The 255808-nt window shown below is 47.9% G+C and overlaps 4 protein-coding genes and 1 long non-coding RNA gene across 12 annotated transcripts; 2 read left to right on the top strand and 3 right to left on the bottom strand.

Annotated features, from left to right (window-relative positions):
• Positions 1–22073: 22073 nt before the first annotated feature.
• LOC127582920 (insulin-like growth factor-binding protein 4) lies at positions 22074–38521 on the bottom strand. The gene is made up of 4 exons (XM_052038572.1): positions 37953–38521; positions 24741–24910; positions 23496–23624; positions 22074–22538 (listed from the first exon to the last, which is right to left on the bottom strand). The coding sequence occupies exons 1-4, from the start codon at positions 38329–38331 to the stop codon at positions 22401–22403; spliced, it is 816 nt and encodes a 271-aa protein (XP_051894532.1). The 5' UTR covers positions 38332–38521; the 3' UTR covers positions 22074–22400.
• A 39264-nt stretch (positions 38522–77785) lies between these two features.
• Positions 77786–85802, bottom strand: selenow2a (selenoprotein W, 2a). Its single transcript, XM_052038704.1, has 4 exons — positions 85688–85802; positions 81673–81770; positions 80288–80364; positions 77786–78327 (listed from the first exon to the last, which is right to left on the bottom strand). Exons 1-4 carry the CDS (start codon positions 85714–85716, stop codon positions 78244–78246), a joined length of 288 nt encoding a protein of 95 aa, XP_051894664.1. The 5' UTR covers positions 85717–85802; the 3' UTR covers positions 77786–78243.
• A 39141-nt stretch (positions 85803–124943) lies between these two features.
• LOC127583041 (growth factor receptor-bound protein 10-like) lies at positions 124944–237338 on the top strand. 8 transcript variants are annotated; one of them, XR_007958197.1, is made up of 17 exons: positions 124944–125035; positions 134480–134576; positions 193998–194172; positions 195922–196054; positions 206666–206822; positions 209220–209341; positions 211079–211153; positions 211338–211475; positions 219169–219276; positions 223297–223395; positions 224215–224295; positions 226323–226439; positions 229507–229699; positions 230861–230948; positions 232978–233071; positions 233602–236186; positions 236231–237338. XR_007958197.1 is itself a non-coding variant. In XM_052038755.1 (16 exons), the coding sequence occupies exons 1-16, from the start codon at positions 125027–125029 to the stop codon at positions 233746–233748; spliced, it is 1701 nt and encodes a 566-aa protein (XP_051894715.1). In that variant the 5' UTR covers positions 124944–125026; the 3' UTR covers positions 233749–237338. The 8 variants fall into 8 exon arrangements, 7 of the variants coding, with proteins under 7 accessions (XP_051894715.1, XP_051894710.1, XP_051894714.1 ...); XM_052038755.1 differs by having other exon boundaries at positions 229510–229570; positions 233602–237338; XM_052038750.1 differs by having other exon boundaries at positions 229510–229699; positions 233602–237338.
• Positions 125912–148266, bottom strand: LOC127583042 (uncharacterized). Its single transcript, XR_007958198.1, has 3 exons — positions 147785–148266; positions 131116–131232; positions 125912–126783 (listed from the first exon to the last, which is right to left on the bottom strand). It is a non-coding gene; the product is annotated as an uncharacterized LOC127583042 (long non-coding RNA).
• Positions 237339–241863: 4525 nt separating the features above from the next.
• LOC127582802 (retinol dehydrogenase 8-like) lies at positions 241864–251646 on the top strand. Its single transcript, XM_052038368.1, has 6 exons — positions 241864–241960; positions 245150–245311; positions 246861–247040; positions 248030–248123; positions 249110–249293; positions 251407–251646. Exons 1-6 carry the CDS (start codon positions 241864–241866, stop codon positions 251644–251646), a joined length of 957 nt encoding a protein of 318 aa, XP_051894328.1.
• The last annotated feature ends 4162 nt before the right edge of the window (positions 251647–255808 follow it).

The following is a 255808-nucleotide window of genomic DNA, read 5'->3' as shown; positions in this document are numbered from 1 at the left end:
TGGTTTTTATTATTTTATTCATTACAAGTTGTTCATGGTGTATGTGAATAATTATCTCACTTTTCGATATCACCCTGTATACTTCAGATAACAATACTCTGCTTCAAAAAGTTGAAAGAATTTATATGTATGGTTAATATTGGTTCTGCATCACTCTACATATTGCATTTTGAAAATTAAATAAAAATGTTCAGCTTTAAGTTAAACAGAGAAAGAGATTTGGTTCAATTCACATTCTCATTCTGTAGGCTGTCTGTTCTGCCCAGTAAATTTCCCCTCCCCGACTAACAACACCCCCACTCCAGCAATACCCCTCACCCCAATACCTCCCTTCCCCTTCAGAAAGCCCATCATTCCAAGTAATGCACCTCATTTCAGTAACTCTTACCCCAGTAACACACATCCCCAGGAACCCCAGCCTCTGGCTATCCCACATCCCCAGGAACCCCAGCCTCTGGCTATCCCACATCCCCAGGAACCCCAGCCTCTGGCTATCCCACATCCCCAGGAACCCCAGCCTCTGGATATCCCACACCCCCAGGAACCCCAGCCTCTGGGTATCCCACACCCCCAGGAACCCCAGCTTCTGGGTATCCCACACCCCCAGGAACCCCAGCCTCTGGATATCCCACACCCCCATGAACCCCAGCCTCTGGGTATCCCACACCCCCAGGAACCCCAGCCTCTGGGTATCCCACGCCCCCAGGAACCCCAGCCTCTGGGTATCCCACATCCCCAGGAACCCCAGCTTCTGGGTATCCCACACGCCCAGGAACCCCAGCCTCTGGGTATCCCACGCCCCCAGGAACCCCAGCCTCTGGGTATCCCACATCCCCGGGAACCCCAGCCTCTGGATATCCAATATCCTCGGGAACCCCAGCCTCTGGGTATCCCACATCCCCGGGAACCCCAGCCCAACCCCATTAAGCCCATTCACCCCCACTAACCCTTCCACAATTCTATTAACACCATCACTCCAGTAACACCTTTCCCCAGACCATTTCCCATCAATAACATTCGTCACCCCTAATAATGTCCCCAACCCATTCACCCCAGTCACCCCAGTAACCCATTTTCCTCCTACTAACACCTATTCTCTCCCTGGTAACCTTGTTCACTGTACAAGACCCCATTTCCCCATTCTGCACCTTGACTGTGGTCCATGGTTCTGTCGGAGATGTTGGACTGAAGTATGGTGATCACCATTATCAATCATGAAGAAAGGTCCTGAGCCCAGTACTGATAGACCTTCTCTGTCAGTGGGAACCCTGACACCTCTTGCTCACCATCCTGGCAGAACCTCTGATTCCTTTGACATCAGTTAACTGGGAAGGTTTCCAGGAATGCTACTGGAATGTTCTCAGGGATTGGATTCTATGTCATAACAGGAGTGGTTGGCATTGGTTGCCTCTGAGGTTGGGGATGGTGCTGGGGAGCTGGTGAGGTGGTGAAGGTGACGTGGCAGAGGTGTGGGACAGGATGGGTCTTTGGCTTGCACCTTATAATTAGGAATGCTAATGGGAAATGCTGGAAACACTCAGCAGGTCAGGCAGCATCTGTAAAGAGAGAAACAGTTAACGTTTCCCATCTGAGACCCTTCAACAGCAGGTGAAAATCAAGATAAAAGTGCAGATGCTGGAAATCTGAACTCAAAACAGAAAATGTTGGAAATTTGTGGACTTGAAACATTAACTCTGTTTCCCCTCCACGGATGTTCACTGACCTGCTGAGTGTTTCCAACTTTCTCTGGTTTTTATCAACACACCAGTGTCTGCAGAATCTCTTGTGTCTTGGTTCTCTGGTTTTTATTTCCAATTTCCAGCATCTGCATTTTTTCTGTAATTATGGTTTGGGTAAGGTGGGGTGTCTTACACTGCACAATGTTACCTCATTAGATGGGACCTTGAGGTGCAGTAATGGGGAATGTGCCAATCGTTGAGAGTGTGTAGACTCTCCGTCTGCACTTCCACCTCCTCACTCTTACTCAATAATGTCCTACCGCACACTAAACAACACCACAAATTATCAGTGCTCTTGGAAACACTGAATGATACATTCCTGGACCTGACTGGTTCTGAGCCTGTTCTGTAGAAACACTGGGAGAAAAAGGGTTAACTTGTGAGGACAGGCTGTAGAGACTGGGAGCAGAAAATTAGGGAGTGACCTCAATGAGTTAGAGAAAGTCTTGGGATTTTCCTTAACCTCCCCTGCCCAGGATGTTTCATCACACCTTTTTGCTCTCCTAATTTCTTTTTTAAATTCTCACATACATACTCTCTATATTCCTCAAGAGACTTTCTTGATTCCATTTGCCTATACCTGACATATACTTCCCTTTTTTTCCTGAGCAAACCTTCAATATATTTTGCCACCTTAGCCTAGTGGTGTCCCGCAGGGATCGGTTCTGGGACCTCTACTTTTTGTGATATTTACAGATGACTTAGATGAGGGGGTGGAGGGCTGGGTTAGTAAGTTTGCGGACGACACTAAGATAGGCGGTGTTGTGGATAGTGTGGAGGGCTGTCAGAGCTTACAGTGGGATATTGATAGGATGCAGAGCTGGGCTGACAAGTGGCAGATGGAGTTCAATCCTGAGAAGTGTGAGGTGGTACACTTTGGAAGGACAAACTCCAGGGCAGAGTACTGGGTGAATGGCAAGGTACTTGGCAGTGTGGAGGAGCAGAGGGATCTGGGGGTTCATATTCACACTTCATTGAAAGTTGCCTCACAGGTGGAAAGAGCAGTTAAGAAGGCCAATGGGATGTTGGCTTTCATAAGTCGCGGGATTAAGTTTAAGAGCCGTGAGGTGATGATGCAGCTTTACAAAACTCTAGTTAGGCCACACTTAGAGTACTGTGTTCAGTTCTGGTCGCCTCATTATAGGAAGGATGTGGAGGCGTTGGAGAGGGTGCAGAGGAGATTTACCAGGATGCTGCCTGGATTAGAGAGTATTGAATATGAGGAGAGGCTTAAGGTGCTAGGGCTTTATTCACTGGAAAGGAGGAGGATGAGAGGAGACATGAAAGAGGTATATAAAATACTGAGAGGAATAGATAGAGTAGACAGTCAGCGCCTCCTTCCCAGGGCACCAATGCTCAAGACGAGAGGGCATGGCTTTAAGGTTATGGGTGGGAGGTTCAGGGGAGATGTCAGGGGGAGATTTTTCACCTAGAGAGTGGTTGATACATGGAATGCACTGCCTGTGGTGGTGGTGGAGGCAGATACATTGAACAAGTTCAAGAGCTTGTTGGATAGGCATATGGAGGAGTGTGGGATGGGGGGATATGCGGGAGGAAGGGGTTAGGTAGTGTGAGTGTGGTTTGATGGACGGCACAACATGCTGGGCCGAAGGGCCTGTTTTGTGCTGTATGGTTCTATGGTTCTTTCACCCTTACATGAAAATATTGGCCCTGAACTGTTACTCTCTAAAAGACTTCCACTTGTCACCTGCAAGTATCTGCTCCCTATCTGCTTTCTCCAGGTCATCCCTTACACCACTGAAATCAGCCTTCCCCCAATTCAAGAGCCTAAGGACCAACCTTATCTCTTTCCAATAAATACCCTGAAACTTACAGAATTATGGTCACTGTTCCCAAAGTGTTGTCCCACTGACACTTCTACCACATGCCCAGTTACATTTCCTAAGATAAAGTCGAGTACTGCCCCATCTCTGGTAGAACTCCCTACATATTGTCTCAAAAATATCTTAGACACGCTTAACAGATTCCACTTCATCTAAGCCCCTTGCACTAAGATGATCCCAGTCAATATTGAGAAAGTTAAAACCCCTCACGACTATAACCCTCTTGTTCTTACGTTTCTACAATTTGCTTATATATCTGTTCCTCTAATTCCCACTGACTACTGGGGTCCTATCGTATAACCCCAGCAAAGTGATCGCCAATGTCTTATTCCTCTTTGGACGATCCCTCCAAGTGCCACTGGAAGGGGACCAACTATATTAGCAAAAGGTATTTAGAGTTACGCTGGAGACACCAGAGACTGCAGACACTGGAATCTGGAGCAATCTGCTGGAGGAACTCAGCAGTCACTGCTCCCCTCCCCTACCTGGCACCACCTGCCTGTCATCTTACACCCCTCCTCAGTCCACCAGTCACCTCGGAATCCTTTCTCGCCCCTCCCCCTCTCCTCTCTATACCAGCCATCTCGCCTCTCCACTCTCTGTCCTGAGGCAGGATTTCAACCTGAAACGTCGACAGTTTCTTTCCTCCCACAGATGCTGCTCGACCCGCTGAGTTTCTCCAGCAGATTGTCTGTTGTTTTAGAGTTCCTCTGCCTGGCTGGGTAGATGGAGTTAATCCCAACCCACCCAAACCAAACATTCACACTAATGCATCACCAGAAACCAACGGAAAGGTGAATGGTATCACAGGCTCCTCTAAAACTTAGTGTGAGGCTACAGTAGGGAGGAGGAAACAAAGAGCCAACATCAAAGGCAGGAGAGTTTATCCAGGAATTAGTTTAAACCTAGAGCCATAAAAGCAGGTTCATATTTCATGGTATTTAATGGTAATACCTGAGTATTTTTGTTGCTTTGGTTTCACTTACGCTTAATGCAACCAAGTCAAAGAATGAAACCTAAATGAAAAGTTTAGTTAAAGGGAGCAGGACCAGGGAGCTGGCAGTGGAGATGGTGTGCTGTACGCGTGGCACACGGGAGTCCCTGCACGTCATCATGAGTCTGGGAACCACATGGGCAGTGGGTGCCTGCAGCTCAGGGCAGTGGACTGTAGAGCAGGAGCGGGAGTGGGAGCGGGAGGTGCTGGCACTGGCAGGTATCAGGGAGGAGGAGGGGGATCTGAGTCACATCCCTTGGCTTAAGTGATAATGCAGGTCTGGTTACAGCTGAGGGACAAATCATGTGAGTGCTTGTGCAGAGCTGGAGGAGCCTCAGCCCATTCCCCTACTTGGCAGGGAGCAGGTTCCATCTTCTTGTGTCAATGAGGGCAAGGACCACAGAGTGGCTGAGTGGTCACAATGGTGTGGGGGTGAGTATTCAAATGGGGGAGTGAAAGGGATTGTAATTGTGTTAGGGGCAGCTAGTCAGAGACGAGTTGTGGTTGACTAGTTTATTAGAGTTTTTGAGAATTCCTTGAGCAGAGTGCTTCAAGGACTTGGTATATGGAGTATTTGGACTTCCAGAAGGCACTTGACAAGGTGCTCACAGAAAGTCATGTCACAAGTAGGAGCCTGTGGTGAGGGAGGTAAGATAAGATAAGATAAGATAGATAAGATATCTTTATTAGTCACACGTACATCAAAACACACAGTGAAATACATCTTTTGCTGAGAGTGTTCTGGGGGCAGCCCACAAGTGTCGCCACACTTCCGATGCCAACATAGCATGCCCACAACTTCCTAACCTGTACGTCTTTGGAATGTGGGAGGAAACTGGAGCACCCGGAGGAAATCCACACGGAGAACGTACAAACTCCTTACAGACAATGGCGGGAATTGAACCCAGGTCACTGGTGCTGTAATAGCGTTATGCTAACCGCTACACTACTGTGCCTGCCCCATAACATATTGACCTGGATAGACTGGCCAATGGGCAGGAAGCAGAAAGGAGGGACAAGGGGGTCATTGTCAGGTTGGCAACCTGTGACCAGTGGGATACAACAGGGGTCAGTGCTGGGACCTCAACTGTTTACATTATATTTGTTAATGAGTTGCAGGAAGGAAGTGAATCGATGGTGGCCAGGTTTGTGGGTAACACGGAAACAGGTGGGAAGGTTCAGTAAATTTGCAGATGACACAAGAATTGGTGCTGCTGTTGGTAGTGCGGAGGCTGGTAGTGGCTACGGGATAGTATTGGTGCGTTGGTAGGATGGGACCTTTGTCTCACCAGAGCCCTGTATAATTGCAGTAAGACTTCTTTACCCTTGTATTAAAGCCTGTTCCTTGTAAGGAATGAGGAACTTGTAACAGAGAGTGTGAGGAAGTTTCAGCAGATGGACTCCTGGGTGGGGGGGTTGTCCCATGAGCAGAGATTAAGCATACCGGACGGAGATCTCTGGAGTCTGGAAGAACAAGAGATGACCTCATTAGAATATAAGAAAATCCTAACAGGGCTTGACAGGTGAATGCAGGAATGATGTACTCCCTGGCTGGGAGTGTCTAGGACCAGGGCTCACCGTCTCAGAATAGGGATTGGCCATTCAAGGCAGAGATTGGAAAAAAGTTCTTGCCCAGGGGGTGGGGAATCTTTCGAATTTTAGACCCAAGGCGGCTGTGGAGACACAGGCGCTCAATATATTGAAGATGGAGATTGACAGACTTTAGATTGTAAAGGGAATCAAGGGATAAGGGGGTTAGGGCAAAAAGTGGCACTGAGGTAAAAGATCAGCGATAAACTTTCTGACTGGTGGGATGGGGTGAGAGCAGAATGGCCTCTTCCTGCTTCCTCTATTTCTTATGTTCTTGTCACACCACACAGAGTGGCCACAAGATGGAGACAAACTCTGCACCAGGACTAAGCCCAGCACTCCAGTAAAGATCTCATCTCCTCATCAGGTATCCCTTGGGATTGAGAACAATTTGCTTCCAATCTGGTCTGTGGCTCTCAGGTGACTGACGAGGTCAATGTGGGACTGACAGACTCATCCACAGATGGGGCAGAAGGTGCTGATGGGGTGGTGAATGGGTGGTTTGTGCTTACGGAGGGCTGTGGTGTGCTCCCAATGCACGGCCTCGAGTTTCTCAGTCTCATCCTGCCTGTTCCTTCTCCACTTTTTGGGGTCTTGGCCTGGAGGTTCCCAGGAGCCAGTGGGGATGCTGTGTTTCTTCAGGAAGGTATTGAGAACATCTGTGAATCTTTTCCTCTGTCCATGATCATCTCCTCCCATGACAGAGCTTGGGATAGAGTGACTGTTTCGGGAGTCTGGTGTCTGACGTACCAGATGTGGCCAACCGACTGTAACTCGGGCATCAGTGCTGATGTTGGCCTGGGAGAGCATGCTGACATTGGTTCACATCCTTCCTGTGAATCTGAGGAGATTAGGTTAGATTCACATTAGTTTATTGTCACATACACCAGAGTCCAATGAAATTTCTTGCTCACGTGAGGTTCACAGAGTAAACAGTGCACATGGTAAATACAACAATAAATAGTGTTGAGCTGACCACTGGTGGCACCTTTCCAATGCCCTGTGATGTTGGTTGCTCATGCCTCAGAAGCCTACAAGAGGACAGGACGACTGCTGTGCCTTAGACCATGAGTCTTGTGCCAGGTCAGAATTAGAATCAGGTTTTTTATCACTGTTATAAGGTGAAATATGTTGTTTTGCAGCAGCAGTACAGTGCAAAGACATCAAATTACTGTAAAGTACAAAATCAATAAATAGTGCAAAAAAAAAGGAATAACGAGAGAGTGTTCATGGGTTCATGGACATTCAGAAATCTGATGGCGGAGGGGAAAAAGCTGTTCCTGAATCATTGAGTGTGGGTCTTCAGGCTCCTGTACCTCCTCCCCGATGGTAGTAATGAGAAGAGGGCATGTCCCGGATGGTGAGGATCCTTGGTGATGGATGTCACCTTCTTGAGGCACCGCCTCTTGAAGATGTCCTCAGTGGTGGGGAGGGTTGTGCCTGTGATGGAGCTGGCTGAGTCTACAACACTCTGCAGCATCTTACAATCCTGCACATTGGAGCTTCCATACCAGGCTGTGATCCAACCAATCAGAATGGTCTCCACGGTACATATATAGAAATTTGCAGGTCTTTGGTGATGTACCAAATCTCCTCAAACTCTTAATGAAGTAGAGCTGCTGGCATGCCTTCTTCATGAATGCATCAATGTGTTGGGCTCAGGACAGATCCTCCAAAATGTTGACACCCAGGAACTTAAAATTGTTCACCCTTTCCACCACTGACCCCTCAATAAGGACTGGTGTGTGTTCTCCCAACTTCCCCTTCCTGAAGTCCACAATCAATTCCTTGGTCTTGCTGACATTGAGAACGAGGTTGTTGTTGTGACACCACTCAACCAGCCGACGTATTTCGCTCCTGTACGCCCCCTCGTTGCCGTCTGAGATTTTACCAACAACAGTGGTGTCATTGGCGAATCTATAGATGGTGTTTGAGCTGTGCCTAGCCACACAGTCATGAGTGTAGAAAGAGCAGAGCAGTGGGCTAAGCACGAATCCTTGATGTGCACCTGTGTTGATTGTCAGTGAGGAGGAGATGTTATCACCGATCCGCACTGATTGTGGTCTCCCAATAGGGAAGTCGAGATTCCAGTTGCAAGTTTGAGACCTTGGTCTTCAGATACCCCGTACCTCAATGGACCAAAGTTGGTGCTTGGGCAGTGCAGCTGGCATGAATTTCACCTTCCTTTAGTGGCTCCTGGGATATGGGAAGTAGTTCATGTTTTCCAATATCCTGTAGCGGTTGCTACCGCGGAATAAAACAAGACTCACTCGGAGGATTGCCAAACAGAACTGGTTTATTTTCCCGCCTTGCGCGGGCCCTTTAAGGGAGAAAACTCCCGCCCAAAAAAACCGGCAATGACGTAAGTCCTACGTCATCAGGACTTTCCCGCGTGCGGGTTCTCCCCGTCGCTCGGAAAGACGAGGCCCGCCGCCATCTTGGGCCTCGTCGCTCCGACACCGCGCGACCCGACTGCCGAGCCGGTTCGCCCGACTAGACGGTGAGTCGCCACAATCCCAACATTTAAACACCGCAATGGTAATAGATTGGGACTGAGACCCAGGCTACCTACAGTTGGTATCTGAAGACACTGGAAGAATATCACCAATTTCTGTCCCTGTAAAATCCTCCAATTTCTCTGGAAGGATAAGCAAACCAAAATGAGTGTCCTCTCGCAGGCCAACATCCCCAGCGATAAGGCCCCAGTTACACTCACTCTTCTATGTTGAGCTGGCCACATCATTTGCATGCCCAACACCAGACTCAAAATGGACTACTATTCCGAGCTCTGATGTGAGAAGAGATTACCAAGAAAGGAATCACGGATGTGCTCAAGGCCTCCTTGAGTTAATGCAACTTCCCACTGACTCCTAGGAATCTCTGGCCCATGACTGCTCAAAGATGGTATTTGGGATGATATTGAGAACCTTGAGGCCATACAGTAGGAGCGCACAAAGGACACCTCACAAATTACGCAGCCCACCCCATCCCAGTAGCTGCCCCATCTGTGGAACAGTGGCATGAAAAACAAAGTTTTTCACCGTACCTTGGTACATGTGATAATAATGAACCAAATTACAAATTTACATGTGAAATCGTCTTCCTTGGCAGGAAAAATAAATATGTTATTTAAATAGTGGGAGATGGCAGAGCTCAGAGGTGCAGAGGGGTGTGTATCCTGGTGCATGATTCAGGCAAGGGTAACATGCAGCTACAAGTAATTGGGAAAGCCAATGTCATTGTTTATACAATTGGGAGGGTATAGGTCAGTTGTACGGGGCATTAGTGAAATCACACCTGAATACTGTGTACAGTATTTTCCCAGTATGTAAATCCTTTGGAAGCAGATCCCCAGAATGGGCAGCTTGTCTTGTGAACAAAGGTTAGATTGGCTGGGTTCGTATCTGCTGGAGTTTAGGGGACTTGATTTAAATATATAAGATTCTGAGAGGTCTCAAGAGGGTGGATGTGGTGAGGATGTTTCCTCCTGTGGGAGAATCTAGAACTAGGGGTTGATGTTTAAAAATAAGTGGTTCCTAAACTGTTTCCAACAGATTAACATCCTTCCTTAAATAAGACAATGGCAAAAGTTTGTCTCTGAGGGTGGAGAGTGTTTGAAACTCTCAGTGTCAAGTGTGGGGGAAGCAGTTGATAAGCATGGGGGTGAGAGGTTACCAGGGGTAGGTGGGGTGATGAGTTGAGGTTGAAGGGGTTAACCCAGTTAGCTTGGCAACGACCCTTATTAGTGGCTCCCATAAAGGAAGATTGCTATGTTTGGGACTATTGCAATAACCAAATCGGGATGATTGATTCAGTCAACTCTCCGGAGATGTAAACAATGCAGGATGTTTGCAAGAGGACGAACGAGGGTCCAAAGCCTGTGTGTTAGCCCGGCTCTGGAGCTTGTCTGGATGGATTTCCCTGCATGTTCAATAAACAATCACGTTGTGATTCTATAACCTCCCCCATCAAGGTTACAATTGGATGGTGGAGCAGATTCCTGCTCCAGATTCACGTTTTTTTGTTGTGGTTGTTGGACGTCAACATCCCAGCCCCAGAACATCACTGCAGGAGTTCCTCAGGGCAGTGTCCTGGGCCCGACCATCTTCAGCTGCTCCATCACTGGCCTTCCTTCCATCCAAAGGTCAGAAGTGGGGATGGTCACTGATGACTGCACAGCGTTAGATTCCATCTGTGACTCCTCAACAAATGGTGCAGCCCCTGCCTGCATGCCATAAGAACTGGACATCAGTCAGGCAGGGCTGATAAGCAGCAGGTAGCATTTACCCCACAGAAACTACCTACGTTACACATTCAAAGGCACTGCTATCGCTGGGCTCCCACCATCATCGTCCTGGGTTCTTTACTGACCAGAACTCAACTGACCCACAACTGTGCACGATGCACATTAATGGTTTGGAAGAGGGGACCGAGTGTAGCGTATCTAAGTTTGCTGATGACACTAAATTGTGCGGAAAAGCAAATTGTGCAGAGGATGCAAAGAGTCTGCAGAGAGATATAGATAGGCTAAAGTGAGTGGGCAAGGGTCTGGCAGCTGGAGTACAATGTTGGTCAATGTGCGGTCGATAATAATCAATGAAGATCAGATTATTATTTACATGGTGAAAGATTGCATCCACCCCCCTGAACAGTCCCTCCCTCCACCACCAGCACACAGTGGCTGCAGTCTGCACCAGCTACAAAATCTAGTGCAGTTACCCACCGCTCCTCCCAAACCTGCCACCTCTGCCATAGAGAAGGACAAGTGTATCAGGCACCTGGGAACACCACCACCTGCAGGCTCCCCTCCAGATCACACACCAGCCTGATTTGGAGGTATGTCACCAGTCCTTCACTGTTGCTGGGTCTAAGTCCTCCCCAGCAGCACTGTGGGAGAACCTTCACCAGAAGAACCGCAGCAGTTCAGGAAGGGAACTCACCCCACTTTCATGATCAATGCTCCACAGTGATCAATCCTCCACAGCCCTTGTGGGTATCGAGTTCCAAAGGTTCAGAACCCTCTGGGTGAAAGCATCTCTCCACTTCTCAGTCCTGAATGGCTGACAAACAACTACAAGGGATTTTTTTTCTACCTAGCAAGTGGTAAGGGTCTGGAATGAACAGCTGGAGGGAACAGGCAGGACAATGAACCTGGTTGGAGGGCTCCGTATCCTTACAGAACAGCGGAGGAGAGGGACAATTGGTGCAGGTACCTGTGCTCATCTGTCAGTTATTGAAGTGCCCCTCCCTCACACACTGCATCGCCTGGCACCGTCTGGATTGGGTGCTGCCCCTTTAACTTCTCCTTGACTCCGGTCATGGTCCTGGGAACAGTCTGCCCAGCAACCCTTACATGTGGCAGTGATTTTTCATTAAGCTGCAGTCCTTCAGTTCTGAGCATGACTTGCTCTGCCAAGTCTCCTCGCCAAACACTGGAGATGTTCTAAATATTTTGCTGACCCCCTGTTGACCTGCCACAGATCGGGACTCTCCGAGCTCGATGCTCCAACAGGGACCAGCCACACTGCTCACACAACAACCAGCCTTTGTTCTCCAATACATTTCAGGTTTGGAGAATCAAGAAATATTTTGAACTCGTTCATTAATTCATCGCAGCCCTGGGTACTCAGTTGTTAACTGGTTCCAATTGGCAAGAGCCATGAGACTGCCCCTCCTGCAGAATCATCTCATCAAACACCATGTGGAAACCATTTAACTGCATGATTTTCATTGTCACAGATTCCAAAATGTCCCATCTGTTGAGTGAGGCTATATTTTAAGTCTCAATGTTTTCAAATCCCTCTGTGTTCTTGGCCCTCTCTACCTCTGTGCCCTCCTCTGGTCCCCTTTCCCCTTCCGAAAAAGCTGCACTCCTTAATTCAATTCTGGCCCTTCGGTAAGCCCACACTTACCCCTCTAGCGATGGTCGTGCTACCTTGGCCCTGAGCTCTGGAGTTCCCATCCCAACCCTCTCCCCTTCTCTATAGCCTTCAAACCCCAACATGGTGGAGATATCCAGTGGGTCAGGCAGCATCTGTGGAGAGAGAAACTGATGGTTAAGGTTTCAAGCCAACCTTTTGCCTGACCCTTCTTCAACCCAAAACTACCTAACCAGTAACATAGAAACATAGAAACATTGAAAAACTAAAGCACAATTCAGGACCTGCGGCCCACAAAGCTGTGCCGAACATGTCCCTACCCTAGAAATTACTAGGCTTACCCATAGTCCTCTATTTTACTCAGCTCCATGTACCTATCCAACAGTCTCTTGAAAGACTCTATCGTATCCGCCTCCCCCACCATTTCCGGCAGCCCGTTCCACGCACTCACCACTCTCTGAGTAAAAAACTTACCCCTGACATCGCTATATCTACTCCCCAGCACCTTAAACCTATGTCCCCTTGTGGCCACCATTTCAGCCCTGGGGAAAAGCCTCTGACTATCTACCCAACCAATACCTCTCATCATCTTGTACACCTCTATCAGGTCCCCCCTCACCCTTCGTCTCTCCAAGGAGAAAAGGCCGAGTTCCCTCAGCCTGCTTTCATAAGGCATGCTCTGCATTCCAGGCAGCATCCTTGTAAATCTCCTCTGCATCCTCTCTATGGCTTCCACATCTTTCCTGTAGTGAGGCGACCAGAACTGAGCACAATACTCCTAGTGGGGTCTGACCAGGGACCTATATAGCTGCAACAATACCTCTCGGCTCCTAAATTCAATTCCCTGATTGATGAAGGACAATACACCATATGCCTTCTTAACCACAGAGTCAACCTGCGCAGCTGCTTTGAGCATCCTGTGGACTCGGACCCCAAGATCCCTCTGATCCTCCACACTGCCAAGAGTCCTACCATTAATACTATATTCCACCAACATATTTGACCTACCAAAGTGAACCACTTCACACTTATCTGGGTTGAACTGCATCTGCCACTCCTCAGCCCAACTTTGCATCCTATCTATGTCCCTCTGTAACCTCTGACAGCCCTCCAAACTATCCACAGCACCCCCAACCTTCGTGTCATCCGCAAACTTACTAACCCACCCCTCCACTTCCTCATCCAGGTCGTTTATAAAAATCACAAAGAGTAAGGGTCCCAGTACAGATCCCTGAGGTAAACCACTGGTCACCGACCTCCACGCAGAATATGACCCTTCAACAACCACTCTTTGCCTTCTGTGGGCCAGCCAGTTCTGGATCCACACTGCGATGCCCCCTTGGATCCCATGTCTCCTCACCTTCTCCATAAGCCTTGCATGGGGTACCTTATCAAATGCCTTGCTGAAATCCATGCACACTACATCTACTACTCTCCCTTCGTCAATGTGCTTAGTTACATGCTCAAAAAATTCAATCAGGCTCATAAGGCAGGACCTGCCCTTGACAAAGCCATGCTGACTATTCCTAATCATATTATACCTCTCCAAATGTTCATAAATCCTACCTCTCAGGATCTTCTCCATCAGTTTACCAACTACTGAGGTAAGACTCACTGATCTATAATTCCCTGGGCTACACCTACTCCCCTTCTTGAATAAGGGAAAAACATTCTCAACCCTCCAATCTTCCAGAACCTCTCCTGTCTCCATCGACGATGCAAAGATCATCGTCAGAGGCTCCGCAATCTCCTCCCTCGCCTCCCACAGCAACCTGGGGTACATCTCATCCGGTCCCGGCGACTTATCTAACTTGATGTTTTCCAAAAGTTCCAGCACATCCTCTTTTCTAATATCTACAAGCTCAAACTTTTCAGCCCACTCTAAGTCCCCACTACAATCCCCCAGATCTTCTTCCGTAGTGAATACTGATGTAAAGTATTCACTAAGTACCTCTGCTATTTCTTCTGGATCCATACACACTTTCCCACTGCTGCACTTGATAGGCCCTATCCTTTCGCATTTCATCCTCTTACTCTTCACATACTTGTAGAACGCCTTGGGGTTTTCCTTAATCCTGCCCGCCAAGGCCTTCTCATGTCCCCTTCTGGCTCTCCTAATCTCCTTCTTAAGTTCCTTCCTTTTAGCCTTGTACTCCTCCAGATCTCTGACATTACCGAGCTCTCTGTACCTTTTGTATGCTTTTCTTTTTCTTTTGACTAGATTTATTATAGCCTTCGTACACCACAGTTCCTGTATCCTCTCTTGACTCCCCTGTCTCATCGCAACATGTCTGTGCAGAGCTCCACACAAATACCCCCTGAATATTCGCCACATATCTTCCGTACTTTTCCCAGATAACATCTGTTCCCAATTTAATCTTCCAATTTCCTGCCTGAGAGCCTCATAATTCCCTTTACTCCAAGTAAACGCCTTTCTAGTCTGTCTGTTCCTATCTCTCTCCAGTGCTAACGTAGAGGAGATAGAATTATGATCACTATCACCAAAATGTTCACCCACTGAGAGATCTGACACCTGACCAGGTTCATTACCCAATATCAAATCAAGCTCAGCCTCTCCTCTTGTAGGTCTATCTACATACTGTGTCAAGGACCCTTCCTGAACACACCTAACAAACTCCCACCCCATCTAAACCCCTCACTGTCTGGAGATGCCAGTCGATGTTTGGGAAATTAAAATCCCCCATCACAACAACTCTGTTATTCTCACACCTTTCTAGGATCTGCTTCCCTATCTGCTCCTCAATAACCCTGTCACTATTGGGCGGCCTATAAAAAACACCCAGTAAAGTTATCGACCCCTTCCTGTTCCTAAACTCCACCCACCGAGACTCCGTAGACATCCACCTTTTCTGCAGCCGTGACACTATCTCTGATCAACAGTGCCACTCCCCACCTCTCCTGCCTCCCTCCCTGTCCTTCCTGAAACATCTAAAGCCCGGCACTCGAAACAACCATTCCAGCCCCGGAGCCATCCAAGTCTCCGTAACGGCCACCACATCATAGCTCCAAGTATCGGTCCAAGCTGTAAGCTGATCCGCCTTGTTCACAATACTCCTTGCGTTAAGTGTTCTCCTTTTATTTCAGATTTCTAGAATCTGCAGCTTTTTGATTTTCATTCCTTAAATCCTGCCTTCAGGATATTGGCCACAGGTCCTAACATACCTCGGGACTTGTGCCAAACTTGATGCTGAACTTAAAGAGACACAAACTCCTCAAATCCCAAAGCTTGATTACATTCTAGCATCAGATACAACACCTTCCCTTTATCTACCTAAGGCATCTCTGTCCAGAGTCCGCAGTGCCTCTCTGGGTGGTTCTGTGAAGACACAGACAATTCTCACCAGATGCTGCCTGGAGACACAGGAGACTGCAGACACTGGAATCTACAGCAGTAAACAATCTGCTGGAGGAACTCAGCAGGTCGAGCAGCATCTGTGGAGGGAAAGGAAATGTCAATGTTTTGGGTCGAAACCTTCATCAGGACTAGAGTGGAGAGGGGAGATGGTTGGTAGAAGGAGGGGAGGGGTAGTGGTGTGACTGGGGCTGGTAGCTGATTGGTGGACTGAAGGGTGATGGGCAGAAGGAGCCAGGTGGGATAAGGGAGGGTGAAGGTGGAGGGTCTTAAGCAGAAACCCAAAGGCTACATGGGCTGGAATCTAATAAGTAAGGAAGGAAATAATCAGGGGAGAGGGGAGGGGCAGATTGAACCACACAGGTGCCGAAGCCATGTGGCCCCTTCAAACCCAGTACCATTGTGGTGACCCCCAATGACCCAAGTCCACTCTCTCTGGCCCAGCTGTTGAGCAAGGTAACTCTAGGAGTCTGGATAACTGAGGCCAACTTCCTCCACTTGTAGCTACACCCCTTCAAGTTAAAGGCCCACATTCCTCCATCTGTCCACCCACTCTGTACAATTTCTCTACTATTTTTCCTTCTTTAGAAGAACGGCAGACTCTAAGGGGTCACTTGGATGTGTCAGTGGCCTGGAGGTTCACTGGCAGGGGAGTAGCCATGTCACATGCCCTGGACCATGTCACCTGCTTGGGGTCCATTCTCTGCCATCCAGCGCCGATCATTGGGAGAGGCTTCCACAGAGCAGTGAGTGAAGAGGTCACCGGTCCAACCAGTCTGGCCATCAGCGGGGTTTCGGTGTCACAGCCAGGCCTGTCAGCTTCTCCTTGGCTCCAAGCTTCTCACTGTTTGAAAGTACTCAGACCAACCCTTCCTAGGTCCAGTATTCATCTGCAGTGTGTTATTGCAGAAATGAATGGGACAGAAAACTGATAAATCCTCACCTGCTTTCAGGGTTTTATAGGAGGTTGCAATTGAGACAGTAGATGCACTGGTTGTCATCTCCCAACATCCCATAGATTGGAGGACAGCTCTCACAGATCGACAGGCAACATATGAACCCCACAATTCAAGAAAGGAAGGAGAGGGGAAACAGGCAACTACAGACCAGTTTGCCTGACGTCAGTCGGAGGGTAAACATCAGCATCTATTATTAAGGAATTGGTAACAGGAGAGTTGCTAATGACTAACTGGATTAGCTGAGTTATCGTGGGTTTATAGAGTCTGTCCTTGGAGCCTTTTTCCCAGGGTAGAAATGTCAAATACTGGAGGACATAGGCTTAAGGTGAGAGGGGAAAGTTTGAAGGCGATGTGGGGGAAAGTTTATTTTACCCAGAGAGTGGTGGGTGACTGGAACGTGCTGCCAGGGATGGTGGGGGAAGCAGATACAACAGCAACGTTTAAGAGGCCATTAGACAGACGCATGAACACGTCAGCAACAGAGGGCTACGGAACATGTGCACACAGATGGGATTAGTTTAAATCGGCAGGAGTAGGATAAGGGGATAAAGATGAGGTTAGGGTTAGGGTTAGTTCAGGGAGGTATGTAATAAGGAAATTAGGAAGGCAAAGAGGGGTCATGAAATATCACAGGCAAACAGGATTAAGGTAATTCTGAAGATGTTTTATGTATAGCTAAGTGCAAAAGATTAACCAGAAAAAGAGTAGGACCCAGTCGTGACAACAGGGGCAATTTGAGTGTGGAGCCCGAAGGTATAGGTGAGGTCCCAACTGAATCCTTTCGAAGGAACAGACTTTGTCGTTGGAGAAGTTGAGGTTCCACTGCAAGTCCCCATAAATGGAGGTGGGCTTAAAGGTGGATAAATCTCCAAATCCAGATGAGAATTATTCCAGACTGCTGCAGGAGGCAAGGGAAGAGATTGCTGGGTCTCTGGGTGAGATGTTTCCATTCACTGACACCCCAATGTCTGGCACCGCCGGTTTCCATGCTGTATGACTTTATCAGTAGTTGGCGGTCTGACCAATGTCCAGGCAGAAGGCAGGAGATTGACGCTTCCAACATCAGGCAAATGTGATCCCCCTTTTCAAGAAAGTGCAGCAGGGAAAAACCTGGTAATTACAGACTTGTGAGTCCAACATCAGCAGAGGTTATTGGAAAACATTCTGAAGGACAGGATTAATGATCACTTGGAAAGGCAGGGTCTAATCAGAGATAGCCAGCATGGCTTTGCCAAGGGCAGATCTTGTCCAAACAATCTGATAGAATTTTTGAGGAGGTAATGAAAAGAAGTATTGACGAGGACAGTGCAGTCGATGTTGTTTACATGGACTTCAGTGAGGCTTTTGACAAGGTCCCACATGGGAGACTGGTCCAAAGAGTTAGAGACCATGGAATCCAGGACAAATTGGACCCAAACTCAGCTTGACAATAGGAGACAGAGGGTGATGGCAGAGTGTTGTTTTTGTGATGGGACGCCTGTGACTGGTGGTGTACCACAGGATCCATGCCGGGACCCTTGCTGTTTGTAGAACCTGTGAATAATTTGGATGTGGATGCAGGAGGCATGATCAGTGAGTTCGCAGATAACACTGAATGGTGGAATTGTTGACAGTGCTTGAGCTACAGGAAATATCGACGTGTTGGCGAAATGGGCTGAGAAATGGTAGATGGAGTTTAATCCTGATAAACGTGAGGTGATACTGATTAGGAGAATTAATGAGGTTACGGCATACACCATGAATGGCAGGGTCCCAGGAAGTATTGAGGAACAGAGGGACCTTTGTGTGCAATCCTTGGAGGTGGCAGCACAGGCAGATAACATGGTTAAGAAGGCACATGTGATACTGGCCGTCACTAGTCGGGGTGTTGGATACAAAAGCAGGGAGGTTATGCTCCGAACGTGTAAAACATTGGTCAGACCTCAGCTGGAGCACTGTGTGAGGTTCTGGTCCCACACTGTAGGAAAGATGGGATGGTGGAGAGGGGGTACGGGAGATTCACCAGGATGTTGCTGGGGTGGAGCATTAATTATGAGGAGAGCGCGGAGAGGCTGGGTCTGTTCTCCCTGGACTGGAGGTTAAGAGAGGACGTGATGAGGCATATAAAATTATAAGGAGTGTGGATAAGGCAGGCTGCAGGAACTATTTCCTTTGATCAAGGACTTTAGATATGGGTTAAGACATTTAGAGGGGATCTGAGGGGGAACCTTCTTCACCCAGGGAGTGGCGAGTACCTAGAACACACTGCCTGAGAGAGTGGTGGAAGCAGAGTCTAGGTGAGAAGTTTAATTGTGGAGAAAACTACAGGCCATTTGCTGGAAGATGCGATTAAAGCAGTTGGCTGCCCACTGGTTAGTATGGACATGATGGGCCGGATGGCCTGCTTGCGTGCTGTATGACTTTATGATTCCATCAGTGTTGGTGATCTGACCAATACCTATTCAGAAGGCAGGATACTGAATTGGTTCCAATATCAGGAGGGCAATATTACAGAGAAGTGGATCTTTACAGATAGACAGTTCAAGGTTCTGAAAAGTGAATGTTTCTCTGACTGAACACCTCCCCTTGTCCACCTGCCCATCATCCTCCCCTCATCTGTGTCCACCTATCACCCACCAGCCCCTGCCTCACCCCTCCTTCTCACCTCCATACACTATCTCCCCTCTGCACTCACAGTCCTGATGCAGGGTCTTGACCCAAAACGTCAACCATCCCTCTGCCTCCACAGATGCTGCCTGAACTGGTGAGTTTCTCCAGTGGTTCCACAGGGAGACATGTTCCTCTAGCTGAGATCTAGGCAGTGGGAGGGAAACAATCTCAGGATGAGAGCCCAGCCAGTTTGAACTGAGAGGAGGAATTTCTTCATTTGAAGGTTGTAAATCTCTGGAATTTTGGACTGAGAATGCTCAATCATTGAATATTTTCAGTGTTGAGATCGACCAATTTTTGGATGCCAAGGGGATCAGAGGATGAGTGGACCGGGCAGGAACGTGCTAGACGATCAGTCACAGCGATCCAGGAGGTTCAGTGCTCTAAATGGCCCATTGCTAGACTTGCAACCAAAGCAATTAGAGCTGATTAGCATCAACACTACAGATCAATTTTCCAGTAATACTCAAGAGCAATTGGTTTCAGAGTGTCCACTAGATGTGTCTGATATCCCAAGACAAACCTCCTGTGCAGTTACTGGGCTCGGGCTCCCCGGCAGGAATAGGATGGAGTGAATGGCGGTTGGTGTGAAACATGAGCAGAACTTGGCAGTGACCAAGGAGGAAGGTTTTGTTCTCCTGCTGCAACGTCTACATCGAGAGAATGCAAAGTGTTTTACAGCCAATTAAATACTTTTGATATAATGCAGGAAATGAAGCAGCCATTGTACACAGCAAGATGTCACAAACATCACTGCGATAATGAGAAAGGTACACAGCAGTGCCTGGGCAATGTGTAGGTAACCACACAGGATCTGGTGTGTTAACTTTTATTACCATTCCAATACTTTACAAAAACGCACTCTAGCACTATATTTTAAAAAGGTTCTGAGGATATCACAGGTATTGAAGATTGCCACAGTAAGTGTAACATACAGAGAGGATAATCACTTTTCCCTAATATTGCAATGACTCAAGGCCACACCCTGTTCCAGATTCCTTCCTCTCTTTGCTTCCAGTGTCCACTCTGGCCCCACTCCCTGTTTCTCACACTGAGCTGGAGTCAGCTCTGCCACAATCACCTGATGTATCGACTGAGTCCTGCTCAATCCCTCGTGTTCAGATGGTATCCTTGGTGTAGCACCAGGCCAGATGGGAGGAAGGTGTGGTCGGCAGGGATTCATGGGGAGGGGAACACATTCGGGGTCCAAGCACAAGGTCATGTTGTGCTTTGTGTACTCCCAAGAATGAGACCACAGCAGGCGAACAGCCCACGGAGAAGCCTAGAGCTCCGCACACCAGGAATGGCGAGAGTTGTTCAGGATGGAGAAAAGTTGGAAATGAAGAGAGTCAGGTGTGGTGGGTGGTGGGAGAGAGTGTGTCACCTTCTGCTTCAGTGCCTGGGGGCACAGTGTGGGAGCCCCACACCAGTGTCTGAAAGACTGCACTGACCCAGCGTGCCAACTGTGCCACAACTGTACCAGGGAACTGGCAGCGTTTCCCGGTGCCTGAGCCCAGGTCTGGTCGGGGAGGGTGCGTTTTCCAGTCCGGTGGTTTGAGGTGGGCTGGGTGTTGGGATCTACTATTCGAGGAAGGTGACAAGTACGTAGAGCTTCCAGAACAGTTAGACCATAGAGCCCAGAGGGCAGGCTTGTCCATGCGACTGCGCTCCCACTTCCTCGATGTCCCCACTTCTTCTTCACACATCTATCAAAAGCTTCAAACCTTTGGAAGTGTCCCTGTGTAAGTCAGTCTGTGGTCTCACCTTGACCCCAGCTGGTGCTGGGCATATACAGCAAGAGTTAAAAGCAGATGAGTTCTCCATACACATCACTGCCATGTGGGTGGTGTTGGGTGAATGTTAGCCCTGCGACAGGGGTCTAGCTGGACATTTAAACCTTTTCGGTACAGTCCAGCATACACATCTAACCAGGAACAACAGGAGCCACGTGTGGTCACTACAGAGACCTCCACCAAGCACACATGGCCACAGTGCGGGTTCAGGGCCATCTGGGGTCGGAACATGTGGAGATGACAGGAGGCCAGCATCTCCTGGACTCCATGGGGCAGGAAACCACAGACACCCAAACTGTAGCACTCGGCAAATTTAAACAACTCCTTTCACTGTGTGTACATGGGCCCTGGACACAGCTGGCAACTGCAGCCAGCACTGTGCACCACAGGTCACCAACCCCTGACCTACACTCCACCAGAAGGAGAGGGGTTGGTGACCTGTGGTGGGTGGAGTTGCTGGCTGTTTACTCCCTTCGGATTTCTGACATCCTTAACTCCACCCATGGCCGTTGCAACACATGGAACAAGATCCGGCTTTGATTGCCCCACTTCACCACGATCCGTAATCCCTGTGGACACCTGATACACAAACAGGAAATTGAAAAACCTCCAAACCTCCAAGTGCTCCCTGTCCTGTGGTCAGTGTCCATGTCCGAGTGCTCCCTGTCCTGTGGTCAGTGTCCATGTCCGAGTGCTCCCTGTCCTGTGGTCAGTGTCCATGTCCAAGTGCTCCCTGTCCTGTGGTCCTGGTCTGGGTGTCCCATTCCCACCCAATACTACCTTCACTCTCTTCCCTTCCTTGCCCAGGTCCCGTCCAGCACCCCTGTGGCGTCTGTTCTGCCATCTGGCAGTGCGGGGTCCCCAGTGGAGGTCTCTCCACGCAGAAGGAATTGGAGGGACATTGAGGCAGGAAAGGAAGGAGGTCGCTGCCACTGGCCCAGCCCCAACAAGCGGAGATGAATTTTATGCTTTCAGTGGTGGAGGTGGGGAATTTTTTTTGGTAAATTCCGGAGTGACTGACTGCCCATGATCTGGGGAAGGGAGGAGACCCCTTCACACCAAGACTGAAACAGCAGGGGGTGATTGGCTGAGGGAGCTACACCGAAGCCCTCCAACCCCTAACTGAGCTGGTGGAGAAAATGGCCAGTCCATAGTGCACTCCTCAGCACCCCACCCCTCACCCCCCACCCCACACCACACCCCCCCCTCAGTCCCCACCCCACCGCCTGGCCAAAATGCTGATTATTCACTGATTTGCAGAAGTGAGGATCCTTTAATAAGTGAACAACTCAGAGTGAGGCAAATCCACAGGAACAAGTGAGGAGAGACAGATATGAAGGTCTGAGAAACAAAGACTTTTTACAACAGCTGGAGGGGAAAAGCAGACAGGTCACGTGGTCACAAAGACAGCCAGGGAAGAGGAACTCTGGCATGACTGGGCTGTTCCTGCTCACACCGTGTTCTCAGGCACCGTGACCGATTCACCCCTTCGTTCTGCAAAGACAGCACCAAAAATAACTTGCATTTGATTGCGGGGTATTGAGGTTGCTCAAGGCCGAGAAGCCCCGGTTGCAGTTCCCTCAATCCTGCACCTGCCCCTTGAGGAAATGGTTGCAGTCGATGTCCCCCTTCACCTCCGGGGAGTCCAGGAGCTTCACCCCTGTCTTGGCATCAACGCACCAGCACTTGCCACGTTGCCCGTCCAGTGAAGGGCGACACTGCAGAGAGAGGGGGAGGCAATGAGCGTCAGTCAACACGCCAGCTCAACCCGACATGGACTACAGAAGTACAAGTATCCCAAGTTCCAGGTGGGGTCTCCGAGGGGCTAGTACAGAGGGAGCTTTATTCTGTACCTAACCCACCCACCCCTCCCTGGATGCAATCCAGCCCGTGGCGCCCACTGTTCCCAGAAGGCCCCCAGCAAGCCAGTGGACACCATGTGCCCCTCTGGCATGGACACAAACCTCGGCAGAGGGGCAGGCAGGCAGGGATGGACCGACCCTCCCTGACAGCCCACTACCAGGGCCTGTGAATGGCCTCACTGGTCAGGTTCAGGAAGAGACGGACGAGGTGTCCCTCTCCATGGGGCTTAATTGCAATGAGAAGTTGAGGAGCCATAACCTCTCTCGCTCCATGTTACACAGACTCCAGGCTGCAGAGTGGCAGGTTGCCTGGGAGTCCGTGAACCAGCTTAGAAACCTGTCGCACGGAACAGTTCTGTGCAACTCCCCACACCAGCTCCCCCATGTAAAGGGGGAGGACTCCCACAAGGAGAGACCAACACTGGGGATGCCCGTCACCACCAGCAGGCAGAACAAACTGCCACAATGAGCAAAAGTGGAGAGGGTGCAATCACAAGTTGTACAACAGACATTCAGTGTGTAACAGCACGGGGGGTGTTGTATCTAACCTGTTTCTTTTTACCCAAATAAATTATGTGGAGGGAGCTTTACTCTGTATTAACCCATGCCGTGGAAATGTTTAATGGGACAATGTGGAGGGAGTTTACATCAGCTGACATTTGGCCAGATCATCACCAGTAAGAACTGGACCCTTCTACATGAACGTATTAAACAATTGCCCATCATCTTTGGCAAGCAACACAGATGAACTTGGTCTGAGTTAAATTGAATCATCTCTGCTCCATTTGGCAATAATTGAAAATGAATAAGTACCTGCTTTGGGTGATAAAATCCTTTCCTGTCACAGTTAGGGATGGGGATATGGTACAAACTCTCATGTGTCTGTCTGAGCAACTTGGCAAACCTCTCGAGTGCACGCTGTAGCTCTCCTTGGCAAGGACCCTACAGAATAGCAAGATCAGCAGTGAGAGTTCTGCCTCGCTACTAATAATCTTTATAAGGAAGCCCTAAGAAAAATGGAACACAAAATTATAGTCAGTTACAGTCTCCCAGAACAGTAAGACATAGAACAAAGTATTTATCCATTTTTCCCCAGCTGTTGACTTACCAACATCCTCCCACAGAACAAACACAGAGACATGTTCTGTTGGCTCCTCACTTGGTTGATGCACTGAAGGAGAATGTCCTTGAAGCAAAGGAACTGCGGGAAGGCTGCAGAAGGTTACAGTCCACCCCAGGAGTAGCTGGGCTTTGGAGATGAGCTCATCAAGAACCAGAACTTGTAGTGAAGGTCGCCGGTGACCACCAGCTCCTTCACAGGAGCCACACGAAAACCAGACACGTCGAGGTATCCAAAGGTTGGGCCAATTGGGAGAGTTTGGAAGGAGAGGTGGGAAGTTTTCCTGAGGGAATTCCAGGGATTGGGGCCTTGGCAGCAGGAATTGTAGAATATTAAGAGGGGAAGAGAGAAAATTCCAGCAGCATAATCCAGGAGAAATGAGGCAGGAGACTGACAGACAGGCTGGTGGAGAGTAATCTAAAGCAGAAACAATTGTATTCACTGGCGGGCAGTAGGGAAAAAATTGACAGAGGGTTTAACAGCCAAAACCTTCTGGGTCACATAGAGCATCCTGGGAGGTAAATGCTGGATGGGGATAGGACTAATTGGGAGAGTGTCAATGGGGTGGGGGACAGAGGGAGGGGCAGGGGGAAAGCTGGGAGCTGAAGCAAGTGGAGCTAGAGTTGCAAGGTTATAAACAGGGGCCACCTCTGTACTCCCAACCTCCTCCCACAATGCCCCAACTCATTGGAACTTTGCACCCATTTTGTACCCCGTTTCCCACTCAATGCACCTTCTAGACTGTGAGAGGAACAGTTAGGGACCAGACTGTCCCTGGGGAAGGAGGGGGTGATGTTGGGGAACTGGGGGAGGATTGAGGGGACTGGTGTTGCCTGCTCCAGAGTATTCCTAGACCCATGGGTCAGGCTGTACTGGACTGGTTCCGGTCTCTGTCTGAATGTGAGCCCCAGATTTCACAGCCCAGGCACCAATCTCACCTTTATACGCGGCTCGTCACGGATATGATTGTGGACGCTCTTTGACTTCCCATTATTGTGCGTTTTCTCACGAATTCGGGCCAGGTGTTTGGAGATGCACTTCTTGTCATAGGTGTGGCAAGGAATGTGAGGACCGTCTGTCTGCTCCAACTCCCAGTAATCCTCAGCTTCTGTGGACAACGGAAAGAAACTCAAAGTCCTGCGCAAATCTCAGAAGCTGGTGATCAATCACCTCGCTGAGACACCCCTCGGGAAGGGTGGTGACCCCAGCGAGAGCTCCTTGGTCCGTGAATCTGCTCAGGATTAGCTCGTCCTGTTCTGTCACTGCTCCCATTTACAACAGGGGTTCGGTGGTGCTAAACTTCCCTCCAGGGAAACCACACAATTAAAAGGTGGTGCACAAGCTGCACTGTAACAAGTCATTGATTAGTAACCAAGGTCTGACCATCTCTGTCCACAGTCCCAATCCTCACTGATCAGGGGCAAGTTTGCAGACGTACTGAAGGACTGAAAGTATCTTTTCTCCCCCTTTTCAAATGAGATTTATTCAGTGATTACAAGCACCATATTATTAATTACTTCAACAGTCCACAGTTTACAATCAACAATTTTTAAATTACGACACAGTCAGCCTGATCTGGAAGGTACTCGAGCCCCTGTGGTGCCCACTGGTCCCAGAAGGCCTCTGATGTGCCCGTGGATACCGCGTGCTCCTTCTCCGGGGATACACGGGCACAAACGTAACCCTGGAAGAGGGGCAGGCATTCAGCTCAAGTCTCTGGTTAGCACCATGGATCAAAGAGCTGTTCTTCTGCTGTGTGTTTACTGCGGATCCCAAGCACAAGGCATAATCGCTGATGGGGAGGATGGGAAGAGATGAAATAAGAGAGTAGTAATAGGGGACTTTGATTACCTCATTGTACACTGGAGGAGAAAACAGAGTGCAGGACAGAGCGGGTTAAGGCCTGCGTGAGGAGAATTTACTTCAAAGTTCTTTGCCCTCTTCCTCCTCTCTCCCCTTTCACTCAGTCACTTGCAGAGACCAGAAGAGTTAAGTGAAAGGGCTTCCATTGTGCCAACTCCAACTGCAGCCAATCATATCCAATTCCAAAAATACACCAAAGTTAATAAGCGGAGATGGAATCAGTCACGTATTCCAACAGTCGGCAGTAAAATCTGTCAAGGGCTGTATTGTTAAAGTAAACCTTGTCCTTGTCCAGGAGAACCGTTCTACAGCTCTCAGTAAAGTTAACTATTTATTTGCCTCACACAACGAGTTTGGAGAGAAAACTCAGTGCTTGCCCTGAAAGGACATCACATTCTCTCTCCTTGGGAGGCTGGGTCTACAGCAGAGGGTATACGGGGCTGGGCAGTGATGGTCGATGACCCAGTGGCCTTTCATCAGAACCTCACTAGGTTTGTGTTGGGTGTAAAGGGATTATGGAGGCTCACCAGGATTTGCCTGGAATTGTAGTTATTTGGACAGATTAAACAGGCTGGGTTTGTCCACATTGGAATGTAGGGGGCTGAGGTCTGACCTTAGAGGCTTATAAAATTATGGAGGCACACAGAAAGGATAATAGTCAGAATATTTTTCCAAGTGTGGAGCAAAGGGGTCAAAAGCTGCAGAACGTGGGTGTAAAGTGAGAAGGGAGACATCTAAAGCAGATCTGAGGGGCAACTTTTTCCACACCGAGGGTGGTGGGTATCTAGAACGAGCTGCCAGAGGATGTGGTGGAGGCAGATACAATAGGCATTTGGACAGGTACTGAGATAGGGAGGTTTCGAGGGAGGGATACAGCCCCAGTGCAGGCAAATGGGAAGCATCATAGTCGGCATGGACAAGGTGGGCCAAAGGGCCCCGTTCCTGTGCTGAATGATTCTGGGACTCAATGAGCCAAGGAACATGCTTGGAGGAAATTTCTGGCTTTCCAGTGTTAGATACCTGATAAACAGTGCAAGGTGAGATTGAGATCAGATGTAACCTGCTAGAAAGGAAGGAGACAGAACCAGAGGGGCCTCCCTGTTGCCTGCCACAGGAAAATCACAAAGATTCTCCCCAACTTCCCAGAGCTACTCCCAGATTACTGCCGAGAACATGGGACATGACAAGCACCAAGCGAAAGCTCCAAGAGCAGACAGGCAGTGTATTGACCATGACCATACCTGGCCGATTTTGACACTCATTGAGTGGAGAATTCTTCTCAAATTCAGCAGTCTACAGAAGTTCATCTCGTATCTGATGCATGATGCAAGCAGCTTATTTCCTTAAACAATGGAACCACAATGGACCCACTCTCAGTGAGACTGGTGTCAGTATCATCGCCACACTTTTCTCAGTCGTTCTCACCACCTGGCTCCATCATCCTCCTGCTCACCTGTACCACCTATCGCCTGCCAGACCCTCTCACCCTCCGTTTCACTCTTTATACCGGCCATCTCCCCTCTATACCCTCAGTCCTGCTGCAGGGTCTCAATCCTAAACGTCAACTATCCCTCTGCCTCCACAGATGCTGCCTGACCCACTGAGTTCCTGCGGCCTTTTGTCTTTCACTCCAACAAGCTCCTCACTGGAGTGAAGCTAATCCACAGAAAGAAATGAGAATCTGTTCAACCTTCATTGCCTCCCGTGCAGAACCAGTCATTCCAAACTCCCTCAACCTGGCAGCCACCAAGGCCAAACATGGAAGAGAGGATGCAGTGAACCAGCTCAGCCTTTTGCTCTGTGGTCAACAGTGTTTGAAGAACAACACTCCAGGCGCAGTCTCCCATATCATTTCAATGAGTAGTGTTTACTCTTGTACTCAAAACCTCTTGCAATTAAGACCAAAGTACCTTTCACCTTCCAAACTGCTTGCTGTGGCAGCACATTAACTATCAGTGGGCTGTACACACAGACAGACAGGACCTCCGAAATCTCTCACCATTTAAAATAAATCTCACTTGATCTTCTACCTGCCACATCCCTCCCCATTCTCCTTGCCTGCCTGCATTCCCCAAAGCCTTTGTGTTCTCCTCAACTCACACCTCCAGCCACTTGGACACATCACACTGGCGTCGCCTGATGTGACTCAGTTGAACCGTGGAGATTTGCTCCGCAGTGCAACTTCATGCCTTGGGAAGAGACTATAAGGTGGACAGAGGAACAGATTCAAGGATGTGCTTACAGCCTCCTTGAAGATGTGCAACATCCCCACTCTCCTGGGAATCTTTGGCCCTTGGCTGCTCAAAGTGAAGAGGATGGAATCGAGGACCTTGGGAGCATCCTACCTCACAAACTGCCCAGCCACCGGCCCAGGCAACTGCTGCCCCATCTGTGCGAGAGTCTGCAGGCCCCACATTGGTCTCACCAGTACCTCAGAACCCATGTGGAACAATGAAAGGTATTTTTCAGGTGAAAGGTGTTGGTGTTCAGCGGGACCTGGATGCCCTTGTCCACTAATCACTGAAAGTTAACGGGCAGATTCAGCAAGCAGTTTGGAAGCAGGTCAAGGAAATGGAAGTAACAAGCCCAGAACCCCTGTGATCACTGGGTATACGGAGGCAAACCTGGACGGTTCAGTGCTGGAGCTGGGGAGGAGGGGGTGATGTGTGTGATTGTTTCTGAACTGACCCCAAAGTTTATCAAAGTGAAATGATCGACAAGGCAGAGAAAAAGCCCAGCAATTCTCACTCTGACATGCTGGGCACAGTTCGGTCTGCAGATCAAACTCTTTTGCAGTTTGTGGAATCATATCACAGCAGTCACTGGAGAACACAAAGGTAATTGGATCCCAAGCCCCTGATTGTTGACGCAGAGCAGGAGTGATTAAACTAATTTATCGCAATAAATAAATGGAACAAAGCAAACAGCTGGAAGTCCTTCAGCAAAGGACAAATAAGCCTCTGTATCCACATGTGACACTCACAACCTGCCTTATATTGAAGTTAAGTCTGATTCGAGTTATGTCAAGACAACAGGGCAGAACTGGGATCAAACCTGTTGCAACGAGTCAGACCAACATATACTCTCACCGCCCAATGCTAACGCAGACAGGGGTGGACAAACAACTCCGGGCAGAGTGATGGCCTCCAGGGCCAGCGAGGAGAGAAGGTGGCTAGGGTGTGGAGGCAAGGGTGGAAAGGGTGTGGAAAGCTCTGGGGGGGGGAGAGAGGGTGAGGGGGGGAGAGAGAAGAGACGGCGGAGGGGGGGGGAGGGGGAAGAGAGACCAATCGCACAAGTAAGGGAAATGAAGGCAGAGAGGGAGAGGGAAGATAGGATGAGCAGAGGAGAGAGTGGGTGGGAGAGCTCCAGGGAGCAGGGGAGGGGAGAGTGTGGAGAGGGGTGGGGAGAGAAGGCAAGAGCAAGCTTCTGGTTCCTTGGGCAAATCTACACGTATGACCCCAGACCTGTGATCACTACACTGTTTATAAGCTGCTCAACAAGGGGAACCATCCCGTCCCAGCCCGATGTTGTCCTCACCAAACATCCAGATACACCCCACAGCAAGGGTCTGTGGAGAATAATCAGACTGGCGCCTGGATAATATTCCTCCCTGAACCCAGGGCACTGGGGTTAATTTGCTGTTTTGACTGTTTCAGCTAATGACGCACAGACGGGTGAAAATCCTCCCCCAACGGCAGACTGTCAGCGAGTGGTGCTCAGTGCCTTCCTGAGCACAGATACCTACCCTGCCTGTGATGCGGAGTCACACCGAGCAGAGGCTCTCTCAGCAGGCAGCTGTAACTGGCAGCTCTCCAGATGCAGAATTGGTGAGACAGAGAGACAGAGAGACAGAGAGACAGAGAGACAGAGAGACAGAGAGACAGAGAGACAGAGAGACAGAGAGACAGAGAGACAGAGAGACAGAGAGACAGAGAGACCTGCAGTTTTCCAAGTGGGTTGAATATAGAGTAATGCTCCCTTTAAACTTTTCCACCAACATTCCACTGCACTTCACTCCTCATCCTTGCTGTACCTGCTCTTGAAGTCTCAGATTCCCAGTCCCTGGCACTATGCCTCGCTCTCTCTCACACTCTGGATTTTATCTTATTGTTTCCCATCACGTACATCACCCAAGAGATCTCTGGCATTGGGAGATAGGTTACTGAGTGACTGTGAAGGAGCTAGATTAACAAATGCAGATAACAAGAAGTATTACAACCATTTGATTATTCTATTCTGCGGAGGTCACTGAATCACACGATTATCTATAAGGCAAGCAGGAACCTGCAAAATACCAGCTGCGTGTGCAGGTTAGCCGAGAACTGACAGGATCTGTGTCTGTACTGAGTGTCCCATTAGTAGAAAGGGATGCCTTTGATATCTGGGAGTGCTGATATTGCTCCCTCTTGGAAGGCTGGGGAACATGCTCCATTATTCGTTACCAGGATCTACTCTGACCTTCCGGCACAAAAAGAATCCAAATATAAAAAAGAAACGAGAACCAGATGTTGCAATGTTATTGGAACCCAAACGCTCATTAGGAAACCTTGCATTAACTCCGCAGGTTCTGTGCATCACTGAAGTCCCTGTTCTCAGTGTTGTTGTGCTGCCTTGCACTGGCTCTGTTCTGGGCCAGAGGCATCAGACAAGGTGCAGGAGAGAAGTTTGAAAGGTTAACGACGGGATCAGTGAAGTTACCTGCATCAGCGACTGTCATTTTCCCGAGAAAAATTGCCGAATTACCCTGATAGGAGGTTAGCTCAGGTAATGACAGCAAGGGCACGACCAGAACCAGAGGCATCAGCATCACACAGCTGCCACTGGGAATTCAGGAGAAACTTGCTCCCACAGAGTGGGGGATGTGGAACTCACACACAGGAGGGAAGAATAAAGACAGGTTTAAGGGGAACCGTATGGGGATGGAGGGAGGCAGAGAGGGGTAGGAGGCTGCTGTGGAGCAGAAACACCCACCCAGAACACCTAGGTGCACGGCCATATCTGGGCAACCTCCAACTACAAATTCACAATCGCAGTGTTCACAATAACAGGCAAGAGCTCCAGTGTCCAAGAGAAAAAAGTTTATTTTATGAAGATTGGCAAAAGTCAACAACACAAGTCTGGCTTCACACTGACCATCTGACATCAGCAGGGAGCACAGAGGACATCCACTGGACCTTAGAAACCTGGGTAATGTTTCCTCCCATCAGAGCTTGGCTCAGAGGCACACACACTAAAGTTTCTGGCAGATCAGTCCTACGTCTCCTGTCACTGTGAAGTCATCTCTGCCTCTTGTCCCATCGATGCAGCACAGTGAGACCTGGAAACAACACGATCTCCACAAACACACTCCCAGAAACCAGGTCTAAGTTGTTGTTGGAGCTGCATTCATCCAGGAAAGTGGACAGCATTCCATCTCGCTCCCAACTTGTGCCTTGTAGCTGGTGGGAAGGCTTTGGGTGTCAGGAAGCGAGTCACTCACTGCAGGGTACCCAGCCTCTGACTGCTCTTGAAGCCATGGGTTAAATGGCTGGTCCAGTTGAGTTTCTGATCACCACCCCACCATGAATGTTGATGGTGCAGGAGTCAATGGTGTTATAGGTCAAGAGAAAGTGGTTGGAACCTCTTGCAGCTGTATAGTCACATGTTCATTACTGCACATGGTTCGGCTCTCCTCAAGGTGGCTGGTACCCAGGGCAACAACATTCCCAGTCTGAGGCAAGCTACAATGGGTGGGAACTATGTAGACACAGTATAATGTGTCCGTGGTTCACGAGGGAACATGTTGTGTACAGGTTGACAGTTTGTTTCAATTAACAAGGTTAAGCAGAGACCATGGCTGAAAGATGATCCAAAATGTGATTTCCATGAGGAGTTGCCCAGCGGCTCAGGTCCCAGTAAAACCAGGAATGCAGTGCCAAGTATTGACTGGTTTCCTTTATGTTCCAATGTGGATACGAGCAGGAGATACGACCTTAACCAGAACGAGCGGCCTCCTGTACAGCTGAGTCACCTGCAGCAGTCAGACGGGATCTCTCCCAGTGACCTGCACACTTACCTGGTTTTGCCCCTCCCAGCACATCACGTAATGGTGACACTGATGGAATTGAGGTCCTTCTCACTTAGTCATTCTTGGTGAAGACAGTCAAATATCATCTTCAAACATGCATGCAAAGATCCCACGCATCTGTCACTGGCTGGTGCTGTGGATCTTAGTCTGTGCTGAAACTAGACTCAGCCACATGGAGGCAAACCTCCTTGCTCCCAAATCGCCACCAGCTGCTATTGTGGCTGGGTCAGGATACTGGTCCCAGAGTGGAAATAACAGTCGGTTCCTCCAAGCCTGCTGGCACCAAGACAGAACACGAGAGAGTAGAGGAGTGAGACACGGGGATGGAACTTGGCAGCCCATGGCAAACGTTCATCTCCCCGACAGGAAACAGCTGCATCTCAGGAAGCCACAGTCACAGAACTTGCCCATGCTCAGAGTCTGGGCTCACACTGAGACTAGCTGCACGCAAACACATTGAATCCTTCAGCTTCATCAGGACAAGAACATTACCACCGAGTATTAGGTGTGGCTGTAATGGGAGCATCACTATACTGTCCCAGTCTAGCCCAGTGTGAGAAACCAGAGGCAGCTCAATTACACAGCAGAGGACCCTGCCTCCGAGCTACAGCATTGGGCTAAACACACCTTGTTATTCCCGGTTCCTTCACTCCCCTACACCCTTCAACCTCACTCACCCAACCCATCCTCCTCCCCTGCAGCACTGTTCAAACCACACGCACACACACACACACACACACACACACAGCATGGAGAACAAGCTCCAAGCTTTCGACAGAGTCAGGATCCTGGCATTGTTTGTAGCCGAATCCCATTTGCTTAATTTTCCTGGAGAATGGAGAAGCTAAACTCTGAACCCTGAACCCAGCAAGTGCTAACAATTCCAGATGTTGTACCATTGGATTGTATCTCTAACGCTTGGCCAAAGATAACAACTTTGGCCGTGGGATCCCAGTGCACTAACTGTGGCCAGGAAGGTGTGTCAGAAACTACTTTTCAAACAAAAATAAGCACTCAAAGCTCAAAGTCTTGAAGTGCACAGATGGAGGGAAAAAAATAACTTTGGAAATCTGTTTTTGTAAAATTAGAATGTTAAGTTTGGGCAGGGTGGCAGAGATGACAACTTGCACACCTGGCAGTTACTGTTCACACAAAGTGCTTGTTAACTTTGACAATCATTAACTCTTTCAAGCAGCCTCCCACCAAGTCCTGCACCATGCTAGATCTGGCACAGAGTGGCAGTTGGAGCTTCCCAGTTTAGAACACAGGCAGCCAGGAGGCAGGGTGGTTTTACAGGGCTGAGGCAAGGTGGACAAGGCTGCGCAGACAGCAATATCCATGCGTGCTCTGCTACTCAAGGGTGCTCTGTGCCATTACTGCTCCAACTCACAGGCCGTCACTCATTCAAGGAGTAAAACAAGAAATATATATTGAAACAAGTCACGAATACCAAATATCAACTTTTTATTTGTTTGGAACTTGTAGACTGGTAATATAGAATGTTTCAACAGGTGAAACCCTAGACAAAACAGAGTTGGCCCTGTTGGGGTATGGTGCTGTCCATTGAGTGCGATCGTATCCAAGGATTCTCTCAGAAGGGTCATTCAGAACCACAGAGGCCTCCATAACCAGAACTAGCTACAAAGCCATTGAGGTAGTGTCTCAGGCGTGGATAGTCACTTACTGAGTAAACTGCTAAGTCCATCCAGAAAGCTCAGCCAACAATCTGGTCCAGTTACCACAGCCCCTACACATCTTCTCTCACCCTGCCATTTCTCCCCTGTGCACACTCCGATACCCACAGGTCACAACACATTAATCTATTTAATCCCCATTTCTCCCACTTCCACTATGCCTTCAGTCAACCTCAGAGCATCATGTGATTTAGAACCAACTTTAATTATGAAGAGAAACATCAACAAATAGGAACAGGAGTTGGGCATTCAGCCCTTCAAACCTGCTGCACCCTTCAATACAATCATGACTGATCCTCAATACCTTATTCCAAATCTCTCCTCATAGCCTTTGATGCCCTTCATGCTTATAACTCGAACTCTTCCTTCAGCACACTCAGTGACGAGGTTTCCACAGCCTCTGTGGCAGAGAAATCCATAGATTCACCAGGGGAAGAAATTTCTCCTCCTCTCAGTTCTCAATGTCTTTCCCCTTATCTGGAACCAGTGACCCCCTGGCTCTGGAGACTTCAAGCTAGAGAAAACACCATCCTTGCATCCAGGCTGTCAAGCTGTGTCAGAATTTTGTACATTTAAAGAGATCTCACCTCATTCTTCTAAACTCTAGGGAACATCAGCCTGGCTGATCCAATCTCTCTTCACACAATAGTCCCACCATCCCGGGAGTCAGTCTGGTAGGCATGTCCTTCCTTAGGAAAGTAAACCAACACTGCATAAAACATCCAGGTGTGGTCTCACCAAAGGCCTGCATAACTGCAAGATTTCCCTGCTTCATTTATACAAAACCACTTGGAATGAAGAATGTTTCACCACGTGCTTTCTTAACTGTGTTCAGTGACTGATGTACAAAGACCCCACATCCCCTTTCCATCAACATTAAATACATCAACATTTCCCAATTTCTCACCATTAAATAAAATTCAGTCTTTTTGTACTTCCTAGTGAGGTGACTAACTACCCCCATATACTGCATCTGCATATATTTGCCCACTCACTCAGCTTGTCTAAGTCACCTTAAAGCCTCTCTGTCCCCCTGACAATCCACACAGTCCTGTGTCGTTGGCAAAATTAGAACCTTTACCTTTGGCTCACTCATCTAAACCACTGATGTATATTGAGTAGCCGCATCCCAGCACGGATACCCGCCATTCACCCCGCCGGTCACACTAGTTCCAATTCTTCTCAACCTGGCTTCTCCTCAAAAACAGGACAAAAACCATTGCTTTAGCAACATTCTGGAGATTCCACTGGCATTTCTGGACAAATTCACCCCATGCACAGATGTGGTTTTGGCATCAGCCACACACCAGACAACATCATTCCTTATGCTGGGAATAACCACAGGGTACTGGGAGCAGCCATCACTGGGCACGGTTAGAACACTGTGTTTCACTGCTATGTTGAGACATCTGGGAGTCAATTATCTCTGATCCTTTGAGTCCTCTCCCCCCACACACATTGCCTCCCCCACCCCCAGTCTCCTACTGACCAGCCACTATTGCCCCTCCCTCCACAGCAGGCTCTGACCTCTGGCATTTTGACCTCACTTTGTTCCTGAGTTCCTGATACCCAAGGCCCCTCTGATGCCCTGACCTTCCACAGCCCGATCATACCCCCCCCCCCCCAACACCCTAACCCATGACCCCATCTATTTGTCCCTCTGGCCCCGATCACCAGCTTGACCCATGCTCCAAGCCAACAACTCCTCCAATGGCCTTGGTCACATCTCCTCCCATTTCAACAGTCATCACCCCTAGCTCAAGCCCTGATCCCTGCCCCAACACTAATCTCTCTTGGGTAATCACCCCCTTCATTCTCCATACTGCCTTGCCCACAGTCCCTCAGACACAGTCTCAGCCCTGGGGAGCACATTTTCCATTAGAAAAATGTGACCCCCTCTCAGTGGAGTGTGAGACACTGAAACCTGCAGGGAGGGAGGGGGAGGGCCACACTGAAGCAGTTGTTGTTGCCCCGGTCCAAAGCCCGTTGAGCAGTCATCCAAATAGCCGAATTCCTAAAGCAGGATGTTACCTTCCAACATCTTATCGCAAGGGGATCGGAGGAGAGAAGGACTGACGACATGGCCACAAGAGGCCAGAACCAGAGGGAAGTGAAGATCTCAGTGACAGCTGATCTGCTGCTGAAGCCTCACCCAAGCCTCATGTTCTCCATCAAGACAATAGTCCATTCCCTGATTCACCCCATCTCACTCACACACTGCTCACTGACGTACAATGACTCCTCCAGCCCCACAAAACTACAGCTTCTGTCACCTACACCAACCTAACAAATCCTCCAGAACTCTCACCCTCCACCCACTCTGGGATCTTGTACACCCCTGGTTTGCTGTCCAACCACTGGCGGGCCTGCCTTGATCTGAGTAATTAGGGAGGGGCAAGACCATGGCAAGAAGACAAGGTTGGTCACCAGTGGGAGGGGGGGTACCTCAGTAAAGAGGTCTCAGGATGTGTGGCAGGAATGGAAGGCAGTGTCTGTGGTCTCCTAGTTTCTCTAACATCATTGGCTGCTGGCCTGTGATAACCAACGACCTCTTCATGGTCGGTTTAATCTCAGGCTGGACAGTCACTGGCAGAGTAGTGGGTGCAGGAGATGGGGAGAGGGAGGGTGGCCGATGACTGTGTGCTTCCTTCACAGCAATCGCCGACAGAGGTCAGAGCCACACAGTCCTGCTACAGGAGGCCTTGGTTAAAGATTTAACACTGCTCTTGTGGAATTCTTACAACATTCTGCCAGCTATCTCTGGATTATCCGGGAAATGGGAATGTGCTGATCCCGGACTTTTAAACATGGCATTAAAAGTGACAGCGAGAGGTCAAAAATCCCAGGTGTCATCAGGTGGACTGGCACCTTCCTGCAATATCTTTCTCACTTTTTCTTTAAAGGAACAAACAGTGAGTTGGTATCTTTAGCTCCAGACCAGAGACCAGAGAGGCTTCATCTGAATAACCTGGTTATTAATGTTGGAGGGTTCACTGGTAACCAGCAGGTACTTACCAATGCTGCACAGATTGTTACTGATACTGGACTCGTCCATTACTGTCACTGCACAGATTATCAACTTGTCAGCAATTCAAGTTTAGCATTAACAATGAGAACAGTATCTCTATTTAATACATCTCAAAACTAACAGCATAGAGTTTAACCTTACAAAGCTCCTGCCCAAGTATTCTTTCAAAGTAATCATTGTTGAAGAATGTACTAGTCCACGAGTTTTTTCCAGACCATCCGGTAAGTGTTCGTAGCGGGAGCTGCATCTCTGCTGGTCCGCTCGGTGACCGACGGCGAGCCACAGATTCCCACCGACTGCACGTTCCCGACATTAGCCCCCAACTCCCGCTGACCCCCGGCAGCCAAGATGCAAGAGTTTCCTTTATGTACCTCCCGGTTCCCTCACCCACACCTCAACACAGAAACTGGTGCGATTTGGGTTTGCGGTTTAACCTTTGCAAACAGCTCGGAGCCCAAAATAAAACCAAAATTTGCACGGCCTGTTCGTGGTGAGGTGAGGGGTGAGACGTCTGTGCCCCATCTCGCCCTGCCTCCCTCCTTCCTTCGTTGCCTCGATCGCGGCTCCGCCAGGGGGTTACGGACCAAGCAGAGGGAAACCTGTTTGAGCGGATTTGGGAACTGGCCCAAGGTTATCTGGTGTCGCACCAGGTGTCGCCTGGTATTAACCCGTGACACTGTGCAGGTAAAGATCCGGGGGGAAGATAAGACCAGGGAAAATGGAACTGGAGTCAGGTACATCCAGGCAGGACGGAGAAAAGCGTCTGTCCGCACACAATTCAATGAGCCAACTTAGTTCAGCAAAGCTGCCATCCTGTGAAAGACACCTAAGGGAGCGATATCAGCCCGCTCCATCAACCCGAGACACAAGAGGCTGCCGCTGCCGCAATCTGGGCCGCTGGAGGGACTCTGTGGGGGGAAATGGGCAGTCGGCGTTTCGGGTCGGGACCCTTACCCTGGACTTAGAGCCCATGAAGTCCATTTCCCTCCACAGATGCTGCCCGACCTCCAGCGGTGAGATCATTACTCCAGGTCCATCAACCCTGGTGGGTGACCAGGGATCCAACCGCACTCCCTGCCAGCCTCCCGCCCCTTCTCCTGCCTGGGATCCTTCACCTGCTCCAACCATCCCACCAGGGACCAGGACGTCCCGAGGTCTTGCCCGCGCCCGCTGGTCCGCAGGGAGTTGGAGCCATCACCCCCGGCCCGGCTCTTCCCGCCCGGGACCCGGACCGGCCCCCTTCCTGTGTGGGGCATGGAGACCACCCCCCCCCCCGGCACCCAGCCGTACCCCCACCCAAAATCCCCTACATGTGGGTGGGGGCCCGGTCATCCACCCCTGGTTCATCCACCCACCCCCAGATCTTCCGCTCTTCCCCCGCTCAGGACCTGTGGGGTGCAGGGACCCTCCCGACCCACCCCTGGACCCCCGCCCAGGACCCCCTACCTGTGGGGTGCAGGGACCCTCCGGACCCTCGCCCAGGACCCGGACCCCCTACCTGTGGCGGGCACGGAGCCCCGCAGCAGCTCCACCTCGGCCGCCTCCATGCAGACGCCGCGGCCCCGCATGAGCGAGTGGAGCGGGCGGGGGCAGCCGCGCCGGGGGTAGCAGCGGAGGCCGGAGCCGCAGCGGGCGGTGTAGACGCCGCACAGGCGGCCCTTGGCCAGGGCGCAGGTCCCGCAGCAGCCGCAGCCCGGCTCCCGCACCAGCTCCTCGCAGCCCTGCGGCACCGGGCAGCGGGCGCGCCGCTCGGCCGTGCAGGGCGGGCAGCGGACGGGGAGCCCGGCCTCCGGCTCCGCCTCGGCTTCGGACCCGGGCCAGCCGGCGGCCAGCAGCGCCCAGCCGGCCGCCAGGAGCAGCGGGGGCAGCCGCGACATCAGGAGGAGAGCGCCGGGCCCGCCGGCCGCCGCCGCTCTTATAGCGGCCCAGGGCCCGCCCACGGGCCGGATAGGGGCACCGAGCGGCGGGGAGGGCCCCGGGGTGGGGCCGGGAGGACGGGCCGGGGGCTGGGAACCAGCAGGGCGGCTGCCCGCCAGCGGAGCCCCCGGGCCCGGTGACCAACGTGGCCGGGACAGGACGGAGCTGCCCCTCTCACCCCCGACCCTCTGTCCCCTACCCTCTGTCCCCTTTCCCCCTCTCCCCCGTCCCCTCCCCCTCTCCTCCACTCTCGCCCCTCCCCCACTCTCCCCCTCTCCCCTCCCAACACCTCTCCCCTCCCAACCCCTCCCTGTCCCCATCTCCCCTCCCCCACCCCCTAAGCCTCCACCTCACCCCTCCCCCACCCCTCTAACCCTCCTCACCCCTCTCCCTACCCCCCTCTTCCCTCCCTCCTTCTCCTCCCCCACCCTCTACCCTCCCCCTCATCCTTCACCTCACCCTCCCTCTCCTACTTCCCCTTCCTCCTCTATCCCCACCTTTACCCCGGTCTCACAGTCTCTGGTCTCTGAGTATTGTTCCCCTGTATTTCCAGAGCCTGTGGCCAGATCTGCTGTCAGCACGTGGAGAGTGGGGCAGTTGGCCAGCCTTCTGCTCCCATCAGTGTCACCGTAGAGACGTGGGCAGTAAGGGGATGGTGTAACAGGAAGAGAATTCACTTCATTTCTCGCACTGGGGCTTTGGCTGCATCCAGCATTAAATTTACCAACTAAACCTGGTCTCCTATTGGCTATGCCAACAAACTATTAGTTCATCATAAAAAACAATGAGAAGACACAGAGGTTCCAATTCCCATCTGCACACTTCTGGCGTAAAGCTTTGTGCTGGAAGATGTTGAATGACTATTACTTGGGAGTTTTGTGGAGATAAGTATTGGCAGTAAATGAGAACAATTACTCCCCTGTAACCAGGGATCGATTACCCTGGCCGAGAGCTTGTCCTGTTTCAGATAAACATCTCCAATTTGGAGATACATTCATGAATTCATTTTGTGTAATGTTTTAGTACAAAGCACTGTGCCAAACCCTCCGGGAAGAAATCCAAAAGGATTTTCATTTTAATCATCAGAATTTTGGTGGAAATGCTAAGCTGTTTAAAAATTGAATTTAACAAGAATTTAATTCTTTTAATGTCAGATTTTAAAAATAATTTAGCATTATATTTATACACACAGTTGCCAGAGCAACAGTTATTTAACAGAATGTATTCTGCATGGTCATTGGGAAGGCTGCTGTCAAACTGCAGGAGAACGTGCCATTCTCTGGAGCAATAGTCCCAGAATCACCGTGTGCCCTCTGACAGGAATCCTCCCCTCACCCCCCAAATCAGAATGTAGTGCTGAATGCAATGAGAATGTGAATTTATATTGCACCTTTAATGTAGAAAGACATCCCAGGACATTTCACAGCAGTGCTTTCAAACAAATCTGAGTACCGCTTGGTCAAAGATGGAAGGTATAAGTATGGCCCAAAAGGAGGAGAAGGGGGAGAGGTTGAGGGGAGAGTTCCAGAACTTAAGGTCCAGACAACTGAAGCCTGGAGCAATTAAACCTGGGGATGAACTGGTGGCCACAAGTAGATTATTGAGCATTCTATGGTTGGAGAAGGTTATAGAGACGGGAAGGGCAGGATGAATTGGTTTTCAAAACAAGGGTCAGGATTTTAATATAAAGCCACAAGCAGCGGGGTGATAGTGAGAAGGACAGGGGTGGCCACGTCTACAAAGGGTAGAACTGGGGAAGTTGGCCAGGAATGGATTGTCCCAGAGTAAGAAAGGCATGAATTCAGCAGTGGGGGAGCTGGGGTCGGGTAATGTTATGGAGGTGCAGGCAGAGTGGAAGTCCGGACTGAGCAGAAGGATTATCTGCGATCTTTGTGGGTTCTTTCACCACTGAGTACAGAATGTCGGGGTAAATCCCTGGTGGAGGAGGGCTTCATTGTCCTGGGGCATTGAGACCTTTAGGTGGGAAGGACCATTGCAGGATGGAATGATTTGGAACCAGTGTCTCTGGGAAGATTCAGTGATGCTGTGCAGGAAGGATTTGATTTATAGTAAGGGATGGGATGGGCATTAGGGAAGAGAAACATGGTGCCCTGAGGAACACTCACAACTGAGATGAGGAGGAGTTTCTTCACTCAGAGGGTGGTAAACCTGTGGAATTCTCTAGCTCAGAAGACTGTGGAGTTCTGGTGGCTGAATGCATTTGAGAAGGAGTAGATAGATTTTAAGACTCAAAACCACCGAGGAACAGGAAGAGAGTATGGTATTGAGATAGAGGAAGAGCCATGATTACACTGAATGTTGGAGCAGGTTCGAAGGGCTGAATGCACACTGGGGGAATGAGGCTATAAAGGGTTTGAGCGCATATAGGAAGCAGTAAGGTTGCTAAGCTGTAGGAAGGTGTAACCACCTAAGACAATGAGAAAGTCATAAGGACAGACCTTGCTCAAGCATGGAGAAGATTGGGAATTACATTCCTGGCCAGAGGACGATGGCAGTATAACTATATCAGCTAGAGACACGAGACAACAGATGCTGGAGCCTGGAGCAAAAAACAAACTGCTGTAGGAATTTAGCAGGTCAGACAGCATCTGTGGAGGCAAAGAAATGGTTACCATTTCTGGCTGGGGCCCTAACTCTTTTCAGCAGTTTGCTTTTTGTTTACTATATCAACTATTCTTGCACTGGAGACAGTGTTGAGATGAGTTGCCCCAAGGTAAGGGAGGCGTAGGTGAGGGTTTGCATGGACTGTGTGGTGACCAGAGCTGAGCCCAATCCTTCAGCTGTGGCCCAACTAGACCATATGCCCTGCACAAACTGGAGGAACAGCACCTCATTTTCCGTCTTGGAACCTTGCAGCCTAATGGCATGAACATTGAATTCTCCCACTTTGGAGAGAAGTCCTGCTTTTCTCCACGGATGCTGCCTGGCCTGCTGAGTTCCTCCAGCATCAGCGTGTTTTTCAAATGTTCTGTTTGCCTTCCTAACCAACTTGTCCTGTTACCTTCAATGATTGATGAATATGCGTTCAATATCCCATTGACCCACTAAATACCCCACCACTTACCATGTGTTCTTTCACCTTGTTTGCCCCTCCCTGAGAAAACGACATTATATCACACATCTCTGCAGAGTATTCCATTTGACCACCTAACCAACCTATTCATATTCTGCAGCCTACAGTTTCCTTCTTCACACTCAATCACCGACAAGTTTGGATCGAGCCCCTACGCTAAAGTATGAATTATTGATATCTACACAAAAAGCTGGGACCCAGAAGTGACCCCTAAGGAACCCCACTGCGCATAACCCTCCAGTCACTGAATCTCCTGTCAAACATCACCCTTTGCTTTCTGCCACTGAGTCAATTTTTAATCAAATTTGGAACTTCCCCTTGGGCCACTTGGCCTTTTTGCTTCCTTGATCCATCTGCCATATATAATTATGTCACATTTGTAGTGGCCATCCAACCACACTCACTCACCCTCCCATTACCTCCCCAAAAGGTTCAATTGTTAGTCAAGCACAACCTTCCCTCTACAAACAGATGTAATTTCAGGTGTGAAAAGAGTTAACTCCAAGTTTCCAGCTTCCAAGTCTCGGGAAAGAAATCAAGGAGCAGGATATTTATGGTAAGATTTCTGGTTATCCTAGTATTGTCTGTGAGTAACAGTGTAAAGAGCAAAGAGTGATCATTAATTCCTGAAATGTATCCGCGAACTCTCCCGGCCAATGCGTTTCCAGGGAGGGAGGAGGCACTGGTGGATCCAATTCTCAGGAATGAAGTGGAACAGGTGGAAGGTTTTGGGAAGAGTGACCAGCATAAGAACGTACAGCAGCAGGAGAGAGGCCCTCAGTGGATTTAGAATCAATAATTGGTTAACAAAATAGTGACTGAGTAATGGTAGCCCTTCAAAGAGATGATTCAGGTGCACAGTGGACATGTTCCTGCAAAGAACAGGCTTTCAAAAGTAGAGCTCCCTGAGTGACTATGACAGAGGCTTAGAGATTAAAACAAGACGGGAAAAAAAGAGGCTTATGGTCATTACAAAGGTCGAACCAGAGAACCACACTGACCATAGGAAGTGGGGAGGGGTTTGGCGGTGTTGGTCAGACATTGATATTCGTGAGGCAGAGGATATGACTGATAAAATAAATTAGGACCTTGCATCCATCTTCAGTGGAGAAGGGAATTACAGTCAATGCAACTGAAATAGAAAGAGGCAGGAGTGATACTAGAAAGGATACAAATAAATAGTTAGCAGTGCTCAAGTGAAGAAGTTCCTTGGTCTACATACATGCAACCAAAGGAAACAAAATGCTAAATCTGGTCACAATCTCCATTTCTCCTTGGTTATGAGGTGGTGTCAGAGGGCTGCAAGTGTTATATCCTTGTTTTAAATCAGTGAGTGTAGTAGACTTAGGCACTACAAACCAGTCAGCCTAACGCCACAGGCCAGGGTTGTTTCACAAGTAATAATCTGGGGAAAATGAATTGACACTTGAAAGAGTATGTGCTGATAAATTAAAGTCAGGGCAGACTTACTTACCAACCAAACTGTGATTAACCAGCTTGATTCAGGTCTTTGATGAACTAACAATGAGGGAAGTGCAATGTATGGAATTTCAAAAGGAATTTACCAAGGAGAACATTATGGACATGTCAGCAAAATTTAAAATCTATCACATTAAAGAGACAGTTTCATATAAAATTGATATGCCATTAGTGAGAGGCGCAGGACTGGCAGCTCAATGTTCCGGGGTTCCGATGTTTTAGACATAACAGAGAGGGAGGTAGTAAAGGGGGAGGGGTGGCATTACTCATCAGGGAAAATGTCATGGCAGTGCTCGGAGAGGACGTACTGGAGGGCTCGTCTACTGAGGCAATATGGGTGGAACTGAAGAATAAGAAGGGGACGACCACATTAATGGGACTATATTACAGACCTCCCAATAGTCAGCGGGATTTAGAAGAACAAATTTGTAGACAGGTAGCGGACAGTTGTAAGAAAAATAAGGTTGTGATAGTCGGTGATATTAGCTTTCCACATGTTGACTGGGACCCCCATACTGTAAAGGGATTGGATGGGATAGATTTTGTCAAATGTGTTCAGGAAAGTTTCCTTAATCAAGATGTAGAGGCCGCAACTAGAGCGAGCGTGATACTGGATCTCCTCTCAGGGAACGAGACAGGGCAGGTGACAGAGGTGAGTGTAGGAGAACACTTTGGATCTAGTGATCATAATTCCATTAGTTTCAAGATAATGACGGAGAAGGATAGGACTGGTCCTCGGGTTGAGGTTCTAACTTGGAGTAGGGCCAATTCTGATGGCGTCAGAAGGGATCTGGCAGGTGTGGATTGGGATAAGTTGTTTTCCAGCAAAGAGATGTTTGGTAAGTGGAAGGTTTTCAAAAGTGAAATATTGAGAGCACAGAATCTGTATGTTCCTGTTAGGATAAAAGGCAGGGCTAGCAGGTTTGGGGAACCTTGGTTATCGAGGGATATTGAGGCTCTGGTAAAGAAAAAGGAGGCACATATCAGGTGTAGGCAGTTAGGATCAAATGAGGTGCTTGAGGGGTACAGTACAAGAAATGCAAGAAATCAGGAGGACAAAAAGAGGACATGAGGTTGCTCTGGTAGACAGCGTGAAAGAGAATCCCAAGGGTTTTTATAGCTATATTAAGAGCAAAAGGGTAGCAAGGGACAAAATTAGTCCTTCTGAAGATCAGTGTGGTCATCTATGTATGGAGCCAAAAGAGATGGGGGAGATCTTAAATGAATTTTTTGCATCTGTATTTACTCTGGAGACAGACACAGAGACTATAGAACTGAGGCAAATGAGTAATGAGGTCATGGACTGTATCCGGATTACGGAAGAAGAGGTGCTGGCTGTCTCGAGGTGAGTGTAGGTGGATTTATCCCCAGGGCCTGAAAAGGTGTCCCCTTGGACCTTGTGGGAGGCTAGTGCAGAAATTGCAGGGGCCCTGGCAGAGATATTTAGAACATCCTTAGCCATGGGTGAGGTGCCAGAGGACTGGAGGATAGCTGATGTTGTTCCATTGTTCAAGAAAGGCTCTAAGATTAAGCCTGAAAATTATAGGCCAGTGAGCCTGACAGTCGTGGATAAATTATTAGAAGGCATTCTAAGGAACAGGATGTATAAGTATGTCTAACCAATCTTATAGAGTTTTTCAAGGAGGTTACCAAGAAGGTCATTGTCCATAAGGACTTTCGCAAGGCCTTTGACAAAGTCCCGCATGGGAGGCTGGTCCAGAAGGTTAACTTGCTTGGCATTCAGGATTAAGTAGCCAATTGGATTCAATATTGGCTAGCGGGAACTACCATAGAGTGGTAGTAGATGGTTGTCCCTCTGACTGGAGGCCTGTGATTGGTGGTGTGCCGCAGGGATCGGTGTTGGGTCTGTTGTTGTTTATCATCTATATTCATGATAATGTGGTAAACTGGATCAGCAAATTTGCAGATGACACCAAGATTGGGGGTGTAGTGGACAGCGAGGAAGGCTATCAAAGCTTGCAGCATGATTTTGACCAGCTAGGAAAACAGGCTGAAAAATGGCGGATGGAATTTAATGCAGACAAGTGTGAGGTGATGCACTTTGGGAGGACCAACCAGGGTAAGACTTACATAGTGAATGGTAGGGCTCTGAGGTGTGCGGTAGAACAAAGGGACCTGGGAATACAGGTCCATCATTCCTTGAAAGTGGTGTCACAGGTAGACAAGGTCGTAAACAGATCTTTTGGCACTTTGGCCTTCATAAATCAGGGCATTGAATACAGGTGCTGGGATGTTATGTTGAAGTTGTACAAGATCTTGGTGAGGCCAAATTTAGAGTATTATGTGCAGTTCTGGTCACCTACCTACAGGAAAGATATCAATGAGCTTGAAAGAGTGCAGAGAAAATTTACAGGGATGTTGCCGGGACTTGAGGACCCGAGTTATAGGGAAAGATTGAATAGGTTAGGACTTTATTCCCTGGAGTGCAAGAGAATGAGGGGAGATCTTATAGAGGTATACAAAATTATGAGGGGTATAGATAGGGTGAACGCATGCAGGCTTTTTCCCCTCAGGTTGGGTGAGACCAGAACTAGAGGTCATAGGTTTAGGGTGAAAGGTGAAATATTTAAGGGGAATCTGAGAGGGATCTTCTTCACTCAGAGGGTGGTGTGAGTGTGGAACGAGCTGCCAGTGGAAGTGGTGGATGAGGGTTCAATTGTAACATTTAAGAGAGGTTTGGATAGGTACATGGATGGGAGGGGTTTGGAGGGATATGGTCCAGGTGCAGGTAGATGGGACTAGGCAGAAGATCAGGTCGGCATGGACTAGATGGGCCGAAGGGCCTGTTTCTGTGCTGTAGTGCTCTATGACTATGATTAAAATTAGAATGCAGGTGCACCAGTGAACCATTTGATTTTTGGCTAGAGGGCAGTTCACAGTGGTGTTTCACAGGGCGCATTGTCAAGACACGTCTCTTTATTACGACATACAGTAATGACCCAGACTTAGATACACAGAGCATCACTCCCAATCTCAATGACCGAAAGCTTAGAAAATGAGAAAAAGAGTGAGGGGATTTAAAACAGACTTCACGAGACATACAAAAAGTGGTGAAATGGACATTCACATGGCAACTGAAACAACACAGGAAAGTGGTGGACTTTAGAAGAAAGAATCAATGCAGGAATATAAACTAAATGGGAGAATTTGGAAGGGGCTGTGAGAATAGGGAGACCTGAGGGAGAAACCACCCAAATCTGGCCAGAGGTAGGGAGAGGAGACCACTAACAGAACAGGCAGTCCTGGAATTTAGTAATTCAGGAGAAAGATGGTATCCCTAAACTGTTATAAAGTACTGGCTAGGCTGCAGCTGAATGGTGCCAGGAATGAGAAGATTCAGTCGTGTGGACCAGTTAAGGTGGAGTTCTTCTGAACGTAGAACATAGAACATCAATACCTTCATCAATGTGCTTTGTCACATCCTCAAAGAATTCAATCAGGTTCATAAGGCATGACCTGCCCCTCACAAAGCCATGCTGACTGTCCCTAATCAGCCTATGCTTCTCCAAATGCCCATAAATCCTGTCTCTAAGAGTCTTCTCCAGTAATTTGCCCACCACTGAAGTAAGACTCACTAGTCTGTAATTCCCAGGGTTATCCCTACCCCTTTCTTAAAGGAACAACATTTGCCACCTTCCAATCATCTGGCACTACTTCTGTGGCCAATGAGGACACAAAAATCATTGCCAAAGGTGCAGCAATCTCTTCCCTTGCTTCCCATAGTAATCTTGGATATATCCCATCTGGCCCTGGTAACTTATCTATCCTAATGTTTTTTCAAAAGCTCCAGCACATCCTCTTTCCTGACGTTGACATGCCCGAGCGTATCATCATGTCGTACACCATCCTCACAAATGTCAATGTCTCTCTTACTGGTGAATACTGAAGCAGTGTTAAGGACCTGCCTACTTCTTCCAACTCCAGTAACATGAAGAGGACATGTCTCGGATGGTGAGGGTCCTTAGTGATGGATACCGCCTTCTTGAGGCACCGCCTCTTGGAGATGTCCTTGATGGTGGGGAGGGTTGTCCCCGTGATGGAGCTGGCTGAGTCTACAACACTCTGCAGCCTCTTTCGATCCTGTGCATTGGAGTCTCCGTACCAGGTGGTGATGCAACCAGTCAATTCCTTGGTCTTGCTGACATTGAGTGCAAGGTTGTTGTTGCGACACCACTCAAACAGCCGATCTGTCTCACTTCTGTACGCCTCCTCAGAGCCTTTGTAAGCCTGTGGAGTCCATAGGTTTATAGTAGATATTGGCGGATAGGTTGTCTCCTGAGATGGATACAGAGAGATCCAGAAAAGGAAAGGAAATAGTCAAGGTGAATTTTAGGGCAGGGCAGAAGTTGGTGGCAAAGGTGATAAAATTGAACTTAAGAGGCAGCACCAATGCAGTCATCATCTGCTTCCTGCAGTCGTGAGGAACTTGTCAATTTTATCAGTGCTGGAACCCTTGTTGTTTGAGACATATATTAATGACTTGGATGTGAGTTAGGAGGTATAATCAGTAAGTCTGCAGATGACACAAAAATTGGTGGTGATGAGGAAGGATGTCTCAGGCTACAGCAGGATATGGATCAAAGGGAATGTTGGCAGAGTGTTGGCAGATGGAATTTAATCCCAACTGGTCTGAGGTGATGCATTTTGGGAAGTCAAATAAGGGTAGGACGTGTACAGTACACGGTGCTAAGGAATGCTGATGAACAGAGGGACCTTGGGGTTCACGTCTGTAGATAGGGTGGTGAAGGAGGTATATGGCATGTTTACCTTCAGAAGTTGGGGCAAGGAATATAAAAGTTGGGACGTTATGTTGTATCTTTACAAAACACTGGTTAGACTGCACTTGTAGCACTGTGTGCAGTTCTGGTTGCCACAACACAGGAAGGATGTGGTTGTTCCAGAGAGAGTGCAGAAGTGATTCACCAGGTTGTTGCCTGGATTGGAGGCCTTCAGTTACGGGGAGAGACTGGACAGGCTGGGTCAGTCTTTCCTGGAGTGAAGGAGGCTGAGGGGTGACCTGATAGTGGTAAATAAAACTGTAAGAGGCATAGATGGGGGAGATAGAATCAGTTTTCCATGGGAGGGGTAACAAGAGGGCACAGATTTAAGGTGAGGAGAAGGAGATTTAAAGGGGATGTGAGGGGTAAGTGCTTTTACACAGAGAGTGGTTGATACCTGGAACACATTGCTGGAGGGAGTGGAGGAATCAGATGCAGTATCCATGTTTAAACACGCTTAAAGGCACAGAAGGACACTGACCGAATGGGCTGAATGGCCTGCTTCTATGCTGTACCTGTGATTGGAAGAGTCGCTCAAACCAAAGGCTTGGCCATTCCTTCTTGCACAATAAAATGTTACATTTGACAGAATTAAGAGCCAGGGATTTTTCAGTGGGTGAGGGGTTTGAGACACATAACATCTTACACACAGGGTACAGCTCAAGGATGTTACCACAGTATCCTGAAAAAGGAGGAACCATGGCTTCCCCTCTCCTATGGTTGACGAGACCTCTCTCACTGTATCTCTGTGTCTCACACCTGCTCTCACCCCCTGTCCAAACAGAACAGAGATAGAGTCCCCTGGTTCTTACCTTTCACCCTACTAACCTGCGTCATTTCCGTCAGCAACAATGGGATCCCACCACCAGCCACATCTTCCGCTCCCCACCCACAACCCCAACACCCCCAACACCTCCGGCTTTCCACCTTCCGTAGGGATCACTCTTTCCATGATTCCCTCATCCACTCATCCTTCCGCACCCACCCCTCCCTGACCCCTGGCACTTTCCCCTGAAACCACAGGAGGTGTAACACTTGTTCTTGAAGTGATGATTACTTTGATGGGGGTATACGGAGAAAAAAAGCTCTTTTCTCTGAATACAGGGCCAGCAGCAGTGTTTGGCCGGGGGCGGTGTTTTTCCGGGGGCGGTGTTTGGCTGGGATAGTGTTTGGCTGGGACGGTGTTTGGCTGGGACAGTGTTTGGCCAGTGGCAATGTTTGGTCGGGGGCAGTGTTTGACCGGGGGCAGTGGGTACTGTTTCCTGGAAACCTGGGTTTTGTGACAACCAACATTACCGACTTTTGCTGGTAACACAGTAAAATGTCAGAAGGAACTTCGCAAGAGCAAAGTCAGGGAAAAATTATCTGCACCAGAACAGGATGTATTAAACCTCATAGCATTGTTGTGAAGGACAGAAATATTGTCCTCTGTATCCTGACCAGTACTCATTCTCTGGTGGCTTTTCGCCACACCGTGCTTATGTGACTTTGTGCTGCGCAAATTGGCTGCCACTTTTCCAATGATACAACACTGACTACATTTCCAAAGGGTTGTGAAAGGCGCAGGGTAAGTGCAAGGGTTTATTTTCAGTTTCCTGTTACAATGACTGAACAGACCACACAGTTCTAACTCTTTTGTTCCTGAGAGACTCCGGTCTCACTCTCCAGCAGGAAGTAGTCCAGAGATGTCATTGTTTGTGTGTTATCAGTGTTACACAACCGAGCATGGACTTCACCCTCTTCCCCGAGTCCCACTCTGGAAATGTGACCAAACCAAGCATACTGCACTGGGTCACACATCAGATGCACAAGGTACCCACATCATTCCCAGTCCGACAATCCCTGAGACACGGTCATTGCAGCGAGCCTCCCGCTAACCCGAGTGTTGCTGATGCTGGACTGGCAGCGCGGTCGGTGACTTCCAAACCCAACGTGAGCCTTTACATGGTGCTCACCAACAACGAAGCCTCTCCCTCCCCCAGCTCCCCCTCCTCCTCCACTCCTTCCCATACACTACCCCTCCACCTCTCCCACCTTCCCACCCCCTCCCCGCCCACACCACCCCTCCACTTCCCCCTCCAGCTTCCCACCCACACCACCCCTCTCCCACCACCCCCTCCCCCTCCCTGCCCACACCTCACCCTTCTCCTCCCCACCTCAACTAAATAACCCCCACCACCAATGCCCTTCCCCACACACCACCTCCCCCCACACCTCCACCATTCCTCTACACACCGCACACCTTCACCCTCCCCCACAGACTGCCCTCTGCGGACCATTGTGGAACGGCCCCTGGTGAGGAGCTGATCCCAATATGCAGGACCAAACAGAGAAATAGTGATCCATTAGCCCAACCTCAGTAGTTGAGAAAATGCTGGAATCAAAAATAGAGAATGTGATATCAATGCTTGCTCCTCACAGCCCCTGACAACAGTTTGGTGAAGGGACCAAATGTAACCTTTCTCCCTCTGCTGCTGATGTAAAACTCTGAGAATGGAAGTGGTGCTGAGGATGCAAAGAGGTTTCAAGGGGCTATCACAAGCTGAGCAGGCAACAGCAGCATGCAGCTGGAGCACCGCGAGGAGCAATGTGGTCATCTGCTTCAGTCGAGAACTTGGTACACAGTAAGGCACCAGGGAATGTTGATTTTCACAGGGTTCTGGCTGTGTCTGTACGCCGTCACTGAACGCCAGCACCTGGCTGTGTCTGTACGCCGTCACTGAACGCCAGCACCTGGCTGTGTCTGTACGCCGTCACTGAACGCCAGCACCTGGCTGTGTCTGTACGCCGTCACTGAACGCCAGCACCTGGCTGTGTCTGTACGCCGTCACTGAACGCCAGCACCTGGCTGTGTCTGTACGCCGTCACTGAACGCCAGCACCTGGCTGTGTCTGTACGCCGTCACTGAACGCCAGCACCTGGCTGTGTCTGTACGCCGTCACTGAACGCCAGCACCTGGCTGTGTCTGTACGCCGTCACTGAACGCCAGCACCTGGCTGTGTCTGTACGCCGTCACTGAACGCCAGCACCTGGCTGTGTCTGTACGCCGTCACTGAACGCCAGCACCTGGCTGTGTCTGTACGCCGTCACTGAACGCCGGCACCTGGCTGTGTCTGTACGCCGTCACTGAACGCCGACACCTGGCTGCTACAGGCAGTTAGGAAAGCAGACGGTATGTTGGTCTTTATTGTGGAGGATTTGAGTACAAGAGTGAAGCTGTCTTACTGTAGTTATACAGGGTCTTGGTGAGACCACCCTGGTGTATTTTATACAACTCTGGTCTTCTTATCTGAAGGATATACCTGTCACAGAGGGATTGTAGCAACAATTTACCAGCGTGGTTCCTGGGACTGTGGCACTTGGAGACCAAGTTGGCCAGTCCCCTGTTCTCTCGAGGTCAGTAGAATGAGAGCCAGCTTGGTACAGTAACTGCTCCGCCCGGGACTGCAAGAAACTGCAGAGAGTTGTGGACACAGCGCGTCATGGAAACCAGCCTCCCCTCCGTGGACTCTGTCTACACTTCCCACTGCCTCAGTAAAGCAGCCAGCATAATCAAAGTCCCCACCCACCTGGGACATTCTCCCTTCTCCCCTCTCCATCGGGCAGAAGTTACAAAAGCCTGAAAGCACGTACCACTAGGCTCAAGGACACCTTCTATCCCACTGTTATAAGACTATTGAACGATTCCCTAGTACAATAAGATGGACTCTTGACCTCACAATCTACCTCATTATGACCTTGCACCTTATTGTCTGCCTGCACTGCACTTTCTCTGTAACTGCCACACTTTATTCTGCATTGTTATTGTTTTCCCTTGTACTACCTCGATGCACCATTGTAATGAAATGATCTGTATGGATGACATGCAAAACAATGTATTTCACTGTACCTCAGAACATGTGACAATAATAAATCAACTTACCAATTAATTTACTAAATTCAGACCTCACTGAGATGCACAATATCCTTAGAGGGCTTTCAAGGGTGAATGTGGAGAGGTTCCTTTCAGGCTGAGGAGACTAGGTCGAGAATCAAAATACAAGGTAGAACTCTTAGGGCTGAAATGATGAGAAGTTTCTTACACTGAACCTTCAGAATTCATAATCCAGAGGGCTGTGGAGGCTCAATTATTGTTTGCATTCAAAAGGGATCAATAGGTTTCCAGACATTAGAAGCATCAGGGGCTGTGGGGATAGAACAGGAAATGGTGTGGGGTAGAAGAGCATCCATGGTTAAGTTCCATGGGAGAGCAAGCTGGCATAGCTGAATGGCCTACTGCAACCCATGTTCTGATGTAACGGACTCATTTATCAACAGCAAAAGAACAACTAATCAACAACTAATGCAGTGTAGGTGGAGGGTCTCCACCCAAAACGTCGGCTGTCCAGTTCCTTGCAGTGGGCACTCTCTGCCTCTGGATCTGTGGTATGTTTGGCCCAATTCTTTACTCACAATGAGATGTGGCCTTTGGTGTTTGGGGCCATAGACAGCCTTGCCAGAGGGAATAGTCCATGTACACAGTGGTTACCAGAGGGAAGGCTGTGTCTGCACACACTCAGATCTGATCCACAAGTCATCATTAACGTTCACAAAACACACGAGAAAACAGAGCTTACACTTAACATCCAGAACCTGGACTCCCCCTGCCGAGCCACCTCCACCTACAGCACCAAATAATCATCCAGGACACCCTCCTCAGCATACACCTGAGCAACAGCACGAGGGACCACAGTCTAAACATCTCCCTGAGGAATTGCCTGCCTTCATCCCTCACTGGACTGCAGCCGAGATTATTCACAAAGGTCCTGGAGAGGAATTTAAACCCACAACCATCTCACCATCCAGCTCACCCTACATAGTGCTCCTGAGCTGTCTGATACAGAATTATAGCAGCGCCAAGGCTCAGGAGACCATTTGGCCCATCCATACCGTGATGTAATCATGTGTTTCCTCCCAGTTTCACCAAAGACCTGAAGCAAGAGGATGTGGCTCCCACAGAAATCCTAATAGGAAGTGAATGGAATGAAATCTTTTAAGTAGTTTTGGAACAACTCATTCCCAACTAGCTACTTAGCACAGTGAAGGTGGGTGCCAAGTGTTTCAGGTGAGGCAGAGTAAACATTTCAAATTCCTCTTCTGCCAACTTCTTCCTCTTACAAAGAAAATTCAAGCCTTGCTGAATTTTTCCTGCCTGTGGTTCTCTGAGCAAACTTCCACTGAAGCGTCAACTGTTTTAGAACATAGAACATTACAGCACAGTACAGACCTTTTGGCCCACGATGTTTTGCTGACCTTTTAACCTACTCTAAGATCAATCTAACCCTTCCCTCCCACGTACCCCTTCATTTTTCTATCATCCATGTGCCTATTTAAGAGTCTCTTAAATGCCCCTAATGTATCTGCCCCCACCACCACCACCCCCGACAGTGCGTTCCAGGCACCCACCACTCTCTGTATAAAAAAACTTACCTCTGATATCCCCAAATCACCTTAAAATTATGTCCCCTCATGTTAGCCATTTCTGCCCTGGGAAAAGTCTCTGACAGTCCACTCGATCTATGCCTCTTATCATCTTGTACACCTCTATCAAGTCACCTCTCATCTTCCTCCTCTCCAAAGAGAAAAGCCCTAGCTCACTCAACCTATCCTCATAAGATATGCTCTCCAATCCAGGCAGCATCCTGGTAAATCTCCTCTGCACCCTCTCTAAAGCTTCCACATCCTTCTTATAATGAGGTGACCAGAACGGAACACAATATTCCAAGTGTGGTCTAACCAGAGCTCTATAGAGCTGCAACATCACCTCACGGCTCTCTTACTCAATACCCCGACTAATGAAGGCCAACACACCATACGCCTTCTTAACAACCCTATCAACTTGTGTGGCAAATTTGAGGGATCTATGGACGTGGACCCCAAGATCCCTCTGTTTCTCCACACTGCAAAGAATCCTGCCTTTAACCCTGTATTCTGCCTTCAAATTTGACCTCTAAAGTGAATCACTTCACACTTTTCCGGGTTGAACTCCATCTGCCACTTCTCAGCCCGACTTTGCATCCTATCAATGTCCTGTTGTAACACTCGACAACCTTCTACACTATCCACAGCACCACCAACTGTGTCATCTGCAAACTTACCAACCCACCCTTCCACTTCCTCATCCAAGTCAGTTATAAAAAATCACACAGAGCAGGAGTCCCAGAACAGATCCCTGCAGAACACCACTGGTCACCGACCTCCAGGCAGAATACGCTCCATCTACCACCACCCTCTGCCTTCTATCAGCAAGCCAATTCCGAATCCACTCAGCCAAGTTTCCCAGGTCTTCTGAATGAGCCTATCATGGGGAACCTTATCAAGCACCTTACTAAAGTCCAGATACACCATATCCACTGCTCTACCCTCAATGTGCTTTGTCACATCCTCAAAGAGTTCAATCAGGCTCGTGAGGCATGACCTGCCCCTCACAAAGCCACACTGACTGACCCTAATCAGACTATGCCTCTCCAAATGCTTGTAAATCCTGTCCCTAAGAATCTTTTCCAATAGTTTGCCCACCACGGAAGTAAAAATGACTGGTCTATAATTCCCAGTGTTATCGCTACTTTTCTTGAACAAAGGAAAATTGTTTGCCACCTTCCAATCATCTGGTACTACTTCTATGGCCAGTGAGGATGCAAAGATCATCACCAAAGGCTCAGAAATCTCTTCCCTTGCTTCTGTAGTATCCTGGGATATATCCCGTCGGCCCTGGGGATTTATCTATGCTAATGATTTTCAAAAGTTCCAGCACATCCTCCTTGTTTACATCGACGTGTTCTAGCTTATCAACCTGTTTTACACTGTCCTCACAAACATCAAGATTTCTCTCACAGGTGAATACTGAAGCAAAGTATTCACTAAGGACCTCCCCACCTCTTCCGACTCCAGGCACGTTTCCTCTTTAATCCCTGATTGGTCCTACCTTCACTCTAGTCATCCTCCTGTTCTTCACATATGAGTAGAATGCCTTGGGGTTTTCCTTGATCCTACTCACTAAGGACTTCTCATGCCCCCTTCTAGCTCTCCTAAGTCCATCCTTAAGCTCCTTCCTAGCTACTTGGTAACCCTCCAGAGCTGTCTGATCCTTGCTTCCTACATCTTAAGCAAGCTTCTTTCTTCCTCTTCACTGGATATTCCACATCTCTTGTCAACCATGGTTCCCTCAGCCTACCATCCTTTTCCTACCTCAATGGGACAAACCTATCCAGAATCCATGCAAGTGATCTCTAAACAACCTCCACATTTCCGTTGTGCATTTCCCTGCGTACATCTGCCCCCAATTTACACTCCTAGGTTCCTGGCTAATAGCATCATAATTCCCCCTCCCCCAATTAAATACTTTCCCATACCGTCTGCTCCTATCCCTCTCCAAGGCAAGGGTAAAGGTCAGGGAGTTGTCACTGTCTCCGAAATGCTCACCCACTGAGAGATCTGACAGCTGACCAGGTTCATTGCCTAGTACCAGATCCAGAATGGCCTCTCCTCTAGTCGGTCTGTCCACATACTGTGTCAGGAATCCTTCCTGGACACACCTAACAAACTCTGCCCCATCCAAACCTTTTGCACTAAGGAGGTTCCAATCAATATTCAGGAAGTTGAAATCACCCATGACAACAACCCTGTTATTTTTAGACCTTTCCAAAATCTGCCTCTTGATCTGCTCCTCAGTGTCGGTGCTGGTATTGGGGGGGTTGGGGGGGGCGGGGTCTGTAGAATACTCCCAGTAGAGTGATCGCTCCCTTCCTGTTTCTGACCTCCACTCACACTGACTCGGTGGACGATCCCTCCAGGATGTCTTCCCCTTCTGCAGCTGTGATACTGTCCCTGATTAAGCCACTCCCCCACCTCTCTTACCTCCCTCCCTATCCCTTTTGAAATATCTAAACGCTGGAACATCCAGCAGCCATTCCTGCCCTTGCAACAGCCAAGTCTCTGTAATGGCCACAACGTCGTAGTTCCATGTACTGACCTATGCTCTAAGTTCATCACCTTTGTTCCTGATACCTCTTGCATTAGAATAGACATAGTTCAACCCATCCAACTGACTGCAATTTTTCCCTGCCTATCCTTCCCCAGTCTCTCTACACGCTGCATCGACCTGTACACCAACTGCCCCATCCTCTGACCTATCACGTGGGTTCCCATCCCCCTGCCAAACTAGTTTAAACCCTCTGCAACAGTTCTAGCAAACCTGCCCGCAAGGATATTGGTCCCCCTCCAGTTCAAGTGTAACCCATCCCTTTTGTACAGGTCATACCTTCCCCAGAAGACATCCCAGTGATCCACAAACCTGAAACCCTGCACCAATTTCTCAGCCACACATTCATCTGCTAAATCAGCCTATTCTTACCCTCACTGGCTCGTGGCACAGGCAGCAATCCAGAGATTACTGCCCTTGAGGTCCTGCTTTTCAGCTTCCTACCTAGTCCCCCATATTCACTTTTCAGGACCTCATCCTTTTTCCTACCAACATTTTTGGTATCAATATGTACCATGTCTTCTGGCTGCTCACCCTCTCCCTTCAGAATGCTGTGGGCCAGATCTGAGATGTCTCTGACCCTGGCACCTGAGAGGCAACACACCATCCGGGAGTCTCTTTCACGTCCACAGAATCTCCTGTCTGCTCCCCTAACTATAGAGTTCCCTATCACTATTGCTCCCTATTTTGGAGCAGGAGCTTTGAAAAGAGGTGAGTCTCTGTGCATGTGCATCTGAGTTTCACCTTGCAAGAGTCTAAACAAGGCATATTTGCAATTTGTTACCAGATGGTTGTCTGATTAACAGCAGCAAATAAAAGGAGAGTTGCTCTAAGCAGAGCAGCCATTGTGTGAGTGGTCAGTATTAGAGTGGAGGACCAAGGACCTTCAGTGAGAGGAGTCTCTGGTAAGTTTCTTTCTTTCTTTGGTGTTTCCTTTAGTGCCAGGCCAGAGTAGTGAGAATGGCTCCAGGGTCAGTGGTGTGTTCATCTTGTGAGATGTGGGAGTTCTGGGAGACATCCTGTCTCCCTGATAACTACATCTGCATGGCATGAGGTGCACCCAGCTGCAGCTCCTTACAGATAGTGTTAGGGAACAGGAGCCAAAGGTCACCCAGCTGCAGATGGGTTACACCTGAACTGGAGGGGGACAAATATTCTTGTGGGCAGGTTTGCTAGAGCTGTTGGGGAGGGTTTAAACTAGTTTGGCAGGGGGTTGGGAACCAGAGTGATAGGTCAGTGCTTGGTGTACAAGTAGATGCAGCGTGTAGAAAGACTGAGGAAGGACAGGCAGTTGAAAGGGCAAAATTGCAGTCAGTTGGATGAGCTGAGGTGTCTACTTTCACGCTAGAAGTATCAGGAACAAGGCTGATGAACTTAAAGCGTGGGTAAATATGTGGACCTATGACGTGGTGGCCATTAGAGACTTGGCCATTGCAAGGGAATGGCTGCTGGATATTCCGGGCTTTAGATCTTTCAAAAGAGACAGGGATGGAGGTAAAAGACGTGGGGGAGTGGCTTTGCTGATCAGAACTCCCACATCATGAACACACTACTGACCGTGGAGCCATTCCAACTACTCTGGCCTGGCACTAAGGGAATAATCAAAGAACCTTACCAGAGACTTACCTCTGCCTCCTCCCGCAGAAACTCTTCAGCCAAAGCCTCAGTCCCCCACTCTAACTCGGGCCCACTGCAACAATGGCCACCCTGCTGATACCTACCTTCCTTTAATTTTCTGCTGTTAATCAGTAAATCACTGGCAACATGTAAATGTGCCTTGTTTAGACTCTTGCAAGGTGAAGCACTCAAGCAGAGACTTGCCTCTTGTTCTATGTAATTTGCAACCAAATTCTGAAGATCAGTTAGGGATGAGCAATACTTGCTACAATGGCCTAATCCTGTGAATGAATTGATGATAAGGCAGCACAGTGGGTGAGTTGCAGGGGAAATTGGAGCTGATGGTTTCCCTGATGTTACTGCTCTTGTTCCTGATGACCTTGGCTGATTGGAATTGGTTTATTATTGTCACTTGTACTGAGGTACAGTGGAAAACTTGTCTTGCACACTGATCGTACAGGTCAATTCATTACACAGTGCAGTTACATTGAGTTAGTACAGAGACCATTGATGTAGAACAGGTAAAAACAGTAACAGTACAGAGTAAAGTGTCACAGCTACAGAGAAAGTGCAGTGCAATAAGGTGCAAGGTCACACCATGGTAGATTGAGGTCAGAGTCCATCTCATTGTATAAGGGAACCATTCAATAGTCTTAGCACAGTGGGGTAGAAGCTGTCCTTAATCTGGTGGTATGTGCCCTCAGGCACCTGTATCTTCTACCCAATGGAAGAGGAGAGAAGAGAGAATGTCCTGGGTGGGTGGGGTCTTTGATTATGCTGGCTGCTTCACCAAGATGAGAGGTAAAGACAGAGTCCATGGAGGGGAGGCTGGTGTCCGTGATGCGCTGGGCTGTGTCCACAACTCTCTGCAGCTTCTTGCGGTCCTGGGCAGAACAGTTGCCGTACCAATCTGTGATACGTCCTGATAGGATGCTTTCTATGGTGCATCGGTAATAGTTGGAGAGTCAAAGGGGACAAACCAAATTTCTTTAGCCTCTCCTGAGGAAGTAGAGGTGCTGGTGAGCTTTCTTGGCCATGGCATCTATGTGATTTGACCAGGACAGGCTGTTGGTGATGTTCACTCCCAGGAACTTGAAGCTCTCAACCCTCTTGACCTCAGCACCATTGATGTAGACAGGTGCATGTACACTACCCCCTTTCCTGAAGTCAATGACCTGCTTTTGTTGACATTGAGGGAAAGGTTGTTGCCATGACACCATTCCACTAAGCTCTCTATCTCCTTCCTGTACTCCGACTCATCGCTGTTTGAGATACGGCCTACAACGGTGGCATCATCTGCAAACTTGTAGATGGAGTTCGAGCAGAATCTGGCCACACAGTCATGAGTATATAGGGAGTAGAGTAGAGGGCTGAGGACGCAGCCTTGTGGGGCACCAGTGTTGAGAATAATCGTGTCAGAGGTATTGCAGTCTGTTTGTTAGAAAGTCAAGGATCCAGCTACCGAGGGAAGTGTTGAGTCCTAGGTCTCGGAGTTTGGTGACAAACTTGCTTGGGATTATTGTATTCAAGGCAGAGCTGTAGTCAATAAACAAAAGTCTAATGTAGGTGTCTTTACTGTCCAGATGCTCCAGAGCTGAGTGTAGGGCCAGTGAGATGGCATCTGCTGTAGACCTGTTTTGGTGATAGGCGAATTGCAATGGGTCCAGATTGTCTGGGAAGCTGAAGTTGATGCGTGCCATGACCAACATCTCAAAGCACTTCATGATGGTGGACGTCAGAGCCACTGGTCGGTAGTCATTGAGGAATATTACCTTGCTTTTCTTCGGTACTGGGATGATAGTGGTCTTCTTAAAACAGGTGGAACCTGAGATTGAAGCAGGGAGAGGTTAAATATGTCTGCAAATACTTCTGCCAGCTGATCAGCACAAGATCTGAGCACGCGGCCCGGGACACTGTCTGGGCCAGGTGCTTTCCTCACATTCACTCTCTGGAAGACTGATCTTACGTCCTCCACTGTGATCACAGGTTCAGCTGCATTGGTGGCCGTCAGGGTGGATGGTGACAATCCACTTCCCTTCTGTTCAAAACACACAGAATGCATTTAAGTTCATCAGGAAGGGATATGCTGTTGTTAGCTATGCAGCCTGACTTCATCTTGTAGCCTGTTATGGCATGTAAGCCCTGCCATAACTGACAGCTGGTCAGGGACTCTATTTTGAGTCGGTATTGCCTCTTGGCATCCCTGATAGCTTTCCGAAGGTCATATCTCGATTTCTTGTACAGATCAGGATCCCCAGATTTGTGTGCAGCAGTCCTCCCCTTCAGTAGGGAGTGGATCTCCTGGTTCATCCATGGTTTCCTGTTTGGGAACACCCGTATTGTCCTCTTTAGTACACAGTCCTCCACACATTTGCTGATAAAGTCTGTGATGGTGATGGCATACTCATCAAGGCTGGCAGCTGAGTCTTTGAACATGGACCAGTTCACTGTCTCAAAGCAGTCACGTAGGAGCTCATCTACTTCCTCAGACCAGCACTGTACGACTCTGTACCGTACCCTCCAAGGCCATGGTGTGTGTGTGTGCTGGAGGGAGTGAATGCCGCAGCAACATTGATTGTGCAGCCTGCTTGGTCGTGGATGGTGCCGAGCTCCTTGGGCATTACTGCAGCCGCACCTGTTCAGGAGCGAGAGAGGTTTCGCTAACTGTGGATGAGGCCTGGAGCAAGGCGAGAGGAAGGGAGGACTCCTGAGAGGTGCCTGCACCCTGCGGAATGTTGGCACGGCTGCTGTTGGAGATGGAAGACTGGGAACAGGGTTGGATTTGCTTGGTGATTGTGTTGCAAAAGGACAGAGCAAGGTAAGTGGATCTCTCTTGTTGAAGACAGTTAGTGCCCATAACATGTGGTGCCAATGCTGATTATGGTTTACTAGATGACTCCTACAGCCTTCCTCCTGATCTCAATGCAGAAGGAACTCTGAGGAGTTGCCTCAGTAAAGCAGCCGGCATAATCAAAGACTCTGCCCACCCAGGTCATTCTTCTCTCCTCTCCCACAAGGCAGAAGGTACAGGAGCCTGAGGACATGTACCACCAGGCTCAAGGACAGTTTCTATCCCACTTATAAGACTATTGAGCAGTTCCCTTATACGATGAGATGGACTCTGACCTCACAAACTGTCTTGTTTGACCTTGCACCTTATTGTCTGCCTGCACTGCACTTCCCTGTCGCTGTGACACTTTACTCTGTATTCTGTTGTTGTTTCACCCTGTACTACCTCAATGCACTGTGTGATGAATTGACCTGTACAAACAGGACAAGTTTTTCACTGTACCTCAGTACAAGTGACAATAATAAACCAATGTACCAAGATGACTGGGCTGAAGCTCTGATCTCCTGCAGCCGGTGATGCATGTCCTCAGACCAGCTGTCCCAGCACATTCTCAGTAACACAAAGATGAATTTCACTGTTTTGATGTATATGCGACTAATAAAGAAATATCTTACCTTTCCTTATCTTCCCACATCAGCTGACACTCCGGTGTTGCTATGGTTCTGCTCTGAGCCAAGTGTCGGTACTGAGGCACCAGCCCACCTCCCACACAAACCCCCTCCATGACCGTGTGCTACATGTCAGGCACACCAGTAGATGGCAGCGGGGAGCTGGGAAACAGCTGGAGGACACTCTGGTTCCTGCAACTTTCTCCAGAATCAGGCTGAATGTGGAAAGTCGATTGACAGGTTTTAGGCACAGAGACAACATTCATCTTGACACACCCAGCAACACAGCCATCAAACAATAGGTGCCTGTATGTTCAAGTTACATCAAAACAATATATGCTTTCATTATGTGACACAAGATCCTGAGGGACCTTGACAGGGTGGATGTGGAGAGGATGTTTCATCTTGTGGAAGAATCTAGAAGGAGGGGTCACAGCTTAAAGAAAGGGGGTCATCCATTCAAAGCAGAGAAAAGGCAAAACCTTCCCCTAAAGCTCACAACTCTCTGAAAGAACTCTCTTCCTCTCGGAGGTGAAAGCAGAGTCTTTGAATGTTTTTAAGGCGGAAATAGATTCTTGATAATGAAGTGGGTGGAAGGTTACTGGGGACAGAACCACTCAGAGGGCTGAGTGGCCTACTTCTGCTCCTAGTTTGGATGTTTATAACTCCTGATTTACGTTACTACCTTCAGCAAGTACAACACTCAGGACTGAGCCACGGGTGATCTGTGCTGAGCCACGGGTGTCCAGCAGTTCAATCACCATCACAGCCACAGTTCTTGCAGATGTTTGATTCACTGTCAGTTACCCTGGGTTAGTAATAGCACAGTTTGGGGACCCCAGTCACACTAGTTGCAACAAAGCAGTTTTACCCACAAGCACTGTGTGAAAGGTATGACCACGTTGCATTTATATAGCTCCTGTCACCACCATGGGAAGCAGTTGTCAGCCAATAAATTTGTTTCTGAAGACCTATCACTGTTCTACTCCCTTGGCACAGCAGCAGGAAGATACAGTACAGTTAAACTGCTATTCCCTAACAAAACAGAACAGTACAGGCCCTTCAGCCCATGATGTTGTGCCAACCTTTTATCCTGCTCTAAGGTCTATTTAACCCTTCCCTCCCACATAGCCCTCCATTTTTCTATCATTCATGTGCCCATTTAAGATTCTCTTAAGTGTCCCTAATGTATCTGCCCCCACAACCTCTGCCAGCAGTGCGTTCCACACACCCACCACTCTGTGTAAAATAAAAAAACTTACCCAATATCCCCCCATACCTTCCTCCAATCACCTTAAAATTATGCCCCCTTGTGTCAGCCATTTTTGCCCTGGGAAAAAGTATGACTGTCCATTCGATTTATGCCTCTATCAAGTCACCTCTCATTCTCCTTCTCCCCAAAGAGAAAAGTCCTAGCTTGCTCACCTATCCTCATAAGACATGCTCTCCAATCCAGGCAGCATCCTGGTAAATCTCCTCTGCACCCTCTCTGAAGCTTCCACATTCTTCCTATAATAGGCGACCAGAACCGAACGCAATACTACAAGTGCGGTCTAAACAGAGTTCTACAGAGCTGCAACATCACCTCGCGGCTCTTGAACTCAATACCCCAACTAATGAAGGCCAACACACCATATGCCTTCTTAACAACCCTATCAACCTGCATGGCATTCTTGAGGGATCTATGGACGTGGACCTCAAGATCCCTCTGTCCCTCCACACTGCTAAGGGTCCTGCCATTAACCTTGTATTCTGCCTTCAAATTTGATCTCCCAAAGTGTATCACTTCACACTTATCTGAGTTGAACTCCATCTGCCACTTCTCAGTCCAACTCTGCATCCTATCAATGTTCTGTTGCAACCCACAGCAACCTTCTACACTATCCACAACACCAACAACCTTCCTGTCATCAGCAAACTTACTAACCCACCCTTCCATATCCTCATCCAAGTCATTTATAAAAATCACAAAGAGCAGGGGTCCCAGAACAGATCCCTGCAGAACACCACTGGTCACCGACCTCCAAGCAGAATATACTCCACCTACCACCACCCTCTGTCTTCTATGGGCGAGCCAATTCTGAATCCACACAGCCAAGTTTCCCTGGATCCCATGCCTCCCGACTTTCTGAATGTGCCTTCCATGAGGAACCTTATCAAATGCCTTTCTAAAATCCATGTACACCACATCCACTGCTCTACCTTCATCAATGTGCTTTGTCACATCCTCAAAGAATTCAATCAGGCTCGTGAGGCACAACATGCCCCTCACAAAGCTATGCTGACTGTCCCTAATCAGCCTATGCTCCTCCAAATGCCCATAAATCCTGTCTCTAAGAATCTCCTCCAGCAACTTGCCCACCACTGAAGTAAGACTCACTGGTCTGTAATTCCCAGGGTTATCCCTACTCCCTTTCTTGAACAAAGGAACAACATTTGCCACCCTCCAGTCATCTGGCACTACTCCTGTGGCCAGTGAGGACACAAAGATCATTGCCAAAGGCGCAGCAATCTCTTCCCTTGCTTCCTGTAATAACCTTGGATATATCCCGTCTGGCCCCAGTGACTTATCTAACCTAATTTTTTTAAAAAAGAAGTTCCAGCACAACCTCTTTCCTCACATCGACATGCCCTAGCGCATCAGCCTGTCGTACACCATCCTCACAAATGTCAAGGTCTCCCTCTCTTGTGAATACTGAAGCAAAGTATTCGTGAAGGACCTCCCCCACCTCTTCCAACTCCAGGCACATGTTTCCTCTTTCATCCCTGATCGGTCCTCCCCTCACTCTAGTCATCCTCCTATTCTTCACTTACGAGTAGAACCTTGGGGTTTTCCTTAATTCTACTCAAGGCCTTCTCATGCCCACTTCTACCTCTCCTAAGTCTATTCTTAGGCTCCCTCCTGGCTACCTTGCAACTCTCCAGTGCCCTGTCTGATCCATGCTTTCTAAACCTCAGTTAAGTTTCTTTCTTCTCTTGACAAGATATTCTACATCTCGTCAACCACGGTTCCTTCACTCTACCATCCTTACCCTGCCTCAATGGGACAAACCTATCCAGAGCCCCATGCAAGTACTCCCTAAACAACCTCCATATTTCTGCTGTGCACTTCCCCAAGAACATCTGTTCCCAATTTACGCTCCCAAGTTCCTGCCTAATAGCATCATAATTCCCCCTCCCCCAATTGAATACTTTCCCATATCGTCTGCTCCTATCCCTCTCCAAGGCTACAGTAAAGGTCAAGGAGTTATGGTCACTATCTCCAAAATGCTCTCCCACCAAGATATCTGAAACCTAATCAGGCTCATTGCCTAGCACCTGGTCCAGTATGGCCTCTCTAGTCGGTCTGTCCACATACTGTAAGCAGGAATCCTAACAAACTCTGCCCCATCTGTCCCCTTTACACTAAGGAGGTGCCAATCAATATTAGGGAAGTTGAAATCACCCATGACAACAAGCCTGTTATTTTTGTACCTCTCCAAAATCTGCCCCCCGATCTGCTCCTCAGCATCTCTGCTGCTATTGGGGGGGTCTGTAGAATACTCCCAGAGTGATCGCTCCCTTGCTGTTTCTGATTTCCACCCACACTGACTCAGTGGACGATCCCTCCAGGACATCCTCCCTTTCTACAGCTGTGACACTGTCCCTGATCAGCAAAGCCACTCCCCCACCTCTTTTACCTCCGTCCCTGTCCCTTTTAAAACATCTAAACCCCGGAATATCCAGCAGCCATTCCTGCCCTTGTGACAGCCAAGTCTCTGTAATGGCCACCACGTCATAGTTCCATGTACTTATCCACGATCTAAGTTCATCACCCCTTGTTCCTGATACTTCTCGCATTAAAGTGCACACACTTCAGCCCATCCAACTGACTGCAATTTTGCCCTTTCCACTGCCTCTCCTTCCTCACAGTCTCTCTACACTCTGCATCTACTTGTACATGAAATGCACCAACCTCTGACCTATCAATCTGGTTCCCATCCCCCTGCCAAACTAGTTTGAACCCTCCCCAACAGTTCTAGCAAACCTGCCGGCAAGAATATTTGTCCCCCTGCAGTTCAGGTGTAACCCATCCCTTTTGTACAGGTCATACCTTCCACAGAAGAGATCCCAATGATCAACAAATCTGAAACCCTGCTCCCCGCACCAATTTCTCAGCCACACATTCATCTGCTAAATCATCCTATTCTTACCCTCACTGGCACGTGGCACAGGCTGCAATCCAGAGATTGCTACCCTTGAGGTCCTGCTTTTCAGCTTCCTACCAAACTCCCTATATTCCCTCTTCAGGACCTCATCTCTTTTCCTACCTATGTTGTTGGTACCAATATGTACCACAGCCTCTGGCTGTTCACCCTCCCCCTTCGGAATGCTGTGGACCCAATCCGAGACGTCCCTGACCCCAGCAACTGGGAGGCAACGTACCATCCGGGACTCTCTTTCACGTCCACAGAATCTCCTGCCTGCCCGCTTTACTATGGAATCGCCTATCACTACCGCTCTTCTCTTCCTCTCCCCCCCCCCACCCTCCACCCCACGACCAGGCTCAGTGCCAGAGACCTGGTCACTGCGGCTTTCCCCTGGTAGGTTCCCCCCTCCCCCAATAGTATCCAAAGCGGTATACCTGTTATTGAGGGGAACGGCCACGGGGGTACTCTGCACTACCTGCCTATTCCCTGTCCTTCTCCTGACAGTCACCCAGCTACCTGCCTCTTGCAGCCTTGGAGTGACTGCCTCCCTGTAGCTCCTGTCTATGAACTCCTTGTTCTCCCATAGGAGCTGAAGGTCATCCAGTTGCAGCTCCAGTTCCCTAACACGGTCTGTAAGGAGCGGCAGCTGGATGCACCTCATACAGATATAGTTATCAGGGAGACTGGATGTCTCCCAGAACTCCCACATCTCACAAGATGAACACACCACTGACCCTGGAGCCATTCTCACTGCTCTGGCCTGGCACCAAAGGAAAAACCAAAGAAAGAAAGAAACTTACCAGAGACTTACTTTAGCCTCCACACTGAAGCCTCTTGAGCCAAAGCCTCAGTCCCGCCCACCCATTCACTCTAACCCTGCTCCACTCACACAATTGCTTATACCTCCCTTCCTTTTATTTGCTGCTGTTAATTAGCCAATCAGCTATTAACAATTTGCAAATGTGCCTCGTTTAGACTCTTGCAAAGTGAAACTCACCAGCTCAGGCACAGAGGCTCACCCATTTTCAAAGCTCCCACTCCAAATCTCACTCCAGTGGAGGGGGAAACGTTGCCTCGGGCACCAGGGACACTCCTGGTGCTCCCCACCTGGTGCCAGTGGGTATGACCCAGATCAGGGAAGGAGAATCTTGGCCTGGCTTCCTGCTTGATTGATATTTCAGTGCCTGTGTGCGCGAGCTTGGACCTGCACACTTGCCTGCATATGTGTGTGCCTGAGGTCTGTGTCCCTGTGCGTGTCTGCTTGCGTGTGTGTGCCTGTGTGTATAGGAAAGGTGGATGTTTGTGTGGGTCAGTACAGGAAGTCTGGAACTGTGGAGCTTTGGACCAAAGAAGAACAAGAAAAGTTTCATTCTAGCAAAACCATCAAACTTCCCATCAGAGATTTGTTCCCAGTGCTTGTGGAATCGGAGCTTGCTCTTCATGTTCACCAAGTAGAAACATTTCTGTTCAGAGAACATGTTAAGCATTCCAGTGAAATGTATTATGATAAAGGATTCTAAAGAAAAATGCTGCAGAAGTATTTATTACAAGACATCTCGCTAAAATAAAAACTGGAATGCTAGAAATGCAGCTATAGAGAGATGCAGAGCTGAGATGGATGACCTGTACAAAAACTGCCCACCTGTAGGTGAGCATCAAAGGGCAGTGACCGACACCGAGTTAAAGCAGGCAGGGCAGCAGCAGAAGTCAAGGGCAGTCCGACATGTTCCTGTCCAGCCATTGTTCTCACTGGACCCAAATTCCTCCAACTGCCTCTCTCCACAGAAGCATTAGCCTCATTCTTACGTCTGACAAGTTAGCTCATTTTGCAATAATGCCTGTTTTGTAGATTAATCACTGGTGTTTTTCACTTGTATTTCATCAGCCTGTCAGACCACTGTCTCGACACTGACGTCTGCAGCCTTGTGTTTGTGTAACTCTCACGGTGCTGGAGCTGAGAAGAGTTCCTCGCCTAATTACAGCCAGTTTTGTGTTTTCTAGCTCAACCTGGAGAGCAATCCTTGGGGGTGGCGGGGGGCACGATGTGTGACCACAGTGTATGTATGTATGTGTCCGTATGTGTGAGAGATGTGCGTGTGCATGAGTGAAGTGACCCCAGTGTACGTGAGTGTGCATGACAGACAGAGACAGACAGACAATGCACCTCTCACACACACTTGCCCTCTGCATTGGACATGCCTGCACATCAGCAGAGTTACAAGATCCATGGTGACGAGCACAGTGCAGGGCACTGTAGCTCAAGGACCTGCCACAGCAAATACTAGAATTAGGAATCCCACAGAAATGCACCAATTTTCCAAGTCTGTCAAATAAGACCAGTACATGGTTAACAAGAACAGGCTTTTCCCAATCCATGCTTTGATGCAGTAGAAACATTTCATAGGATCATCATGAACCCAGACTTAATGCAACTGGTTCTGATGCCCAATAGCTTGGTCAAGGAGATAGAATGTAACTGGCACATTAGAGGCAATTAAGTGGTTTAGGGAGAGTACTGGCTATGCACGAGCAGTATTTGGGAGCCTCTCTACCACTCCTTTTGATTGCCTCTCTGGCTGTGACCTGGACACTTGTACCTTAATCCCACACCGCCAATCACTCTTCATAAGCTGAGTGGTTAATCCGTCTCAGAGGCTGAAGGCCTTTCTGATTAACTTCCCACCTCTATTGTTTGTCATTTCCATCTGATGTTGAAACACAGATATCCATTCATTTGCCATCTGATTGGAATGATAGCACAGGCAGAAAGAAAACAAACTGGGAAACAATGGAGAAAGAAGTGGGGAGGAAAGAAAGATTTGCATTTATGCTGGTCCTTCCTTGAATTTGATTCATAAAACCACACAGCAAATAAAATGATTTTGAAATTTTTTTTATTGTTGTACAATGAACACTAGACAGGTACAGGGACACCACAGAGAGCAGCAAGGTAGCCACTGGACAATATCACAGGGGCAGAAGTCATCCCTGCCGTGGATTAACCTGGGAATCCAGGCAGGGCTTGTGGTTAAGGTTACATCTGCAGGGCACGTGTAGAAGCGGCAATGAGATGAGGTAAGGCATTTTTTTGCCAGAGTGCAGCTGGTTAAAGGCCTCTGAGGAGAAGAGTGACAGGTTGCTTTCACCATTCTCTGAGGGAACACAGAGGCGAGGAGGGTGTGAATGAGCAAAGGGCAGGATTAGGATGGGTGAGATATTAGAGGGGAGAGTGAATGAGGGGGAGACAGTGTGATCTATAATAGAAGCAGCAGGTCAGGCAAATTTACAGAAAGAGAAACAGGTAATGGTTCAGGTCCGTCAATGATGTCGATATTAAGGAGAAGGTTTTGGGTGTCAGATCTGTCGACGCTGCTCCCGCTGGCTCACAGAGAGAGATTCAAACACGAGGCACCAATGAAGAGAGTACTACAGCAGTGGTCTGAGGAGACCGAGGGTCTGCTTCAGGACTGCCTTGAGTTGGTGGACTGGAACATGTTCAAGACTACTTCATCCAGCCAGAGTGCACCTCAGTCATCACTAGTTTCATCAAGAATTGCATCCTTCTGACAAAGACTGTTAGGGTTGATCCTAACCAGAAAACTTGGATGAACAACAACTCTCTGCTGAAGGCCACGTCTTACAGGAGGGATGACCCTGCACCGTACGAGAAGGCAGAGTACAATCTCCATAAAGCTGTCAGGGTGCCTGATTGAATTGAGCTAGCACAATCAGCTCAATGCCTTTTACGTCCCTTGTGAGCAGGCAATGTACCACCAAGGCATGTTCCCCCATTCCTGCCAACTCCATCCCTCACATCTCAGTGGCAGAAGTCAGATCTGCTTTCAGAAGGATTAACCCTCAGAGTGGCCGGCCAGGATGGACTCCCCGATCAGCTTCTGAAACCGTGCGCCAATCAACTACTCATCACCTTCAACAGCCTCCTTTCACCTCCTCCATCTGCCTATCACCCCTCTGCCCTCTTTACCTGGATCCACCCATCACTTGTCAGCTTCTGCTCCACACCTCCCCCTCACCTTTTTATCCTGGCCACATCCCCCCTACTCTCAGTCCAGATGAAGGGTCTCGACCCGAAGTGTCAACGGTCCATTTTCCCCCCACAGCTGCTGCCTGACCTGCTGAGTTCCTCCAGTAGATGATTTGTTGCTCCAGATCCCAGCATCTGCAGTCTCTTATTGTCTCCAACAGAAATGAGACTTGGCTTCAACCTGTTGGGTCTATGGGGAGACAAGTCGCGGGGGAGAGTTACTTGTTTATATAATTTCATAACATCTTTAATATCCAGCAAAATCCCTCTCAAAAGGGAATTCCATATTTAAAGGAAATATTTCCAGGGTTCTGGGAGAGTGCAGGGGCATGAGCTATGTGGGAAGGTCTGTCTACAAGCAGTGTGGACCCAATCTGTTTTACTGGACAGTGATATTTGCTTTCGGCTATCTTCTCTAACTGCACCTCAGTCCCAGCTGTGGGGAGTTGCTGGAGTCCGTGTACAAGTTGTGGAGCCATAACCAGAAATCAGAGGGGACACCTCATCCGATTGACTCTGGACCGAGCTACTGGCTCCTCTGCAGCTGCTGCCAAATTCTCCAGCATTGCTGCACAAGCCCTCAAGAGTGCTGGGGCTCTGTGGAGGTTGCTGCTTTAACACAGACACTCACCCTCCAGCAGACAACATGGCAGCAAGCTGCTGAGGGAGGAGGCTGGGGATAGCAGGAAGGATTACTGCAGACCCAGTCCTCCCCAGATACACTCAGAGATGCTGAGAACTAGAGAGTGACAATCTGAAACCTTCCTTCTAAACCAGGTGCGAGGACGTGCCAGGCAACTACAAGCCATTGACTTGAAATATTAGCTCTGTCTCTTCTTCCGCAATGGGGCAGGCAGTATCTGTGGATTTCCAGCATTTTCTGTTTCCATTTCACCAGTTTCTGTTGTGGGGAAGCCTTTAAAAGCTACAGTATATTTAGTGAAGGGACATGTGTCAACGTTTGAGGTCTGTGTAAATGAAGGAGAGGCAGCTAGAAACAAAACATATCTAAGGAACACAATGATGGTTTTTGAACAGAGTAGGCTGATGAAGAAAATGTTACCATGAAGATATTTGACCAAGCCTGACATAAAACACTAGCTGCAAGATTGAAGGCTGTGGAACAATTCGTCAGTGGTTCACAGACTGGGAAGTACAGAGTCAAAATGACAGGCAGAAGACATGGGAATGGGTGTTGGGGAGGATATATACATTTGTTTTTTTATGCAGAGTGATTATGGTTTCGAATTCTAGGGGTGGTGGAAACCAATTCAGCTCAGGCATGGTGTACTGGTGTAATACCCAAGAACTAGACAGGCACCTGCGAGAAGCCATTCGCAAGGATCGAGCAGAGAAGCAACTCTTGAGGAGTGCTGGAACACAGTAAATGATCCAAATGGCTCACTCATAGGAACATAAGTAAGAGGTAGACCACTCAGCCCCTCCCTATATCATCAGTTCATGGCTGATCTATTACCCCAGTGTCTCATTCCTGTACAAACCCTTCATATTCAAAAATCTATCAACTTGTCTGGAATATACTCAGTGACTGAGCATCTACAGCTCTCTTCAGTAGGGAATTTTAAAGATTCGCTGCCATCAGAATGAAGAAATTTCTTCTCATGTCAGTCCTGAGTGGCTGACCCTTTATGTTGAGACTGTGACCCATTTCTAGATATCCCTCCAGAGAGAAACGTTTCCCCCGTATCTGTCCCATCAAGCCCTGCAAGAATTTTATGTTTTAGTTGATCACCTCTCATTCAAAAGACCACAGATCCAGTCTGCTTCATCTATCCTCAAAGGACAAGCCCCCACCTCAGAAATCAACCTGGTGAACCTTCCCCGCACTCTCTCTATCACAAGTCTGGTCTTCTTTAGATGGGAAAACCAGACTTGGTGACAATATTCCAGCTCCAGTCTCACCAGAGCTTAAATCTTCTTGCAATGAAGACTAACAATACCATTTGCCATCATAATTGCTTGCAGTACCTGCATGTTGACTTACATTGCTTTGTGTACAAGGATACCCAGTCCCTCTAAATACCTTTCACCCTCTCACTATTTAAAATATGTTCTCTCTTTTTCCACATCTGACATGCCCTTTTCCAGTCACTTAGCCTGACCATATCCCCCTGAAGCTCTACACAACCCACACCATCACCCAGCTCTATATCATCAGTAAACTTGGATACATTACATTTGATCCCCTCATCTGAATCATTGACCAAGATCATGAAATGTAGTCCCTGCCCCGATCCCAGTGGTAACCCATTGTCACCAGCTCCCAACACAAAAATGATCTATTTATTCCTAATGTTCAGTACATTAACCAATTCTCAATCTACACTGGTATCATACCCCCAATACCCTGCACTCTAATTTTATATAATAATCTGTGTGGCACACTTGGCCTTCAGGAAGTCCAAATACACCAATCATTGATTCGTCCTTGTCTATTCAGCTCATCACAACCTCATATCCCTAATGGATTTCATTCTTTGCAGATCCTTACATCATAAAAGGAGGCTATTTGGCCCATCAAGTCTATGCCAGCTCTGAGAAATCTATGTCACATTCTCATTTACCTATAACCTACTCTCACACATGCCCATTAACACCACTCCAATTCTCTCAACTACCCATCTATAGCACCCAATTAACTTAACAACATTATTAGGATGTGCAACAAAATCAGACCACCCACAGGTAACCCGTGGTGTCACAGAGAGAACATGCATATTCCACATGGACCAGTCAGGACTGAAGCTGGGTCACTGGAGTGTGAGACAGCTGTACTACCTTTAACAGCACTGTGCCACCAAGTTCATCTGACACAACTTCACTTTCATGGATGTGTTGTTTCTGCCCAATTCTAGTTTTTTTTTTGTACGTGGAGACAATGCATCTACAGATCTTGCAAGTCACATCCTGTGGTAAAGAGGGAATGCAAACTGTTGAGATAAGATTTCCAGATCCAACTGAAACATTTAATAAAGCCAACTTTCCACATTCTCTGGTGGCAACAGCAGAATACAGCAGGAACAACAGGATGTTTTATTCTGGAAAGAACAGAACATCACAGCCTGTCTCCCGAGGAATGGTGTTCCAACTGAAAAAAAATCCTGTGTGTTCCCCTTACAGATCCTGAGTCGTAAGCCAGCTGTGACTCAGTTGGTACTATGCCAACCTCTCAATCAAATGGTTGGCGGGGTTCAAGTTCCTTTCCAGAGATTCAAGAGCCTAGGCTGACTCTATCAGCACAGTACTGACAGCATGGCCCTGGCAGAATCACCATCCCTTGGAAGAGGAGTTGTACCAAAGCCCCCATCTCTCTCAGTGAAGAAAACAACACACGGCCTCACTTTGGAGAAGTGTAGGGGAGTAACTCCTGGTGTCTAGGCCAATATTTATCTCACAACCAACATTACTAAAACATTATTTGCCACCATCACATTGCTCTCTGTGAGATCATTGTGTGTCATGTCATTCCCACATTGCCTAGATGGCTAATTCTACTCTCCATATGCGAATCAAGTCATTGTGATTGGTCAGTGGTGGGGTGTTACTATAGGTCCTTAACTCAGAGGTGGCCACTGGAAATTAAATGTTAAAATTAGCTTTCATGATGCAAGTTGAGGTGGAGTCTGATAGGATTTGAACTGGGAGTTAGGAGTAGCATAACGATTAGGTTACAGGACCAATAACCCAGAAGCTTTGAGTAACAATCCAGAGACACGAGTGTAAATCACACCACCACAGCTGGGGAATTTACGTTGCATAAAAAATCTGGGGTTAAAAAAAAAAATCAATCTTCAATTATGTGACCACAAAATTACTAGATTGTGATAAAAGCCCATCTGGCTCATTACTGGCCTTCGGGGAAGAAGGAAGCGTGCCAGTCTTAGCCAGCCTGGCTTAGATACCAATCCAGGCCCAGAGGTAGGGAGCGTACTTTTAACTGCTTCCAAAATGGCCAGCCGTTCAGATGTAGCAAAACCACAGTAAAAATTTCACCTAGCATTAACCTTGGCACCAGACCTCAGTCAGCCTTGTGAAGTCCTCCTCAGAGACATCTTGGGACTGATATCTATTGGAACAGTTCCACAACTAAGCTGAAGTCTCATGCTCCAGAATTAGCTACACTTCTAGCCAAGTGTTCCTGTACAATACCACTGACACATGCCTGATAATGTGGAACATTGGCCAATTATGTCGAGTCCACAAAAGGATGACAAAACCAGTCCAGCTAATTAACACCCCTTCAACCTGCTCTCCAGCAGCAGCCGTGATGTCTGTGGTGACGACAGTGCTGTCAAGTGGCACCATCACTTCCAATATACTCACCACGGTCCAGTGTGGGTTCTACAAGGAACACTTGGCTCCGGCCTCTGTCCAAACATGGACAAGCGTGGTAAAGTCTGGGTGTACGTTAAATGAGACTTCCCTCGACTTCAAGCCAACATTTGAAAAAGGGTGACATCAAACCACCCCACTAAAACCGAAGTCAAAGGAACAGAGGTGAAACTTCTGCAGTGATGGGCATCATACATACAGGAATTTAGTTGTAGGTCGATGATCCCAGCTTCAGAACATTGCTGCAGGAGTGCATCAGTGCAACTATCCTCTGCTGCTTTACCAAAGCAAATTTCCAGCACCTTGTTTCATTTCACAAACGATCTATCACAAGGTCAGGGTGGGGGCATGCCCTGGCTGCATATTGACAATGCTCCTGGACATTCCACAGCCTTCCCCCCGCACCCCCCAACCTTCACTCCCTCCACCACGACACTACAGTCAAATCCCCCCCCATCCTCCACCATGTACACCGTGACACTACACTCAGTCAAATCCCCCCCATCCTCCACCATGTACACCGTGACACTACACTCAGTCAAATCCCACCCCCCATCCTTCACCATGTACACCGTGACACTACACTCAGTCAAATCCCCCCCCATCCTTCACCATGTACACCATGACACTACACTCAGTCAAATCCCCCCCCATCCTTCACCATGTACACCGTGACACTACACTCAGTCAAATCCCCCCCCATCCTTCACCATGTACACCGTGACACTACACTCAGTCAAATCCCACCCCCCCATCCTTCACCATGTACACCGTGACACTACACTCAGTCAAATCCCCCCACCCCATCCTTCACCATGTACACCGTGACACTACACTCAGTCAAATCCCCCCACCCCATCCTTCACCATGTACATCGTGACACTACACTCAGTCAAATCCCACCCCCCCATCCTTCACCATGTACACCGTGACACTACACTCAGTCAAATGCTGCTTCAATGTCATAGAACGCAGAACATAGAACAGTAAAGGGCAGGAACAGGCCCTTCGGCCTACCATGTCTGTGCCGACCATGGTGCCAATTTAAACTCCTCATCTGCCTGACCATGGTCTGTATCCCTCCGTTCCCAGCCTGATCTGTCTATATACCTCTTAAAAGTTGCATTTGTATCTGCTTCAACGACCTGCCCTCACAGCCTGTTCCAGGCACCCACCACACTGTGTAAAAAAAACTTGCCTTGCAAATCTCCTTCAAACACTCCCCCTCTCATCTTAAATTTATGCCCTCTAGAATTTGACATTTCCATCTGGGAAAAAGACTGACCATCTCCCCTATGCCTCTCATAATCTTTATATATTTCTACCAAGTTTCCCCTCACCCTCCAGAGAAAACAACCCAAGTTTGTTCAACCTCTCCTTATAGCTCATACCCTCTAATCCACACAACATCCTGGTAAACCTCTTCTGAACCTGCTCCAAAGCCTCCACATTCTTCCTGTGATGTGGCACACAATACTCCAATTGTGGCCTAACCAAAGTTTTACATAGCTGCAACATGACTTGCCAAATTTTATACTCTATATCCCAACCAATGAAGGCAAGCATGCCGTACACCTTTACCACCCATCTACCTGTGTTACACTCTCAGGAAGCTACAGACTTGCATCAGGAGATCCCTCTATACATCAATGCTCCTAAAGGTCCTGCCATTTACTGTACACTTTCCTCTTGTGATTGACCTCCCAAAGTACAGCACCTCACACTTGTCCTGATTAAGCGCCACCTGCCATCTCTCTACCCACATTTCCAACTGATCTATATCCTGCTGTATTCTTTGACATTGCTTAATCAAATGTTTCCTACATCCAATACCTAATCTTCCCTCGATGAATCTGTGATGACGTATTCGTTCTACACAACTGCTTTACTCCAGCTTCCCAAGTTCCAATAGAGGTTTGGCATGAACACCAATTGGAGAGATTCAAACATAGAATTGAGGGAATGATAGACCCTAGGTTGGGAGAAGGCAGCATGTTCAAGGACATCTGATCAGAAAGGGCAGTTACAGGTAGTGGCCCATCACAGGCAGTACTGAGGACATACTGAACTGTTGGAGATGCTTTTGCTACCATCTGACAATTCAATTGCACATAAAAGACCCTGACAGCTAATCAGAACAAGGAGGTCTGAGCACACTTCTCTCAACCAACAAGAGGTCACTTTATTGCTTGCTGTTTCTGGGATGATGCTATACAAATTGACTGGGACATTCTCTTATACACATTTAACAGAAGCGACCCTTCAGTTTTGCAGCTGATGCTGTGAAGCATGTGTTCTGTCCTACCTAATTTTAACTGTCTCAGGAAAAGTGACACAGAACCAATGGCTTCAATGACTGGTCTTTGACCCAAACATTAAGTTTCTCTTTCCACAGATGATGCCTGACTCACTGAGTGCTTCCAACATTTTCTTTTCTTACAGAAAATCAGATTTCCAGCAGTTCTGATTATCACTGATAGATAGTAGCCTGTCACTGTACAAGTCAGGGTACAGGTGGAAATTAGTTTGCCACAGTGTCACATAGGGTACAGGTCTATCAGTGGTCAACATGGGTTGCAAGAGATGATACAGCACAATGGAATATAGTACCAATAAAGTTTGTCACTTATAACACTGAGGTACTGTACTGGTGGGTACAGCTCTTGTGTGTAAAACAAGGTGCAATACTAAAGACATCACTGCATAATCCTAGCATACAATAGCAGTGGGTATAGATCTATCCCAATGGTACACAATGACCAAGTTATAGGGAACAAGTTTGTCACTGGCAGTGGGAGCTCTATGCAGGAATGAAACATGAACATTAACTTAAAAAGATGAAAGAAACTTTTCTTCCTAAAATTTATGCTAATGATAAAAGTGAGGTGACTGACCAGTAGACCATTTGAAAAATCATTGGCTTTCAAATCCAAAGCTATGACTGACACAAAGCACTGAATTATTACCTAAATACAACTTCTATCTGAGCCATGTCTAGTTTGGTGCCCTCCTGTCAGGGATTATTGCCAGCCAAGACTCTCCTTCAGCCCCATTCCATGCCCACAACTGCTTCCCAGCCAGGATCAGAGACTCCCAAATAGGACCACTGCCTGAGTTTCAGAGCCCACTGGGAACTCAATAGGTAGACTGCATTCAGGAGACGGGCTAGGACATTACTAACTGAATACAAAATCACCTGGGACCGTACCAACATTAAAATAAAAAATACAATTGGCATCTTTCACTTCAGGACATAGTGACTACTATACAGGTCGTCCCCAGGTTACAAATAGGGCTGTGTTCCTGTGAACTGTACATAACCAGAGTTCCCACATGGCAGAAGATGCCTGCAGTCCTGCAGCTGCTGATAAATCCATCCTACTGGTCACCCTAAACACTTGTTTGTATGTACGTACAGAAATTGGGCATGCACAAGCTGGAGAGGACCTGTAATGCAAAGGCAGCAGCCAGTTTCCACTGCAAAGGACAATGTGATACTGATCAATTGTTCTGGTACTGTTGTTGACAGATAAACATTGGTCCAGAACATGGGAGGTGGTGGGGGCTATTCCCCTGCCCCTGCCCTTTGAATACAATCACAAGCTCTCCAGCCAGGGGAAATATCCTCCCAACCCTATTTAAATTTTGATACACTACAGAGTCAGAGATACAGTACTTCACACTTCAGCCCAATGAGGTTGCACTATCAACCAACCATTCTCATCAACTCCCACTGGATTTCATCACCCACCTGTACACTAGGTCCAAGAGCCAATTAACCATCTCCCACATCTTTGGGATGTGGGAGGAAACTGGAGGGTCCAGGAGAAACCCACATTGTCACAGGGAGAACAAACTGCACACAGACAGCACCAGAGCTGACTGAACCCAGGCCTCTGGCAGTGCAAGGCAGCAGCTCTTCTAGATGTGCCACCCACTGGCATCTCCTCTCATTCTTCTACATTCTAGTTAATATAATCCTAGTCAATGCAATCTCTTCTCTTGTGATAGTCTCACCATTCCAAGATCTGTCTTTATCTTTGCTTAACATCTCATCGAAAATCTGCATCTCCAACAGTTCAGCTCTCCCAAGGAATGAGATTGATTGGTTCTTGATTGGTAAGATTAAGGGTTATGGGGAAAAGGCAAGAAAATGGGATTTAAATAAAAAGCAGCCATGATTGAATGGCAGAGCAGACTCGATGGGCCGAATGGCTAATTCTGCTCATATCTTATGGACGCAAGTGTCATCCTAAAAGCTATCCAGAGGCAGGTCTGACACCAAACTTCCACTCAGCTTTGGTTTCAATTTTCAGCATAGCTTCACCGCAGTTATTACTAAAAACAATAATACAAGGTTTAGAGAGTATGAATATTTTAATCAAATTAGTTCATGGCTCACAGGTGAATTCAAAACACATAATTGTTGTTTGTTTAAATGAAAACTTCACACTGAAATTATTGACTTGCCGTCCCATAAGAAAAAGAGTTCTTTTTTCTTTCATATTTTAACCATGTTTTTCAGTTAAAATAGTCATTCATAGAACCAGATTCCAAGTATGCAGCATGTCAACAACTTCAATGAGCTAGCAATTGCTTTGGAGAAAATCTCAGCATAAACAAAACAAAAACAGACATGGGATGTACAGATTTTGCAAAGGCAAGTCGCTGAGCTGCCCCACATACTACGATGAAAATAGATCCAGAACATTTACAGATTCCATGACATCACCTAAAACACCTGAAAAGGTAGATTAAAGAGCTGAAAGTAGAACAGATTAGCAACCAATGAAGAGAAGGCACAATTTAGGCTGGGCTACAGAATGACACAAGGAGGACGGCTGTTATCAACCTTTTGCACTTCTGCTCCTTCACTAGCTTTCTGGATTGCATTGATGATCTGTAACAGAGAAATAACCAGCATAGCTTAGAAAACGATTACTTCAGGTTCACTTACTGAGCAAGTCACACAGAAAGGCATGACTCTAGTATTTAGTCTTCGTTAAGATCTGATCAGATATTTCCTCAAAGATCAGTTGCTACAGCTCATGATTAAAATATTTCCACCAATGCCTGTAATTCTAAATTGCCCTCAAACACTTCACACTATCAACCAACTTGACAATAAACAATGCAAAAATACTTTCAAGGTAAATGACCAGAGTTTTAAAACAAGTTTCTTTTCGTTCTCTGGGAATGTGGGCATGCCATCAAGGCCAGTATTGTTGCCCATCTGCACATGTCCTTGGGAAATTGGCAGTGACCAGCCATTCCCACAATGCTCATAGGGATAATGGGTAAATACAGTTCAAGCAGGGATCCAGCAAGCTGTGCTGGATATGCTGAAGTTGAGGTAGAAAATGGCAAGGCAGGACTGCCCTGGAATTGAACTTCAACAGTGACGGCATACATTAGGACCTCCTCAGAAGCAGGACAACTTGCCAAAACACATGTCTGCAGTGTCATTTTCCTGTTCAAGGGGAGGAGTGGACTGGTTAAGCTGAATGGTTTGTTTCTGTGCAATGTATCCGGTGTAATACAACACTTCATCAGATGGTACTTTCACCAGCTGGAGATGCAGGGTGCCAGTATTAGCTAACCATCACCCAGGTGATACATGCAACAGGAGGCATTTGTCTTTCACACATCTCCTTCATGGCCTCTCACAGGTCATCAGTTTTCTCTCTACAGGGAAGAACACCAGTCTCAAATACTTTAACATTCCACTCCATAACCATAGAAAGCCTTTGCTCTACCACTGGTATCTGTGCCCTTAGCTGCCTGGGAGCCAAGCACTGCTATTCCCTCCCCAAACCTCTCTATTTCTTCCCTCCTCCATGTTATCCTTTAACAAAGCTTTAAGTCATTTGTCCCAATGTTCTTCCTGAATTACCTTTTGAGTGTTTCGGGGTACTTAATATGTTTACAAATGCTGAATAAATGTGAGGCTACTGTATAATTTACAGTTAGAGTCAGTTGGACAGCACAGAAACAGGCCCTTCAGCCCACCATGTCCAACCTGACCTTTTTATCCAGCTAAATTCACCCCTTTTGTCCTCATTAGGACAGTACCCTTCTATTATTTGCCTATCGAGTGCCAATCTCAATGTCTCTTAAAAGTAGCGATTGCATCCAATTCCACCACTTCCTCTGTGTTTAAAAAAAATCCCTCAGATCACCTTTAAAACTCCTTCTGCTCAGCTTAAACCTAGGCCATCTTGTGTTTGATACCCCTACCGTGGGAAAAAGTTTCTATTTGCCACATCTGTACCTCTCAATCATGAATCGTTGGGATGAGTCATGGATTACTTCCTTGAATGTCTGCTACCGCTTACCCATCATCTTACCTGCAAATCTACGCCCAGTCCACTTGGGCTAACTATCTCTCAGTCCTTTGTAATTTCCCCATGTTTTTCCATTCTCAAGCTGAATGCTAAATTCTAACATACTATGATCACTAATGCCCAGGGAATCATTTATCAACTATTACCAGATCTAAAACAGCCTGTTCCCTGGTTGGCTTCAAAACATATTGCTCTAGGAAACTATTGTAAATGTACTCAATGAATTCATTCTTGTGGCTATCATTTCCAATCTGATTAACTCAAACTGTAAGATTAAAGTCACTGCAATTAATGCACTACTTTAAGTTTTGTTTTTAAATACATCCTTGTTTTTCCTTGATTTATACCATTCAAGGGTCTATACACCACTCCCTCCACTACTTTTTAAAAAAAGAACCTCCACCTAAATGGATTTTACATGTAAGATGTAAAAAGCACCTGAACTACGCAGATGGCAGAAAGGTACATTTACACAAATACTAATTCAATATTGAAAAAACTAAACTTTCCACTTACATCATTTTCGTAAGGAAACCCTTTAGTTTCCAGTTTGGAGAAGACTAGCCGCCCATTGATTTCAATCTCAAAGCTGCCTAATTGCAGAAAAAGAGAAGGTATTAAAGCACAGACACACGCAAAGCAACAACCCATCCCTCAAAGACAGATATGCACACAATGCACATGGCTACCAAAGTAAATATGCTGCAAAATTATCCTTCTGAATGTGAATAAATGGGGAAAAAAATAAAATGTACACCTCAAAAAAGCTCAATCATCTTGAATGATATAAACAATATATAAAAATAAATTGGCTCTACCGAAGACAAAACTTTTCACTGAATCTACACAAGCTAACACTGAAGAAACATGGTGAAAATGGTACACCCAGTAAATAACATGCAGGAATATGCAGGTTAAATAGCATCGATGGAAGGACAAACAGGATTGATGTTTCAGGTTGAAGACCTGCCCGTGAACAATGAGGTACAGGGTGGGAAGCTGTGAACATTGGTACTGCTGCAGTCAGAGAAGTCATGATCTAGTCAGCCAACTCAAGAAATTACATTTGGCCCAGACTGACAGTGAAGCGAGGCTTGTGGAACCATCAGCTAAAGTGAGACCTGTGAAGGATTAGCTTAACCAATCTGAATGCAGAGTGCTGGTTTGTAATGGTAAGAAAACATCATATTTATAGGAAGTACAAGACAACCTCAAAGCTAGTTAAGGGATCCTAACCATCTGTCTTGTTGTACATCATAAAGTTAAATTCCTATAAAAGGGTCAGACGGATGGAAGAACTCCATTCCACAACACACACACCATTGTTATTTTTTCCAACTGGAGCAGGAACTGTAGGGAAGTTTTTACAATGATAGACTAAATAGAAAAAGAGACCAATTTTGTCATTTTGAGAGCTAATGATGGGGAGGGGCATATCAATTTAAAACTGGCTGAGAATGTGGAGTGGATTTGAGCATTTTTTTAATCCACAGGGTGCAGTTTGTAATGCTTTGCTATAAGTTTAAAACAGAGACCACTGCATCTTTTATAGGGAAAATTGTACTTAACATGCAAGTCTGTGGGGAATGTTATCAACATTCAGCCAATCAGAAATCTCTTTTCACTACTGTTTGCGGGAACCTAAAATGCAACCAGAGACACTTTTTAAAGATGTTATTGTGGAGGTATACTTTCAAGGGATGAATGGTGTGAATTGAAGCTTCCTCAGGTTAGCAACCACAACAGATAAAGAAACTTCCAATATGAAGAAAAATGTCAGCTTTGACCGACATTCAGATTCACTCCGATTTTACCCCTCAGTACCCCCAGTACTTGTAGATCATTGACAAAGAAATTCAAAATCATTCCAACTTCTCACCAGGACAATGTACTGATTTTACCTTTTCTCCCAACATCTCCAGAAACATCCGCATCAGGAAACGTCTTCAAGATGTTGTTGGCGAGATCCTGATAGCGGGCTTCGTACCCTCAGGCAGCACTACAGTAAATACATAATCAGTTAACTTTTGACAGCAGACATAGGAATAGTATCATGAACAGTGGTACAAAGGAGTTAAAAATCACAGTGCATTTCTGAGCCCCTTTGCTTCTTCTATCGCCCCTGCCTGAGATTTAATTACAGTATGTCCCGTTTCTCTATACTATGATTTGCAAACCTTCATGGTAGGCTCAACTTGATCTCATAATCACTGGTTCAAAGGCAAGTCCCATTTCAGAGATATCAGCAGAAAACCCAGAAAGAAACTCCACTGCAATTCGGAAGGAGTGCAACATTCTCGAATGCAATACTGAGCTTTGCACCATTGGAGGAGCAGTACTGAAGGTAGAACGAACAATGTGCTGGAGGAACTCAGCGAGTCCAGCAGCATCTGTGGGAGGAAAGGAACTGTCGACGTTTCAGGTCGAAAGCCTGCATCAGGATGGAATGGAAGCGGGAAGTGTGGGGTTGGAGCACCATCAGGTTAGAGGCTGTGGACTGGATATCTACAGATGTAATGAGATCTGCAACAGTGCAGGAGATGATACCCTGGTGTTTGTTGGTGGGGTCACGGCCTAGGGGTTGGTAAGAGGAGGTATCCGAGAGCTGTTGTCTGCCCTCTGCAAGGTAGAGGTCAGTCCACTGGGCTACAACAGAACTGCCCTTGTCTGCAAGTTTGATGACAAGGTTGCAATTGGTGCGAAATGAATGGAGGGCTGCGTATTAAGAGTGGCCCAGGGGAGTGGAGAAGTAGAGGTGGTGAATGTCATGGTGGCAATTGAAGATGAAAAGGTCAAAAGAGGGCTGTCCAAGAGGAAGAGGAAGGGGTGTTGGAGATGTGAGAAGGGGTCATCAGTGAGGGGCGAGGACTCCTTGCCACAGAAATGGGCACAGAGGCGACAGAAGAAGAGCTCAACATCATGGCAGGCCCAGAACTCCTTGAGGTGTGGGTGTAGGGGTACAAAGGTGAGGCCTCTGCTGAGGACTGACCACTCGGTATCAGAGAGGGGGAGTTTATGGGTCAGTGCAGACCCAGCAGGGGTTGGAGTTGGTGAATATGGGGTTGGAAGAGGGAGATGGGGGGGGGGGGGCGATGTGTCCAAGGGAAAGAGAGGAGGTGTACGGGAGGTGTACTATGGGGGCTAGATACAAGGTCAGAGGGTGGGGGTCTGTAGTGAGCACAGAGGTGGGGGAAGGAGGAGGAGAAAGATCAGGTGAAGCATTGGGAGCCTGGGGCTGGGTGGGAGACCAAGGAATCCTGATGCAGGGTCTCGACCTGAAATGTCAAGAATTCCTTTCCTCCCACAGAAGCTGCTCGACCTGCCGAATTCCTCCAGCAGATTGTTGGTTGCTCCAGATTCCAGCATCTGCAGTCTCTTGTGTAGACTTCTCCACAGTACTGAAGGAACACCACAATGTTCAGGGATGTTTAAGCCAATAATAGAGGATCTATCAGGTGGATGTAAAGTCTGATTACACGATTCAAGAGCAAGTGCAAGAGCAAAGGATCATTCAACCAACACTAAAAATATTACAACCCTAAATCTCATTTCTTCTCTTTTCCATGACACACTACAGTTCTAAAGTACTTCAGTCAAACTAAGTTTAGGCCAAAACCAAATTCCATTCCTGTTTCTCTCCCCACAGATGTTGCTTATCCCAAAATGTTTAGCATTTTCTACTTTTGTCTTGAACTTCCACAGGAAGTTGCTAATCAACCACAATTTACTCAAGAGCTAGATGACCACTCCATTAAGTATCCATAACCCAGCCTTGTCCCTTGATCCCACCCACTGAAGGCTTTTACAAAAAGCACAAACAAATTACTCAACAGCCCACTTTTGATAAGAGAATCAAAATCATTTTCCAGCACCCATAGCAGATACTACATTCCATCAACATCCACGAAAAATTACTGTATCTTTGGGGGGAAACTGAGTCACTACCATTTCCTCACCAAACGATCTGTGAGGAAGTGGACCCATTACAAAATGTCTTCTGCTGTTCCTTGGGACTCTTTGGCAACCAAAACAATAAACGGCATGGCTTGATATGGCAACTGCTCTGCCCAAAACTGCAGAGAGTTGTGGACACAGCTCAGCACATGACGGAAACCAGCCTCCCCTCCATAGACTATATTTACATCTCGCTGCTTCAGTAAAGTGGCCAACATAATCAAAGACCCCCCCCCCCTCCCCTCCCCCATACACTCTCTCTTCTTCCCTCTCCTATCAGGCAGAAGATACAGATGTCTGAAAGCACATACCACTGGGCTCTCACACAGCTTCTATCCCACTGTTACAAGACTCTTGAACAGACCTCATACAATAAAGATGAACTCTTGATCTGTCAACCTACCTCTTATGGCCTTCCACCTTATTGTCTGCCTGCACTGCACTTTCTCCGTAACAATTTGTTCTGCACCCTTATCATTTTTCTCTTGTACTATTTAAATGCATAAATGTGATGAAATGATCTGTATGGAAAACGATCAGCATGCAAAACAGAGTTTTTCCACTGTACATCAGTACATGTGACAATAATAAACCAATTTCCATCCAGAACAATATTGTGACAACTTTGCTATTGCATTGGAAATTATTGTAGTCTCCCCATCATTTCCCTGGGAGACCAAGCCAGGTGACGATTCTCCCCAGGGTTCCACTGCACTGTAAACATTCAGGAGTGCACTCCAATTTTTCCACTCTCTTCACTCTATAAGTTCTCAACAAGGAGACAGCCACAGAAAGGTAAATTGGTCAGTACATTTAACAAATAATAGTCGCATTCAAATGGTGGTCTTTGGGCTGAAGCTACCTATTTTTACTGTAATGATATCAAACAATGCAATACCATTTCTGTCAAAAGGGTTACAACAAAAGTAGCCACCTTTTCTCTTCACCAAAGCTGCAGTGTATTTATTGTGTAGGGTAAACAGTTTATTAGTGGCAGAGCAGATGGTGGTCACAAGTAGTCACAATCCCATTGCTTTCACCCTCCCCTAATCAGCCTGCAATTCCCCCCCCCACCCCCAAACTCCAACTGTCCAATTATTTACTACCAAATCCACTTCTACCACCCTTTCAGACTTACTGACCATCTTAACACTGGAACTAGTTTCCCCTGCTTACATTAAAATAATTTCACCAACCCCACTGGAACAAACAGAAGTCAGAGCCATTTTAATGATGACAAACCCACCCCACAGAAAGTCAGCAGGAAGTGAAAATATGAAAATATCAATACAACCAAGGGTATGGAAATATTCAAAACTTGTGGAAGAGATTCAAAAATGTGGGAAAAGCCTTTCAGGACAATGACCTTCATTACAACTGAATAGGTGATTTAGAAAAGGCAGGTTTTTAAATCGTGAACAAAGGGAGTGCTTGTGCTCACCTCACCTGGAAAAGCTTGGTCACCATCCCATCACATCCATTCCCTCCCTCTATCCCAAAGCACAACTCCCTTCTGCCGCTTATTTCATCATGTCCCAGCTCTGATGAAAGGTCATTGACCCGAAACGTTGACCCCATTAGACCCCCAGAGCTCCTCCAGCAGACACCACCATCACCACCCCCTCCCTCTAGACAGCTGCCATCATAGCGAAGGCAGGTCCTTCAAGCCCAAGGCGTTGCTCAGCGGCACCAGGCAAAGGGCACCGGCGGCCAACACCCCACCAGACCGGGCCAGGGGCAAGGAGCCCACCGCCCTCCCATCCCCTCACACCTATTGGCTGATAACCTGCACCTACCAACCCTATTGGCTGCAGGAACCGTCAATCATTCATCCCCGGGTGGCGGCTGCGTGAACCGAGCAGCATCCCAGTGACAGAGCACGGAGACGGGCTCCGAGCCGGCGCCGACTCCCCGGCCCTCGGGCCCACAAGGAACCCCCGCGCCGCCCCGGCCCCCACTCACCAGTACTCGACGTGAACTTTAACGTTCATCTTCGCTCCGCACTTGGCACCACACGGCTGACGACCGGCACCACAGTGATCAGATGATTGGCAGAACAGGGCGGTAACCCACGTGATTCGCACCGTCCAATAGAAGAAGAGCAAACCCGGCGGGAGCGTAAGGGCGGGGCCATGGCTGGGTAACCAGGGGCGGGGCCATGGCTGGGTAACCAGGGGCGGAGCCATGGCTGGGTAACCAGGGGCGGGGCCATGGCTGGGTAACCAGGGGCGGAGCCATGGCTGGGTAACCAGGGGCGGGGCCGGGTGGGGTGGGGCGGGGCCATGGCTGGGTAACCAGGGGCGGGGCGATGCCTGGGTTACCCCAGGTTACTATGGGGGGGTTGCTATGCTGGGGCATTGAGGGTGATATTTGCCTCCTCCCTGCCCACAGGACTGGTACCAGAGGATCGGAGGATGGCAGATGTTGTTCCTTTGTTTAAGAAAGGTGATAGAGATAATCTTGGGAATTATAGACCAGTGAGTCTTGCGTCAGTGGTGGGCAAATTACTGGAGAGGATCCTTAGGGACAGGGTTTACCAGCATTTGGAGAACCATAGTCTTATTAGGGATGGTCAGCGTGGCTTTGTGAGGGGCAGGTCGTGCCTCACGAGCCTGAGTATTTTGAGGAGGTGACAAATCAAATTGATGAAGGTAGAGCAGTGGATGTGGTGTAAGTGGACTTTAATAAGGCGTTTGACAAAGTTCCCCATGGTGGCTCATCCAGAATGTCATGAGGTATGGGATCCATGGAGACTTGGCTGCACGGATTCAGAATTGGTTTGCCCACAGAAGGCAGAGGGTGTAGTAGATGGAGAATATCCTGCTTGGAGGCCAGTGACCAGTGGTGTTCTGCAGGGACCTCTTCTGGGACCCCTGCTCTTTGTGATTTTTATGTGTCTTGGATGAGGAAGTGGAGGGATGGGTTAGTAAGTTTGCTGATGACACGAAGGTTGGAGGTGTTGTGGATAGTGTAGAAGGTTGTCATAGGTTACAACGGGATATAAACAGGAAGCAAAGTTGGACAGAGAAGTGGCAGATGGAGTTAAATCCAGAAAAGTCTGAAGTGATACAGTTTGGAAGATCAAATTTGAAGGCGAAACACAAGGTTAATGGCAGGATTCTGAGCATTGTGGAGGAACAGAGGGATCTTGGGGTCCAAGTCCATAGATCCCTCAAAGTTGCCGCGCAAGTTGATAGGGTTGTTAAGAAGGCGTATGATATGCTGGCCTTCATTAGTCGGGGGATTGAGTTCAAGAGCCACAATGTAATGTTGCAGCTCTATAAAACTCTGGTTAGACCACACTAAGAGTATTCTGTTCAGTTCTGGTCACCTCATTATAGGAAGAACGTGGAAGCTTCAGAGAGGGTGCAGAGGAGATTTCCCAGGATGCTGCCTGGATTGGAGAGCATGTCTTACGAGGAAGGGTTGAGTGAGTTAGGGCTTTTCTCTTGGGAGCGATGCAGGATGAGAGGCAACTTGAAAGAGGTGTATAAGATTATGAGGGGCATAGATAGAGTGGACAGCCATTTAAGATCAGAGGAGGAATGTTCAGGGGAGATGTCAGAGCTAGGTTCTTTACACAGAGAGTGGTAGATGCCTGGAATGCACTGCTGGGGGTGGTTGTAGAGGCTAGTACAGTAGGGACATTTAAAAGGCTCTTAGATAGGCACTTGGAAGTAAGAAAAATGGAGGTTTATGGGCTGTGCAGGAGAGAAGGGTTAGATTGATCATGGAGGAGGTGTTCATATAATTCGGCACAACATTGTGGGCTGAAGGGCCCGTTCTGTGCTGTCCTGTTCTATGTCCTAAATAACATTGAAGAACTTGTTAAAATCCCAATCATGAGGGACAAGGTATTGGAAAAAACTCACAGCGCTAATGGCAGATAAGTTGGCAGGACCAGATGGCCTGCACCCAAGGGTTTAAAGGAAGTGGCTGCAGAGATAGTGCACCCACTGGCTGAAGTTTTCCAAAACTCACTGAATTCCAGGAGTGTTCCAGTGGAGTGGAGACTAGCAAATGTGCCTCCCTTGTCCATGAAGGGGAGAACTATAGTCCTGTTAGTTTAACATTTATTGTTGGCAGGAAGCTGGAGTCAATAATCAAAGGAACACCTAAATATGCAGGAGAATTTAATGTGGTCAAACCTAGTCAACATGGTCTCATGAAAGGCAAATCACGTTTGACAAATTTGCTTGAATTTTTTGAGGATGCGTTAAGCAGATTCGATAGAGGGGAATCTGTAGATGTAGTGCGTGTGGACTTCCGAAAGGCATTTGACAAGGTGCCATAAAAGAGGCTGGTGCACAAGTTAAGAGTTTATGATATTGGAGGAAGTACGTTTACATGGACTGAAAATTGGTTAACACATGGACAGCAGAGTGTTGGAATAAATGGGTCTTCTTCACGTTGGAAGGATGTAACTCATGAAGTAGCCCAGTTCTTGACCCTCTAGTGATTTATTACTGATGTGACCTGGAGCAGGGGACAGAATGGGAGGTATCCAAGTTTGCTGATGACATGAAAATAGGTGGAAGAACAAGGTATGATGAGGATGTTGTGAGTCTGCAAAGGGATATAGATAGGTTGAGTGCTTGGGCAAAAACTTGGCAAATGGAATTTAATGTGGGGGAGTGTGAGGTCATGCACGTCGCTGAGGAATTTAAAGGTATATTATCATCTAAATTGGAAGGGACTGCAAGTTAATGAAGTTCAGAGGGATCTAGGTGTTTGTGCCTGAATGATAAAAGGTTAGGAGGCAGGTGCCATAAGTAGATGAGAACAAAGGGCAGATTAGCTTTTATTGCAAATGGGTTGGAGTTTAGGAAGAGGGAAGTTTTGTTACAATTTACAGGTGCTGGTGAGGCCACACCTGGAGTTCGGCACATAGTTCTGGTCCCCTTACCTAAGTAGCATTGGAGAAAGCCCAAAGGATACTCCTCAGGCTAATTGTTGGGAAGAGGAGGCTGTCCAATCCAGAGAGGTTAAACAGGTTGGATCTGTATTGACTTTAGATGAGTGAAGGGTGACCTTACTGAAACGTAAGGTCCCAAGGAGGAATGACAAGGTAGATGTTGAGATGTTTTCACTAGTGGGAGAATCTCGAACGAGGGGACATGGTTTCAAAATAAGTCACACAACCGCACAACACAGAAATGGGCCCTTCGGACCACCATGTCCATGCCAACAATTTTTCCCTTCTACACTCATCCCATTTGCCCGCATTGGGTCTGTACCCTTCTGTGCCTTGACTATTCGAGTGTCTCTCTAAATGTTTCTTGAAGGTAGTGATTGTATCTGATTCCGCCACCTCCACTGGCAGCATGTTCCTGATATCAACCCCTCTCTCGTAAGCAAAAAGCTTTCCCCTAAGATCTCATTTAAAACTCCTTCCTCTCACCTTACACCTATGTCCTCCTGTTTTTGATACCACTACCATGGGAGAAAGATTCTGACTATCTACCCTATCTATGCCCCTATCAGGTCATCACTCAGCCTCCTTCACTGCAGGGAAAACAAGCCCAGCCTGTCCAATCTCTCCCCATAACTAAAGTCCTCCAATCTAGGCAACATCCTGATGAATCTCCTCTGCACTCTCTCCAGTGCAGTCACAAAGGGCGGATCATTTAAAAACAAGGTACATAGAAATTTCTTCTCAGAGAGGGTGGTGAACCTCTGGAGTTCTCTGCCCCAGAAGGTTGTGGAGGCTGGATCATCACGTGTTTAAAGTGGAAGGAGATACATTTTGGAAAGTTCAGGGGATTGAGGGCAATGGGGAGTGGACAGAGAGGAGTAGTTGAGGCCTGGAGCAAATCCAGCCATGATCATGGAGTCACAGAGTTGTACAACATAGAACAGGCCCTTCAGCCCATTGTGGTCTGGGCCGACCACCATACCCATCTATACTAATCCCACCCGCCTGCATTAATTCCATCTCCCTCTACGCCTGGCTCATTCACGTACCTGTCCAGGTGCCTCTTAAATGTTGTTCCTGTTCCTGCCTCCACCACCTCCCCTGGTAGCTCATTCCAGTTACCAACTACTCTGTGTGTGAAACATTTACCCCTCAGGTCCCCTTTAAACCTCCTCCCTCTCACCTTAAACCTCTGCTCTCCCAATTTTTGTGAATTTCTGCCTGATACCATTGAAATTTGCCTTCCTCCAATTTAGGACTTTAACTTGAGGACCAATCCCATGACTATCTTGAAACTAATAGAATTATGGTCACTGGTCCCAAGGTGCTCCCCCACCAATACGTCAACTATTTTCCCAGCCTCATTTTCAAGGAGGAAGTGACATGTTGCACCTTCTCTAGTAGAGTCATTTGCATGTTGCTTCAGAAAGCTTTCCTGGAACAGACTTAACAAAATCTGCCCCACCTAATCCCTCAGCACTAAGGCGGTCCCAGTGAACATCAGGGAAGTTACAACCACGTCGTGTTACAACACTATTATTCCCCCACCTATCTGTGATCTCCCAACATATTTGCTCCTCTGATTCCCGCTGACTACTGGAGGGCCTTCAGTGTAAACCCATCAAAGTGATCACCCCCTCTTTTATTTCTTAATTCTACCCATGTAGCCTCGCTGGACATGCCCCAGGAATATTCTCTAAATACTGCAGTGATGTTCTCTCTAATCGATAGCACAACTCCCCCTCCTCTCTGACCTCCACCTCAGTCACACCGGAAGCATCAACACCACAGAACATTGAGCTGCCGGTCCTGCCCCTCCCTCAACCACGTCTCTGTACCAGCGGCAATATCCCAGTCCCATGTGCCAGTCCCTGTCTGAGTCCCTCTGCCTCACCTGTCAGGCTTCTTGCGTTGAGGTAAATGCAGTTTAGCCGAACATCTGATCGGCTTGCCACACTAGCTTAAACCCTCCTAAATAGCACTAGCAAAATCCCCACAAGGATATTGGTCCCCTCCAGTTCATATGTAGCCCATCCCTCCTGTACAGGTCACCTCTGCCCCAATGGTCCCAATGGTTCAAGAACCTGAATTTCTCCCTCCTGCACCAGCTCTTCAGTCACACATTCATTTGCCCTTGTCCTCCCATTCTTACCCTCAGTAGCGCACGGCACTGAGATTCCATTCTTAGAGGTCCTGCTCCTTAACCTTCTGCCTAACTCCCTGTGTTCACTTTGCCAGGACCTCATCTCCTTTCCTGCCTATTGTCACTGGTACCAATATGCACCATGACCTCTGGCTGCTCACTTCCCCCTTTCAGATTGTCCTGTGCCTGCTCAGAGACATGCTTGACCCTGGCACCTGGAGACAGCACACCATCCTGCGGTCTCGCTCATGGCCACAGAAATGCCTGTGTCTACTCAGAGTCCCCCAATCTCTACCACTCGCCTACACTTTGAGCCTCTCTGCTGTACACAGAGCCTGTCATGGTGCCACTGATCTGGCTGATGCGGCTGTTTGGTGGAAGGCAACCCCAACAACAGTATCCAAAATGGTATACTTGTTGGAGAGGGAAAACAGCCACAGGAGACCTCCTGCACTACCTGCCTGCCCCTCCTGGTGGTCACCCATCTCTCTGTCTGAACCTGCGGTGTGACCACCTTCCTGATGCTCTCTGTCTCAGTGAGTCCAACTGCAGTCCCACCAATCCGTGCAGTCTGAGAGGAGCTGCAGCTGGACACACTTCCTGCAAACGTAGTCGTTGAGGACGCTAGAACACTCCACAATCTCCCACATTTCACAGGAGGAGCACATTGCTCCAACGAATACCAATAAAGTAAAGCTGGAGGGGTAACACAGAGGGGCTGGAGTTAGGTAACATCCCTGGGATGCAGCTAGGTGGATGATCTCCCTCCCTATCTGAGCAGGACAGCCCAGGATTAGAAAGATCCAGTCCTGGGCTGTATGTTGTCTAAGTGTCTCCAGAGGGTCACAATGGCCAGGACTTTGTAGTCTGTGTTGGGAACTGTTGTCTCAACACTGACCTCTGAAATAAATTCCCAAAGGGTGCAGTGGTGTGGTTGTTAATTTCCTAGGCCTGAGCCCAGAGATCTGGAGGCTCAGTCTGAAATCCCACCATGGCAGCTGGAAACTTAAATACAAGGAAATAAATGTGGAATTACAAAAAAAAGCATAGCTTGCCTCTAACCACAGAACTACTGTGTTGTTGTAAGGGAAACCCATCTGTTTTACTACGGTCTTCCATCATGGGAAGACCATTACGCTGGAGAGGCTGCAGAAAAGATTCACGGGGATGTGGCTGCGGCGAGAGCTGGAGTTATGAGGAGAGGGCTGGATAGGCTGGAGCTTTATTCCCTGGAGCATCGGAGGCTGAGGGGTGACCTTATAGAGGTCTATAAAATCATGAGGGGCATTGATAAAGTGAATGGTCACTGTCTTTTCCCCAGGGTAGGAGTGTCCAAAACGAGAGGGCAGAGGTTTACGGTGAGAGGGGAGAGATATAAGGAGGACCTGAGGAGCAATCTTCTCACCCAGAGGGTGGTGAGTATATGGAATGAGCTGCCAGAGAAAGCAGTAGAGGCAGGTACAATTACAATGTTTAAAAGACATTTGGACAGGTATATGGATAGGAAAGGTTTAGAGGGATATGGGTCAAACGTGGGCAAATGGGAGTAGCCTGGATAGACTTCTTGGTTGGCATGGACAAGTTGGGCCAAAGGGCCTGTTTCTGTGCTGTGTTGGAAGAAACACTCCATGACCAGCTCTGGCATCTGTGAATCAGACCCACAAAAGTGTTTGACCCTGAAGTGCCTCTACAGTTCTGGAACAGTTGGGGATGGACAATAAATGCCTGCATTGTCAGCAGAGTCTACGTCCTGCGTCAGTCAAACTAAACTCTCTGGAAACTGCTGGGAAGATTGTTTCATGACATGAAATAACAAGCCACAAAAATGTTTCATATCAACACCCACTGACTGAACCAGATTATACTTTGGACATTTGGAAGTATTAAAGCAATTAAAATAACAAAATGAACCATGGAACTCAAAACAAAACTTCAAAGTTAAATGCTCTAAAATACTTAAGAAGGTTAAGACTAACTTGGGGAAGGATTAACTGGACTCCTGGCATGGAGATATCAAGGATAAGATGGGCTGAATTGACTTCTCTGCTGTTACCTTTTTGTGATTCAAACTTATAGAAGGTCCAAACTGATCCATTAGAAATTTTTTAAAACAATTCTTAGTAAGATCAACATTGTGTTTAAACTATAAATCTATTTGAATGTCTTTTCAAAGTTACAAAGCACCCGAGGCATCTCAGCTTTTCCTTCCTGTTAAGGGGATAGAAAGTTACACCAGCTGCTGGCTCGGGATTCTTCAGCAAGTTCCATTAGGAACAGAAAAGTGGCAGGAAAAGGCCATTTGGCCCTTCAAGCCTGGTCTGCCGTTGATACAATCTGGGCTTTTCTGGCACCTCAATACAATTCCTGCTCCCTCCCTAGTGTGTCTAGAAATCGATGTATCTCCTGATACATTCAGTAACTGCCTCCACAACCATCCAAGGGAGAGAATTCCAGGGCTCCCCATCCTTTGCATGAAGACATAGAACATAGAACGTTACAGCACAGTACAGGCCCTTCAGCCCACAATGTTGTGCTGACATTTTGGTATTGGTATTGGTATTGGTTTATTATTGTCACTTGTACCGAGGTACAGTGAAAAACTTGTCTTACAAACCGATCGTACAGGTCAATTCATTACACAGTGCAGTACATTGAGCTAGTACAGAGTGCATTGAGGTAGTACAGGTAAAAAACAATAACAGTACAGAGTAAAGTGTCACAGCTACAGAGAAAGTGCAGTGCAATAAGGTGCAAGGTCACAACAAGGTAGATCATGAGGTCAGAGTCCATCTCATTGTATAAGGGAACCTTCAATAGACTTTATCCTGCTCTAAGATCTACCTAGCCCTTCCCTCCCACATAGCCCTCCATTTTTCTATCATTCATGTGTCTATCTAAGAGTCTCTTAAATCTCCCTAATGTATCTGCCCCCACAACCTCTGCCGGCAGTGTGTTCCACACACCCACCACTCTCTGTGTAAAAGACTTACTCCTGACATCCCCCTTATACCTTCCTCCAATCACCTTAAAATTATGTCCCCTCGTGTTAGCCATTGTCGCCCTGGGAAAAAGTCTCTGACTGTCCACTCGATCTATGCCTCTTATCATCTTGTACACCTCTATCAAGCCACCTCTCATCCTCCTTCTCTCCAAAGAGAAAAGCCCGAGCTCACTCAACCTATCCTCATAAGACGTGCTCTCCAATCCAGGCAGCATCCTGGTAAATCTCCTCTGCACTCTCTCTGAAGCTTCCACATCCTTCCTATAATGAGGCGACCAGAACTGAACACAATACTCCAAGTGTGGTCTAACCAGAGTTTGACAGAGCTGCAACATTACCTCATGGCTCTTGAACTCAAGACCCCAGCTAATGAAGGCCAACACACCATACGCCTTCTTAACAACCCTATCGACTTGCGCGACAACCTTGAGGGATCTATGGGTGTGGACTCCAAGATCCCTCTGTTCCTCTACACTGCTAAGAGTCCTGCCATTAACCTTGTATTCTGCCTTCAAATTCGATCTCCTGAAGTGTATCACTTCACACTTTTCTGGGTTGAACTCCATCTGCCACTTCTCAGCCCAACTCTGCATCCTATCAATGTCCTGTTGTAACCCACAGCAACCTTCTACACTATCCACAACACCACCAACCTTTGTGTCATCAGCAAACTTACTAACCCAACCCTTCCACGTCCTCATCCAAGTCATTTATAAAAAATCAACAAAGAGCAGGGGTCCCAGAACAGATCCCTGCGGAACACCACTGGTCACCGACCTCCAGGCAGAATACGCTCCATCTACCACCACCCTCTGTCTTCTATGGGCGAGCCAATTCTGACTCCACAACAGGCAAGTTTCCCTGGATCCCATGCCTCCTGACTTTCTGAATGAGCCTTCCATGAGGAACCTTATCAAATGCCTTTCTAAAATCCATGTACACCACATCCACTGCTCTACCTTCATCAATGTGCTTTGTCACATCCTCAAAGACTTCAATCAGGCTCATGAGGCACGACCTGCCTCTCACAAAGCCATGCTGACTGTCCCTAATCAGCCTATGCGTCTCCAAATGTCCATAAATCCTGTCTCTCAGAATCTTCTCCAGTAATTTGCCCACCACTGAAGTAAGACTCACTGGTCTGTCATTCCCAGGGTTATCCTACTCCCTTCTTAAACAAAGGACAAGAGTTGCCACCCTCCAATCATCTGGCACTCTCCTGTCACACGTGAGGACACAAAGATCATCGCAAAGGCGCAGCAATCTCTTCCCTCGCTTCCCGTAATAACCTTGGATACATCCCGTCCGGCCCCGGTGACTTATCTATCCTAATGTTACTTCTCTCATCTCAGTCCTACATCCTGAGATGTGACCCCTGGTCCTAGACTCCTCCCAGGCAGGGGAAACACCTTCCCTGTCTTCAGGCTGTCAAGCTCTGTCAGAGTTCTGTACAGATCTCTCATTGTTCTAAACTCTGGTGAATTCAGGCCTAGTCAACCCAATCTCTCCTCATACAACAGTCCCCCCCCATCCTGGGAGTCGGTCTATGGATCACACCAAATGTAAGTTCAAGACATTTTCTGCAAGGTTCCATCACCACGTTAAACTCCATGAAGGAGCTAGTGTTGGCACTCAGTCTGGTACCTGGTGGCAAACCCCTACCTGAATTTCTGTGTTCATGTGCACAGATATGTCAAAGTTGCTTTTAGTTACATAGTGTAAGGTCAGCGAATACCAACAGTTTTCCACAGATTCCATGCCATGTAACTAATGCATGGTGTGCACAGACCTAGAACTGCAGCTGAATGCAGCTGAACTCACCTCATGTTGTACCCACAATGAACTGACGCACGGCCAAGACCCGATGAACACAGCCAAGCAATGTGAGATGTGATCCAAACACTGCCACCCCCTGCCCGCTGCACCTTTAGTTTAAGTGGCGTGCATCCTGTCTTATCATTTTGGAAAGGTGGCCGCTCTGGGTCTGGGTGCAGATATGAGGTCTCATGTTCAACTTGAAACATGGCTCGACCTCAGACAGCAACCAGGGAGGGAAAGTATACCGGGGAGAGGGAGAGTGTGTGGGGGGGAGGGCTGGGGCGATTTATAACAATGCTGTGGAATCTATTGGAAAAATACATGTAGCAATTAGAAAAATATTATTGGAGGGGTGAATTTGAAATCTTTACAGGTGCCCCCATGGTACAGGTCCGTATCACGATTTTCTGTAATGCGAAGCCGCACATTCTGCGCATGTGTCAATTGTTGAAAACAATTGTGGGGGAGAGGAAATAAACAAATTGTTGATTTGTTTATTTAGGATAAGATAAGATCTTTATTGGTCACATGTAACGGTAGCATAGTGGTTAGTATAACGCTTTACAGCGCCAGAGACCTGGGTTCAAATCCGGCTGCTGTCTGTAAGGAGTTTGTACGTTCTCCCCATGTCTGCGTGGGTTTCCTCCGGGTGCTCCGGTTTCCTCCCACGGGTTAGGAAGTTGTGGGCAGGCTATGTTGGTACCGGAAGCGTGGCGACACTTGCGGGCTGCCCTCCCAAAATCACTACGCAAAAGATGCATTTCACTGTGTGTTTCGATGTACATGTGACTAATAAAGATCTTATCTACATGGAAACACACAGTGAAATACATCTTTTGTGTAGAGTGCCTCCACCCCCCACCCCCACACCCACACAACAGAAATTTCTATGGGAATAAATTTTACTCCGTATCTCAGATTTATGAGTAGTGATTTGTGAATTCTGTTGGGGCAAATTTCCATAACCCAAGCGGCTTAACGCGGGCTCGTCTGTACTTTCATTTGCAGCCACGGGATGGCAGTGTTGTACTGCAGTTTGAGTTCGGACAGTGTGGGCTGTTTTGTCTTTAGTTTTCCGTGATATCTGTTTCTCCAGTCTATATATATCCTCGGTGTATACCAACTCCCAAATCACATGGCATTACAATGAAGATTCTTCATATCCCTGGTGACCATAACCCCCGCCTTGCACTTAGTGGTGAGTTTGATGTTTTTACACTTTCTTGCTGGCACTGGTGCTGGTGAAACACATCAGCTGTCAGTCAAGGTTAGAATTCTGATGCTGGTCTGAAGAAGCAGGGTCTCTGACCCACAGCAACAGGTTTTAATGCTCAGGTGATGCAATCACCACACTGTTTACAGCATGTGTGAACGGAATGTTCACACAGGACACAGCCCCAGGGCCCAGGCTGACACTTCAACTTGGTAGTTGGTTTAGTATTGTCACGTGTACCGAGGTACAGTGAAAAACTTCTTGCTCATGTCTTCCATACAGATCAATTCATTAAACAGTACACTGAGGTAGTAAAAGGGAAAACAATAACAGAATGCAGAATAAAGTGTCATAGCTACAGAGAAAGTGCAGGGCAGTCAGACAATAAGGTGCAAGGTCATAAGCTGGTAGATTGTGAGGTCAAGAGTCTATCTTATTGTACTGGGGGATTGTTCAATAGTCTTATAACAGTGGGATAGAAGCTGTCCTTGAGCCTGGTGGTACGTGCTTTCAGGCTTTTGTATCTTCTGCCCGATGGGAGGGGGGAAAAGAGAGAATGTCCGGGGTGGGTGGGGGTCTTTGATTATGTTGGCTGTTTTACTGAGGTTTTACTCTGAGCTGTGGGAATTCAGACTTTGAAGCCCAGGCAATAAAGACCTGCCAACACTCACGTTTGTCAGTCCCTCAGCTGTGGTGCTGCAATTCACAGTCACAGTTACACAGCACGGAAATAAACCCTTCGACCCAACTCATCCCTGCCGACCAAGATGCCTATCTGAGCCAGTCCCATTTGCCCGTGTTTGGCCCATATCCCTCTAAACCTTTCCTTTCCACGTACCTGTCCAAATGTCTTTTAAATATCATAACTGTACCTGCCTCTACCATTTCTACTGGCAGCTCGTTCCACATACCCACCACCCTCTGTGTGAGGAAGTTTCCCCTCAGGTCCCTTATAAATCTCTCCCCTCTCACCCTAAACTGTGCCCTCTAGTTTTGAACCCCCCCCCCCCCACCCTGGGGAAAAAACTGTGACTATTCGCCTTATTTATGCCCCTCATGACTTTATAACCTCAATAAGCTGTCAGCTAAGAAGGGGACAGGTACCCCAGTTTTTCGGGTCTCACACAGAGACACAAGAGAGACTACAGATGCTGGAAATCTGGAGCAACACACACAGAGCGCTGGAGGAACTCAGCAGGTCAGGCAGCATCTGTGGAGGGAAATGAAATGAACAGTTGCTCCAGTTCTTCAGGGCTGTTCTCCAGTTAGAGTGATCACAGGAGAAGGAGCTCACCTGCCATGCAGTTCCAGGGAAAGTTCTGGAGATGTTCTCCATTGGGAGTGAGGGCCCCCAGCGAGTGTCAGCACCTCCAGGAACTGATGTAGGTACACATGGAGATCTGGGGGACGAGAGGAGACAATTGACAGGACAATAAATGAACAAGGAAGTGACAGTATCTAATGTTTTAAATTTTAGCTTTAATTAAACCTGGGCCTGAGTAGACTGCCTGATCAGGTTAGGCTGACTGATCTCTGAGACATCAGGTTGTAGATCAAAGTGCCAAGGTGGTTAACACACAACAGCAGGACAGAGACACTTCGCTCTTTCACACTGACCGTTACCCTGGGGAAAGGCAGACAGTGTAGCGGTTAGCGTAACGCTTTACAGCACCAGCGACCTGGGTTCAATTCCAGCCACTGTCTGTAAGGAGTTTGTACCTTCTCCCGTGTCTGCGTGGGTTTCCTCCGGGTGCTCCGGTTTCCCCCCACATTCCAAAGACGTACAGGTTAGGAAGTTGTGGACGTGCTATGTTGGCGCCGGAAGCGTGGCGACGCTTGCGGGCTGCCCCCAGAACACTCTACGCAAAAAGCTGCATTTCACTGTGTGTTTCGATGTATATGTGACTAATAAAGATATCTTACTTTGGAAAGAACATTTCAAGGTTAACCGGAATTACCTGTAGAGATACCTAATACTGAAATAAAATTAAACAATACATTCCCTGCCAGGATTGGGGAGGATTTTGTTTTATTCAGACATTGTTTAGTTCCATTGATCGTGCAGGATTCATTCTGTGGTAAATACTGTTTGAATTGAAACTTGGGTGAAATTTACAATCCATGTGTTTTCTATCTTTCCATGGGGGGACTTGAACAGTGTGCATCTTGGACTGGTGAGAGACAGCAGAATGGACCTGGTTTAATGTGGCCTTTCTGAACAATCTCCAACCTTTTCTCCCATGTCCATCACCCCAAACAACCATTCACATAAAAGTCAAGTCAAAGTCAAGTTTATTGTCATCTGCACAAGTGCATGTGGGCACAGGTGCAGTGAAGAAATCACAGCAGCATCACAGGCACAGAGCATCAGATGCACAAAGTTTGATGAGTCATCTTCTGCTTGTATCCAGGCTGCATTCCTGGGAATATTTTGCAGCCTTGTTTTTTAGCCTCATCGTTCAGAAATACCAGAACTTGTTAAAGTAATCATAGGAGGAAATATATTATTGTGATCTGCCACTGATCTTACTCTAAAATGGGCACAGTGATTGACCAGGATTTTAATGTGAATCATTTTCTTACCAACCCTACAATTATGTTAACCGATGGCCAAATTTGGTTTTTTAAACAGTACAATTATTTATAACGGAGATGCAAGGGCTGCAGATGCTGGAATCTGAAGCAAAAAAACAAGCTGCTGGAGGAACTCAGTGGGTCGGGCAGCATCTGTGGAGGGAAATGGATGGTCGACGTTTCGGGTCGAGGCCCTTCATCAGGACTGAGAGAGTTGTGGGGAGATAGTTGGTGTAAAAAGGTGAGGGGCGAGGATGGTGCAAGAGCTGGCAGGTGATAGGTGGATCCAGGTGGGGGGGGGGTGGTTTGATAAGCAGATGGAGGGTGGTGGACAGTGACAGAGGCTGAGAGGTGAGAGGTCGAGGTGACAGGGGGCTGCAGATGGTGGGATCTGACAGGAGAGGAAGGTGGGGCGTGGAACCAAATGAGGGAGGTGAGGAGCAGTGGGGGGAGGGGACCCAGGGGAGGGGTGTGTGGGTGATGGGCAGATGGTGTGGGTGGGGGAGGGGAAACAACTTTTTATAAAGTTGTAATTTCTCAAAAACATCTTTCTCTGTCTAAGCACAGTCTTTCATCTCACAATGCACATTGGACGTCAGAAGTACCGGTACCTGGGAAAGTAAATGTGCTGGCAGCTAAACCACAGTGTGTTCTCAGCACTGTGTCCTTAGAGTGCAGAGTCCACAGAGTGTGGACCTTGGTGAGTAAGGGACACCAGTGAGGGTGGAGCGATGGAGACGGAATTAAATAAATAAATGAATAAATTGAATGACCATTTTAAGACAGGACAGGTGACAGGTTGCAGCTGTAGGATGTGGGAGGGCAGTTAATGGAAATCACAGCTGTAGTAAGTACCTACAGCTCAGGGAACCTTGGCCTGGAGCTGCTGAGCTGGAGTTCGAAATTCCCACACTGTGGTGCATCAGGAAGGGGAGGACTTACTTGGACACTTTGGCATTCACACCCCTTGGATTAAGTACGATAGAATTGATCAGTCAGGAGGGAGAAGGGGGTGTGACTACAAGTGATGAAACTCCAGAAAGAATGTCGCTGTATTACCCCAAACCCTTGGGCTCTTGGGCAGCAGCCTTTCCAGGGCATCTTATTGAATGCATTCTGGAAATTCAAATACACTACATTTATTAGTTCCCCATTGTTCACCCTTTTTATTACATCCTAAAAAACTCCAGCAAATATGTCAAACATTATTTCCATTTCATAAAACTCCCTGATTTTCTGAGGATTTTGTGCCATTACCTCCTTAGTACAGCCATGGATACCATCACTTCCCCAGTGGGGGATGTGAGGCTCACTGACCAGTGATGTTCGACTTCCTGCCTCCCTTTCTCCTTGAGTGCTGGCCAAATGAAAAAGCAGAAGCTGAAACATAAAAGATCTCTGTATTTGTACCTGAGCCATTTGCAAATGTCCATAGGATCAATGAGATCAGAACATTGAAAGTACAGCTCAAATATTGGTGTGGGCTTCAGTTTATGGGTTACTGGCACCAGAACCGGGGTAAGAGAGAGTTGTTCCTTTGGGACAGGCTTTGCTTGAATCAGACAGGGATCAGGGTCCCAGTGAATTGAATGACTATGCAGAATGTGAGACTTTGAGTAGTCAGGGGTATGGTACTGAAGGGAAATCTAGAAACTTGAAGAGAAAGGACGGGGTAGCAAATTAGATATTGATAACCGGAATCTGCCAGGAATCTTCAGTTTTGTCCGGTAGTGTAGCGGTTAGCGTAACGCTATTACAGCGCCAGTGACACGGGTTCAATTCCGGCCGCTGTCTGTAAGGAGTTTGTACGTTCTCCCCATGTCTGCGTGGGTTTCCCCCACGGGTTAGGAAGTTGTGGGCGTGCTATGTTGGCGCTGGAAGCGTGGCGATATTTGCAGGCTGTCCCCAGAACACTCTATGTGAAAGATGCATTTCACTGTGTGTTTCAATGTACATGTGACTAATAAAGGTATCTCTTATCTTCTATCTCCCTCTTGTCTTCGTTCTAATTTTCCCTCCAATTCGAGTCACAGGAGGCAACACCAGATAAACACAAACCTGAAGATTCTTAACTTGAATGCATGAAGTGTTCATGACAAGAGGGACGAATTAACAGCACAGATGTACAGTCTAATGGCTGTTACAGAGAGAAGGTTGCCGAGTGTGCAAGGTTGGGAATTAAATATTCTGGGATACTTGGTGTGGCAGAATGGCAAAGGGGTTATCGGAACACGGGCTACAGGCAGTGGAGAGGGAGGGTCTTAGCTCAGAAAATGCAGAAACACATCAGTTTAGAGGGAGCAAAGAAACAGCAGTTGTTAATATGCCCCCAAACAGCAGTTCCAGTGTAGGGAGTGGTTTCTATCAGAGAATTATAAGTGCCTTTAATTAGAATACAATAATCCGAGGGGACTGTAAACCAAATGATCAGTATTAATCTGGAGGATTAATTCTTGGAGTATGAGTATTTGCCTTCAGAGGATAGTTACATTTATATGATGGAATTTTACATAAAAATTGAAACTAGGGTCTGGAAATCTGAAGAGGCCCAAGTTAGCTATTCTAAATGGGGAAACTAAATTCAAAGGTGTGACAGTAAGGAGGCAACAGCTATCATTTAAAGAATTAGTATATATTTTACAAGTAATCTGTAAGAAAAAAGATAGGAAAAATTGCCCAGCTGTGGTTATCAAGAGAAGTTAATAGGACTATTAGATCAAAGGAAAAGGCATAAAATGTTGCCCAAGCCTAAGTTTTCTGCTGATACAAAGCCAGGTGACAGTGTGGGACTATGAGGAGGGAGGGTACAAAGAGGCTTCACCCGGACACAGACTGGCTGAGTTAATGGGCAAGGACAGGGCAGAGGGAACACAATGTCAGGTCATCCACTTTGGTGGAACAAATAGAAAAGTGACTGCTTCCCATTAAGCTGATGAAAAGACTGTTAAACATTGCTGGTGTTCTCGGACCTGTGTTTGAAAGACGGTCTCCAAGTGTGTTCCCTGCCCTTCGTTGTAGGTGAGTGAAAGCTTTGTTAAGGACAAATTAAATAAAACCCTTTGTTGTAGCGGCATTTATGAATGTTCACTAACCGTTGTAGATCTGCTCAAGTAAAAGACCAGCTCCTAGGATTCAGGGATTATCACAAAATGATCACGGCACACGAGGAGGCCATTCGATCCTTTGTCTGTTCCAGTCCCCTGTGCTTCAGTACTCCTTCTTTCCCCAATGTCCTTACAAATTACTTTCCTTGAAATCCCGATCCGATTTCCTTTTTACTTCCACCATCTCTGCAGACAACAAGTTCCAAAGATTCCCGGCTCCTTTTGTGCGAAACTTTAACTCCATGTTTCCTGGTCTGCAGCCATCCATTAGTGAGAACTGTTTTCCTTGATTTGCCCTCTAGAAATCAGTCATGATTTTCTCCTCTCAACCTTCTTTACTCCAAGGAAGTCAACTCCAGCTTCATCCGTCTAACCCTAAACCTACAATCCCTTGTCCCTGGAGCCATTCTAGTCAATCTTTTCCACACTTAGGGCCTGACCGGAGTTTTATACACGTTCAACATACCTTCCCTGTATTTGTACCCTCTGACTTTATTTATGAATTACAGTCTCCATGTGTTTACTAACTACTTTCAACATGCCTGCCACTTCTAAATATTTATCTACATATTTATCTGGGTTTCTCTATTCCTGCCTTACCTTTCAGAGTTGAGCCATTTAATCCGTCTTTCATTGTTTTTCTTGTATCACTGCATCGATCTGTATTAAATGCCATGTGCCACTTGTCTGTCCGTTTAGCCAGCCTATCCATGTCTCCTTACTGTATGTTACTATTCTCCTCGCTGTTGACCATGCTTCTAAACTTTCCGTCATTTGCAAATGTGGAAATATTACCCATCAGTTCCACATCTGCCTCCTGCTCTCAGAACAGCACCATTTACCTCCACTCTCAACTTGCTGTCCACTGAACCTTTCCCTTCCACAGGCCTTCACTTCTCGAGCCAACCTGTCGTGTGAAACTTTATCAAATGTCTTCTGAAATCCATATAAACAACATCTTTTCTGCATTCCTTTCTGTGTTAGCTTATCAAAAAATTCCCTCAGGTTAGTCAGACACAATAAATCTCTGCTGACTCTTTCATAAGCTCAAATTTCCCCATGTACCTATTATTTTATTTTTCCTGATTATTGTTCCCATAACCGAGGTCAGCCTGATGAGCCCCTCATTTCCTGGGTGTCCTTACACCCCTTTTTGAACAAGGGGTACATTTTCCATTCTTCGGTCTGCTGTAACTCCCTGTGTCCAGGGGAGAATGAAAGATTAAGGCAAGTCCTTCCACAGGCTTCACCCCACCTTCTGCGGGCTCCATCCTCGCCTCCCTCAGCAATCTAGTGTGCCTCCAATCTGGACCTGGTGACTTGTTCACTCCTCGAGAAAGTGTAACAAACCAACCCAGTCCTTGGCCCATGCCAACTCCAAATGGAGGAAGAGAACCTCCAGTCCCTTTGTGGGGAGCAGCCAGAAACTCGGTGTAATTGATGGATGGAAAACACCAACCAACCAAACTGCCCACTCACCTGTCCGTCAAGCACCTGCTGCCCTATCTATGGCAGAATCTCCGGCTTTCTACACTGGCCTACCAGCTACCTTGGAACCCACAGAACGGGTGGAAGCAAGTTATCCTCGACGCTGAGAGACTGCCTAACGATGGAGCATTTAAATGTTTACTCAGATTTCAACCATTTTTTATTTGTCGGCAATTTTGTTTCTCATCCATTCCTCCACAGGTCGACCCCCACCATCAGGGCCTGGTCACCAGTTGTTGCTGTGGTGTTTGCTCACGGCTGCCCTCAAGTGGGCAACGATGGTGCAGCAGTTTGATTTCAGACACAAGGACTTTTAAATCATTAATCATATCATGAATTTCCCACAACAGCCAATCTGGATGGGGATGAAAGAAAATCAGGAGGATGCCAGATGTCTGTGAGGTGGACGGTGCTGGGAGCCACTTTGTCTTCCTCCAAACTAGAGAAGCTGGGGGGCACATCTTCACATCAGAACCAAGGACGGATGCCAAGCAGCACTGACACAGCGAAGCCAGAGACAGACATCAGTGAAAACTCCTCATGATCAAATATGGCAGATGAATTAATTGAGCCATAAACACCATAAAATATCATCGACTCAGTAAGGTGAATGGAACGTCCTTTGTCCGTTTGATGAACCACAGAGTTGTACGGCACGGAAACAGGCCCTTTGGCCCATTCTGTCCATGCCCACCATGATGCCCATCTATGCTAATCCCATTTGCCAGCACTAGAGCCACACCCCTCCACACCACCCCATCCAAGCACCTGTACAAACGCCCTCCAAACACCGCAATTGGCATCCGAACATCCGAACATTTGCCAAGACCATGATGAGCTGGTTGTTGACTCATAATGTGGTCCTGAACTGTACACCAGGTACTTGTGAGTAGGTCATGTTTGGCTTGTTACCACAAGCGTCAAAGAGAACTTAGAAAGCTGCACTTAAATAGCATGCGGGTGTGGGAGTACTGGATCATATCTGATTCTACCCACCCGCAATGCTAAACCTGTTCGAATGTCCTGACATTTGCCCCCAGTTGAATTTCACTAGAAAGGCCCAGAGTTCAAAACTGCCAAGGAGCAACAGGTGAGAAGTTAGGAAAGGGGAAGGTGAAATGACACTAGCAGCTACTCGAGAAACCGGGGAGTGCAGGAAGATAGTTTCAAATGGTTCCTGTGTACATCCAGGGAAAGATAATTTTTTTACAGTTTCACCTTTCACATCCTCAGCACATTTCAAAGCCTTTACATCCAGTAAAGGTCTTCAGAGCTGCTGCCACTACAAGGGAGACTTTGTTGAAGAAAACAGAAGGTATTTTATTTAAAAGATAAAAGATTAGGAGATATTCACAAGATTGGAGTGTCCTTGCACAGAAGTCAATAACTGCTAAAGTGGAGCTGCAGCAGGCAGTTAGGGAAGCAAACTGTGTCTTGAGTACAAGAGTAAACATCTCTTTCTGCATTTATATAGTGCCTTAGTGACGTCACACCTGGAGTATGGTCTCCTTACCTACAGAAGGATATACTTGCTATGGATGAAGATTCACAGGTGGTGTTGCTGCAATGGTGGGTCTGTCAGACGAGGAGAGGCTGGGAAGGGTAGGCCTCTATTCTGCGGACTTTAGCAGAATGAGAGGTGACCTCAGGAAAACATATACATTCTAAAGCAGGCTCCACGAGGTAGACATATGGATGAATTTTCCTAGCTGAAGATTCACTCGGGGTCACAGTCTCAGACTGAAATGGGAATCTTTTGCACTCAGATGGTGGTAAACCCTTGGAGTTCTCTACCCCAGGGGCTGTGGAGGCTTGGTCATTGCATGAGATTGACACATTTCCAACAAGGGAAATGAGGATGGGGCAGTGCTGATCTAGATGAATGGGAGAAAAGGAGTGAAGGGCCAAATGGCTTTCTCCTGTTTCTACTTCTTCTGTTCTTAATGTAAGAAATGCAACGGTCAGTTTGCATTCTACAAGCTCCCACAATGATAAGGCTGTTATCTCATTTCTGATTTTATACCCTTGCCTTGTACAAATTGCCGTTTGTATTTCATTCAATGGACATAATCGTTTGCCGAGTGACCAGAAACAACTCATTGACCAGAAACAGTACTTTAGAACATTCCATCTTTATTGAGGATGCTATATAAATGCAAATCTTCCTTTTGTTATTTTATACTGCCCCCCTTCTCCTCTTGGACCATCACATTAACCCTCTTCCTCCCCCTCCCTCCTCCCTCTCTCTGCCCATCCCCCTCCCTCCCTCTCGCTCCTCCCTCTTCCTCCCTCCCCCTCCCTCCTCCCTCTGTCTGCCCCTCCCCCTCCCTCCCTCCCTCTCTCTCCTCCCTCTCCCTCCCTCCTCCCTCTCTGTCTGCTGCTCCATCCCTCTCCCTCCTCCCTCTTCTTCCCTCTCCCTCCCTCTTCCTTTCCCTCCTCCCTCTTCCTCCCTCTCCCTCCCTCCCTCCCCCTCCCTCCTCCCTCTTCCTCCCCCTCCCTCTCGCCCCTCCCTCTTCCTCCCTCCCCCTCCCTCCTTCCTCTGTCTGCCCCTCCCCCTCCCTCCCTCCCTCCCTCTCTCTCTCTCCTCCCTCCCCCTTCCTCCCTCCCCCTCCCTCCTCCCTCTCTGTCTGCCCCTCCCTCCCCCTCCCTCCTCCCTCTCTGTCTGCCCCTACCACCTCAAATGCTGGAAATAGATCAGATGGTGTCTGGCAGAAGGAAGTCCTTGTGTTGCTTTGTACGGTGACATGGAGAAATTTAAACATTTATATCCAGCTGGTCTCTTGCAATCTGCTAAAATCATTTCAGAAGCCCAGCTATCGTATTGAATTAAGGAGCATTAGTGTGGCAGCTTGTCTCAGTCAATATGAATTCAGACACCTAGGGAACATTCTGTGCATCTTCCTTCCCTCCATAGGCAGGAGTATTCCCTGCAGCTTACTTTGAAAATGCATGTGCGCACATAACTGACTGCTCACCTTCACTTTGTGATACCTGGTTTTAAACTGGCAATTGTGTCAACAGCATACTGCACCTATCAAGAAAGAAATTAGTCAAAAAGAGATCAAAGCCATTTGGAGGGCAAGGCCTGTCTGTCTCCAGACTGGTTTGCAGCCAGTGGAGATTGTACTGTGGTTGGGGCCACCAGTTTAAACCCGGTTACACGGCATTGCATTAGCAATGAGAGAGTGTCAATAAGATCGATAGAAGTTGGAGAGACTAACGAGGACAGACAAAGCTGGAATATTTGTGTGGAAAGATCGTTTGAAGGAGGAACTCAGGAAGAGACAGATGTATGGTGTTTATCTCTGAGACCGAACATCAAGGCAATAAAAGATATTGAAGGAGAAGGCCATCTGGGCCCATGTGCCTGCTCTGTCTTTCAATAACACCATGCTCGATTATTTAACTGCAATGCAGCCTTCCTGAAGTAACCCCATCTCCCTTGATTCTCTTCATACCTAAAATGCTGTCTTGAATTTAGTCAACAAATGAGCTTTCATAACCTTTTGTGTCAAGAATTCCAAAGATACACGTCCATTTGGGTGAAGAAATTTCTTTTCATCTCTGTGCTGAATCCCTTATTTTTGAAATTGCAACTCCTGGTTCCCGATACCAAAGCCAGAGGAAACATCTTGCCTGCATCTGGCCTGCCATTGTTTTGTATGTTTCAATGAGATCACCTCTCATTCTTCTGAACTCAAGAGACCAATTTGTTTAAACTCTTCACAAAGCATAAGCCCCATAATCTGGCTAATCTTTGTTGCACTACCTCTATCTCCTTAGGTAGAGAGACTAGACGTACACATTGCAGATGTGGTTTCACCAGGGCCCATGTAGAAGAAGTACATGGAACACTACAGCACAGGAACACGTCTCTGCTGAGCATGATGCCAAACTAAACTGATCCCGTCTGCCTGCACATGGTTCCTATCCCTCCACTCCCTGCCCGGTCACGCACCTGTCTAAATGCCTCGTAATTGTTGCAATTATATCTGCTTCCACCAACCCCCCCGGCAGCATGTTCCAGGCACCCACCACTCTGTGTAAAACAAAATTACCTTCATAAATCTCCTTTAAACTCCCCCCCCCCATCTTTAATTTATGCCCTCTAGTATTTGACATTTCCACCCTGGGAAAAAGGCTCTGACCATCTACCCTGTCCATGTCTCGTATAATTTTATATCCACTTTTAATCGCATACTCAAAATCCCCATCTCATGAGCTTTTCATATTGATGCAAAACAAGGTTGAGACAGCAAACCAGCAGAGATGGAGGAGAGAACTGGAGTCCTGAGGGAATTTCTGTTGAGGCAAGAAACGCTGAAGTAATCATGGTGTTGGATCTGAATGTGGGAGCGACTATGGCTCCACTCTGCTCTCCACTGCTGTGAGACTGCGTGACCAGATACCATGGGACAGACGATTGCCTCTCTCTGAAGAAAGGGTCACAACTCAGACCAGCAAAAGGAACTACTGACATGATATTTGTGGCTCTGCAAACAAAGAAGAATGTTTCAAGCAAAAGAATTATTCATGACTCTCATCGATCTCTCTAAGGCCTTTGTTACCCATGAAGCCCGGTAGTAACTGCTGTTTAATTTGGCTGCCCTACAAAGTTTGGGGTTCCATCACTCACAAAGGACTGTGGAAGACCCTCCTCAAATTCAGCTGCCCACAGAAACTCACCTCCTTCTCACATTCGCTATACGCTGGCATGCACGGCCAAGATACCGACCAACAGGTCCACAACTGAACCGATCTCAGTGAAGGGCAGGGTTTCCACCTGAAACGTTGACAGTTCCTTTCCCCCCACAGATGCTGCTCGACCTGCTGAGTTCCTCCAGCTGATTGTGTGTTGCTCCAATCTCAGTGAAGACCAGTGTCAAACGAGGCTGCATCACTGCCACAAAGCTTTTTGCAACCTTTCTTGTCACAATGTTGTCCATTGTTCCCAAAACATTTCCCGTGCGAGTGGATTTAATCTTCAGAACCAATGGGAACCTGTTCAACCCACGGCGAATGTGCTGTAGAACCAAGGTCACCCAAAAATTAGTTGAGAAGCAGTTCACAGAACCTGCTTGTGTTTGTGCCTCTAAAATCAAGGAAATGAGTTTAAAAAAAAAGACAGGATCTCAAATCAAAGTGGAGTTTATTGTCAGATGCACAAGGACACACGTGTGCACAGGTGCAGTGAAAAACTTACTTGCAGCAGCATCACAGGCGCAGAGCATCAGATAAGCAGCATTCAAAAGAAAAACATAAATTAAGCATAAATTATACACAATTTTTATAAGAAAGAACAAAAAAACAAAGTCCATTTTAGTGCAAAGTGACCGAAATGGTCACAGTGTTGCTGAACAGCAGTGATTAGGGTTGGGCCAACTGGTTCAAGAACTGAATGGTTGAAGGGAAGTAACTGTTCTTGAACCTGGTGGTGTGGGACTTCAGGCTTCTGTACCTCCTGCCCAATGGGAGCTACAAGAAGATGGCATGTGCTGGATGGTGGGGATCTTTGATGATGGAGGTTGCCTTCTTGAGGCAGCACCTCCTGTAGATACTCCCGATAGTGGGGAGGGATGTGTCCATCATGTATTGGGCTGAGTCCACTACTCTCTGCAGCTTCTTACATTCCTGTGCATTGGAATTTGATCTCCAGGAGGATCCAGGAAAATCTGAGGATAGAGATTGAGGACCTCTGGAGGATCTCATGGTAGGGATTCAGGATCTTTAGGAGGTTCCAGTGGTCAAGATTCAGGGTCTCTGCTCAGAATCTGCTTTTCAGGATGACTGAGAATTTCTTAATGATGGTCACTCTGAGCAACCACAACAGAATATTAAAGATCCCCTTGTTTGACTGATGTTTAAATGGTGAATGATTTGAGTTCAGAAGGTTACAGAAGTTAAATAAAACTGCTGGAGGCATGTAATGCACTCAGCTGCTGGAAGTTCATAGACACAGTAGCAGGGGAGACCCAGACTGAATCCTAGAACATGTGGGATTTTCATTAAGTCTCATACCATTAGAGGGGTTTCTGGCCACACACAGGACCAATAGCAGTCAGCTACCATTGCTGATTTATGATTTTGAACTTCCAACTATTCTCTAAGCTAACTTTCTATGTTTTACTACTCGGATTAGGCACACTGGGTTCATACATCACAAGGAAATGCAAACATCTGTTGACAAAGCATATTTTCTTGAGAATAGTTCCTATGGAAACCAGTCCCAGCCTGTGTATCTCTGGGCCCATGTGAGCCTGTTAGTCACGGTGAGTGAGCAGACATTACAGGGCAAGCCCTCGTACATTCCGGTTGTAGATAGAGAAAATGCGTACAGGGACTTTACATTTTTGTGTGACAGATTTCCATCAATCTCAGATTTTAAGCAGACTCACTTGGACTTTATCAACGTTGGATAGTTCATAAACATGGAAATGCAAAAGGGAATTTTCATAATGTTTAGCACCGTTTCTCAGAGGACAAGATGTACAGCCCAGTTTAGGCGTGAATTGATATTACCAGGTTCTCTTCCAGAACAAGAGATACTGCGTATCTACACTGTATGGTACTAATGTTGGATGTTCAACATACAAGTGTACAAACAGGAGTAGACCACTCAGTCCATCGACAGTGATCCACCATCCAATAAGTTCACAGCTGATCTGATTGTAACTTCAACTCTGCATTCCTGTCCACTCTGGGTAACCTTTCATCCCCTCACCTATCAAGTATCTATCTACCTCAAAAATATTCAAAGACTCTGCTTCTACCACCATTTGAGAAAGAGAGTTCCACAGACTCACAACCAACTGGGAGAGAAAAAACCGTGTCTCTCCCTTGTGGGTGACCCTTTAAAAATAAACTATGACCCCTAATTCTAGATTCTCCCACAAGAGGAAACACCCACTCCGTGTTCACCCTGTCAAGACCCCTCAGAATCCTATACATTTCAATCAAGCCCCTCACTCTTGGTCCAGGTGGATCAAGCCCAGCCTGTCCCACCTTCCCTCATAACACAACCCATCAATTCCAGATATTAATCTGGTCTTGACAGTCGGAGCTTTACTGTGTATCTAATCTGGGCTGCTCCTGCCCTGGGAATGTTTGATGGGACAGTTTAACAAAGCATTTTTTACATCTAGTCCATGCTCTCACTAATCTGGGAATGTTTGTTAGGGCGACATGGAGGGAGCCTTACTCTGTATCTGATCTGAGCTGTACCTATCCTGAGTGTTTGATAGGACAGTACAGAAGAAGGTTTATTCTGTATTTGACCCATTCTGCACCTCCCCTGTGAGTGCTTGATGGAAAACTGTAGTGGGATTTTTATAGTTCTTCTATCAATCTTTATTTCCTCTTTTTGTTTCAACCCAGTGAAATGATTTTCCTACAAAATGAATTTCCATGTTTCACTTTGTGCATTGAGCAAACTATTTGTACCATAAATATTCCTTCATGCCGATCAGATATATTGTTCTATCATCTTAATTTCTGCCTGGTAGGTACTGGCACAAAGGGATGAGTCTGATTAGTCAATGAACTGATGGTCCTGCACAGAGAGGCATTATTGAGAAAGAGGGGGAGTCAAGTACTTTACCGAGCTACAAGGAGCTGGACTTTCACTCCATCTCTAGTTCATGTTAGAGGCAAATGAGATTAGCTTAGATGGCAGCACGGAGCAGTTGGGCTGAAGGGCCTGCTTCTGTACTGTATGACTCTCTGACTCTATGTTGTGCCTGCTCAGGTAGTATTTGATAGAACAGTCCAGGGGAAGCCTTACTCTGAATCCAATCCACATTATATCTGTACTGGGAGTATCTGAAGGTGAAGTTGTTGTTATAGAACAGAAAATACCTCATTCTGAATCAGTGCCTTAGTAAGAACAGTTAATAGAAAGATGGAAAATGGCCAGTGATCGTTATGAAACTTCCGTGGTTCTCAAGGTCTGATCTCATTGTTTATTCAATATTTTCTTTCTCAGTATTGTTTATATATTTATTAATGGTTTGCGTGACGCTATTACAGCGCCAGCGATCGGGGTTCAATTCCCGTCGCTGTCTGTAAGGAGTTTGTACGTTCTCCTGTGTCTGCGTGGGTTTCCTCCGGGTGCTCCGGTTTCCTCCTACATTGCAAAAAGATGTATGGGTAGGTTAATTTGGGTTTAAAATGGGCGGCGTGGACTCATTGGGCCGGAGGGGCCTGTTACCACCCTGTAAATAAAGTTCAAAATTTAAAAAAAATACCTGCCTATTAACTCAGACTGGAAGTGTGAGCTTCTGAGTATTAACTGTGTGTTGCTGAGGTATCACCAGAGCTGCATCGACACAGCTACTTGCTTCTGCTCTCAGCTACTGTCAGGGCAAAAGTTTAGCATCAAGGATCCTGCTCTGGAGAGGCCAGGAGTGCCTGCGCACACCAGCCTTTCCAGCCCCCCTGTCTCAAATTCACAGGCGTCCAAACAGCAAAGTTTCACGTGACAAATTCATCTTTCAGAAGCTGCTTCACAGTCTGGGCAACAGAGAATTCACAGTGTTTTTTAATGATCTCAGTTCTAGTTACTGATACAGGCACCAGGCACAGTCTGTGAGGAGTCATTCTTCATTTATAAGATGCAGAATGTCTGTTTAATGAAGCAAACCATCATGACAGTCTTAATCCTGTGCTTAAAAGTGTTTCCTGTTACCCCAGAACCTAACCTTTCCCAGAGATCAGCAACTCTCACTCTTGAACGGACCTCTCATATGCTGAAAGATGAACTCTTGATCTCCCAATCTACCTCACCCGTTATTTGTCTACCTGCACTGCACTTCCTGTGACTATAACACCATATTCTGCATTCTTTTTATTGCATCAATGTAATTATGTATGAAAGCTTTTCACTGTATCATGGTACATGTGACAATTATAAACCAATCCCAATAGAGAGGCAGGTGGTAATGCCAGTGCCTTAACCTTTGAGTTCCAGTGTAATGCAACTGTGCCTGCTGTTGTTGGAAGAGTGAGGTAGTCGTTGACTTGTTAGAGTAATGAGCTGGACACATGAGCTTAAATCCAGCTCTGACAACTGGGGAATTTACAGATAATTAATGAATAACACATGTTTTTAAAAAGCTAGTATGGTGAGCAGTATGGTGAACAGTATGGTGAACAGTATGGTGAGCAGTATGGTGAACAGTATGGTGAGCAGCTTTATTGTATCCATATCCCATAAATAAATAAAACCATGCTTACTGAAGGGTGGTGCCCAGAATTGAATGCTCCTTCCAAACAGGGTCTAACCAGAGCTCTGCAAAACTGAAACACCATCACCACCTCCTTGAAACAAGCACCTACATTCTATTAACAGAAAATGCTGGACACATTCAGCAGGTCAGGCTGCATCGGTGGGAAGAGAAACAGAGTCAACATTTCAGATCGAAGACCCTTTGTCAGAATGGGGAAGGAGACACAAGAAGCTAGTTAAGCTGCAGCGAGGTTGGGGAGGAGGTGTCTCTGATGGGGTAAAGCCTGGGTGGTGGGGATAAGCTGTAAACCAGGTGATCTGGTCAATGAGTGAATATTCCACAACCAGCACCTGCAGTTAATTTGAATTTTACCTACATTCCATTAGCCTTTGTGTCTGAGCAGTAAATCCTTCTGGCTGATCCTCCTATCCCTTTGACAATAAAACTCTTGTCAATCTCAACCTTGGAAATGCAATCGATCCCCAGCATCTGCAGGAGTTTGGGAGATCAAATTCCAGATTTCACAAGCCTTTGTAGTAACATTTACTACTTCTGTCCCACGGGATGTCTCTGTTCCAAGTGGCAAAGATGTGAATGTCACCATCCAACACAGGGCTGTGTGACAGAGGCTGGAACTGAGGGACACAACACAGTGGTGTGAGGAACACAGTGGTGTGAGACAGTGAGGGACACAACACAGTGGTGTGAGGGACACAATACAGTGGTGTGAGACAGTGAGGGACACAACACAGTGGTGTGAGAAGGTATCAGCTGCATCCTACACAGCAATGCCAGCCCTATTTGTGAGCATGTCAGTTTCAGAGATGTATTTGATTTGGCATTGATTTCCTGCACTATGAGCTGAATGTAAGCGAGCGGAGCTTTGCACACTCACCCTGCCTGTCACAGTGACAAGCTCCGCCTTGCTTACAGTTGTACACAACTTTATAATAACAGAAACAATGTTAGAATGAAATAGTTCACCTGCTGGGTAGTATAATGATCTGAAAATGAATCTGCTGTATGCACACCAAGCAGGCATCTCATAAACTCAGAACCATGCCACGGTGAAAAGTGTGGTTCTTACACTGGCACCGGGATGTGTAAATTCTCCCACTGCATTGCTGCTAGTGGTTCACTAACTGTACCGACTCTGTGAAGACATTTCAACAACTCCGACACTCCAAGGTCTGGTCCGTTTATCTTTTGTTTAAACGATGTTATAGAGTGATAGAGAGATACAGCACGGAAACAGGCCCTCCAGCCATCGAGTCCAAACTGACCATCACCCACCCATTTACACCAACCCACATTAATTTACATTAACCCCATTTTTATTCTCCCCACATTCTCATCAACTCCCCCAGATTCTACCCCTCACCTACACACTAGGGGCAATTTCCAGTGGTCAATTGATCTTCCAGCCCACACTTCTTTGGGATGTGGGAGGAAACTGGAACACTCGGGGAAACCCAGGCGCTCACAGGGAGAACATGCAATCTCCACACAGACAGTGCTGGAGGTCAGGATTGAACCAGGATCTCTGGTGCTGAGAGATATCATCTCTTCTCACTGCACCACTGTTGTGGGGGATTTTCAAGGCGACCAACTGTGGAATTTAATGAAATGCACCTTGTTGCTTCAGAGCACCAAGGAGTTTTTTGGACGCATTAATACCATGGACATCTTGGAAGTAGAAAAATTATAGCATTTAATTTGGATTATGTTGAATTCTATTGCAAATGTGATGTTGTTTGGCTCAAGAGTGAATATTGGTTTGTAACTGCCCAGCACTGCTCCCTCGGATTACTGCCCCACTTTTCACCGACCTGCACTATCACCATGCGCTCCGTCCATTGTCTGTAACATTCTTGTACCATTACCCTTCACCCAATGGGTGGTCACTCACTCTCTGTTCCATCTGTTGGCTTCTCCCTTCCTGCATCTTGTTCTGTTAATGGTTTCAGAAACATTCACCTCATCCCTCCCTGCAGTATCTCATCCACAGAGCAACAGGGATTATATTGTCAGTAATGAAAGAGTTAAGGTAGCAATGGTCAGGGTATGGAAACACATATGGTTGTGCCCAAAGTTAGGTAAAGGTGGCAGACTATCGTAGATGTGGAATATTATGGAAGAATATCAAATACTGAAGGCATGTGCTCTCTTGTTTTGCTCTGCGGCTTTCAAGCATTCTGTAACTTTCTTTGTAGTTCAGTCCTTCCAGCACATAGAGTGAGAGAGAAGGATTACATCAGTTTGAGGAACTGGTTTTATAGTCGAGGGAATTTTATTTTTCCGTCGTGGTTTTGACCCCACAGTAGTTTTCAATAAAACTGCTGGTCGGGGATAATTGAATAACAGACGCTCTGTCGATTCCTAGAAAGCACTGCCGATTCTTGGTACAATTAGATAATGCACACGTGGGTGTGGGAGGAGGCTGCCATTACCGTAATTCACAAGTTATAATACTCTGCAGTTACACAAAATCCACTGGTTTAAGGTAGAGGTGGCTGTGACTTTCGAAAATGATGAACTTCAGTCACGTATGTGCAGATTTTAACAAATATAATATCAGGGAGTTTAACGGGAGCTGGTTATAATGGCAATAGAACAGGGGATATTTGTAATGTCCTAGTTATTGTCCAAGCAGAATGACAGGTTAATATGTATGCAAGGTGACTGTGTACATAGTGACTGGTTAATATGCACACAGGATGCTTGGTTACCATTTACAGAGTGACTGATCACTGTATATGCAGAGTTCCCTGAAAACTACTGCTCCATCAAAGCCATCAAAGATACTTACTGCTTCAAGCCCCCCAAAATTTGGAAAATCAGACCATCAGGCTGTGCTTCTTCTCCCTGCTTACGAACAGAAGCTGAAACGTAAGGATCTGGTACAGAGAGTTGTGCAGTGCTGGTCTGAGGAAGCAGATGAGCTTCTACGCGACTGCTTCGAGTCAGTGGACTGGTCTATGTTCAAAGACTCAGCAGCCGATCTAAGTATGTCATCACTGTCACAGACTTCATCAGCAAGTGAGTAGAGGACTGTGTACCAAAGAAGTCAATACAGGTATTCCCCAACCATACACCATGGATAGACTGAGAGATCCATCCCCTACTGAAGTCCAGGACTGTGGCGTTCAAATTGGGTGACCCTGACCTATTCAGGAAATCGAAGTATGGCCATTGTAAAGCCATCAGGAATGCCAAGAGACAGTACCAGATCAAACAGGAGTCCTAGACCAGCTGCTATCACAGGCTACAAAACAGTCAGGCAGTGTCGCTGGCAACAACACATCCTGCGTTGATGAGCAAAAGGCATTCTATTCACATTTCAGTGGTCAGTGAAGTGACACAACCTGCTCCAACAGCCTCCAGTGCACCTGCACCCATGGTCACCGACATAGATGTCAGATCAACCTTCCTGAGAGGGAACCCATGGAAAGTGTCTGGCCTGGATGGTGTCGCTGGCTGGGTCCTCAGATCCTGTGTGGATCAGCTGCCAGAAGTATTTGCAAATATGTTTAACTCTCCCTACTCCAATCAGAGGTACCCACCTGCTTTAAGACCACTATCATCCCAGAGCCAAAGAAAAATACGGCAACGTGCGCTAACGACTACCACCCAGTGTCTATCATCATGAAGTGCTTCGAGAGGCTGGTCATGGTGCACATCAGCTCCAGCCTCCCAAACAACCTCAACCCAGTACGATTCGCCTACCACCAAAACAGGTCCACGGCGGACGCCATCTCCTTGGCCTTACTCTCATCTCTGGAACATCTGGATAACACAGAGACCTACGTCAGATAGACTCTTATTTATCAAATACAGCTCCACCTTCAATACCATAATTCCAAATAAACATCTCCAGACTCCTAGACCTGGGATTCAGCACCCTCCCTCTGCAAATGGATCATTGACTTCCTGACCAACAGACCGCAATCGGTGAGAACAGGCAGCAATACCTCTGCTATGATTATCCTCAACACTGGTGCTGTGCAAGGCCGCGTCCTCAGCCCCTCGCTATAGTCCCTGTACATTCAGGACCATGTGGCCAATTTCTGCTCTAACTCTATTTACAAGTTTGCAGATGACAACACTGTAGTGGGCCAGATCTCAGACAACAACAAGACAGAATACAGGAAGGAGATAGAGAGCATAGTGGTGTCCTCTCCAGCATTCCGAACTGTCACCTCTCAAATCCTAATACTGGAAACACCAAGGACCTTTCCCTGCTCCCTCTCCAATTTCCACATGCTGCCTCTTGCAAACCTTATCCAAAGCCACAACATCAGTAAAACTCCAATATCCAGTCTGTGATTATTCAGAAATCCTGATTGTTCAGCAAATGGCTCATAAGGTGGTGTTTGCTGTGCTCCCTTTACAACTCACCAGGACCCGATCCTCCGCTCCCTTGAACCTTACCTGGTCACTGGAATATTTATTATTGGTATTGGTATTGGTATTGGTATTGGTTTATTATTGTCACTTGTACCGAAGTACAGTGAAAAACTTGTCGTACAGGTCAATTCATTACACAGTGCAGTTACATTGAGTCAGTACAGAGTGCATTGATGTAGTACAGGTAAAAACAGTAACAGTACAGAGTAAAGTGTCACAGCTACAGAGAAAATGCAGTGCAATAAGGTGCAAGGTCACAACAAGGTAGATCGTGAAGTCATAGTCCATCTCACTGTATAAGGGAACCGTTCAATAGTCTTATCACAGTGGGGTAGAAGCTGTCCTTAAGTCTGGTGGTACGTGCCCTCAGGCTCCTGTATCTTCTACCCGATGGAAGAGGAGAGAAGAGAGAATGTCCCGGGTGGGTGGGGTCTTTGATTATGCTGGCTGCTTCACCAAGGCAGCGAGAGGTAAAGACAGAGTCCAAGAAGGGGAGGCTGGTGTCCGTGATGCGCTGGGCTGTGCCCACAACTCTCTGCAGTTTCTTGCGGTCCTGGGAAGATTAGTTGCCGTATCAAGCTGTGATACATCCAGGTAGGATGCTTTCTATGGTGCATTGGTAAAAGTTGGTGAGAGTCAAAGGGGACAAACCAAATTTCTTTAGCCTCCTGAGGAAGTAGAGGTGCTGGTGAGCTTTCTTGGCCGTGGCATCTATGTGATTTGACCAGGACAGGTTGTTGGTGATGTTCACTCTCAGGAACTTGAAGCTCTCAACCCTCTCGAACTCAGCACCATTGATGTAGACAGGTGCATGTACACCGCCCCCTTTCCTGAAGTCAATGACCAGCTCTTTAGTTTTGTTGACATCGAGGGCAAGGTTGTTGTCATGACACCATTCCACTAAGCTCTCTATCTCCTTCCTGTACTCCAACTCATCACTGTTTGAGATACGGCCTACAATGGTGGTATCATCTGCAAACTTGTAGATGGAGTTAGGGCAGAATCTGGCCACACTGTCGTGAGTGTATAGGGAGTAGAGTAGAGGGCTGAGGACGCAGCCTTGTGGTGCACCAGTGTTGAGAATAATCGTGTTGAATGTTGAGAATACTGAGCAACATCTGAAAAAGTGAATTGAAATCGAAGCAATAGTGTGAAAACTCTGCTGGCCTAGCACAAGATTATCGGAATGTAACTGTACATGTGGATGATGCCTGCCCTGTAATACTCACCTGTAATGATCGCTCCAAATATTTAACAGGCGATATTAAATAAGTGCACATTATTTCCAATTACATTTGGAAAAGACAAAAGCCATTATCTTCAGTCCACAATAGACACTCCATCCGCCTCGCTGGTACAAGTTCAGGCTGAAGCAGACTGTTATACCAACAGTCATTCTGATCTTGAGTTTCTGAAGTGATTCCGTCTCCTTCACCGTAGTTTATGTCTACCTTTGCAACGTAATTGGGGACTTTCCCTCTTTCACTTTATGTACCGCTGACATTTTCATCCGTGCCTTTGTTATGTCCAGACTCAGTTCCTTAGGCCAGCCTTGCGACTAACATCCATCATAGACTTAAGCTCATCCAAAACTCTGCTGCCTGAATCCTAGCTCTCACCATCTGTTCATCACTCACACTCGTGCTCACTGACCTACATTTTGTGAAGGAATCACATTTGTCCTCTAATCTTCTGGTGTTATTCACTTTTCTAATGAAGTTTTACAAATATATAATGCTACTCTGCTCTTTCTTTGCTGATGCAGGGTGCAATCCATCTGGACCAGGAGTTTTGCTTTCCCTTTGGCTACTTTACTCTTTAATGACCATTTCCTACTTTAAAAGTCTTGATATATTTTATCTTTTTTGATATCTTTTCATCTCATGTCCAACCTTGTCGGGAAGGACTGAGGCAAATTAATTACTCAATATTTCCGCTGCTTCACTGTGATAAAGCATTATTTCCTGTGTGTATCCCTTAGTTACCCCTTCCTGATCCTGATTTACCTTTTGATATTCATGGTTTTGTAATTTGTTTCTTTAACCTTGCTTGATAATTTAATTTTGTTGTTGCTGTTTACATTCTTAATGTTTTTTTGACTTTTCTGATCTTATATTCCATTTTTTCATTTTGTAGCCATTATCCATACAGTCAGCGTTTGCTGTTTTTAAGTAATTCTTGCCTTATCTTTTACCCCTCCTCCACCCCACTGTAAACTAATTTTATCTTTTGGAATATGCTTCTTCTCAACTTATTTATTCTGTTTTAAGTATTTCCCACTGCTGCTCTAACCTTTTCCCTAGATATTTTACAGTATATTTCCTTGGGATTCATTCTCATTCCTTACATTGTGGCTGTTTTGCCTTACTGGTCTTGCTCATTGTCTCAGACTTAATGTACTGGAACCAGCGTTGTTTAACTGTTCTTAAACTTATTTCTCTGACCAGTCTGATCCTATTCCTGGATCCAGGAGTGATTTCTTTCTTGCTCTGGTCCCAGTGTTGTCCGTGATAAAGGAATCCTTTGCACACTGTTCAAACACTGTTCCCTTTTCCCTCTTCCCTACCACTGCCTCCTATTGCCAGTTTATTAGGTGGAGTGGCTGAAGTCCCCGTCATAGATTGTCATGTGGATTTGTTCCTCCTCCTGCCTTCCACTATTCAGCAATGCAGTTCGTTTTTCCTTCCCTGTTCTCAATCTGCATTGATTTGATTTCTGCCTTAATGTTAGTTATGTCTCCTTTACTCCTGCTTCTACTACCCACCCCACAACTGCGCCACACACCTTCCCACCCCCACCTCAAGCTCCCAAACACATTCTCTTCCTTCTGGCTTTTTTCTAAGTGCACATTATCCCATAATGTTTATTGGTCGTGTTTTAGGTATTTTGAGTGAATTTGGTTCCTTACCACAAATTGTTACCTCTGGTTCCCAAGTTTTGCTTTAGGTACTATGTGCAGCCAGTTTATTGAATTTATTAACTATTCCACATACTTTATCTTGAACAATCTAACCGCATCTTCCTACCCTCGAGAATTTTATTATTACTCTCAATTCCATCTTCTCCAACCCTGTAAACCAGCCTCCTGGGGGATCTTCTGAAAAGACTTTTTAAAACCCAAATACACAGCTGTTTTCCCGAGATCTTCTTGACTAGATACATACATAAAGAACTCCAAAAAATTAGTCAAACATAACTTCCCTTTCCTAAATCCACGTTGAATCTCCACAATCAGATTATTACTTTCCAAAGTGCCAGATGTAGGTGATCCCATGGAAGTTGCCATCTGCATCCCCTTCAACAGAAGCAGGCCCTGAACCACCATTACCCCTTGCCTTCTGCCCGAGTGCAGTCCACCTGTATCCTGCAGTACACAGGGTGAAGGCACATGTCTTTTTCTCAGGGAAGGGGAGCTAAAAACAAGAGGGCATACAGTAGGTTTAAGATCAGAGGTGAGAAGTTTAAAAGGGATATCGGAAGCAGCTTATTCACGCAAGGAATGATATTTGGAATGAGCTGCCAGGAATAGTGTTTGAGGCGGGCACATTAGCAACTTTTAAAAGCCATCAAGATAAGTCCATGTTCAGAGACACAAGAGATTTTGCAGATGCTGGAATCTGGAGCAACACATACAAAGTCCTGGAGAAACTCAGCATGTCAGGCAGCATCTATGGAGGGAAATGAACAGTCGATGTTTCAGGTCAAAATAAACAGCTGACTGAGTCCTCATGAAGGGTCTCAACCCGAAACGTCAACTGTTTATTTCCCTCCATAGATGTTGCCTGACCTGCTGAGTTCCTCCAGTACTTTGTGTGTCAGAATATGGCTAGGAGAGGTTTAGAGGGTTATGGGCCAAAGGTGGGCAGATGGGACCAGCTCGCTGGGTAACAGGGTCAACATGGACGAGTTGGGCCGAAGGGCCTGTTTCCATGGTGTATGATTCTATGACCCTAATTAACCAGATGAAGATTCTGCACCTGTTTCTGCAGAACATGCAGTGTCTGAGCTTGTGGCTGCAGTTATCAGATTGAGTGACAGGACATCTTTATCACCGCAGCCTCACTGCTCAGCAGCCATTGCCTGACAAGGTGGGAGTTCCTGGCTGTGTGGATGGAGAGAGACGCAAGGAGGGGGAAAAGTGAGAGGAATGTGGGCACGTAAGAGCTGATGGCTTCTAACAGCTGCAGCCTGCACATGTGGTTTGAATAGGAAGTGGGTTACAGGAAGGAGGGAAGGTATGTGTGCATCGTCATCTCCAGTGGACTCAGCAGGAACTTTACGCATGTCATACCAGCAGTCACAGGTGGTCGAGGTGGTTTGTAGGGTGCCATGCTCGAATTGGCCATTCTGTTGTTGCTGCAGGTTCCAGATCATATTCTCCTGCTACTGAGAGCGAAGTGTGTAAGACTGAACTGTCACAGACTGCAGACAAAATGGGACTCTGTGCTAAAGCAAGGAACAGTGCATGTAAGTCTGATGGTCCACTGTGGAAAAACTAAGAAGGTCAAAGCAAATATTTTGTATGTTTCCAACACTTGGTCAGATCTGCAGGAGTCAGGTACACAGGGAGATTCCATCACTATCGAATGTAGTCGTCCATATAAAAAGGAGGCAAAATAGGACCTGACCTGAAGGACTGATCAGGGAGAGTCACCATAGCTTGGTGCGTGAGGAATCATGTCTCACAAATTTGATTGAGTTTTTTTGAAGACGTGACCAAGAGGATTGTTGAGGGCAGAGCAGTAGACATTGTCTACATGGGTTTTAGAAGGCCTTTGACACGGTTTCATATGGTAGGCTGGTCCAGAAGATTAGATCACATGGCATCCAGAGTGAGCTCGCCAGTTGTATACAAAGTTAGCCTGGTGGTAGGTGTCAGTGGGTGATAGTGAAGGGTTGCTTATTTCACATTGGAGGTCTGTGACTGGCAGTGTGCTGCAAGGATCAGTGCTGGATCCGCTGTTGTTCATCATCTCTATTATCGATTTGGATGAGAGTCTAGGTGGCACGGTCAGCAAGTTTGTGGATGACACCAAAATTGGTGCTATAGTGGACGGTGAAGAAGGTTGTCTAAGGTTACAGCAGCACCTAGACAATCTGAGAAAGTAGGCCAAAGAATGGTAATGGAATTTAACTTGGACAAGTGCAATGTGTTGCTTTTTGGTAAGTTAAACCAGGACAGGACTTACACAGTGAATGGCAGGGCCTGGAGACTGTTGTAGAACAGAGAGACCGAGGGGTATAAGTACACAGTTCCCTGAAAGTGGTGACACAGGTAGACAGGGTGGTGAAGAAGGTGCTTGGCACACCTTCATTGGTCAGGGCACTCCCAGCTACAGGAAGGAGGTCATTATGCTGGAGAGGGTGCAGAAACGATTCACACGGATGTTACCAGGACTGAAGGGCTTGAGTTATAGGGAGAGACTGGACGGGCGTGATAGAGGTGTATGAAATTATGAAGGGCATAGCTCAGTGGATGATCACAGTCTTTTCCCAGGGCAGGAGGAGTGGAACTACACAGCATAGATTTAAGGTGCGAGAGGACCTGAGGGGAAATTTTTATACAGAGAGTGGAGAATGTATGGAACGAGCTGCCAGAGGAAGTGGAGAGACAGGTACAATGACAACATTTAAAAGACGTTTGGACAGGTGCCTGGATAGGAAATGTTCAGAGAGATAGGACCAAAAGCAGGCAAATGGGATTGGCTTAGACAGGCAGGTTGGTCGGATGGACAAAGGGGCTGTTTCCGTACTATATAACTCTACCACCCTGTAATATAAGTACAGGTGAAAGCAGACAATGTATTTGGCTGATTTCAGGAACGCCACTCATGGGTTGAGGTCTGAGACCAGAATCTCTGGTTTTGTTAGACACTGACCCTCACTGGGGTGATTCCAGAGACGACCATCAGTGGACTTCTGTTGCTCAGGCGCTGACTTTAACCTGGGTCAGTTGAACACACTGTCTCTCACTGGGGTCAGTTTCGCATCCACAGACTCTCACTGTGGCAGAATTTCACAGACACTCTCTCTTGGGTAGAGCTGATACACTGACACTTGCTTTGACCATAGGACTGATATCACTGTGGTACAGTTCCATTGATGTTGACTCTCACTGAGGTCCGAGTGCCACAGTAAAACGAAGGCAGTGGGAATCAGCTGCAAATGGTTCTATGTGTTGGAGCGCTTTCAGCTCAGTCACAAGACATAGCTGCCCTCTGGGGTGATGCTCTTCCAACAACACTGAAGAACTGTGAACCTGGGCCAGCCAGTGTGATTGGAACCTCACCCACCATCCACACTTTCATCCCCTTCACCCCTGCTGGACGTGGCTGCAGTGTGTACCATGGCAACAGCCACAAAAGTCTCTTCAGCAGCACCTCCTGGGCCTGCCGAGGTCTGTAGGCTCTTGGAAGTTCTCCACCAATCACAGTTTAGTTTGGAAACATGGGCCTGTTTCTTCACTGCACTGTGGGAGAACCATCAGCTTCACCAGCAGGATCGCAGAGGTGCAGAAGGTGGCTCACCACTGCTGTTACAGCATCAGTCCGGGCTGGAAAATAAATCCTGGCCATTCCACTGACTCCACCTCCTGTAAATAAATATAAACGATCACTGGCTGTACAGGACAGTGAGGTTTCACACCTGTGAGAGATCCGGCTGTGAGCTCCCCCTTAGGCAGATGCTGTTAACGTACAGTGAGTGATATGTCCTCCAGGTGGGAGGCTGGTCCTGTGAGCAGAGATGAACCAGACAGTGCTCACCAGAATTTGGAATGAGGACATACTATTGAAACATACAACATTTTTAATGGGCTTGACAAAGAGGACCCAGGGATGATGTTCCTCCTGACAGGCTGTCTAGAACCAGGGGCCACAGTCTCAAAATAAACAGTCAGCCATTCAGAAGAGAGATGTAAAGCCATCTCTTCACCAAAAGGCTGGTGAATCTTTGTAATTCTGTAGCCAAGTGGGCTGTGGAGGCTCAGTCACTGAGAATATTCCAGGCGGAGAGTGGTCAACGTTTGACATTGAAGGAGTCGGAGGTTAGGAGTTTAGTGCAGGCAAGTGGTGCTGAGGAAAAGATTTGCCATGATCTAACTGACTAACAGAACAGGCATAAGGAAATGAATGATCTACTTCTGGGTGTCTTTCTTTTTTATTTTGTGTGTGCCATCCATCCTGCGGTTGAATGGTCTGACACTGAGGCACTACGTGAATGAGTGACAGCATTCAGTCACTTTCCTGCTATTATACAGGTCAGCGACTTGTACCCATTAAGTTACAGCACTCCCTTTACATGGAGTTACTGCCAAGTGCTGTTTACTTGTAGAGAACGAGTGAAGTGCTGAGGTGGACGAGTTTCTCTGCACAAGTATCAAGGTCTGAGAACAAACTACTTCAGCGACATCCAGATGTATGAGGTATTCTCATTCACTCTCTGATATTCTATGAATCTCGGTCTTGTTTACTATTTGTAAGGTTCTCTGGCTTTGCAGTTCTGGGGAATAACTGATAGGTCACTGCTTCAGTATTGAATAAACCAGCGAGGCAACATTCTTCTGGCAATAAGTGAAATATATCAACAAAATAAGTGTATGGCTGGAACGGTGGTTTGGCTTTAGTTTGTTGGAGATTGTGGACAAAATGGAAAACTTCAAACCTGATATTATTTCTGGACGATGCTCAAAAAAATGGGTCCAGCAGTTCTTAAAGGGGTCAGTCTTTTAATTTGTGAAGCTTTAAGGGAGTGCATTCACTGAGGGCGCTGCAGAGCCTCCAAGGCACTCGCTACAGTCACAAAACATCCCAGATTAATTGACCAGGTTTCAGGGGTCTGGAATTCATCTGTTAGCGTTTGAACGTTTCTGACTCAACCTGCAGAGCATTCGGTCACATGAGCCACAAGTCATCAGCTTCTCCCTCAGTCTGGCTACACAAAGTTGCCCAGAACCACAGCATTAGTAGCACCTTCAGACATTGAAGCTCAAAACATAGTTAGTGACCAGATCAGTGAGATGCTGCGGCATTGAATTGCCCAAGGCATTAATCCCCAGGCATCAGGTGTCTTCAGGTTTGAGGGAGGAAAAGTGCTGAGGAGTGGGACTGGGAATGGAAGATTGGGAGCACCTTATCTCTCTCCCTCTCCCATGAGGCAGTAACAGAGTGACAGTGATGGCTAGCTCTGAAGAGAGAGCCAGTCCATTCATTAGGATGCAGCCTTGGGATTGTCAATAACTCAAAAACAACGAAGTGCAGCAACAAATAGATCAGATAAGATAAGATCAGATTTCTTTATTAGTCACATGTACGTCGAAACACACAGTGAAATGCACCTTTTAGCGTAGAGTGTTCTAGGGGCAGCCCGCAAGTGTCGCCATGCTTCCGGCGCCACCATAGCATGCCCACAACTTCCTAACCCATACGTCTTTTGTTTTTGGAATGTGGGAGGAAACTGGAGCACCCGGAGGAAACCCACGCAGACACGAGGAGAACATACAAACTCCTTACAGACAGTGGCCAGAATTGAACCCGGGTCGCTGGCGCTGTTATAGCGTTACGCTAACCGCTACACAACCGTGCCTGTACATGGGCAAGGACATGGATGGACATGGGCAAGACCTTGGGAATAACTAGCTTGCTCTTCTTCAAAATGATTCCACTGGAGATTTTACCCTCATCTGAGAGGACACAAGGCCCCCTCAGCTCAGCATCTCATTCAAAAGGCAGCACCTCCAGAATGTCTGCATTGGAATGGCATCTTAAATTTTGTGCTCAGGTCTCAGCAGCTGAGCCCAAGGTGAGGGTGTCACTCCTTGAGCCACAGCTGGATCGAGGTGAAATTAACCCAGCCTCAGCTGTGCACAGAGAAGACCCAGTCCTTGGTACAGCACAGAACACTCCTGATGTACGGAATGCTCCAGATGTGCGGAATACTCCAGATGTGCAGTAGTCCAGATGTAAGGATATCAAAAGAATTCTACGAGATCCTACAATTCACCGTGTCTGGGAAATGGCTGGACTTGTTCGCAATCTCTGGTTGCAAACATCCTGGTGGCGCAAACCTTTTCGTTAGGAGTGCAGGAAATGATGTGGAGGTATGGAATAAGTTTCTTTGGAAGTCACTTTGGCTAATGAACGAAGGTGTCATCAGATCGTTAATTGTCTCTCCCTAGGATTGAAGGAAAGGGTGAGAAGGTGAGCAGGTGATCCGTTGGTAAGGGACCAAGTCACTGGGCTCAATGAAACTGTCCCTGTTCTTAAAGCTTTTTGTACCAAATGGTTGCCTGATTATTCACAACTTAATTTTTTTATTTCTAAAATAAACGTGGCTGATCAAACTTTATTTTACCCGTAATACTGATGTTAAAGCAACATTAGTGCCTTCAATTATTTTGGACAAAGTCACTTGGATCCTCAGATGTGGACACTCTTTAAGCATGTTTTGAATGTACAATAGGGTGACACTAGCAGATTTGGACAATTAATTATAGTAAGACAGCCACACAAGGTCCTAATCTTGAAAGCAGGCCATGTGGAATGCTGACAGAGTGATGTGGCTGTGTGCAGGGACAATGTCGTGGGGCTTGCACTGACAACTTATCAAAGCTCAGCTTAAGTGAACCTGAATGTTGCTTCAAGGTCTTTACCATTAGTCGTACCTTTGATTCACTTCAAATTAAATTTGGGAGCAGTGAATCAAGTGAGAAGCTCCAAGAATCAGATTAAGTTCCATTGAGTAGTGCAGTGTAGCAAATGACCATTCAACCCATCGTGTCTGTTTTGGCTCTCTGAAAGAGCTAACCACCCAGTCCCAGTCCCAGTCCCTGCTCTCCTCTACAGTCCGGCAAACTTCTCCAGCACAAGAACATTTTTGAAAGTTACTGTTGACATCAGAGGAAAATGAAAAAAAAACTAAAGCTGAAGGCCTTATATCTAAATACAAGAAGAATTTTCAGAAACCTATCTGAAGAGGTATTACAGACAGAAATCAGAATGACCAAGACTAGCAGCGATTCCAGATACTGAAGAAAATGGGGAAGTAAGAGTGGTGTAATCCTGATGTCAAACGATGAGGTACAGAGGATCTTGGCTCTGAAAACCTGTTGGGATGGAATAAAGTAGCAATGTGGCAGAAAATTCTAACCTAATTTCTTGAAGTCCCTGGTAGCAGAGTTAATGTCAGGACCCCTCCCACCCTGGACATTCTCTCTTCCCCCTCCTGTCGTGCAGAAGATGAAAAAGCTTGAGAACATGCACCACCAGGCTCAAGGACAGCTTCTCTCCCACTGTAATCAGACTCTTGAACGGACCTCTTACACGCTAAAGTTGAACTCTTGGATCTCTCAGTCCACCTCGTCATGGCCCTTGCTCCTTGTCTATGTGCACTGCACTTCCTCTGTAACCGTAACACTATATTCTGCATTCTGTGTTTTGTTTCCTTTTGTACTACCTCAACGTACTGACGTATGGAATGATCTGTCTGAATGGCACGCAGACAAAAGCTTTTCACTGTATCTCAGTACACGTGAGAATAATATACCAAAGTGTGGAACTAGATGTATCAGGGCAACGCTGAGAAGGGCAACATTGATCTTCATATAATGTGGACAAATCCAAATCGTTTTAGTAGTCTCAATTACAAGTTCATGGAATGAGTTAAAGGGAGCCTTCTAGATCAATGTGTTGGAAAACTAACCAGAGAATTGACTATGTAAGATCTAGTATTGTGCAATGAGACATAGTTAGCTAATAACTTGACACCAATGCACCTTCTGGAGATAAGTGATCTCAATATGTTAGCATCTTATATTGGGATTGGGAGTGATTTGGATATCAGAAACTAGAGCTTTATATCTAAACAAAGCAAATTAGAAGACATGAGGTCAAATTGGCCAAGGAAGGCTAGGAAAGTAGATTAAGAGGTATGTCCCACTGTCCCTTTATCATCTCCTTTAGATTATGGTCAGTCAAAATGGAGGGGAGGGTGTGACAATGAGTGAGGCAGGTATAGGGTTCCTTTAAGATTGGAGAGCGAGATGTGTGGCTCACAGATTGGGTGGGAGAATTGGGTTTCAGTTCATGGGTTACTGGCATCAGTACTGGAGAAAGAGAGCTCTGTTCTATTCAGATGGGCTTCACCCGAATCATACTGTGGAATGGAATAACTAGAAAAAGTGATCAACTAAATAATTGGGGGTGAGTCATTGGTGTTCTTTCGAGGGGAAATTTAGAAAGTTAAACACAAGAGCACAAGAAAATAGGAGCAGGAGTAGGTCACTGCCTACTGCCATTCAAGATGATCATGGCTGGTCCGCGGTTGCCCTAACTCTGAAATTTCTCCACACCCCTCTGTTCCTCGATCTATGAAGCATTTATCCACCTCCACTTTAACTACTTCCAATGATCCGCTTTCACCGCCCACTGGTGCAGAGAATTCCAGAGATTCACCACCCTCTGTGAGAAGAGATTCCCACGTACCTCAGTTTTAAACAACCGGTCCATTATCTTGTAGTTATGTCTCCTTGTTTGTGACTCTCCCACTGGTGAAAACATCCCAACATCTACCTGTCAGGCCCACTCAGGATCTTAGATGCTTGAATAAGGTCACCCCTCGTTCTTCTAAGCTCCAGGGAATACAGACCTAAACCACATAGTCTCACTTGATAGGACAGCTCTCCCATCCCAGGAGTTACCCTGGTGACTCTCCTTTGGACTGCCTCCAATGCTACTACATTGCTTTTTAGGTAAGGGGACCAGAAATGTGCCCAGTACTCCAGGTGAGGCCTCACCAACACCCTGTCCAGCTGCAACAAAACCTCACTATTTTAAATCTCCAACCCCTTTGCAGCGAAGATGAAAATGCCGTTTGCCTTCTTAACTACTCGTTGGAGCTACCTGCTAACGTTCTGTGATTTATGCACCATCCTTCTGTACCTTAGTCACTTGCGGTCTCTCTCTGTCTCTCTCCATTATGATAGTAATCTGCCTTTTGATTCCCCTTACCAAAGTGCTCGACCTCACACTTCCCGACATTAAACTCCATTTCAAGTCTTTTGCCCACTCTCAATCTATCTGTGTCCCTTCGCAGGTTCACTGTATCCTTATCACAGCAAGTCCTTCCACCTATTTTCGTACCATCAGCAAATGTGGAGACCTTACACACACCTTTCTCCTCCCAGCCATTCATGAAAGTAGTGAACAATTGTGGCCCAAGACCTGATCCCTGGGGTACTCCACGAGTTACCCCCCAGTCTGAAAAGGACCCATTTATTCCAACTCTCTTGTTTTCTATGAGCCAGCCAGTTTTCAATACATCTAACACACTTTCCATTTCCTTATAAACAGAAAGGTCAAGGCATTAGGGTAGGTTGCAAACTGGGTTTTGATAACCAGAGACAGTGCATTCAAACATGAGTCTATCTCCATTCAGAGTTGGAGCAGCGAACAATGGTAAACAACAAAACTGATGGCTCTATCTGAACACCTCAGCGGTTACAGCAAGAGGGGTGAATCAGGGGCACAAATAGAAACCAAGGAGTATGGCCGTTACAAAGGGAAGGTTGCAAAGTGAGCAAGGGTGGGATACTTTCCTTTATGAAGAGAAAGGCAAACTGGAAAAGGAGGAGGGATAGGCTGACAATGAAGAATGGGATAAAGGTAATAGAGTGAGAAAGGATCTTAGTTCAGAAAATCAAGAAGTAGAATCAGTTTGAGTGGAACCAGGAACGTCAGATATCAGTGAGGCCCCACATAGTAATGGTAATGTAGAGCACAGTGTAACTCCGGACATGGGAAGTGTATGTACAAGGGTAATAATAAAATTATGGGTTCTTTAATCTACATAATCATTGAATCATACAGCAGGGAAACAGGTCTTTCGGCCCATTGAATCCATGCTAACCATCAAGCACCCACTAATACTGCTTTATTCTCCCCACATTCCCATCAACACCATCCCACCCCCCCCCCCAAGATTCTTCCACTCACCCCCACATTAGGGGCAACTTACAGGGGTCAATTAACCTACCAACCAGAAAATGAGCAACTGGGCAAAGTAATCAGCAGTAATCGTGTGGAAGACGAAATCGTGGCGTGTACAGAGGTGGTTGTCTAGATCAGTGTGTTGTGGAGCCAATGAAGGAGTAGGCAATTTAGGTCTGGCTTGTCCAATGAGAGAAGGTTAATTAATAATCCTGTAGTTAAGGGCTCGTTAGGGCAGAGTAATCATGAAAAGTCAGAACTTTAAGGTTGAAAGTAATTTAGTTCAAAATTAAACCAGGGTCTTAAGTCTAAGCAAACTAAATAATGAAGGTATAGGTCATGAGTTGGTTATGATAGATTAGGAAGCCAGTTAAAATGTTTGAAGTAAACAAAGCTAACGTTTAAACATTTAATACACAACATATATATCCTATAAGGCACAAAAGCCTAACAGGAAAAGTGATCTAGTTGTGATTAAAAAGAGAAGTTCATGGTAAAATATTAAAGAAAAAAAACTTACCGCATCACATTTCAGAATTGGGCAAAGGAGGACCAAGGCGTTGAGAGGAAGGGGAAAGTAGGATTGCAGAGTAACCAGGTGAGGAACATCCGAATAGACGAGACAAAGCTTCCATTGCTATGTAAAAGTGAAATGATTAACAAAAGTTAATGTGGATCTCTTACAGAGGGAGACAGGAGAAATAACGTTGGGGGAGAAAAGGCAGACAAATTAAACAAATATTTTGTTTCTGTCTTTGTGGGAAAAGATGCAGAAAGTCTCCCAAAAATAGTGAAGAACATCAACTCGAGACTGAATACGGAGCTGAAAGATATTAACGTCAGTGAAAAACTACTATTGGAAAAATCAAAGGGGCTTGAAGCTGATAAATCCCCGGGGCCGGATGACCAACGATTTGACAATGTTGGGAATGGAGATAGCGAAGCCCTGGTTGTCCTCTTCCAGTACTCCATAGATCCTAAAACAATTCCACAGATCAGAAGGTGGCAAATGTCACCCCACAGTTTAGGAAAGGACTGAGAGAGAAAATGGGGAATTATAGACCAGTTAGCCTAACATCAGTGACAGGGGAAATGGTGCAATCTATAATTACAGACGTGATAACAGGGAGCTTAGAAAATATTAATAGGGTTGGGCAGAGTCAACCAGGACTTGTGAAAGTAAATCACTTTTGACAAATCTACTGGAGTTTTTTGAGGCTATAACCAACAGAATATACAAGGGGAACCCAGTGAATGTAGTACAATTCAGAAGCTCTCAATAAAGTGCCTCACAAGAGGCTATTAGTGAAATAAACGACCCTGGGATTGGGGGTAATGTACTGGCTTGGAGTGAGGATTGGTTCACAGACAGCAAGTAGAGAGTAGGAATAAACATAATTTTTGGACGGAGACTATGGCCAGCGGGTGCTGCAGGAATTGGGAATAGGTCAAAGCTGTTCACAATCTATATCAGTGATTTGGGTGAGGACGCCAAGAGAATCTGGAGATTTGCTGGTGATACAGAGCTGGGTAATGGTGTGGATTGTAAGGAGGATGTAGAGCAGCTTCGGGGGAAAGACATGGGTCAAATGAATCAGCGAGGATGTGTCAGGTAGTGTAAAAAATGTCAGATAGGAAAATAGAAAAGATAATCACTTTTTAAATTATTGAAAGTTAACTTGCAGATACAGCAAGCAATTAGGAAGGCAAACTGTATTTTGACATTTATTGCAAGAGGATTTGTGTACAAAAATAAGGATATCTTGCTACACTTATGTTGGGCCCTGGTGAGACTGCATCTGGACTATTGTGAAACCAGTCTCCACAGCACAGAAAGGATGTATACTGCAACAGAGGAAGCAATGAAGGTTTAGTGGATTGATTCTGAGATGAGAGGTTTGTTGTATGAGGAAAGATTAAACAGACCAGGCCTGTACTATCTTGACTTTAGAAAAGAGATACTTCTTTATTGAAACATACAAAATTCTTGACAGGGTAGATGCAGTGGTGATATTTTCCCTCAGTGCAGTGCTTACAGCCAGGGGTCAGAATATGGGATCAGCCACTCAGGACTGAGATGAGGAAGAATTTCTCCACTCAAGAGGCTTACAAATTTTAGGAATTCTCTCCTCCAGAAGGCTGTGGATGGTCAGTCATTTACATTCACAGCAGGGAAGTTCAATGGATTTTTGAATAGGATTATGGAGACAGTATGGGAGGCTGGTGTTGAGGGAGTAGACCACATGATCTTTGTGAGTGGCAAAGCAGGTTCCCTGGGCCAGGTGGCCAACCCTTTATGTTTAATGCTCTCTTTATTACATTCTTTCCTTATTTATTCAGTAAACTCCAATATTTTTGGTACCAGCCTCTTATTCAGACTGAATGAGTTCCACATTTGGCACAACATTAGTTTTTCACCCTGCTAATGGTATTCCTGATGAAGGATCTGTGGTCTAGACAGGAATAGGGTTTCCCCTTTTTTAGCATTATTTCTACGTGAGAGAGCTTCGCCACTGCAGTACCAGAGTGATTGATCTCTTTCTCATTGATTCCTTATTTGGCCTGGCTGACTCAGGCCTCCTAGCGGTGTTAGATGATGTCAGGAGCTAGCAAGCAGAGAGTTAAGTGATAACAAATGTTCGTTGGACATTGTGCTGGATGAAGGAACTATCATTGAGGATGCTGAAGTTCCAAAAAACATCAAAAAGTGCTGGAAAATAGTCAGCGGGTTAGGCAGCATCTATAGTGGGAGAAAACAGAGTTAACACTTCTGATTAATTACCTTTTTAGAATAAAAGGGTCCAGTGTGTGAGCAAAATTTCCAGGCCAAAGGAGTGGAGAAGGGTGCTGGAGAATAGCTAAGCATTATATCAAAGTTGAAAGTCACTGAGATGGGGTCATAAGGGTTAAGACCAAGACCTTGCTGAGGACTGGTGATTGGAAAAGGAAAAGGCAGAAGACAAAGTGAAAACATGACAAAGGGGTTCGACTGGAAGGAGGGATGGGGGTCAAGGAAAGAAGGATCATTGCGGAAACCCACTAGTCAGGATTGAGATTGCAGAGCTCTGCCATCTCGTGATTACCTGTCCTACAGAGGGAGAAAGGAGGATCCATGAGAGGGCAGAGCATACCCTGGTGTGGTAACTAAATGTGTGGCTAGAAACTCTGATAGGTAATAAAGTGTGTGGGTATGGAATGGGTGAATTAATGAGGTAGCCAAGCTTTTCATAAAGGAAAGTTTCTGAGAAAACTCATTTACTTTATGAGTCTTGAAGACACCAACAAGATTGATTCAATCTCAGGCACCGTCTGTTATCCGGTAGTTAATGAGATCTCCTACTTAAGTTCTACTTGATTCTTTAAATTTGCAGTGACACATTTGTATTATATTGAGAAGTTTTGAGGGCTTTGGCCTTTGTTTCGCAACCTGACAATCATATTGGTTTTCTTTATCAATCCTTTCATTGATACTTCATCCACTTCTTCTCTGAATTCTCCTCTCTCATTTATTAATATTCAATAGATCTCTTCTCCTTGCTGCATGGAATTCTTGCTCATTATCCCATCTCCAGTAGTTCAATCTTCCCCAAGATCTTGAAATTCTGGAACTCTTTCTCTCTCAGGTTTTACTCCCTTCTAAATCTGCAGATTTGTGAAACCGAAATTACAGCCATTACACTCTGCTGATGTTTTACGTATGCCCCCAAGCTTCTCAATAAGAAAATCTATCGCATCAATGCAGCAAGAAAATCACAAGGAAGGCAGAGTGTTGACAGCCTGTGTTCAGGCTGGACCACCACCCAGCAATGTGAACACTGTTATATTTGGTAAGTTGTTCCAAATGAGTCAACTTCTGCAGTATCATTGATGGTATTTTTTGTTAGCAGGAGAATGTGGATATGAGAGCTATCTGCAGGTTGCGGGAGTGGATCAGGGGTCATCCCCAGGTACTATCCAGCGATTCAAAAACCAAACACCAAGGTAAGATACCCCTTTACTGCCTCAGTTACATCAACTGTTTTTTCCTTCAGTATTTTGGCTGTGACAGAGTTATGGTCCCGTAATGAAATGGATCACTTCTGCTGTCAGTTGAAGATGGGTTTAACAGTGGGATGAGGAATATGGGCATTAAGACTGGCATTGAGCAGCCAATCCTTAATGCCCCCATAAACCTGGAGATCCTGCAACACCATTGAGGTCCATCTCCAGGTTGTGGGAAGAGATCGGGGAGAGTCAATCACAGTGGGGACACAAGAGACTGCAGATGCTGGAATCTGGAGCAACACACAATCTGCTGGAGGAACTCAGTGGGTCGAGCAGCGTCTGTGGAGGGAGAGGAATTGCCGATGTTTCAGGTCTTGATGCAGAATTTTGACCCACTGAGTTCCTCCAGCAGGTTGTTTGTTGAATCACAAGCAGGCCAGGCCAGGCCAGAGAGGATGGCAGGTTTCCTTCCCTGACAAACATTCATGAACCATAGATTCAGTTTACGATATTTGTTAGTTTCATGGCTACCATTACCAACACCAGCTTTAAAACAAAACAATCCAGATTTATTTAAGTACCTGAATTTAAGTTGCCATGGCAAAATTTGAACTCTCGATATTCCAGGTTCTGGATACTAGTCCAGTAACTGGGCTTTCACATCCTGTAGTTTGAGTGTATGGCACACGTAGGAATTAGAGGCTGATAGAAAGGCCTAAGGCCTAGAAAAAATGACAGGAACAAGCAGAAAAATAGGTTGTTCTTTGAAAAGCTGACAGAATGAAACTGAACAGTGAGTGAATCAGGAGTCTGCCTCAAGCAATTTATAAACCATCTGTACCACATAACTGAAGCTTCTCCCTAGTTATCTGTTATTCTATATATGAACCATCCCAAAATCTTTGATTAGGTTCTAGCCTTTAACTTACTCCTGTATACCTAACTCTAAATCCCCCGACCCCTCGACAAAAATCCCTCCACTGAACACCTTGAATATTTCCCAGTCTGTAACAAAGTATCTTTTATTCCATATATAATTCCTATTAATCCTTTCATTATATTACAACTTTAGATACCCTTAGCTGCCCCAGTAACATCAACTCATCATTATTCTTTTCCTTCAGTATTTTGGCCTGGGCAGAGTTACAGTCCCATAATGAAATGGATCATTTCTGCTGTCAGTTTAAAGTGGGATTAATGTTGGAATAAAGAATATGAACATCAAGGCTGGCACTTAACCCAAGTATTTTATAATTTATATGGAGAGATTGTCTACAGAGTCTCTGTGGGTGGAGGTTAGGAACAGGAAGGGGTCTATAACTTTACTGGGTGTTTATTATAGGCCGCCCAATAGTAACAGGGATATCGAGGAGCAGACAGGGAAGCAGATCCGAGAAAGGTGTGATAATAACAGAGTTGTTGTGATGGGAGATTTTAATTTCCCAAACATCGATTGGCATCTCCAGACAGTGAGGGGTGTGGATGGGGTGGAGTTTGTTAAGTGTGTTCAGGAAGGATTCTTGACACAATATGTAGATAAGCCTACAAGAGGAGTGGCTGTGCTTGATTTGGTATTGGGAAATGAACCTGGTCAGGTGCCAGATCTCTCAGTGGGAGAGCATTTTGGAGATAGTGATCATAATTCTATCTACTTTACGTTAGCACTGGAGAGGGATAGGAACAGACGGACTAGAAAGGTGTTTACTTGGAGTAAAGGGAATTATGAGGCTCTCAGGCAGGAAATTGGAAGCTTAAATTGGCAACAGTTGTTCTCAGGGAAAAATACGGAAGAAATGTAGCAAATATTCAGGGGATATTTGGGTGGAGTTCTGCACAGACACGTTCCAATGAGACAGGGGAGTCACGAGAGGATACAGGAACCGTGGTGTACAAAGGCGATAATAAATCTAGTCAAAAGGAAAAGAAAAGCTTACAAAAGGTTCAGAGAGCTAGGTAATGTTAGAGATCTGGAAGAGTATAAGGATAACAGGAAGGAACTTAAGAAGGAAATTAGGAGAGCCAGAAGGGGACGTGAGAAGGCCTTGGCGGGCAGGATTAAGGAAAACCCCAAGGCGTTCTACAAGTATGTGAAGAGCAAGAGGATAAGATGCGAAAGGATAGGGCCTATCAAGTGCAGCAGTGGGAAAGTGTGTATGGATCTGGAAGAAATAGCAGAGGTACTTAATGAATACTTTACATCAGTATTCACTACGGAAAAAGATCTGGGTGATTGTAGTGAGGACTTGCAGCAGGCTGAAAAGCTTGAGCCTGTAGATATTAGGAAAGAGGAAATGCTAGAACTTTTGGAAAGCATCAAGTTGGATAAGTCGCCGGGACCGGATGAGATGTACCCCAGGCTGCTGTGGGAGGCGAGGGAAGAGATTGCGGAACCTCTGGCGATGATCTTTGCATCATCGATGGAGACTGGAGAGATCCCAGAAGATTGGAGAGTTGCGGATGTTGTTCCTTTATTCAAGAAAGGGAGTAGGGATAGCCCAGGTAATTATAGACCAGTGAGTCTTACCTCAGTGGTTGGTAAACTGATGGAGAAGATCCTGAGAGGCAGGATTTATGAATATTTGGAAAGGTATAATATGATTAGGAACAGTCAGCATGGCTTTGTCAAGGGCAGGTCCTGCCTTACGAGCCTGATTGAATTTTTTGAGAATGTGACTAAACACATCAATGAAGGGAGAGCAGTAGATGTAGTGTATATGGATTTCAGCAAGGCATTTGGTAAGGTACCCCATGCAAGGCTTATTGAGAAAGTAAGGAGGCATGGGATCCAAGGGGACATTGCAGTGTGGATCCAGAACTGGCTGGCCCACAGAAGGCAAAGAGTGGTTGTTGAAGGGTCGTATTCTGCATGGAGGTCGGTGACCAGTGGTTTACCTCAGGGATCTGTACTGGGACCCTTACTCTTCGTGATTTTTATAAACGACCTGGATGAGAAAGTGGAGGTATGTGTTAGTAAGTCTGTGGATGACACAAAGTTTGGATATGTAGTGGATAGTATAGAGGGCTGTCAGAGGTTACAGTGGGACATAGATAGGATGCAAAGTTGGGCTGAGAAGTGGCAGATGCAGTTCAACCCAGATAAGTGTGAAGTGGTTCAATTTGGTAGGTCAAATATGATGGCAGAATATAGTATTAATGGTAGGACTCTTGGCAGTGTGGAGGATCAGAGGGATCTTGGGGTCTGAGTCTATAGGACGCTCAAAGCAGCTGCACAGGTTGACTCTGTGGTTAAGAAGGCATATGGTGTATTGTCTTTCATCAATCAGGGAATTGAATTTAGGAGTTGAGAGGCATTGTTGCAGCTATATAGGACTCTGGTCAGACCCCACTTGGAGTACTCTACTCAGTTCTGGTCGCCTCACTACAGGAAGGATGTGGAAGCCATAGAAAGGGTGCAGAGGAGATTTACAAGGATGCTGCCTGGATTGGGGAGCATGCCTTATGAAAGCAGGTTGAGGGAACTTGGCCTTTTCTCCTTGGAGCGACGGAGGATGAGGGGGGACCCTATACACAAGATGATGAGAGGCATTGATCGGGTGGATAGTCAGAGGCTTTTCCCTAGGGCTGAAAGGGTGGCCACAAGAGGACACAGGTTTAAGGTGCTGGGGAATAGGTACAGAGGAGATGTGAGGGGTAAGTTTTTTACTCAGAGAGTGGTGAGTGTGTGGAATGGGCTGCCGGCAACGGTGGTGGAGGTGGATACGATAGGGTCTTTTAAGAGACTTTAGGATAGGTACATGGAGCTGAGAAAAATAGAGGGCTATGGGTAAGCCTAGTAATTTCTAAGGTAGGGACATGTTCGGCACAGCTTTGTGGATCGAAGGGCCTGAATTGTGCTGTAGGTTTTCTATGTTTCTATGTTTCTAAATCCCACTGAACCCCTCAAATTAGTTCCCAGCCTGTAACTCATTCCCAGGCATCTGTTATTCTTTATGTAAATCACAATTTATCATCATGCATGTTGGTGTGTCGGTGCAGAAACCTTCACTGGTAGGACCTGTGCAGGGGGAGGTAACTATTGTCCAACGTTGGGCACCAGCTTTGCAGAGTGTGTTTAGCTAGCTTCACTCCATACACAGTGGCGCTTTGTACAGCTGACACGATCGCCCATACCTCGACTGTGGAGTGCTTCCATGGCTCACTCTTGAGGTACATTTCATGCATTTTCCCCATGGACATTTGCTTCCACATTGCCAGCTTCCATGTTCCTGACCCTGTGGTAGGTCTTGCACTGAAGGCTGCTGTCAAGCGCAGCCAGCACCTGACAGGAAGGAACCTTGTTATATTTGTAATCTTTGCCTTTATGATCCTGACGTTCCCCAGGTTTCTGCTTTGTTCAAGGCGAATGGGCAGACACAGAGGTTCCTTTAACAGCACGTGTGTGGAACCATCCTGCTGAATGACAGCTCCGAGATCTTTGCTGGGTGGCCACATTACCGTGGAAACAAGAGTTAATTAAATGCTGACATTCCCACAGTGACTGACAACCACTGTTCTGGAGCCTGAGTCTGGAGTTAATTTAAACATTGATTAACAGGGAGGAGATTCAAGCACTGACCCTCAGAGTTGGGAACAGATTTTAAGAAAAAAGTTGCTTAATTGTTTTCAGTCTGAGTTCAGGATGAAAGGCCAGTCACAATGCGTGCTGGTTTGTTGGATATAACTCACTCTGCTCGAAGCTGGTGTAATATGGGCTGGGAAACTCTGCGATGGCAAGGCAGACACTGTTGTGGGAGCACTCTCTGCATTAACCTTGGAGCTGTGACTCAGGCAGGCTGGGGGGGTTAGTCATCTGCAATTCAGTTCCTGTTCCTCACTACTCCTTATCTCAGACATTATCACCCGTACAAGGTGTACGTGGGAATGAAGGGAACTTGGAAATGAGCCAGCAGTGTTTCATTCCCCCAACCACAGCCACCTGCACTGATCATTCGGAGCAGGAGCAAAAGGGTCCCTCGAGCTTGCTTCACCATTCAGTAAGGTCAAGGCTTCCCACCTGATCCTCATATCCCTCAGTTGCCCGAAGTGTCCAGATTGGGCTCTGCTGTGAGTCTGCTCAACAACTGGAGGGTACAGAACACCATGAATTCACAGCCTGCTGATTGCGTACGCCTGACCTGCATCCTGAGATCTTGCTCTCTTATTCTGGCCTCCCACCCAGGGAAAGTCTCTCTCCGTCTCTCCTGCAAACCCCTCCCAGAATCATATTGCCGGAAATTTGATTGCACCTTTGTTGGTGTACCAGAATATTTTGAGTATAGTGCTTGCACCAAATTGTGTTCAGGTTAACTGGTTTATAATTCCCTGATTCCTCCTCCTTTTCTGTTTTTAACATTTTCTACCTGCCAATCTGTGTTCTGTAGAACTGGGAAGCAAATCTCAGGATGAAGGGTCCACTGTTTAAAACTGAGGTGACAAGAATTTTACTACTTCAGCTGGTTCCAAACCAGGACATCCACTGTCACCATCGCGACTTTCTTCAAAGCCTTGGGATACAAGTCAGAGCTTCCGGGGATTAATCAGTTTTAGTCCCACCAATTTGTCCAGTGCTGTTTTGTTTTCTACTGATAATTTTTTGAGCGTGTTCACTCCAGAGCACTAGTTCTGCACCATTTCTGGGAGTTGTTCAGTACCGTCATCTGTGGAGATAGACATAAATATATATTTTTAAACTTCACTGCCACCTCTTTATTCCCCACTATTGTTTCTCTTGCTTCAGACAGTAAAAGACTGAAAGTTTATTTAATTTTCTTCCTCTGAGATGCATTGAACTGTGACCTGCTGAGGTCCTGACAGAAGCACTATCATTGTGATCCATCTTCTGCCATGTTCTGTCCAGCAATTAGCCCAGTCCCCACAGTAGTCAGGCACCATTAGCACACAGGCTGCCTGAGGACAGGGGAGGCTAGAGGTGGGAGGATCCTCGCTGTTTTACACAAATATACCTCCTCCCTGAAAGTTAGTTACCCTCCTCCCAATGCCAGCCACACCGAACCCCACACTGGTGTTGCTATGGGATGATCACTGAACCAAACAAAACATTATTTGCTCATTAGTTACATTCTGCTAAAAGCTTGCAATTGCTTTCTCAGCCTGAACACTCTAGAATGAACTGTGCACTGTGAATTTTGGATCTGTCTGGTGCAGCATCCCATGTTGTCAAAGGAAAAAACTCTCCCGTTGTGCTCCGTGTTTTGTGACTGTTCAATGCCATGGACACCTGGGGACTGCTGACCAGTCAAGCAGCAGCCTGACATGGTGGTAATCATAGCTTGCAAGCAGCATGTCAGGATCCTCCATCACAATCCCCACACATCCTGGGTCAGTGACAGGGCAGAGCCACCACAGGGCTGGTAGACAGGTGGGAGGGGGAACTGTCCCTCAGAGTCCCACGGAGAAGACAGACTGGGTCTGTGGCAGGTAACAGTCAAACCAACACAAGGGGAAAACCTACTTGGTCTCATCCTCACCAGTCTGTCTGTCACTGCACTGGTAGGAGTGACCACCACAGGCTCCTTGTGCAGACAAAGTCCCACCCTTACACCGAGGACATCTCCATTGTGTTGTGTAGCACTGACAATGGGCCAAACGGAATGGACTCAGACATATCTGGGTGGTGTACTGACATGGCTGGTTAAAACACTGCCTCAGAGCTCCAGTGATATCAGTTCAATTCAGACATCCAGTTTTGTCTGTGTGGAGTTTGTACATTCTCCCAGTGACTGACTCTGGTTTCTCACATCCCAAACACCTGTGGGTTGGTAGGTTAACTCAGCATGTATATTGGCCCAATGTGTAATGGGATAGAGTGCCTGTTTGTGTGCTCTAACGCTCTGCCAGTTACGTGGGCATTCAGCAGGTCTGTGGACCATAGGCGGCAGCAGGATTGTGTTCCAGTGCAATCTACAACCTCACTCTACCAGTGGGATCAACTGTGGTTCAGTGAGCAGTCCAGAAGGTCATGCTTGGAGCAGCATTGGTCATTACTAGAACTGAGGTGCCAACCTGACAAAGTTGACAGGGAGTTACATACAACAGGCAGAAGTAAGCAATCCCAAGACCAAGAGTTCAGATCAAAGCTCAGCAACCTGCCACGTTATGAATGGTGGTAGACAATTAAACAGCTCATTGCGTGAAGAGGTTCCAGTGACATCCCCACCCTGAGGAATGTGGTGTCCAGTATGTGAGTGATAAAGACAAGATGAAAGCAGTCTTGACCACGTTTAGCCAGAAAAGCTGACACAGGATCCATGTAACGTGTCCTCAATAGTGCTATGGAACAGTTCTTTAGGGATAAGGGTCTCCAACATCTCAAAAAAATGTATAAATAAAATAAGATTACCCACCAACAACTCACTCAATGATGCCAGTTTAGGTATCGATAGGGTCACTCAGCTCAGACCCCATCGCTGCCCTGGTCTGAAAATGGACCAAAGAGCTGAATTCCACAGGTGAGACCAGAGTGACCAACCTTGACATGAAGAAAACATTTGACTGGGTTTTGCAGCAAGTAAAACTGAAGTCAATGGGAATCAGTGGGAGAGCACTCCAGTAGCTGGAGTCACACCTCACACAAGGGAAGGTGCTTGTGATTGTTGGAGGTCAATATCCCAGTCCCAGGACATCACTGCAGGACTTCCTTGGGGCAGTCCTAGGCCCAACTCTCCATCAATAAACTTCTATCCATTTCAAGGTCAGAGTTGGGGTATTCACTGATAACTGTGCAATATCCAATTCCATTTGCAAGCTGTCCATGGTGTATGCAGCAAGCTCTGAACAACACTGAGGCAGGAGTTGAGAAGTGGCAAGTAGTCATGCCACATGTGTAACAGGCAATGACCGTCTCCAACAAGAGGCGGTGTAACCATGAGGCCTAGGTAGTTAGTGAGATGATATCTCTGAACGCCTCACCTTAAACATCCTGGGGGGTGTCTCCATTCACTAGAAGCTCATCTGGACCAGTGGTATAAATGCCAAGACTTCAAGAGCAGTTCAAAGGTTAGATATCCTGTGGCTCACCAGATGACACCACAAAGCCTTTCTGTACCAGCCAGGCTCCAACTGTGTGATGCAATAACACTCAAGCAGCTCTAGCCCATCCAGGCCAAGCAGCCTGCTGGATGGGTACTTATCCAACACTCCAAATGGTTGTTCTTTCCACCACTGATGCACTGTGGCTGCAGTGTGCACCGTCTACAAAATGCACTGCAGTCGCTCTCCCGGGCCACTCCAAAATTCAAACGGACAAGGGCAGCAGGTGCAGTGGGACACCACCAGCTTCAGGTTCCCCACCATTTCGCACATCATTCTGACGTGGAGTATATCACCGCAGCTTCACCAGTGGTGGGTCTAAATCCTGGGCTGTGGGAGCACCTTCAGCAGAAGATCTGCTGCTGTTTAAGAGAGACGCTCACTGCTACCTTACGGATGGACAATAAATGCAGGCCTTGCCAACAACCCCCACATCCCAAACAATGAATTAAAGAAATGTAAATCTAAACCCACAGCAACGTGATTGTCTCTTAACTGAAATGCCCATCAAGCTGAGAGCAGTTAGAGGCAGACTCGAGCCTCAGTCTGCAGGACAGTGGGCCAGGAGTCAGCAGTGGGAGTAACCACTTCTGGTTCTCGTGGATGGTCCAAGGCACCTCCATCTGTGCCACACCTTTCTTTCATTCTATGAAAAACTCTCCAGAAAAAGGCAGCGAGCGCAAGATATTTACGTATAAAATAAAAGTGTAAAATCACTGGCGTGTGGTCACCAGGAATGAAGGAGGATTATCCTCTCGTTCCTATTCTCTCCGGCTGGAGCATTGTTATTATGTGCAGCCTTGAAAATAAAACTGCTTTTTCTCTGGGAGCTGAACATATAAAATAGGAATTGCCCTGAGTTTATTGCCCAATGTATTTTGCCCATTAGAGTGCTGATCAATAAATCCATAAGGAATCTCTGGAACCATTCCAACAAAAGCTGACGTAAAGTGTAAACTGTGTCAGTGACCCACATATTCGACAAAGCCACTAGTCTCTACTCTGGGAATGAGAAGCATCAGCCCAAGCTTCCTCTCTCAGTACAAATTAAGTCACAATTCCAGTTGCTACAACACCAATTAGGAAGATGTAACAAAGGCAAACAATGAACAGATTTTAGTCAGCAGACTGCAACCCTCCATAGTTGCAATGTCCTTAAACAGCAGTCTCCCAAACTACCACTCAGAATGGATTTCCAGATACTAGACCCAGGAGCATAGAACATGGAACAGTACAGCACAGTACAGGCCCTTCAGCCCACGATGTTGTGCCAACCTATATAAACCTACACCACGATCAATCTAACCCTTCCCTCCTACACAGGTCATAACACTCTATTTTTCTTTCATTCACATGCCTATCTAACAGTCTTTTAAATGTCCCTGTTGTATCAGCCTCTACCACCACCACCAGCAGTGCGTTTCAGGCACCCACCACTCTCTATGTAAAAAACTTACCTCTGACATCTCCCTTAAACTTTCCTCCACTCATCTTAAACTCATCAGATGTCCTCTGGTATTGGCCATTGCTGCCCTAGGGAAATGGTGCTGGCTGTGCCTTCTATCTATGCACCTCATGATCTTATACACCTCTACCAAGTCACTTCTCATCCTGCATCACTCCAAAGAGAAAAGCCCTAGCTCGCTCATCCTTTCCTCATAAGATATGTTCTCGAATCCAGGCGGCATCCTGGTATATCTCCTCTGCACCCTCTCCAAAGCTTCCACAACCTTCCTACCATGAGGCGACCAGAACTGAACACAATACTCCAAGTGTGGTCTAACCAGAGATTTATAGAGCTGTGACAATACCTCGCGGCTCTTGAATTCAATCCCCCGATTTATGAAGGCCAGCACACCATATGCCATCTTAACCACCCTATCAACTTAGGCATTAACTTTGAGGGATCTATGGACTTGGACCACTTGAATACTTTGCTTTAGTGCTCCCTAGGGAGAGGGACTTTGAAAGTGAGGTCAGCATAGAACAGGTTAATGTGCTGGAGCATGTCGAGGTTAAGAAAGAGGCAGTGTTGGAACTTCTCAAAAACATTAGGATAGATAAGTCCCTGGGACCAGAAGGGATGTACCACAGGTTACTACAGGAGGCGAAGGAAGAGATTGCTGGGGTACTGACGATGATCTTTGTGTCCTCCCTGGCCACAGGAGTGGTGCCAGAGGACTGGAGGATGGCAAATGTTCCATTTTTCAAGAAAGGTGATAGGGATAATCCAGGGAATTATAGACAAGTGAGCCTTACATCAGTGGTGGGCAAGCTATTGGAGAGGATTCTTAGGGACAGGATTTATGAGCATTTGGAGAAGCATAGTCTTATTAGGGATAGTCAACATGGCTTTGTGAGGGGTAGGTCATGCCTCACGAGCCTAAATGAGTTTTTCGAAGAGGTGACAAAACAAATAGATGAAGGTAGACCAGTGGATGTGGTGTTTGACAAGGTTCCCCATGGTAGGCTCATCCATAAAGCCATGAGGCATGGGATCCATGGAGACTTGGCTGTGTGGATTCGGAATTGGCCTGCCCACAGAAGGCAGAGGGTGGTGGTAGATGGAGGGTATTCTGCCTGGAGGTCGGTGACCAGTGGTGTTCTGCAGGGATCTGTTCTGGGTTCCTGCTCTTTGTGATTTTTATAAATGACTTGGATGAGGAAGTGGAGGGATGGGTTAGTAAGTTTGCAGATGACACGACTACATACACACACATACTCAGGTACACACACTTCCATGCACACAAACACACACATTCACTCATTCACACAGACATCACCTACACACTCAGATTCACTCACATAAACTCATTTGCACGCACACACACTCATGCACTCACTGTCACTCACCAGTGCCCACTCACCTCTGCACACACACACATGGATATACTCACACACTTGCAAATGAACTCACTCGTGCGCACACACTCACACACACACACACTCACACACACTCACACACACACACACTCACACACACACACACTCACGCGTGCATGAAGACGTACAGTACTCACTTGATCATGCCCTCTCACACACTTATTCAGACACTCTTATTCACAATCTCATATTGACAGGTTGGCACTCATGCATGCTTTGTGGTTAGGAGTCCTGAGGAATGAAGGGTTAGGGTAGGATGTGAGGGTGGAGGTAAGAGCGGCACAGGTCTGACTGTGCCACCAAGGTTGAAATCAGAGGGCAATTGCAATGGAGACCATTGATCATTTGAACATTGAAGGTCTCACTTGGTTGGGATGTATTCCTGGGAAGTTATAGCAGGTGAGCCCTCCAGTCACTCTCTCCTCCCCCTGCCAATTGCAATTGCCCCAGTTACAGTATCTAATAGCCTTTACTCTATGGGATCTGAGGCAAGTTGGTGAACTGGTTGGGTAAAAGGAGGCGGTGGGTGATGGTGGAGGGTCATTGTATGATTAGAAGTCCATGACCAGCAATGTGCCACAGGGATCAGTGCTGGCACCCTTATCGTTTGATATATACATTACCAGTTTGGATGTGAATATAATCAGAATCAGAATCAGGTTTTTTATCATTGACTTATGTTGTGAAATGTGTTGTTTTGCAGCAGCAGTATAGTGCAAAGACATCAAATTACACTAAGTTACAAAACAAACAGTGCAAAAAAAAGGAATACTGGGGTAATATTCACGGGTTCATGGACCATTCAGAAATCTGATGGTGGAGGGGAAGAAGCTGTTCCTGAATCATTGAGTGTGGGTCTTCAGGCTCCTGTACCTCCTCCCCGATGGTAGTAATGAGAAGAGGGCATGTCTCAAATGGTGAGGGTCCTTAATGATAGATCCCGCCTTCTTGAGGCACCACCTCTTGAAGATGTCCTCGATGGCGGGGAGGGTTGTGCCCGTGCTGGAGCTGGCTGAGTCTACAACCCTCTGCAGCCTCTTGTGATCCTGTGCATTGGAGCATCCATACCAGGCGGTGATGCAACCAGTCAGAATGCTCTCCACTGTACATCTACAGAAATTTGTAAGAGTCTTTGATGATGTACTGAACCTGAAACTCCTAACAGAGTAGAGTATAGGAAGTATGATGAGTAAGTTTGCAAATGACACAATAATTGGTGGTGTTGTTGATAGTGACGAGGACAGTTGTAGGCTACAGGATGATGTAGATCAGTTAGTACGATAGGCAGAACAATTGCAGATGGAATTTAATCCTGATAAGTGCAAAGTGATGGATTTTGGGGGTTGTGTAACACCAGGACATACATAATGAATGGTGGTGCCCTAAAGAGTACTGAGAAACAGAGGGACCTTGGTATGCAAGTCCAAGGATCCCGGAAGGTGGCAGCATTTAGATAAGGTGATGAAGAAAGCGTACAGGATACTTGCCTTCATTAGCTGAGGCACAGAATGTAAGAAAAGGGAGGTTGCGATAAAACTTTATAAAAATTGCTGAGACCACAGGTGGGGCATTGTGGGCTGTTCTGGTCACCACACTGCAAGAAAGATGTGAATACACTGGAGAGGTGCAGAGCATATTCACCAGGATGTTACTGGGATGGAGTGTTTCAGTTATGAGATGAGACTGGAGAGGCTGGGTCTGTTCTCCCTGGAGTGGAGGAGGCTGAGAGAAGGTGTACAAAATGATGAGGGGCATGGAAAACGTGGTTAGTGAGAAACTTTGGTGCAAAGCAGAGGGCATATGGTTAGAGTAAGGGGTAGGGCATTTAGAGGGGATCTGAAGAACTTTTTCATCAGAGGGTAGTTGGAATCTGGAACACACAGGCAGTGTCTCACAACATCTAGACAAGCACTTGAGGTCATACGAAGCTATGGACCAAATGACCAAGTGAGTGTAAATGGGATTTGTATGTATGGGTCCTTGATGGTCAGCATGGACATGGTGGGCCAAAGGGCCTGTTTCTGGGATCTATGACTCTCTATGATTGAAATCCGATGGTCACCTTTAATTCCTGGGAGCTGCAGCTCACTCCTGGATGTTGGTAGCCCTGATTCCTGGTGACCAGCTGAGGCATCTAATCACTCAGCATTCCATTTCTGTGCTGAGAGAGAAAAACACAAGATCGGAGGTTGAATTTTCCTCTCTGGGTATGAGGTACTAATGACTCCTTAGGCAGGAGGAAGGAGCTGGTGTTTCGGGGAAGAGCGACTCACCCACAGGCTGCTTTGACTTTGCAGTGCTGCTGGTTTCAGGGTCTGACTTGAAGAGGCGAGTTTTCCAAACATTGTAAGGATGACGTAAAGGTGCTTGGTGTTAGGCTTAGGGCTGTGTTGGCAGCAGAAGCAGATACGAGGCTTGTGATGTAAGTCAGTGCGAGCCCAGAGGCGAGTTCCTGTGGTTTTCTTCAGTTCCAGGCCCTCTTGTTGTGGGGAGAATGTTGCTGGGAGCCAGGAATGAGGAGGAGCTGTCAAGGCACTGCTGCAGACGGTGCTGCAGATTCACAGTAACCTCTGAATAACCAGTTGTAAAAGTGCGCTGCAGCCCTGCCATTCTCTGCGATCGTGACCCAGGCTGAATGAACAGCTTGGTGTGGAGGCCAAAGCGGAGCTTGCATCTGGTGACTGGCCCCTAAAGTGCAGCAGTGCAGCACAGCTTCTTGTCTGCAGAGACACAGAGATTTTAGCTGCAGTGCGTGTGCCGGACTGGACTCTGCCCTAGGGTCAGTGCTGCGTCATATCTCCAGTGGGTGTAACTATCAGGTGGCTCCCAAGAGGAAGGTGTGACCATAGCAACATGTGAAGTGATTTCAGTCTCTCAGGTCAATACAGACCAGCAAAGCTTCAGAGATCTGCCATTTGATTATCATTCATTTCCTGCAGACTTGGGAGAGATCTTACTTCCTTTTAACATAGTCCTGATTGAAAAGAAAATTTTGCTGGTGAAGCCGAGTTACCTTTGTGTACCACTGGGTCTAAGATCTGGGTGGGGAGCAGACCCCTTCCCAGTGTGGAACAGAGCACCAAGAACAGAAGATGCACTACCCCACTGCCCCCAGTGTGGCACTGAGCCTCCAGAGCCAGAGACCTTCCCTCCCGACTTAACCAACTGACCATCACCCCGTCCCCTTCCCTAGTGTGTCACTGCACTTCAAGAACTGTAGACCATCTCTACCCTCTCTCCAGTCTGGGACTATGCCAGGGAGGAGGAGACATCTCACCCCTCGATGTGGGACTGTGTTCTGGGGAGCAAGTGACCATAAGACATGGGAGCAGAATTAGGCCATTCAGCCCATCGAGTCTGCTCCACCATTCGATCATGGCTGATTTATTTTTCCCTCTCAACCACACTCTCCTGCCTTCTCCCTGTAGCCTTTGATGCCTTTACTAATCAAGAACATATCAACCTCCACTTTAAATATACCCAATGACTTGGCCTCCACAGCCGTCTGTGGCAATGAATTCCACAGATTCACCACCCTCTGGCTAAAGAAATCCCTCCTCATCTCTGTTCTAATGCTCCTCATACATTAACCCTTTCATTCCCTGGATCATTCTTGTAAACCTCCTCTGGACCCTCTCCAATGCCAGCGCATCCTCCCTTAGATATGGGGCCCAAAACTGCTCACAATATTCCAAATGTGGTCTGACCAACACCTTATAAAGCCTCAGCATTACATCCTTGCTTTTATATTCTAGTCCTCTCGAAATGAATGTTAACATTGCACTTGTATTCCTTCCTACAGACTCAACATGCAAATGAACCTGTAGGGAATCCTGCACTAGGATTCCCAAATCCCTTTGTACCTCCGATTTCTGAATTTGCTTCCCAGTTAGAAAACAGTCTACACCTTTATTCCTTCTACCAAAACACATGACCGTACACTTCCCTACGCTGTATTCCATCTGCCACTTCTTTGCCCATTCTCCCAACCTGTCCAAGCCCTTCTGCAGACTCCCTGCTTCCTCAGTACTACCTGCCCTCCACCTATCTTTGTATCATCTGCAAACTTAACCACTTGACCAACCATTCTCCATCCCCACCTTCTCCTCTGGGAGTGGGACTGAGCCCAAAGGTCAGCTGTGTAGTGTTGGCAAGGAGCAGTCCTGGAAGATTCAGCAGGTTTAGAGGAAGTTCCTCTTCGAGCGAAGGACTGCTGTGCTGTGATGTAATGGGCCATGTGTTGCCAATCTTTGCTCTCCTCTGAGAGAAGCTATAATGGAAACCAGGACATCTGGGATGCGGACAGGCAGCCCTGTACCCACTTGTCCCAGGAATGGCCCCATGATAACAACTCACATTTAACAAATAAAATTTGACACCAGGCCAAATAAGATTATGTTAAAGCAGGTGACAAAAAGTTTGGTCACTGAAGGTTTTTAGCAGCATTTTAAAGAAGGAAAGAGGTAGCGACATGGAGAGGTTTCAGGAGGGAATTCCAGTGCTCAGAACCCAGCCAGCTTATGGCAGAGCGGGTCATAGTCATAAGCACAGAAACAGGGCCTTCAGCCCAACTGGTCCATGCTGACCAAGATTCCCATCCAAGCCAGTCCCATTTCCCAGCTTTTGGTCCATAACTTTCTAACCAGACACACCAGGCTCAGGAACAGCTACTTCCTTCAACCATTGGGTTCTTGAACCAACCAGCAAAACCCTAATCAATGCAGTTTAGCAACAGTGGGACCACTTTGATCACTTTGTTCTAAAATGGACTTTGTTTTTTTTTGTCCTAATTGAGTTCTTTCTTGTAAAAATTGTGTATAGTTATGTTTGGTTTATGTTTTTCTTGTGAATGCTGCTTATCTGATGCTCTGTGCCTGTGATGCTGCTGCAAGTAAGTTTTTCATTGCACCTGTGTATAGACGTGCATATGACAATAAACTCAACTTTGACTTTGACATTGAACCTTTCCTATCCATGTACCTGTCCAATTGTCTTTTAAAAGTTGTTATTGTACCTGCCTCAACCACTTCCTCTGGCGGCTCGTTCCACATACGTACCACCCCCTGCGTAAAAAAGTTACCCCTCAAGTTCCTACTACATCTTTTCCCTCTCACAAACCTATGCCCTCTAGTTCTTGATTCCCCAACCCTGGGAAAAAGACTGAACACATTCACCCTGTCTATGCCCCTCATGATTTTATACATTCCTATAAGATCACATCTCAGTCTCCTACACTCCAAGGAATAAAGGCCTCGCCTGTCCAACCTCTTCCTATAACTCTGTCCCTCAAGTCCTGGCAACATCCTTTAAATCTTTTCTGCACCCTTTCCAGTTTAATAACATCTTTCCTATAGCAGGACGACCAAAACTGAACGCAACACTCGAAGTGTGGCTTCATCAGCATCTATATACAACCACACCGTGACCTCCCAACTTCTATACTCAGTGCCCTGACTGATGAAGGTCACCATGCCCAAAGCCTTCTTCGCCATCATGTCTACCTGCACTAACACTTTCAGGGAACCGTGTATTTGTATTCCTAGATCCCTCTGTTCTACAACCCTCCCCAGGGCCCTACCGTTCACTGTGTAAGTCCTATCCTCATTTGTTTTCCCAAAATGCAACATCTCGCATTTATCTGAATTAAACTCCATCTGCCATTCCTCGGCTCACTTACTCAGCTGATCAAGATCCAAGTAATTTTTGAGAATCTTCTTCACTATCCACCCCATACCACCTATTTTATGAAAACTTACTAACCATGCCCTGCACATTCTGATCCAAATCTTTGATATAGGTGACAGCAATGGGCCCAGCACCAAGCCCTGAGGCACTGGTGAAGCAATGTTAAATTGAGGATGGTCCAAAACTAGAATTGGGGAAAGGCAGAGGTCCCTGACGGGTATTGGGCTGGAGGAGATCATAGTGATATCGGGCCCGTTACAATCACTGAATCACTGAATCCTACAGCACAGAAGAAGGCTGTTTGCTCCATTTTGCCCATGCTGGCTCCTTGAGGATTCAGAAACAGGTAGGAATTTTAAAACTTAACTAGTACTCAGTTATAGGTCAACTAGGACAGGTAGGACCTGGTGCTGGATAGGACCTTAGGCTGAATCCAGGAGAACGAAATAATGCAAGTTAAACAAAGGGTGAGGGGGTGCAGACCCTGTCTCAGGAGGACGCTGCTGCTGTTTGCTGCCACTCAGTCGTGGACACAAATATTTGTTTATTCTTCTTGGAGTCTCTTCAGATTTTGACCCACATTCCCTTTTAGTAATTGGGATTGGTTCAAATGTTGACATGTTGATGGCTTCCTCCTTTGAAGAATGAAAATAAGATCTTTGTCAAAAATTAGGAGTGTTTTTTAATGGTGTTACTGCGATCTGGGATGCACTGTCTGAAAGGGTGGTGGGTGGGAGAGTGGAACTAATTGGATTTCTCTTTCAAAGAGCCAGCACTGGCAAACTGGAGCAAACGGCCTTCCTTTGTGCTGCAGGAATCAGTGATTTTGTGACTGTAGGTTCCATTAACAATGGGCCCTCTCATTCCTTAAGTGAGTGCAGTAATTCAGCTCACCTGGTGAAGCATTGCACAGATTCCACATGTGTGGCACAATTTTCTCCCATCATTTCTCAAGGACTTGAATTCTTGACTAGTTGCAACTGAGCAGCTATTGGCAGCTCTCACTGGTGACAATGTCAGTGATCCAGCCCTCACCATGTTGTTCCTTCACCCCCATTTGCCAGAGGCATTGAGGTCAAAGTTGGTGGCCCAAAGTCACCCCCTTTGAGATTTAACACCTCAGCAGAGCCAGGAATGGAATGCAGGACCTCCTGGTCCTAGCACAGACTGAGGAGTCCATGTGCCCACTGAGTCACCACCAGAAGGATTCCTCTCAGAACAAAGATATGTAGTGTGAGAGAGTTTACAGGAGAGGCCTTGAATTATTGAGAATTAAGTAAGCTCAGGGCATGGTTTGAATCTCTACTTAATTCTCAAACACACTTAATGTGGGGAAATACACCGGCTTACCCTACTCACTGGTCATTTGCCCTAATCACAGAGATTTTAAATGCACAGAAGACTCATAAACTGGGGAGCTGGAGCTTGGAGCTTTGGAAAGCTGGAGTACTGTGCTTAATTCTGGGCGTGACACTTGAAGAAATATATCAAGCTTTTTTAGACTTCTGGAGTGACATCAGAGATGATGGAACCAGCTCTGTTCCTCTTAGATCAGGGGAGGTCAAGGGAAGACACAATTGAAGTGTTCAAAATTAAATTGGTAAATTGGTTTAATTAGTAAATTGGTTTAATTGGTAAATTGGTTTATTATTGTCACATGTACTGAGGTATAGTAAAAAACTTTGTTTTGCAACCATCCATACAGATCATTTCATCACATCAGTACATCGAGGGAGTACAAGGGAAAACAATAACAGAATGCAGAATAAAGTGTTACAGTTACAGGGAAAGTGCAGTGCAGGCAGACAATAAAGTGCAAGGTTATAACGAGGTAGATTGTGAGGTCAAGAGTCCATTTTATAGTACTAGGGAACCGATCAACAATCTTATAACAGCGGGGTATAAGCTGTCCTTGAGCCTGGTGGTACCCGCTTTCAGGCTTTTGTATCTTCTGCCAATGGGAGAGGAGAGAAGAGAGAATGTCCGGGGTGGGTGGGGTATTTGATTACGTTGGCTGCTTTACTGAGGCAGCAAGAAGTATACACAGAGTCCATGGAGGGGAGGCTGGTTTCCATGATGTGTTGGGCTGCGTCCACAACTCTCTGTAGTTTCTTGTGCTCAGACAGAGCAGTTGCCGTACCAAGCCATGATGCATCCAGATAGGATGCTTTCTATGGTGCATCAATAAAAATTGGTGATGGTAAAAGGGGACATACCAAATTTCTTTAGCCTCCTGAGGAAGTAGAGGCGCTGGTGAGCTTACTTGGCCGTTGTGTCTATGTGGTTGGACCAGGACAGGCTATTGGTGTTGTTTACTCCAAGAACTTGAAGCTTTCAACCCTCTCGACCTCAGTACCATTGATATAAGCAGGAGTGTGTGCACCGCCCCCTTCCTGAAGTCAATGACCGGCTCTTTTGTTTAACTGACATTGAGGGAAAGACTGTTGTCATGACACCATTCCACTAAGCTCTCTATCTCCTTCCTGTACTCTGACTTATCATTGTTTGAGATTCAGCCCACTGTGGTGGTGTCATCTGCAAACTTGTAGATGAAGTTAGAGCAGGATCTGGCCACACAGTCATGAGTATATAGGGAGTAGAGCAGGGGACTGAGGACGCAGCCTAGTGGGGCACCAGCATTAGCAATAATCGTGCTGCAGCTGTTGCTGCCTATCCTCACTGATTGCCGTCTGTTGGTCAGGAAGTCAAGGATCCAGCCACAAAGGAAGATGTTGAGTCCCAGGTTGAGGAATTTGGAGATGAGTTTGCATGAAATTATAGTATTGAAGGTGGAGCTGTAGTCAATCAATGGTAGTCTGACATAGGTGTCTTTACTGTCCAGATGCTCCATAGCTGAGTGTAGGGCCAGGGAGATGGCGTCCACCATAGACCTGCTTCGGCGGTAGGCGAAAATCGGTGGGTCAAGGTTGTCCAGGAGGCTGGAGCTGATGGGTGCCATCACCAGCCTCTTGAAGCTCTTCATGATGGTGGATGTCAGAGCCACCAGGCAGTAGTCATTAAGGCACGTTACCTTGTTGTTGTTAGGTACCAGGGTGATAGTGGTCTACTTAAAGCAGGTGGGAACCTCAGATTGAAGTAGGGAGAGGTTAAAAATGTCTGCAAATGCCCCCGCCAGCTGATCCGCACAGGATTCAAGGACACGGCCAGCAACTCCATCCAAGTCAGATGCTTTCCGCGGGTTCACTCTCTGGAAGTCTGATCTAACTCCTGCAACGGTGACTGTGGGTTCAGGTGCATTGGAAGCTGTTGAGTGGGTGGAGACATGCCAATCCCTTTTGTTCAAAATGTGCATAGAATGCGTTCAGCTCATCAGAAAGGGATGCGCTGTTGTCAGCGATGCTGCCCAAATTCGTTTTGTAGCCCATTATAGCGTGTAAGCCCTGCCATAACTAACAGCTGGACTGGGACTCGATTTTCAACTAAAATTAGGAAAGATGCTGAGAGAAAATGTTTCCAGTGGGCTCAGTTTTGAAGTGATTGATCAAAAGGCCAGAGGGGAGACCGGGGAATTCATCACACAGTGAGCTGTTGTGATCTGGATGCATTGTCTGGGAGGGCAGTAAATCCAGGGAAAAGGACATTTCAAAGGATATTGGGATTAATTAGATAGTTTTCACAAAGAGTCAGCACAGGCACAAAGGTGGCCAGTGCTATCTTGAACATTGGAAGACTTTGCTCCATTTTAGGCAAATAACTCTTCCCTATGACACCAATGCAACTGAGTCCAACCTAGTTCTCCAGACAGCACACTGGGGGAGTGAGCCACCCTCTAGTGCTTGGCACTGTAGAGGCCAAGGAAGGTCCCCCACCATCCTCTCTGTTAATCTCAGCCAGCACAATTGTTAATTAATACCATAAACAACATAATTAAATCATCACCCATCAGCTTGTGTTCCTTATCTAGAGACCCCTGAGGGAAGGTGTATGCTCATGTGGAGTTAGTGAAGACAGGATCTTCGCTGGAGCTAATTCTCCCGTGGTTGTGTAGTCTGTCTGCCCTCACTGAGCAAGCACACAGGTACAGCCCAGCATTGGGTTTTGTCAGAATGTCTGGAACTTACAGCTGTTGTCTCTTCAGGACAGAAAGGGCAGGGATTGGCGGGGCTAAGTAAAGGGATAGAAGAACAGATCGCCAGCTGTCACTGCAGTGCTGATGGGGTTAAAAGTTTCTTGAAGAGTTTGAGAATAATGTAAAGCAGATAATAGCCAACACACCTTCAGAAAGCCAGAAGTCCCACGTACTCTTGGCAACTTTGTAAAGATTTCACAGAGATGGGCAGTATATTAGATAATGTAAAATCTGTATAATGTAGTTATAGGCTGCAGCATGCTTGATGTTACCCACTGCCTAGGGCATGAAAGGTGAATGCTGAGACCTTGTTAAGCCCCAGGGTAAGTTTGTCAACAGTCAGGAAACTGGAATCCATGAAGCACAAATCACAGCATTTGTCAAATTTATCTAACTACTTGTCAAAATAGTTTGCGCTGTTTATCAAGGAGCAACTGCACATCTCCTGAAGTTTGCATAATCCTTCCGAGTAAGTAAAGCCTCTGCAATAACAGTCCTTATTGCAGCACTAACAAAGAGCACTTCCCAAGAGCATCTGGTGCTGCACCCAATCCAGGGACAACATATACCTGTGGGTTGTGGTGGCCCGATCTGCACAAAGCTCTCTAAATGAGGAATATCCAACGCTTTATATAACTACATAAGAACATGAAAAAGGCCATTCAGCTCCTCAACTCTGTTCCATAATTCAATAAGTGATCATAATGTTGACATTATCTCTGCACCTTCCAGTCACATTCAGTTCAAATCCATAAGGTAGAATATTTTAGAATTTACATCACAGATGCAGGGCCTTGTGCCCAGATGGTTCACAGCCATTGTAAAGCTTCAACTGAACCTTCTCCCACCATGCTTTGTTTCACAGGCCCAATGTAGGTGACCTCACATGGCACACCCCAGGACAGGCTGTACATTACACGGCTAACACTGAGATCAGAATTTCCATTAATTTCATATAGAATTTATTTAAGGTACAGCTCTTTAACTGTTTACAGCCATTCATAAATACTTTTGACTTTTTATTCCAGCTCAATGTTCCGAGGTATAAAAGTTTCAGGCATGACAGAGGGGGGTACAAAAGGGAGGGGATGTTGCACTGCCGAATAGGCAGAGGGTTATGGCAGCTGTCATGGAGGATGTCCTGGACCGGTCACCCAATGATATGACATGGGATCACTTTGATGGGTTATACTATAGGCCTCCTAATAGTCAACGGGAATTAGAAGAACAGATATGTAGGCAAATCACAGTAGGGTTGTAGTTCTTGTAGAAGTGGGGATTTTACCCAAAATTGACTGGGATTGCCTTAGTGTAAGGGGGTTAGATGGGGTAGAATTTGTACAATGCATTTGGGAGGGTTTTCCAAAACTGTGTAGAGAGTCCTACTAGGGATGAGGATGTACTTGACCTTGTCTTAGGGAATCAGGATGGGCAAGGGGAGGAAGTGTCTGTGGAGGATCCCTTTGGAAATAACAACCACAGTTTGTTAAGTTTCAAGGTAGACATGGAAAAGGATAAAGCCTGGTGAGAGTTAAGGAATTAAATTGAGGGAGGGCTGAGTTCATCAGGATAGGGCAGGACCTGGTGAAAGTAGATTGGCAACAGATGATATTGAGGGAACAATATCATCCAATGGGAGGCTTTTAAAGGTGAGACTGTAGGAGTCCAGAGACAGCAGCCTTACATCAATCGTTGGGAAATTATTGGGAAAAATGTCTAAGGGATGGGATTTATGTTCACTTGGAAAGACAGGGACTGGTTAGGAGGGATAGTCGTTGTTTTGTACAGGGGAGATCCTTCCACAAATCTGAGTTTTTTGAGGAGGTAGCTAAGAAAAGAAAAAGGCAGAGTGGTGGTTTACACGGACAAAGTCCTGTACAGTAGGCTGGTCCAGAGGATGAGGGCACATGGGACCCAAGGCAGGTTAGCCAACTGGATCCAAGATTGGCTTGGTGATGGGAAGCAGAGGGCGGTGGTGAAGGAGTGGTTCTCTGACGGGAGGTCAGTAACCAGCGGTGTACCTGCAGGGTCAGTGCTGGGACCTTTGTTGTTTGTCATGTACGTAAGTGATTTGGACGAGAACGTAGGTGGACTGATGAGCATGTTTGCTGATGACACAAAATCTGGTCGAGTTGTAGACAGCGAAGGAGGGTGTGAAAGGGTACAGCGGGACACAGATCTGCTGGAAAGTTGGGCGGGGCGGTGGCAGATGGACTTTAATCCAGACAGGTGTGAGGTGGATGGGAATAGTGAAGACAGTTTTCATCGTGCCTGCCTTTAGAAGGCAAGGAATTGAGTATAAGAATTGGAATATCGTGCTGCATGGAGTCATAGAGTCATAGAGCACTACAGCACAGAAACAGACCGTTCAGCCCATCTAGTCCATGCCAGCCTGGTTTTCTGCCTAGTCCCATCTACCTGCACCTGGACCATATCCCTCCAAACCTCTCCCATCCATGTACCTATACAAACCTCTCTTAAATGTTACAATTGAACCCACATCCACCACTTCCACTGGCAGCTCGTTCCACACTCGCACCACCCTCTGAGTGAAGTAGTTCCCCCTCAGATTCCCTTTAAATATTTTACCTTTCACCCTAAACCTATGACCTCTAGTTCTGGTCTCACTCAACCCGAGGAGAAAAAGCCTGCATGCATTCACCCTATCCATCCCCCTCATAATTCTGTATACCTCCATAAGATCTCTTGTGCTCCAGGGAATAAAATCCTAACCTATTCAACCCATCCCTGTAACTCAGGTCCTCAAGTCCCGGCAACATCTGTGTAGATTTCCTCTGCACTCTTTCAAGCTTATTGATACCTTTCCTGTAGGTGAGTGACCAGAACTGCACACAATACTCCAAGTTTGGCCTCACCAATGTCTTGTACAACTTCAACATCCCAACTCCTGTACTTGATGCCCTGATTGATGGAGGCCAATGTGCCAAAAGCTCTGTTTACAACCCTTTCTACCTGTGATGCCACTTTCAAGAGATTATGGACCTGTATTCCCAGGTCCCTTTGTTCTACCGCAAACCTCGTGCCCTAGGATTTATTGTGTAAATCCTACCCTGGTTTGTCCTCCCTAAGTGCATCACCTCACACTTGTCTGCATTAAATTCCATTTGCCATTTTTCAGCCCATTTTCCTAGCTGGTCAAGATCACACTGCAAGCTTTGATAGCCTTCCTCGCTGTCCACTATACCCCCAATCTTGGTGTCATCCACAAATTTGCTGATCCAGTTTACCATATTATCATCTAAATCATTAATATAGATGATAAACAACAACGGAACCAACACTGATCCCTGCGGCACACCACTAGTCACAGGCTTCCAGTCAGAGAAACAACCATCTACTACCACTCTCTGGCTTCTCCCGCTAAGCCAATGTTGAATCCAATTGGCTACTTCATCCTGAATGTCAAGTGACCTAACCTTCTGGACCAGCCTCCCATGCAGGACCTTGTCAAAGGTCTTGCGAAAGTCCATGTAGACAACATCCACCGCCTTTCCTTCATCAACCTTCCTAATAACCTCCTTGAAGAACTCTATTAGATTGGTTAGACATGACCTACCACGCACAAAGCCATGTTGACTATCCCTAATCAGGCCTTGTCTATCCAAATACTTATATATCCTGTTCCTCAGAATACCTTCCAATAATTTACCCATGACTGACGTCAGGCTCACCGGCCTATAATTTCCTGGCTTATTCTGAGAGCCTTTCTTAAACAACGGAACAACATTAGCTATCCTCCAGTCCTCCGGCACCTCACCCATGGCTAAGGACATTTTAAATATCTCTGCCAGGGCCCCTGCAATTTCTGCACTAGCCACCCACAAGCTCCGAGGGGACACCTCGTCAGCCCTGGGGATTTATCCACCTTCATTCACCTCAAGACAGCCGGCATCTCCTCTTCCGTAATCTGGATATGGTCCGTGCCCTCACTTGTCTTTTTTCCTCAGTTCTATAGAATCTGTGTCTGTCTCCCGGGTAAACACAGATACAAAAAATCCATTTAAAATCTCCATTTCGGCTCCATGCATAGTTGACCACGCTGATCTTCAAGAGGACTGATTTTGTCCCTTGCTACCCTTTTGCTCTTAATTGCAACTAGAGGGCACAGGTTTAAGGTGAAAGGGGAAAAATTGAAAGAAGACCCGGGAGGTAAGTTTTTCACACAGAGGGTGGTGGGTATCTGGGACGGGCTGCCAGAGGAGATGGTAGAGGTGGGTACAGTTATAATGTTTAAAAGGCATTTGGGCAGATAATTGGACAGGAAAGGCAGAGAAGGATATTGGCCTAATGCAGGCAAATGGGATTAGTACAGTGAGCATCTTGGTGGGTGTGGGCCCATTCCTGTGCTGTAAAATTCTCTGACTCTAGTGATGAACTGGTCTGACCCCTGCTTGTTGACCCTGCAATCCAATAAATAAGTAATAGATTGGGAAAGAAATATTTGGTTTGGGTCAAGCTTGATAAAAATAGCTCCTTTACAAATCTTTGTACCAGATCCTGTTTAATCATTCATTCAGCCACAGGGCAAGCCAAGCTCCCACTGCAGGTAAAAGTCGGACAGTTTCTCAATAACATATGGTTGAGGTTTGTCACTCCAGCTGAAGGAGCGGGTGTGCATCAGACCCCTGGAATTGGGCAGGATCTGGCTTCAGGAATCAGAGTGGGAGTGAACAGGCTGTGTTTGTTGTAATTCTCTGCTGACCAGCTGTTTGTTGATGTGGAGCTGATCTTAATCGTGGCTTCATGTTGGCAGGCACACATTCTCCAATTTATGCTGTTCATTGGTAGAGTGTTAATAATTAAAAAGGAACAGAAAGTGTTTCTCACAGTGAGAGTGTTCATCGTTGGCAGAAGACGGCTGGCAAGTGCAAAAATCATGACGTGACCATTTGATTGCAGGTTACTCACTGTGAGGAGCAAAATGCAGGGTGATCGTCCCAGCACCTGACGGAACGGCGCTGCTAGTGAGCAGGGCTGTTACTGGCGGGGACACTGAAGGTGAGAGGCAAGGTTAATCTTGGCAATGCTCCTGGACATAGATTGGAATGAAAAGCTTGAGTATGAAACTAGTATCTTAAACAGGAAAGCAGTTTAAAGATATGAAGGCAGAGTTGGCTAAAGTCGATTGGGACAGTAGGTAAAAAGGTAAGTACAGTAGTGGCAGGACTTCTTAGGAAGTACTTCATAATTCTCAACAAAAATACATTTTATTCAGAAGTAAAGACCTTGAGAAGGATGAACCCATCTATGGCAAACCAAGTTGAGGAGGACATCACATTGAATGGAAAGGCATGCAATTTTCTGAAGATTAATGATAGGCCCGGGATTAGGAACACTTTAGACACAAGTGAAGCTTGACTTAAAACAGAGGGGAAATAGATTATGAGAGTAAACCAATAAGAAATAAAAAAAACAAACAGTTGCAGCACAAGTATCCGAAAGGAAGAGAACACCTAATGTAAACATTGGAGGATAAGACCAGGGAAATAGTAAAGGGAAATAGCATAAAGAAGTGGCAGAGACTGAACAAGTATTTTCTTTCTGTCTTCACAGTGGAAGACACTAAAATCATCTAAATAATGGTTGAAGATCAAGGGCATGAGAGATGAAGGAACTTGAAACAACCTTCATCACCAGATAAAACATAGTAGGCAGACTAGGGTTGACAGTCCCCAACACTGGTTGGCCATAAGAAGTGGCTGCAGGGCTAATGGATGTCTGGGCGGTGATCTTACAGACCTTCCTTGGTCCTGGAAGGGTCCCAGTGGGTGGTAAACTGAAGGTGTAGCACCCTATTCAAAATGAAGGAAGACAGAAAGCAGGAAACACCAGCCATTCACAAAGTGCTGCAATCTATTATTAAGCTCATTGCAAAGGTTAATAGATAAATATTTGAAAGATTGAAGGATCTGTGAAACTGGCACAGGAGAGTAGTTGAGGCCAGCATAGATCAGCCATGATCGTACTGAATGGGCAGGGCAGGTTTCTGGGCCTGTGGCCTACTCCTCCTCCTATTTTCTTGTGTACAAGATTAGAAAATTGCAATACAGCAATGGCAGGTATTGAGAACGGGCTGACATCCCTGGATACAACAAAGCCTACAACACCGGATAAGATCCCAGCTGTAGCATTCCAGAAGTAGTTGTACCTCTAGCCAAGCTGCCCCAGTACAATTACAACACTGGCATCTACCCAACAGTGTGGAAAATTGCCCAGGTATGTCCTGATAATAAAATCCAGGACAAATCTAATCTGCTTTATTTCTGCCTAAACCATCTACTCTCAATCATCAGCTCAGTGATGGAGGTCACTATCAACAGAGGTACCAAGCAGCATTTACTCACCAATAACCTGCTCACCAGTGTCCACTTGGGATTTATACCGGACCACTCACCTCCAGATCACATCGCGACCTTGAATGTGGACCAAAGAGCTGAATTCCAGGCAGGGTGAGAGTGACAGCCCCATGACATCACTGCAGGAGTTCCTCAGGGCAGTGTTGTAGGCAAAAATATCTTCAGCTGCTCCATCATAAGGTCAGAAGTGGGGATGTTCTTTGATAATTAAACAATGTTCAATTTCATTCACAACTCATCAGCGAATGGAGAGGCCCCTGCCTGCATGCAGCAAGACTTGGACAACATTCAGGCATGGGCTGATATGTGGTAAATAAGTGATGGGCAACGATCATCTCCAACAAGGGGCATCTCATCACTTACCCCTGACATTCAATGGTATTACCCTCACTGAGTCCCCCATTATTGACCAGAAACTCCTGGATCAACCACACGAGAATCATAGCTACATGTACAGGTCGAGGCTGGGCAGCTTGTACCTCCAGTGTATTTAGATTTCCAAAAGACATTTGATAAGAATTGAAGGGATTACTTGTTTCAGTAGGTGGTGAATCTTTGGAGTTCTCTACCTCAGAGAGCTATTGATGAACGAAAGTTATTGAACTATTCAAGAACGAAATAGAGCGATCTTTGGACCACAAGGGAATGAAAGTTCACAGGACACAGGCAAGAAAGCGTACTTGAGATCAAGATCAGATCAACATGCTCCTACTAAATGGCTGAGCAGAGTTGGGGAGTGTGCTAACTCTTCTCCTGATGTTCTCATTCACAGGTTTGGCAGTTTCAGGCAGCTTTTGGAACAGCCTGAATGTCCAGGGTTAATTCACCACTTTCCCATCCCACACAACAGCAAACAGTGGGTTGCATCTTGCCTCAGTAGGACCCCACAGCCCAGTCAAGCAGCCAGTGATAACAGAGCATCAGCAGAAAATCTGAACCCGGCTCGGAGATGCCACTGGGTTTTGGGTTTTGCAAATTCCATTGCTGTTTTCCAGACTCCAGCCCAGATCCTTGGATCACCCCAAAGCCACTCAAAGGTAGCACTGAAGAAACTCCCTAGAACTGCAGAGAAATGATGTCTGTGCAGGATGTTTGCATTGCTTAAAAAATAGTTCCTCCAGCCTGTACCTGGCTGTACCTGTAGCCTGTATCTCTAGCCTGTACCTGGATGTACCTCTAGCCTGTACCTAGCCTGTATCTCTAGCCTTGACCAGTCAGGGTATAACAACACAAAACCAACCAGCAGTAATTGCCACTAAAAGATAATTTTCTGCCAGAAAACATTTTCAAAAGTCAAGCAATCTCCCTACTCCAATGTTTAAAGGCCCAGTCAGCATGGGAAGCCACTCCCTGATATCCACTCCCAGGTGCAAAGCTCCAGCAGAGGACAAAAGCCTGGCGCTCACGGCCACAGACCACGGGAGGACAGGTCAGGGGTGATAATCACAGACAGGGAGCGTTACTCTTCAGCTGAATAGTGTTGTCCCTGTCCTGGTTGATGACTGGTCCCTGACCTGTTGATGAGGCTGTGTAGTGGGGTCATTATTCTGTGTCTAATCGGCACTGGTACCTGTTGTGGAGCAACATAAAGGTCCTTACTGCTGTAAACTGTGTTGTGCTGTATCTGCCCAGCTAGTGTTGATGGGGTAATGTAGATGGATCTTCATTCTGTATCTAACCCAGTTGTAGTGGACTGTGAATGTCCGTGTAGAAACATGGTTATACCCTGCCCCTGCATGTAGCCAGCCTTTTCATTTAACATGAAACCAGAAAATGCTGAAAAAACTCAGCAAGTCAGGCACATCTGTGGAAAGAGAAACAGTCAATATTTTAGGCCCAAAGCATTAGCTGTTTCTCTTTCCACAGACGCTGCCTAACCTGCTGAGGTTTTCCAGTATTTTGTTTTTATTTCAGATTTCCAGCATCTGCAACTTTTTTACATTTATTATTTATTTAATTTGTGCTGTCACTGCACTGGGAGGGTTTGATAGGTCGGTGTAGAGGGAGACTTGTTCTGTTTCTGACCTGTCTTTTCTTTAGAGCTGGTGCCAAGAAGGCTCCATGCAGCTGTGTGTGTGTGTGTGTGTGTGTGTGTGTGTGTGTGTGTGTGTGTGTGTGTGTGTGTGTGTGTGTGTGTGTGTGTGTGTGTGTGTGTATGAGAGACCGGACAGTGCAGAGGGAGCTACACGTGGATATATCTCCCCCGCGCACACTCTCTCACACCATTCCATAATTTTAAAGATCTCTGTTGGATATTGAAGAACCGTAAATAAGTCCAAACCCTTGTTTAAATTCAGTAGTCGGGTAGGTAGGTGGAGTTGGATTTAACGCAGATCGGTGGATCACTTGGAGTGGCCCAGGACATGTTCTGATAGCTGTTGACAGCCCTGTCACTCCACTGGGTGGTAAATTCACAGGAACCAGCCCTACCTGCACAACTGGTTCCTCACCATCCCCTACCATCCTGATTACCTATCATTAATTGCAGTAAGCCTACACACCTAAACTATATCACTAAGACAGTTGTACCTCAGCCTTCTCGGACACAGAGAGAACCATTGTGTGAGAAGCAAATAAACTAATCAGGGGAAGAGACAGCAGCAAAGTTGTTCTTATTCATGATCAGAAGCTTAGCTCACGTGCAGGAAATATTGTTATTAGGAGCATGTTACTCCATTCTGGGCACAGGGAGATCCCACAATCAGCAATGGTCAGTCTGTCTCCACTTTAGGTGGCTCTATTTAAGGAAATGATCTGGGCAGTTCTGACACAGAGCAGGGTTAATAGAATATCAGCTGATCTTATCTAAAGTGGAAATCTAAATGCTGCAAATCTGAAATGAAAGCAGAAAATGCTGGAAACACTCGGCATGTCAGGCAGCGTCTGTGGAGAGAGAAACAGTGTGAATGTCTCAGGTCAAAGCCCCTTCACCAAAACTGGGGAAGAGGGAAAACAAGTAACCTTCACAACCCATCTGAAAAGCAGCCCCATGAGCCAGGCATCAGCATGAAGTCACCTGGCACAGGTGGTCAGAGGGCTAAGCACAGGCCGATATCTCAACCGGTTAAAAAGATAGAACTGATGCCCAAGTTATTCAAAGGTTCATTCATACTTTGCAGCAGCTGCTTGCATCTCTGTGCTCACGTGGATCAGAGTTCAAAGTGTGTCTCAAAGATCAGTGTGGGAGAAATGGGTTTCAATTCACGGGGCACTGGCACCAATTCTGGGGAAGGAGGGAGCTGTTGCATTTGGAGGGACTTCACTTGAATCGGGCAAGAATCAGTGTTCCAGCCAATCGAATAATTAGGGCTGGAGATAAGGCTTTAAACTAAATAATCTGGGAGGACTGGTTCTGGTGAGGGGAAATTTAGAAGGTTATTAAGAAAAGATATGATACGATAAAATAAGATATCTTTATTAGTCACATGTACATCGAAGCACACAGTGAAATGCATCTTTTGCGTAGAGTGGTCTGGGGGCAGCCCGCAAGTGTTGCCATGATTCCAGCGCCAACAGAGCACACCCACAACTTCCTAACCTGTATGTCCTTGGAATGTGGGAGGAAACCGGAGCACCCGGAGGAAACCCACGCAGACACGGGAAGAACATACAAACTCCTTACAGAAAGTGGCCGGAATTGAACCCGGATTGCTGATGCTGTAACAGCGTTACACTAACCGTTAAACTACCATGCCTGCAGACAAAGACATTGCAATTGTGCAGGGTAACAAAATGTGTTGTGATAACCAGATCTGTCAGGAAGGGATGGAAAGGACAAACAGAGAAGTAAATTAGAATCAGAGCAGGGAAAACAGTTCAAAGACAAAACTGTGGCCTCTTTATCTGCATGCATACAGTATTTATTACAAGACAGATGAATTAATGGCACATATCGAGATGAGGGGATAAGATCAAACAGCCTCTATGGAGACTTGACTGCGATGACCTAGGTTGGCTATTAACTATCCCAGGATAAACTTTTGGAAGAGATATGCAAAGTAGAAAAGAAGGGGGGGGGCACGAAGATAAAGAATGAGCTCAAGGTGGCAAGGAGGAAGGATCACAGAACAGAGAACAGTACAGCACAGGAACAGGCCCTTCAGCCCACAAAGTCTGTGCCAAGCATGATGTCAGATTAAACTCATTCTTCCTGCCTCCACATGATCTGTATCCCTCCATTTCCTGAATATTCATGTACCTATCTAAAACCCTCCTAAACGCCTCTTTCATATCTGCTTCCACTCCCACCCCAGGCAGCGCATTCCAGGCACCCACCACTGTGCAAAAAAACTTGCCCCTCACATCTCCTTTAAACTTTCCCCTCTCACCTTAAAGCTATACCCTTTAGTGTTTGACATTTCTACCCTGGGATCCTAACTCAGGCAATGAAGACATGGAATCAGTTTTCAAGGGGTTAAGATAAAGCAAGGGGAGAGTTGTCTGTGGGGCTCTGAACAGTAGTGGACATGTAGGATATAGCTTAACTCAAGGGTAATAATGCAATAAGTGTAGGGGGACTTTAATCTACCTATGAGCAGGAATATTGTGGAGGACAAATTGTGAGTGTAACGGAGATGTTTCTCTAGATCAGTAAGTTAAGGAACCAGCAGTGTATTGTGCAATGAGAAAGGGTTACTTAATATTCTGGCAGTGAAGGGGCAGTTAGGGAAGAGTGATCATAATATGATAGAATTTTATATGGAGATTCAAAGTAAAAATAAATCAAAAGACTTGCTGGGAATCTGAAATAAAAACAGAAAATGCTGGAAACACTCAGCGGGACAGGCAGCATCCGTGGAGGGAGAAACAGTTAACAATTCAGGTTTGTGACCCTTCGTCAGAACTGAGAAAGAGAAATAAAAAGGTAAATTTAAGTTGTAGAGAGGATGGTGGGAGGAATGGATAGAACAAGGGGAAACCCTATGATAGTGAGACCAGGTGAAATAGACTAATGAGGTGGTTAGATGGTGATTTTGGTTCAGTTTTACTCTCTCCATTAGCACAGCCTGACTACTGGGCACGTCCCATGGTCCTGCCATTAGGAAAGATTGAAAGTATTTTGCTTCAATCTGAAATCAGGGTCTTAAATGTAATTAATGAAAACTGCAAAGTTATGGCTTTGGTACGTTGGGAAAGTAAGTTAAAAGGTATGGTCGTAAACTAGTACTGGGTAGCACTTAAAGAATTAATACGTGGTTCACATTAAATTGATGTTCCCTTAAGGCACAAAACCCAAGAAGAAGCGTGGCCCAGCAATGGCTAACAGCAGAAGTTAAAGGCAGTATCTGATCAAAGGAAGATTTCAGAATTCAGCAGAGGACCAAGAATCGATAAGGGAAGGGAAGGTAGTCTACAAGAGTGATCTAGCTGGCAGTATTAAAGCAGACTGTTGAAGCTTCTATGGATAATATAAAGTGGAGTTTAATGCAGACCCCGTACAGACTGAGGCAGGAGAAGTTGCGTCGGAAAATAAGGAAAAGCATAAAATTAAACTAATATTTTGTGTCTTCCTTCATGGAAAAAGACACAGAAAACCTCCCAGAAATTGTGAAAAATATCGTCTGGAATGATTAAAGAAGTGAACAAAATGAGCGTTAGGAAAAAAGTACAGGAACAGGCAAGGACACAAGGAAACAGGAGCAGGAGGAGGACACTTGGCCCCTCAAGCCTGCGCCATCACTCAATATGACCATGGCTGATCTATGCTGGCCTCACTCCTCTTCTGTGCTATTTCTCCACACCCCTCTATTCCTCGATCTATCAAATATTCCACCTCCACTTTAAGTACTTCCAATGATCCGGTTTCCACCCTGCCCCCTGCCAGGCAGAGAATTGCAGAGATTCATCAACCTCTGCGAGAAGAAATTTCAATGTACCTCAGTTTCGAATGACCAGCCCCTCATCTTGTAGCTATGACCCCTTGTTCGAGATTATCCCACCAGTGAAAAACCCCAACATCTACCCATCAGGCCCCCTTAGGAACCTATATGTTTGAATAAGGTCACCCCTCATTCTTCTAGACAAACTCAATAAATCTCAGGACCTAATATATCCCAATGCTTTGAAAGAGGGCCCTATTAAGATAATGGATGTAATGGTTGTCATGTTCCAAACTTCCATAGATTTTACAATAGTTTCCACCGATTGGAAGGCAGCAAATGTAATCCTACAATTTAAGAAAGGAGGGGAGAGAGAAATGGGGAACAAAAGTTGGCCTGAAACTTGTAATGGGGAAAATACTGGAATCTTTTATTAAGGAAGCAGTAGGTGTTGATAAGGTGCCACAGAAGAGATTGTTAAAAACAATGAGCATACAAGTGATTGAGGGACTGAGTATTGGTCAATGGACAGAACACAGGGAGAAGGAATAGAGAGAGTTGCAGTGCCTGATAGGGTAGATGTTTCCTCTGGCCGGGGTGTCTGGAGTCAAGGGTAACAGTCTCAAATAAGGGGTTGGCCATTCAGGACGGAGATGAGAAGAAAGTTTGTCACCCAGAAGGCAGTGAATGATTGGAATGTTCCATCCAGGAGCAGAGGCAAATGGAGATAGAGCCCAGGAACAGCCCTCTGGTATCGGGTCCGCACCCACCATCAACACCAGTTCTTACTCACATGCCACCCTAACCTATCTTATCTTCCCCACACTCCCATCAACTCTCCCCCCCCCCCCAGTTGTGCCACTCACCCACACACTAGTTACCAATTAACCTACCAACTCACACGTTTTTGGGATGTGGGAGGAAACCGGAGCACTGGGAGGAAATCCACGTGGTCACAGGGAGAACGTGCAAACTCCACACACGGTACCAGAGGTCGGGATTGAACTCGGATCTGGAGCTGTGAGACAGCTGCTCCAATAGTGTCACCACTGTGTCACCCTAAGGCCGTGGGGAAAAGTTTCTGAGTACATTCAAGACAAAGATCAATAGATATTTGGATATTAGAGAATCAAGGAATGATGGGAATAGTGCAAGAAAGTGGTGCTGAGGTAAAAAATCAGTCATAAACTTACTGACTGAGGCAGCAGGTTCAATGGGCTGGTGGTTCACTCCTGTCTCTAATTTTTGTGTTGAGCTTAACCTTGGAGGGAGTGTAGAATGGGTTAAAACTATGGAGCCAGGTTGCATAGACACAGGTTGAAGTTTGTGCATTCCACAAATGGTAGAAGATTAAGCAGTGAACTAGCTGAGATGTTGAAGATGATAAAACAATCTGATAGGATTGAAAGGGAGAAGCTTTTCCCTCCATTGGGAGAGTCACAGCACATGGCCACTACTTCAAAATAAGAGCCAGACAATCTAGTGTGATGTCAGAACTTGCTCCTTCACTGTTAGGGTAGGGGGAAGGTGGAACACTATTCCCCAGAAAGGCAGTAGGTGCTGCCAGGTGCTTGGAGCTTTCAGGATCAGGGCTGATTTCTGTTCCATTAGGGTCATAAGGGACATCGTTCAAACTGAAAGCAAGGGACAATAATGAATACATTGATGGAACAGTAAATGTACAGAGACTGGGCGAAAACAGAAAAGATTGCAGATGTGGATTATTAATCTGTTCACTAATAGGTTAATTCTCTCACTGCTTAGGTTCATTTTCATCACCATCTAACCTGCACCTTTCCTCTCCTGGAAGTGTATATCATGTCAATGCAGAGGTACCTTTCCACTGTCTCTAACCTGTGTTGTCCCTGCCCTGGAGTTTTTAATGGGACAATGCAGAACAAACTTTATTTAGTTTCTAACCTATGATGTGCCCACCCTGGAAGTAGATCAGTGTAGAAGGAGCTTTCCTCTATATTTGCCAAGTGCTGTACCTGACCAGGGAGTGTTTAGTGGGACAATGCAGAGAGTGCTTCACATTGTATCTAACCTGTGCTGTCGCAGCCACAGGAGTGTTTGATGGAGACTGTGAAGGCATCGTATTGGGACTGGTTAATTATTGTTACTTGTACCGAGGTCCAGTGACACCATGTACATCTGTAAGATGTGAGTAATTTTGCAGAATGCTGGAGGCATTTTAGTGTGGTGAAGCTTGGCAGAAAGAGAGAAATGGGGCATATAAACTTGGTCCTAACAGCCCTACTTACAAAGGGCAGTAATACTGACCTCTGACGGAAGGGTCAGGTAGAATTATTGATTGCCCATTAAATCACTTTTTCAAGAAGGCCCAGTGAAACAATCCCTCCAGGTGATCGACCTCGGATTTGATAACTTGGTTCCTTTTGTTCAGTACTGATGCCCATAAGGGGAACATTCTGGGACTCCGGGAGTAAGGTGCTGATTAATGTAATTTTAGCCTGACAAATGGGGAGATTCTCTGCCTCGGGAGTAAGTGTTCCCAATCCTGCTGTGTCAAATGCATGGCCATTGTCTCCAGAACAAAAATATTGCAAGTGCTGCATACCTGAAAGTTGCCAATCTATGTGAAACAAAGCAGAAAATGCAGTAAATACTCAGCGGTCAGACAGCATCTACAGAGAGTGAAACAGGATTAATATTTCATGTCAGTGAACATCCACCAGAACCTCAGTGCCTTTATTGTGTCAGTAACCATTGGTAATGTTCAGGGAACTGTTGTTTTTCTGTGCCTTCTGCTCTTTGTGGACAGTTAGAATATTTGTAGGGAATTCACACACACCTTAAGCTCTTGAACATGGCACATTGCAGAAAGGATTTAGATGTGCTAGATATTTGCAACGATGATTTCAGATCTGAGAGTTTATACCTGTCAGAAAGTACTGATGGCCTGGGCCAGGGTTCTGTGGGAAGTAAAGATGGAGGAATCTACAGGACATTTTGAAAAGATGAAAGCATTTGATTGTGTAGACAGAAAGAAACAGTTCCACATGAGGGTGAGATCAGGACCATGGCCATAAAAGTAAGGTGGTCACTCAAAAATCCAGTTGGGAATGCAAGGGAAACCTCCACCTGTGGTGAGAACGTGGAGTTTGCCCCCGTAGGGAGTGGCTGAGGTGAACAGCATTTAAAGGGCACCTGGATAAACATGGGAGAGAGGTGGGGATAGGGAGAGGTGGGGATTGGGGGGAGGGGGAGACTGATGTGAAGCAGAAACACCATCACATGAATGGTCTATGTGTTGGCTGAATCACTGCTGTAAATACACTGCAATCTTTGGATCAGAATTTTCTAATTAAACATTAACTTGCTTTAATCTGTTTATCCAAGGCACCAGCACTATCCACAAGAATGCAGTTGCAGGTAGGCATTAATGCAGACACATCAGGATTAGCAGAGAATTCCAAACCCTCACTATAACAACAGCACAATAAAGATTGGTGGGGTGAGCTAAATTGACCTTTGCAGGTGATTCAACAGTGACAACAGAAACCTTTAAGAAACAGCTGTTGGCATCAGCTGTTTACTGCTGGATTCTGCGCCTGTACAAACACACTCACCTCCCTCCCGTGCATGCCCAGGTGGTTATGTGATTACCATCATGACTCACCCAGATAATTTGGCTCCTCGCCACCTCCGTGCTCTTGCACTTTGCTTGAGATACAGTTGAATTCTCAGAAATGACTGGGATGCCCGTTTCGTCCGCTCACACAGCACTTGTAAAGGAAACAGGTAATCTTCAAGCCGATTCTCTGCTCTGCCTTTTAACAAAATACTTGAGGCTCAATTCTGTCAAGGGTCAATGGGTATTGTTAGTTTTCAGTTTATGTTGTCTGCACCTACGCTTTAATCTATAAAACTTTTCACTTCCTTTTTCTCCATCCAGCTTAATTATTTATAGCTGCTTTGAAGAAATGTAAAGATTAGGCATTAGATTTTGGGGACATTGTATAAAATGTCTGGATGGGCTGAGCTAGATCTGGAGCAGAATTGGTATCTTAATGTACTCCCAAACTGTTTGAACATCACCAGCCCTCTCCCAGAACACCATCAGAACAGCATCAAATCTCTCTTGCAACAGGAGGAGTGTTTCTCTTGAAACAACATTGCACCTTGCTTGGAACGCTACCTACAGCATCGTACCTATCTTGGATGAATGAATTATTTCTGTCAGAGCTTTAAACAGCGTGTTCCCCTCTCAGAGCAGCATCTTGTGCTTTCAGAGCATCGCCGTATCTGAACTGAAAGAGTGCTGTATCTCTTGAGAGACCAACATTGACTTTCTCAGAGTGGCACTGTATCCCGCTTGGAACCATGTAGTACCAGTCTAGGAACCACAGTGCATCGATCTTGGATGCACGCCTTATTACTCTCAGAACCACACCATGTCGACCTCAGAACCACACCGTGCCTTACTTGGAATGATACTGCATCCCTTTCGGAACCACATCATGTCACTTCCAGAGTCACTCTGTACCCCTCTCGGTCCTGCACTGTATCCCTCGAGGAAGGGCACCAGATCACTCTCAGAATGACGTTATATCTCAGGGCAGTACCATCAGAGCCAAGTACTGCTCTGCCTGGCTCTTGGAGCAGTACCTTGAGCAACAGCACAATACGTCCAAGTTCTACGGGTCTTTTTAAGCACTACAGTGGTGTAACTTTTGACAGGGATTCCAGATTCAGCAGCGACTGCTCAGGTATTTGTGGGGTTTGCTGGCACTCAGTGGCGATGCAGGTTTAGTCGTTGTTGAATGTTCTGTACCTGAACATTCACCTTCCTAATGACTGCCTGCAATACAATTTGCTGTTTCAAGGGTAATGACTGCAGATAACCCGTGTATAATCAGGAACAATAAGTTGAGGCTTTGGAGAATGAAAGCCAGTCGGTATTATTTTCAATGTAATGACCTACAGGAGAGGAGGGAGGGGTTACAGTTGTTTATACTCTGCTCCTGTGCGCAGACAGCAGCAGCATTTCCACTGCTGCAGCCCTCTTCAACACGTGGCAACACGAGAAGTCTCCATGGCCGCGATCCACCGACAGCCTCCATTATGAAGGAGAGATGAAAAGACTGGGAGAGCGAGTGAAGGAAAAATAGAGGAAGGCAGAGGGAGACAGACAGACAGACAGACAGACGGCAAGAGAGCAAGAGACTGACAGTGAGTCAGAGCAAGACAGAGTGAGACAGTGCAGGCTTCCTGCTGTACTGATGGAGTTCACAGGACCACCGAGGAAGAGGTAAGAGTAGATTAAAACACAGGAGTGCTGGAGAGGGCAGGGCGGGGTGTTGTGAGGCACTGCCGCCTGTCAGAGTGAGTTGCCTGGCATCACACAAACACCCATTGTAACGTCATTCATTGGTTATTCCGGAACCCATAACTACCAACGAGAAACTACTCCCAGATCCGGTCTGCCACACAAAAGAGGGTCAGAGATGAATTTGGGGGCAACAGGTTCTGGATGAGGGTCTTTCTTCTGCATGGTGTTTGTTGGAGACAGTCTGATGTTGTGAGTTAAGACCAATTTCCAAATTGATCCCCCAACTATATCTTAACCAACAGCGTATGTCAGTCGTAAAGTTGTGTGTATAATTTCAGGTGTTCTGCTGATCACTGGATGACAATCACTGTTTCAACTAAAAAGTACTTTTGTTGTTTGCATTGTGTTGGAACCACACTGATTGTTACATTGGAGTGAATGAAACACTCATCTGTCTGGATGGCCAATTAAATCTGCTCCGGCACATCATCCAGGCTCAGCATTCTGAACCTCAATGGGGACTGCTTCACTGTCAGAGGTGCCACCTTTCACAAGAAAGTTTGGACCTTGCATCGGAAGTGCTCTAAGTGCAGTAATGATCATGTTACGAATCTAATGATCCAGAGACAAACATTCAAATCAGACCATGACAACAAGGAGCCTACATGCTGTTAGTTAGAAAAGCAGGAGTCTTCTCACTCAGTGCTAGACCAGTCATTCTGCACAGAGCCAGACACGCTCCTTAGGGAGGCAGACTATACCATTTCTCCAACCTTGTGGATCGGACACTGTTACTCTGTGCTCTAAGGCTGGTTCTGGGTGACCACTGAGAGTTTTCAGTTTTCCTCTTGCATGTCACGTATTGACGTCGCTTGCGGGTCTTCAGACATATTTTGTGTTGTCTAAGAGTGTCACAGGGAGCTTGTGAGATGTACCCATCACAAGGTCTTATTTGTGACTTCCAGAGAAATCCATTCAGTTTTTCCAGTTTCATCAAAGTTGAATAAAAAGGTTAGACAGCATCATGACGTGACGAGATCACCGTAAAAATCTGTCAGAGTCACTAATGTCCTGCCCAGGCCTGAGCTGTGTGTGGCTCTTCCTTCAATCATTGGCACTTCACCAATCGTTCATGTGGTCTAACAAGCCATTCTGCTGAGGGGCCTTTGGGAATGGGCAACAAGTGTGGTCCCTGCCAATGCTACCAGCCTCACTGAGAGAGAAATAACTGGGTTGTTGTCAGGTGATCAGGCAATGCCCTGCTGTACTGTCAAATACTTGTCCAATAACCTGGTCATTTATCCTTTCACTGTGTGTGGGATCTTGCTTTGTGCAACTTGGTCAATTGTGATTCTTACATTACAGCAGTTGGGGTTTTGAAGATGTTATTTTAAGTTAAATTCTTATTTGTAATATGTAAATTTAGGACCTAATTGCCCAGAAACTTTTGATGGCAAAGCCCCTGGCTATATCCAGAGTAATTACAGCTGGTATTTTAATGCACTGATGTTGTGAGAAGCTTTGGAACATGCGCAGAAATTTATTGCCCATCCCCAACTGTCCCTAAAAGAATTGGCATTGAGCTGCCTTCTTGAACTTCTGCAGGCTGTGAAGGTGCTTCCACAGACGTGTTGGGTGGGAGTTCCAGTCCAGTGATGTAACATGTATGGTGTAATGAGAATCCATGTAGTAATAATTGGCCATTGTAATTTGCAACACTCTAGTGAGCATTAATGTGTTGAATGCCAGTGTAATGAGGGTCTCAGTGACAAGGGTGAGTGTGACAATGATCTATGCATTAAGGATCAGTGCAACGAGTGTCGGTGTACAAGGATCAGCGCAGTGAAGATCCGTGTAACGAGTGTTGGGGTGACAAGCAGTGAAAGATCTGTGCATTGAGGATGAATGTAATGAATGTAGGGGAAACCCTGCTGCGTGTGCTGTGATGGGTGTTGTTGATACATGCATCAGAACCAGGTTTATTATCACCAACAGATGTCGTGAAGTGTGTTGTTTTGTGGCGGCCATACAGTGCAAGACATGATAGTTACAGAAATAAATACATAGTGCAAAAGAGGAATAACGAGGGAGTGTTCATGGGTTCATGGACCGTTCAGAAATCTGATGGCAGAGGGGAAGAAGCTGTTCCTGAATCACTGAGTGTGGGTCTTCAGGCTCCTGTACCCCCTCCCCAATGGTAGTAACGAAAACAGGGCATGTCCCGGATGGTGAGGGTCCTGAGTGATGAATGCCTCTTGACGATGTCCTCAGTGGAGGGGAGGGTTGTGCCATAATCAGTGTCATAATGAGCTATTGCTCAAGTTTATCTTCCATTTGGTTTTTGGCTGTACTTAATTTAGAGACGAATGTAATCGATCACCCATCAACTTCAGGCTGGGGACAAGGAAGCTCAGCTGTCAGTGCTGTGGCACCAACGATCGGATGGGGGCGGCTGCTTCTGCCTAAACTGCAGCAACTTCATACACTTCAATTGGAATCTTAGATTTGAAACTGATATCTCTTGTCAATAAACCTACAACAAAGCTAGATGTGTTTGTGCAGGTGAGAAAAAGCTCCGAGACCCAGTTTTACACACGCAATCAGTGCAGAATCTTTGCAGATAAAACACGATTTCTTCTCATCCATTACTTTGTTCTGGCAAGAGGTCCCTTGTGATGCATGGATGGACATGACTGTGAAATCAGTCAGACAACATCAGAACCAGCAGGGAAAAATGTAAACATCCAGAGACCAGCCTGACAGACACGGCCGAGCAAAGAGTGGAGAAAGAAACTGGCGTCAGTGCATTGGCTGCACACACAGAATCTCCTCACTCAAACACTCCCACCACCTCTCCTCCAGCCAGGTGACAGGGCTGAGGGGGTGCGTACAGGTGGACAGGGTGTGTACAGGTAGACAGGATGTGTACAGGTGGACAGAGTATGTACAGGTGGACAGGGTGTGTACAGGTGGCCAGGGTGTGTACAGGTAAACTTGCACTTAGGTGTTCAGGACACAAATTCCAAATTTGCAGATGACACAAAACTTGGAGGTGTAGTGAACAGGGAAGAGGACAGGAATAGACTTCAAGGGAATATAGACAGGCGGTTGGAATGGGTGGGTCGGTGATAGATGTATGTTAATGCCGAGAGATGTGATGTTACATGTTTGAACATAGAACAGTACAGGAACAGGCCCTCCAGCTCGTGATGTCTGTGCCGAACACAATGTCAAATTATCCTAAATCCCTTCTGCCTGCACGTGATCCACATCCCTCCATTCCCTGCATATCCATGCATCCGTCTAACAGCCTTATAAACACCTCTATGGTATCTGCCTCCACCCCCACCCCTGGCAGCCCGTTCCAGGCATCCACCACTCTCTGGAAAAAATTTGCCCCACACATCTCCTTTAAACTTTTCCCCTCTCACCTTAAGTGCCTGCCCTCTATGTTGGTGAGAAGAAAGAGAAAGGGCAATATAAAGCAGTCCTAACAGGTGCAGAGAGAGACCTAGAGCTATACGTGTGTAATTCATTGAGAGGGGCAGGTTAAGTTGAGAAAGTGATTAAGAAAGGACGCGATACCCCAGGTTTGATAAACAGAGGCTGGGTAAAAGACTCTTTATAATCAGTTGAACCCTCAGGTGGTCTGGTTAGGAGAACCCGACATCAGTGTCTAAGAAGGAGCAGTTGTAGTTTTGATCTCTGAGGCACTGACCAGGGGAAAAAACCCTTGAGGCAGTTTAACTGATTATTGTCTTTAGCACGTTTTCTATTTATTTGGCAGATCTCTGGGTGTGGGAATTGTACTCAGAGCTTCCTACAGCATTAACCCAGAGGTAATGCAGTGTCCTGTCTTGCTGTTGCCCTGTGGCTGTACATATTAGCAGGTTTCCTGGATCATGACAATTGGAGTTAATAAGCTTCACAATGAGTCAGCACTGAGGAATTTGTCATCAGGATCCAACACTGGGACGTGTTGGAACGATTACCTTCTGCCAATTAGCTGATTCCTTACAACAAACGGAGAACCTGCTGTAATGATACACAGCTACACAAACTGCAGAAACACAGCCTGCGTCACAAGCACCAATGCTTCAACCATGTCAATTATGTTGGAGAGCAAAGTGAAGTGTAAATGTTTTCATCTCTCACCCATTGCCCTGGCTCCATTCTCCCCATGGCCGTCACTGATCACTGGACATTAGGTGGCCACAGCAATGGAATCAACTGATATCACTGGGAGCTCTTTCCCTCAACATTGCCCTTGTCCACTACAAACTCCCAGAGAAATTCTGCAAGTGTATTTGCAGAGGGTGCAGAAAAAGTTCACCAGGATGCTGCCTGGATTAGAGGGCATGTGCTATAAGGAGAGGTTGGAAAATCTTGGGTTGTTTTCTCTGGAGGGGTGGAGGCTGAAGGGAGACATTTATAGAATCAGAAGTTGATAGAATTATGAGAGGCATAGGTAGAGTAGAGAGCCAGTATCTTTTTCCCAGGGTCAAATTGTCTTATACTAGACATTACTTTAGCAAGGCTTTTGACAAGGTCCCTCATGGCAGGCTAGTCTGGAAGGTTGGATCACATGGGATCCAGGGAGAGACAGCAGACCGGATTCATAATTAGCTCAGTGGTAGGAAGCAGAGGGTGATGGTCAAGGGTTGTTTCTCAGACTGGAGGCCTGTGTCTAGTGGCGTGCCACAGGGATCGGTGCTGGGACCTTTGTTGTTTGTAATTTTATAAACGATTTGGACGTGAATGTACATGGAGTGGTTAGTAAGTTTGCAGATGATACTACAGTCAGTGGTGTTGTAGACAGGTGTTGTAGATACCCTAGATATGATGATACTACAGTCAGTGGTGTTGTAGACAGGTGTTGTAGATACCCTAGATATGATGATACTACAGTCAGTGGTGTTGTAGACAGGTGTTGTAGATACCCTAGATATGATGATACCACAGTCAGTGGTGTTGTAGACAGCGTAGAAGGTTATGAAAAATTACAGTGGGATCTTGATCAGCTGGGTATGTGAGCTGAGGATTGGCAAATGGCTTTCAATCCAGATAAATGTGAGGCTTTGCATTTTGGGAGATCAAACCAGGGCAGGACTTGTACAGTGAATGGCAGGGCCCTGGGAAGCGTTATGGAATAGAGGGAACTAGGAGTGCAAGTGCATAGTTCACTGAAAGCAGTGTCACAGGTAGACAGGGTGGTGAAGAAGGCGTTTGGCACGCTGGCCTTCATCAGTCGGGGCACAGAGTGTAGGAGATGGGAAGTTATGTTGCAGTTATATAACTCGTTGGTGAGGCCGCACTTGGAGCACTGTGTACAGTTTTGGGTCACCCTGTTATAGGAAAGATGTTATTAAACTAGAAAGAGTGCAGAAGAGATTGACCAGGATGTTGCCTGGACTTGGGGGCCTGAGCTACAAGGAGAGGTTGTGTAGACCAGGACTTTATTCCCTGAAGTGTAGAAGATTGAGGGGTGATGATCGAGGTTTATAAGATCATGAGAGACACAGGCAGGCTGAAAGCACACAGTCTTTTTCCCAAGGAGGGGGTGCTAAAAACAAGAGGGCATAGGTTTAAGGTCAGAGGTGAGAGATTTAAAAGGGACATCAGGGGCAGCTTCTTCACACAAAGGGTGGTGCGTATTTGGAATGAGCTGCCAGAAATAGTGGTTGAGGCGGGAACATTAGCAATGTTTAAAAGCCATTGAGATAAGTCCATGGATAGGGGAGGTTTAGAGGGCTGTGGGTCAAACGTGGGCAGATGGGACCAGCTCACTGGGCAACACAGTTGGCATGGATGAGTTGGGCCGAAGGGCCTGCCTCTGTGCTGTATGACTCTATGACTAGAGGGCATGCATTTAAGGTGACAGAGGGAAAGTTTAAAGGAGATGTCCTGAAGTTTTTTACACAGAGAGCGGTGGGTGCCTGGAATGTGCTGCCGGGGTGGTGGTGGAGGCAGATACAATAGAGGCATTTGAAAGGCTCTTAGACAGGCACGTGAATATGTAGAGAATGGAGGGACATGGGTCATGTGCAGGTAGAAGGGATTGGTGTAATTAGGCATCATTAGTTTAATTAGTTTGGCACAATATTGTGGGACGAAGGGCCTGTTCCTGTGCTGAACTGTTTCTTACACATTGGGAGAAATGTCTGCAACTTTCAACTGACTGATTAGATTGAACTTTGGTACAACATCTCACCTTCATAAGTGTATCAGACCCTCAATTCCAAGCCAGTACACCCCTCCTCTCAAACTAAGCAATAGCTTGAATTCAGAACTTCTATTTAACAGCTTAAGCTATACTGCTACATCAGGAAATCCTCTTTATTTATCATTGCTTGGATTGTCTTGTTTTTAAACCTATTACAGGCTTTTCGTATTATAGGGTAAACTCTTCCAATTAGCAAGGTATAGCTAGCAACATGCAAGGGTGACTATGTATCATGTCAACGTTTGCACCAGAACTGTGGGTGGGGGTGTTGCTGAGCATGCAGTTACAGAACCTGTTTCACAGTCTAATCCTCACACCCTTGTTCCCTGCGATGGTTGTGGGGCTCCCCCAACATCGGCATTCCCAGACAGCAATTCGTCAACTCTATTATCAAAGATCCAAGTCTACATAGCACTGCACGAGCTAAGTGAAGAAAATTCTGTTCCAGTGAACCTCTGTAGCTGTGTTGGTGACTTTAATGCAAGTTATTTTATTTTTAATGCATTTATTGTGCTGGCTTTTATCTTTATTACATGAATTCAAAGTCAAAGTCGAGTTTATTGTCCGATGCACAAGTGCATGTGGGCACAGGTGCAATGGAAAACTTGTAGCAGCATCACAGGCACATCACATCAGATAAGCTTTTCACAAAAAACACAAATTAAACATAAATTATGCACAATTTTTACAAGAAAGAACATAATTAGAACAAAAAAGTGTTTAGTGTGACGCTATTACAGCACCAGCGACCCGGGTTCAATTCCAGCCGCTGTCTGTAAGGAGTTTGTACGTTCTCCCCATGTCTGCGTGGGTTTCCTCTGGGTGCTCCAGTTTCCTCCCACATTCCAAAGCCGTAACGTGTTAGGAAGTTGTGGACGTGCTCTGTTGGCACCGGAAGCGTGGCGACACTTGCGGGCTGCCCCCAGAACACTCTACACAAAAGAAGTATTTCACTGTGTGTTTCAATGTACATGTGACTACTAAAGCTATCTATCTATCTATCGAGTACAAAGTTATCAAAGATGGTCATAGTGTTGGTGAACTGTAGTGATTAAGGTTGTGCCGGTTGGTTCAAGAACCAAATGGTTGAAGGGAAGCAGCTGTTCCTGAACCCGATGGTGTGGGACTTTAGGCTTCTGTACCTCCTGCCCAATGGGAGCTGTGAGAAGATGGCACGGCCCGGATCGTGGGAATCTTTGATGAAGGATGTTGCCTTCTTGAGGCAGCGCCTCCTGTAGATACTCCCGATGGTGGGGAGGGATGTGCCTGTGATGTATTGGGCTGAGTCCACTACTCTGCAGCTTTTTATGTCCCTGTGCACTTGAATTGCCGTATGGGACCATGGTTCAACCAGTCAGGACACTTTCAACAGCGCATCTGGAGAAGTTTGTTAGAGTCTGAGTCACATCAAAACATTCGGCCGTCAGGAATCAGGCAGCAGGTAGTTATAAGCCAGAAACACAAGAGATTCTGCAGATGCTGGAATCTGGAGCAACGCACAAAATGCTGGAGGAACTCAGCAGGTCAGGCAGCACCTGGACCTGATGAAGGGTCTCGACTTGAAACGTTGACTGTTTATTTCCCTCCATAGATGCTGCCTGACCAGTTGAGTTTCTCCAGCATTTTGTGTGGAGTTATGTCAATCACTTTGATTAGTTCAGTTAACAACACTTAGCTGAGAGTTATGTCTGATTTTCTGTGAGATCTTTCATCCTCTCTAATCTTCATTTCAACAATTCCAGGTGATAAACTTTTAGCTAATCACAAGGATGCAATAATGTTTTTTTTACCGTTATATTCATTGTGCCTCCCTGTACATCTGCTGTATGGTCAGATCTACATAAGACTTTTAATTATCTCAATAATGATACCTTATGTAGCTGATAATGGAACCTCTCCTGTGAGATCTCATTATTCTTTGAGGCTGGATACTAGTTCCGTCTTCCTGCTTTGAGCTATTTCTAGTACTCATACTTTGCTGCAATTTTAATCTCCTGTCAGCTATATTTACTCTCTGGTAAACACGTTTGTGTTTCATTCTCATTTGTGCTATTTTAATGTGTTGTTAAGCTACCTCATAGTGAAATAGGAAAGTAATGTCCCTCTGCTTTAAGTGTGTTACAGGAATGCATTTTACAAATCTCCAGAATCCCAGATGAGGCATCTCTCTCATAGAATGAACAAGGCAAAGTGACAATGTCAAATTTAACAATTATAGTGTTGGTGTTTAACCAGAGCGGTTGATCGAGGATTCCAGATGTGACAGTAACCAAGGGGTGGTCTCTGCAGCCCCCACAGCATGAGAATGGGTTCCTTTCTTGTGTCTACATCAGCTCCCATCCACAATTGTCCATCTGTCACAACCAAACATTCTTTATTCAGCAATAGCTCCTCATTGAGAAACCGTCTCGAGCATTGATGCCATTAGTTTTACAGTCACCAGCAGTAACCAGAGTTACCTGAATGTTTGCTGAATGTTTTGGTGATTCTTTGAATGAGTACTGTAAGATAACACAAAAGCCATACAGTGCTCCCCCCACTGATCATGGTTGATCTGTGCCTTGTCCTCTTCGCTGCCCCGTCACTTACTCCCTGACCCCTATCAGTCTCAGCCTTAGATATATTCAGTGACTGAGCAGCTATGGCCCCTGGGGTAGAGAATTCTGAGGATTTATAATTCCCCAACCCTTTATACTGAGACCAGTCCCCTTGGATCACTGTTCATTCACAATCTGGCAGCATCTTTAACCTTGAACATCCTGCTCACAAAAATGACCAAAGGTTCTGCAAGTATTCAGCAGCTGAGCAGGAACAGGACAGGGTTTGAGCTGATGCTGAAGCTCAGACCCGGCATGTCTGAGGCAGTCCCACCTGCAGCAGGATCAGGGAGAAGGGACAACCCCACCTCCCATGTTCCTTCTGCTCCCCTTCCTCCAGGACCAGGACTGCTCTCCCCATTGCTGAATGCAGCCTCTAGACACTCCCTGATTTGTTCCACCTTCAGCAGCCCTGCATTCAGCTTCCTTGGCCCAAATGTCTGGTAATTGAAGGAAGGAAGGAAATGCTTTGGCAGCAGCTCAGAGAAGGTCTCCTGAACCAATACTTTAATGGGCAGGTTGTGTTATGAGGGTAGGTTGGGCAGATCAAACCCATGCCCACTGGGGTTCAGAAGAGTGAGATGTGACTTAATCAAAACATGTTAGATCCTGAGGAGTCTTGTCAGGGTGAATGTGAAGAGGAGCTGAGCCCTTGTGAAAAAAACCCAGAACCAGGGATCAAGGTCGTCTATTTAGGACAGTTGGGGCAATTAATTTTCTCTCAGTGGGTCACAGAGTACTGTGCCCAGTTCTGGTCGCCTCATTATAGGATGTGGAGGCGGTGAAAAGGGTGCAGAGGAGATTTACCAGATGCTGCCTGGTTTAGAGAGTATGCATTATGAGGAGAGACTGAGGGAGCTGGGGCTTTATTCTTTGGAGAGAAGGAGGATGAGGGGAGACATGATAGAGGTGTACAAAAGAGGAATAGATAGAGTGGACAGCCGGTGCCTCTTTCCCAGGGCACCAATGCCCAATACAAGAGGACATGGTTTTAAAGTAATGGGTGGGAAGTTCAAGGGAGATATCAGAGGGAGGTTTTTTACCCTGAGAGTGGTTGGGGCGTGGAATGCGCTGCCTGGGGTGGTGGTGGAGGCAGGTACATTGGTCAAATTCAAGAGATTGCTAGATAAGCATATGGAGGAATTTAAAATAGAGGGATATGTGGGAGGAAGGGGTTAGATAGTCTTAGGCGAGGTTTAAAGGTCAGCTCAACTTTGTGGGCCGAAGGGCCTGTATTGGGCTGTAGTGTTCTATGTTCTATGATTCTATAAGAATGTATGATTGAGAAGCAGGAATGGGCTGTTCAGCCCCTTGTGCCTGATCTTCCATTCAGTAAGATCACTCACCTTTCTCCTCAGTGCCATCCCTCCCTCTCTGGACGTCCCACCAGGTTGACCTGTGTTGATTCGGCTGTGGGTCCAGTGCTGGACCTGTGGGCCCCCTCCCTCAGTCCCTGAAACGTGCCCCTGTGTGCCAGCCAGCACCATCCCCACCTTCAGTGGCAGTGGGTGGGAAGCCAACATAAGCTGCTCCACACATATTGTCTCCAGTCAGCAGCGGAGGCTGCTGGCGTTTGGGATCACAGTCAGACCAAACATGAGCAAGGGCCAGGCAGCAAAGGCCCTTGGTGTCTGCTTTCACTTCAGCTTCAAAACACAACCATTCAGAATGTATATTTTGTACTATTCCTCATTCCCAGTTGAAGTAAGTGCTCCAGATGAACTCTGTTCAAACTTTGACACCCCGTGCCACCTCAGCGGTGCAGGGTGACAAGCCTTTCTCAATTTATTTTTGGGAACGGTGGTCTGTGCTGCTCAGCTAACCCACCAGAAACTCAGAGATGGACAGAGTGTTCGTGAGGAGGGCAGGAGGATTGTTTTAATGAAGAATATGGAATTTATCACAAACGATCACAGCCCTTGTAAGGACCAAGATTAAAAACACACGGAAGCAAAAATAATTTTAAATATGTTTAATATAGGTGATTGCTTTACTACAGTTTTCTCTCAGACAAACACTTGGGGCTTTATTCATGCTTGGGGTGGGGAGCTGAAGAGTTAATGTCCTCATTGTTGACTGACTTCATGCCAAGAACACCACTGAGGACACACCAGTGTGTTCCCTGGCAGTGAGTCGGACAGATTTGGAAATCAATTCTCATGTGATGTTTCCTCATATCTTCTGAGAACAAAGAACGAGGCCATTCGGTACATCAGGTCTAAGCCAGCTCTCAAGGCAATCCTCCCAATCACTTCCCTAGTTATTCTCTCTCACCTGCCCATCAACTCCTGCCATCAGACTCCTTCCACCCACCCACACCAGTGGTAATTTACAGAGACCGACTGACCGCACGTCTCTGGGATGTGGGAGTACCCGGGGGAAACCCATGCAGTCACAGAGAGAATGTGCAAACTCCACACAGTCAACACTGGAGGTCGAGACTGAGGCCGGGTCACTGGAGCTCTGAGGTAACAGCCCTGTGCGACAGCTGTGGGCAAGTGAAGAGAGTATCATCTGATCTTCACCAGACCACGCAGACTGCGCAATGAACCCAAACACAGGAGCCTTCGGTGACCTGGATGCCTGAGATACATCTCCAACATCCCCCGCCCCCCCACATCAACCCCACACCCCCAACATGGTCACAGACACGGAGATGGGGAGAGGAGAGAGGGGTGGATGCTTTTGGTGTCTGTAACCCCCTGACTCCTGAACCCCAGCACAGTGCCAGAGCGTCAAATCGTAGTCCACACAGGGGAGGGAAGGAGAGAGGGGGAGGATGGAGAGGAAGGAGGGTTAAAAGGAAGGGAGGAGGGGGTAGGAGGGTGAGAGGGGGAGGTAAAGGAGATGGCACCTCTGCTGCAGGGCTGTACCTGCTGACCTCACCCTGCTGCCTCTGAGTGCCTCATTACTGGCTCCTGAGACAGCAGCTGCCGGGCTCAGCTGCCAGAGAGCTCGGCACCACGGAGTCTGGCACCGGCCGCGAGCTGGCTGGCTGGGAGGCTGCGAGCCTGTGTGGATAGCCTGGGGGTGGCATTGAATGCTGTGCTCACCTCCAAACGTGGCAGGCTCTGTGGCTGCAGCCTCCACCACTTCCCACCCCGACCGTTCACGCCGTCTCCCCTTCTGAAAAATTGAAACAGAAATCTGCTGAAAAACCAGCAAAACTTCCGTAGGATGTTGACTGGATTGCTGTGTTTGTCTGCAAACTTGTTTGGCTTCCTGCTGCTTCCTTTTTACTGTTGTACAGTCAGCTGTGAGCATAAACGTGTAAAAATGCTCTTTCCATTCAGTTCCCTGTGCAACTACCCAGTGCAGTCCTGTACAGTTCTCCAGTGCAGCCCCTGTGCTCCAGTGCAGTCCTGTGAAGTTCTCCAGTGCAGCCCCTGTGCTCCAGTGCAGTCCTGTACAGTTCCCAAGTACAGTTCCTGTGCATTTCTCCAGTGCAGCTCCAATGCAGTGCCTTGGTGCATTTTCCAGTGCAGTTGTGCAGTTCCCCTTTGCAGTTCCTCAGTGTAGAACCTGCACAATTCCCATTCAATTCCCCAGTGCAGCAACCCCTGAGCAGTTCCCCTTTGCAGCTCCTGCACTATTCACTGAAACAGTCCCTGTGCAGTTTCCCAGTGCACAATTCTCTAATGCAAGCCTGTTGCATCTCAGCACAGCAACCTCCTTCCACACCGCCACTGACTTATTCCCTTCGTCCATGAATACAACGTTTTCCCTTCGTCCATGAATTCCCAACGAATTCCCTTCGTCCATGAATACAACGTTTTCCCTTCGTCCATGAATTCCCAACGAATTCCCTTCGTCCATGAATACAACGTTTTCCCTTCGTCCATGAATTCCCAACGAATTCCCTTCGTCCATGAATACAACGTTTTCCCTTCGTCCATGAATTCCCAACGAATTCCCTTCGTCCATGAATACAACGTTTCCAGCTGGATACCACCACACCTCCACACCGCACGGCTCCCTTGTGGCTGAATGAGTGTCAGACCCCAGATAAGAGGCTCTTCAGGCATAACCTGATCACTAGCCTGATGCTCTCCTCCCCAGACCCTCCCTGCCCATTTTCACTGCCCAGTTGAGCCTGAAGCAGGGATTGAAACTGGGATCCTCTCTCTTCACTGCAAATTCCCTTTGTGGCACAGATGGGGTGCCTTCAGCAAAGGGTGAAAAATCTTTACACATTAGAATCAAGTTCTAGTTGATGTCTGATGGTGCTATCACAGGTTGAGACAACTGACTGATAAATGTACAGTAAAACTTCAATCGTCTGAGATCCCAGTGGTTCAGCAGCAGGTTCACCAGGTAATGCTTCCTGTGCTCCCTCCCACTCACCGGGACCCCGTTCCCACACCATGACCTCCCTCACCGGGACCCCGTTCCAACACCACCTTCTCCCTCACTGGGACCCTGTTCCCACACCACCTTCTCCCTCACCGGGACCCCGTTCCCACACCACCTTCTCCCTTACCGGGACCCCAGTACCCATGCTCCCACTCAATTCACCGAGGCTCTGTGTCCCACACTCTCTTTAGACTGACCAGGGTTGTTTAAGTTGATTGACCACTCCCTTTAAGCTTATTAGTTTCACTGGGAAATTTATGATAACATTGTATAACAAATAAAAGTGAATTAAAAAGTCGTGCTGGGTGACATCCAATTATCCAGAAAGTCTGCTTGTCCAAGATCACCAAAGTCCTGTGTGCTGAGTTATTGGAGCTTTACTTATAAACATATCTGCAAATCAAAGATCCTTAACCCTGCATTGAGAGATTTTTGGAATCAACTCCTCAACATCATCTTCTGAAAATTCAGCTCTGAAAGCCTTGCTGTTCATGGAAGAAAATCTGTCCCATCACCTGGAGATCAGTTCGTTCGTAGCTGAGGGGTTAGATCTAGCATGTCCTTTCCCTATTAATCTAGGCCAGTGTTACTGGGCTGGCTCAGGCTAGATGTGTTAATGCTGGATTATACCATAAAACATAGGAGCAGAATTAGGCCATTCGGCCCGTCGAGCTTGTGCTATTCAATCATGACTGATTCTTTAACTTCATTCTCCTGCCTTCTCCCTGTAATCCTTAACCCCTGACCAATCAAGAACTTATCAGTCCCTGCCTTAGATACACCCAGTGACTTGGTCTCCACAGCAAAGAATTCCACAGATTCACCACTGGGCTGCAGAAATTCCTCTTCTATTCTGTGCCCTCGGATCCTATATTCTCCCACTAATGGAAACATCCTCTCCATGTCCACTCTGTCCTGACCTTTTAGTATCTGGTAAGTTTCAGTCAGATCCCCCCCTCATCCTCCTGAACTCCATCGAGTACAGGCCCAGAGACATCAAACACTCCTCGTGCGTGATTGGGAGTACTTGCAGCCCCCGCAGTCTGAACCGGGCACTGTATGTGTCAGGAGTTTGGGGCCAAGCAGCACATCCTTTGCCAGGTTAATGACAGGCTGAACCACTAACGTCAAGCCCCTGCTTCTTGCAGCATGAACATGTCTAAGTCTATTGTGGCTGCTCACTTGGCCCTGAGCGTTTTTCTGGTGTTGTAATTAATCAAGTGCCTTCCATTGTACTTTGTGCACTCACTGCTTCTGTGCTGGTCTGTGACGCCTGCAGGGCCCAGAACAATGAGGGCAAGTGTTGTCACCAGTGAGTGGTGCTCACCTGACTGCTGGCTCCCCAACTCCACGCCAGACCCTGCATTCTCTTCAGGCTTTGTTTATGTTCACGTTTATTGTTGTCACAGGCGTACATACCCAGCACTGTCTGAGGACAAACTTAACATAAAATATACACAACTTACAAGTGTGCAAACTAACCAATAAAATAAACACAACACTAGTGCAAGATTAAGAAAGAGAGAAACAAAATAGTCCGAGGTAGGATTAGGGTTTCTCAGGTGGGTTCAAGAACCTGACGGCAGTGGGGAAGAAGCTGTTGTTGAACCTTGAGGTGTGGGTCTTCAGGCTCCTGTACCTCCTGCCTGATGGCAGCATCTAGAAAAGGGCATGGCCCGGATGGTGGGGTCTCTGATGATGGATGCCGCCTTCCTGAGACATCGCCTCTTGTAGATGTCCTCGACGGTGGGGAGAGCTGTACCCGTGATGGAACTGGCCGAGTCCACCACTCTCTGTAGCCTCTTGTATTCCTGTGCACTGGGGTTTCCACAGCAGGCTGTGATGCATCCAGTCAGAATGCTTTGTTTCAAGTTAGTTATTAATAAACCAGTCTGGAATTCAGGAGAAGCGCCTTTACCCAGAGAGGTGGGCAAGAACATGGAGCTTTCTCCCACAGCAACCATTTGGTGTCAATAGTTTGTTGCATTTAAGGCAAAGTTTTGTAATCAGATGATGGAGAGAAGAGCAGAAGGAGGTGCTGGCTGGTGGAGATGGAGAAGGCTGGGAAAGCCTCACCAAGAGCAGAACCACTTGCTCAGAACAGAAGGGCCCAATGGCCTCTCTTCATGTGCTGTGTAATAGTGTAAAAGCACCTCTCTCTGCTCACCCCACCCCTCACACCATCAGTGGGGTCCTTTTTGACGAGATGGTCCCAGCCATTCAGACCTCCTCTACAAGAACCATCAGTGCCGCCCTCACGCTGACCATTCGAGAGGTACATCCACTCAGTGGTTACCCTTCACGGGGTCAGTGACTGAAACTTACAGTGGTCTTAACAATGGGACCCTTGACTGAGGTGGTTATAGAATATACAGCTGGAACCTCAGGGCAATCAGATCAGCAAAGCATGTGTTGGTCTCTGAATGCAAGACCACAGGTGGAATATTGTGTACAGGTCTGGTCTCCTTACCGAAGGAAGGGTATGTTTGTGTTAGAGAGAGTGCAGGACAGGTTCACTGGACTGATTGATTCTGCGATGGCAGGTTTTCCCCTGAGGAGGGATGAAGCAGATTGAGCTCACCTTGTCTTGAGTTTAAAAGAATGAGCTGTGATCTCATTGAAGTGTGTTTGGTTTATTGTTATATGTGCTGAAATACAGGGAAGAGCTTTGGTTTGAGGGTGGCGGATCTTGGAGTTCTCTCCCGAGGAGAGCTGTGACCACTGAGTGCCTGAGATAGAGAGTGATACGTTTTCAGTTATTGGGGGAATTAAGGCACGTGGAGTTAGTGCGGGAGGGTGTGGGGTGAAGGTCGGCCATGTTGGAGCAGGCACCAGAGACGAATGGCCTTCTCCTGCCTCAATTCTTTATGTTCTTATTTTCAAGTGTGGAACAGTTGGTTCCCGCAGCCGTAAAGTCACCAGATCTTGTTTATTTCACACTTTTACCTGTGGGAATGGACTCCTCTATGTTCTTGGCACTCCCTACATACTGTCGACTGCAAGTGTTATTGAAAGGCAGCCCACTTGTTTTAGATGTGTTGTTACAACATGAGGGTGCAGCGGCCATTAACGCTCTACCTCGTGGGTCTTTCTGTTGCTGCCCCACTCTACAGAACCGTGCGTTGGACGGGGAGCGGCCATCGCCAGCTCTCTCTCACTTTGTTTCATCAACACCTGTCCAGAGGGATGACACTTATTTTCAATTTTACGCCAGGTTCTGTCCTCTATCAGTGATTTGCGGCTCTGATGTCTGCTCAAAACATGACACACGTATCTGTCCATTCTGCACACACCCAGTGTGGCAAACCTCCAACTCCTTCAGGCTCTCTCAGAGGCGTGTTCTTAAGAGCACTTGAAGAGTGAGTGAGGTGTGTCCATGGCGCCAAGCTGCCTGGTACATTCGAGCTTCCAATATTTCTGTAGCATCTTCAACCCTTCCTGATCCTTCAATGGCAGCAGAGATGGAAGCAAATCCTCAAATCAACTATGTCCACGACAGCCTATCTGACCGTCCAACGTGCCAACTCCTAGGAAAGGTCCTATAGTGTGGCAGCTCCAAGTTCAATGTCAGACCATAGCAGTGCATCTTAACCAATACAATGGCCACGACAGTTCTGCTGTCTGACCACATTGTCTAACCAAGCTGGTGTGGAGCTCCCAGTACCGAAGGAGGCTTTGCTCCAAGTCTGGCAGTGATGGCGTGTCACCTCCATCAGGATGGTCTGAACTCTCCAAAGTCCTCATAGAATGCTAACGGGGTTTTCTAGGGTGGAGGGGCAGCTGCCAATGATGCTCTGGCCTTCTCACCGAGATCTGACCAACAGTTCACCTGCAAAGTGAGGGATAGGAGAGCCACTGGGACCTCTTGTAATTGTGGACTCACTCACATAAACACACACACACACACGCACACACACACACATGACACACACACACACATACACACATGACACACACACACACACACGCACACACACAATCTCACACAAACACAAACACACACACACACACTCTCGGTCACACACACCGGGCCCTCTCTCTCACACACACACACACACACACACACACACACACGGGGTCACTCCAGAACATTAAGAAGTGCACACATGCCTTTCTGACAGCCTGCAGATTTAAACACATATACCCCTGCTGACTGCCAGCGTCTTTCTTTGTGTTTGAACTCCAGGTGTTTACAGACAGGTAATGAAGGTCTATCTGATTCTTCACCAAGGAGCCGGGACCAGAATCTCTGAAGTTCAGTGGGCATCAGGTGTTCATTGATTATTGAGCAAGCTGACAAATTGCTGATTGTTTACAGAATGGTGGGGGAATCACATAGTGTCTCTGTGCTGGTGGAATAAAGTGTCTACGCACATTATGCTTTAAAAAATTGCATTTAAAAAGCTAATTTTCAAATATTTTCTGTGGAAAATTGGTCCACAACTTGCGGACTAGCCACTCGCTCACAATGTGCGGAGGCTGAGGAATGGGTGGAGTGAGCCCACATCCGTCCTCCAACCCTCTGCAAGGTGCTCCATAAACGCCCCCTCTTTGATCAAATCTGTGTTAATGTGCTGAAATATCTCTCTCACACACAGTGGCTCAGTGTCAGACTTGGCCAATTAATGGTTTGGTAATGTTCCTATTCAGTGCCTCTGTACACTTTACTACATTAGAGGCCTTGTATAAATAACAATGATGTTCTATACTACCAGCAACATGGGTCCCTCCTCCTCCTCTCCTTTCTCCTCTCTTCCCTCATCCTCCTCACTCAACCTCCTCTTCCCTCCTCGATTTTCTGAGGCTGCTTCAGAGTCAGAGCTTGTAATTCCTTCTCAGGGACAATGGTTGGGTCTAGAAGATCCCCTCCCCACCTCACAGTCTACCCTTGAATGTTTTGTTAGCTTTCAGCCACCTGCATAGGGTCCACACTCCTCCCAAACACCTTCAACCTTCCTCTTTCAGAACTTCAAAAGGATCATTTGCTGCTCCCTCACCTTTACCATTTGGAATCACTGTCATTGGGAGTTCTTTATTCTAAAGTTATCTGCCTTGATTCTTTCTCTCACTGACAGTCGAAGGAGTCACTGCCAAAACAAATATCTGCTTCAGTATTTTATACAGACATGAAGTATCCAATACATAATTAGAGAAATGAGTTACAGTTACAGAAGTTATAGGAAAGACACGGTTAAACCGGAACAAGTGCAGAGGAGATTTCCGAGGATGTTGCCAGGACTCGAGGGCCTGAGTTATAGGGAGAGGTTGGCCAGGCTGGGACTTTATTCCTTGGAACGTAGGAGAATGAGGGGCAACCTCATAGAAGTGTTTAAAATTATGAGAGGCATGGATAAGGTGGACAGTAACAGTCTTTTTCCCAGGGTAGGGGAGCCCAAAACTAGGGGCATAGGTTTAGGGTGAGAAGGGAAAGGTTTAAAAAGGAGCAACTTTTTCGCGCAGAGGGTGGGGAGTGTGTGGAACGAGCTGCCAGAGGAAGTGGGTGAGGCAGGTACAATGGTATCATTTAAGAAGCACTTGGATAGGTACATGGAGGGGCGGGACTTGGAGGGATATGGGCCGAACACAGGAAATTGGGACTAGCTGGGTGGGCACCATGGTTGGCATGGACTGGTTGGACCGAAGGGCCTGTATCCGTGCTGTATTGCTCTGTGACTCTAATGACTCTAAGTTATAGAAAAGGTGAGAGGGGAGAGATTTAAAAGGAACTTGAGGGGCAACTTTTTCACACAGAAGGTGGGTTCTACATGGAACGAGCTGCCAGAGGAAGCGGGTGAGGCAGGTACAATAACAACTTTTAAAAGTCACTTGGACAGATACATCACTCGGAAAGGTTTAGAAGGTTATGGGCCAAACACTGGCAAATGGGACTGGCTTGGATGAGACATCTTGGTGGGCTTGGACCAGTTGGGCAAAAGGGCCTGTTTCCATGCTGTATGACTCTGTGACTCTGTGACTCCGAATAATATATGGATATTTATATTCATTTGTTTAACAACAGAAGCACATTCACCGGGGCTTTCAGATAAAAAGCTCTTTGTTTGCAGTTATCTGATGCCTGATTTAGTCAGTAAAACACAGGATAATTGGGCAGATTGGAATGTGGGCCAACATGCACTGTTATCGGGACAGTGTCCTGTTTTAGAGTCATCATTGTGGAGGTGTACAGCACAGAAGCAGGCCCTTCAGCCCATTGTGTCTGTGCCAACCACCATATCCATCTACACTAACCCCACCTGCCTGCATCAATCCCACATCCCTCTGTTCCCTGTCGATGCCTCTTAAGTGTTGTTCCTGTTCCTGCCTCCACACCTCTCCGGCAGCTCAGTCGGGATACCAACTACTCCGTGTGTGAAACATTTACCCCTCAGGTCCCCTTTAAACCTCCTCCCTCTCACCTTAAACCTCTGCCCTCCAGTTTCAGACACCCCTTCCACGGGGAACAGGCTCTGGATATCTCCCCTATCCTTGCCTCTCATAACTTCATAAACCTCTCTCCTCTCAGATTTAACAAGAGTTGGATTAGTTCTTGATAAGGAAAGCTCTGCAGAGCTCTGGGGAAGAAGTGGGATGGAGTATTGGCAAGCTCTTTAAGGAGCGATAGGTCAGAGCCCCTCTACCTCTGACCTACATGTCATCCTTCTCCTTCCCCACCTCTGCTTTACCACATCCAAACAAGGGCCGATCGTTCAGTGTTGGGTACTGAGCCACACGGCTTTCCAGTGGCACAAGTTAGACCTCTAAAGCGTGCTAAAGGATCACCCAATGTACATGAGTCAGGGTGGGAGGCTGCAGCCAGCTACAGTCTTGGACTAAAGGGAAAGCCTCCACTTGCTCAGTCAGCAGACAGCTCCCAGTGCGCACTCACAGGAAATTCTGCAGATGCTGGAATCTGGAGCAATACACAAAAAGTGCTGGAGGAACTCAGCAGGTCAGGCAGCATCCATGGAGGGAAATAAACAGTCGACATTTTGGCCCGAGACCCTTCGTCAGGACTCATGAAGGGTCCTGTTTATTTCCATCCATAGATGCTGCCTGACCTGTTGAGTTCCTCCAGCATTTCCTGTGTAATGTCCCAGTACACACTGTTCCTCATCCCTAAGGACAACGCAGAGTTAATTCTGACTCATCTCAATGAGACACAAGAGGCAGCAGAACAAACAACAGTCCTGAAGCAGGGTTTCAATCCAAAACGTCGACAATCCCTTTCCCCCCACAGACGCTGCTCGACCCGTTGAGTTCCTCCAGCAGATTGTGTGCTGACTCATTTCATTCTTACAGAGGGAGTGGGCAAGACTGACGTGAATTTAATGCACATCTCTAATTGTCCCTGAGTTGCTTTCTGGGCCACATTCCGGGCCCAGAGTCACGAACAGGCCAAACAGGACAGATTTCTTTCCTTAAAGCACATTAGTGAGTGGGTGACGTTTAATGACAGCCCTGTCATTTCACGATCACCAATCAGTTTTCTAATTTTAGTTTTTATTTCATTGGATTCCCATTCTCCAGCCTCCATGGTGACGGAACATGCATCTGGTCCCTGGGGTTCTCCTGCTTCTCAGGGACCTCTTGTCCAGTAACAGCCACTTTCCCACCTCACAGCGAAGGGTGAGCATACACCTTGTGTCCGGCCCACTGGATGAGTGTTCCCTCGGGTTGGGGCTGGTTGACGGACAGTGTCTGCAGTCCTCAGGCAACCACACTCATCACCCACAGGAACACAGCATCGGAAAATGAAGACAAGGATGGAGAGTCTACCAAACTAATCGGAAAGGGAGGGTTGGTGTGGAGGGAAAGGTGGTGTGTAGGCACAGGTAATGTAGAGACCTGAGCATGGACACGTAGAATGAATACTCAAGAACTACTTTACAGAGACATCCGTGAAACACTCTCTTTAAAGACCAGCTCCCCAGGGCTGAGCCTACCGTGGGCAGAGCTCTGGGTCCGACATCTGACGGGGGAAGTGATTCAGAGAGTGCCCTGTATATTTTAGTGAAATAACTGGTTATCTGTCACTGTTTCCATCAGATGCTGACATGGACCTTGTGACATTGGAGCAGAATGTGAGCACCAGGCTGGACAACCTGTACCACAAGGATGTGGTATCAATGCTGCCCAATGGTCACATGACATCCAGCCAGCCTGACCCTCAGTCGGCATTGCTGGGTCAGAGGTCACAGCCGGTTCACATACAAGTTAAAAGGTAAAATGTGTTAAAGAAAAAAATCGGTCAAATCGCCGGGCGGTCTGACAATCTACAGCTGCAACAGTCAGGCATCATTTAAAACCATGCAGGTCAGCCAATGGGAGGCTGAGCTTGCCTACAGCTGGAGATCAGCGTTAGCCTGGAGTGGGTCATGTTGCAGGAGGGATGAGAGGGGAGAGGTGAGGTAGAGAGGGGTAAGGAGATGACAGGTGTAGGGAACTGGAGGGGAGGGGGAAGGGGAGGGGAGGGGAGAGGGAAGGGTGGAGGGGTGGAGAGGGGAGGGTGGAGGGGAGGGGGTAGGGGAGAGGGGAGAGGGGAGGGGAGGGTAGAGGGGAGGGTGGGGAGAGGGAAGGGGAGGGGAGGGGGGAGGGGGAGGGGGGGAAGGGAGGGGAGAGGGGAGAGGGAAGGGGAAGGGGGGTGGAGGGGAGAGGGAAGGGGGAGGGGGGTGGAGGGTAGGGGAGAGGGGAGGGGAGGGTAGAGGGGAGGGTGGGGAGAGGGAAGGGGAGGGGAGGGGGGAAGGGGGAGGGGGGAAGGGAGGGGAGAGGGGAGAGGGAAGGGGAAGGGGGGTGGAGGGGAGGGGAGAGGGGAGAGGGGAGGGGAGGGTGGAGGGGAGGAGAGAGGGAAGGGGAGGCGGAGGGAGGAGGGGAGAGGGAAGGGGGAGGGGGGGAGGAGGGGGAGGGGAGGTGCATGGAGGGAGGGGAAAGGTGAAGGAGGGGAAGGGCAGCTGGAGTTGGGTAGAGGATCCAAGTTACTGATTTGGGTGAGAATGTAGTTGCCAGGGTTAGTGGGCTTGTGGATGACACCAGAATTGGAGGTTCAGTGCACGGTGAAGAAGGCTGTCTGAGGTTACAACAGGTTCTCGATCAGCTGGGGAAATGGGCCAAGGAACGGCGGATGGAATTTAACTCAGACAAGTGTGAAGTGTTGCAGCTTGGTAATTTAAACCAGGACAGGATTTACACAGTAAATGGCAGGGCCCTGGAGAGACCGAGGGGTACAGATACATTGTTCCCCTGGTTGGGTCCTCTGGCTGTGACCAGGGGTCACAGTCTCAGAATAACCATTCAGGACAGAGATGAAAAGAAATCTCTTCACCCATTGGAAGAATCATTGGAAGTCTGTATTCGAGAGAGCTGTGGAGGCTCAATCACTGAGTACACTCAAGGCAGAGCTCAAAAGATTTGTATATGTTATCGAAATCAAGGGATGAGTGGTTAATGCAGGAGAGTGATGCTGAAGTATTACTAAATGTTGGGGAAGACCCTGGAGCGACCAGCACACTCCTACTTCCTCTGTTCTGCAAAGCTGCACGAGGGAGCTTTGAAATAGCTGAGTGAGCCTGGTGGGAAGAGGAGGGGAAGGGAGAAGGTGTTCCAGCTCATTCAGCAGACCTGTGCTGATTGCGTGTCTCAGGTAAAGCGTGTCTCTTCCTCCTGTGTCTGACACAAGCCCTTTATGTAGGGGTCAGGAAACAGGGAAGCCTTTGTATGTGATATTACTGTGGGAAGTCCAATGAAACTGGGGGTGGGAAAGTTTCACTGAGTTGGGGAGCAGATCTTCCTTTAAGCTCACTCTCTGGAGTTCCATTTCATTGACAAGACTCTCCACCTTAGGTACCTCAGTCATCTCCATGTGTTCTCATATAAAGGAGTTAATGACTTGTTTAAACTCCACATCACCTTGTTGTGTTTGTTATGTGCTGAAGAACATTCACAGAATTTCTGATGAAGTTTTAATTGTTCATAGGCAACCAAAGGAGGAAGAACTGCAGACGTCATCACTCCCAACCATCCCCAACCCCTTCCCAGAACTGTGTAGCCAGCCCAGCTCCCCGAGCTTCAGCAACAGTTCCAAACCGCCGGCCAGCAGAGGCACGCACGTGAGTAGTGAAGCTGGAAGAGAAGCCACATCCACAATCCTCTCCTGCCGGCACTTGCTACTGAAACACTGAGGGCTCTGGACAGCGGGGGGGGAGGGGGGGGAGCTCAGTGCCAATGCCAATTCATGCCAATAATTGTCAAGGATATGTGGTTACATTCTCTCTTGTTGGAGGTGGTCGTTTTCCCAGCACTTGTATGGCACTTGTCTACCTTGATTTTAGTACCCACTGGCTGGGCCCCACCTGTAATGAGGATGGGGCTTCCTTCCATTACCTGTTTAACTGGAACCATCAGTCATGACAAACTGAGGCAGGACCACAGAGCTCTGTGCAATCCGTTGGCCATGGGATTGAGTTTTGTCTGTTGCCTGCTTTTTCTGCTGTTTTGCAGTTTCATCATTTTTGAGAACACCAAGGTGGACCCCCCCCCCCCCCCCCCCCCCCGCCAACCCCCCAGCCCTCTACCCCCATCACTGAACCAAGGCTATTCCCCTGGTTTGTTGGAGGTTTTGGAGAGAGGGCTACACCAGGCCACGAGTTTACTGATTGTGGGGGTGAACATTCCTGCTGCTACTGGTCTGCTCTGCCTCATGGATGCCTGTGTCAGAGCCGCCAGACCTGTCCTGAATCTGTCCCATTTAAGATGGGTTCAGTAACCTTCTGCTCAGTGCAGGCTGTGCAGATGGGAGAGTGCTATCGATGGTGTTCTGGACACGTGTCTCTCCCACAGGTAGATTGGTGACAACGTTCGAACTCCACAACTTACATTTCCAGTGACTTTAACCAGAATCAGACTCACATTCATTTATTGTCACATACACCAGGGTGCGATGAAATTCCTTGCTCACGTGAAGCTCACAGTGTACGTGGTGATAACAAATACAGCAGTAAACACAGCGACAAGCACAGAAAAACGGGAATGGTGCAAAGAACAGTCGTGCAGTCTGAGGGAGTGCAAACAGAAAGGCTAAAGTGACATTAACGGGAGGGGTAGAATGAAGGATCTGAGCAGCCCCACCGGGAAGGGGACTGGTTCAGGAGTCTGACAGCAGTGGGGAAGAAGCTGTTCCTGAGTCTGGATGTCCAGGCTTTCAAGCTCCTGTATCTTCTCCCAGAAGGTAGAAGAGAGAAAAGGAACGGCCGGGGTGACAGGTGTCCCTGACAACACTGTCAGCCTTCCTGAAGCAACGCACGGTGTAGATGGACTGGATGGAAGGAAGTGAGCCAATATTATTCAGAGATAATGAGTAGCACAGCTGATCCAGCAGCAGCAGTCCCCACCCCAGAGACCACTGCACCATCAGGGAGCGGTGCTGACACAGGGCTGCACTGTTTGAGGGGCAGTTCTGAGAGATGGAGGGTTGGTTCGGAGGAAGTGTTTTACTGTTGACAGAGCACTACAATGTCAAGGAGCAGGTCTCAGGCAGATCTCCCACATCAGTGGAGCAGCACTGAGGGAGTGTCACGCTGTTGAGGGGCAGCGCGGAGGAAGCCATGCATTCTTGAAAGATATAGTACTGAAGGACCCCCGCACCAGCACTCAGGGAGTGCTGCACTGTCAGAGAGGCAGGACTGCAGCAGAGCAGCCAAAATGCAGTACTGTTGAGAAACAAAGGACTGCAGATTCTGGAATCTAGACGATAAACACGATGATGCTGGAGGAACTCAGCAGGCCAGGCAGCATCCGTGGAGAAAAGCAGGCTGTCAACGTTTCGGGTCAGGACTCTTCTTCAGGACTGAAGATAGGAAAAGGGGAAGCCCAATGTATAAGAGGGAAAAGCAGAGCAGTGATAGGTGGACAAAAGAGGGGAGGTGGGGTGGGCACAGGGTGGTGATAGGTAGATGCAGGTAAGAGATAGTGATAGGCAGATGCGGGGGAGGAGGGGAGAGCAGATCCACCGGGGGATGGGGCAAAGATAAGGAGATAGAGAAACAAAAAGGAGGCTAGGAAAGGGAAGAAGCATGGTGGGGGGGGGAGTTGTGGGGAAGGGGGTGGGGAGATGCAGGTTGCAGTTACTGTTGAATTGTCAGAAGGGTGATACGGGATGGAAGATCAGTGCTGACAGTTCACTCGAGTGTTTGAGGGAGGTTCAAAGACAGAAATTGTCCCTGTGAATCCAGTTTAACAGCGTAGTGCAGTGTTACATACTCAAGTGAGTCAGGCAGTTGCAAGGATTCTGCTGTTAGTGGGTATTTGCAGGTTGAACATTGTCAGTTGAACAGCATCCAGAGGGGAGCTCAAGCCCTACAGCGCTCCCTCGGTGTGGCTAATGCAATGCAACTGACACTCCCCACAGCTGAACAGCTCCTTCCAAGCTGTGAAGAAATATGGAAATAATACCCTCGCTGAGTCACCACGATCAGCATCCTGGGGGTCACCGCAAACCAGAAACTCCACCGGACCCGCCACATGAGGGTACAGGAGCAGAGCAGAAATGTGAACTCCTTCCACAGCCACCCTGTGGGGCACCTTCAGCAGCACTGCGGCAGGTGGACAAGGTGGCACACCACCACCTTCCTAGGGGCAGAGGGATGGGCAGTGGCCTTGTCTCTGATGTCCAGACTGCAAAAAAATGAATGAATAAGAGACTTCTTTAGTTGTGGAACATGTGCTATAATTACCGTGATCGTCAGAGCAGGATCGTTCCAAACATCTGCTCACACATTCCAAGTTCCTGCATGTGTCCCTGTACATTCTCCTCCGCTGAAGTGTGAAGATGATCATTTTCATGCCATGGGTGTGAATAAGGCTCCGATATCTGTCCTCACCACAGGCTGTCCAACAAGCCTCTGCCCACACATCACTCAGGCTGTTGAATTCCTTTCCTGAACCTCTCCTCCTTACCCTAAAAACCTTCCTGTTTGACCAGGTCTGTCTCGATGTCAGATGCACAGTAAAGCAAGTTGTTTAGGTCAGATTTTGGAAGGTGGCTGGGGGACTGATCCCACATTTGATGTATAGCCTGGGGTATCATTAGGGCAGGAGGGCAAGGATCATGGACAAGGGGCAAAGTGTTAAGGAGGTGAGATTTGTTGGGGGGGGGGGGGATGTTGGGTGAGTGAAGGGTTGCTGTGCAGCTGGAAGATAGAGTGGGACATCATTGGGGTGGCAGGGGGACGACTGGAGACCAGCGTGCAATTGGAAGGGGACTGGAGAAGGAAGGGTGACGGGAAGGGAAGACCACCCGCCAATCTGTTCACAAACCGAGCCCAGGCCCTGACCCAGTGTCCTTGGGTACAGCTCCACGGGTGGACGGTGTGAGCCCAGTGTGTGATGTTGTCCACAGTGGGGACAATACTGGGGCAGCTCATTCTGCCCTCTCCCCTCCCACGCAATGACTGCAGTGACAGGGAGAGGTGCACAACCTCGCCTCTGCTGTCCTGTCACCCATGTTTCTTTGCTCTGGCAGGTGAACTCTTGTCTCGGTACCTGCCTGTTTTATACTTCAAAGGTCAGCCCCCAAGTTATATTTACAGCTTGTTCAGTGTTGCCTAGTGACAATAAATATAATGTCTAGACGCCAGTCATGCGTCATGATTTATGGCCACTATAAATAGACAGTGCTGAGTTAAGGGAACCCAATCTAAACAACTCACCAATGGGCCAAGTGCCTTAAAGTGACAGGCCTTTCCTACTTCAGTCAGTCTCACTGAAGCTGACTCAGTCGTGAGAGGTGGGGAGAGGCACGGCACGGTGCACTTTCAGCTCAGCGTTACGCTTCCTGCCTGACCAGGGAGGTAGCAGGACACGGCACTCAGAAAGCCAACACCAGCCCAAGTCATGCACAGTCACAGCCAACTGAGTCCTTAGAAAAGAAACGTGGAAAGCCTAAACCACTGAAGAAGGCCATTCAGCCCATCAGGTCCATGCCAGTTGAGAAACCCACCCAGTCTCGTCCTACTTGCCAGCACTGAGTCTCCAGCCCTGTAGGTCACGGCTCTTCACACAAATCCAGCTACAGTCTAAGTGTGAGGAGATGTTCTCCTTCTGTTGTGCTTTCAGACATTGCACATCCTACCTCCCTCTGGCCTCATCCCCTCCAATACTGCCCTCACTCTCTGCCCCCGCTGGTTGACCCCTCTGCCAAGAACAGCTGATCCTGTCCATTAATTCACTCGAGACTTCCAGCATACAGCTGCCCAGTAAATACCTGGTTTATTCCTTCTTCCTCTTCCAAACAACAGTACAGTCCTCCAGTCCTCCGGAACCACAAAGGTTGGAACATGACGATCTCAGTGACCACAGTTCCTCCCTTTCACCTAAAGTCGTAGAAACAAGCAAAAAAAAAGACCGAGTGGTAGATTAAGAGAACACAAATAGAGAATGAGGGTAAACTTGGAAGGAGCATAAAAGAGACTGTAAAAGCCTCTGCAAGTATATAAAGCAAAGCCAGTGAAGGCAATAGCAGTCCCTTACAGTCAGAAATGGGAGAATTTGTAATGGAGAGCACAGACATGACAGAGAAATTAAACAAATACTTTGGTTCTAACTTCCTGGAAGAAAACGTAAATAATTTGCCAGAAATGCCAAAGAACCAATTAAAAGGCGGAGCTACAGGAAATTAATGAACAATGGGACTGAATGCAGACAAATCCGCAGGGTCTGATCAGCAGCATTCCAGAATCCTTCTCCATGGAACCAGTAGGTATGCAGGTCGTCATCCAGGCTCCCGGAGGTTGCGGAATGGTTCCTGCACATCAGAGGGTGGCAAGTGTAACATCACTACTTAAAAAGTAGGGAGAAAGAAAACAGCGAAAGACATCTGGGTCTGTTTTCCCTGGAGCGGAGATGGGTGGGGGGTGAACCCAAATCACCGCTGATAACATGAACAGCCGAAGCCCAAGCACTGATTCTCGTGATGTCCCGCTGCTAACACCTGCTTGTCAATCAATTTTCCCCCTTCATTATCCCCAATGCCACGTGCTTCAAAGTTATGAGGGAGGTCGATAGGGTTGGTAGTCAGAATGTTTTTCCCATGGTGGGGGTAAGACAAGAGGGTTCAGGTTTAAGGTGAGAGGGAGGTGGTGTAGAGGGGAATTGAGGGCGAATCTGGAAAGGCACTACAGTAGGAGTGGTGGAGGCAGAGGCTCATTTACGAAGCATCTGGATGAGCTCTTGAATCACCAAGGCAGAGTATTTGGACCGAATGCGGGTAATGGGATTGGTGTAGATGGGTGCAAAGGCTGGCATGAACACAATGGGCCGAAGAGCCTGTTTCTGTACTGTACAACTCTGTGACTGTACAGTCTGGTTAGCCTAATGTCAGGAGTAGGGAAAGTGTAAAAGCCTTTCAGAAAGGATGTGATAAGAGGACACTTAGAAAATATCAATGGCATTAAACAAAGTGGAAGTCTTATCTGAGGATGTAACTGATAGAATCGATGAAGGACGACCTGTGGATGTGGTGTGTTTGTAGTTTCAGAAGGCATTTGAAGAAGTCTGACATTAGAGGCTAGTGTGTAAACTTAACGTACGTGGCATTGGGGATAATCCATAGGCCGAGACTGGAAATTCATTGACAGGTGCTAGCAGCAGGATGACACAAGTGTCGGTGCTTGGTTTCCAGCTATTCATCTTATCAACAGTGATTTGGGTGAGGGAATTAAATTTAATATTCCTGAGTTTGCCGGTGCCACACGACAGGATGGGATTGTGATTTGTGGGGATGGTGCAAAAATGCATCTCTGGAATGCACTGCCTGAGAGAATGGTTGCAACTGGGTCACTGAGGCATGTGAACACGTGGATCGCCCAGGCATAGAGGGTTATGGCTCAGTGCTGGGCGATGGATAATGCGAAAGGGTCAGCCTAGTTAAGATGGGCTGAATGGCCTGTTTCCATGCTGTACAATTCCATGATTCAAAGCTTCAAAGAGGCTTTAAGAGAATTTAGCTGACACGAGTGAGTGGGCAAATACAGATGCAGTAAATCGTGAATAAATGTGAAATTATCCACTTCTGCAGGGAAATGCAGGGTATTATTTAAATGGTGATAGATTGGGACATGTGGATGTACTAAGAAATCTGAGTGCCTTTGTACAGTCACAAAGACAAACATACAGGTGCAGAAGGAAGTTATAAGTGATACGCTGGGCTTCATGGCAAGTAGTTTTAAGTACAGGATGTCGTATAATTATGTAGAGCTTTGGTGAGATCACGCCTGGAGTGTTGTGTGCAGTTTTGGTCATACCAGAGAGGGGGTGTAAGGAGTGTGCACCAGTGGGATGGTGGGACTGTCATGCAGGAAGGAATCGGATTAACCACTGTGGTTTGGAAGAATGAGCTGAGATCCCATTGAAACGTACAACATTCCAACAGGGCTTGACAGCCTGGAGCAGGGAGATGTTTCCTCTGGCTTGGGAGGTCAAGAACTGTGGGTCACAGTCTCAGGATAAGGGGCAAGGCATTTAGAACTGAGATGAGAAGAATTTTCTTCACCTGATGTGGATTACATATCTAAACATAAAGACATCGAGGAGTATCGGGAGAGAGTGGGAATATGGAAAACAAACAATCTGCTGGAGTAACTCAGCAGGTTGAGTTCTCGTGGTGAGTCTTGGTAAAAACGTGGTCGTAGAGGCAGGGCAGTGGAAAGCACAGAGAGGATCTCACAGAACTCCCGTCGGAGAGAGGGGGAAAGCTTCAAAGTTGAGTGGGAATGTGGTGTTGGGATAGATGATCAGGCGGATCGTATTGTGGAGAATGTTCAAAGGCTGAGTGACCCATGACCATTACTATTTTACGATTTTTCTTTGTTTCTCTCTGGGCTCAGCAATTTACCTCATTTCAATGATGCTCAAACCCTTGGTACTGCCTGTGTAGCAAAGTTTATCCCACATCAGCACCATCCCCACTCTCACAAAGGCAGCCACAAAGGACCTTACGCCGGCCTCTGCTTTCACACATGGCCCACTGTTTCGTCCTGATGTTTCCTTCAATGTCCTCTTGCTATTTATGTAATTAGGAAACATCTTTGGATTTTCTTTGATTTTACTTGCAATGTATTTTCATGCCCCCTTTTTGCTTTCTGAATTTCCCCTTCAGTTGGGCTGCAGGGCTCCAGTGAGTACATTACTGGGCTAACAATTAGAGTTCTGGATGTTAAGTTACAGTGTGAGTGAGTCCTGATTTGGCATCTGGGGAATTTAAATTCAAGCAATTAAATGAGTCTGGAATTTTAAACGAAGTCTGGGTGACAGTAAGGATGGAACCACCGGATTCCTGTAAAATTCCATTTGGTTTGGTAAGGAGCCAGCCTCACCCTTATGCAATTCCACACCCACCAATCGGTTGAGTGTTAGTGGCCTCCTGGGTTCAGAGAAGGCTAAAGAGGGGCAATAACTTCTGCCTTTGCCACCGGTCCACAACCCATAAGGAATTAAATTTTCATCCCTGCCTTCCTATGTACTGTAGGGTTTCTGCTGCAAGCTCTCGGTGTCCAGCTTCCTCTCCTGCCTTATCACACTGCCCCTGCACCCCATCAGATGGGATATTATAGATTTGGCAGCCTCACCTTTTACCACATTTATCCTGAATCTTCATCTCAAACATTCTCCCACAGCCATGACTCTGATTTACCTTCAGGTAGCTGAACCCAGTCCACTTTTGCTCGATCATTTCTCAGTTTGGCAACTTTTTCCTTCCCCCAGTCTAAACCTCTGCTCCTCGTTTATCCGTGGCCTTCACCGCCACCGTGTCAGGCACAAATGAATTGCGATCACTTCCACAAAGATGACCTCCCCCCAATCCACCTGTCCGGCTTCATTCCCACGCCAAACCCAGAGCTGTTCCCAGCTCCACTTGTTAGGTTTGCTGTGTACACACTGGCTGGAGGTGTTTCAGTAATACTAGTGAATTTTGAACTCAGTAATTCTGTTCCTTTGCAGGCTTAGGTTACTTGTGTCATGGGGGTGCTGTTAGAGCTGGGGTGAGTGAATTGCTGTGAACGTAATTATATTGCCCCACACCCAGTTGTGGGAGTCCCTGAGAGACAGAGCAGCAGTCTGCTGCAGCCCAGGTTTATTTCAAGAGTTTCAATACTTTCACTTAGTTTAAACAGTACTTATTTATTATTTATTTGGCAGACATTGTAGAAGTGAGAAGAACTAACAGAATATTGATGCCTATTGTATTCCTCCCAGAGAACTGATGCAGAACTTCCTTTAAGAAGGCACAGCGGAAGGGAGTTTGGTCCGGCCAATGTAGCGCATTGAAAGCAAGAAGAGTGGCAAAATGTTGGGGTACAGATCGATTGGAGGGGCAGAGGGGCATATGGTCAGGAGACACTCGAGGGGCAGAGGGGCGTAGGGTCAGGAGACACTTGAGGGGCAGAGGGGCATAGGGTCAGGAGACACTCGAAGGGCAGGGGTAGGGTCAGGAGACACTCGAGGGGCAGGGGTAGGCTCCTGCTGGACAGATCATTGAAAGCACCAGGCCAGATTAAGAAGTTTGCTTCTGAAGAGCAAGGTCGGGAGGCAGTGCTGACAAAGCCCAGCCTCGGTTGGAGCCCAAGGTCTCCACTGCTCAATCCCATGAAGGAGAAAGGAAAGAGTGGACTCACTGAAGTAGATGTCGGATGTGGGAGTGGGTCGCTGTCAGGGAGAGCTGAATGGTGTGAGGTTTGTCCATCCAAGGAGTGGCGACACTGAGGGGTTCTGGCTTGAGTTTTCACGTTTGTGAATCACCCACTCAGCTGGGTGTGCTGAAGGTGTTTCCCTGACCGAGAGTGACCTGAACCAGGGGCCGTGGGGGAATTCGGGGAAAATCCTCCCCCCAGAGAGCTGGGATCAGGGAGAACAGCTGGCGGGCATGAGGAGAAGCTGGAGAAACCCACGGGGGAGATGGGATATGAGGAAGGGGGGAGGTGGGGGATGTGAGGGTCTTGAGGGGGAGGGGGATGTCGATGGGTTGTGAGGGAGGGGGAAGTCGATGGGTTGTGAGGGAGGGGGAAGTGAGGGAGATGGGATGTGAGGGGGAGTGGAGGGAGAAGGAGGTGAGGGAGGAGGTGAGGGAGAGGGGGTGTGAGGGGTGGGGAGGGAGATGTGAGGGAGGGGGATGAGAGGAGGAAGTGAGGGGGATGACATGTGAGGGAGGGGAGGTGAGGGAGAGGAGGATGTGAGGGAGGGGGGAGGTGGAGGTGAGGGAGGGGGAGATCAGGGGAGGTGGGGGGAGGAGGTGAGTTAGGAGGAGGTGAGGGGAGCAGGTGAGGGGGAGGGGGATGTGAGGGAGCAGGAGGTGAGGGGGAGGAGGTGAGGATGTGGGAGAGGAGGATGTGAGGGAGGGGAATGTGAGGGGGAGGGGGATGGGGGATAGGTAAGTGTAGGGGAGGTTGGTGAGGAGGAGGAGCCCTCACCTAATGCTGAGGGTTGAGACCAGTTGTCATGAATTAATCTGCCGGTAGGGTTTGGTGCTGAGTGACGCCCCAGGACCTGTGCTGTAACCTGAGCTGTGGCAGCAGAAAGCATCTGCTTTCTGTTCCACAGCGAGTTTCAGGCACAGACACACAATATGGTCCTTGTACAATTGTCATTCTCATCTGTCAGTGAACGTCCTGGTGTGACAAAGAAATGATTATGGGCTGCATCTGATAACCATTGCCACGGATAATGCTTTGCACCTGCCCAAGGTACGCCAGGCTGTCTCGTTGCCTCGGTAACAGTGATGCTCTGGATTCTGATCTTGGCTGGACCAGAGCTTTCTTTTAATAATTACAATGTTACCTGCCCTCACTGAGTGCACGACGAACCAAGGCAAATCAATCAGTCAGGTTCAGTCCACAGCAGCGGCAGAGTCTGCAATGAGTGAAGCTCTGTTCCTGCTTTCACGCTCTTCAGTCACACACCTTGGTGCCTGAGAGTTAACAAGGAGCTGTTTGTAGCCCACACCCTCTCCTGGCAAGCTGCCTGCAGCAGTCTATCAACAGGGACAGCCAAGGAAACAGGTTGGATGAGAGTGTGGCTATTAATTTGCATTATCAGTCAGTGCTGAAGTGATTACAGACAACACAGAGCCTAGCCCTCAACACAGCGCAAGCACCAGACTGGGCTCACTGTGTGTCAACTGCCCTGCTCTCACCTCAGGCTCAGACTCCCAGCTAACCCTGGTGGTCCACACCAGCTAACCCTGGTGGTCCACACCTGCTAACCTTGGTGGTCCACACCATCTAAGCCTGGTGGTCCACACCCACTAACCCTGGTGGTCCACACCCGCTACCTTGGTAGTCCACACCAGCTAACCCTGGTGGTCCACACCCGCTAACCCTAGTGGTCCACAACATCTAACCTTGGTGGTCCACACCCGCTACCTTGGTAGTCCACACCAGCTAACCCTAGTGGTCCACACTGGCTGACCCTTGTGGTCCACACCAGCTAAACGGTGGTCCACACTGGCTGACCTTGGTGGTCGACACCCACTAACCCTGGTGGTCCACACCAGCTAACCCTGGTGGTCCACGCCAGCCAGCTCTGGTGGTCCACGCCAGCCAGCTCTGGTGGTCCACACCAGCTAACCCTGGTGGTCCACGCCAGCTAACTCTGGTGGTCCATGCCAGCTAACCCTGGTAGTCCACACCAGCTATCGGCTCCCCTAGTCTCACCCTCGCTGTATTTTGCAGGTTATTACAATCTTCAGTGAAGATGGAATGCGGAGGTCACTTGAAGTGACAGGGACGGTGACAGCTCGAGATGTCTGCTGCCTGCTGGTGGAGAAGAATCGCTGTGTGGATGAGGAGAGCTGGGCTCTGCTGGAGGCCCACCCTGACACAGCACTGGGTGACTGCACAGGGACCCCTCCAACCTCCCTCTCCCCTGCCCAACCCTTACCCCTGGCCATCTCCCTACCCCTATACCATCACACACCACCCCTCATCCTCCACTCCCTCACTCCTCATCATTCTCACACATCCTCACAACCCTCCCCCTCCCTCCATCCACACCCGTCACCACCATACCCCTTCCCCCTGCCCTGAAGCGTTGATCGTCTCCCATTCCTTCCCCTTCCCATCCAATACATCTCATCCCAACCCCTCAGCCCGAATCTCAGAGTTAGCAGAACACAGAACACAGAGCAGTACAGCACAGGACAGGCCCTTCGGCCCACCATGTCTGTGCTGACCATGATGCCAATTTAAACTGATCCCATCTGCCTGCACGTGGTCCACATCCCTCCATTCCCTGCATATTCATTTCCTATCCAACAGCCTCTTTAACACCCCTATCGTATCTGCCTCCACCCTCTCCCCTGGCACCCACCACTCTCTGTGTAAAAACTTGCTCCACACATCTCCTTCAAACTTTCCCCCTCGCACCTTAAATCTATGCCCTCTAGTATTTGACATTTCTGCCCTGGGAAAATGACTCTGACTGTCTACTCTATCTGTGCACCTCATCATCCCCTCAGCCCCCACCGCTCCAGAGTTTGTCCAACCTCTCCTAAAGCTCATACTCTCTATTCCAGGCAACATCCTGGTGAACCTCTTCTGCACCCTCTCCACAACCTCCACATCCTTCCTGTGACAGGGCGACCAGTTACTCTGGGGAAAGGTGCGTCCCTTCCTCCTCTCTCAGAGCTGCATTAGAATGCAGCCAGTCACATCCGGCAGCCAACACCACTTTTCCCAGTGGACAGTGAGTAGCCGTGAATCAATTCAGTCAGTCTGTGTCTCAGAGAGCGAGGGTGTCCACAGCAGCCCCTCTGTCTCTCACCTGGCTGTTGGCTCAGGCACAGGCTCGATTGTCCATGGCTCTGACAACCTACTGCTCTGCAGTACAAGGACTCAAGTAAAGATCCGATCCTCTCCCTCGGTATCGTATCAGGGAAGCGTCACCCCAGCTCCTTGCACTTCTTTATGAAACAAACAGGAGTTCTTCCCAACAGGTAGAGCAGAGGTTGGGGGCACAACCCCTTTCCTCATGAAGTGTGAGCTAATCTCCCCACTGCTCCTCCCATCTCTTTTCCCACCACCCGGGACACACCCTCTTCTCGTTACTACCATCAGGAGGAGGTACAGGAGCCTGAAGACCCCCACTCAGCGATTCAGGAGCAGCTTCTTCCCTTCCACCATCAGATTTCTGAACGGTCCATGAACCCATGAACACTCGCTCGTTATTCCTCTTTCGCACTATCTATTTATTTTCGTAAATTGTAGTAATTTTGATGTCTTCATGTCCTGCACTGTACGGCTGCTGCAGAACAACACATTTCACGACATATGTCAGTGATAATGAACCCAGTTCTGATTTTGATTTCCTCCAGCACCAAATCCAACCTCACCCCAAACCCCATCCCCCACCCCAAATCTCAGCCCCCATCCCACCCCAAACCCATCCCACCACCCCAAACTTCACCCCCCACCTCAAACCCCATCCCCCACCCCAAACCCCAGCCCCCATCCCACCCCAAACCCCACCCCCCACCCCAAACCCCAGCCCCCACCCCAAACCCCATCCCACCCCAAACATCCCACCACCATTCCTACCCCCACCTGCCTCTTCCTACAATTCTATCCCTCCTCACTAACACATTCCCCACAATCAGCACCTCCCCCACCAGCACCCCCCCACCAGCACCCCCATACCCCACCAGCACCACCCCACCAGCACCCCCACACCCCACCCACCCCTTCTCCCAATCCCCCTTCCCTCTGCCACTCTGGTGGAGCTGCATGCACAGTGGTTGAGGTGATTCATGAAAAAGTCACAGATTGAACTTCCAAGCTCCAAGGTTCTTTGATCTAAAATGGAACAGAGTACTTTCTAACTAGTGAATACTAGTGAATACTTTCTAACTCGTGAATAGCCAGAAGCTGTGGAGGTTCAAAGAGACTTGGGGGCTGTTAGGCAGATCAGTAAAATGCAGACAAATCATCAAAAAGATGAATTGAATGTTGGCCTTTGTGACACAGGGCCCTGATCATGGTGTGGGGGCAGTTATGTTAAATTATGGTGAGATATTATGCAAACTGGGGTTAAATTCCTGAAGTTTAGAAAATTAAAGAATGATTTAATGAATCAAATTGAGTAGTGGAGCTCACTGGAGACGTGGTCAGGATCGGGAGAGATAGGCCACAGCTCAGCTTCTCTTCACTGACAGGTGGAAGAAGCAGGAGGACACAACTGGCTTCCTCTTCCCGAGTTCCACTAACTCGTTTCTCTCTGTATCTGCCGCAGAAAGGTACTTGGAGGACCACGAGTTGTTGGTAGAGCTCCAAGCAACCTGGCCAGTCAACAACGGAAGCAAGTTCATCTTCAGGAAGCACTACGCAAAATATGAGTTTTTCAGGAATCCTGAGGTAGGATCCATCTGGAAGTTTGGCAGCGTTGACCTCTCTGTCTTCTAGACAGCTCTGGACAAGCAGATCATGACTTTAAATAGTAAAACACAGACAATTATTCCCAAAAAAAACCTCAACATTCAAATATAGCCATCTCCAAATTAGCCCTTGAGCAGATTAAATTTGTAGTGGCTGGAAGTGTCAATGAGATTAAACTAAATTTGATTCCTTAAGTTACTGCAATGCCATATTTGACTTGAACTGTGTGGGAAATGGTGCTCGGGTTAGATCAGAGGTACCTTGTGCGAGACACATCGCAGGCATTGGCCAGCGGGGACCAATGGCCTGTTTCTGTATTGAAAATCTGTTTTAATTGTTTGTTAGTTTCCTACCAGAGAAATCTTTCTCAGAGCAGAACCCTGATTACCTGCCCAGTGGCGCACACTCTGGGGCCAGGGCCACATCCAGATCAAAGCTGGTCCCACCCGGCACTTAACTCATGCACAGGTCTGAATGTTCGTTGGCTAATGTCCTGACCTTGATTGACTGGGAGCAGAGATTTCCACTGGAATGGTCACATCAGGAGGAGACCCAGCACCTGGCTGATGTCGGGGTTCCACGGGATGGACCATTCAAATCTGAGCCCCACTGACAGTCAAAGGTTCATAAATTGATCTTGGAGACAGAAGTCTCCGGCAAAGGGGAAGTGAAGGGGGCAGGAGTGAGGAGGCAGGAGGGGGCAGGAGGCGTAAGGAGTGAGGGGGCAGGAGAGGGCAGGAGTGAGGGGGTAGGAGTGAGGGGGCAGGTGTGGGAGCAGGAGTGAGGGGGCAGGAGTGAGGGGGCAGGAGTGAGGGGGCAGGAGTGGGGGGGGCAGGAGTGGGGGCAGGAATGGGGGCAGGAGTGAGGGGGCAGGAGTGATGGGGCAGGATTGGGCAGACAGAGATAGCAGGGGAACTGACATGGTATTTTATTAGAGTCATAGAGTCATACAACATGGAAACAGGCCCTTCGGCCCTTCTGGTCCATGCCAACCAAGATTCCCATTTTCCTGTGTTTGGCCCACATCCCCCTAAACCTTTCCGATCCATGGACCTGTCCAAGTGCCTTTTAAGTGTTGTTAAGTGTTGCCACTTCCTCCGGCAGCTTATTCCATATACGGACCACCCTCTGGGTGAAAAAGTTGCCCCTCAGGTCCCCATTAAATCTCTCCCCTCTCACCTTAAACCTGTGCCCTCTGTGGTTCTTGATTCCCCAACCCAACAGGTTTAATAATTAAAACTGGGATTAATTTATAAAGCTGTGAATATTGTAAACAGACAAACTCTTCCAACAAGCTACGGCATTTGTCTCTTTAGAACTGATTAAAATATCAGAACTGTATGTTAAAGTGAACAATATTTCTAGTAAATGAGCTCTGAAGTCTTTTGGATCATCAGTCTGCCCTCCTCACACAAATAATCATTACACACATTGTGCACCACAAGCGGGCACTGCCCCGATGGACACAGGTTAAGTAAATTCACTGGGTGTTGGTATCAGTATCCAGAGCTACAAGAAGTGTCGCAACAGAGTAAACCAGTGAGAACAATGAGCAAGGTGAAATGTTCTGATCATTTCCTTTGGCAGGAAGTCACCAGGGTGAGGTTGAATTAAAATGTTTTCTGATACAGGGAAGATGAGTTTAAAAATTACTGAGACAGGCCTTGGGTAAGGGAGAGTTTTCCAATCTGATGATCACACTTCTCTTCTCCACAGACATTTTTCCCGATGCACTTGTTAGCAGGAAGTCTGGAAGGTAACGCAGGAATTGCACAAGCACAGGTGACACAGGTGAGACGCAGCCTGACACACTCACCTATGTGGTCTGGCACACATTGTGATAAGCAGTGGCCCACAGGGGTAAAGGGGATAGCACGAATGATCTTCAGGAACTACTTTTGGTTTGTTTTGCCTTTAGTTTGAGGGGGTTACTCTGTTTTCCAAGCATTTAAAGTAAACCTTTTTCTCCTTCAAGAATTTCCTAAATGCCAGGAACTGTCCTGAGATACAGGGGTTTCTCCACCTGAAAGATAAAGGAAAGAAAACTTGGAGACGGTTGTATTTCTTCCTGAGGAGATCAGGGTTCTACTACTCCACCAAAGGCACGTCCAAGGTGAGTGAATGTCCCAAGACACTTACACTCACCAACAAGCCAGTGTACGTCCTTGTGGCACATGACATGGCCGCATCTGACAGTGAGATTGTGGCAATACATCACATGCCATCTAACTGCAGCAACATCATGTGATGCTCCTTCCATCGAGATTAATCAATACAATATGTGATTCAAAAGTTCTCAGTTACTCTCCCAGCCAAACCACTCCCTTTCCTGTGTGAAGTTGTGCCAATGGGAGGGTGCGGAATCCCATTGTCAGGCTGGTACTTGTGCAGGAAGTGTTTTTATGTTGGATGGTTTAGAGGGAATGGGTCAGTCTGCCCAGCTGCACCGTACCAGAGTGTATGCCCCACACCAGCCTCCCACATCTGTTCCTTCCCTGCTCAGCTGTTTATCCAGCAGCTTTCAACCCACATTGTAACTTATCCCTGATTCCATATGCTGGTCTCAGTTTGCACAACCTCAGGCTACTCTCTGCTTCACCTTCTCTTAATTCTTCAAACTACTCAAATGTTGGTCAGGAAAGACTTACACTTTTGAAATGGAGACACCAGAGTCAGCAGATGCTGGAATGTGTGGAAAATAGCTAACTCCTGGAGGAATTCAGTGGGTCAGGCAGCATCTGTGGAGGCAGAGGGACAGCTGATGTTTCAGGTCGGTCAGGAATGAGGCAGGTTCTCTACCCAGTGTCAACCATCCCTCTGCCTCCACCGATGCTGCCTGACCTGCTGAGTTCCTCCAGTAGTCTGTTTTTTCACTCCTAAACTTTCAAAAGCCTTGCCCACTCCTTTTTCACATATCTTCAGTTTTTCTAGTACTGCTTTGTGTAGGAATTCCATTCCCTCTGACTGACGTTAAGCCAAGTGATCTGCAGTCCCCTGGTGGTCAACCATCTCCTCACACCTCCCTTTCCTAATCATTCTTTGCCAATAGTGCTTCTGCTACCTTCTTTTAAAATTTGTTTGTCCAATCAATCCAGACCATGTGTGAAGACTTTTTAAATTAATCAACAAACTTCCCTCTTTATTCCTCAATTGTCCTGATCGGTTGTGCTACTATGTCCACTCTGTTGGTCCCCCTGCCAGAGTAGCATATGTACTGATTGAACCCATCTGGTGTGAAGTTAATGATTCTCTAGTCTGTTCAGATCCAGGGAGGAAATCCTAGACATCTCTTTTATTACACAACCTTCCTACAGTAAACGTGATATCATTGTTCTATCCTCGCTGATATTTCTGCTGCTGTAGTCTAGGTGCCCCTCTGCTCTCTCCTGTGGCCCTCCACACTCCTCCTACATTGCACTTCCTCTCTCCCTACCAGACCAGTCCCCAACTCCTCCCCACACCCTGCCTGAGAACCTCCTGCATCCACACAGAGCCTCCCAAGTGGAAACGGCCACAAGACCTTTAAGAAGCAATAGCAGACAGAACTCATGTTGAGGTTCTAAACTTGGCATGGGAGAGGACCTTGGGGATGATGTAATTGTGACCACCTTCAGGGAAGGAGACAAGGATCTAGGTGAATGGAACTAGAGAGAGGTCTGCCTGCTGTCCCCCACTGAGAACTCATCACCAGGATCTACCTCAACCACCCCCTGCCTGTGGCCAAAGAGGTGCTCCTGGAATGACGGAGTGGATTCTGTCCGTTGAGAGTATCTGGAGGACGTAGTCATCACTGCTCAGCGGTGCCAAGAGGAACGCAGTGAAGAGCATCAACTGCAACTGTGCTTGGACTTTTTAGATCTCACAAAAGACTCATTGGAGAGGGACTGGGCACTTAAATCTGTCTGGCCTTGGAAATTTAAGCTTATGTCTGCTTCATGATGATATGCAGACCGTCCACAACAACCTGATCTCAGCCCAGACAGGTGGTGTGCAAGGCTGAATCATCACCCCAACATTTTGCTCCATGTTTCTAACTGCAGTGTGGGAACTATCCAACCTACGTTGCCCGTAGTCCAGACCGAAGGTCACCCTACTCTCGACTGAACCGCGGTATGCAGACAACACTGCATACGTGTACTGTCGGAGACTGACGTCCAAGTCATCATCCAATTCTACTCTGAAATTCAGGAGAATCTCTGCACTTAATATCTGCAAAACAAAGGTCTCCTGCCAGTTTGACCCCACTGCACAATACCGTCCTCCACAATAAAGGTACATGATGAGACCCTGGAAAACATAGGCCCCTCCCCCATCCCGGGAGTTACCTCCCATCTCAGATCCCGATGATAAAATTCACACCGACTTCAGTGCACCAGCACAGTCTGTGACCATCTGAGGGAAAAGAGTGTTGGAAGAGCAAAACTTCAAACCCTGCCCAAAACTCATGGTGCACTGGCACCTGTGATCCCTGCCCTCCTGTTTGCTACTGAGGCATGGACCTCCTACAGCAGGCACCTAAAGCACAGGGGAGCTGCCACCAGTGCTGTCTGCAAAACTTCTCAATCCATGTTAGGGTAAACAACCCAATAACAGTGCCCTCTCCTGAGCCAACATTCCCATGCATTGTAACCCCAATTACACCTCCGATGGGAAGGCTCCAGGATTCCAAAAGAGATGCACGATTCCAAGCTCTGACACATCATGAGATTACTGAGTGGACAAAGGAAAATATTCAAGGGGGTTCCCAGAAGTGTAACATCCCCACCGAGTCCAGGGAATCCTTGGCCCATGAGCACTCAAAACAGAAGGAGCATTCAGAATGGTACTGAGACCCTGGGGTCCAGACTCCCAGTGTAAGCAACAGAAGGAGCACACCACCCCCCATTCTACCCACTCCACACACTCCACCAAACACCCCTTGCCCATCTGCGGAAGAATATGCAGATCCCACGATGACCTCAACAGTTACCTGACAACCCACAGAACTGGAGTAAATGCAAGTTATCCTCCATCTGAGGCACCACTTACAAAAAGGAAGAAGTTGTGTACAAACTGTTCAAACTTACTCTGGACGTGGAATGGCAGCGTGGTGAATGAGTCAGCAATCTCCTGGATCTGATGTCTGTTTATTTGAATCTGGGTATTAACCACAATTGCACAGATTTGCTGATCTTAGATCTGAAGTAGAAAAGGAAGAGATTTAAATTATTTTGTGAACACAGGATCTGCCAGCATGAATCTTGAAGTCAGAGTTAATTACAGGGTGCAAAACTGAAGGAACTTGCAAACGCATGTAGGAGCTAAAGTCCACCATTCCTTTGTGTGTTCTTGAAAAATCCTTTGATGAGTTAATGACAGCGTGTACCTTCCAAGCAGAAAGGACGAATCGCGTTGAAGATATGAGGGGACAGATTTACTGTGAAGTCAGGATTTGGAAGATTGCTAAACTAGTTTAAAGGATTAAAGGATTGTTTCTGCTGCGGGCTAGAGGAATGCAGTCAACACACAATAGTCAAAGAGGAATTGTGGATTATTCCACAGACCAGATGCAAGATTCCAGAGTTCAATTTCTGGATTAATACACTTTGTGCCAATTTAGACTTTGGGAGATCACAGAGAACATGGAATCATGGGAATGGAGATCATTTGGATCATTGTACCTGAGCTAAACAGCTCAACCCACCCCCATGACCTCTTCCACAGAGACTACGTTTTTCTAGTGCCTGTGTTTATGAAATCCTTCTTGAATCCTCTTCACTGCCCTACAAAGCAACTTATTCCAGAGCTAAGCACCTTGTCGTTTTCCCATTTGTTTTGAATTGGTGACCGGCCTTCCTGCCACTGGAAGCAGCTTCTGCTTGCTTACTCCAAGAAAACACCTCCTCCATTACATCCCTCCTGGCCTTCTCTGCTGTAAGGAGACCAACCTCAGCATCTCGTCTCTGTCCACACAAAAAAAGAACTTCTCCCCAGGACTGTTCCTCCACTCCCTCTCCAGGATCATGTCCTACTGAAAATGTGGGATGCAGAACTGGCCCCACCAGGAACATCAGTGACATGTAAGGGTTGAGCTATAACTGTGTCTCTCTGTAAAGCCAGGAATTCCAACTCCTTTTTTAAGTTTGTCCTTCTAAACCTGTCCTGCCACTGCAGAGGTTTGCATGGACCCCACAGGCTCTCTGCACCTGCACCCTCTTCATCTCATGATGCTCTCCCGTTCTCTGGACCAAGATGTACCGTGGGACACCCCTCCACAGTGTTCACATGTCGGCACGTCTGCCCAATTCGTCAGTATCTCCATCTCCTCCCACTCTTACCTTATATCTTACTATTGGCTCCATTTCCCAGTTTTGCACCATTTATTAATTTTGAAGTGGTGCCCTATAAACCCAAGTCATTGTATATTTCAGAAGCATTTTCATTTCTGACCCTGGGGAACATCACTGCCCTGAACATCAACCACTCATTGTTTCTCACCTCTCTCTGTCTCAGGCACATTGTCTCCACATTTGTAACCTGCAAACATGCCCTTTTACTCGAGCCACTGTTAATTGTACTAACAAGTGTGTAAGGACTAAAATAAAACTAGATAGTGCTGGAATCTCAATGTGAAGGGAGCATCTCCGGAGAGGGACAACAGACTCGAACAGAAGGCACAAGTTTTCCAGCCTTTCAGGGAGACAGTGTGCTTTAAGTACCCACCTGGGCTGCTCCAACAGCATTTCACCAACCCACAAACCCCACCAGCAAGAACAAGAACGACAAGCAGATGGGAGCAAGTCTGCAGGGACCCTGCAACAGCACACCATCCTGGTATGGAAACACATCACCGTCCCTTCGTCGGCATAAGGTCCAGATCCTGGAACCCCTTCCCCAACAGCACTGTGGGAGCAGCTTCCCCAGACGGACCACCAGAAGAAGTTGAGGTCAGCATAGATCAGCCATGTTCACACTGAATGGTGGGACAGGCTTGAGGGGCCGAGTGGCCTCCTCCTGCTCCTGTTTCTTTCTATTCTTGTGACTAGAGCAGGTCAAGAAGACAGCTCAGTCCCACCTTCTCAAGGGCAAGAAATGCTGGCCTTGCCAATCCCAAAAAACTGAAAGCACTTACCAGCGGCAGGAGGGGGAGGCACCAGTGAGCACTGGTTTAAAATAATTGTCAGAAGTGCCAAGAGTAGCAGGGGGAAGGTAAGCAGAACCCAAGTGCTCAATTCTACAGAAAGCCACTAGAGGTAGAAAGAGCATTGGGTTGAAATTAAACCCCAAATTAGAAAAGCAAGGACAATGTATGAAAAAGTGCTGGCAAGTCTTCGTCACGTAAAGAGCAAGAGAGTGATGAAGGAAACGGTAGGGTTGGGTCGAGTCAGGTTGGGTCGCGTCAGGGTGAGGTCGGGTCAGGTTGGATATGGTGGGGTTGGGTCAGTTTGGGTCAGGTGGGTTTGGGTGGGGCCAGGTCGGGTCGGTTCGGGCCAGGTCGGGTTGGGGTGACGTCGGGTCAGGTCGGGTCAGGTCAGGTCGGGTCGTGTGGGGTCAGGTGGGGTCGGGTCGGACCAAAAAGGTCCGCGGTGTGTGAAGGAGGGTAAGGCCTTCAATGTCTTCACAGTGAAGGGGAACAATGCCAACACTGTAGTTAAGGGGGAAGATGTGAAATATTGGATGGTTTAAAATTGTGAGGAAACATTCAGAGGATTAGAATCTTTTAATGTGGATAAATCCCAGATCTGGATGAAATATATCCCAGGCTGTTAAAGATAAGATCAAGGGAGGGAAAAGTGGAGGGATGCAGCTTCATGGTTCAGTCCTTCCCTGCCACAGCAGTGGTGCTGGGGGACTGGAGGAACCACCAACTTTGTTCTGTTACTTTAAAAGGGGGAAAAGAATAAATCGAGTAATTACAGGCCAGTCATTGTAACTTCAGTGGTGGGCAGACGATTAATTCTGAGATATGGTACAAATCATGACTTGAAGGGCAAAGTTAGTCACTTCATTTGTCAGCACAGATTTGTTGAGGGAAGGTGGTAACTAACGACATGGTTCAATTGTTCGAGGTAGTAACAAGGATAGATTCATAGAGTCACGTCAGAGAAACGGCCCTTCCCCAAACCCGCCCATGTCAGCCCTGATGCCCAATGACACTAACCCCATTTGGCCTGTATCCTGCTACTCCTTTCCAATCCAAGTACTGGTCCACATGTCCTTTAAACACTGTAATTGTACCCACCTCCGGCAGCTCGTTCCATACACCCACCACCCTCTGTGTGAAAAACTTGCTCCTCAGACCTCAGGATGACATTAGTGTGTTTGATGGATTTTAGCAAAGCTTTTGACAAGGTCTCACATGGCAGGCAGTCAAGGAAATAAAAGCCCATGGGATCCAAGGGCAGTTAGCAAATTTGATCCAAAGCTGGCTCGCTGGGAGAATGAAATGGGGTGGTTAGTGGTGCCTCCATCAGGGTTTCACAGGGCTTTTGTGGTGTACATGCCTGATATAAAACCTAAAGATGATAAATAGGTTGTTGCAGGAACTGGCCGTGTGGTTGAGAACGAGGTGAAAAGCCTCAGGCTGCACACTGGTCAATCGGGCAGGGAAGTGGCCAAAGGAATTCAATGAGGGGAAATGTGAGGGACTGTGTTTCGAGAGGTGCAACGGGAGGGGAGGGGAGGGGAGTGGAGGGGGAGGAATGTACAATAAGTGGGAGGATAACAGGTGGGGTGGGGGGACAGGCAACCTTGGAGGAAATGCCCAGAGATCCCTAAAGGTAGCAGGAAAAGATGAAGCCACTGAAAAGGCTTGCAAGATTCTTTCCTTTCGTAGCCGTGGCATGAACACCGTGCCAGAAGTCCTGCTAGGGCAGATGCACCAGGCAGTGAAGATACAAGTCCACGTTTCTCAGGAGAGGTTCACAAAGACGTTGGCAGGTTTGGGGGATTCCAGCTGTGAGGAAGGATTGGATAGATGCAGAGAGGGGAGCTGAGGTCAAACACCAGGAGAGGTTGATGTAGAGTAATGAATACTGGATCAGAGAGGAGATTCACTGGGAGGGTGCTGGGGTCTGGAACTCACTGGCAGAAGGGGTAATGGAATCAGAACCCTCGGCATAGTTAAGCAGTCGGGTGGAGCTGAGGATTGGGCGCCGCAACTGGTTAGTGTTTTTTTCACTTGCCTTCAGATGGTGCTGTATGTTTTCTATGATTGAACTAGTTCTGGTAATTCAGAAGTCACTGGGTGAAGGGAGCTTTCAAAAGTATTGGTATTGGTATTGGTTTATTATTGTCACTTGTACCAAGGTACAGTGAAAAACTTGTCTTGCATACCGATCGTACAGGTCAATTCACTACACAGTGCACTGAGGTAGTACAGGGTAAACACATTAACAGAATACAAAGTGTAAATTTAAAAGAGTAGAACAATTATAGTAGAAGTAATGAACAGATCTGCAGAGAGCCGCTCGCAGTGAGTCCCCACGCTCCGGTGCCGTCTTGGGTGTCAAAATTAGCTTTTGAAAGGGAGATGGAGAATTACTGATAAAATCTCATGTCAGGCCAGGACTGTACGTGTTCCTCACCTCGACTGGGCATCAGTCCAGGAACCTTCAGTATGACATGGAACTGGAACCTCGGCCAAGGTTTTACCTCAGTGCCAGGTGAGGCTGTCACCACATCACACTCCTCCGGCACTGCCTGTGGTTGAAGGCCACTGACCCCTGCGTGTATCTCTCCTCACCCCCCCAGATGTCCCCAAACGTCCATGAGCTGATCTCCACTTCCAGGTTCCTTTCCAATTCTTACTTGATTTTTCTCGACAGGAACCAAGGCACCTTCAGTATCTTGCTGATGTGACTGACAGCAACATTTACACAGTAACAAGCAGGAAGGTGTACAACACACCAACTGATTTCGGGTTCTGCATCAAGGTAGATGCTCATGTGCACACATCTGTGGTTACCATCAAATGTATTTGTGTGTGTGTGTGTGAGAGAGTGTGTGTGTGTGTGTGTGTGTGTGTGTGTGTGTGTGTGTGTGTGTGTGTGTGTGAGTGTGTGTGTGTGTGTGTGAGAGTGAGAGAGTCTGCGTGTGTGTGAGTGTGTGACTGCATGCGTGTGTGTGCGTGCGCGTGTCTGCGTGAGTGTGTGTGTGTGCACACATATCCGTGAGTGTTTGAGTGTTGTGAACAAGAGAGTTTATGGAGAATCCTTCTCAAATGTGGCTGTCCTGAGAGTTCACCCCACATCAGGTCCATTACAGACCCAGTCCCAGTGTTATTTCCCCAACCTTCTTCCTCATTTTCCTCACTGCACCACACTCCACACATCTGGAGTGGAGGAACCAACAGGGTAAGCTGGAAGCTGCTCGATCTTTGCTCACTCCTCCTGACCTCAACCTCAGTCATCAAACCACTGCCAAAACACTTGCGTGTGGGCACAGTTGGAGACCAAGTCATTGTTGGCACCATCACTTGGGCCTTACGTTGAACATCTGGAGGATAATGGTCACTACCGACCTGCCCCAATGCACGACACAGCCCCTGACAAAGTAAAACTCCGGAAGCAATTCCACGATTCAGCAAAGGCAGGCGTTGATGGTGATATTCACTCCTGCCTCCATGGAAACAGTATTCAAAGACCAGGACCTCAAACCTGGCCCCAGGCTGATGATCCCTGCCCTCCTGAACACTTTGGAGTAACAGACAATCTACAACAGGTACTTCACCAGGGAGGTTCCACAAACACCGTCTCCACGACAACTGCAGGATAAGGGGACAAACACCTGTATCTACCCCCACGACCACAAACCCAGCATTGAAGTTCTGATCACTCAGCCACCTCCAGTGGGCAGTGCGTCAGCAGCACGCCTGACACTGGGCAACCACCCCACCCTCACCCGACACTGGGCAACCACCCCACCCTCACCCAACACTGGGCAACCACCCCACCCTCTGCCAGGGGAAGAGACTGTCAGAAAATGATGGATGTTCTTGGAAAAACATAACCACCTCCCTGCCTCCGGGCACCCTGAACCCTGACTGCACAAAGTGGGCAAGGACACTTGGGATGGCACGGAACTCCTCCAGACTCCACAACAGGAATATGCAGCGGCTGTATGTAACACTTTAAACAATTCTTCCCCCCCCCACCCCCTCCCTCACCGCTCCACTGTCCCACCCCCAACCACCCCACCGCCCGCCCCACACCGCCCCACTAGTGCTCCCTGCCTGTGATGGGTCTGCACTGGGACTCTCATAGAGTTACCGAGGTGTACTGTACAGAAACAGGCCCTTCAGCCCATCTGGTCCATGTGAACTTTATCCCCATCTGCACTAATCCAATGGACTGCATTAAGACAGTATCCTTCTATTCCTTGACTATTCAACTGCCTGCCCTAAATGTCTCAAACACAGTGACTGTATCTGACTCCACCTCCTCCTCTGGCAGGACCTTCCAGATATTGACCACTCTCTGCATAAAAAACCTTTCCCCTCAGACCCCCGTTGAAGCTCCTTCCTCTCACCTTAAGCCCACACCCTCCTGTGTGTGATTCCCCCGACTGTGGGAGAAAGATCCTGCCCCGTCTGTTCCCCTATCAGGTCATCCCTCAGTCTCCTTCACTCCAGGGAAGTCATTGCCCGGATCCAATCTCACCTCAGAAGTGAAGTCATCCTTCCCACCGAGAGACTGGTGGAGAGTGTGTATGTCACATATCTGTGTGCATGTGTGTGTGTGTGTGCGTGCGTGTGTGCGTGTGTGCGTGTGTGCGCGTGCGTGTGTGTGCGTGTGTGTGTGCGTGCGTGTGTGTGCGTGCGTGTGTGTGCGTGCGTGCGTGTGCGCGCGTGCATGTGTGCACATGCATCTGTGTGTGTGTGCATGTGCACCTGTGTGTGTGCGTGTGTGCTGTGTGTGCACGCGTGTGTGCATGTGTGCACGTGCACCTGTGTGTGTGTGTGTGTGTGTGTGTGTGTGTGTGTGTGTGTGTGTGTGTGTGTTTATGTGATGTGTGTGTTAGTTACAGGCTACGCCCACAGGATGGCAGTATGTACCGTCCGTGTCCTTTGCTTGGAGCTGTTGGGTGCCCAGCAGGAACCTGTGATAAATAACCCGTCTGTTCCAGCACTAACTGCTCCACTGAGGAACGTGACTGAGCTCGGCCTTGAGGAAATGAACCACCCTGCCTGCACTGGTGCCTCAGTGTGACCCAGCAAGGCTCAATGTGGCTCAAAGAAACATACAGGAGCAGGAGTTGGCCACTCCTTCCCTCCAGATGATCCGATTATCCCCTCAACCCTGCATTCCCACCTACTCCCAGTGACCTTTCTCCCCCTCACCCATTGTGACCATCTCCCTCTGCCCTATAAATATTCAAGGACTCTGCGTCCAGAGAGTTCTGAAGACACCCTCTGAGAGAAAAAAATTCAGAGAAATTACACCCTGCCTCCCCTCCTTTGTCCACCTATCACTGCTCTGCTTTTCCCTCCTGCATACTGGGCTTCCCCTTTTCCTATCTTCAGTCCTGAAGAAGGGTCCTGACCCGAAACGTTGACCGCCTGCTTTTCTCCACGGATGCTGCCTGGCCTGCTGAGTTCCTCCAGCATCTTGTTGTTTTTTCATCTAGATTCTAACATCTACAGTCCTTTGTTTTTCTAGAAGAAAAATTCTCTCTCTGTATTAAATGGGCACCCCTTATTGTTAAACAGTGATCTCCTAGTTCCAGATTTTCCCACAAGAGGAAAGCTCCTCTCCTCATCCACCTTGTCAAAACCCATCAGGACCTGATATGTTTCAATCACATCACCTCTGACCCTTCCTAAACTTCAACAGATACAAACCCAGCCTGTCCAGCCTTTCCTCGTGAGACTACATACCCGTTCGAGGGGTCAGTCAAGTAACCGTCCCTGGTGCTTCCAATGCACCAACATACCTTCTTAACTAAGGAGGACAACACTGCACATCAGATGTAGTCTCACCAATGGCCTGTAGAACTAAAGCACAAGCTCCCCACTTTTGGTTTCAATTCCCCTCACAATAAACAATCTGCCAGCTTTCCTGATCACCTGCAAACCAGCTCTCTGTGAGTCATACGCGGGGCCCCCAGATTTCTCTGCATTTCACTGCTCTGCAATCTCTCACCATTTATATGAATTTCTTTTTTACTTTTCTCTGCCAAAATGTACAATTTGACATTTCTGATAAAATTCTCCATTGGCCAGATCCGTGCCCACTCACTAGCCTATCCCTATCCCTCTGTCCTTTTCACTATTTACTTTCCCTCCTGTCTTTGTGTTGCCAGAACATTCAGCACCGCACTTCATCGGTCACTTATGTAACTTGTGAAGTCCCCGACACCGATCCCCGTGGTACTCCACTCATTACACCATGCCAACCAGAAAAGACCCATTTATACCGGTCTCTGTCTCCTGTTAGTCAGCTGAAACGTTGAGCTTTACTTTCCACTTTAACACCATGAAACTTTATTATATTTCAGTGGTCCAGTGGGGCTAACTGTGGCCCACTGTGGCTCAGTGACCCAGAGATGTGTGTGGCACAGTGTGAGCCACTGTGCCAAAATGGCCCAAAATCTTCAATATTACCCAATAGGTTCAGTGGAGAACTGCACTTTTCCAGTGTCACCTTGTGCCAGTGTATTCCAGTGTCTCAGTGTGACAGCATGTGGAGTGTGGCCCAGTGTGTCCCAATGTCCTGCTCTGCCCCAGAGTATCTCGGTGTCACTAAGTGTCCAGTGCTGATTATGGTCCACTGTGGCCCAGAGAAGTGTTACACCATATTGCATCTCCCTCACACCGTCCCTCAGTGACCCCACTCCCCCAGCGCCCTGTGTCACTGACTGTATCCCTACTGACATTAATCCCCCTCCCTCACACCGTCCCTCAGTGAACCCCCTCCAGGCTGCTTGTACCTGACATTGTCTCTCCCTGCCCACAGTTTCCAGGGATGAGGTGTGAGCGGAGGGATTTGGCAATTCTCTGCTCTGAGGACGAGCAGAGCCGCAAGTGTTGGATGACAGCATTCCGGCTACTCAAGGTGACCCAGTGTTGTCGATGGAGCAGAACCCTGGGAGTGGGGGGGGGCAGGGTTGGGGGAGGTGGGGGTTGGGGGTGTGGGGGAGGGGGGGGCTGGGGCTCTGGGGGGAGGGCCGGGTAAGGGGGGGAGGTGGGGGGTGGGGGTGTGGGGGAGGGTGGGGGGCTGGGGCTATGGGGGGAGGGCCGGGTAAGGGGGGGAGGTGGGGGGTGGGGGTGTGGGGGAGGGTGGGGGCTGGGGCTATGGGGGGAGGGCCGGGTAAGGGGGGGGAGGTGGGGGGTGGGGGTGTGGGGGAGGGTGGGGGCTGGGGCTTTGGGGGAGGGTGAGGAGGATGGAAGAAAGTGAAGAATGGGGAGGCGTGAGGGAAGGTGGGGTATTGGGGAGGGGAGGGGTGGGGAGGGGAGGGGAGGGGAGGGGTGGGGAGGGGTGGGGAGGGGAGGGGAGGGGTGGGGAGGGGTGGGGTGGGGAGGGAGGGGAGGGTTGGCAGGGGTAGGGGAGGGGAGGGGAGAGGGGTGGGGGAAAAGGAGAGGGGAGAAAAGGGGTGGGGAGAAGAAGATATGGGAGGGGAGAGAAGGGGTTGGGAGGGGAGGGGAGGGAAGGGGAGGAGATGGGAGGGTGAGGGACGTCTCCAGGAAAGTCTTAGTGACCAGCACAGGTTGTCCTGGGAGGTCACAGTTGAAGGTCCGGATGTGGAGAAATCATCAGCCTGTGGAAGCCATCAGTTTTGGGGTGGAAGCTGTAAATGGTGGTGACCCTGCTGGAACTGCCTGCTGGAACTGCCTGCTGGAATTCTCTGCTGGTAATTATCTCTTTGTTCTGCAGCTGGGGCCACAAATCTGCCTCAACTACCAGCTGGCACAACAGAGAAAGAAACACAGATCGTGGATGGAAGCAGCTGCTGTGGTGAGTCAGCGCACAGTCCCCACACCCCCAAACCCAGCACCCCCAAACCCTGCACCCTCTAAACCCAGCACCTTCTTAACCCAGCACCCCCCAAACCCAGCACCCCCAAACCCAGCACCCCCCAAACCCAGCACCCCCAAACCCAGCACCCCCAAACCCAGCACCCTCTAAACCTAGCACCCCCAAACCCAGCACCCCCCAAACCCTGCACCCTCTAAACCCAGCACCCCCAAACCCAGCACCCCCCAAACCCAGCACCCCTTAAACCCCACCCCAAACCCAGCACCCCCAAACCCAGCACCCCTTAAACCCCACCCCAAACCCAGCACCCCCAAACCCAGCACCCCCAAACCCAGCACCCCTTAAACCCCACCCCAAACCCAGCACCCCCAAACCCAGCACCCTCTAAACCCAGCACCCCCAAACCCAGCACCCCCCAAACCCAGCACCCCTTAAACCCCACCCCAAACCCATCACCCCCCAAACCCAGCACCCCATAAACCCAACCCCAAACCCAGCAGCCCCAAACCCAGCACCCCAAACCCAGCACCCCCCAATCCCAGCACCCCAAACCCAGCACTCCCTAAACCCCACCCCAAACCCAGCACCCTCTAAACCCAGATCCCCCAAACCCAGCACCCCCTAAACCCCATACCAAACCCAGCACCCCCTAAACCCAGCACCCACAAACCCAGCACCCTTTAAACACCACCCCAAACCCCAGGCATGGCTGAGGTGCTGCTCCCAACCGGGACACAGACTCCATATTGATCCTGACCCCTCAACACACCCTGACCTGACACAGCGCCAACTTACCCTGACCCTAACACCCCAGTAGTGAGACACCAACACACACACCCTGCCCCTTCGATGCTCTGCTGAATCACTGGAATAAGAACCCATTGCTGTTGTTGGTTTGTTAGATCAGTGAGGAATCTGATGTCAGTGCTGAGCTTCACCTCTCAGCATACTTTGTATTTATTACTCTGGAAATGCTGATATTTTCAAACCACGAACTGCTGTGACCTTGGTTCTCGGTGATGGCAGTCCCATAGTGAGCAAAGGACTCTCTGCACCAGTGAGCGGGGCGAGTGGGCTGTGGTGCTGAGTGAGCTCAGAGGTCCCAGCACGTGCCGGTGGGGAAAGGAAGGACCAGAGGGACAGGAGACCTCCGCTCCTCACCTGCCAGTGAGTCTGGGGGTGTCCCTGTGTCTGGGAGCCGGGGCAGTCAATATCAGGCAGGGTGGAAAAAGGCAGGGGTCGGAATGAGGGTAGGAGGGGGGTCGGAGGGGGTCAGAAGGGGTAGGAGGGGTAGGAGGGGATGTAGGGGAGTAAGGGGGGCTAGGAGGGGGCAGAGGGGATGGGAGGGAGGGTGGGGGTGTAGAAGGGGGAGTGGGGAGGGGTAGGAGGGGGATCAGTGGGCAGTGTACAGAGCAAGCAGGGGTATTCAGTGGGTGTAAAGTCATATAGTTCAGGTGGGTCTCGATGGGCTAGTGTGAGCAGGAGGGAGCAGGATGGGATATCATTCGGGGCTGGTGAACCATCTGGGGCAAAATTCAAGTGGGTTTGAAGTGGGCAGGGACCTGGGACACCACAGACACTGGAATCTAGACAACAAACAACCTGCTGGAGGAACTCAGCGGGTCGAGCAGCATCTGTGAGGGGAGAGGAACTGTCAACGTTTCAGGTTGAGACCCTGCATCAGGACCACATGGCTGTTTCAACCCAAAATGTGGGCAATTCCTCTCCCCCCACAGATGCTGCTCGACCCACTGAGTTCCCCCAGCAGATTGCGCATTGCATGAAGTGAGCAGGGTTTGCTTCAGGCTGGTGTTATTCAGCCCAGTCTGAGCTGTCACCCAGTGCTGCAGGGCAGCGGGGCAGTGGCCCTGGGGTGGACGGTCCATCGGTCCCTCTGCCTCACCTGCCCCTGTGGTGAGACACACTGCCTGTGACAGCAAAGGTGGTGACATCAACACGACAGAATGTGTCACTGATACAACTTCCACCCTTCTCCTTCGTCACAGAGAAATGTTTCGGAGAACTGCCTGGTCCCCATGGATTTCTCAGGGTGCACAGGCAGGGTGATCGCGAATCCCAAGGAGGCTTCGCTGGTGGCTGAGGAGGAAGGTCACGCCTGGCGGGTATGAATCTCTGCACAGTGCCACGTCCCAGGAGTGCTTGGATCTTCCACTGATGGAGAAGGAGTGTCACAGAAGCACAGAATGATCCCGTACATCTCACCAGGCCTGAGCTGGCTTTCTGAAAGCATCTCCCCTCAGCCCAACCACTCTCTGCCCAATCCCCACAGCCCAGCACTTTACTCTCTTCCCTTTTGGGAGCTCCTGCACTGCCCCTTCACACAGAGTGTTCCAGGTCTCCTTACCTCCATCCTCACTAATCACCGGTACCCTATGTTTACCAACCTTCCTGCTACTGGGGACACTTTACTCTGACAAAATCCTCTGACAGATCTCCGTTTAACCTTTCAGTCTCCAAAAGTAACCTGGATTCTCCATTCTCTCCGGGGATTTCTCATCCCTGGTCTCCCAGTGAATCGTTGACACTCTCCCAAGGCCTAGACACACTTCCAGAGCTTTTTGATCAGAAAGAAAAGCAAAATGTCTGTTTCTACAGCATCATTCAGGGTGTCCGGAAACCATCTGCAGACAATGAAGTAACTTTAGGGGTGACCTCACTGTTGCAATGTTGTCCGCTGAACACAGTACATCAGGGCCCAGTCACTGTTTATAAAGGTTTCACACAACTTCCTTGCCTTTGAGAGCTAATCCTCTATAAATAAAGCCAGGCACACATAACATTATTTATAGCCTTAGCAAGCTGTCCTGCTACCTTCAAACACTTGCACACGTACAATCCCAGGGGCTCACGGTTCTTACACCCCCTGAAAGATACTGTCGCCATTACAACTTAACCCTCTCCAGAACCACTTCTATTTAAAAACCTTCTTTAATGCAGTGAAACATTCCCAGTGCAGGGATGCTTTCAAACCACGATTATCACACTGTCAAACAGCCGGGCAAGATCTGGGACTAACGCTGACCGGTCCCAGACCCTGGACCTGATGGGCTGCAGCAAGTGGCCGTAGAAATGGTAACTAAATTGGTCATGATCTCCCAAAGTTTCATGGATTCTAGAAAGGTCCCAGCAACTGGAAAACTGCAAATGTAACACCCCCTGACCAAGAAAGAAGGAAGAGAGAAAACAGGAAACTATGGGCTAGATAGCCCAACATCTGGAAACTATGGGCCAGTTAGCCCAACATCTGTGAGAAAATGCTGGAATTCGTCACTGGGAGGTAATAGCAGAACATTTAGAAAATCATAAGGCAGAGGTAACATTGTTGTAAGACAGGAACCTCGTGTTTAATAAGTTTAGTGGAGTTCTTTGAGGATACAACAAACACGGCAGATAAAGGGGAACAAGTAGATGTAGTGTATTCAGATTTCCAGGAGATATTTGACTAAGGTGTCACATAGAAAGTTACTAAACAAGAGCTCATGGCATTGGGGATAATATATTGGCACAGAGAATGAGCTGTGTCATTTTCAGGTTGGCAAGCTGTAAGTAGTGATGCACGACAGGCACCATTTACTGGCTGTATAAACCACAGGTGAAGGGACCGAGCACACTACAGTCACGTTTGCTGAGGATACAGAGATAGATGGGAAAGCAAGTTGTGCAGAGGACACGGGGCATTTGTAAAGATTTGTTGTGTGAGTGGGCAGAAGTTCAGCAGGGAGTGAAGGGAGAGGTGCACAGTCGTCAGCCTCGGTAAGAAGGACTGAACAGCAGAATGTTGAAATGAGAGGGTACAGAATGTTGCAGCACAGAGGGGTCAGAGGGGTCAGAGGGTCCTCATGCCTGAAGAACAGAAACAGGCCACAGGAAGACAGGAAGAAGAAGTGATGTCGGGAAGGCTCACTACAACTGTACAGAGATGGTGAGGCTGCACCTGTAGTACTGCCTGTAGTGCTGGTCTCCTCACTGAGCAGGGATGTACCTGCACTCGTGACCCCTCAGTGAGGTTTCACTGGGTCAACGACTGGGCCGGAAGATCGACAAATGAGGAACAGTTGAGCATGTTGTGCTGACACTCACTGGGGCCTAGAAGAATGAAAGGTGATCCTACTGAAATATATAAGCTCTGCAGGGGTTGACATGTACATGTTTCTCTTCTGGAGGGAATTTAGAACCAGGGGAAATAGTTTCAGAATGAGAGGCCACCCATTTAAATAAAGTTTTCTCTCGGAGGCTTAAGGATCTTTGAGTTTCACTGCGCCAGTGTGCTGTGGAGGCTGGTGGAGATGGTCTTTAGGTCAGTCAAAGGTTCTGGGGGAACAGGCCAGAAAGCAGAAGCAAGGTCAAGGTCTGGTCAGTGAGATTTCATTGAATCACAACACAGGAATCTTTCTCCTATTTCCTATTTTCTTAAAGAAACATTGGGGCAGGTAACAAAAGTGTGGCCAATGAGTTAGGTGTATCCCGAGTGTCCTCAAGGAGGAGTGACAGAGGTTTGGGGAGGGATTTGCAGAGCTCCAGCCCAGGCAGCTGGAAGCAGGTGCCATTGCTGGGCTGGTTCACTCCCAGGATCAACAGGATGAGCACATTTCTCGGAGGGCTGTGGGGCTGAAAAGTGTTACAGAAACAGTGAGACCACAGAGGTATGTGAATGTTGGAGAAGCTATTCTAGAGGTAACGAAGGCATGGATAAAGGTTTCAACCGCTGGGGGAAGAATGGGACTAGACGATGGACACAGTCTGATGAGGATGGTGTGGCTGCCGATAGGTCAAAAGGATGAAGCGTCAGCTCAGTCACAGAGGATATCAGTTGCGATGTACTCCCAGTGCAGAGTATGTGACCTGGGGGTAGGGTATCCCTTACTCCCACAGAGGAATGCTCACTACCAGGAGTTACAATGTCAATGCAACTTAATGCTCAGTCCCACCTGGGTTGTACCTTATCATCACAGAGTAGTGTTTACTCCCAGCAGGACTGCTGTATCACTGTTATAGAGCAGCACTCTTCCAGTGGACAAACAGGCATCAGTGCACAGTAACATTGACCCATGGGGTTACAGGGCAGTAATCCTGACAACGTATTGCTCAGCTCCAGGCTGGGCTTCTGGGCAAGTCTTCGTTGGCAAGTCTCCTGAGTCACAATCCACTGACATTGCCTTTTGGTTTCAGCAGAAGAAAGGAGCACAACGGCATAGCCTCCCCAGCCTTTCGCACGGCTCCGGACTCAGCACAGGTTGGTCAACCGGTGGCCCGTTGAAAGTACAAAGAGCAGATGAGGGTACGACGGGAGTGGGCAGAACTGTGGCAACTGGACCTCAGCGTACAGATGTAACATCACTGGGGCAGCACCGCTGTACAGCAGGTAGTGCTGCTGCCTCACAGCTCCAGTGACCCGGGTTCAATCCAAGTCTCACGTGCTGTCTGTGTGGAGTTTGCACGTTCTCCCTGTGACCACCTGGGTTTCCCCCAGGTGCTCCGGTTTCCTCCCACGTGGGTTGGTGGGTTCGTTGGCCGCTGTAAGTCGCCCCTGAGTGGTAGAATCCGGGGCAGTTGATGCAAATCTGTTGAGAACAAAGTGAGATTAGTGTGGGATCAGTATATGGACGCTTAATGTCCAACACGAAGCCAAAGGGCCGAAGGGCCTGTCTCCCTTCTCTACCTCTCTGTGACCCTCTCATCTACTTTAGACCTAAAAGTGTTCAAACAGAATACTTCATAAATAATGGAACTCAAAGCAGCCGGGGTGTGAGGAGACAAACCTCTGACCTCTGATGTCTTCAGAGGAAGCTGTTTTCTCTTTACTTACCCCGTCAAAGCCCCTCGAGATTTGTTTCAGATTTCCCCGTGCTCTTCCCTGATAGGAGAACAGCCCAGGCCCCCAAACTCCTCACGGGAATCCCTCACCCCCAGCCATTCTGGTAAACTTCCTCTGCACCCTCTCTCAGGAAGTAATTTTATTGAATAAATTGTTATTTGCAGCAAAATAAAATTTATGGGAATGGGGTATGATCCTGATGGTTTGTGCAAGGCCATAACCTTTGATCCACTGATGAGAAGCAGGGAGCAGCTGCAGCTGGAGCTGTTCATCTCAGATCAGAAACCACCCAGTCAGAACCAAAGGTAACCTGGTCCAAAGGGGCAGAAGGAGGCCACTCAGCCCCTCGAGCCTGTGCTGGATGGCTGTTCTGCATCTTACCTCCATCTGCCTGTCCTGGTTCCTGACACCTCAATAGTCCAGACAATAAAAGTTTACTGTAATGAATTTACAAGTAAACCAAGCTATAATTGTGTTTTCCCAACAGACAGTCCAGGATCAGGTTTGAACCCCCACGTCCCTGTATGATCAATGAGGGCAGACAGGAGCCTGTTCCAGGCCCCCAGAGTCCACATTGCAAACACAGGGTAGGGGTGAGTGCCAGTGGGTTTAGTTTGGGGCTGGTCCACAGAAGGAAGGTTTCTGGTGTAAGGGTGGAGGGAGAGCAGTTACCTACCCCAATAACACTTTGATTTATTGTGGATCTAGCAATACACAAGAGCCAGCCTTGGTTTCATGGAAGGATCTCAAGAGAAGAGGCCCACAGACTGATTGTCCAACATGGCCACATTGATGGGTGAGGACATTGCACCATACTAACTGCTGGGCTGTCGTGGGGCTAATCATTTCACCGAGATATTGCTGAAGATAAGACTACCTGAGCAGTGAAGGACAGCAATAAAGTCAGGGAGATAGAGGAGGAACAGGAGCTGTTACAACCCAAACCTCAGAACACTAATCACCAGTATCAGCCGGCACCGTCATCCCCTCCTCACCTGGATCCACCTACCAGCCCCTGCCTCACCCCTCCCTCTCACCTCTTTATACCGGCTCTCCCCTCTGCACTCTCAGTGTCGACCCGAAACGTTGACCATTCTTCTGCCTCCACAGACGCTGCTCGACCCGCTGAGTTCCCCCAGCAGTCTGTTTCTCGCTCCAGATTCCAGCGTCTGCAGTCTCTGGTGTGGCCGGTATCAGCCTACTGGTTATGTTAACCAACCTCTCCTCACCACACAGGGATTAACCAGACCAGTTAATGCCGAGTACATCACAGCAAAGAGTAACATCAACTCCATGCCTTGATCCCTTCATCCCACCAGCAAACTGCCGGAGCCATGATCCTCACCCCCCACCACAGCTTGCTGACTGCACCCTCGATCTATAGAGCTGAAACAGGCCCTTTGGCCCAGCTGGTCCATGCTGACCAAGATGCCTATCTACGCTCATCCCATTTGCCTGCATTTGGCCAATATCCATCTGAACCTTTCCTATCCATGTACCTGTCCAAATGCTCCTTAAACACTGTGATTGTACCTGTGTCCACCACCTCCACTGGCAGCTTGTTCCGTGTACAAACCACCCTCCACATGACAAACTTGCCCCTCAGATCCCCTTCAAATGCTTACCCTCTCACCTTAAACCCACGTCCTCCAGTTTCAGACTCCCCTACCCTGGGGAGAAGACTGTGACCACCCACCCTATCTCTGCCCCTCATGATTTTATAAACCTCTGTAAGGTCACCCCTCAGTTTCCTGTGAGAACAACCCCAGCAATCCAGTCTCCCCTTGTAACAAAGGCTCTCTGTTCCAGGCAACATCTCGGTAAATCTCTTCTGCCACTGCCACAGCCTTTCTACAGCGTGGTGACCAGAACCAGTTCTAGAAAGCTTGACTAGATAATTTTAGTCACATCTATTTACCTTTTTTTGTTCATTTTTCGGGATTTAGGCCTCACTGGTAGGGCCCACATTTATTGCCTGTCCCTACTTCTCCTTCGGGGATGGTGTTGAGCCACCTTCCTGCAGTAAGTCTGGTGAAGGTGCTCCCACAGTGCTGTTGGCTGACCGGTTCCTGGATTTAGACCTAGTGATATATTTCCAAGTCAGGAGAGTTTACGAGGGGAACCTGCAGGTGGTGGTGTTGCCATTCACCTGTTGTTGCCTTCCTTGATGTCAGGAGGGGTTTGGGAGCAGCCTGGACATGGTGCTCCCATCGTCCTCAGGCACATGGGTGGGAGGTGTCACCGATCTGGGAGGTGCAGTTAGAGGAGCCCAGCCACAGTACACTGGGTGTTATGTGGACAGTCCTACTGCACTGGTGGAGGGAGTGAATGTTTGGGGTGGTAGATCATCTGCCAATCAGGCAGGCTGCTTTGTGATGGTGTCAGGCTTCTGGAAAGTTGTTGGGCAATAATTTTCTGGCTTTTTCAAGTACTCCAGAAATTTGACTGGATGCTTCTGGTGTGGGTCATTGGACATATCAAGTGATGTCTTTCTGGGTGTAAGACTCCTACTGGGATTTTGAGGGAGTGATTGGTGCAGGATTTGGAAGTGTCCCTGTCAGGGACTCAGTGCCGGGACCAGTGTGTGTTTGTTGCAGAGTTGGAGTGGGACCCAGTAATGTAAGTCCCTCACTGACCTTACGCCCTTTACACCCCATGGTGCAGAGCTACACCCACCCATCGCTGAACCCCAAACAGCCCTGAGCCCCGAACCCAAGGGTCTGACACACCAACCAGTGCCGGCCATGGAGGGGTGCGTTGTGACCAGCGGATGGTGAGGACTGATAACTGACGGGCGGGGATTGATTCTGTTTTCTCTTGTTCAGAGTTTTCCTGATGAGGGAGAGCCAGCGGACACCCAAGAGCTTCGTGCTAACCCTCAGCCACCATCACAAGACCAAACACTTCCTGATCGCTCCGGTAAGAACCCTTCACATTTACACAGGCTGACTGCTGACAGGAACTGAGTCCCCATGGTATTCCTACACCCGGCTGGAGATGTCCCCGCACAAAACTTCAACCCAGCAGCTCACAAACAACCAAAACCTTACCTAAATGTTTGGCAGTGAGATTCAGGCAGTAGAACAGGTGCCCAGTTAATGTCATTGTGTGTGGGACCCGTCCCCCAGTGAGGGTCGGTGTGTGTGGGACCCGTCCCCCAGTGAGGGTCAGTGTGTGTGGGACCCGTGCCCCAGTGAGGGTCGGTGTGTGTGGGACTGTCCCCTGTTGAGGGTCGGTGTGTGTGGGACTGTCCCCCGGTGAGGGTCAATATGTGGGGGACCCGTCCCCTGGTGAGGGTCGGTGTGTGTCCCCCAGTGAGGGTCAGTGTGTGTGGGACCATCCCCCAGTGAGGGTCGGTATGTGGGGGAGTAGGGGGTACAGAGGCAGGGCAGAGCAGAATGCAGTCTGACAGATGAAGCTGTAGCCTGTGTTTTCTCTCCCTGTACCAGTGCGAGGAGGACGGACAAACGTACTTCACGGTGGACACCGGCCAGACCAAGTTCAGTGACCTGATCCAGCTGGTGGATTTCTATCAGATCAACAGGGGTGTGCTGCCCTGCAGCCTGAAACATTACTGTACCCGTGTGGCCCTGTAACTGCAGCACTGGCACCCTATGCCCACGCACTGACTGTGTGACCCCAGCTGCCAGCACCCCTCGTCACCACACACTCACTCATCGCACCTCTGACCCCTTTCTATGGAGGTGAAGGAATGTCTTGTTCTCGCTGCCTTTTGATTTTTAAACTACCTTCTAAAGAGCTTCACTGTTTATCAAAGCGATTGCGGAGGTGACCGCAGGATCGGACCTCCCGAGTGACCGGGTCATAGAACAACACATCCAAAACAATAGCACCTGATGAATGGACTCCTGGAAACAAGCTCCTGATACAGTGGTTGGGAGGGCAGGGGACTCATGCCGCAGCCTGACCCTCACCCACTGGTTGTAGATCAGGTAACGACCCTGCCTGGAGCACACGGCGCTGGGTCCCACAGCCCACCTTCTGTGCCAATCACACGTCCATCTGCACGGTGATGAACCACCCAACTAGCACACTGGTCTCTACCTACTCCTGGCTCACAAACGCTGCCCCTGTTAGCCAAGATTCATTGACTCTCACACACTGGATACTCCATATGTAACACGGAACTTCATCAACCTGATACATCCCCCGTTTCAGACCAGGACTCGGGATCTGTCCACACACACAGCGCAGGGAGGAACATGCGACTGGAACTGCTCCCTGAACTTGAAGCTGAGAGGGAACTGAACGTAAAGGTACTGAGCCAACAAGTGAGGCCCCATTGCCTTCAGGGTCCTGCTTGTTGAACAGAGTTCAAACTCTTCTCTGAGAACCCGGACGTTGTTGGGGCCACCATCTTTCCCACAGGAAGCGGCAAGGCACTGGGGCAGACTGAGTGACCAGGAGTGACTGGGGAGAGTGACCAGGGAGAGAAAGTGACCAGAGGGGAGAGTGATTGAGTGACCAGAGGGGAGAGTGACCACTGAGAGTGAGTGACCAGAGGGGGAGTGACTGAGAGAGTGACCAGAAGGGAGAGAGTGACCGGTGAGAGTGTGGACGAGGGAGGGGTGGGGAGAGTAAACAGAGGATGCAGAAAGTGAGTGGAGTGTGTGCCAGTGAGGGGGAGCGATGGGTGGACTGAGTGGACACAGCAGGGAGAGCTTATCTTGTACCATGGCCCGCAGTGTGCACTCTGCTGTGTGGAATTTAAACTGAACCCGGGGACACAGAGACCGCAGATATTGGAACGTGGAGCAGTCCAAGTGAAGGTCTCGAGCCGACTCGTCGACCGTCCATTCTCCCCCTCAGACGCTGCCTGACCGCTGAGTTCCTCCAGTGCTTTGTGTGTTGCTTAAACTGAACCCAGTTTGCTGAATCATCAAACTCCCAGATATACTGTCTTTATTTTTATAAATACACAGATCATAAATCTTCAGGCATAAAATGATATAAATTTCTGTGCACACCCTGTTTGGTGCATGTGTGTTGGGAGGTGTGCGCTGCTCGGGACCTACCCAGGAGGACAGATACTGCTCTGAGGAAGCTGCTGGGTCAGACGTGTCCCCACGGGATCCGTGCTCCTGCCGTGTCGAAGTGTCTCCGCACACGGCAACCAGACCAGGCAGTCAATGCCTGAGCCGTTGGATGCACCAAATACACTTCACACCAGGCATGTGCAAACACAGAACCTCCGCTGCCTTTGTTCACAAGGAATATGGGATAACTTACTGCCGGTTCGGTTAATTGCTGGAGATTTATTTAGTTTCGTGCATCAGAGACAGAGATGGACAAGCTCAGGTTTACTGCAAGAGTTTCAACAACAACCGGCAGCCAGTCAGCCCAAGGTCATCACACAAGCTCAGGGCAGGCAACTCAAAGTGCAGGTCATCGCAGGCGAGAGGGGGCAGTGAGAGACGGGCACATCTCAGGCCCACTACTGGGGCACTGAGCTCCAGGCCAGAAGTGGAGGAGGCAGATATCTCCGAGGGCTGGAGGTGAGGACGAGGGTACAGACCCCGCACTTGTTCTTTTACAGAGCAAGGGTCTCACATGTCCCGTCTCCCTCAGCTCCCCCATCAGGGCGAGCACAGTCTGCGGTTACCCACAAACATTGTCCTGAGTGACCCACACACAGTGATGGCCAAAGCTACAAGCAGTGCTTTGTGTGGTACAGAGCCAAGTGTGGGGCCAGACCAACAGGGTTTCTTTTTCAAACAGAACGTTACATTGAAACTCCTGAACAATGATGGCTTCCTAGGGGTGAGGCCAGCATCGATGTGCTGTGTGAGCCCATCTCTGCACGTGCAGACAAGGGTGGAGACCGTCGTTACTAGGGGGGCAGCTAGTTTGTCTGAGCGATCCGTGTTGTAGCAGTGACTCGTGCTGTGGGAGCGGTTACACTGGTCATAGTCACTAGTGTAGGTCTGGCCAGCGTGTTGGGAATATTCAGTAGTGGGGATGGCCAGGGGAGTACCCACGGTCACTTCAGGGTGTGGGCAGTGTTGTGGGTGTGGTCAGTGTGGGTGTGGTCAGTGAGGAGTGGTCAGTGAGGGGGAGGTCAGTGAGGGTGTGGTCAGTGAGGGAGCGGCCAGTGAGGAGCAGCCAGTGAGGGAGCGGTCAGTGAGGGAACGGTCAGTGAGGAGTGGTCAGTGAAGGGGTGGCCAGTGAGGGTGCGGTCAGTGAGGGAACGGTCAGTGAGGAGTGGTCAGTGAAGGGGTGGCCAGTGAGGGTGCAGTCAGTGAGGGAACGGTCAGTGAGGAGTGGTCAGTGAAGGGGTGGCCAGTGAGGGTGCGGTCAGTGAGGGAACAGTCAGAGGAGTGGTCAGTGAAGGGGTGGCCAGTGAGGGTGCGGTCAGTGAGGGAACGGTCAGTGAGGAGTGGTCAGTGAAGGGGTGGTCAGTGAGGGTGCGGTCAGTGAGGAGTGGTCAGTGAAGGAGTTGCGCCTTCAGTGAGGCCTTTACTGAGACCCTCTTGCCCGGTGGTTCACCAAGCCCCTCTCCTGCCTGCACACTGCAGCCCCTGGCTCCTGGAACGTTGCAGAGCTCTTGGAATGGCACAGAAAGTGTCTGTGATGTCGGGCGTCCACCCCCTGTCTCCAAGTGTGATCGATCTGGACTTGCCATCAGGAGATTCACCTGCCAGAAGAATTAGAATAAAAATGGCAGGGCTTATCCAAAGCACAAGCAGGTAAGTTTGAAGACAAAGGAGGCTGCAGATGCTGGAATCAACAGTCCTGATGAAGAGACTTAGCCCAAGACACCAACTTACACCACCTTGCCTCCACAGATGCTGCTCGACCTGCTGAGTTCTGTTTTTTGTAGGAAACGCTGTAAGGATTTGACCTTCACTAAAACCATCAGTGTCCCTCGTTGGACAATCCTGGAGAGCTTACTTAAGGTTAAAATGGTCAAAATAACTGGAAAACTGAAGCAAGATGTCACTGACGGCAACCCTGCCTTAATCTTGTCTTTACTTCCACTGTTGTCACTTCCTCTAAATCTCTGCAGGGTTTTAGGAAATTAAAAAAATCACTTAGAATTTACCTTTAATTGAATCATTAAGTGATACCATTTTCTGTTATCTGAGATATTGTACATATTCACAAAGTCAGTAAAGTCTAATGTATTTTTCTACCAGAGATTATTCTGTGTTACAACTGATTTCAAATAAACTTAGTTTGTTTCTGAAGAGCAGAAATGCCTCATGTTTGGTTCATGGATTTCTGAGGCCAGCCTCTGCGGCATTGTAGGGACACGTGTGATCCGTGACTAGATGGAAACAGGACTCCGGGAGCAGAGCCTGGTGCAGAATCTGACAGAGAGGGAGCACATTGTGGACTGGTGGTGGACAGTGGACCCAGTCGGGGTGAACAGCAGCGGGGACAAGTGAGGCAAAGAACCATCCTGGCAAGGTGAGGGTTTCCTGGTTTACAATCCAGAGATCCAACAAATTAATGGGCAATCAGATCACTGCCTGGTGTCCGGTGCAGAGACTGTGTGAGGTGAAGGGACCGTGTGGGGTGTCAGGACCGTGTGAGGTGTAGGGACTGTGTGAGGTGTAGGGACTGTGTGGGGTGTAGGGATCGTGTGGGGTGTAGGGATCGTGTGGGGTGTAGGGACCGTGTGAGGTGTAGGGACTGTGTGGGGTGTAGGGACTGTGTGGGGTGTAGGGACCGTGTGAGGTGTAGGGACTGTGTGGGGTGTAGGGATCGTGTGGGGTGTAGGGACCGTGTGAGGTGTAGGGACTGTGTGGGGTGTAGGGACTGTGTGGGGTGTAGGGACCGTGTGAGGTGTAGGGACTGTGTGGGGTGTCAGGACCGTGTGAGGTGTAGGGACCATGTGAGGTGTAGGGACTGTGTGAGGTGTAGGGACTGTGTGGGGTGTAGGGACCGTGTGAGGTGTAGGGACTGTGTGGGGTGTAGGGACCGTGTGAGGTGTAGGGACCATGTGAGGTGTAGGGACTGTGTGAGGTGTAGGGACTGTGTGGGGTGTAGGGACACTCCAGCTCTGAAAAACACTCCATGTCAATAGTCATTAAGTTTTTCACTTTCAATATTATGTTTCAGGGAGGCCGGGTCTCACCACAGCAACACCCATAGTAACGGGTTTTAAAAAATGACTACACACCTCTCCCTAACTCGTAATATAACTCCAACCTCTCTCAAATTTGCAAATAAAAGAATCCTCTGGATTGACACACGTTCAGATCTCTGGACTCAGTAGTTTCAGTCAATCTCATCTCAGTAACCAATTCTGTAACCCAAACATGGTGCATAAACCAGGCGGTTCGCACCTCACTTTAACTAAAACTCTAACTAATCATCATTGCTTGAACTAAGTAAACCAGATACTACTCGACTGAACCTGACAGGATATATTTCTTCTAGATTACCAAAGCTTGAAAACACGTACCACCAGGCTCAAGGACAGTTTCTATCCCATTTTTATAAGACTGTTTGATAGACATTTGCACAATAAAGATGAACTCTTGACTCCTCAATCTACCTCATTATGGCCTCACACATTATTGCCTGCCTGCACTGCACTTTCTCTGTAACTGTAACTTGTGAGTGTAAATTGGGATGACATTTTTGAAGGGAAATGTACTATGGGGATGTGGTCGTTGTTCAGGGATCTCTTGCAGGATGTTCGGGATAAATTTGTCCCGGTGAGGCAGAGAAGGAATGGCAGGGTGAAGGAACCATGGGGGACAAGAGGGGTGGAACATCTAGTTAGGAGGAAGAAGGCAGCATACATAAGGTGTAGGCAGCAAAGATCAGGCAGGGCTCTTGAGGAATATAGGGTAGCAAGAAAGGAACTTAAGGGGCTGAGGAGAGCAAGAAGGGGACATGAAAAGGCCTTGGCGAGTAGGGTTAAGGAAAACCCCAAGGCATTTTTCACTTATGTGAAGAGCAGAAGGATGACGAGAGTAAAGGTAGGACCGATTAGAGACAAAGGTGGGAGGATGTGCCTGGAAGCTGTGGAAGTGGGTGAGGTTCTCAATGAATACTTCTCTTCAGTATTCACCAAGGAGAGGGGCCTTGATGACACTGAGGACAGTGTTGGTAAGGTTAATGTTCTAGAGCATGTTGATATCAAGAGAAAGGATGTGTTGGAGCTGTTAGAAAATATTAGGACAGATAAGTCCTGACAGTATATTCCCCAGGCTGCTCCGCGAGGTGAGGGAGGAGATTGCTGAACCTTTGGCTAGGATCTTTGAGTCCTCGTTGTCGGAGGATTGGAGGGTGGCAAATGTTGTCCCCTATTCGAAAAAGGTAGTAGGGATAGTCCAGGGAATTATAGACCAGTGAGCCTTACGTCTGTGGTGGACAAGCTGTTGGAAAGGATTCTTAGAGATAGGATCTATGGGGATTTAGAGAATCAGGGTCTGATCAGGGACAGCCAGCATGGCTTTGTGAAGGGCAGATCATGTCTCACAAGCCTGATAGGGCTCTTTGAGGAGGTGACCAGACAGATTGATGAGGGTAGTGCAGTAGATGTGGTCTACATGGATTTTAGTAAGGCATTTGACAAGGTTCCACATGGTAGGCTTCTTCAGAAGGTCAGAGGGCATGGGATCCAGGGAAGCTTGGCCATGTGGATTCAGAATTGGCTTTCCTGTAGAAAGCAGAGGGTTGTGGTGGAGGGAGTGCATTCAGATTAGAGGGCTGTGACTAGTGGTGTCCCACGAGGATCAGTTCTGGGACCTCTGCTTTTTGGGATTTTTATTAATGACTTGGATGAGGGGTAGAAGGGTGGAGGATGCAGAGCTGGGCTGAGAAGTGGCAGATGGAGTTCGATCCGTGTAAGGTGGTACACTTTGGAAGGACAAACTCCCAGGCAGAGTACAAAGTTAATGGCAGGATTCTGGGTAGTGTGGAGGAGCAGAGGGATCTGGGGGTCCATATCCACAGATCCCTGAAAGTTGCCTCACAGGTGGATAGGATAGTTAAGAAAGCTTATGGGGTGTTAGCTTTCATAAGTCGTGGGATTGAGTTTAAGAGCCGCGAGGTAATGATGCAGCTCTACAAAACTCTGGTTAGACCACACTTAGAGTACTGTGTCCAGTTCTGGTCACCTCATTATAGGAAGGATGTGGAAGCGTTGAAAAGGGTGCAGAGGAGATTTACCAGGATGCTGCCTGGTTTGGAGAGTATGCATTATGAGGAGAGACTAAGGGAGCTGGGGCTTTACTCTTTGAAGAGAAGGAGGATGAGAGGAGACATGATAGAGGTGTACCAAATATTAAGAGGAATAGATAGAGTGGACAGCCAGCGCCTCTTTCCCAGGGCACCAATGCTCAGTACAAGAGTTCATGGCTTTAAAGTAATGGGTGGGAAGTTCAAGGGAGATATCAGAGGAAGGTTTTTTACCCAGAGAGTGGTTGGTGCATGGAATGTGCTGCCTGGGGCGGTGGTGGAGGCTGATACATTGGTCAAATTCAGGAAATTACTAGATAAGCATATGGAGGAATTTAAAATAGGGATATGTGGGAGGAAGGGGTTAGAGAGTCTTAGGTGAGGTTTAAAGGTCGGCACAACATTGTGGGCCGAAGGGCCTGTATTGTGCTGTATTGTTCTATGGTTCTATGTAACACTATATTCTGCATTCTGCGATTCTTTTCCCTTGTACTGCCTCGATGTACTGATGTACTTATGGATGATATGCAAAGCAAAAGCTTTACACTCTATCTCAGTACATGTGACAATAATAAACCAATTACCAATTAGATAACTCAGCAATACTATCCTTCACTAGCTGGAACTTTCCTTACATCCAGTCTGCTTGAAGTAATCTTGGTGTTTTGTTGTTTAACAAGTACCAGTTGTGTTCTCTGAGCACAGCTGAGTGTCGGGGTAACTCATCATCCAAGCACAATTCACACCTGGAACACAATCCAATGTCGCTCCCAGCTTGGCCTCAGGAGAATGCCCGGGGCTTGTGTGGCTCGAGGCCACATTACAGAACAGTTGGCTGGCCTGGAGAATCAGGAATATCTGACAAACATCCAGCCAATCAACATCTTCCAAAAATCCTGGACAGTAGCCAATCCACACTGCAAAATTAAGGCAAAGTACGGAGGCTCTGGGAGATACTGAGGGCTACTGTCCTCTGAAGTGCACACAGACCCAGCCCAGCTCTTGATTGGCCTGGGACTGTGTTCTGGTGACACACACGCACGGCCTTATATTCCCTATAAAGTTCACAGAAGCTGCCATCCGCACAATATCCCATGCAACAGAAACAGCCCCTGGTATACCAATAACAATCACTGTATGCTGCTCTCTGTAATAAACACAGGAGCTGCTGCTCTGTAATAAACACAGGAGCTGCTCCTACCAGTGACAATGTGAAAAGGTACTCACACAACCAAATATGATTTCAGATGTTGAGTTTAAGGGTGAAGTGCGCTGGACAGATTTTCAGTCTGTCGAGCAGCAGTGTGGAGTTGGAGGACAGGATGGAGATTAGCATCAGGCACCTGTCCATGCACATCACATTCTTTATTTGAAGCCTGACAGCTTTAGAGCTTTAAATCAGATTTAAGGCAAAGTGGTTCTTCCTCACCAGCTGGTGTTACAGCCTCGGACACTCTGGATCTCCAGTGCATGGGTAGCAGGCTGCAGGTTTGCAATCCAATTATTTGAAATATTTGTGTTCCTGGAATTCTGGAAGGTGACCATAAGGAAAAATGGAACAAAAGACAGTCCTGATAACTGGCTGCTCCACAGGGATTGGCCTTGCTATTGCTGCTAAACTAGCAACTGATGAACAGAAGCGATTCAAAGGTACAGCGCTCATGTGTCCTGCTGTCGTGTCCCACCTGCTGCCCCCAGCACTGACCAACACTGGCCACTGGTCTCTGACGTCCCGTCCCCACACCCTCCACCAGCCCCATTACCTAACTCACCATCTTCTACTATTTTGTTCTTCCCTGACTGTACAGACAAAGAAAGATCGGAGAAGGTATTTTCTCTGGAGCAGAGTAGGCTGAGTAGGGGTTAAATTGAGGTTATAACATTTTGCCGAATTGAGATAAGTGTAAATATAACTGTTTCTCTGATCAGAGGGGTCAAACACCCGGGGGCAAGGATTTAAAGTCAGTGGTGGAAGGATCGAGGGAGGATGAGGGATAGACTTTCATCCAGAGGGTGCTGAGGGTCTGACTGTCTGCCCCAGAGGGTGCTGAGGGTCTCTGCCCCAGAGAGTGCTGAGGGTCTCTGCCCTAGAGGGTGCTGAGGATCTGTCTCTCTGCCCTAGAGGGTGCTGAAGGTCTGAATCTTGCCCCCGAGAGTGGGACGAGGACCCGTCGTCACATTTAACGGGACTGGGTGAAGACGAGCTGTGAGCTGGAGGGGTTTCACTGCTGGGAGGGGAGTCAGGGTGGAGGACTCCTCCTGACCCAGCACACGATGACCTCAGTGAGAACTGTGTCATTCAATGGCTCGGTCTCTGTTGGCTGTACTTCTGGTTGGCCTTACAGCTCCAGGCTCCCCCTTCCGAAACTGCTGGCCATTCCACTCTCTTCACCACCCATTCCCCCCCCACCCCCAACCCCACTCCACCCCCCCACCTCCCCATCCCACCCCCGAACTAATCCATCAGTCACCTGTCCCAGTGTCTCCTGACACACCTGTGTCACATTCTTCCCGATGATGAGCTGAGGGGGGAAAGTTGAACGGGGATGTGTGGGGCAGGTGTTTTACACAGAGCAGTGGGTGCCTGGAATGTGTTGCCTGGGGTGGGGGTGGAGGCAGATACGATGGAGGGGTTTGAGAGGCTCATCGATAGGCACATGGATGTGCAGGGATGGAGGGAGATGGACGTTGTGCAGGCAGAAGGGGTTAGGTGGGAGGAAGATGATGGGCTGAAGGGCCTGTTCCTCTGCTGTCGGTTCCAGGATACCCCGTGTGGTGCCTCGGGACGTGTGCTCTGTGAATGGCGCCATTCCTGCAGGCGGTGTGAACGTGACACAGCCTGTAGTGCGTCAGGCGAGGAGGGGACTGTGTCTGGGACGTTCCAGCGGGACTGCCGAGCCTGCAGCCAATAGCAGAAGCAGACTGGATGAGCGCACTGTGTGGGAGAGGGCGAGGGGTGAATGGGACCCGGCACAAGTCAGGACACCGGCAGCAGAGACCTGGAATAAAACCGGGAATGCTGGAAATGTTCAGCTGACCAGTCAGCCGCTGTGAAGACGGGGAAAGAGTTAACGTTTCAGGTCAATAAACTTCCACCAGTACAGGAAATAGTTAGAAACAAAGTCAACGAGATGCAGGGAGGGGGAGGGGAGAGCATAGAGGGAGGTGTGAGGGAGTGGGGGAAGGGGAAGCGTGATCAGCGGAGGTGGCAGAGGGGGTGACAGGTGAAGGGTCAACCAAAGGAACAGAGAGTGTGCTGGAAATTGGAAGTGAAAGGGCAGGAAATGGTCTTTGTCTGAACTGGGTGAAGTCTGTTGTATGTGGCAGCCGCCAGGTTGAAAAATGAGATGTTTCTCAAGCAAATGTTGAGCATCCTTGGAGCAGGGTTGGTGCTGAGGGACTGGGGGGGTCAGAGTGGGAGCGGGATGGAGAATTAAAGCCCAAGGTCTGAAAGGTCAGGGGCACATTGCCAGCTGAACACATGTGCTCTGCACGCTGCCTGAGGTTGGTTTCTCCGGAGTGGAGGAGGCCCCTGTGCTCACTGAATGCAGTAGATTGGAGGGTGTGCAGGTGAATCGCTACTTCACCTCGGGAGCAGAGTTTGTGTCACAAGATCACAAGATCACAAGATAAGGGAGCAGAAGCAGGCCATTCGGCCCATCGAGTCTGCTCCAAGGAAAAGGGAAAAAGAAATGGGGTGGGAAAAAAAGAGAGAGAAAAAAAAAAAAAAAAAAAACTATTCTAATCCCATTTGCCAGCCTTATCCCCATATCCCTTGATACCCTGACTATTTAGATATCTGTCTATCTCCTCCTTGAACACCCCCACTGATCTGGCCTCCACTGCTGTGCGTGGCAAGGAGTTCCACAATTTCACCACCCTCTGGGTAAAGAAACTTCTCCTCATCTCTGTCTTGAAACTGTACCCTCTAATTCTAAGATTGTGCCCTCTGGTCCTGGACACGCCCACCAAGGGAAACAGCCTAGCCACATCTACTCTATCCTTACCTGTCAACATTTTAAATGTCGCTACGAGGTCCCCTCTCATCCTTCTGTACTCCAGCGAGTACAGTCCAAGAGCCGACAAACGCTCATCGTACTTAAGCCCTTTCATTCCTGGAATCATTCTCGTAAATCTCCTCTGAACCCTCTCCAACGTCAGCACATCCTTCCTAAGATGCGGGGCCCAAAACTGCGCACAGTATTCCAAATGAGGCCTCACTAGCGCCCCGTAGAGCCTCATCAACACTTCCTTACTTTTATACACTATACCTCTCGAGATGAATGCCAACATAGCATTCGCTTTCTTAACCACCGATCCAACCTGGTGGTTAACTTTTAACTGTCCCTGGATGGTGGGAAGGGAAGTGGGGAAAGGGCAGTCATTGCATCTCCTGGGGGTGCAGGGAGCGTGTGGGGAGAAGAGGAGTGGGCGGTGGGAGTGGCACAGTGTCCGGGAAGAAGCAGGCAGCGGAGGGGTGGAAGTGATGCACCTCCTGACCAGCAGGTCAGGGTGGAGGGAGCCAGACACAGCGGCTTGCAATGACCGGGTCCTGAGGTCTGGCAGACCCAGGTGATGTTCCGGAGCTGGAGGTCAGTCACCATTGCCATGGTCACCCAGTCCGAAGCTCACGCTGGGGTTAAGTCCGACACCAAGACCACAGCGAGCTCGATGTCAGGACTGGGGTCTGTGGCTGGAGAAGGGACGTTAGACCCCAACACTGAGTGGGATAAAGGTTGGGGTGTCGGTGAAGGAGCGGGGTACACCAGGTCTCACACCCTCAGCGCGCCCACCTCTTCTCTCACACGCGGTCGGTGTCGAAGGTTTTGCCTCTTACAGTTTACGCAACCATGAGAAACCTGAAGAAACGGGAAGCGCTGGAGGAGGCAGCGGGAGAGGCAGGTGAAGGGACCCTCCACATTCGGCAGCTCGACGTGTGTGATGAGGAGTCCATTCAAAACTGTCTGAACAGCATCCCGGAGCGTCACATTGACATCCTCAGTACGTACCTGCATCACACACACACCCCCTCCCGGGGCAATGACACATCGGGCTGACACCTCCCAAGGTGACTGGGGACACCCGGCCCTTCACAGGCTGAATATTTCATTCACTGCGCTGCCCCACCTGGTCTGTCTGGAGGCCTGGGAAATGCACCAACATTCAGACTGAAAACCACCACTGGCCCCAGCGGTCCCTCTCTCCTCCTCACACTCTCTGCCTGGGTCTCTCAATTCAACGCCTCTCACACGTTCCCTCTGATTGCTTCTGTCTCTGTGCTGCCTGCTCCTCTCTCTCTGCCTTCTCTATCTCTCCCTCTCTTGGCTTGTCTCGTTTCTCTAAACTGCTCTCTCTTCCTCCCTTTCTTTGTTCCTCTCTGTGGCATGTGCTCTCTCTCTCTCTTTCTCTCACTCTTTCTCTCTCTTTCTCTTTCTCTCTCACTTTTTCTCTCTCTTTCTCTCTCTCTCTCTCTCTCTCTCTCTCTCTCTCTCTCACACACACACACACACACTCTCCACACCCCCTCCCCTTCTCTCATTCTTAAATGGTCACAGAGTGAGAGTAACTGTTTGAGATGTCAGTTGATAAATGTATTCATCAACTGGGCAAAGACTTCAGCGAGGAACCACAAATTACCTGTGAATGTGTGTGCATGTGCCATGTTCTATATATGTGTGTCTGCCTGTGTGTCTACACGTGTGTCTGTGGTTCCAGTGATCTGTGTGCATCATGTCCATGCATGTATGTTCATTTGTGTCTGTGCCTATGTACACCTGTGTATATTTATGTCTGTGGACAAATATACACAAGCATATTTGTGCAGGTACATGTGCGATTGTGAGCATACATGCATCTATGTGCACATGTGTGTATATGTGTGCACGCATGTGTGTGTATACCTGTGTGCATGTGTGTGTGTGTGTGTGTGCGTGTGTGTGTGTGTGTATTGGTATATTATTGTCACTTGTACCGAGGTACAGTGAAAAACTTGTCTTGCATACCGATCGTACAGGTCAATTCATTACACAGTGCAGTTACATTGAGTTAGTACAGGGTGCGTTGATGTAGTACAGGTAAAAGCAATAACAGTACAGAGTAAAGTGTCACAGCTACAGAGAAAGTGCAGTGCAATAAGATGCAAGGTCACAACGAGGTAGATCGTGAGGTCAAAGTCCATCCTATCGTATAAAGGAACCGTTCAATAGTCTTATCACAGTGGGATAGAAGCTGCCCTTAAGTCTGGTGGTACGTGCCCTCAGGCTCCTGTATCTTCTACCTGATGGAAGAGGAGAGAGAATGTCCCGGGTCGGTGGGGTCTTTGATTATGCTGGCTGCTTCACCAAGACAGCGAGAGGAAAAGACAGAGTCCAAGAAGGGGAGGCTGGTGTCCGTGACCCGCTGGGCTGTGTCCACAACTCTCTGCAGTTTCTTGCAGTTCTGGGCAGAGCAGTTGCCGTACCAAGCAGTGATACATCCAAATAGGATGCTTTCTATGGTGCATCGGTAAAAGCTGGTGAGGGATGAACATCTCACACCCTCCCATCCACAGTTAATAATGCAGGGATTGGACTGATCGGCCCAGTCGAGTGCCTCAGCATCGAGGAGATGAAGGCTGTGTTCGAGACAAACTTCTTCGGTGTTGTCCGGATGATTAAAGCGGTTCTGCCAGACATGAAGGCACGGAGGAACGGCCACATCGTGGTCATGAGCAGTGTGCTTGGTCTACAGGGTGAGTACAGAACACACATCGGCCCCGTTGCACCAGAGTTCCATCCCTCCACACACACACCCTCCCTCCACTCCAGAGCTCAGAGTCTCAGAGCCTCTTCAATCTGCTGAATCAGACAAGAAAGAGCCTGACCTGGATGGTGTTACCACCACTGAGCTCCCACCAGGAATATCCTGGGGATCACCACTAATTGGAACTCTGCTGGACCAGACACAGCCCATGGCTACGAGCAGGTGAGAGGCCGGGATCCTGCGGTGAGTGACTACCTGCAGACAGCCCAGGGTCCACGGAGCACATCAGGTGTGTACTGCAACACTCTCCACTGAGTGCAGCTCCCACATCGTCAGAAGATCCACACCGCCCAGGACAAACAGTCCCTCCGTCTGACAAGCAGATATGCTTCACCCCAACCACCTCCCCAAAGGTTCCACGCTGGCACACAGTGACAGCAGCCTGCTCCTCCCCCAGGCTTCTCCCACACACCCTCCCAGAACAAGGGGGGACACAGGCAGCAAACACAGGGCAACTACCAGCACTTGGGGCCTGCTTCTGACCCACCCTGACTTGGTCCTTCACCGTCACTAGGTACAAATCCCGGATCTCCCTAGAGCAGCAGAGGAGGAAGATTTAAAGTAATGTTCATTGTGGGAGAAAGTGGGAAATTCCTTTGTGCCGGCTGTTGGTTTGGGGCCAGAAGGTACTGGAATCAGAATCCACATCAAAAGGCCAGTGACCATGTCTCAGACCAGGGGTCAAACGCAGGCAGTGGACAACTCCTTCAGAGGGAGACAGTACACACTCCCTGGGCAGAATGTCCTCCTGCCCTACTGTAAGCTCCTAACTCAAGTCGGAGATGTATGAAGCTGTCTGGTGCACGGCCGTCTGCCACACTGCACCTTATCTCCCTGGTCGAAGGCTCCATCTGACGTGCTGTGTGAACCATACCTGATAGTCACGCAGCTTCCTGAATGGCCCTTGTGTCTCCCTAGGGATCATGTTCAATGATGTCTACGCTGCTTCCAAGTTCGCTGTGGAAGGGTTCTGTGAGAGTCTCGTGGTTCAGACCCTGAAATTTAACATCAAGTAAGTTCACCCGGAAACCTGTGGGCAGGAGAGAATGACTGTATGTGCAGAGCGGGGGAAATAAACCGGGAGCTGGAGCCATCAGCTACAGGAAGGTCCAATGGTATCCGCCACTGGACGAGAGAAGGCCCGGGGTATATTCGGGGGGGTGGGTGGGGGGTGGGGGGCGGTCACTTTGGCTAAAGAGGTGACGCGGGCTGTAGGGAGTGTGGTACCAGCAGGACAAAAATGGACGGCCACAGTGGCGGGAATTACTCCGGGCAAATCAGAGATCTCCAGCTTGTGAGCAGAGAGATCTGCAGTCGGATTAGAGAGGGGAGCAGTGATTATAAAATGATAGAGCTGGCACCCAGAGAACAGAAAATGCTGGAAACACTCGGTGAGACAGGCAGAGTCTGAGGAGAGACAGCCAGTGCTTCAGGTCAGAACAAGGGTCTTCAACCTGAACTGTTAACTGTGTCTGTCTCCATGGATGCTGTCTGACTTGTGGAGGTGCAGTGGGTAGCCCAGGTCTCCAGGGTGGAGAAGGGCTCGGATCCCTGCTGCCCCTGGACCAGGAGCTATCAGCTGAGCCTCCATCCTCAAACACACTTTTCTTCAGTGGGCAAAGGCTGTGCTGGTTCACAGAGGCAATGGGGGCTTCCATCATCGACACTTGTCTCCGAGCGAGGTGGGAGCAGTGTCTGAGGTGTGCAGATCTGGGGTAGTGATCCAAGAGATGCAAACCAGCGATCAGGAGAAACCTCTCAGTGAGTCTAGGGCTGTTAATGTTCAAGGCAGAAACCATGTCCGTGTTGCAGTGGGTGCTTGGGGGGGGGGGGGGGTTTGAAGGGAGATGGGAACAGGGTGTACAGAGGTGTTTGGGTTGTGGTGATGTGGAGAGCAAGCACCACTGTGTAGTGGTCAGATGGTCTCTCTCTGTGTTGTGACCAACAATGTCTCCCTGGACCTTCGTGGGTGAAGACTAACCTTGGGCCTGTGTTCAGTATCACCCTGATAGAACCAGGGCCAGTGGTGACAGAGTTTGAGAAGAAGGTGTTTGAGGAAGCAGTGAAGGCCGATTACTCCAGCACGGACCCAGACACGGCTGACATGTTTGTGAAGGTTTACCTGGAGAACACCAAGAGCATCTTCTCAAGCACGGGCCAGAGACCAGAGGACGTTGCTGAGGTGAGGACAGGTTGGCCAGAGCTGCCAGAACACCAGACCTTCCCGCTCAGCTTCACCAGTTCCCACAGCAGCTGCCACACACAAGGCCACATCAGCCAGCGAGGAGCCGTCCTCAACTCTGCGGCAGACTCTGCCTGAGCAGAACGTTGAATGGCGCAAAGGGGTCAATGCAGCCAGTGACCATGAGGGAGCTGCCCAGCCACCCGCACATCACTGACACACACCCCGTCGAGGCTCCTGAGCTGGGCGAATGGCTCTGTTGGTGGCACCAGAACGCATGGCCTTTCACTTGCTGAAGCTGCTTTGTGCTGTTGTCACACTTTTACCAACACATAACAACCAGATACTTCACAGGAAGACACAGGCACACAGAGAAACAGGCCACTTACCCAATCTCCCTCTCACCACAGGACGCCAGGCAACAAAAACAGATGTCAGGGTCAGAGAGTTACGTGGCACAGAAACAGGCCCTTCTGCCAACGTGTCCATGCTGCTCATTGAGTACCCCCCGACACCAGTCCCTTCTACCAGCACTGGGTCTGCAGCTTTCAGCACTGCACCTCAGGCTTGTTGAGCCTCTACCTCCACCACCCGCTCAGGCAGTGCATTCCAGATTGCAGTCCCCCTCTGGGGGAATCTCCTCAGCTCCCATCAAACCTCATGCAGACCCTAAGCCTCTGCCTCTGGCTCTAGACGCCTCTGTTGTGGGGAGAAGCTCCCAACTATCCACCCCCTCCACACCCCTCACTATTTTGTCCGCCTCACTCAGGTTTGACTCAGCATCCTCTGTCCAAGGTAAACATTCTCTCCTCAAATCTGAAAAGCTCCATCCCAGGCAACATCCCGAAGAATCCCCTCTGCACCCTCTCCAGTGCAGTCACCTCCTTCCACCATGTGGTGACCAGCACCGCGGGCAGTGCTCCCGCTGTGGGCAAACCCATGTTTTGTACCACAACGTCCTTGTTCTTCTGTTCTGTGCCTTGGCTAATGGAGGCAAGTTTCCCACAGGCTGCTTCACATCTTTATCTTGCTGTGTTACCAGCTTCTGAGATCCTTGGACTTTTACGCTGAGATCCCTCTGTTCTTCAATGCCCCCTTGGGCCAACCATCCTCCCCTTACTGGTCCTCCCAGAGTGCATCATCTCACACTTGTTGGGATTAAATTCCATCTGCCAGATCTCTGCCCATCTCATCGACTGATCAATATCCTCTTGTAGCCTAAGTCTACCCTCCTCACTGTCAACAACACCACCAGTTTCCGTGTCATCTGTGAACCTACCTCTCACACCACTGTATTCATATCCAATTGTAAAAGTGTGACATACAGCGAGGATCCCAGCACCCATCCTTGTGGTACACCACTCGTCACAGGTTTCAAAAGCAGCCATCCACCACTACCCTCTTGCCTCCAATTCCAACCCCATTGTGGATCCAATTTGCCAGCTTGCCCCGGGTCCCATGGGCTCTCAGTAAGGCCTTTGACAGGATCCCACTGGGAACCAGCTTCCCATGTCAAAGGCCTTACTGAAGTCCATGCAGGCAACAGCAACCACACTGCCCTCATCAATACACTTTGTTAACTCCAATCGTTGGTTAGACAGGATCTGCACACACAAATCGTGCCAACTATCTTTGATCAATCCCAGATAACCCTGCCCCTCAGAATTTTTTCCAACTACTTCCCTGCCACTGACATCAGACTCACCGGCTCGTCACAGCTGCCCTTCCTGAATAAAGGTGCCGCATCTGTTGTCCTCCTGGCACCTCAGCCATGGCCAACAAAGATTTAAAGATCTCTGTCAGGGCCCAGAAATCTCCTCCCTTGCCTCCATGGCAACCTGGGATACATCCCATCTTGAAGCTCACTGAGAACTTTTTAAAGATAACATTTTCTCGAAGGTCACTGTTCCTTCCTTGAATTGCCCAACTACAATCTCCTCACTGGTGATAGTAATATTCACTGAAGACCTCACCTCAGTCCTCAGGCACCATGAGTAGGTTGTTCCTTTGGTCCCAGACAGGCCCCACCCTCTGCCCGATATGGTAACAAAATGCCTTGGTATGTTCCTGCATCTTGTCTGCGTTGTGTTTCATGGTGTGGTGCCATTTACAGGAGACAGTGAAGGTGATCACCAGCGAGAAGCCACCATTTCGCCTGCAGACAAACCCTCTGTACACTCCCATGACAGCACTGAAACACGTCGACCCCACGGGAGAGCTTGCCACCGACGTCTTCTACAAGATGTTATTCCAATACAACAAGCTGATGCGTGCGAGTGTGGGCGTTGTCCGTCTCCTTCGCTGGAAGGCACAAAAGATGCAACAGGGGCTGAAGATGCTGGGACTTTACTGAGGATCTCAAGGGAGGCTGGAGTCAGCAGCAACTGTGCACCGGCCCACAGCAGCCCGTAGTGTTGCTTACAGCCCAACACCTGTTTACCCTCCTTCCTGTAGTGACCAGCTCAACATTTGCACTCACCTCAAGGGATCCCCCAAGATTCCAGCAGAAAGGAAAATGTAGCGAATGCTCTGGACACTCCGACTGTGCTTCCCAGGGTCTCCACATTTGACGGTGTCACACTACACAGGGAGAGGCAGTGTGGTACAGTGTTGGTGAACAGTTCTGGGGACATCTCTGAGATGGATCTCAGGATATTCCCAGAGAATTCCAAAATTTCTCAGGCCTCAGAGGGAGGAAATTTCTCCTTCCTTCATCACAGGGTGTTCAGTGACAGGACCTGATGTCCCCACCTGTCCAGAGCTGAGGCCTTCTCGTTCCTCACCCCAGACACCCGCCACTGGGGGGAACCAACCGTCAGGGTCCACCTGCTAAACCCACAACTATCACTGCTCAGTCTTCGAAACTCCAGAGAACAATGGCCCATCTTTCGAAAAATTCCTGCAGACACCCCCACCTCACCCTGAAATCAATCTGGTGAAGATTTATTGCACCCCCATCCGTCAGGTGTGGGTTTCCTTCAGTGAGTCGGCAGTCGACAAGTAAAGGTTTGCTGGCCGGTCAGTTCACTCCTGGGGCGGCAAGTGTTGTCACTTTCCTGTTAGACATGTGCTTAATGAAATCGTTAAATAGTTGACTCATTGATCTTGCATTCAGTTGATGAGTTCTGCTTTTTCTTTGCTGTATGTTTGGTTAAAGTGCCATCAATGGCTAATCAATTTTTAAGGAGGAATGTCTTCACACTCTGTCGCTGAGCAGGGGAAGCTTTCCAGAACCTGACACCTTCTTTGAAAATGGTCGTTAAATCTTTATGTTTCTTTTGCTAACCCAGGAGGAATCAGGTGTAAATGGAAATGGGTCCACAGGCTGATGCACTGTCGAGATGCCACACTGCTTTATGGCTAGTCCTACACTGGAACAATGCAACACTGGCTCAGTGAAAGAATGAGACACTAATTCACACACACAATGTTCCAGGGCACAGCGTTGCACTGATTACAGGTGCACTGGTGCAGTTACACTGGTGGAGGGTCACGGTGACACTCTGAAATAATAACATACTGGTGGAGCAACACATTGGTATGGTGCTGCAGAGTGTGCTACAGCCACACACAGGCTGTGAGTTACACTGACACAACCAGACACAGGCGGTGAGTTACACTGACACAGTGACAGACAGGCGGTGAGTTACACTGACACAGTGACACACAGGCTGTGAGTTACACTGACACAGTGACACACACAGGAGTGCCATCAGATGATTCTTCACTGACGTGCTCATGTGCTGCCACCATATCACACTGATGTCCTGAAACAGAAATGGGGTTACACTGGCACACTGGTCACTGGCACACTGAACACTGGCACACTGGTCACTGGCACGATGCTGCAGCAACAGGGATGCAGTGTGATATGCTGAGTTGGCTGAACTGGAAATCTCTGGCTCTGGCAATACCTTGGAGTTAAACATCACCCTTACTTTGGAGTTGATCTGTCCCAGTAATCTCCAGCTCTCCTCCATTATCAGACTCGTGTCCATTTGTTGTGAGTGAGGAAATAGATTCGAAGGATCTCAAAAGCAAGGACTCTGAACACAGTCTGGCAGGAGAGGATTTTATTTACAAGGGAGAAGTGTGGGAAAACGGTAACGGGAATAACACACACACACGGTCAGTTTATAGCGAGCATGGGAAAATCACACTGGGAATAAAGTACACACACACGCACACACACACACACACACATGCGCGCGTACACACGTACACGCGCACACACACACATACGCGCGTACACACACATACACGCGTACACACATGCGCGCGCACACACACACACACATGTGCGCGCACACACATACACGCGCGCACACACACACACGTACACCCATACACACACGCACACACACGTGCGCGCACACACACATACAACAAACTAGGTACATGCAATCAAGGAAAAACTATATGATACCCACCACCCCTTGACTCAGTGCAGGCATGGCTCTAAGCTACCAGGGACACTAACTAAAATGCTCCCAACCCTTCAACAGTGCACACCTCACCAACGACCTCTCCAGTGCCATTCCACGGTACTCAGCCTGGAGTGAAGCAGGGAGAATCCCTCGAAGATGGCAAAGAGAGCGAGCCGAGCACATGTGGCGCCCGTTATAGTGCTGGAGGGCTGGGGGGGTCCAGCCCAGGTAATTTACAAAGGCCAATGGTCAGGTGTGCACTGATGGGTGGGGTGGAGCCAAACCTTGATTGGCAGTGGTGTGTCTTCCAACCAGGTAGTGGGCAGTGCTGTCATGTGACAGCCATGACCCTCCACAATACACCATTCTAAACTGCTGCAGCCCTGGTGGCCGTGACCTCCACAGCCAAGTCCTTGGCTCCCGAACCCTGACACACTTTGCCTCTCTCTATCCCTCTCTTTGCTGCAAAGCTCAGGCCTTCAACCAGGTATTTGGTGCCTGCAGAAGGATCTGCCAATCACCCAGAAGATGTCTCTGCATTAAAAGTAGAAGTTGTAATGCTGAGACATCGGCCTAGAACACAGGCCCAGTGGAGCAGAGGGATGGAGCTGTCTGTCTAGTTTCTGAGCCTGGCTGTGCCTGGCGAGGCGTGCAGGGAAGGATCGTACCAGAGTCAGTGAAGCTCTTTCACCAGTGGAATGTAGAACCAGCAAGTGTGACGAAGAAAGTTTCACTTCCCAATCAACAATAAAAATAATCTAAAATGAGAATCACTAAATTTATCCTGAGATAAATTTACTTTAATCTGCAGTAGAAATAGCATGTTGTGCAAAGGTGCTGAGCTGTGGTCACACAGTGGGACACACACACATCTGTCAGGCTGGCAATAAACCTGCCCCAGGCCACCAGAAATCTCATTCACTTCTCAAGGCTTCCCTCTCTGCCTCTGATAAGCATCAGCCATTGTTAAACTGGGCAACACAACGCAAACCTTTCCAAAGTTGCTCCACCGGAGTCAGGGGTCTGAGGGGGGACGGCGATGGTGGGTCAGTGGTTGGGTCAGGGTCACCGAGGGCTCCGAGTTTGGGACATGCTGAGGGGCCGGTGCTGGGATCCCTCTGCAAACCTCAGGCCATTTCGGACCATTGGTGAGAAACACCAGTTGTGTTGCCCCACAGCAGGAGCAAAACTGCTGGGGAGAGTATTAACCAAGGAATGGGGAAACTTTGTAGCAAAGGTGGAACCACGTTTATGGTGAACGTTGATCTTCCCTCATCCTGGGAAACCGAATGAGCAGAAATATTTTGGAAGATGTGTTTGGGGGGGGGGGGGGGGGGGTTGTGACTGGAATGAGACGCCGACACACGGCTGCCTGTTGCAGTGACCCACAGCTTCCATTGGTTTCATCTCACGGCCACCCTGCCTCTCTGTCCTTCACTGTCTACCTTGTTCCACCAAAGCCCAATGGGAGCTCGAGCAACGTCACCTCCCCCCGTGTCAGCTTCTGTTGCAACCCTCTGCACTCACTATTGAACTCCACAATCTCAGCCCACTGCTCACCTCTGTTTGCAGAGCTCACCGATATCTCCAGTTCAATTTCTTTCTTTGTTTCTTTTGTCTTCTGTCTGCAAATTCCATTTTTTAAGATGATTGTTACCTTGGCAACTTTGGTCTACATCCTACCACAGACATTCTCTCTGATCATTCCACCCCACCTCCTGTCTGCAACTCAAGGCACACCGATTTTCTCATTTTCCAGCTCTAATGAAGGGTCCTTGACCCAAAACGTTAACTCTGTTTCTCTCCCCACAGATGCTGCCTGACCTACTGAGTATTGGTTTTCGTTTTGGATTTCCATCATCAGCAGTATTTTTTCTCCAACATCTTTGACCCTATTGTATGCAATGAGGTAAGGGTGCTCCCTAATCTCAAAGCAAGGGATCTTCTAGGGAAAAAGCATCATAAGTGATAGAACTCTTGTGTGGATGATACAGATCAGTCAGAAATGAGAATCCTGACTTTTAATTAAGCCAGTTATGCAAGACCTAAGAGTGAGTTGGCTGCAGTGGAGTGGGAAATTAGAATAAA

The sequence above is a fragment of the Pristis pectinata genome, chromosome 25 (assembly GCF_009764475.1).
Source record: "Pristis pectinata isolate sPriPec2 chromosome 25, sPriPec2.1.pri, whole genome shotgun sequence".
NCBI classification, from domain to species: domain Eukaryota; kingdom Metazoa; phylum Chordata; class Chondrichthyes; order Rhinopristiformes; family Pristidae; genus Pristis; species Pristis pectinata.
This window is presented reverse-complemented; position numbering and strand designations above follow the sequence as displayed.

Excerpts from the sequence above, each read along its gene's own strand:
- LOC127583041 (XM_052038748.1), top strand. Across the intron at positions 211,154-211,337 it reads CACAAGCACAGGTGACACAG|AATTTCCTAAATGCCAGGAA; the intron begins GTGAGACGCAGC and ends TTCTCCTTCAAG. Across the intron at positions 226,440-229,506 it reads AGGAAGGTCACGCCTGGCGG|CAGAAGAAAGGAGCACAACG; the intron begins GTATGAATCTCT and ends TTTTGGTTTCAG.
- LOC127582920 (XM_052038572.1), bottom strand. The coding sequence starts at position 38,331 with ATGTCGCGGCTGCCCCCGCTGCTCCTGGCGGCCGGCTGGGCGCTGCTG. Across the intron at positions 24,911-37,952 it reads GGGCTCCGTGCCCGCCACAG|AAGCTGAGGATTACTGGGAG; the intron begins GTAGGGGGTCCG and ends CGTTGTCCACAG. Across the intron at positions 23,625-24,740 it reads GTGACGAGCCGCGTATAAAG|GGTCCTTGCCAAGGAGAGCT; the intron begins GTGAGATTGGTG and ends GCTATTCTGTAG.
- LOC127582802 (XM_052038368.1), top strand. The coding sequence starts at position 241,864 with ATGGAACAAAAGACAGTCCTGATAACTGGCTGCTCCACAGGGATTGGC. Across the intron at positions 245,312-246,860 it reads GCGTCACATTGACATCCTCA|TTAATAATGCAGGGATTGGA; the intron begins GTACGTACCTGC and ends TCCCATCCACAG. Across the intron at positions 248,124-249,109 it reads ACCCTGAAATTTAACATCAA|TATCACCCTGATAGAACCAG; the intron begins GTAAGTTCACCC and ends GCCTGTGTTCAG.